This window comes from Tachyglossus aculeatus, chromosome 3, assembly GCF_015852505.1.
Source record: "Tachyglossus aculeatus isolate mTacAcu1 chromosome 3, mTacAcu1.pri, whole genome shotgun sequence".
NCBI classification, from domain to species: Eukaryota; Metazoa; Chordata; class Mammalia; order Monotremata; family Tachyglossidae; genus Tachyglossus; species Tachyglossus aculeatus.
Genome location: NC_052068.1, coordinates 100,018,910 through 100,307,267, shown reverse-complemented (window position 1 = coordinate 100,307,267; position 288,358 = coordinate 100,018,910). Strand labels below are relative to the sequence as shown.

Genomic DNA, 288,358 nt, shown 5'->3' with positions numbered 1-288,358 from the left:
TAGATGCCCACCTTATTTGCATTCATGTTAATGCCCTAAATTCCTGCCCCTAAAGAAACTAAAATAACACATTTCCCCTAGTTTTCATCCACACAACTTCTTGGAGAGTTTTTGCAGTGCTTTTGGCTATCTGCCCTTCCTTTTTGACCATTATTTTTAGTAATCTGAGGCCTAGTTGAGCCATATGCTAAGACAGACCTGGGAGTGTGCATTTGGATTGTGCACAAAGAGCAGAGGAATGAGTCTTGTGGATTTGAATCATTTTAGAACCTCTGACGCCATCCATAGTCAACCATCCCACCATAGAAAAATCACAGATAAAAGGACAACCACCCGTTACCTCAGGGCTGCCGTGGAGATTCTGACTGGAGAACATCAAATGTCCTCCCCTCCCCATCACCCCTACTCCCTCCCTCTGCTCTACCCCCTTCCCCACCTCACAGCACTTGTGTATTTGTACATATTTATTATTCTATTTATTTTATTATTGACGTATATATATCTATAATTCTATTTATCTTACTTCAATGCTATTGATGCCTGTCTAATTGTTTTGTTTTGTTGTCTGTCTCCCCCTTCTAGACTGTGAGCCCGTTGTTGGGTAAGGATTGTCTCTATCTGTTGCCGAATTGTACTTTCCAAGCGCTTAGTATAGTGCTCTGAACACAGTAAGTGCTCAATAAATACAATTGAATGAATGAAATGCAAAAACAGCTCAACAAAACATTCTCATGAAGTTAAAGGTGGAAACTCCATGCATTCTGATTTCAAACACAGATTGTACATTTTTCTTCAGTTTACCACCACTTTGGCCGTGACAAAAAGCCAAAATTAAAAGTCTCTCTAGACTGTATGCTCCTTGTGGGCAGGGAATGTATCTACCTACTCTGTAATACTCTAATTTCCCACGTGCTTAGTACAGTGCTCTACATAACAGTAAGTAATAATGACAATAATAATGGCATTTGTTAAGCGCTTACTATGTGCAGAGCACTGTTCTAAGCACTGGGGGGGATACAAGGTGATCAAGTTGTCCCACGTGGGGCTCACAGTCTTAATCCCCATTTTCCAGATGAGGGAACTGAGGCTCAGAGAAATGAAGTGACTTGCCCAAGGTCATACAGCAGACACGTGGCGGAGCCGGAATTCAAACCCATGACCTCTGACTCCAAAGCCAGGGCTCTTTCCACTGAGCCATGCTGCTTCTCTTAAAAGTACTTAAAAGACATGATTGATGGAACAGCAATTACATCATATCTTCCCCCAAAGCAATTGAGATTGCTATTTCTAACTGCTGTCATAATAGTGATTGAAGTTGTTTGTCTTCAACTTCAATCAGTAGCACTTATGGAGTACCTACTCTACTAAGCACTTGAAAGAATTACAGTAAAATTAGTAGATTTGATCTCTGCTCTAAAGAAGCCTACATTATAATCAATCAATGGTACTTATTAAACATTTACTATATGCAGAGCATGTACTAAGGGCTTGGGAGAGTTCAATGCAATAAAGATGGTAGACATAATCACTGGTCACCGCAAAAAGTGAGGAGGCAACATTAGGTTTCAGCTACTATAGTAAGTAGAACGCTGGGTGTGGAAGTGGAGGCTGTGATAAGCCATTGCTCTGTATTTAATGCTTCCCCAGTTAAAGTTTTATCAGACATTGAAGAAGCAGGAGACCATAAAACAAATTTGAAATCCTCCCTAGAAGATGCTCCAGTGCCTCTCCTATGTGGACTACTGAGATATGATATGTTTTCTAGAGAATGCTTGTAGAGTCCTACCTATCCCAAACTCAGGGCAGTACAAAATCATGTTACAAATCAAAAATGCTTTTTAATCGGCTGGTGCCATCATGTACTAGTGGAGGCCCTGAAAATCTCCTTAGCTCTCAGGATTAATTTTACTGTTTGAAAACAGCCAGTCCCTGATGCAAAAACGCAGTGTAGAGCTTTAAACCTTAAAGTCACCCATTTTTCGGACACTTATACCTGCCCTTATGGATCTGCCTTCAGAATTACTTTGCTGTGGAGATGCAGCAGAGAAAGGAGCCTAATTCACCTCTCTTAGCATCTGGAGGGAAGTTGAATTCTTCAGGTTGGCTCTCCTGATTGCAGGAGTGCCTATGCAGAGAAAGTTTGTAATAATAAGAGAAGCAGCATGGCTCAGTGGAAAGAGCACTGGCTTTGGAGTCAGAGGTCATGGGTTCAAATTCTGGCTCCACCAATTGTCAGCTGTATGACTTTGGGCAAGTCACTTAACTTCTCTGTGACTCAGTTATCTCATCTGTAAAATGGGCATTAAGACTGTGAGCCCCCCGTGGGACAACCTGATCACCTTGTAAACTCTCCAGCATTTAGAACAGTGCTTTGCACATAGTAAGTGCTTAAAAATGCCATAATAATAATAAGGCATTTGTTAAGTGCCTATTATGTTCTAATTATACTTTATTGAGCATTTACTCTGTCCTAAATGCAGGGGCAGATACAAGAATCAGATCAGAGTCCTCCGGAGTGAATTATTCTTCAGCGATTTACCCAGAGACAACAGACGGGATAAACAAATGAAATTTTGGCACGTTACATTGGATAAACAGCATCCTAAGTAAGTTAATCATCCCCTTTCCCATTCACACTTTCCTGCTATTTTAGCATGCCCCCTCCTCCAGTTTCCTGAAAAAAATATAATGGGAATTGTTTCAGTTTCCTTTAATACAAAAAGACTGCACTTAGATCAATGATGAAACATGAAGCTATTCAGAACAATGCTGAAACTTCAGTTTTCAGTTTGTATTAAAGGTTTTCCTGACCACAACACAAGCCTTTCAAGCCTCAGTCATGATCCTGAGGCAATTGGCAAGACAGAAAATGTCAACGCCACTGAAACCATTCATGGGCTCATTTCTGAACATAAGAATACAAACAACATTAATGCCTCACTCAGAACCATTCATGGGCTCATTTCTGAACATAAGAATACAAACAACATTAATGCCTCACTCAGAAGGAAAGGAATCCAGATTTCACCCCTTTTGTTGTCCTCCTTTTCCCTTGGGTTTTTTGGGGCTAAGAAGGAATGGAAAGTCTGGATTAAGATTGGATCAGACGGGAAAAGACCTAATAGAAGCCATGTGGGCAGGCTGTGGGGAGCAAGAGAGAGCACAAAATGGAGGTTATTTGCTTTTTGTCCCCTCTTCTAACTGGTGAAGGTCAGAGAGGGGTACCTAGGGACGTGTGAGATCACCTAGCTCCCAGTATTCCTGCTAAGGACGTGTTAAATGTTGCCTATTTCCCCTTTGCTCTTGTTCTCTTTTCCCCTGTGTTCAAAGGAGGTGGGAGAGTCAGTGAAGAAGGGAGGAGGTCTGGAAGCAGTGGCCATATCAGGAAGGCCATATCATATCGGGCCTTGACCATTATCAGCAAACTAGCCAAAGAGCCGCAGGCCAGAAGTCCAGTGGTAGTAAAGGGATGTAAACATTGAAAATGTATAGTGTCAAACATGATCCTTTGGTTAAACTGCAGAGAACCATGTTGATTAGACTCTTAAACTGCCTATAAAATAATGACAATAACCGCGACAAAAACAACAACGAGGATGATAATACTAAATCACATTGCCTCTATACTGAATGTGGTTCTGGGGATGTGGCAAAACTGTGATAATGGATCACACTTGGAAATGGAAATATAATAATAATGATGATGATGATCAATTGAATTGAAGAATAAGCCCACCTAACTTGAATCTTGAGCATACCTCAAAATGATTGTGGGTTTGGTGAAACTCAGCGGGCTCAGACTTTAGGTTTGCTTTCCAGATGAGGATGTTATTAATGACAATGGAATTGGTTAAGCACTTACTATGTGTCAAGCACTGCTCTAAGCACTGGGGTAGATACAAGTTAATTAGGTCCAACACTGTCCCTGACTCAGGTGGAGTAATCAATCATATTTATTGAGCGCTTACTGTGTGCAGAGCACTGTACTAAGCCCTTGGGAAGTACAAGTTGGCAACATATAGAGACAGTCTCTACCCAACAGTGGGCTCACAGTCTAGAAGGGGGAGACAGAGAACAAAACCAAACATATTAACAAAATAAAATAAATAGAATAGATATGAACAAATAAAATAAATAAATAAATAGAGTAATAAATACGTACAAACATATATACACATATACAGGTGCTGTGGGGAAGGGAAGGAGGTAAAACAGGGGGATGGAGAGGGGGAGGAGGGAGAAAGGAAGGAGGGGGCTCAGTCTGGGAAGGCCTCCTGGAGGAAGTGAGCTCTCAGTAGGGCCTTGAAGGGAGGAAGAGAGCTAGCTTGGCGGCTGTGCGGAGGGAGGGCATTCCAGGCCAGGGGGATGACGTGGGCCAGGGGTTGACGGCGGGACAGGCAAGAACGAGGCACGGTGAGGACATTAGCGGCAGAGGAGCAGAGGGTGTGGGCTGGGCTGTAGAAGGAGAGAAGGGGGGTGAGGTAGGAGGGGGTGAGGTGGTGGACAGCCTTGAAGCTGAGAGTGAGGAGTTTCTGCCTGATGTGCAGATTGATTGGTAGCCACTGGAGATTTTTGAGGAGGGGAGTAACATGCCTGGAGCGTTTCTGGACAAAGACAATTTGGGCAGTGGCGTGAAGTATGGATTGAAGTGGGGAGAGACATGAGGATGGGAGATCAGAGAGGAGGCTGATGCAGTAGTCCAGACGGGATAGGATGAGAGCTTGAATGAGCAGGGTAGCGGTTTGGATGGAGAGGAAAGGGCGGATCTTGGCAGTGTTGAGGAGCTGAAACTGGCTGGTTTTGGTGATGGCTTGGATGTGAGGGGTGAATGAGAGAGCGGAGTCAAGGATGACACCAAGGTTGCGGGCTTGTGAGACGGGAAGGATGGCAGTGCCGTCAACAGTGATGGGAAAGTCAGGGAGAGGGCAGGGTTTGGGAGGGAAGACAAGTAGTTCAGTCTTGGACATGTTGAGTTTTAGGTGGCGGGCAGACATCCAGATGGAGATGTCCTGAAGGCTGGAGGAGATGCGAGCCTGAAGGGATGGGTAGAGAGCAGGGGCAGAGATGTAGATTTGGGTGTCATCAGCGTAGAGATGGACAGGTATTGAATTCCCCATTTTACAGATGAGGAAAAAGAGGCACAGAGAACAATAATAATAATAATGATAACATTTATTAAGTGCTTACTATGTGCAAAGCACTGTTCTAAGCGCTGGGGAGGTTACAAGGCAATCAGGTTGTCCCACAGGGGGATGACAGTCTTAATCCCCATTTTACAGATGAGGGAACTGAGGCATAGAGAAGTTAAGTGACTTGCCCAAAGTCACACAGCTGACAAGTGGTGGAGCTGGGATTCGAACCCATGACCTCTGACTCCAAAGTCCACAGCAGGCAAATGGGGGGAACTGCGATCAGAATCAGTACCTCCAACTCCCAGGCCTACGCTCAGTAATAATAATAATGGCATTTATTAAGCGCTTACTATGTGCAAAGTACTGTTCTAAGCTCAATCGCCCAGGCCACACTTCTTCTGAGTGCCATAGAGAACTTTCACCCAACATTGCTAGGTAAAGCTACAGGCAGAGACTGTACCTAAAGACAGTTTTACAAAGAAGCTGTGCAGCCTAGTGGATAGAGTACAGGCCTGGGAATCAGGATTTCTATGTTCTCATCCCAGATTTACCACTTGCATGCTGGGACTCTGGGAGAGTCAGTTAACCCAGTGCTTAGAACAGTGCTTGGCACATAGTAAGTGCTTAACAAATACCATTATTATTATCATTATTATTATCACTATCCATGCCTCAGTTTTCTCATCTGTAAAATGAGGATGAAATTGTCCATTCTCCACCTTTCTGTGTGGGACAAGGACTGTGTCCAATCTGATTGTATTGCATCTACCTGAGTACTTAGCGCATAGTAAGTGCTTAACAAATATCACCTTTATTACCATTACTACCACCAAAGAGAAGTCCCAAGATTTCCCATGAGCCTCTCTCCTTATTCCCACACAAACAAGCTCCTGAGAATCCATGGCTTTCTGACTGCTCACCAGCACAAATTCTAACATCTCTGGTAGACGTACCTTGTATCTACTCCAGCTCTTAGAACAGTGCTTGCCACATAGTAAGCGCTTAACAAGTACTATCAATATTATTATGTGCTCATCAGGATATTTTCCAGAAAAAGAACTGGGAAGTGGTGATTGAGGTAAGGATTGAGTCAAGAGGTGCTGTTTTTGGCCCTAGCACCTCCACAGGCCATGCCTGATTTGTGTAGATGGACACTGTGGGTCTTTTTGCTGGAAGTATCCATGTTGTGCCCAAGAACACAACAAGTCCTCTGCAGAAATAGCAAATCTTGGCAAGGAGAGACTGTGAGCTCCTTGTGATCAGGGAACATGTCTACCAACTTTGGTATATTGTACTCTCCCAAACGCTTAGTACAGTGCTCTGAACACAATAAGTACTCAATAAATACCTCTGTTTGGTTGATTGTAGAGCCAGAGGTTACGGTTCCAGGGTGAGGTGTTTTTTCATCTTCCCTCAAACCTACTCCACTGCTCCCCTCTCGAGAAGATATTTTGAGCTTTCCCAACTCCCAGCTTCGTCCCCACTGCTGCTTGCCTGTATTCTGAGAACTTCCACAGCCCCCAAAGGAGCCCGAAGATGGAGTTATTTAGGGATAGTGTAAATCTATTCCCACTTTGGGGCAGCAGCTGGCCATAAGGTGCTCCCCTTCATTTATTCTCCCAGCCCTCGGCACATACCTATATATCTGTAATTTATTTACTTATTTATTTAATGTCTGTCTTCCCCTCTAGACTGTGAGCCCATTGAGGGCAGGGATTGTGCCTGTTTGTTGTTGTATTGTACTCTCCCAAGTGTTTAGTACAACACTTAGTAATTAAGTGTTCCATAAATATGACAATTTAACTTTATATCATTTTGCCAAGCACTCTGTCTTTTCAGTCTCAAATAAATAACTTCAAGCCAATTCAGAAGAATGATATATGCCACCCCAACTTTCATTTTACTGAAAATGAGTCCATAGACAGATTCACTATTAAGGATTTTTTAAACAAATGAATGCTGACTTTGCTCCAGTAACAGAGCCAACAGGGTCAACTGCACAATCTTGTAGACCAGTGAAGTAACACTAATGGCACCTTGAATCTCGGATGCTTTTCACCTTGCCGAACATACACAGCTATTGAGTCTTGGTTTAGCTGGCGTGTTTCTTACCTGATTCTCTTCCTATCTTTCTCTCTCTCTCAGTCTCCTTTGCTGTCTTTGTTTCTCAGCCCCTAACCATGGCTGGTCTACAAGCGTCTAGATGGGGTCCCTTACTCTTCTTCTATACACTCCCTCTCTCAGAGTTCATCTGCTTATATGGTTTCAGTTACCTACTACCGTGCAGATTGTCCCCCATTCTCTCATCTCCCTAATGATTTCATTTCTTCGTGCCTCTGGGATTTCTCCATATGGATGTCCTACCAACATCCTAAACTCAATATGGCTAAAACTGCACTCCTCATCTTCAATCGATCAATAGCATTTATTGAGCTCTTACTACTGGCAGAGCACTGTACTAAGTGCTTAGGAGAGTACAACAGTTGCCAGACTTGTCCCTGTCCACAATGAGTAGTGGGGTAGGGGGGACAGACATTAATATAAATGATTTATAATTTATAATTTAAATATCTCCTCATCTACTCTTTCTCCTAACATTTTCCAAATCCTGCAATGTTGGTGTTATTCTTCTCTTTTTTTCCCCCTCTGGTAATTAGCCTGTCAATAAATTCAGCTGTTTTATTTCCACCGCAGTATTTACTGGATCTGCTCTCCCTCCCCACTCTGGAGGCTCCCACTTCCATCCAACCTCTCAAATCCACCTCTTAATAAATGTCCAACTTCGTCACGTTAGAGTGAACTCTGTGGCCTGAGACATTTCTGAACTTGCATGGCACACCTCAAAAACATGCAATAACTCCAGGCTTCATTAACTTCAAGGCCCTGCACCACTTGTCCTTCTTACATCTCTAATCTTTAAGTTCTTTGTGGATAGTGATCACGATCTGTCTACTCCACTGTAGTGTACTCTCGCAAGTGCTTAGTACAGTGCTATGCACACAGGAAGCGCTCAGGAAATATCATTGATTGATTGAATATCCACACTCTTCACCTGTTCAACCTCAGCCTGCACTCCTCTTTCCTCTCTAGCCAACCTTCCTATTGCTCTTTCCTCTCAACTTTCCAGTCTCCAAAGAATTATTCATGTCTTCCCCCTACCTGGAGCTCCCTTGACGATCGAAAGCACTAGACCACCATTCTCCACATTTTCGAAGTCCTTTTGAAAGCACCCATCCTCCAGGAAGCATTCCCGAACTGACTTCCACCACCCCCCAGCAATTAGTCACTTCCATATATATCAGTTTGCATAATCCACTTACTGAGAAGCAGCATGGTGTAGTGGATAGAGCATGGGCCTGGGAGTCAGAAGGTCATGGGTTCTAATTCCGGCTCTGCCACTTGTCTGTTGTGTGACCTTGGTTAAGTCATTTCACTTCTCTGTGCCTCAGTTCCCTCATCTGTAAAACAGGGATTGAGACTGTGAGCCCCACACAGGACAGGGACTATCCCCAACTCAATTTGCCTGTAGCCACCCCAGTGCTTGGCACATAGTATGCACTTAACAAATACCATCATTATTTCCATACTCTTACTTCCAATTGTTTCTATACTTTCCCCTCCATTTCCACCTGTAGTATATAATTTCTTGTCTGCCAGTATCCCCCATTAGATCACAAGCTCCTCAAAGGCAGGTACAATGTCTTCTGTTTACCTTTTTCTCCCATGTTTTTTGTTTAGGCACTACTAAGCACTGGGGGAGATACAAAAATAATCAGTTTGAACACAATCCATGTCCCATGTGGGGCTCACAGTCTTAATCCCCATTTTACAGATGAGGTAACTGAGGCACAGAGAAGTGAAGTGACTTGTCCAAGGCCACACAGCAGTCAAATGGCAGAGTCAGGATTAGAACCCAGGTCCTTCTGATTCCCGGGCCCACGCTCTATCCACTAGGGTATTGCTCGATAAATAATAAATAAATAATGATGGGTATTTGTTAAGTGCTTACTATGTGCAAAGCACTGTTCTAAGCAGTGGGATTGATTGATTGACTGAGGCCTGATTGAGTGCATCATTGGACAGGGCCCAGGTCTATTTACTCTATTGTACTCTCCCAAGTGCTTAGCACAATGTTCTTCACATGGGAATCCTTCATGGATTAATTCCACGTGAAACAGCAGTATGTGCTGGCAGTCAGCAAGTGAGGTTCAGTTCTTAGCTCAGCTTTCTCCCCTACCAGGAACAAGTGCTTTTTGGGAATAAAATGTGGCAGCACTTACTAATCAATCAGTGGAATGTGTTGAGTACTTTACTGTGTGCAAAGCACTATACTAAGCTCGTGGGAGAGTACAATGTAACCAAATTGGTAAATACATTACCTGCCCACAAGGAGATCACAGACCAGAAGGGGAAACATACATTAAAATAAATTACAGATATGTACATAAGGGCTGTGGGACTGAGGGTAGGGTGGATATCAAGGGTTTAAAGGACATAGATTCAAATACACAGGTGATATAGAAGGGATAGGGAATAGGGCAAATGAGACCTCTTGAAGTAGATGTGATTTGAAGGTGGAGCGCGTGAGGGCATGGTGTAATGGATAGAGCAGGGGCCTGGGAGTCAGAAGGTCATGGGTTCTAAACCCAACTCTGCCACTTGTCTACTGTGTGACCTTCGGCAAGTCACTTCACTTCTCTGGGACTCAGTTACCTCATCTGTAAAATGGGGATCGAGACTGTGAGTCCCAAGGGGGACAGGGACAACTGTCCAACCCGATTTGTTTGTATCCACCCCAGGACTTAGTACAAACACATACCACAGTTATTATTATTACTATTACCAACTATGAAGGGGAGGGAGTTCCAGACCACAGGGAGGACATGGGTAGGGGTCTGTGGTGAGATGGATGAGATGATGATGATGAGATGAGATGGATGAGGTAGAGTGAGTAGGTCAGTGTCAACGGAATGAAATTTGCAAGCTGGGCTATAGTAATAATAATAATAATAATAGTTGTGGTGTTTGTTAAGCTATTACTATGTGCCACTAAGTGATGGGGTGGACCCAAGTAAATCAGGTTGGACAAAGGCCCTGCCCCACCTTGGAGCTCACAGTCTCAATCCCCATTTTACAGATGAGGGAACTGAGGCCCAGAAGTGACTTGCCCAAGGTCACACAGCAAACAAGTGGCAGCGCAGGGGTTAGAACCCATGACCTTCTGACTCTCAGGTCCATACGCTACCCACTATGCCATGCTTCTCCTCTAGTATGAAATCAGTAAAGTAAGGTAGCTGATTTAGTGCTTTAAAGCCAGTGTAAGAAAGCAACACTTCTTAGTCAATTCACCTGGCCCCAAATCACTTCCCTACCTCCCTAGATCTTGGTACTTGGCCCTTTTCTACTTCCTTGCCAACTCTGAGTGACAGCAGAACTGCCTAGCTCTAGTAGTGAGGATAAACTTTATCTCTTTCAGAGACAGAAAGCAGCAGGATACCCCAGATTTCACTTTTATCTATTACTGGAGTGTTTTGTGAGGGTAGTGATCACATCTACTTATCCCACTGAACCCTCCCAAGAGTTTTGTACAGTGCTCTGCACACAGCAAGTGCTCAGTAAATATGAGTAAGCGAGCACAGTGCCTGACTGAGCATAAAATGCTTCTTCACACCTCACACTCAGAGCTCCTGACCTTTGCCTAGGCAATGTTCAAAACATACAGTGGGCTCAGATCTCTGAGCAACTGCTTGATTTCAGCTTTAAACAACCCCGACGCACCTGGAGAGTTTCCAGTACTCTACCAGTCTCGGCTATGGGAGGGAGAGTCAAGCAGAGGCCTACCCATTCCATTCCTAGCTTGGGCAGTGGCTAGCGAGTGGAAGGCAATCTGCTACAAGTCAAAACTCACCCATGCTGGGCAGCAGCGGCATGGGAGAGAGTCGAGGGCAGAAACTCGAGTTTACTGCATGGAAGGTGGCAGTGGTAACCCACTTCAGGATTTTTACCAAGAAAACTCTATGGATCCACTACCGGAATGATTGCAGATGGAGAGCGGGGAGTTCTGGGAGAAATGTGGCCATGGTGTCACTATGGGTTGGAAACAACTCGACGGGCATAAGACAAGACTAAATGGCTCTCTCAAGTCTTCCTCTTCACTCAGTGTCAGAGTTTCCACCTAATGGTCTGGCACATCAAACACTCTCCTCCACATCGCTTATGAGGTCATCTTCTGCCTCACTGAGCATAAAATGCTTCTTCACACCTCACACTCAGAGCTCCTGACCTTTGCCTAGGCAATGTTCAAAACATACAGTGGGCTCAGATCTCTGAGCAACTGCTTGATTTCAGCTTTAAACAACCCCGACGCACCTGGAGAGTTTCCAGTACTCTACCAGTCTCGGTTATGGGAGGGAGAGTCAAGCAGAGGCCTACCCATTCCATTCCTAGCTTGGGCAGTGGCTAGCGAGTGGAAGGCAATCTGCTACAAGTCAAAACTCACCCATGCTGGGCAGCAGCGGCATGGGAGAGAGTCGAGGGCAGAAACTCGAGTTTACTGCATGGAAGGTGGCAGTGGTAACCCACTTCAGGATTTTTACCAAGAAAACTCTATGGATCCACTACCGGAATGATTGCAGATGGAGAGCGGGGAGTTCTGGGAGAAATGTGGCCATGGTGTCACTATGGGTTGGAAACAACTCGACGGGCATAAGACAAGACTAAATGGCTCTCTCAAGTCTTCCTCTTCACTCAGTGTCAGAGTTTCCACCTAATGGTCTGGCACATCAAACACTCTCCTCCACATCGCTTATGAGGTCATCTTCTGCCTCTACCCTGGAGTACTCAGTCAATCAAGTTTATTGAGCCCTTACAGTATACAGAGCACTGTACTAAGCACTTGGGAGAGAACAACATAACAGACACATTAAGAAATGAGGCTGGAATCCCTGGCACTCATGGGACATTCAAGTTGGGGGACGTGAAGCAGAGAAGCAACATGACCTAGTGGAAGGAAAATAGCCCTGGTAATCATAGGACCTCGGTTCTAATCCAGGTTCTGCCACTTGTCTGCTGTGTGACTTTGGGCAAGTCACTTAACGTGCTCGTGCCTCAGTTCTCTCATCTATGAAATGGGGATTCAATATCTGCTTTCCATGCTGCTTAGACCTGTGAGCCCCACGTGGGTCCTGATGATTTTATATCTACTCTAGCACTAGTACAATGCTTGGGGCATAGTAAGCACATAACAAAGGCGACAATTACTGCATGGACACACACACACAACACCGCTGACCAACTTTTTAAAATGCCATAGGCAGCTGATCACACATGAAATCAGAGAGGTAGAGTGAATCTTTTCAGATTTTCAAAAGATCACAAGGTTTAGTCTCCTGACTGAGAGCAGATGATTGTCTATGCATCCTCTAAAGCTCCTGAAGGATGGAATCTCAGATACTTCCCTGAGCCTCTTCTGGTTTTTAGTCCGCCTGACTGTCAAGAAGGTCTTCATAAACAGACATCATTGACAGTAAGTTGACAGAGGACCTGAGTTCTAATCCTGGCTCTGCCACTTGTCTGTTGTGTGATCATGGCAATTCTCTGTGCCTTAGTTACCTCTAGACTGTAAGCTCACTGAGGGCAGGGAATGGGTCTACCAACTCTGTTACATCGTACTCTTCCAAGGACTTAGTTGAGTGTTCTGCAGATAGTAAATGCTCAATAAATATGATTGATTACCTCATCTGTAAAATGGGGATTAAGACTGAACCCTAAGTGGGATCTGCTTTTCTTGCCTTTACTCCACCACCTAATACAGTGCCTGGCACATAGTAAGCATTGTAAAAATACCATTAAAAAAATCAACTAAGTTTCATTTTGCATTTTGCTTTGATTTCCAGAGGAGGTTAAAGGGATGTCCAAGAATCAGCTTTTCATTTTGGAAAGAGGAGCTGAGAGAGGTTTGGTCTTGGGGCAGGAGAAAGTTCTTCAGGGCTTGGGTGGGTAGGTAGGTTGACAAGAGTTAATGGGTCAGAAAGACTCGATTCGGAGAATCTTTTCCACCCTTCTCAGAAGCACTGGAATCTTGTTGGAGACCTGGGATGCATGAGGTTGAGGTCCCAGACTGAAAAGTAAGAGCGAAAACATGTTGATGGTCTACAAGTCTAAAGCCAGCTGGTACCTATCTGAATCAATTAATTGTATTTCTTGAGTGCTTACTGTATTCAGAGCACCGTACTAAGCACTTGGGAAAGCACAATATAACAGAGTTAGTAGACACACACCCTATCCACACAGCCTTGAAAAAGAGATTTGAAAAAACATTTGTTTTGGATTTTAGAAGGTCCAGGTGGACCCATACAATTTCTTTCTGTTTTAAAGCCTTGATAGAAATGTTTCTAATGACAATAAAGCATTCCCATCCTGTGTCACAGAAGCCTCAGAGGATTGATCTCCCTCACCAAGATCTCTCTCACCCTCTCTCCTCTTCAGCAGCAGCTCAGCCTGCGAGATGTTTACAAAGACTCCCCCCACCTTCTCACTGTGCTTTGATTTCACCTGTCTCACCGTTGCCCCCTGGCCCATGTCCTACCTCTGGCTTGGAATGCCCTCCCTCCTCAAATCTGCCAATCACTCTTCCCACCTTCAAAGCCCTTCTGAAGGCGCACCTCCTTCAGAAGGCTTTCCCAGACTAAGCCACCCTTTTCCTCAGCTCCTCCTCCCCTCCCCATTGACCTGACTCCCTCCCTCTGTGCCCACAGCACTTGTGTATATGTACATACCTATAATTCCATTTATATCAATGCCTGTTGACTTGTTTTGATGTCTGTCTCTCCACCTCTAGTCTGTAAGCCTGTTGTGGGCAGGGATTGTCTATCTCTATTGCTCTATTGTACTCTCCAAGTGCTAATTACAGTGCTCTGCACACAGTAAGTGCTCAATAAATACGACTGAATGAATGAATTGAATGAATCATTTAATCCTATTTATTGAGCGCTTATTGTGTGCAGAGCACTGTACTAAGTGCTTGGAGGAGTACAAAATTTATTGAACACTTACTGTGTGCAGAACACTGTACTAAGCTCTTGGGAGGATACAACAGAGTTGATAGATGTGTTCCCTGCCCCCCAGTTTACAGCCTAGAGGGGGAAATGGATATTAATATAAATACATTTCAAATATGTACTTAAGTGCTGTGGGGCTGAGGGAATAAATAAAGGTTGCAAATTCAAGTGCAAAGATGATGAAAAAGGAGTGGGAGAAGAGGAAATAAGGGCTTAGTTGGGGAAGACCTCTTGAAGCGATGTGATTTTAATAAAGCTGTTGGATATAAAGGGGGAGGGAGTTCCAGGCCAGAGGCAGAACATGGGTGAAGGTCAGTGATGGGATAGACAAGATCGAGGAAGAGAGATTAAGTTGGCATTAGAGGAGCAAAGTGTGTGGGGTGGATTCTAATAGGAAATCAGAGAAGTAAGGCAGGAGGGGGCAAAATGAGTGCTTTCAAGTCAACGGTAAGGAGTTGCTTTTGGATGTGGAGGCTGATGACAAGCCACTGCAGCTTCTTGAGGAGTGGACTAAACATTTGTGTAGAAAAATGTAGAGTGAAGTACGGACTGGAGTCAGGAGAGACAGAAGGTAGGGAGGTCAGTAATGTAGTAATCAAGGTGGGATGGGATAAGCACTTGGATTAACATAGTAACAGTTTGGATGGAGAGGAAAGGGTGGATTCGAACATGATGAGTTCCTTCTGACCAAAGAACCACAACCTGAAAAGCTGCATCCCGAATAAACTCTTAGTAAGACTTGAAGTGGCCTCCTTATATCACAAAAATCCATCACTGACTGGAAAAAAAATGAAAACCCAAAAACAGAGTTCTCATCCAGTTATGTGGTTCCCCTAACACTTCACTTTTGTTTTCCCTTTGCTCCGCATACCACACTTGGCCCCTTCCTACTCAGAGTCTTCCCCAGTTTCACAAGTTCTTCTGTGCATAGTTTGAGAGTTTAAAAACCAAGAAGCCTGAAAGATAGAGTTCTCAATACTAACGATGGCTCTCTGCTGAGCTCTTCCTGGTGTTGAAGTTTCACCTCCTTTCCCCAGGGCATTCTCAGTCATGATCGAGTGGCTGTCATCACAGATACAAAAAGAGGGCTGGATTTACCAAAGAACAGCTCTAAAGCCAGGTGGAATGCAGTAGAGGGATCATTTGGTAGCTAGACCATGGGATGGGGATGATGTTCTAAGCAGGTCATTTTGTACCTACTCCAGAGCTTAATACAGTGCTTGGTACATTCATTCATTCATTCAATCGTATTTATTGAGCACTTACTGTGTGCAGAGCACTGTACTAAGTGATTTGGAGGTACAAGTCAGCAACCCATAGAGACAGTCCCTACCCAACAAAGGGCTCACAGTCTAGAATCAATCAATCAATCAATCAATCGTATTTATTGAGCGCTTACTATGTGCAGAGCACTGTACTAAGCGCTTGGGAAGTACAAATTGGCAACATATAGAGACAGTCCCTACCCAACAGTGGGCTCACAGTCTAAAAGGGGGAGACAGAGAACAGAACCAAACATACCAACAAAATAAAATAAATAGGATGGAAATGTACAAGTAAAATAAATAAATAAATAAATAGAGTAATAAATATGTACAACCATATATACATATATACAGGTGCTGTGGGGAAGGGAAGGAGGTAAGATGGGGGGATGGAGAGGGGGACAAGGGGGAGAGGAGGGAAGGGGCTCAGTCTGGGAAGGCCTCCTGGAGGAGGTGAGCTCTCAGCAGGGCCTTGAAGGGAGGAAGAGAGCTAGCTTGGCGGAGGGGCAAAGGGAGGGCATTCCAGGCCCGGGGGATGACGCGGGCCGGGGGTCGACGGCGGGACAGGCGAGAATGAGGTACTGTGAGGAGATTAGCGGTGGAGGAGCGGAGGGTGCGGGCTGGGCAGTAGAAGGAGAGAAGGGAGGTGAGGTAGGAGGGGGCGAGGTGATGGAGAGCCTTGAAGCCCAGGGTGAGGAGTTTCTGCCTATCTTACTAGAAGATAGTAAGCCCTTACATTTATTGTTTTATTTTGAAGGATTAGAAGTTCCACAACTCAATTTACAATTAGAGTCATAGGAGGGAAAAGGGAGGTAGTTACAAGTACAGGGAGAATTGAGAGGGAGGCTGGAAAAAAGAAGAGAGGAATGAAGGGAAAGGAGTTTTCTGGGTTTTCATAAATCCCTCTGGCTATTTCCACTTCCTGTTTCCCTGCAGCAACTGGCCATCAAAGGTCATCCATGAGGAAAGTATGAGAGGAACATGGTGGTGAGTAAAAGACATTTAGGAGAGGAATAAAGAAGGCATTGAGTTTGTGTCTATGGTGGCAAGACTAATAATACTATGTAATTTCAAGAACAGAGAGCATTGCCTAAGCTGTTAATTGTTTCCTCATCTTAATGCCATTGGCTAAAATTGTGCATCCTGCCAAGAGGAAAAAAAATAATCTCAACTTCAGTTGGGATACGCTGATTAATTCATTCTTAAAACACTTGGCTAGAGTACAGTATCAATAAAATATTTAATTATAAGCTTTTATTGTTATGAAATTTTGTATTTATGTATCAGCCTGGGGTTTTTCAATCCATCAATGGTATTCATTCAATCGCATTTATTGAGCACTTACTGTGTGCAGAGCACAGTACTAAGCACTTGTATTGAGTGCTTATTGAGTGCTTGGGAGAATACAATATAACAGAGTTGGTAGGCATGTTCCCTGGTCAAACAAGCTTATATTTTATGCGTGTGTGTGTGTTTGCATGCACACCTCTCCCATTAGATTCTTGTGGAATGTTCTCTTGCTTTGCCACTCCTTGCAGTATTTACAGAACAGTGGCATCGCTATGGGTCAGAGACTACTCGACGGCATAAGACAAGACCAGCCCTGCACCCCTAACTAGGCACTGGACAGATTCCACTGACTAAGGAAAGAGGACAGCTAGGCTCATCACTAGCATTTTTTGAATGCCTACTGTTTGCAGTGCACTTCACTTGGAGAAAATACATACAAAAGTGAGGATGGTGTCTGCCATCATGAATGATGATGGGAGACCAAGAGAAGGACTCTGCTCCTCAGCTGGGGCAAGGAAAGTCACAAGCCAGTTAATGTACAGGATGAAACAGAGGGCAAAGGCCACACAAATGCAGGGCCTATTCACATCCCAAGTGCTGGCAGCATAGTGCCAATGGTGTGTCACAGTGCCATGACCCAATATACAACTGCCATTGTGGTGGCCGTAGTAGTAGTAGCAGTACTCATCATGAAATTTGAGTGCTTACTGAGGGGAGTATGCTAAACTAAGTCCTGGAGAGCTATAACAATAGCACAAGACACATTCCCTGCCCACAAAGAACTTACACTCTAACAAAGGAGACAGACGTATACCGAGTATGCATACATATTTGTGCAAATATGCACAAATGCTAAAGATGGTGCCTGAATGTGGGGAGGGGCATGAATTAACTGTGTGCATGTGGTTGGCTTTTTGTTATACCAGAAAAAAAGAGAGGTTGTGCTGTTTTGACCCTAGATGCACATGCTACTGGGAATAACTGGGGAAGTCTACTGGACAGAGCCTGGGCCTGGCAGTCAGAGGAGCTGGGTTCCAATCCCGGCCCTGCCACATACCTGCTGTGTGACCTTGGGCAAGTCATTTCACTTCTCTGTGCTTCAGTTACCTCATTTGTAAAATGGGGATTCTATACCTGTTTTCCTTTCTTCTTATGGGACAGGGTCTATGTCAGATTGGCATATACTGTACTACCCCAGAACTCAGTACGCTTTTGGTACATAGTAGGTGCTTAACAAATGCCATAGTAACATTTTTTTTGTTGTTGTTATTTTTATTACCAGTCAGCCCAGATCAGTGGGAGGAGCCTAGTAAGCTAACAGAAGAGCAGGGGGCCATCAGGAAGCGGATGACTGTTATCTGTCAAAGACCTGAAGGGCAGAGAGCCTCTCCTTCATTCATTCATCCAATCGTATTTACAGAGTGCTTACTGTGTGCAAAGCATTGTTCTGTGCACTTGGGAGAATACAAATACAACAACAAACAGACAGTCTCTATAAGAAGCCTCTGGAGACTCTGGCCTTGGAGAATAAGCTCATTAGGTGCAAGGAACACATCTGCTAATTCTGTTGTACTCTCCCACACTCTTAGTACAGTGCTCTGTACCTAGTAAGAGCTTAATGAATATCACTGATGTATTGAAGGAAGGGGGTCAGTCCATGATCTCCAGGAACAGAGATATGGGGTGTGAAAGACTAGTGCTTGCCAATCCTAAGGATTTAGAAGTATGCAACAAGGTATGTAAACTTTGAGAACATGTATCACAAAGGAAGGAGGGAAAGGGGCTGGGGTTACCTACTCTTACTGGGAGAAGGAGCATGGTTTAGTGGAAAGATCATGTGCTTGGGAGTCAGAGGAGGTGGGTTTTAATCCTGGCTGCACCACTTGTCTGCTGTGTGACCTTGATCAAGCCGCTTAACTTCTCTGTGCCTCAGTTCCCTCATCTGTAAAATGGGGATTAAGACTGTGAGTCCCACGTTGGACAACCTGATTACCTTGTATCTATCCCAACGCTTAGAACAGTACTTGGCACATAGTAAGTGTTTAACAAATACCATCATTATTATTGTTATTATTATTATTACATGCTCAAAGATGTTCTGTTGGTAAACCTGCATCAATTAGTACACATTTAATAAATACCATAATTATTATTATTATTATCATCTTAACCATGTAGTTCACTAGCTGGAAAATAAACCTATGTTTATGTTGCCGACTTGTACTTCCCAAGCACTTAATACAGTGCTCTGCATACAGTAAGTGCTCAATAAATACAATTGAATGAATGAAAACCTGAGACCCATCTGGGACAACTTCCTACTGAATTGAAGTGTCAGATGATTGCCATTGGGTAGGGAATCCTCCAGATGGACAAGAGGATAAATACAGAACTGCATGAGGGGGCTGGAGGTGGGAAAGAATCAACGTTCTCATTATGGAAAGCACAGCACAGGCCAGGAACCCAAGGATCTGAATTCTCACCCCAGCTCTGGCATTTCCTTGCTGCGTGACCTTGGGCAAGTCATGTTCTCCTCCACTGCTTAGGCTGTGAGCCCCATGTGGGACCTGATGATCTTGTACCTATCCCAGAACTTACTAAAAGGGCTTGGCACATAGTAAGTGCTAAACAAATACCACAATTATGATCATTAGGCTTGCGGGAGGAGCTGGGACTTTAGCAGAGTTGTGAACATGGGGAGGGCTGAGGTCTGGCCAATATGGGACAGGGGTGTCCCAGACCCTGGAAACATTTTGAGCAAAGAGTTGAGGACGGGTATGACGAGAGTGGGGAGAGATAGGTGGTGGGCTCAGGAGAAATATAGATTGTGAGCAGGGACCCCCAAGAGCTGACCCGAAATGTGGAGCATTTTGGAGAACCTTAAAGCTAGACTGTAAGTTCGTTGTGGGCAGGGAATGTGTCTGTTACATTGTTCTTTCCCAAGCACTTAGAACAGGGCTTAGACGTCTAGAGATGTGCTTAGAACAGCGCATCATGCGTGCTCAATAAATATGACTAATGGTAAGGAGTAGGGCCGCATTAAAGCAGGGTACATTTAGTGGGGACCTGTCACATGGTCCTCTAGAATATCATCAGCATCATAAAACAGAAAAGTAGCAGAGATGTAAGGGGGCTGTGGTAGGGTCTTGACCATCTAGGAACATGACAGGGATGAGAGAAGGAGAAAGCAGGAACCTGGAATCAAGAGGACCCTCCCTGACTGCATCATGTTTCCTGACTCTCATTTCCACTTCCTTTCCATACTTAACTCTGTGGTCTGCTCTTTCAGAAGCTGGTTGGGAGATAACAGGTGGTGGGGAGAGGAGGGAGTAGCAGGGGGGAGGATGGGGTGGCAGGGGAGAGGACAGGGTGGCAGGGAGAGGATGGGGGTGGCAGGGAGAGGACGGGGGTGGCAGGGGAGAGGACGGGGGTGGCAGGGGAGAGGATGGGGGTGGCAGGGGAGAGGACGGGGGTGGTAGGGGAGAGGACGGGGGTGGCAGGGGAGAGGACGGGGGTGGCAGGGAGAGGACGGGGGTGGCAGGGAGAGGACGGGGGTGGCAGGGAGAGGACAGGGTGGCAGGGAGAGGACAGGGTGGCAGGGAGAGGACAGGGTGGCAGGGAGAGGACAGGGTGACAGGGAGAGGACAGGGTGCCAGGGGAGAGGATGGGGTTGACAGGGAGAGGACAAGGTGGCAAGGAGAGGACAGGGTGGCAAGGAGCAGATGGGGGGTGGCAGGAGAGAGGATGGGGGTGGCAGGAGAGAGGATGGGGTTGGCAGGGAGAGGACGGGGTGGCAGAGAGCAGATTGGGGTAGCAGGGAGAGGATGGGGGTGGTAGAGGAGAGGACAGCAGTGGCAGGAGAGAGGACAGGTTGGCAGGGAGAGGACAGGGTGACGGAGTAGACGGGGTTGGCAAGGAGAGGACGGGGTTGGAAGGGAGTCCAGCCTTTCCCACATAGTGACACCCTGCATGAGTAAACACAAGCGCACACACACACACACACACACTCAGTAACTCTAAACAGCTTAAACAGCAAGCACACTTTCCCCCTTTCTATTGACTATCAGCTTAATGACCTCTCCAGAACAAGGAATCAACAAGATTCCTCCAGGAGTTGAAGAGAGGTGTGTGTGTGTGTGTGTGTGTGTGTGTTTGTGTGTGTGTGTGTGTGTGTGTGTGTGTGTGTTTGTTTTGGGGGGCTGGGGGGGGGCAGTGATGACTATTGGTAATTAGTCCCCGTTTGTGTTAACCACTACATCTATGGGTGGGCTGAGGCTGGGGATTTTTAAAAGAACTCCTGGGGACAACTAGACACCACTCTCCTCCTGTCCCATTCCCTGCAATTTAAAAGGCAGCTTAATGATGGTATTCCTTAGGTTCATTCATTCAGTCGTATTTGTTGAGGGCTTATGGTGTGCAGAACATTGTACTAAGCACTTGGGAAGTACAATTCAGCAGTAAAGAGAAATAATCTCTGCCCCCACCAACCACCAGTGGAGAGTGTTGAGGAGAAGAGAAACCAAGTGTTGGGTGACTTTTCAGGAAGCGATCTCAGCAACAGCACAGAGTACGGCTTAGAGGAGAAGTTGGAGGCAGGGAGGCCAATCCAGTCATGATAACAGGCTCTTCACCAGCCACATTACCCAGTCATTTTTCCAGGAGTCCTCCCAGCCTGTCTACCACACACAAAGCCCAACATAGCTTTTCTGTCATAAACCTTCACTACTGATAGTAGAGCCCCAGAGGGCAGAATCAGGGCTTCTTATTCCCAAGTAGGGAAAGCCAAGACCTCTGTCCTCGAGGAGCTCATGACATAATGAGAGGAAGCCAGGACACAAATTGCTGTCTCTACAATAGCTATAAGAGAGAAAAAAAATTGAGAGCTAAACACAAGTAAATAATACTAAAACAGACCTAAAGCACCCATTTAGTTTTTTCTGGAGGCTCTAAAATGCCAGTAATCCTCTTGAGGGTACGAGGTAAGAAAGGCAGAGTGCTTCTCTGGACCACATCTCTCTTACTCTGGACATTTTCTGAAGAACAGGAGTTTGCATGGACGCTGCTGCCCCAAAGTACAGTAATCAATCAACTGTATTTGAGCACTTACTATGTGCAGAGCCCAGTACTAAGCGCTTGGGAGAGTACAATTTAACAGAGCTGATAAACACATTCCCTGCCCATAGTCAGTTTGCAGCAGACACAGATAAACAAAATCAATCGTATTTATTGAGCACTTACTGTGCACACAGCATTGAGCTAAGCGCTGGGGAGACTACAATACAATAAATTATGGATAGGTACATAAGACTGTGTACCTAGACTATGAGCCCATTGTTGGGTAGGGACCGTCTCTATATGTTGCCGATTTGTACTTCCCAAGCACTTAGTATAGCTCTCTGCACACAATAACCACTCAATAAATATGACTGAATGAATGAATGAAGTGCTGTGGGGCTGAGGGTAGAATGAATATCCCTCTTTCCTATGCAGGGGTTGACCAATACAGATAAGGACTTCAGGTATTTTGAAACTGGATTCAATGGGCCTGGATTTCCACTGATTTACAAGATAAAAACCGGACCAGGGATTCTACTTCCAGGCTCACCCCCAGTTCTTGGAGGTACAACATCTTATATTACTTGTCCAAATAAACACGCTACTTGCACACTAATACATCACGGACTTTGGATGGACCCAAAGGCCAAATTCTTTAACCCTGAATACATGCACCAACTCTGCACTCAAAATTCCCATTTGGCCTGGTTTCAGGAGCTTGATTTGTAGGCAGACTTTCCCTTTGTCTCAGTATGGGGAATCATCTTAAAGTCCGAGAACTCTTTTGACTCTGTCAAGGACCTATTTTGCTGCTCCAAAATGCTTGGAGATAGAATAATAATAATAATGATGGCATTTATTAAGTGCTTACTATGTGCAGAGCACTGTTCTAAGCACTGGAGAGGTTACAAGATGATCAGGTTGTCCCATGGGGGGGCTCACAGTCTTCATCCCCATTTTACAGATGAGGGAACTGAGGCCCAGAGAAGTTAAGTGACTTGCCCAAAGTCACACAGCTAATTGGCGGAGCTGGGATTTGAACCCATAACCTCTGACTCCAAAGCCTGTGCTCTTTCCCACTGAGCCACGCTTTTGGGTCCTTAAATTTATTAAATACTTTTGGCCTAGAGGGTTGAAAACCTGGATTTGCCCCTCTGGCATCTGAGGCTGTGGTAAAGGAAACCAAAGATGTGTCAACCCAGGAAAGGCTTTTTACTTACAAAGACTTTAATCCTGTAAATGATATGTGAAACCAAAATGAGTTCATTCATACAAGAGTAAAATGGATTGTCAAACCCACCTTTCGTTCTTCCCCTTTTCCCCAGGAAGTGTGGGGGAGTGTAGGTAGAAAAGAAAAAAGCGTGCCCTCGCCCCGTAAAGTCAATCAAGTGGTCCAGAATAAGCGCTTAAAACTCAGACAAATGAAACCAAAGTTGTTTTGGTTTCTATTTTCTTTTAAGAGGAAGGCCTGCAATCTCAGGGGGGTACTTTTCATCCTATACCTAGTGAAGGCCCTTGGGAGCCTTAACCAGTCACCATCAACTAATTCCCACCATCATGCTGCTCCCCATAATAATAATAATAATAATGGTGGCATTTGTTAATAATAATAATAATAATTGGCATTTGTTAAGCGCTTACTATGTGCAAAGCACTGTTCTAAGCGCTGGGGAGGATACAGGGTGATCAGGTTGTCCCACGTGGGGCTCACAGTCTTAATCCCCATTTTACAGATGAGGTAACTGAGGCCCAGAGAAGTTAAGTGACTTGCCCAAGATCACACAGCGGACATGTGCCGGAGTCGGGATTCGAACCCAAGACCTCTGACTCCAAAGCCCGTGCTCCTTCCACTGAGCCACACTGCTTCCCTAGTGTGGCTAGTGTGGTTAAGCGCTTACTACGTGCCCAGAACTCTTCTAAGCGCTGGGGTAGATACAAGGTGGTCGGGTTGTCCCACATGGGGCACAGTCGTAATCCCCATTTTACAGATGAGGTCACTGAGGCCCAGAGAAGTGAAATGACTTGCCCCAAGTCACATGGCTGACAAGTGGCAGAGCCGGGATTTAGAACCCATGACCTCTGACTTCCCAGCTCGGGCTCTTTCCACTGAGCCACGCTGTTTCTCTATGTATTTGTTACCCCCTACCCTTCCAGCACCGGCCTACTCGGAGGAAAGCTGCCCCAACAGCGATTTGCAGGAACCGACACGGCCATTCTGCAATTTGCAGGGGGCTGGGGCGGATGATCCCTTGGGTGATTTCCCATTTTGGGACCCCAGAAGTCAGGCCTGCGGCCCCCAGCCCATCTGACGGGGCTTGCTGTCTCTTTCTGGAGGGGAGGGAAAGGTGCCACACTGATGATGCTGCTGCAACTGATGATGCTGCTGCAACTGATACTTTTCCCTCTCCCCCATCCCCCCCACTGGCCTACCTCCTTCCCCTCCCCACAGCACTTGTATACATATCTGTACAGATTCATTACTCTATTCATTTTACTTGCAAATATTTACTATTCTATTTATTTAATGATGTGCTTCCAGTTTTAATTCTATTCATTCTGACGGTTTTGACACCTGTCTCCATGTTTTGTTTCGTTGTCTGTCTCCCCCTTCTAGACTGTGAGCCCGCTGTTGGGTCGGGACCGTCTCTATCTGTTGCCGACTTGTCCTTCCCAAGCGCTTCGTCCAGTGCTCTGCACACAGTATGCGCTCACTAAATACAACTGAATGGATGAATGAATGCTGCTGCTGCAACTGCTGATGTTGCTACAACTGCTGCTTTTCCCTCTCCCCCATCCCCATCTCCCTCGGCCTACCTCCTTCCCCTCCCCACAGCACTTGTATACTTATCTGTACAGATTTATTATTCTATTAATTTTACTTGCCCATACTTACTATTCTACTTATTTAGCAAATGATGTGCATCTAGCTTTAATTCTATTTGCTCTGATGATTTGGACACCAGTCTCCATGTTTTGTTTCTCTGTCTGTCTCCCCCTTCTAGACTGTGGGCCCGCTGTTGGGTCGGGACCGTCTCTCTACGTTGCCGACTTATCCTTCCCAGGCGCTTACTCCAGTGCTCGGCACACAGTAAGCGCTCAATAAATAGGATTGAATGAATATAGAGACTGTGAGCCCGTTGTTGGGTAGGGACCGTCTCTATATGTTGCTGACTTGTCCTTCCCAAGCGCTTCGTCCAGTGCTCTGCACACAGTAAGCGCTAAATAAACACGACTGAATAGATGAATAAATGCTGCTGCTGCAACTGATAGAAGCAATGCCAGGAAGCATCTGAGAGATTTTGAGCTTCAACACTATGTCCCCCTTCCCACCCTTCTCCCTACTAGGGATCATCCCATCCTTTAAGTTAGGGATGATTCTCCTGGGAAGTTGTGTGGCCTAGTGCATGAAGCGGGTGCTGCGAAACCAGAGGACCTGGGTTCTAATTCTGACTCTGTCAATTGCCTGCTGTGACCTTGAGAAAATCATTTTGCTTCTCTGTGCCTCAGTTTCCTCATCTGTAAAATGGGGATTCAATGCCTGTTCTCTCTGCTACTTACACTGTAAGCCCCATGTGGGACAGGGATTTTGTCCAACCTGATTACCTTGTTTCTACCCCAGAGGTTAAAACATGCTTGACTCCAAGTAAGCACTTAAATACCATAAAAAAATACCATAGAAAAAATGCCTTTACTGAAAGGAGGAATTTGGTCCATGCAAACCTGGCCTTGACAAAGTCATTTCACTTCTCTACCTAAATTTCCTCATCTGGAAAATGGGGATTCAATATTCATTCTCCCCCCTACTTAGACTGTAAACTCCATGTGAGAGAAATTTTTTTGTCCAATCTATCTTGCAAGCGCTTAGAACAGTGCTTCAGCACTTAGAACAATGCTTTGCACATTGTAAGCGATTAATAAATGCTATTATTATTATTATTATTATTATTAGTGGTTAGAACAGGGCTTGACTCATAGTAAGCACTTAACAAATACTTCATAAAAAGTAGTCTTATTGAGAAGAGGAATTTGGTCCACGCAAACATGACCAGTCTGGTCTGACAGAGAATGGGAACTTTTCCCAGGACAGCTGGCAACTCCATCCCTGAAGGATCACTGGTCATTTAGGGGTAACAGATCACCTGTGGAGAACCAGTAATGAACATTCCAATATAGATTAAGCTTCTCGACAGGACAGTGAGCTCTGATCATGCAGGGATCTCATCATGCCTACCAACTAAACTGCACTCTCTCAAGCACTTAGTTTAACACACAGTAAGCGCACAGTAATAGCCTTGTTCAAATGCTTGGTGTGTAGTCCAGGTGCCTGTCTTGGGGCATAAATTCATTCATTCAATCATTTATTGAGTACTGACTTTGTGCAGAGCTCCGTACTAGGCACTTGGGAGGTACAAATCAGAAACAAAGACAGACGATCCCTGCCCACAATGGGCTCATAGTCTAGAAGCGGGGAGACAGACATCAAAACAAGTAAACAGGCATCAGTAGCATCATTATAAATAAATAGAATTATAGATATATACACATCATTAATAAAAATTAATAGAATTATAATTATAAATATGTAGTTATATACACAAGTGCTGTGGGCTGGGGAGGGGATAGAGCAAAGAGAGCGAGTCGGGGCGATGGGGAGACAGGGTAGCAGAGGAAAAAGGGGGCTCAGTCTGGGAAGGTTAAGTCTGGCAGCTCCAGGCATTTTCTCCAAAGAGGGGGAAGGACCTCCCTTCTCTACTTCTACAGCCCAACCCGCACACTCCACTCCTCTGCCACTGCTCACCTCCTCACTGGGCCTCGTTCTTGCCTGTCCCACCGTCGACCCCTGGCCCATGTCCTACCACTGGCCTGGAATGCCCTCCCTCCTCACATCCTCCAAACAAGCTCTCTTCGCCACCTTCAAAGCCCTACTGAGAGCTCACCTCCTCCAGGAGGCCTTCCCAGACTGAGCTCCCCATTTTCCTCCGCTCTTCCTCCCCTCCCCATTGCCCCTACTCCTTCCCTCTGCTCTACCACCTTCCCCACCCCACAATACTTGTGCATATTTGTACATATTTATTATTATATTTATTTTATTAATGATGTGAATATCTATAATTCTATTTCTCTATTTTGATGCTACTGATGGCTGTCTACTTGTTCTGTTTTGTTGTCCATCTCCCTCTTCTAGACTCTGAGCCCGTTGTTGGATAAGGATTTTCTCTATCTGTTGCTGAATTGTACTTTCCAAGCACTTAGTACAATGCTCTGCACGCGGTAAATGCTCAATAAATACAATTGAATGACTGAATGAATGACAGAAGAAGGAGGTTCCCCTGCCAGAACCAGCAGGACCCAGGTCGGGTGACTTGGCTGTCATTCTCACCCTGTGGTCTCAGCCAGGGGAATACTTCTTTCCCCCTGCACAGCCATTCACTCTGCTACCGGCCAGAGCCTCAGTTACCTCATCTGTAAAATGGGCATTGAGACTATGAGCCCACTGTGGGACAGGGACTGTGTTCAACCTGATATACTTGGATCCACCCCAGTGCTTAGTACAGTGCCTGGCACATAGTTGGCCCTTAACGAATACCACAGTTATCATTATTATTATTAACTCCGACTTGCAGATTCTTTGATATGCTTTCTCAATCACCTTGCCCCCTCTTGCCTCACCTCGATACTCTCCTATTATAACCCAGTCTGCACATTTCGCTCCTCTATTGCTAACCTTCTCACCGTGCCTCAGTCTTGCCTATCTCATCATCATCATCATCATAATAATAATGGCATTTATTAAGCGCTTACTATGTGCAAAGCACTGTTCTAAGCACGGGAGAGGTTACAAGGTGATCAGGTTGTCCCACAGGGGGCTCACAGTCTTAATGCCCATTTTACAGGTGAAGGAACTGAGGCTTAGAGAAGTGAAGTGACTTGCCCACAGTCACACAGCAGACAAATGGTGGAGCCGGGATTTGAACCCATGACCCCTGACTCCAAAGCCCATGATCTTTCCACTGAGCCACGCTGCTTCATCACGGACCCCTCGCCTATGTCCTGCCTCTGGCCTGGAATGCTAATAATAATAATAATGACACTTATTAAGCACTTACTATATGCAAAGCACTGTTCTAAGCACTGGGGAGGTAACAAGGTGATCAGGTTGTCCCACGTGGGGCTCACAGTCTTAATCTCCACTTTACAGATGAGGTAACTGAGGCCCAGAGAAGTTAAATGACTTGCCCACAGTCACACAGCAGACAAGTGGCGGAGCCAAGATGTGAACCTATGACTTCTGACTCCAAAGCCCAGGCTCTTTTCCCTGAGCCACGCTGTTTCTCATCCCTCCTCAAATCTGATAGATACTGACTCTCCTCTCCTTCAAAGCCTTATTAAAGGCACATCTCCAAGAGGCCTTCTCTAACTAAGCTCCCCTTTCCTCTTCTCCCACTCCCTTCTGCCTCATCTCAACATGCTTCCTTTGTTCTTCCCTCCTCCCATCCCGACAGCACGTATGTACATAGCTGTACTTTATTTAATGTCTGTCTTCCTCACCCCCCACCCCCAAGACTGCAACCTCATTGTGGGCAGGGAATGTGACTGTTTACTGTTGTATTGTACTCTACCAAGAGCTTAGTGCAGAGCTCTGTACACAATAAGTGCTCAATGAATACCACTGAATGAACAGGGTTTGGGGGTGGGTTGTTCCTAAGCCTCAGCCAGCTGGGGCCCTTGTGGACTTCAGTCCACAAGGAATGAACAATGTGGGCATCCCTGATTCATCATGGCTGCTCTGTCAGCATTAAAGAGGGAACCTAAGTCCCTCTAGACTGTAAGTGTGTCTTGGGGGTGGGGGGTGAGGAAGACAGACATTAAATAAAGTACAGCTATGTACATACGTGCTGTGGGGATGGGAGGAGGGAAGAACAAGGGAAGCATGTTGAGATGAGGCAGAAGGGAGTGGGAGAAGAGGAAAGGGGAGCTTAGTTAGAGAAGGCCTCTTGGAGATGTGCCTTTAATAATGGTTGTACATATTTATTACCCTATTTATTTATTTATTTTACTTGTACATATCTATCCTATTTATTTTATTTAGTTAATATGTTTGGTTTTGTTCTCTGCCTCCCCCTTTTAGACTGTGAGCCCACTGTTGGGTAGGGACTGTCTCTACATGTTGCCAATTTGTACTTCCCAAGCGCTTAGTACAGTGCTCTGCACATAGTAAGCACTCAATAAATACGATTGATGATGATGATGGGCAAGGAACAGGTCTCCCAACCCTGCTATATTGTATTCTCCCACGCTCTCAATAAATATCATTGATTGATTTTTTTTTTAATGCTAAACTCTTACTATGTGCCAGCAGTGTGGTCTAGTGTATAGAGGATGGGCCTGAGAGTCAGAAGGTTCTGGGTTCTAATCCCTACTCCACCACTTGTCTGCTGGATGACCTTGAGAGAGAGTCACTTCATTTCTCTGAGCTTCAGTTTCCTCACCTGTCAAATGGGGATCCAATACCGACTCTCCCTCCTATTTAGAATGTAAGCCCTATATGGGCAGGCACTGCATTCAACCCCATTATCTTGTATTTACCCCAGTGCTTAGTACATTGCCTGGCACATAGTAAGTAAGCACTAAACAGATACCAAATTATTATTGTTATTATTATGACATGGGCGCCAGGTCTTAATGCCCATTTTACAGATGAGGTAACTGAAGCACAGAGAAGTTAAGTGACTTGCCCAAGGTCACAGAGCAAACAAGTGGAGGAGCTTGGATTAGAATTCAGGTCCTTCTGACTCCCAGGCCGACACTTTAACCACTAAGCCACGCTGCTTTTTTCCAGTTGCCCAGAAAAGAGGACAAACTTCCCTCTCCTGGAAAAGAAACTTGGATAGCCAGGATGCTCTGAAGGTGCTGCCAAGATTCCTTGGGGCAACACTCAAGGACATAGGGTAGGTTCCCAGAGGGTACTGGGATGAAGGGCGGGGAAGGAATCTCAATGAGCCCTAATTGAAAACCTTTAAAACAAATGACCCCAGGCCCAGGCCCAGCACTGAAGGCCAAAGGTTGGGCCAGGGAGGGCTGGATTGTGTTTGTGTCTCCCTCCATCTCTGGGGAGCAGAGCACCAAAGGTCCTTGGGCTAGAGAGGCCTGGGTGATTGGCCACTGTGGGCTGAGAGAGATAGGGGTGGGGGAGAGAAGGCTGGAGAGAGCAGAACATTCCTGGCTAGGTTAGACAAGGCAATGCTGAGTAGGGTTAAAGGGGCCCATTCTATTAGCACATGGGTTTATTTGTGCAAGACTGCAATGTGTGTTAGCTCTTATTTGTGATAGAAGTGTTTTTTCACTTGGTTGTTTGCTTTGGGTATGCCTGTAGGGTTTATTAGCTGCTCTGCACAGAGTAGGAGCTCAATAAACACGATTGATTGAATGAATGAATGAATGAAGGAACCCCTTTAGAAACTCTTTGGGTCCAAAGGAAAGATAGAATTGAGATGGGGGAGGAGCCGTTCATTCTCACTCTCTTTTGCAGGCTCCTCCTCCCCCTCCCATCCCCTTACTGTAGGAGTTCCTCAAGGGTCAGTTCTTGGTCCCTTCTGTTCTCTATCTACACTCACGCCCTTGGTGAACTCATTCAGTCCCACAGCTTCAATTACCATCTCTACGCTGATGACCCCCAAATCTACATCTCTGCCCCTGCTCTCTCTCCCACCCTTCAGGCTCGTGTCTCCTCCTGCCTTCAAGACATCTCCATCTGGATGTCTGCCCACCATATAAAGCTCAATATGTCCAAGACTGAACTCCGTATCTTCCCTCCCAAACTCCGCCCTCTCCTTGACTTTCCCATCACTGTTGATGGCACGACCATCCTTCCCGTCTCACAAGCCTGCAACCTTGGTGTCACCCTCGACTCTGCTCTCTCGTTCACCCCTCACATCCAATCCGTCACCAAAAAATTCCCGTCTCACCTCCGCAACATCGCCAAGATCCGCCCTTTCCTCTCCATCCAAACTGCTACCCTGATGGTTCAATCTCTCATCCTATCCCGACTGGATTTCTGCATCAGCCTCCTCTCTGATCTCCCATCCTCCTGTCTCTCCCCACTTCAATCTATACTTCACGCTGCTGCCCGGATCATCTTTGTGCAGAAATGCTCTGGGCATGTTACTTCCCTCCTCAAAAATCTCCAGCGGCTACCAATCAATCTATGCATCAGGCAAAAACTCCTCACTCTCGGCTTCAAGGCTCTCCATCATCTCGCCGCCTCCTACCTCACCTCCCTTCTCTCCTTCTACAGCCCAGCCTGCACCCTCTGCTCCTCTGCCGCTAACCTCCTCACTGTGCCTTGTTCTAGCCTGTCCCGCCGTCAACCCCTGGCCCACATCATCCCCCTGGCCTGGAATGCCCTCCCTCCGCACATCTGCCAAGTTAGCTCTCTTCCTCCCTTCAAAGCCCTACTGAGAGCTCACCTCCTCCAGGAGGCCTTCCCAGACTGAGCCCCTTCCTTCCTCTCCCCCCCCATCCCCCCACCCTACCTCCTTCCCCTACCCAAAGCACCCTTATATGTTTGTACAGATTTATTACTCTATTTTACTTTTACATATTTATTCTATTTATTTTATTTTGTTAATATGTTTTGTTTTGCTGTCTGTCTCCCCCTTCTACACTGTGAGCCCGCTGTTGGGTAGGGACCATCTCTATATGTTGCCAACTTATACTTCCCAAATGCTTAGTACAGTGCTCTGCACACAGTAAGCGCTCAATAAATACAATTGAATGAATGAATGAATGAATGAAAGGAAGAGGGATTGGTGATGATGTTATAGTGGGGAAATGGTGGGAAGCATGGCGATAAGTTCCTCATCCTATTCTCCCTCCCTTTTGCTTCATCTATGCACTTGGATCCAGCGTTTAGAACAGTGCTCGGCACAATGTAAGTGCTTAACAAATGCCATCATTATTGTTATTATTGTTAGTATTATTTGTCCCCCTGAGCACTTAGATACTCACCCCATCCCCATGACACTCATGCGTGTACTCTGTTGCTCTTTTCTGCCTGTAATTTATTTTAATGACTTTCCCATAGTAGATGGTAAGCTTAGTAGACAGGAATCATGTCTATTAAATAATAAATAAATAATTGTGGAATATAGGAAGCAGCATGGCCTAGTGAAAAGATCTTGGGCATGGGAGTCAGAGGACATGAGTTTTAATCCTGGTTCTGCCACTTAATAATAATGATGGTATTTGTTAAGTGCTTACTATGTGCCAAGCACTGTTGTTTTAAGTGTTGGGGGAGATACAAGGTTAACAGGATGTCCCAGATGGGGTTCACAGCCTTAATCCCCATTTTACAGATGAGGTAACTGAGGCACAGAGAAGTTAAGTGCCTTGCCCAAAGTCACACATCTGACAAGGGGTGGAGCCAGATTAGAATCCACAACCCCTGACTCCCGAGCCTGTGCTTTTTCCACTAATCCATGCTGCCTCTACATTTACCTGCTGTTTGGTAAATGGGCAAGTTAGTTAACTTCTCTGGGCCTCACTTTCCTCAACAGTAAAATGGGGATTCCATACCTATTTTCCTTCCTACCAGGCTGCCTGTGGGCTCTCTGTAAACGCTCAATAAATACGATTGATTGATTGTGGATCAAGGGACTGTATCCAACCTAATTAACTTGTATCTACCCTAGTGCTTAAAACAATGCTTGACACATAGTAAGCACTTAAATACCAACATCATCATTTGTTAAGTGCTTACTATGTGCCACTCACTGTACTAAGCTCTGGGGTAGATTCCAGATAATCAGGTCTCAGGTCTCAGATAATAATGATGGCATTTGTTAACCACTTACTATGTGCCAAGCACTGCAGATAAGGGAGCTGAGGCCCAGAAATCATTTGCCTAAATCACAGAGCAGGTGGCAGAGCTGGGATTAGAACCCAGGTCCTCTGACTTCCAGGTACATACTCTTTCCTCTAGGCCACACTGCTTCCCCAGTACTATTGTATTGTGGTCTTCCAAGCACTTAGTAGAGTGCACACATTAAGTAATCAATGAATGCCATTGATTAACTGAGGGAGGCGGAGATAAGGCAAACAGGAATCTCACTGAACTGTAAGCACAGATGGAAGGATGAAATGGCTTTTAAATCAACTACAAGAGCAGCAATTCAACACTGTTTTTCACGGTAATCATCAAGCTCTTACTTTGTGCCAGGCACTGTACTAAGTGCAAGGGTAGATACGAGCTAATCAGGTTGGACACAGTCCCTGTCCCACTTGGGCTCACTGTCTTAATCCCCATTTTATAGATGAGATAGCTGAAGCACAATGAAGTTAATGATTTGCCCCAGGTCACACAGCAGACAAGTGGTGAGGCTGGAATTAGAACCAAGATCATTTGGACTAAGGGGCCCAATACCTAGTGAGAGCAGAGTAATTCACTAACCATTTCAAAACCTAAGTTAATAAAGAGCTTCCTGCACGCACGAAATTTACAGTCTGAAAGAGCCCGTGAACTCCTACCCCCATGTAAGGCTGGCGAGGAAGAGGGAAACAGACCAGGAGCCAGTAGGAGGAAACAGTTCAATTCTCCAAAGAGCAGCTGGAGGACACACTGGAGGAAATACTAATAATGGTATTTGTTAAGCGCTTACTATGTGTGAAGCCCCCTGGAGTGGTAAATCTATGCATCCCCGAGCTATCGAGTCCTTAAAGGGGTCAAGGCATCCCAAGGGCAGGCAGCTGGGACACAGGTCAGCCAGTCAACTGTATTTAGTGAGTGCTTACTGTGTGCAAAGCACTATACTAAGCATTTGGGAGAGTGCAATATAACAATATAAGACAGTCCTTGCCCACAGTGAGCTTACAATATAGAGGGGGAGAAAGACATTAATATAAATAAATTACAGTTATGTACATAAGTTCTGTGAGGCTGGGGGGGGGGGGCGTGAATAAAGGGTGATACAGAGGGGAATGGGAGAAGAGAAAAGTAGGGTTTAATCAAGGAAGGTCACTTGGAGGAGATGTGCCTTCAATAAGGCTTTGAAGATGGGGAGAATAACTGTCTGTTGGATAGGAGGGAGGGAGGGCATCCCAGGCCAGAGGCAGGACATGGGCTAGAGATTGGTGGTGAGGTAGACAACCTCAAGGTTCAGTGAGAAGGTTAGCATTAGAAGAGCCAAGTGTGCGGGCTGGTTTGTAGTAGGAGAGTAGTGTGGGACACAGGTCCAGTGATTGTCCTGTTGGTCCAGCTGGCACAGCTACAGCAGGATACACACTGTCACCTCAGTGTGAGCATTGCACCACAGTCCACACTGCACTACCAGCTAATTTTTTTAATGGTATTTGTTGAGCACTTACTATGTGCCAGGCATTGAACTAAGCACTGAGGTAGATACAAGGTTGGACCCAATCCTTGTCCCCTATAGGGCTCACAGTCTTTATCTCCATTTTTCAGATAAGGACCAGGACCAGATAAGTGAAGTGGCTTGCCCAATGTCACACAGCAGACAAATTGCAAAGCTGAACCCAGGTCCTTTTGACTTCCAGGCTCGTACTCTATCCACTAGACTACACTGCTATTCTCCCTGTTAACCCAGAGGGGAGAGTCAGGAGGAGATGGAGAGGGACAAACTCACTAGACTGTAAAATCCTTGAGGGCAGAAATCATGGTTTCTTACATACATGCACAGTTTTTAGAACCAACACAGCTTAGTGAGAAGCAGCATGGCTTATTGGATAGAGCACGGGCCTGGGAGTCAGAAGGTCATGGGTTCATTCATTCACTCATTCAATCGTATTTATTGAGTGCGTACTGTGTGCAAAGCACTGTACTAAGCACTTGGAAAGTACAATACAGCAATAAAGAGAGACAATCCCAGCCCACAACAGGCTTACAGTCTAGGGGGGTGAGGAAGACATCAAAACAAGTAATCCCGGGTTCTAATCCCCGCTCCACCACTTGTCTGCTATGTGACCTTGAGAAAATCACTTCACTTCTCTGCCTCCGTTACCTCATCTGTAAAATGGGTGTTGAGACTGTGAGCCCCACAGAGCTCAGGGACTGTGTCCAACTTGATTTGCTTGCACCCACCCCAATACAGTGCCCAGCAAATAGTAATCACTTAACAAATACCATAATTAGAGAAGCAGCGTGGCTCAGTGGAAAGAGCACGGGCTTTGGAGTCAGGGGTCATGGGTTTGAATCCCGGCTCTGCCAACTGTCAACTGTGTGACTTTGGGCAAGTCACTTAACTTCTCTGTGCCTCAATTCCGTCATCTGTAAAATGGGGATTAAGACTGTGAGCCCCCCATGGGACAACTTCCTTGTAACCTCCCCATCCCCACTTAGAACAGTGCTTTCTACATTGTAACTGCTTAATAAATGTCATCATTATTAATAGTAATGTCTGCATCCCCCTCTATCTCGTAAGCTCGCTGTGGGCAGGGATCATGTCTACCAACTCTGTTGAACTGTACTCTCCCAAACACTTGGTACAGTGCTCTGCATGCAGGAAGCAGTCAGTAAATCTCACTGATTGATAGATATTTTATTGTGTTCTCCCAAGGACTCAGTACAGTGCTCTGCACACAGTAAGCACTGAATAAAAGACCACTGATTGCTTCGAGCAGGAACTCATCTCTCCTCCCCAGAAAGGAAGTCTTAGCCTGAACATTTCCTTCACAGAGTCATTCAGCAGCAAAGACTTCAAGCCCCAGTATTCTGATGGGAGAAGTCAAGAGACTTTGACAGAGTTGTATCAAGTCAGTCACTGAATTGGAGCGGTCTGACCACTCTGAGTGTCAGCACTGATGAGAGCCTCATTTCCCACTTTTATCCAGTCCAATTTGAAAATGAAAACTTGAAAGAAGGATCTCTTATGGGGAATTACAACTCCAGATTCCTGTTTGGAGAGACTGAGGCAGGTTATAGAGTTTCTTTCTGGAGGGGAGAGAGAGGTGTGAAAGGAATGAGGAAGACAAGAGCAGCTTGCTAAGGATCTTGTGAATATCTGGCATTGTGAAGTAGAGGCTTGCTCACTATTCATAATAAGGACAGTTTTTATTAAATCTTTACTACATGACAAGTGTCCTGCTAAGTGTTGGGATAGATAAAAGACCTATCAGATCAGATGTAATCCCTGCCCCACAGGTGGCTCAAAGTTCAAGCAGGAGAACAGATACTTAATCCCTATTTTGCAGACAAGGAAAAGGAGAAATGGAAAAGGGAAGTGACTTGCCCAAGGTCACACAGCAGGCCAGTGGTACAGCAGGGATTAGAACTCCTGACTCCTAGGCCTGTGCTCTTTCCACTAAACCACACTGCCTACTGCCCTAGGTCCTACTGACCGTTAAGGGTTTAGCAGTAACCCGTTGCACACAGGATGATTTTGCCTAACTCAGGAACGCATGCACAAAAAATACTGGTTTCTAAAAAACTTCTGGCAGCATCCACAGAGTCCCAAGCAGGGCAAGTGGGCAGTTTCAGCTGTGGGACGTTGCAGGATGCGACTGGTAACCAGGGAAGACGGAAGGGGTTCAGAAAATTTTCACGAGTCACAGACAACATGGGAACTGTAAGAAGACCTGTCCTGCCAGGGAGACTGCACAGAGCAAACACCCAAGCGCAGGGCAGGTTATTGCTTCTTCACCTAAATACCAGGGACCATTGCCCTGATGAGCAGAGAGATAGAAAAGCCACAACTGAAACCCAAAACTCTATTAGACGCTGCTGCCCAAGCTTGCTGTGGGCAAGGAACATGTCTATCAGCTCTGTTGTCTTGTACTCCCCCAAGCACTTAATACAGTGTTTCACACAAAGTAAGCATTCAATAAATACCACTGATTGATTTATCTCTCTTCTCCCTGCCGCTGCCTTCTTTCCCTGAGGTAACATCCCCGTACTTCTGCCTTTTGAGCAGTGCTTCTGCGTCAGACTTTGACGTCTGCTTCCTTCCCAGTTTATCACTATAGAACTTTCCGTGTTCAAACAAAGAAAATCAGGCTGCCGAGACAAACCCTGTTCCATGAGATCAACTGTTTGATGTGCTGCCATGTTCAATCAATCAATCAATCACATTTGGCAAGTGCTTACTGCGTGCAGAGCACTGTACTAAGCACTTGAGAGAGAACAATGTAACAAAGTTGGTAAACACATTCCCTGCCCAGAGTCCCAGACCTGCCCAATCTCCAATCTCAGAGCCGTTTCCTCTGATGCCAAAAATACTACTGTTAATTGTGGTATTTGTTAAGTGCTTGCGATAGGCCAAACACTGCGGAAGATGCAAGGTAATCAGGCCAAACATGGTCCCTGTCTCACACGAGGGTCACAATCTACGGGGGGGGAGAGCAGGTATTTCATCCCCATTTTACAGATGGGGAAACTGAGGTACAGAGAAGTTAGGTGAATTGCCCAAGGTCACACTGCAGGGAAGGGATGGAGTTGGAATTAGAAGACATATCTCCTGACCCCCAGTCTGTGCTAAACCACATTTCTCCTTAATAACTTCTACTGCCAGAAAGTGTATGTTCTTGTGATGCACTGGTCAGAGGGAAGTGGAAAAGAAATGGTGGAATCCTAAGGCAGAAAGTTTATTAAACAATGATTGTAGTAACATGTTTTAAGTATTTACTATGTGCTAAACACTGGGTAGTTGCCAGGTTATGAAATTGGACAGTCCCTGTCCTTTGCTAAGCTCACAATCAGTCTTAACCCCATATTGCAGATGAAGAAACTGAGTCCCAGAGAGAGGTCAAATAACGTGCCCAGTCTCTGCTAGACCACGTTTCTCCTCACTATGGCAGGAAAGGTTATTAAACAATAATTGTAATAACATGTATTGTGTTAAAAGCAGCGTGACATACTGGATCGAGCACGGGCCTGGAAATCAGAAGGTCATGGGTTCTAATCCCAGCTCTGCCACTGTCTGCTGTGTGACCTTGGGCAAATCACTTAACTTCTCTAGGCCTCAATTATCTCACCTATAATATAGGTACTGAGACTGTGAGCCCCATGTGTGACAGGGACTGTGTCCAAACCTATTTGCTATTCATTCTAATGTTTAGTACAGTGCCTGGCACATAGTTAGTGCTTAAAAAATACCACAATTATTATTATTATTTCTATGTAGTAAGCAATGGAATAGTTGCCAGTTTATGATATTGGATAGTCCCTATCCTACGCCGAGCTCACAGTCTGTTTTAACCCCATTCTGCAGATGAAGAAACTGAATCCCAAAGAGGTCAAATGACTTGCCCATAGTTACACAGCAGGTCTGTGGCGGAACTGGGATTCAAATCCAGGTCTTTTGACTCCAAAGTCCATTTTCTTTCCAATAGCCCATTATACCTCCCTATATAATCCATTTCCCTGCCTCCAGAAGTGCTAGAAACTTCAGCCTCCCACAGGAATGTTTTTCTATGTCCAGCAAACTTCGCGGTTTCTAATGTCCAAACTCCGGAACCACCAAAAAAGATAATCAAAAACTCCCTCTCTATACTGTAGTGTTAGTCGCCCGCACATTTTCCTTCATTTCCTCTCAGGCTCCAGGACCAATCTCACTTCAGGGTCTCAATCAATAGTATTTTATCATTTGAAGACATAGATTCAAATCCTGCCTTGGCTACTCATGCTGTGAATATTCCTGTACCTGTCCCCTCAAAATGGGCAAAGAATGTGTCTCGTGCTTCAGCGCTTAGTACAGTCACTGGCACATAGTAAGTGCTTAACAAATACCATGATTATTATTATTTTCCCTCGCCAGCTCTTTGTACACTGTATTTGCATTGTTGGCAGTCAATAAGTATTATTACTATTTCTCTCTACGCTTCATTTTCCCCACTACTAATTCAAAAGCAAAACTACCCATTGACATCACCAGGCTAAGTCAGAGGATAAAAGTGAAATCCCTTAATAGAGATAAACCCTGTGGAATTTAAAATGTAATTGGAACCATTATTTTATTGTTCTAGGATTTCTGGCGGTAAACAAATCTTTGGAAAATCTACACCTACAGTGAGTGGCTAACATTTCACAGCAGGGAAAGAATCTACCAAATCCCAAAAGGTAAAGGACAGTAAATTTTCTGCCTCTTACCCCTCCTCTCCCTGGAAGAATTGGTCCCAATCAGACCAAATACATACCTGCCATTCTGTCCCTCAAGGACACACAGACTAGGGCTGAAATGCTATGAGACAAACAAATTCACCCATTCACAAACCGTGACAAAAGAAGTGTGTGGCAGGGGGGTGAACTCCAGTTTGGTACACATTTTCGGCAACCGCTTCCTTGTGGTTTGGGGCTCAGACCACCATTCCCTCCCCTGTAACTTACCCAGTCCCCAGCTCATCCCAGCCCCCAGGGCAAATGGTGGTGAAAGCTTCGCAGAAATCACTCCGCCTTCCCAGACCCATAAATCAGGTTCCCAAATGCAAACAATCCCATCCCACTCTGCGTGACTGAACTGCTGGGTTTATTTATTCATTTTGAATCATTTCCTAAATTTCAGACTGGTAAGCAGGGCAGCACTTGATTCCCTGATTACTCTCCTCCCCAACCCCCCCACTCCCACCCATGACACCCAGCCTCACTGTCAGGCTGCGAGGCAGAAAGCAGCATGCGGAATAGCCGGGGGTGCTTTCAGCTGGCCACCCAGGGTTCCTAGGGACTGAAGTTTTGGGGTTCATGTTGGATCTTTGAAGTTTGGCGCTAGTGGAAGCAGAAGCAGCATGATCTAGTGGATAGAGCCCAGGTCTGGGAGTCAGAAGGACCTGGGTTCGAAACCTGGTTCTGCCACTTGCCTGCTGTTGACCTTGGTCAAGTCACTTCACTGCTCTGGGCCTCAGTTGCCTCATCTGTAAGATGGGAATTAGACTGTGAGCCCCAAATGGGACACGGACTGTGTCCAACCTGATTAGCTTGTATCTACTCCGGCGTTTAGTACAGGGCCTGCCACATAGTAAGTGTTTAACAAAGACCATTAAAAAAAAATCCAGAACCAGGGGAACACCAGGAGCCTCGTGGAAGGAGGGGAAAGCTACTATCAGGCATAAATCCAGGACCAAACAGGTAAAGGGTCATCTTGGGAAGGAAGAGTAGGGATTGTTCTGGCCCAGAGCCTAGGGGGTGGTCCCGATAGCACTTGAGAAAACCGGAAGCCCCTTCGGCAAACCAGAAGTATCAGGTGCAGAATGCGTTAAATGCTTTACTTCGGTTCTACAACAAAAAACAGTCCTCCTGAGCCTTTTGTGGAAGTCCACAGAGTATGGAGCTCACTGGCCTATATCCCTAGGGCCTCTACGCCCAAATCCTGGCAGACACAAATGCCATTTCCCAGCTGCAGGACTTGGCATGAGTGGAGATGAAGCAAGGCTGGACATGGTTTTTTTTTGGCATTCGTTAAACGCTTACCAGCTCACTGTGGGCAGGGAACGTGTCCATCAACTCTGTTCTACTGTACCCTTCCAAGCACTTAGTACAGTGCTCTGCACACCGTAAGTGCTCAATAATGACTATCCCTAAACTTCCCACTTGCTGCACAACCTTTGCCTTCCCCTCCCAGGTCCATATGACAGAGAAATGCCTACTAACTTTGTTGTATTGCATTTTTCTAAATGCCTAATACATTGCTCTGCACAAAGTATCTACCAACTCTGTCATATTGCATTCTTCCAAGTGCTTAATACAGTGCTCTGCGAAAAGTAAGTGCTCAAAGGTAGCAGTACCACTGAGTGACTGATATGAACTCCGCTGCCACATCTAAGATGTGGGACTCGGTGGCAGGAGCCACGTCTGTTGGGGGAGACTGGGCACTAAATTTTTTTTTAATAAACCATAAAAGCATCCTGTACCATATCACAACCAGACAGAGCACCAGCCAGCTGGAAACCAGGTCGGGCTCTGGAAAATGGGACAGCTGATCCCTCTAGTTGCAGACTGCATGAATGAAATGACATTATTCATTCATTTAAACGTATTTATTGAGCACTTACTGTGTGCAAAGCACTGCACTAAGCGCTTGCACTGACATAAGTGCCTTGCCATTCTGGCTGTTACTCAGACACGAAGAGGGCTGCAATGAAGCAGCCACCCTGAAAAAGGAAGGCCTTTCCAGAGCCCCCCACCATTGGCCATCCCCTCAGTGAGCTCTGAGACTCCCTCCATTCTGTGAAAAGAACAATATCCCTGACTACCCCAGTGCGGTCTTCCTTCCTCAGCCGTAACAATTGTCAACATCACACACGGCCCACAGCCAATTGGAGAGGGAGCAATAGGGGACTGATGGGTGTTGATAATAAAAGAAAAGGACAAAGTTAATAGTGATTATTATTATAATGGTATCTGTTAAGTGGTCACTTTGTCAAGCGCTTTTCTAAGCACAGGGGTAGATACAAGCTAATCAGATTGGACACAGTCCCTGTCCCATATGGGACTTACAGTCTTAATCCCCATTTTACAGATGAAGGAACTGAAGCACAGAGAAGTTAGGTGACTTACCCAAGGTCACACAGCAGACAAATGGCAGGGCCGGGATTAAAAACCCACACTCTGCACTAGGTTAGCCAGGAAGCTAGAAGCAGGGGACCCACACTTTCCCAGAAGCCTCTGTCTTTCCTGGACCAGGCCAGTGGAAGGAAACTTTAAAAAAGAGAGGTTTTACCTCGCCAGCTGCCCTCCTGCTAGTTGCAGTGTGACCTAGTTGAAAGAGCAATGACCTGGAAGTCAGAAAACCTGGGTTCTAACCCTAGCTCTTTTCCTTGTCTGCCATAGAACCTTGGGCAAGTTATTTAACTTCTCTGTGCTTCAGTTTTCTCATCTGTAAAATAGGTATTTTAAAACCTATCTACATCTGTAAAACAGAAAAAGGAGTCCCTGTTCTCCCTCCTCCTTAGATGGTCGATCCCATGAGGGACAAGGGCTTTGTCTGACCTCATTATCTTGTATCTACCCTAGCACTCAGTACAGTCTTGGCACAAAGTAAAGGTTTAACTAGCACAATCATGATTATTGTTATTGAGATTTGGATCTGGGTGCAAACAGGTAAAGGACACAGACCACCTCATATCAACTCATAACTTTTAGGTTTGAAAACAGATGCTATGATATTGGAAGATGTCTTTGGGTAGCAGAGAAGTGGGAAGAGGTTCCCGGCCAAAACCTGGGCCTGGGAGTCAGAAGAACCTGGCTTCTCATCTCGGTTCCACCACTTGTCGGCTGTGTGACCTTGGGTAAGTCACTTCACTTCTCTGGGCTTCAGTTACCTCATCTGCAAAATGGGGATTAAGACTGTGAGCCCCATTTGGGACAGAGACTGTGTCCAACCCAATTTGCTTGTATTTACCCCAGTGCTTAGTACAGTGCCTGGCACATAGTAAGTGCTTAACAAATACCATAAAAAATGAAAAAAAAACCTCCCCAAAAATATATGGATAGCACAGGAAAAGATGATTATGGAGAATGAAGGAAAAGTTTGGATAAGGGAGCCAGTGAAAGAAGAGAATCTTGACTCCAAGTAATAACAATAATAATTATGGTATTTGTTAAGTGCTTACTATGTGCCAGGCACTGTACTAAGCGCTGGGGCAGAGATGAGCAAATCGGGTTGGACACAGTCTCTGTCCACGTGAGGCTTGAAGTTTCAATCCCCATTTTACAGATGAGGTAACTGAGGCCCAGAGAAGTGCAGTGACTTGCCCAAGGTCACACAGTAGAAAGTGGCAGACCTGGGAGTAGAATCCACAACCTTCTGACTCCCAGGCCCGGGCTCTATCCACTATGCCAGGCTGTTTCTCCAGAAGATGGCCAAAGAAAGGGGACAGAGAGGGGAGAAGTGAAACCCTGGAAGGTTGTGAAGAGGTTGAAAGCCTGAATGGCCCCAAACCTGAGGCTGGTCTTGGGCTGCGTGACACTGTCTCTCACTCCCGAGAGTGAAATGGTCAATGCGTGCCCAATATTGCACACATGACGCTCCCCTATCCTGCTACCGCCCCCACTTTCCTTCCTCTCTTCACACTTCACTTCCCTTCTGTCCCCAGAGACAAATTCCTGATTCAAGTACTGGAATCTTGTCTACTTCTCTTATCCTGGACTGCATTCTCACCCATTCTCCCAAGCTCCCTGGCCCCCAGCACTTCAGGCTCTCAAGAACAGAATAGCAGGCTTGGCAACTGAGATGCCCTCAATCAATAACGGTATTTATTGAGTGCTTACTCTGTGCAGAGCACTGTCCTAAGTACTTGGGAGAGTAAAACACAACCTAGTTGATAGAAACATTCCAAGTTCATAATAAGTTTACAGTCTAGACAGGGAGGCAGATAATAATATGAATAAGTAATTTATTATATATAATTTTAAGATATATACATAAGTGCCGTGGGTTGGGGCGAATATCAAATGTCCAAAGGTCACAGATCCAAGTACGTAGAAGTCACAGAAGGGAAAGCGAGCTGAGGTAAAGAGGGCTTAACAGGGGAAGGCCTTGACCTCCCTTCCCCTCTGCATCACCGATGCATTTGATATTCATTCCACAGCACTTACGTACATATCGATCAATCAATCAATCATATTTATTGAGCGCTTACTGTGTGCAGAGCACTGTACTAAGTGCTTGGGAAGTACAAGCTGGCAACATATAGAGACAGTCCCTACCCAAGAGTGGGCTCACAGTCTAGAAGACTATCCATCATTTATTTTAATATCTGTCACCCACAAGGAGCTAGTAGTACTTGTTAAGCACGTACTATGTGTCAGGCACTATACTGAATACTGGGGTGAATACAAGCTAATCACTACAGACACAGTCCCATATTGGGCTTCCATTCTTAATCCCCTGAGGTAACTGAGACACAGAGAACGTCACAGAACAGACATGGCAGAGCCGGGATTAGAACCCAGGTCCTTCTGACTCCCAGGCCCATCTTCTGTCCACTTTGCCTGGGAATATACTAGATACCCAGGAATTAATTTATCAATAGTATTTACTGGGCACTTATTGTGGGCAGAGCACTGAACTAAATGCTTGAAAGTGAATAGAAGGAAGAATTCCAGAGGAAAGAGACCACAGCCAGTCTGGAAAGATTTCCTTGAAAAGCTCAGTCTCAAGCAAAGTCTAAAAGGAGGCGAGAGACAGTTTTACACTGAGGTGAATGGAGCAGAGCCATTTTTAAGGGCGATCACTAGCATGAAGGGATGACATTTTCTATGTTCTGCAGTAGAACTCTAGAGGGGATTTCCCTACATCTCTCTACCCTGGCAAAAGTTTGACTTTTCCAGGCAAGGCAGTGTTTCAGTGACTCACTGGAACTTATTGAGCACCTATTTGTAGACAGAGCACTGTACTAAAGGCTTGGGAGAGTACAAGAGAATTAGTAACTCTGATCGCTGCCCACTAGAGACTTGAAATATAGCAGGATAGACAGATATCAAAGCAGTAAATTATACCTAGGAAGAAGTAATAAAGTTTCTATTTCCTTAAGTGCAACAGGAGTTTGTGAGTCCTTAAGTGTTCTGAAGAAGCAGCTGGGGGAATATAAAGAGGATGGATTAATGAGGAAATTGCTCTCCCTGCCTTCAAAGCCTAACTGAAGTACATCTTCTTCAAAAGGCCTTCCCTGACTAAGCCCTTATTTCCTTTTCTCCTACCCTCTTCTGTCTCAGTCCAATTTGCTCCTTATAGTCACCCCTCCCTTAGCCCCACAGTACTTAAGTACATATCTGTAATTTATTTAAATTAATGTTTATCTCTCCCTCTAGGCTGTAAGGTCATTGTGGGCAGGGAATACATCAACCAACTCTGTTGCACTGTATTCTACCAAACACTTACTACAGTGCTCTGCATACAATAAGTGCTCAATACATATGATTGGTTGATTGATTGAAAAGCTTTCTGGAGGAGATGTGATTTCAGAAGGGCTTTCAAGATGGAGAGAGTGCTGGCCTCTTATATATGGAGGGAGGGCATAAGTAAGAGGTTGACAACAAGATAGACAAAAATGAGGCAGAGTGAGTAGGTCAGTTTGAGGGGAGTGGGGAGTACGAACTGGGGTGTCCTGGGAGAAGAAAATGGATAAGTAGAAAGGAAAGAGATGACGGAATGTGTTCAAGTCAGTGGTCTGGAGTCTCTGATCATGGCCAAGGACTACTGACCTGCCAGCCCCCCTCCTGGCCCTGGCCTAACCCAGAGCTACTCTATTTTTCTACAATAAATGGGGAGGTGGTCTCCTCCTTGGGCCCAGTGTCTATGTGGCCACCCCCTCCAGTATACCCATCTCGGTCCTGGAGTTTGGGGGTGGTGCTGGGGGGAGTCCCGGGGCTGCAGGCTTAATCTGGCTCATGTCTCTTTAATAAGAAAGCAGAAACTAGGGCCGGGGGGTGGGGGGGTCCGGTCCTGTCTGTCCACCCCCCACCCTTCCCTTGGCCTGGCTGCGGCTCAGTCTAGTCACGGCCGGGGGACGGCGGTGAAACAGGGGACAAGGTTTGTGCCCTCAAGGAGATGGCCCAAGTCCAGAGTGGGCAGGCTTGTGGAAGGGGAGGGGGGCACGGAGACGGGCTCCCAGAGATGGACAACAGTTATGGGTTTGGAGGTGCGGTGAGAGATGTAAAGATTAGTGGTTTAGAAAAATGGGCTGGGCAGCACAGGGAAGTATGAACTGGGGAGGGGCTGGAGGCAGGGAGACCAGTAAGAAGGCTCATGCAGTAGTCTAGCTGGGACATGACAAGTGCCTGAGTCAGCACTGTGGTCATTTGGATGAAGAGTAATGAACCGATCCTGGAAATGTTGTGAGGAACAACTGACAAAATTTGGTGACCAGCTGAATATGTCATCACTTCAACTGACAGGTGAAAAGAGGAGGAGGAATCCAGGATACTAATAATGATGGTGTTTGTTAAGCGCTTACCATGTGCAAAGCACTGTTCTAAGCCCTGGCACTGTTCTAAGCGTTATACCAAGTTTATATAAGGAACTGGGTCCACAGAATCAAAGAAGACAAGAGGCCAAGGAGGCTTAGGACTGAAGACAGTTGATTGGATTTGGGAAAGAGGTGGTCACTGGAGAAAGTGGTGTCAAAGCAGTGCAGAGTGAGCAAAAGCCAGATGGTATAGGGTCAAGAAGGGAGCTGAAGGAGAAGAGGTAGAGGCGGTGGGTATACATAGCCTGCTTGAGGAGTTTGGAAAGGAATGAGAGGAAGGGGCATGGAGCAGGGGCTGAATGGTGCAATGGGGTCCAAAGAAAGTTTTTTTGGGATAGGGGAGACTTGGGTGTGTTTGAAGGTAGAGGAGAAGGAGCACAAGGGGCAGGAGGGGTCCTCCTCGGCTACGGCCAAGATGGCATCTTCAGGGAGGAAGCAGAGAATTTATCAGTGGTATTTGATGAGTTTTTACTACATACAGCTTGGGACCCGATCCCTGCCAGCAAGGAGAAGGAAAAGACAGCTGGCTAACCTCCTCTTCAGCAATAAAGATGTGGCCCCTGCCACTGTCACTACAGCAGCTCTGGTCTGCCCTGAGGTCTCATGCCAATGGGGCTTTCTGGCATAGCCATCTTGGATTGGGGCACCACCAGGATGGTCACTGGGCTAAAGCAGCTGCTGCCCAGTACACGGGGGCCTGTGCCCAAGGGCTCTTGACAGTGCCACTGCTGCCAGGGTAGAAGCAGAGGTGCTCTGGTACTGCCCTTCTAGACTGTGAGCCCACTGTTGTGTAGGGACCGTTCTCCATATGTTGCCAACTTGTACTTCCCAAGCGCTTAGTTCAGTGCTCTGCACACAGTAAGCGCTCAATAAATATGATTGAATGAATGAATGAATGAATGAATGCCCTCACTGAACCTGCCAGTCCCAGGCCCAGTTTTATCCGAGAACAATTGTGTGACAAAGAATAATAACGATGGTATTTGTTTAAGTGCTTACTTTGTGCCAGGCACTAAACCAACACCTTGCTCTCGCCCTGCTCCTACTCCACATCTATTTGTTTGTCATGGTGCTTATTAAGCACTTACTATTTGCCAGACATTGTACCAAGTGCTGGGGTAGATACAAGTTAATTAGGTTGTATATAAAATAAGAAGAATAAGGAATAATTATGAAATTTGTTAAGCACTTACAATGTGCCCAACACCATTCTAAGTGCCGAGGTAGATATAAGGCAAACAGGTTGGACACAGCCCATGTCCCACATGGGGCTCACAGTCAAACTCCATTTTACAGATGATGGAACTGAAGCACAGAGAAGCTAAGTGACTTGCCAAGGTCACACAGCAGACAAGTGGAGGAGCCAGGATTAGAAGCCAGGTCTTTCTGCTCTATCCACTAGGCCATGCTGTTTCTCACCTGCCACTTTCCAGCTCCCATCCCCAAGCACTTTGTTCAGTGCTTAGCACAGAGTAAGTGCTCAATAAACATGGTTGCTTAATGTATGGTCCCAATCCCTAAATTACTTCAAGGGATCAGAAATCAGGTGATTTGAGGCTGAGGGATCCCAGGAAGCAATGCCTCCTGGATTCAATCTGAAGTGGGCATTGTGCACACCTTGGCAACTAATTCAGCTCTTTATATCCATCCTTTCTCCTGCCCTGGAGGTCCTTGTGTATGGAGGAGAGGTGAGTTCCTCTCCAGGAGGTGAACTGAGGAATCTGGTGGGTTTTGGACAGGTGAGTCCGACAGGCCAAGCTGGAAGCCTGGTGGGAATCCGAAGACCAACTCGGCCCTTCCCGGGAGACGGGAAGCCGGGTTCCGACTGGGGCCTGGGAGCAGTCACAGCATCCCAGGTGGTGAGCGAGGGCCCAAAACTGCTGAGCAAGGGACCAGCAACAGCTCTGCAGGGAAGGAAAGGTCTGGGGCCTCCCTGAAGAACAATCCCATGCTCATAGCCAAGTAGGGGCACCAGACAGAAGCCTTGGCAAAGCCAGCAATTTTAATTATACTAATTTGCAACCTTCTGAAGAGCAGCATGGCCTAGTGGAAAAAGTACAGGCCTGGGAGACACAGGATCTGGGTTTTAATTCCAGGTCTGCCATTTGTCTGCTGGGTGACCTTGGGCAAGTCACTTAATTTCTCCATGCCCGAACTTCCTCATCTGTAAAATGGAGATTAAATACCTGCTTTCCCTCCTTCTTAGACTGGGAGACCACTGAGGGACAGAGACCGCATCTGACCTGATTATCTTGTTTTTGGGCGTTTTTTAAAGCAGTATTTTACAGGTTACTATATGCCAGGCACTGTACTAAGTGCTGGGGTAGATACAAGCTAATCCTGTTGGACACAGTCTCAATCCCCATTTTACAGATGATGTAACTGAGGTACACAGAAGTTGAGTGACTTTCCCAAGGTATCGCAGCAGACAAGTGGTAGAACTGAGATTAGAACCCAGGTCCTTCTGACTCCCAGGCCTGTATTCTCTTAGGCCTCGTTGCTTCTCTTGTTTCTGCCCCAGACTGAGTACAGTGCTTCACTTATGGTACACAATAATAATAATAATAATAATAATTGTTCTTGCTCTATTCATTTGAGGGCAAGGATTTGCTGGCTTAATTTGCTTAGCATACTGTGTCATCCATCAGAGTGCTTATGAAACATTATTGCTTCAAAAGTCAGAGGACCCAGAGCTTAGCACAGTGCTTGGCACACAGTAAGCACTTAACAAATACCATAATTATTATTATTATTATTATTAACTAATATTTATTTATTATTTATCTATTATAATATTAATAATAATTATTATTAACTAAGAAAGCTATTATTAACCAAGAAAGTTCAATGGCAGTAGGCTGCATGGCTGGGACCAGTGCCTGCTCCTTCAGAGTTGGGATCCTGGGAGGACAAGAGAACTTAGAATGGGCCAGGCTTGGCTGTCACGTTACTGGAATTGTGCATCATCAACCACCTTGATTTAAACCATGTCATAGAAGGACAGGTGCTTCTGTAACTGGTGCTCAACAGATCCCTTTCTCCTGGGCATCACAGAGCTGTTTGCCTGAATTGAAAGGTTGCTGATCTGACAAAAGGTTAGCTGGCGTGTCAGATGTGAACATCAGGCTCTGGGAGAGAACTCCCAGACAGGGAGACAGAAGGAGCCTTGTGATCCGTTTAGCCACGGCTACTAAAACCCCACAAAGGCCCATTAGACCAGGCGGGATTGGGGAGAAAGGACAAAGGGAGGAGGAGGAGGAGAAGGAGGTGGCGCTGCCCTGGCCTCGGGGCAGAAACTTGTCAGGCAGAACGAGAAATTCAGGGAGAGGAAACTGGGCCAGAATTCGGGGCCTATTCTCCATGGCAGAGACCTGACAGAATTATTGCTGCAGAAAACAGTTGCCAAGAAGCAGCCAACCAGGGGACCCCACACAGACTCCCATAATGCACCGGGATGGGCCTCAAAGTTTAAAGTCGCCCCCAAGGTGGGGGTGAACGAGGGCGGTCATCACGCCTGCCCCAGCACAGGTAGCCACCCTGTCTCCTACCCTGGGCCCTGGGAGGCCATCTGGCTAGGACCCATCTAGAAGGTTTTCCCAGCCAAGCCACAAGCACACCACAGGAACTGGTCCCCGGTGATTACAGAAAACCAGCAGGTCCAAAGGATTTAATCTTCAAAGGAAACAAACAACATGTACAAACGTCAACAACTCCCTTGTCCAAACCTCCACTCCAAAGGGCAAGCCTCCATTCCGAAGACCCAAGCCTTCTTTCCCTTTAACCCTCTATCCTCCATCCCTTCATTCACTCCCACCTTCTGCTCCTTCCCTCCTGCACCACCATTTTCTCTATCTCCCCCCAGCCTTTCAGATCACTTCCTACTTCACATTTTCCCCAGTTTACAGAAAGTAAATGAATACCATAGCATCCCACCCTTGCTTCTTCTTAGAAGACGGAGATAGGGAGCAAAAAACAAGTACCTACCACCTGAAACCCCTGTCAGCATTCCCCCTCCATCCCCAAACCCTCTTGGAAAACCCAAACTTAAAGGAAATAGAAAGTAGAGTTTTTTACTACTAGGCACAGCCGTCTGCACTCCATCCTCTTAAATACAGGATTTCAGATCAAGGTCCCGGGTTAAAAGAGGGAGAATTTAAAAATAAATAAAAATAAGCTTAAACATTTCAACACTTTTTAAGAGTTTAGTTCATCACAAGGCCTCAGAAGAGTCAGGTCCAGCTGTTTAAAGCCCTGTGATTCCTTCAATCTTAAAGTGGCTATGTGAACACTCAATATCAAGAGAGGGAAGCTAAGTAGAGAATACATTCTCCAACTAGGGATAGGAGTGAACTTACATAACAAAGAGATCTGCCTTCCCAGAGGCTATAAAAACAGCTTATGGAGAGAAAGCCAGAAACGAGGAGAGAGAAGCAGCAAACTTTTCGTCAACAATTCTATTAAATGTACATTTCCCCCCAGGAAACCAGCAGACATAACCTTACCTGAGAAGCGAAGGAGGCTCATACAAACTTCAAGGGCCCACATTGCTCCTGGAAAAATAAAAACCTGATCAGTCTCCTGCCAGAAACCCTGCCTCGGAACATGCTCCAGGCAGGGAGTTAATTTCCTTACAACCTTCACATGGGTTAACTGTGGCACCTGTGAGGGCAGAGAAGAGCTGGCTCAATGTAGCAATGAAAATCATAACTCAGGGAAGAGGATGTGAGTGAGAAGACAGTTTTTTTTTTCCTTTATTAGTACACTGTGAACTTGTAAGTGGCTTCTGAAGTGTTCTGGATTTCCTTTTAGGCCCAAGATATCATTTCTCCCCTCTTCACCACTAAGATGGTCTTTTGCATTTAGAGAACTGTGGTGATTGATTCTTTAATTAACAACACCTGGTAACTTTTTCAATGAAGTTAGGCAACCCCTTTAGCAGGAATATCATTTCCTAATTCCACAATGGTAATAATTTAATCAATCAATCACATTCGAGCTTTTACCACATTCAGAGCACTGTACTAAATGCTTGTAAGAGTATAATATAAACCAGTCAGTAGACACATTCTCTGCCCACAATGAGCTCACAGTCTAGAGGGGGAGGTGGACATTAGTATAAATAAATTATGGATATGTGAATAAATGCTGTGGGGCAGAGGGAGGGATGACTAAAAGAAGCAAATCAGGGTGAGGCAGAAGGGAGTGGGAAAAGAAGAGATGAAGGCTTAGTCAGGGAAGGCCTCTTGGAGAAGATGTGTCTTCAATAAGGCTTTGAAAGAGAAGAGAGAAATTGTCTGTCAGATGTAAAGAGGGAAAGTGTCCCAGGCCAAAGGCCGGGGAGAAGGTTGGTGGTGAGATGGAAGAGATCAAGGTAGAGTGAGTAGATTGGCATTAGACTCTTGAAACCAGTGAATTCAAAGCACTTTGCAGTCACTAGAATTCTGTAATATGACCATCCCTTTGTCACTCTCGCACCACAAACCCACAGCCCTAGATCACCTGCACGGTCCGCCTCCTTTGCTCTCCCCCTCAAGCAGCTGAACGCTGCTGGTGCAAATCTAAACTTCAGGCCGACCTTGTCCACTTCCAGCTTGTCCTTTTTTGCCTTAAATCTGCCCTCTCCTCTGCCTGGCAAAACTATTTCTCTTCCTTTATGGACACAGTTTTAATTCCCTCCTCAGGTCCCCTGTCTTTCCCACCTCCCTCCCCGATCCCTCACCCTAAATGATCTGGCCATTTACTTCATTAAGAAAAGTAACACCATCAGGTGTAAGCTCCCCCAAATCACCCCTCCCCCTCCACAATTCCCCCTCCTCTCGACCCCCTTATCAACTTTCCCATCCTTCCCACCAGTAAATCCAGAGGAGATCCCCTGTCTCCTCTCAAGTGCCACCCCCTCCATGTGCACATCAGGCCCCATTCCTTCACACCTTATAAAAGCTCTCTCCCCTTCTCTCCTTCCCTCCTTAACTACCATCTTCAACTGCTCACTGTCCAATGGCTTCTTACCCACCACCTTCAAACATACCCACATCACCCCCATCCTAAAAAAACCCCTCTCTTCACCCCACAGCCCCCTCCAGTTTTCACCCCATTGCCCTCCTACCTTTCTTCTCCCAACACCTTGAGTAAGTTGTCTACACTTGCTGCCTCAAATTCCTCTCCTCCCACTCTCCTGGACCCCCTCCAATCTGGCTCCCATCCCCTCCATTCCAATGAAAGGTCACTGATGATCTCCTTCTTGCCAAATCCAACAGCTCCTACTCCATCCTAATCCTCCTCGACCTCTCAGCTGCCTTCGACACTGTGGACCACCCCCTTCTCTTTGGACCACCCCCTTCTCTTCAACACGCTATCCAACCTTGGCTTCACAGACTCCATCCTCTCCTTGTTCCCCTCATCTCTCTGGCCATTCATACTTAGTCTCCTTTGTGGACTCCTCCTGCTCCCATCCCCTAAATGTAGAGGTCCCTCAAGATTCAGTTCATGGTCCCTTCCATCTACACTAACTCCCTTGGAGAACTCTTTCGCTCCCATGGATTCAACTATCAACTCTAGGTGGATGACACCCAAATCTGCAGCTCCTTCCCTGTTCTCTCTCCCTCCCTCCAGGTTCACATCGCCTCCTGTCTTCAGGATATCTCTACTTGGATGTCCTCCCACCACCTCAAACTTAATATGCTCAAGACAGATCTCCTCATCTTCCCTCCCAAACCCTGTCCTCTCCTGAACTTTCCCATCACTGTGGAAGGCACAACCATCCTTCCCGTATCACAAATCCATAACCATGGTGTCATCCTTGACTCCGCTCTCTCATTCATGCCACATATCCAATCTGCCACCAAAACCTGCCGATCTCAGCTTCACAACATCGCCAAGATCTGCCCTTTCCTCTCCATCCAAACCGCTACCACATTAGTACAATCTCTCATCCTATCCCGACTGGACTACTGCATCAGCCTCCTTTCTGACCTCGCAACCTCCTGCCTCTCCCCACTTCAGTCCATACTTCACTCTGCTGCCTGGATTATCTTTCTACAGAAATGTTCAGGGCATGTCACCCCCCCTCCTAAAAATCTCCACTGGTTGCCTATCAACCTCCGTATCAAACAAAAAACTCCTTAGTATTGGCTTTAAAGCTCTCCATCACCTTGCCCCTTCTTACCTTACCTCCCTTCTCTCCAACATCCCAGCCTGCACACTCTGCTCCTTGGCCGCTAACCTTCTCACTGTGCCTCGATCTTGCCTGTCTCGCCATTGACATCCTACCTCTGGCCTGAAACGTCCTCCCTCTTCAAATCCGCCAAACAATCACTCTACCCCCCTTCAAAGCCTTAATGAAGATACACCTCCTCCAAGAGGTCTTCCCAGACTAAGTCCCCCTTTCCTCAGCTCCCCCTCCCTTCTGTGTCACCTCAAGTAGCTCCCTTTGCTCTCCCCGCCTCCTCCCCACCCCACAGCACTTATGTATATATGTACATATCTATAATTCTATTTATAGTGATGCCTGATTACTTGTACTGCTGCCTGTCTCCACCCCTCTAGACTGTGAGCCCACTGTGGGCAGGGATTGTCTCTTTTTATTGTTGTTTTGTACTTTCCAAGCACTTAGGTGAGTGCTCTGCACACAGTAAGCACCCAGTAAAAATGATTGACTGAATGACTGAAATCTTGCTTCTAATTTCATATAAGCAGGTCCAGTCCTCAGGATTTATTGTGTGCCAGCTGTAAACCAAACATGGTGGGTAAGAGCCCTTCACCAGGGGGCCAAGACTGAGGTATTTCAAGACTTCAGGACATGTTGAAAGCAACATGGCCTAGTGGATAGAGCACCCACCTGGGAGTCAGAAGGACCTGGGTTCTGATCCTGGCTCTGCCACTTGTCTGCTGTGTGATCCTGGGCAAGTCATTTAACTTCTCTGTGCCCCAGTTAACTCATCTGTAAAATGGGGATTAAGACTGTGAGGCCTATGTGGGCCATGTACTGTGTCCAACTCGATTAGCTTGTATCTACCCCAACACTTAGTACAGCACCTGGCACATAGTAACCACTTAACAAATACCATTAAAAAAAATTCCCCTCTCAGATGAGAGGGTTGGTTGTTTCAGGTTGAGTGGCCAGATGAATTCCAAATGAGCACTTATCCTCTCACTCCACTGAAAGCAGAGCAAAGGGCTGAATGGACCAAAACTGATCTAGAAGATTTAGTTTTAGGCAGAAGGAGGAGCTTCTTTACTAGAAAATCAATCACTTGCATTTACTAAGTGCTTAGTGTGTGCAAAGCACTGTACAAAACACTTGGGAGAATACAATACAACAGAATTGGTAGACACGATCCCAGCTCACAAGAAGGTTACAGTCTAGAAAAATTGGAAGATACTACCACAGATAACTAAGGAGTCACCACAAATATATTTAGTCCGCAATACAGATGAACACCTAAAACTTGTCTTGTGGAATATAATAGAGTTGGTAGATGCTCAACAAATACGACCGATGGATCAAGTGACTCTCCTCATTCCTCCCGACCCCAGTTTGGGACCCTCTAAAATGACGTCCCCTGGGGCAGATTCAATAGGTGTCTGCAGGAGGAAAAGTACACACAGCAGATCTGATACCCAGACCGCACTCTCCATTTCCTCCTTGGAGATTTCAGAGCCGTGGGTTTTTCCATGGAAGACAAGAGGTCCTGCCCATTCCAATCCTATTCCTGATAGGATCTTTAGACATGTATTGGACGAGTAATTTTCCATGTCCAGGGCTTTGAGACTAAAATGTGAGAAAACAAAACCCAGTGGTTCCAGGCCTAGATTAATGACAAGAACTTCCTAAAAGTTTGTCCCCAGCTCAGACAGATTTATAACCCCATTTTCAGGTAACGGTTTGGTATACAATGTTCCATAAAAGAGGTCACAGGGTAGCACTTCTCTTTGTGTTTAATCATTTCCTAGTCTCTGCTCTGGGCCGTTCAGTTCCTTGTGCTCTTGGGCATTTCTCCTCACGCCTCCACCTTTCGTGTCTCTTTCGGCTCATTTCCATTCCTTCTCTTACTCATCTTGGGCAGTCAGTCAGCCTTTCCCCGGACTCCGTGCTGTTGAAAAGCAGCCTGCGTCAGGAGACTGGGGGAGGAGTCCCATTCAGAGCCCCAAGAGGAACATTTGGGGGCCGAGTTCCCCTCCTGCTTTGTCTGTGGGATCCCGGCCTTTCTTCTTTCCCTTCTTGGCTAGGATGTCAAGGAGAAGTCCTGGATTTTTCCACTGTGGGTGGAGCAGTGCTGAGGTTGACTGCACCCACTCCCAGTCAGCTAATTCACGCCAATTAATCTGACCAACAACGTGTACTGCTCAGTCCCTTGCTCCCTGACTCTCATGAACCCTCCCCTGTTCCCAAGTGCACAGTCTCCATCAATAACACACCATGCACCTTGTCCACAAACCCTATAGCCTTGCCATCAACCCCTAGCTCTCAGTCACCTTTCACGTCCAGTCAAATGCCACATCCTGCCCATTCTTTTTCCCAAAGATTTTCCAGCTCTGCCCCTTCCTCTCTTTCAATCCAGAGGAGGATACAGAGTCTGAAATAATTTACAGATAGGACAAAAGAGAGGTAGATAGGTATTTCAGTTGGTACTTAAATAAATAGTAGGCTGTTTAAGTCAAATACACAGAAGTGATCCCTGTGGTTGTAAGTACCCAAGTGCTGCTACAGAAGGGCTGAAATTAACTGGGGAAGGCTTACTGAAGGAGCTATGATTTTAGAAGGACTTCGGTGTCTAGCAGATTTTTTTATGGTATTTGTTAAATGCTTACTCTGTGCTAGGCACTGTACTAAGTGCTGGGGTAGATACAAGTTAATCAGGTTGTCCATTGTCCCACATGGGACATTGTCCACTTTGTTTATTTGACTTACTTGGGATTCACAGTCTTAATCCCCATTTTAAAGGTGAGGTACCTGAGGCCCAGAGAAGTTAAGTTAAAGGGAAGGATTTTCAGGTGAGGGAAAGGGCAGGAGCAAAAGGTTAAAGGTCAAAGGTGAGAGAGATAAGGGTGGCACAGCAAGTAAGTTAGCTTGAGAGAATGAAGAGTGCGAGTTGGTCTGTAGTCACAGAAGGGAGTGGATAAGGAAGAGGGAGAGAGCTAAGTGCCTAAAGCCAAAGATCAAGGGGTTCTGCTTGTGTACAAATCTGTAATTTATTTATTTATGTTAATGTCTGTTTCTCCTTTAGACTGTAAGCTCGTTGTGGGCAGGGAATGTGTTGTATTGTTATATTATACTCTCCCAAGCACTTAGTACCATGCTCTGCACATAATAAGTGCTCAATAAATACGATCAATCAATTGATTGTCACCCTTGTAGAGGTGATAACTGAAGTTATGAGAGCAGATCAGCTCCCTCAGAAAGTGGGTGTAGACTGAAAGATTGGAAGGAGTCTTAGAACTGAGCCTTGAAGGACCCCCACAGTTAGAGGGTGGGAGAGGAAGGCTGGTGAATCTCTCTGTGAGCCGGAAGGGGCTTCTTAGATTTGCTCAATGAAGATCATCGATTGGTCAGTGAATTGGGTTGGATAATTTAGCTTTGGGATCCAGAGCTGCTGGATCTTCTCCTTCCTCAATATCCGAACGGCAACCACCTTAGATCGAGCCCTGAGAAGCAGCATGACCTAGTGGGAAAAGCATGGGCCTGGAAGTCAAGAGAACCTGAGTTCTAATCCCAGGCCTGCCACTTGTCTGCTGTGTATCCTTGGGCAAACCACTTAACTTCTCTGTGGCTCAGTTACCTCACCAATAAATTGGGGATTAAGGCTGTGAGTCTCATGAGGGACAAGGATTGTTTCCAGCCTGATTAGTTTGTACCTACCCCAGCAGGTCATACAGTTCCTGGCCCAGAGTAAGTGCTTAAAAAAAATACCATAAAATTTTTAAAAGAAGCACTTGTCCTACCTCCTCTCAACTTGTTGACCTTTCTGCCTCCAGTCTCTTCCCTCTCCAGGACTTACTGTGATCTGTTGCCTTCATCATTTTTCTAAAAACTTTTTCTGTGCACATCTCCCTACTCCTCAGTCGACTCCAGTGGTTCCCCATCCACCACTGCATCAACCAGAAACTCCTCACTAATTGGATTCAAGGCACTCAGACAGCTCTCTCCTGTTTACTTATCCTTACCCCTCTCCCACTGCAAGTCGGCCCGTACACTTTGTTCCTCCAAAACAAACTTCTTCACTTACCCAACTCTTACCTCACCTGCTATTGACCTCTTGCCTGGGACCCCATCCTTTTAATATATCCTACAGACCAGCAGTCTCCCCTCTTCAAAGCCCTACTGAAATCATATCTCCTACAGAAAGCCTTCTCTGACTAAGCGCCCACCCTCCCACCTTATTTCTCTCCTGACTGCCACACCAATGCACTCAATCCCACCCCTAAGCTCTTTGGTATTCACCCCATCCTCATCTCCTCAAGGTCTCGCCTTATGCTGTCGAGTCATCTCCAACCCATAGCGACACCAGGGACACATCTCTCTCAGAATGCCCCACCTCCATCTGCAATTGTTCTGCTAATGTATCCATAGAGTATTTTTTTGGTAAAAATCCAGAAGTGGTTTACCATTGCCTTCTTCCTCACAGTAAACTTGAGTCTCTACTTTCGACTCTCTCCCGTGCTGCTGCTGCCCAGCACAGCTGAGTTTTGACTTGTTGCAGACTGCCTTCCACTCACTAGCCTCTCCCCAAGTTAGGAATGGAATGGGAATGCCTCTGCTAGACTCTGCCTCCCATAGTCAAGACTGGTAGACTCCTGGAAACTCTCCAGGTGTGGTCCTAAGAGAGTGCTTACTGCAGTGCTGTCCCCCAAATAAACACTCAAATACCACTGGTGGATTGTTCAACTGATTCTTTCACATTAGGGGTTTGACATTTCCAAACATCTGTTAACCTTTAAGTCTCAACTTAGAAAAGGGGCAGAAAATGCAGAAATCCCCTAATTTACAATCCTGGAGGTCACATGCCTCCTAAATTTCTCTCTCCAGATTCCTGAGAGGAGGATAGAGGAAAGGGGAGGGCTTGTCTATTGCTTACCATTATTCAGGCACCCACAAGAAGCCTTGTGACACAGTGTGATTAATGAATTGTAATATTTGTTGAGCTCTTACTATGTGCCAGACACTGTTCTAAGTGCTGGGGTAAATACAAGCTAAGCAGGTTGGACACAGTCCCACACGGGGGCTCATAGCCTTAATCCCCATTTTACTGATGAGATAACAGGCATAGAGAAGCTAAGTGCTTGCCCAAGGTCACGCAGCAGAAAACTGGAGGAACTCAGATTAATAATAATAATAATAATAATGGCATTTATTAAGCACTTACTATGTGCAAAGCACTGTTCTAAGAGCTGAGAGGTTACAAGGTGATCAGATTGTCCCATGGGTGGGCTTACAGTCTTAATCCCCATTTTACAGATGAGGTAACTGAGGCACAGAGAAGTAAAGTGACTTGCCCAAAGTCACACAGCTGACAATTGGCGGCGCCGGGATTTGAGCCCATGACCTCTGACTCCATAGCCCGGGCTCTTTCCACTGAGCCACGCTGAACCCAGGACCAGGGAGAACTATCACTGACCAATGGCATTCATGACAGAGCTCCACCAATTCCTGGCTTGGGCCCACCTGCCCATTAGACACACAGACCCTCCTGAAACTTAGATGGTGCCCAGATGAACTTCCTGCCTTCCTGTTCCAGACTACCCGGTGAATCACAGTGGCAGAGTTATCGTTTGATCTAGGTTTTCTGGCAAAAGTCCAAGTGGAGGCTGGTTTGCTGCCACCTGTGGAAACATCACCAACCAATCCCGGAGACAAACGACAAGGAGCCCCTTCAGAGTTCTTAGTTCCCTCAGGACTGCTGTTCTTTCACAAGATAGGCCCCTTCAGGGGGACTGAAAGAATGCCTGGAAATTTAGAAGGAGAGGAACACCATCGGGGCATCCACCCAGCTCTGCATAGGACCACCTATCTTCTATCCTCAGGAAAATAGAAAAAGAATGTGAAATTCAATCAATCATATTTATTGAGCGCTTACTGTGTGCAGAGCACTGTACTAAGTGCTTGGGAGAGCACAAAAAAGAGTTGGTAGACACATCCCCTGACGACATTGACCTTACAGTCTAGAGATAAGCTTAGCATCTAGAGGAAGGTCCTTCCTGGTATGAGACATTAGTGAGTTGGGAGTGTTTGTCTTCAACTACAGGATGTGAGCCCCATGTGGGACAGGAACTTTGCCTGACCTGAGTATCCTATTTCTACTCCTGTGCTTAGTATAGTGCTCAGCATATAGTAGGCTCTTAAATACTGTATATACACACACACACATACACACACAATCATAATGATGTTGGTGGAAGCAAGAGGTGTTCAGTGACTAAACAAGCATGAGCTCTCTGTCCACAGCTTGGAAGAAGTTGGATGAATTTCTCACAGAGGGCTAGGAAATTCTGCCCACCAGGCCGATAGCTATTTGGGTTGCATTCATCACCATTTCACCTACAGCATTTGTTAAGAAGCACTATGGCTTGATGGAAAGAGCAAGGGCCTGGGAGTCAGAGGACCTGAGTTCTAATCCTGGCTCTTCCACTTGCCTACTGGGTGATCTTGGGCATTTTCCCTCATCTATAATATGAAGATTCAATACTTGTTCTCCCTCTGCCTTAGATGGTGGGCCCCATGCGGAACAGGGGCTATTTATCTTTTATCTACCCCAGTGCTTACTGCATAGCTTGGCACGTGGTAAGCACTTAGCACATACCACAATTATTATTACTTCCTGGGTGCGGGCTCTTGAGAAGTAAAAAGTCCAATTCCTTGTCCTCCACCAAATCCTCACGGTGAATGTATTATATGGGTGGGGGGAATAGATGTGAATTGACAGTGCCCCCTGGGGCAGAAAAATGTGCCTTCTCCCCCACTGGGGAGGAGAAGGTAATTAATAAATCAATGGTATTTATTGAGCACTTACTGTGTGCAGAAAACTGTACTTTTTAAATGATATTTGTTAAGCACTTATTATGTGCCAGGAACTGTTCTAAATGCCATCAGCTTGTCATGGGCAGGGAATGTGTCTATTTATTGTTATACTGTACTCTCCCAAGTGCTTAGTACAGTGCTCTGCACACAACATAAGTGCTCAATACAATTGAATGAATGAATGTTAAGGTAGATACAAGCTAATCAGGTTGGACATAGTCCATGTCCCATATAATAATAATAACAATAGTGGCATTTGTTAAGCACTTAGTGTGTGCAAAGCACTATTCTAAGCACTGGGGAGGTTACAAGGTGTGTCCCACGGAGGGCTCACAATCTTAATCCCCATTTTACAGATGAGGTAACTGAGGCACATAGAAGTTGAGTGACTTGCCCAAAGTCACACAGCTGACAATTGGCGGAGCCGGGATTTGAACCTATGACCTCCAACTCCAACTCCAAAGCCGTGCTCTTTCCATTGAGCCACGGAGTTCACAGGCTTAGCAGAGGCACAGAAAAGTTAAGCAACTTGCCTAAGGTCACACAGCAGACAAGTGGCAGAGCCTGGATTAGATCCCAGGTCCTCCTGACTCCCAAGTCCGTGCTGCACCCACTAGGCCATGCTGCTTCTCTTCTTCTCTGTACTGAGCACTCAAGGTAGGTATGGGGATGCAACCTTGGGGAGCTCATTTCTGCTGAGGTACCAGGAGGTCTAGATTCTCCCCAGCCCCCACGAACCCCCTCCAGGCCCCCAGGATGAAGAGGTCAGGTGCCACTGGGAAGCAGCATCTTAGAAGAATTGCTGAGAAGCGGAGGATCCTGGGAGCCAGAAAGTATCAGCAGTTGGGGCTGGAGGGTGGGGATGGGCAGAAGCAGCCCAAACTTCCACTCACCCGAGCACTGTCCCCCTCCACTAAAACACCCCATGGACGCCTAGGGCATTCATTCATTCAATTCATTCAACCTCATTTATTGAGCGTGTACTGCATGCCGAGTACTGTACTAAGTGCCTGGGAGAGGACAGTATAACAATAAACAGGCACTTTCTCTGCCCACAACAAACTTACAGTCTAGAGGGGGAGACAATGAATATAAATAAATAAATGACAGATATGTACATGAGTGTTGTGGGACTCTGCACACAGTAAGTGCTCAATAAATACGATTGATGATGACTGAAAAAGGGAGCAAGTCAGGGCCACGCAGAAGAGAGTGGGAGAAGAGAAAAGGGGGGTTTAGTCAGGGCAGACCTCTTGGTGGAGAGAAGCAGCGTGGCTTAGTGGAAAGAGCACGGGCTTGGGAGTCAGAGGTCATGGGTTCAAATCCCAGCTCTGCCAATTGTCAGCTGTGTGACTTTGGGCAAGTCACTTCACTTCTCTTCACCTCAGTTACCTCATCTGTAAAATGGGGATGAAGACTGTGAGCCCCACTTGGGACAATCTGATCACCTTGTATCCTCCCCAGCGCTTAGTAAGCACATAGTAAGTGCTTAATAAATGCCATTATTATTATTATTATTATTATTATTATGTGCCTTCAATAAGTCTTCGAAAGGGGGGTGAGCAATTGTCCACCAGATTTGAGGAGGGAGGCCGCTATGGGTCAGAGGGAGGACACGGTCGAGGGGTCGGAGGTGAGATATGCAAGATTGAGGCAAAGTGAGAAGGTTGGCATTAGAGGAGCAAAGTCTGCGGGCTGGGTTGGAGTAGGAGACTCAGGGCAGTAAGTCCCAAATGCCTGATCCCAGCCCCAACAGATGCAGAGAACAAATGAAAAAAAAAATCCCTTATCTCAGTGAAACTGTTGGGGATAAGGACAGAATGCAGTTGCTCTATTTGGAATCCAGCCAGAGAACTGAGGTCATGTCCTCTACGCTTGGGTAAAGCCCCTTGGAGCTGTCACAACAGTCTTCGGTGGGCATTAAGCATCCCGCCATGGGGGAGGAGGGCAGAGCCTCATATTGGGGCCCCGGAAAGTTCATGAAGGAAGACCCAGGCATGGTCCTAGCTCTTATAGAGCTTACAGCCTAACTGGGAAGCCAGGTCAGACACAGACAAACATACAGAACAATACTAGCCATTGTTCCATAACTAATAATAGTAATAATAATAATAATGGCATTTGTTACGCACTTACTACGTGCAAGGCACTGTTCTAAGCACTGGGGGGATACAAGGTGATCAGGTTGACCCTCAGTGGGCTCACAGTCTTAATCCCCATTTTACAGATGAGGTAACTGAGGCTCAGAGAAGTTGAATGACTTGCCCAAGGTCACACAGCAGACATGTGGCGGAGCTGGGATTAGAACCCATGACCTCTGGCTCCCAAACCTGTGCTCTTTCCACTGAGCCACGCTGCTAATGGTTAGTAATAACAATTGTGGCACTTGTTAAGTACCCACTAAGAGCCAGGCAATGTACTAAACACTGGGCTAGATACAAGGTAATCAGGATGGACACAGTCCCTGTCCTACAAGGAGCTCACAGTCTTAGTCCCCATTTTACAGATGAGGGAACCGAGGCACAGAAGTTAAGTGACTTGCCCAAGGTCACACAGCAGACAAGTTGGGGGGTCCTGGATTAGATCCCAGGTCCTTCTGACTCCCAGGCCAGTGCTCTATCCACTAGGCCATGCTGCTTTAATGCTGCTATAGGGAAGTTGTCAGTTTCAGAGTCTTCCTTAGACTGAATGCCCCTCGAATGAGGGGATTCTGTTTTCTGCTTTTCTCATTTATTCTCAGAAGTCTTGCAGATGCTCTGCATGTAGTAGGTGCTTGCTCGACCCTGATCAAAAAACACAAGAGACTGAAGCATAAAATCCTATAAAAGGTACACAGGAATATGCAAACAAGAGAAACCTATATTAATCTAAGTGGAAGGGAGAATGGGTTTCTACAGACGAGGAAACCGAGGCACAGAGAAATGAAGTAGCTTGTTCAAAGTCACCTTGCAGCGAGAAGCAGCATGGCCTAGTGGATAGTGGGCTTTAATCCCAGCTTCATCCCTTCTCTGCTATGTGACCTTGGGTAAGTCACTTCACTTCTCTGGGCCTCAGTTACCTCATCTGTAAAATGGTGATTAAGACCGTGAGCCCTACGTGGGACAGGGACTGTGACCGACCTGATTAGCTTGAATCTTCCCCAGAGCTTACTACAGTGCCTGGCATATAGTAAGCACTTAACAAATACCATAAAAAAAGTGGCAGCGCTGAAATTAGAACTCCGGTCCCCCGACTCCCAGGCCCATGCTCTATTCATTAGGCCACTGAGGATTTACTGTCCCCCGTCACCACAATCTACAGCTTCCTGAAGGCCATGCTGGCTTTTTGGGCTCTGTTTTCCACTTCTTTACCCATCCATGCACAGTAGGACAGCAGAGCAGATTCAGTCACATAATTACGCTCTGAAATGCTGATGAAAATCTTTGGTTGTCTGTAAGTTTTCTATGCACAAACTGGTACATTCCCTGGATTTTCTTCTGTCTGTGCTATATGTGTCCTTTCTCTGCACCCTTACAATAGACTGGACTTCTTCTCAGACCCATTTCACTTCAGACTTTACTACTTTCCCCCTTTCAAAGCCCTACTGAAGGCACACCTCCTTCAAGAGGCCTTCCCAGACTAAGCCCCGCTTTTCCTCAGCTCCCCTTCCGCTTCACCATGACTCACTCCCCATTCTCCCTGCCCCACAGTACTTATATATATATGCATATATCTATAATTCTATTTAGTTATATTGATGCCTGTCTACTTGTACTGATGCCTGCTTTCCCTGCTCTAGGTTGTGAGCCCACTGTGGGCAGGGATTGTCTCTATTGCTGTATTGTACTTTCCAGTGCTTAGTACAGTGCTCTGTACACAGTAAGCACTCAATAAGTATGATTGAATGAATGAATGAAAACTTTGGCCTCAGTTCTTGATTTTTCTCCTAATTCTTCTCTGTTCAGTCTTTCTTTGACTTTCATTGAACTGGATTCCCCTTCCCTGGAACTGCGCCGGAACCAGGGGAAGGGGAGGCAGGTATGTGGCACACAGTTGATCGGCAAGGAGCTTTGTGGGTCAACACTCAGAGGATCTGCAGGAAAACAATTCCCGTCTGGGAAAATTCCAATGATCCCCAGCCTGACCCCTCTGCCATCTCTAAGTCCCAAGTCCCTCATGGCTATAAACTTTCCAAAGTGCATGAACTCCCTTTCTCTGGAGATTACTGAAATAAAGCCCTGAGCTCCCAGGGCTATTGGAGTCAAAAGATCATGTAGGGATTAATAGGAGAGCCAGTCCCAGAAGCTGCAGGGAAATATCCTGTAAAGAAGGAGAAAGAGGCTTTCTTCATGGCCCTGGGGTTTTCCCCAGTTTTTTTCACTGGTGACAGGATGGAGACCCTCATTCCAAAAGATCAGTTCATTTCAAAGTAATTGATTCACGCCATCTACCAGGATTCCCAACATGCAGGGCTTGCCACAGTAGAACATACTACTCTGGGGAATGGGCAGAGGGAAGCAGCAGGCCTGGGAGTCACAAGGTCATGGGTTCCAATCCCGGCTTTGCCACTTGTCTGCTATGTGACTCTGAGCAAATAATTTTCCTTCTCTGTGCTTCATTTACCTCATCTGTAAAATAATAATAATAATAATAATAATAATAATAATAATAATGGTGGCATGTTAAGCTTCAACTATCATCTCTACGCTGATGACACCCAAATCTATATCTCTGCCCCTGCTCTCTCCCGCTCCCTCCAGGCTCGCATCTCCTCTTGCCTTCAGGACATCTCCATCTGGATGTCTGCCCGCCACCTAAAACTCAACATGTCCAAGACTGAACTCCTTGTCTTCCCTTCCAAACCCTGTCCTCTCCCTGACTTTCCCATCACTGTTGATGGCACTACCATCCTTCCCGTCTCACAAGTCCGCAATCTTGGTGTCATCCTCGACTCCGCTCTCTTGTACACCCCTCACATCCAGTCCGTCACCAAAACCTGCCAGTCTCAGCCCCGCAACATTGCCAAGATCCGCCCTTTCCTCTCCATCCAAACTGCTACCCTGCTCATTCAAGCTCTCATCCTATCCCGTCTGGACTACTGTATCAGCCTCCTCTCCGATCTCCCATCCTCTTGTCTCTCCCCACTTCAATCCATACTTCACGCTGCTGCCCGGATTGTCTTTGTCCAGAAACGCTCTGGGCATGTTACTCCCCTCCTCAAAAATCTCCAGTGGCTACCAATCAACCTACGCATCAGGCAGAAACTCCTCACCCCCGGCTTCAAGGCTCTCCATCACCTCGCCCCCTCCTACCTCACCTCCCTTCTCTCTTTCTACAGCCCAGCCCGCACCCTCTGCTCCTCTGCCGCTAATCTCCTCGCCGTGCCTCGTTCTCGCCTGTCTCACCATCGACCCCCGGCCCACGTCATCCCCCTGTCCTGGAATGCCCTCCCTCCCCACATCTGCCAAGCTAGCTCTCTTCCTCCCTTCAAGGCCCTACTGAGAGCTCACCTACTCCAGGAGGCCTTCCCAGACTGAGCCCCTTCCTTCCTCTCCCCCTCCCCCCACTCCATCCCCCCGCCTTACCTCCTTCCCTTCCCCACAGCACCTGTATATATGTATATATGTTTGTACATATTTATTACTCTATTTATTTATTTATTTTACTTGTACATAACTATTCTTTTTATTTTATTTTGTTAATATGTTTTGTTTTGTTCTCTGTCTCCCCCCTTCTAGACTGTGAGCCCACTGTCGGGTAGGGACCGTCTCTGTATGTTGCCAACTTCTACTTCCCAAGCGCTTAGTACAGTACTCTGCACACAGTAAACACTCAATAAATACGATTGATTGATTGATTGATTAAGCGCTTACTATGTGCAAAGTACTGTTCGAAGCGCTGGGGGGGATATAAGGTGATCAGGTTGTCCTACGTGGGGCTCACAGTCTTAATCCCCATTTTACAGATGAGATAACTGAGGCACAGAGAAGTTAAGTGACTTGCCCAAAGTCACACAGCTGACAAGTGGCGGAGTCGGAATTAGAACCCATGACCTCTGACTCCCAAGCCAAGGCTCTTTCCACTGAGCCAGGCTGCTTCTCCTAATGGGGAGATTAAATGCGGATTAAGACATTGAGCCCCATGGGGGACAGGGACTGTGTCCAACCCAATTATCTTATTTCCACCCCAGTACTTAGCACAGTGCATGGCACATAGTAAGCACTGAATACCACAATTATTTCCCTGCCCCCCCTAAGATTGTAAGCTCACTGTGGGCAGGGAATGTGTCTGTTTATTGTTGTATTGTACTCTCCCAAGTGCTTAGTACAGTGCTTTGCACATAGCAAACACGCAATAAATATGATTGATTGATTTATGACCATTCTAGCAGCAGGCACATTCATTCATTCATTCAATCATATTTACTGAGCGCTTACTGTGTGCAGAGCACTGTACTAAGCGCTTCGGAAGTACAAGTTGGCAACATATAGAGACGGTCCCTACCCAACAACGGGCCAGAGGCCAAGAGAAGCAGCATGGTAAAGTAGATAAAGCACAGGCCTTGGAGTCAGAAGGTCATGAGTTCTAATTCCAGCCCCGCCACAAGTCTGCTGTGTGATCTTGGGCAAGTCACTTCACTTTTCTGGGCCTCAGTTATCTCATCTGTAAAATGGGGGTGAAGAGTGTGAGCCCCATGAGGGACAGGGACTCTGTCCAATCTAACTTGAATCTACCCCAGTGCTTAGAACAGTGCTTGGCACATAGTAAGTGCTTAACTAGTACTGTAATTATTATAACAAACTTGTTGGGTCATGCTTGACTGCAGCCTTCCTGGTGCAGCCCTGAGTTAGCTGGGAAACTAAGCATCTGCATACTCCAGGACCACCTGAGGGGACGAGAACCAATCAATCAATTGTATTTATTGATCACTTACTGTGTGCTGAACACTGTACTAAACACTTGAGACAGTATAATATAACAACAACAGGAGAAAGATGGAGTAGAGAAAAGCAAGGTATTGGATGGTCCTCTAGACGGTAAGCTCATCCTCTAGAATGCAAGCAAGGAACACGTCTACTAACTCTGTTGCCTTGTACTCTCCCAAGCGCTTAGGGCAGTGTTCTGCACATAGTAAGCACTCGATAAATACAATTAATGAATTGATTAATAATTCATGAACTGGATAATCCACCCTGAGAAGCAGCATGGCTTAGTGGAAAAAGTACAGGCTTGGGAGCCTTGAGACCAGGGTTCTAATTCTGGCACTGCCACTTGCCTGCAGTGTGACCTTGGTCAGTCACTTAACTTCTTTATGCCTCAGTTTCCTCACCTGAAAACAGGAATTAAATATGCTCTCCCTCTTCCTTAGACTGTGAGCCCCATATGGGACAGGGATTGGGTCTGGCCTGATTAGACTGTATCTTCCCAGTGCATGACACACAAAGCGTTTAACAAATACCATGGTTATTATTATGACGAATTGAGTGTAGGATGCCAAGATGCAATCAGTCTTATTGCTTAGGGGAAAGGGGCTTGCTCTAGGCCTAGATTTCAGCCATCTAGGCAAGGCTTAGCTAAGCCCTATGACTCTTTGGTTAGTAAGAGAAGTAGGGCCATTCCTGAAATGTCTGAAAAACTCAGGTGTAGGCTTGTCTCCACTCAACGTCTGTCAAACCGCCACTCCTGCCCTGCTGCCATCTCTGTCCATGAAACCGAGCAGCTCCATCGCCTACTGTCCCCCGAAAACAATAGCTCCAAGGCCACAGCAGTAAGACTAGAGCTTGCAGGAGACAGTGAGAAATTAGGGCAGCAACATGGCCTAATGGAAAGTCTCCTAGGGTCAGATTCTGACAGCATTCATTTGGTTCACATCCTGGTTCTACCAATGGGTTCTTATCCCATTTGTTTACTGTGTGACCTTGGGCACATCACTTAAGTTCTCTGTGCCTCAGTTCCCTCATCTGCAACATGAAGATTCAAACCCTGTTCTCCCTCCTACTTTGACTGAGAGCCCCATGTGGGACCTGATTATTTTGAATCTACCCTAGTACAGTGCTTGGCACATAGTAGGCACTTAACAAATAGAATCATTATTATTATAAAAGAGAAGGGGCACACTCTTAAGAAAGCCTGGTGACACCAAGGCAGATCCACGGGGCAGACAACGTAAGTACAGCAGACATGGTCCCTGGACTCTAGAAGCTGACAATCTTATAATACCTAGAGAAAATCAGAATAATCAGTAGAAAATTCACCCATCATTCCTTTAATTATGTCTGTCTTACCCTAATGCTGAAAGAATGCTGTAAAGACTCAGGTCCTTGAGACGCACAGGCCTAAGATTGGTGAAACACAGATATCTCTCTCTCTCTCTTTCTCCCTCTCTCTCTGTTTCTCTCCATCCCTCCCCTCTCCATTTCTTTCCTTCTTCCCTCTTCCTCTCTCTTTCTAGAAATACATATATAAACACGTGTCATTACCCTGGCCAAGGATTGACTGTCAGATAAGAGGTACTCAGCACAGTCCCTACCATCACACCCCAACAGAGAAGACTTTCATCAAGGTAGTCATTAACCCAAAATATAAGCCGTGTCAAGGTTGGACTCCCTCTCAGGGTCACACCTGGAGAGTTTCCAGTACTCTACCACTCTTGGCTAAGGGAGGGACAGTCAAGCAGAGGCTTACCCATTCCATTACTAGAATTAGAGAAGCAGCGTGGCTCAGTGGAAAGCCAGCCACTCAGTGTGGCTTTGGAGTCAGAGGTCATGGGTTCAAATCCCGACTCCACCAATTGTCAGCTGTGTGACTTTGGGCAAGTTACTTAGCTTCTCTGTGCCTCAGTTACCTCATCTGTAAAATGGGGATTAAGACTGTGAGCCCCCCATGGGACAACCTGATCACCTTGTAACCTCCCCAGCGCTTAGAACAGTGTTTTCCACATAGTAAATGCTTAATAAATGTCATTATTATTATTATTGCTAGTTTGGGCCATGGCTAGCGAGTGGAAGGCAATCTGCTACATGTCAAAACTCACCTATGATGGGCAGCAGCAGCATGGGAGAGAGTCGAGGGCGGAGACTTAAGTTTACTGGGCAGAAGGAGACAATGGTAAACCAGTTCCATATTTTTCCAACAAAACTCTATGGATCCACTACTGGAATGATTGCAGATGGAGAGCGGAGCATTCTGGGAGAGATGTGTCTGTGGTGTCTCTATGGGTCAGAAACAACTAGACGGCATAAGACAAGACGATGTTGGACTCTATTGGGGAAAAAAGAAATGAAAGAAGAAATTTAAAGGTTGTTCGATTTTAAATGCTAAACCAGGTGGAGAAATTTCTTAAACCCTTAACCAATCCACTTTTTCATGTCTGTATGTCCACACAGTATCTCTTGCCTCTTAGAATAAAAGCTCTCTGTGGACAATCTCTGTGTCTTTCTTTAAGCCCTAGGGACTCTTACCCTCTCTTCCACAGGCCCAGCTGTCCTCCCTCCCCCCAAAACACAGGAGCAGACCCAAGAATTGGGCCCAAAGCGCCCTTCTTAGCCCCAACCTTTAGCTCCAGAACCAACCCTCATTACACTGCAAGTCCTGAGCTGCTGGCCAACTACGGGGTAAATGATGCTTAAATCTGTGTGCATGTCTGTGACCTTGTCTCTGGGTGATGATGCAAAAAAGAAACGGGAAATTAAATAAAACAGTATAAAGAAAAACAAACTCCAAGGCAGGGAGCTGGAAAGACAGAATAACCAACATCTAACTAGCCCAGCTTTGGAAATAGCCAGTCATTTCCCTTGTTCTTGATCATTGAGTTTTCTCCTATTAGAGCTGCAGGTTCTCATGAGTTGACCTCTAAGGATGCCTTCCCTCCCCCGCAACCTCTCACTCATAAAAGGTCTTTGCCACTGCATTATGGAAACCAGTGTATAATGGAAATATTGTACTCTCCCAAGCACTTAGTACAGTGTTCTGCCAACAGTAAATGCTCAGTAAATACCATTGTTTGATTGACTGCGACTCTATTACACCAATACAGGGGAACCAAATAACTGACATTTCCAGGAAATTTTACAGTATTCACTACTAGGTAGCTCCTTCCAGGTAGGGCTAGGGGTTGAGAGATTGTCTGATAGGAACAGAGTGGAATCCCCATGACTATAATGCTACCCTGAGGCATGGGGCCATTCCGGGGAAAAGACGTTCTAGCCTCTCCAGGTTCCCAGAACTTTCCCTGCCTCTCAGAACTTCCCACTTTCCAGAACTTCCCCCAGCTGAGGGCAAAAGAGGAAAACTGTTGTAGAGAAAACTAGATGATGAGTCCCACCTGCCTGAAGGAGGTGCAGACAGCAGGATCTGTCAGGATCTGTCCAACCTCAAGCTTGGAAAGGTGAAAGCAGATGAGAACGTGGAGGAGGACATCCAAATATTCATCCTCATCACCCTGTTTTCAGTCCTTTGCACTACCCTGAGGCCAATCTTGGAAATGTGGGGCCACTGGGTTCCAGATAGGAAGAGCGGAAGGGATATGGCATGTATATCATCACCTAATAATAATAATAATAATAATAATGGCATTTGTTAAGTGCTTACTATGTGCCAAGCACTGTATTAAGTACTGGGATGGATACAAGCATATTGAGTCCCTGTCCCACGTAGAGCACAGGGCACAGTCCCTGTCCCACATAGAGCTCATAGTCTAAATCCTCATTTTACAGATGAAGTAACTGAGGCACAGAGAAGCTAAGTGACTTGCCCTAGGCCACACAGCAAACAAGTGGTGGAGCCAGGATTAGACCTCATGGCTTTCTGACTCCCAGGCAGATGCTCTAACCACCAGGTTATGCTGTGCCTCTACTTCCTCTGACTCCTCCCCGACTCTGACCCCCAGCTAGAACCTCCTGCGATCAACCACTGGTGGGCTGCTGGGCTGCCCAGTGGGGAGAGTTCAGCTCTCATTTCCCACCAAACTGTTCCAAGAAAAGGTTTACTTCGGTCCCAACCCTTGGGAGTTTCGAACAGCCAGGAGGCTTCCCAGAGAGTCAGTCCTCAGGACACAAGTGTCCATCCCTAAGGGCCCCTCAGCAGGGTCTGTTCTCAGGCAGTCAGCCCTCAGGACAGTGTCCATCCACAGGGGTGCTGGGGACCCCCCAGCGGGGTCAGTCCTAAGGTAGCCATCCCTCAGGACACAGGTGCCCATGCATGAGGGTGCTGGTGGCCCTCCGTAGGGGGGTGGGGGTGTCACTCCTGAGGCAGCCAGTCCTCAGGGCACAAGTGCCCATCCATGGGACCACTAGAGGCCACTGACGTCAGGGCATTCGGAAGCTGACCCTTGAACCTTGTCCATCCCTGGCTTCAGACCAACCGCCCTAGAGAACATCCCATAAAGGTTGAAAAGACCCTGAGAAGGCTCCTCCCACACCCCATCACCGACCTACCAGCTCCGCCCTTTCCACCCGTTGACCCTCTTGCCGAGGCTTGAAGGCGGACGGTTCAATACAAGCCAGCGGACACATTTCCCCCCCACAGCGGGTGCTCAGCATATGGAATTCACTACCAGAGGAAGCTGTGCTGGATAAAAATATCAGCAGGTTCCAGAGAGGTTTAGATAAATGTCCAGGCAAGAGGTCCACAAAGGGAAAGTTAGGGAAGTTATACGGCACAGCCCTAAACACTGGGATGAATGTCAACAAGGGCAACCATCACACGCTTCCTCCAGCATCCTGTTGCCATTGTTGGAGACAGAAAACTGGGCTGAGTAGACCACTGGTCTGACCCAGGAATGGCACTGTTTATGTTATGTTATGTTATATTATGTTGTGTTATCTCCACTGAATAATTAATACAAACTTCTTGGTCCAAGGTCCCGGAGCTGCTTTGTTGATCTGGCATCTGTATCTACAACTGATTTTGAGTTCCCAGGATAAAAGGCCCTGGATATGGGCAAAAAGCAATATTCACCATCATCACCCCCTACTTCATAACCCCACTGCAGGATCTCTGAGGAGAAATTCACCCAGACCCATCCCTGTCCCCATTTTTTCGAGAGAAGGAAAGTTGAGATCTGAAGACCCAAAGCAGGTCTCTGAATTGGGGAAGTTTTCCCATGCATTTCCCCAAGAACTCAGAGCAATCTGTTTTCAATGCAGATTTTCTAAAACCCATCATGAAAAATCATCACAATAATAATGGTATTTGCTAAGTCTTTACTATAGGTTGAGTAATATGCCATATGGGCTGGGGTAGGTATGAGATAAGCAGGTAGGACACAGTCTCTGTGCCACATGGGGCTCACAGTCTAGGTCGGAAGGAGAACAGACATTGAAACCCATTTTACAGATGAGGCAACTGAGGCACAGGGAAGCAGCATGGCACAGAGCACGGGCCTGGATTCTAATTCCAGCTCTGCCACTTGTCTGCTGTGTGACCTTGGGCAAGTCACTTCACTTCTCTGGGCCTCAGTTCCCTCATCTGGAAAATGGGGATCGAGCCTGTGAGTCTCACATGGGACAGAGACTGTGTACAACCTGATTTGCTTGTATCTACCCTGGAGCTTAGTACAGTGCCTGCCAAATAGTAAGCACTTAACAAATACCATAACTGTTAACTATTATTAAGTTCAGTGACTTGTCCAAGGTCACATGGCAGGTAAGTGGAAGAACAGGGATTAGAACCCAGAACTCCTGACTCTCAGGCCCGTGCTCTTTCCACTAGGACATGCAGCTTTTCTAAGTCATCCCCCTTGGATCCCCTTTTGGGTTTTCCACATGACTAACCACATAAGTCTTAGGAGTGGAGTGCCCTGCCCTCTCACACTCAGTTCCTCCAAACAAAGCCAGCTCCCATCTGCCTTGGCCGTGGGATGATCATCTAGTCTTCCCCCAGTCCCTACCTCTGCAGCTGGACATTAGCAATGCCGAGCTGTTGATGTGAACGCTGTGAGAACAAAGGCAGAGTTGACGCCTTCTTCGTGGGCTTCTTCTGCAGGCATGGACTGGTCCTCCTTGCTCCTGGCCTCCTGGCTCAGCCTCTTCAGAATGGGTGAGACTGCTTTGCAGACCCCTTACACGACCTTGGGAGTTTTCTTTTTCCTGCTTCTTGGAGGCCTCTGCTCGGGGGTGATCTCCAAATCTGCTGACAGACAGGCGTCAATTGCTATTTTTTTCCCTAGGCCGAGCTGATCACCGGCTGAGAAATTCCCTAAGCCCTTTCTTCTTCTCCCACTCCCTCCTGCACTGACCTGACTTGCTCCCCTTATTCATCCCCCATCCCAGCCCCACAGTGCTTACGTGCATATCTGTAATTTAATGTATTGATTGACTTATATTACTCTGTCTCCCCCTCTAAATTGTAAGCTCACTGTGGACAGGGAATGTGTCCATTTACTGTTATATTGGGTATCCCAAGCTCCCAAGTGCTTAGTACAGTGCTTTGCACATAGTAAGCACTCAATAAATAGGATTGAATGAATGAATGAATGAATGAATGAACCACCAAGGCAAGGGAGTTTCCCAAGATTAACATCCCAGAGGAAGAGGCAAGCATTTGTGAAATGGAGCGGGAGGTAAAAGTTGCTTAGCCAGTGTTTCTTTCTCACTGCATTGGTCTTCCCAGTCAAGAACAGAAAATGAGAAGTAGTCTGGCTTAGGAAAGAGCACAGGCCTAGGAATCAGAGAACTTGATTCTAATTCCCACTCTACCAATTGCTTGTTGTGTGACCTTGGGTGAGTCATGTAACTTCTCTGGCCCTCCGTTCTCCTGTTCTCCCTCCTACTTAGACTGTGAGACCAATAGGAGAAAGAGACTGTGACCAAACTAATTAACTTGTATCTACCCCTAGGGCTTAGAAGTGTTTGACACACAGCAAGCGCTTAACAAATACCATAAAAAAATAGATGAAGTAACATCTTAAACCATTTTCATTGTGGGATAGGTGTGAATTCGCTTGACTCTTTTGTTCAGGTTTAAATCAAAAGGACAGTTGACTGGGCAGTACGGGACACTGGTTGACCAATGCAGTTCAAAAGGAGCAACTTACAGGTGGCACACTTGCATACCTGAAAATGTGAGCATGTGTGCACGCACGTGCGCACACACACATACAGTTTCTCACTGTGTGCCTCTGTCTCTTTGTCTCTTTCTTACTTTGGGAGAGCAAATGGGCCATACATTAGTTTCTCTGGTCAAATGGTCTTTTGTACTGAATAAAAGATCAACTTTGAGATATGAGGTACAACTTAGACATATTTGTTTGTTTATATATACATAGATCAAGATTATCTATAGATGTCTATAGCTCTTTACAAGTGCATATGCTTTGGGGATGGTCGGGGCAGGGGGGATATTTTTTTTCTTCTTCAAAAAAGTCCACAAATATAGAATATCCAGGTCCAGCCCTGGGTGTGAGATTAGGAAGACCCCTGGTCCATGTCCTGCCTCTGGCCTTGAAGGTCCTCCCTCCTCAAATCTGACAGACAATGACTCTCCCCACCTTTAAAGCCTTATTAAAGGTATATCTCCTCCAAGAGGCCATCCCAGACTAAGCCCCATTTTTTCTCATCTCCCACTCCCTTCTGTGTTGCCCTGACTTGCTCCTTTGCTCTTCCCTCCCTTCCCAGCCCCACAGCACTTACATATATATCTATAATTTTATTTATTTGAACTGATGTCTGTCTCCCCCGGCTCTAGACTCTGAGCTCACTTTGGGCGGGGAATGTTACTGTTTATTTTTGTGTTGTACTTTCCCAAGCACTTAATACAGTGCTCTGCACACAGTGAGTGCTTAATAAATATGATTGAATGAATAAAGGGAGGCAGAAGTCCCTGTAATATTATTGCTGAAGAACTGAGCCTGGGAGCTCTATAGAGCAATTGGGCAGTCACTTCGCTTTATGCCTTTGAGTGGTCTCTGACCACTAGCGATGCCATAGACACATCTCTCCTAGAACACCCCACCTCCATCAGCAATCATTCTGGTAGTGTATCCATAGAATTTTCTTGGTAAAAATACAGAAGCGGTTTACCATTACCTCCTTCCGTGCAGTAAATTTGAGTCTCTGACCTTGACTCTCTCCCGTGCCGCTGCTGCCCAGCACAGGTGAGTTTTGACGTGTAGCAGATTGCCTTCCACTCACTAGCCACGGCCCAAGCTAGGAATGGAATGGGTATGCCTCTGCTTGACTCTCCCTCCCATAGTCAAGACTGGTAGAGTACTGGAAACTCTCCAGGTGCGACTCTGAGAGGGGAATTGGGCATTAGCAGAGGGGAAAGTGACTGTTCAGTAAACCTCTGCCCATTCAATCTTTTTCTATCCTAAGGGTTTACTCTCCACCACCTCTCCCTTGGTTACTGGTGATGTGGGCTTATTACACAGATGCAAATTCAAAGTCTCCAGAATCTCATTGCTCTGCATTCCTCCAACACATCTGATAAGCATCTCCTACCCACAAGCATACAATCACACATACACATGCACAGCTGACCTTTGTGCTTGAATAATAATAATAAAAATAATAACAATAATGGTGCTTGTTAAGCACTTTTTACGTGTCGAGCACTGTTCTAGGTTCTGGGGTAGGTATAAGCTAATCAGGTTGGACACAGTCCCTGTCCCACAAGGGGTCGACAGTCTTAATCCCCATTTTACAAAATAGGGAATAGAGGCTCAGAGAAGTGAAGTGACTTGCCCAAGGTCACACAGCAAACAAGTGGCCGAGCCGGGTTTAGAGCCCAGGTCCTTCTGACTCCCAGGCCCGTGCCCTATCCAGTAGGCCATGCTACTTCCCCATGCTGTTTGAAAACACCACTATTGTCAGCAAACTATATCCACATGGACATGTCTAATGAAAAATGCTAAATTGGAAGGGATCGTCTTTTCCACACTGAACCACACAAAGAGTGTAAGCAGTAGTAGTAGTAATAATAGTCTTAGAATGAGAAGCAGCATGGCCTAGTGGCAAGAACACGGGCTTGGGCGTCAGAAGTCATGGGTTCTAACCCCAGCTCGGCCACTTGCTTGCTGTGTGACCTTAGGCAAGTCACTTCACTTCTCTGGGCCTCAGTTACCTCATCTGTAAAATGGGGATTGAGACTGTGAGCCCCACGTAGGACAGGGACTGTGACCAACTTGATTACCTTATATCTATTCCAGTGCTTAGAACAGTGCTTGGTGCATAGTAAGCGCTTAACAAATATTGTTATTATTATTATTATTATTATTATTATAGCAGTAGTAATAGTAGTAGTAGTAATTCAACTCCTGAGCAAGCCTTATTAAAATCCCATCTCCTTCAAGAAGCCTTCCCTAAGTCCTCATTTCCCCTACTTCCTCTCCCTTCTGTGTCAACCTTGAACATAGATTTATGTCCCTTATTCAACCTACCCTCTGCCCCAAAGCACCTCTGAGCCTGCTGTGGGAAGAGATTGTCTCTATGTGCTGCTGAATTGTACTTCCCAAGAGCTTAGTACAGCGCTCTGAACACAGTAAGCACTCAATAAATACAAATGAATGAATATCCATGATTTATTTTAAGACCTGTCTCCCTCTCTGGGCAGGGAACATGTCTAGCAATTCTGCTATATTGCACTTTCCCAAATGCTTAGTATGCTCATAGTAAGTGCTCTGCATAAAATAAGTGATCACTAAATATGCTTGCTTGAATGATAGTAGCAGTAGTAGTAGCTGCAATAGCTGTGGTAGTAGTAATAGTAGTAGTATCAGCAGTAACAGTAATAATAATAATAATGATGGCATTTGGAAAGTGCTTACTATGTGTAAAGCACTATTCTAAGCACTGGGGGGGATACAAGGTGATCACATTGTCCCACGTGGGGCTCACAGTCTTAATCCCCATTATACAGATGAGGTAAAGGAGGCTCAGAGAAGTTAAGTGACTTGCCCAAGGTCACACAGCAGACGTGGCGGAGCTGGGATTAGAACCCATGACCTCTGGCTCCCAAGCCCTGGCTCTTTCCACTGAGCCACGCTGCTTCTCTACAGTATTAGTAGTAGCAGCAGCAATAGCATTTACTGAGCACAACGCATCATACTAAGGGTTTGGGAAAGAACAACAGATATTAAAGAATGTTCCCTGCCCAGAAAAAGCTTACACTAATTATTGGAAGAGGCAGACACAGAAATATTGACAGGTCATCCAAATTAGTAGATTGCACAATCGATATCCTTTTGCTGCCCTGTTTGCTCTGTGGAATTCCTGGTTTTATTTTCAATTCTTTCCCTGTCTCCCAAACTTCCTGAAACCTCGGCTTGAAGAGAGATTTTTCAGCCGTGATTCCCAGGTTGATTCATTCATTCAATCGATGCTTAGAACAGTGCTTTGCACATAGTAAGTGCTTAACAAATACCATCATTATTATATTCAATCGTATTTATTGAGCGCTTACTGTGTGCAGAGTGTGGCCAATGAGGCCCTGGCCAGTAAGGGACCATCTCTATACGTTGCCAACTTTTACTTCCCAAGTGCTTAGTACAGTGCTCTGCACACAGTGAGCACTCAATAAATACAATTGAATGAATGAATGAATAAGGCCTCAGTATTAAGAGCTGGCTATTTGCTAAGCACTTACTTTGTTCTGTGCACTGCACTAAGCACTGGGCAGGTAGTTGGGCAGGTCTGACATAGTTCCTTTTCCATATAGGACTCAACAGCCTAAGCGGGAGGGAGAACAGGTAATCAATCCCCATTTTACCGATGAGGAAACTGAGGGACAGAGAAGCAGACTTGCCCAAGGTAACCCAGCAGGCAAGTGGCAGAGCCAGGATTAGAATCCAGGTGCTCTGACTTCCAGACCTCTGCTCTTTCCACTAGGCCATGCTGTTATATTTCTTAAGTGCTTAGAACATGCAGAACGCTCTGGTAGATTCTGTGCAATCAGATCAGACATGGTCTCTGCTCCACACAAAGGAGAGAAAAAAATAGGTGTGTCTTCCCCATTTTACAGGTGAAGAAAGGAAAGCGCAGAGACTTTAAGTGACTTACCCCAGGGCACATAGCAGCCGAGATACCAGCGTAGCACAGCCGTCCTGCATTCTTTCAACTAGGTGACACTGCTTCTAGGCCCAGGGTCCAGGGTCAGCAGAGAATGGCACCCTCCCGGGAGCCAACCAGGCTTCAACCAGGCCTTAGTACCAAGTCTCTTGGCAGCAGGGGCAGTGCCTGTTTCACTTTGTCCCCTCCTGACTGAGAGCTGGTTGTGGGCAGCAAAGGTGTCTCTCCCAAGCGTTTAGTACAGGGCTCTTCACCCAGTCAGCACCGCATGTCTGCTGTGTGACCTTGACTAGGCCTCAGTTATCTCATCTGTAAAATGGAGATTAAGAATATGAGCCTCATGTGGGACAGGGGCTGAGTCCCACCTGCTTGACTTGTATCTACCTGGCACTGACAACAGTGGTTGGCGCACAGTAAGTGCTTAACACATACCATAATAAATATGATTGACTGACTGACTTTCCAGGGCCAGCAACCCCACTGCCCTCACTCCAGGCTGGGCTCAGCACCCTGCCATTCAAGAGACTGGGGTTCTACCAAGGAGAAGAACACCTTTCCTTCAATTTATCTGCCTCCCCATCTCCAAGGGGTGGGTTCAGAAATAAAGAAGCAGGATATTTTTGTGCTCAAGGCACAAGCTTCCTCCCACATTGCCCCCCTTCCATTCCACGCATTCCAAACTAAATCCACACCCCAGGGGAAACCCACCCTGGACTGTTTCACTCCACGGAAGGGTCTTGATCAGCTTCTCTCCCTCCTTGGCTTTCTAAATCCAATGGCCCTAATCCCAGGTATGGGATGGGATTGGAATTTTGTGTTCCCCATGATCCTCTCCCGGCCTAGCTCCCCCTGCTTCTGATCCCAAGTGGAGAGGTGCTTGGGTAGAGGAAGAGGATGCTAACGGTGACCGAGATGTTTTTATGGCAGGGGAGGATAGTGGCACCATGCCAATAACCCCTTGATATGAGACCAAGAAGGGGACCGCCCCCACATCTTTTTCTGTTGGAACAGAAAGGAGGCAGCGTGGCCTGGTGGAAAGAGCATGGGACTAGGTTTCAGACCCAGGTTCTAATCTCAGTTCTGCCACTGACCTGCTGGGTGAACTCGGGCAAATCATTTAACTTCTCTGTGTCCCAGTTTTCTCATAAATAAAATGGCAATAATAATTGTGGTATTTATTAAGTGCTTACTAAGTGCCAGGCACTGTTCTAAGCCCTGGGGCGGATACAGGCAAATCAGGTTAGACACAGTCCCTTTCTCACATAGGGCTCACAATCTTAATCCCCATTTTACAGATGAGGTAACTGAGGCACAAACCCTGCTCAGTCATATCTATTGAATGCTTACCATCTGCAGAGTAACTCCTTTCTGTGTTGTCCTTGCACTTGGATTTGCTCCCTTTCTTTATTCACCCCTCCCTCAGCTCCACGGCACTTACGCACATATCTGTAATTTCTTTTTTTAACATCAATATCTGTCTCCCCCTCTAGATTGTAAGCTCACTGTGGGCAGGGAACATGTCTACCAACTCTATCCTATTATACTCTCCCAAGCCCTTAGTATAGTGCTCTGCATGTGGAAAGCGTTCAATAAATATGATTGATTGCAGAGCACATTTACTAAGCACTTGGGAGAGTAAACATATCAGAGTTGGTAGACACGCTCCCTGCCCACAACAAGCTTACAGCCTAGAGGGGGAGAGAGACGTTAATATAAATAAATGAATCTCAGATATGTACATAAGTGCTGTGGGGCTGAGAGAGGGGTGAAAGTGACTTTAGCCTGTAAGCTCCTTGTGGGCAGGGAACACGTTTGCCAACTCCGTTATACTGTGCTCTCCCAAGTCCTTAGTTCAGTGCTCTGCACTCTGATCAATTAAAGGGTACAGATCTAAGTGCATAGGTGATGCAAAAGGGAGATGGAGTAGGGGAAATGAGGGCTTAGTTGGGGAAAGCCTGTTGGAAGAAATGTGTTTTTAATAAGGCTTTGAAGGTGGGCAGAGTTGTGGAAAAAAGGAGTAAGTATTTTGAGGAAGCAGCGTGGCTTAGTGGAAAGAGCACAGGCTTTGGAGTCAGAGGTCAGGGGTTCAAATCCTGGCTCTGCCAACTGTCAGCTGTGTGACTTTGGGCAAGTCACTTAACTTCTCTGTGCCTCAGTTCCCTCAAATGTAAAATGGGGATTAAGACTGTGAGCACCCCTTGGGACAATCTGATCACCTTTTAACCTCCCCAGTGCTTAGAACAGTGCTTTGCACATAGTAAGTGCTTAATAAATGCCATTATTATTATTATTATTATTTTAAGAGGTGAGAGGGGAGGGGCCTACTCCATAGGTAATACTACTACTGCTGATAATAATAATAATAACTGTGGTATTTGTTAAGTGCTTACTATCCCAGCAAATCCCGCTCTGCCACTTGTCAGCTGTGTGACTTTGGGCAAGTCACTTAACTTCTCTGTGCCTCAGTTAACCTCATCTGTAAAATGGGGATTAAGACTGTGAGCCCCACGTGGGACAACCTGATCACCTTGTAACCTCCCCAGTGCTTAGAACAGTGCTTTGCACATAGTAAGTGCTTAATAAATTCTATCATTACTATTATTATTATTATTACTATGTGCCAGGCACTGATTTAAGTGCTGGGGTAAGTAGAGAAGCAGCGTAGCTTAGAGAAAAGAGCATGGTATTGGGAGTCAGAGGATGTGGGTTCTAATTCCGCTTCTGCAACTTGTCTGTTGTGTGACCTTGGGCAAGTCGCTTAACTTCTCTGTGCCTCAGTTACCTCATCTGTAAAATGGGGATTAAGACTTTGAGCCCCATGTGGGACAACCTGATTACCTTGTGTTTACTCCAGCATTTAGAACAATGCTTGGCACATAGTAAGTGCTTAAAAATACCATAATTAATATATTAGTAGTATTACAAGATAATCAGGTCCCACTTGGGGCTCACCTTCTAGGTAGGAAGGACCACAGGCATTGAAACCCCATTCTGCAGATGAGGGAACTGAAGCACAGAGAAGTTCAGTGACTTGTCCAAGATCACAAAGCAGCCTACTGTTGGAACTGGAATTAGAACCTAAGTCCTCTGCCTTCCCCCGACCTTCCTCTCCCCCTCCTCCCCCTCTCCATTCCCCCCGCCTTACCTCCTTCCCCTCCCCACAGTACCTGTATATATGTATCTATGTTTGTACGTATTTATTACTCTGTTTATTTATTTATTTTATTTGTACATATTTATTCTATTTATTTTATTTTGTTAATATGTTTTGTTTTGTTCTCTGTCTCCCCCTTCTAGACTGTGAGCCCGCTGTTGGGTAGGGACCGTCTCTATATGTTGTCAACTTGTACTTCCCAAGCGCTTAGTACAGTGCTCTGCACACAGTAAGCACTCAATAAATATGATTGAATGAATGAATGAAGTGCGAGGAAAAACAGAAGAGGGTGGGAGAAGAGGGAAAGAGAGCTTAGTCAGGGAAGGCCTCTTGGAGGAGATGTGCCTTCAGTAAGACTTTGAAGGTGGGGAAAGTGATCGTCAGTTGGACATGCAGAGGTAGGGATTTCCAGGCCAGAGAGAGGACATGGACAAGAGGTCAGGGGTGAGATAGACGAGATTAAGGTACAGCGATTTGGTTGGCATTAGAGAGGCAAAGTGTGTGGGCTAGGTTGACGTAGGAAATCAGTAGGAAAAATGGTAGGAAATAAAGTAGGAGGGGCAAGGTGATTAAGTGTTTTAAAGCCAATGGTGAGGAGCTTCTGTTTGATGCAGAGATAGACGGGTGACTACTGGAGTTTCTTGAGGAGTGGGGAAACATAGATTGAACAGTTCTGTAGAAAAATTATCTGGGCAGCAGTGTGAAGTATGGACTGGAGCAGGGAGAGACAGGAGACAGGCACTCTCCCACACTGTAGATTGTGAGCTCCAGGGAACCCAGGGACTTTCATTTCATTCATTCAATCGTATTTATTGAGCACTTACTGTGCGCAGAGCACTATACTAAGCGCTTGGGAAGTACAAGTTGGCAACATATAGAGATGGTCCCTACCCAACAGATGGCTCACAGTCTAGAAGGGGAGATAGACAACAAAGCATCAATACAAGGGAGTACATGAATACGAGCAGAGCAGGGTGGAGAGAAGGATGTAAAACCAAAATTGGCAGGGCTTGGGAATTTCAGTTAGATTGCTGCCGTTTCAGCACCCAGGAGTGAAGGGTGGGTGAGTTCGCAGACCACTCATTCATTACCATGGGAGGGAGGGAGACAAACACACACACATACACACACACACTCTCTCTCTCACTCTCTCTCTGTCTCTCTTTCTCTGCAGGGGAGTAAGGAGGAACAAGGCAACATAATCATGCCCTCGGAGCACTACTTGCCCTATCCGATAACCTTTTACCAACCCCAATGCTCAGCACACTACTTGTAGAAGCAGAATGAGACCTAGTGGAAAGAACACGGGCCAGCACATCAGAGGACCTGGGTTTTAATCCCTGCTTTGCCACTTGCCTGCTGAGTGACTTTGGGCAAGTCACTTACCTTCTTTGTGCCTCAGTTTCCGCTTCTGTGAAATGGGGATGAGACACTTGTTCTTCCTCCTGCTTAGACTGTGAAGGCAGGGACAGTGTCTGATTATCTTATAGCTACCCCAACACTTGCTTAACAAATGCTTAACAAATACCGCAATGCTAATTATTACTTGCATATAGCAAGCACTTATGGTATGTGTTGAGTGCTTAATATGTGCCAGAATCCATACTAAGCACAGGTGCATATTCAAGCTAATCAAGCTGAACACTGTCCATGTCACACTGCGGCTCACAAGTCACTTAAGCGCTGACTATGTGCCAGGAATTCTACTAAGCACTGGGGTAGGTACAAGTTAATTGGGTAGGACACAGTCCCTGTCCCACATAGGGCTCACTGTCTAAATAGGAGGTGTCCCCATTTTACAGAAGAGGAAACTGAGGCACAGAGAAGTGAAGTGGCTTGCCCAGAGTCATTTAGCAGACAAGTAGTGTAGCTGGGACTAAAACCCAAATCTTTCTGACTCCCAGGCATGTGGTCTATCCACTAGGCCACGCAGATTTTCATGCTTCTCATGCTGCTTGATAAATACCATGGTTATTATGAATGATTGAGTCCTAGCTGATTATCTTGCAATGACCCCAGGACTTAGCAGAGTGTTTGGTACATAGTTAGGAAGTGCTTAATAAATACTATTTTTATGGTATTTATAATGTTATAAATTCTGAGTAGTGATCTCTTTTTTAGAGAAGCAGCTTGGTTAAGTGTATAGAGCACAGAACTCAGAGTCAGAAGGACATGGGCGCTAATCCCAGCTCTGCCACCTATCTGCTGTGTGACCTTGGGCAAGTCACTTCTCTTCTCTGTGCCTCAGTTCCCTCATCTGGAAAATGGGGATTAAGACTGTTAGCTCCATATGGAACAGGAACTGTGACCCACTCAATTACCCTGTATCTACCCTGGTGCTTAGTACAGTGCCTAACACATAGTAAGTGCTTAACAAATATCACAATTATTATTATTATCTTAAGAAACAGCCCTGGATCAGCCAGCAAACCGAAGCTAGGAGCTCCCAGCTCTGCCCACCCTCTCCTTTGTCCTCATAAAGCCTAGCAAACCTTGTGACTGTTTCAGCTCATCACTTATCTGGAGCCTCAGATCTGAGCAGAGAAGCCCTGGAATCCTAATAGGGCTTGGAAGGTCCTGTTTGGGTACTTAGCCTCCATTAACTGGCCCTGGGCCAGGAGAAGACACTGGAACCAGACCTTAAGGGAGGAGGGAAGGAATGGAATGGCTATCTCATGGGAGGGGGAACTGCTTAGCAGCAGGATTTCACCCCACACACAAGCTGCTCTGCCACAGGAAACATTCAGGAGCCCCTGTGATGGGTGGATCATTATTAAACAGTTGCCTAATGCAATGAAAAGTCCTTTTAACTTCCTCCATGTTATTGTTCAGGATCTAGATGGGTCTTCCTGGTTGCCCCTGAGAGATTCAGTGACTGTTGAGAGGGAGAGAGAAGTATATAGAGAGGCCCACATTTCTAGTCAGTTTCCCAATAATCCAGGAGAAGACCCTGATCAATAATAATAATGATAGTATTTGTTAAGCATTTACTATATGCAAAACACTTTTCTAAAGTGTTGGGATAGATACATGGTAATCAGGTTGGACACAGTCCCTGCCCCACATGGGGCTCACACTCTTATCCCCATTTTACAGATGAGGTATCAGAGGCATATAGAAGTGAAGAGGCTTGCCCAAGGTCACACAGCAGACATGTGGAGGAAATGGGATTAGAACCCAGGTCCTCCTGACTCCCAGGCCTGAGCTGTATCCACTAAGCAACACTGCTTCTTCTGTTTATCAGTGAAGCCCTGGGATCTAACATCCATTCCCAACGCCATCTAACGTTCCTCTTTCCACTACCCACCTAACTCATGACCTTCTTATTATTATTATGTTTGATGATGATTATAATAATTATAACAGTAATAACAAGAACTGTGGTATTTTTAAGTGCTTATTGTGTGCTGAGCACTGTGCTAAGTGCTAGGGAAGATACAATGCAATCAGATCAGACACAATCCCTGTTTCAATCCCTGGCTCAAAGTCTAAAGAGGAAGTGCTTATGGAAAGGGAATGGGCACAGGAATCACAGTATCTGGATTCTAATCCCGACTCTACTGCCTGCCTGCTGTGGGACCTTGGGCAAATGATGTAACTTCCCTGTCTCAGGTTCCTCATCTATAAAATGGGGGTTCAGTGCCTGTTCTCCTTCTCCCTTAGACTGTGAGCCCTCTGTGGAATGGGGATTTGGACCCAGCCTGATTATTGTGCATCTCCCCCACCTTTTAATACAGTGCTTGGCACAAAGTAAGCACTAACAAATACCACAGCTGTTGAATTCTCTAGACTGTAAGCTCATTATGGGCAGGGAATGTGTCTGATAATTCTGTTGTACTCTCCTGAGCACTTAATACAGTACTCTGTGCATAATAAGCGCTCAGTAAATACCAGATTGACTGAATTCTCATTAAACATATGAGGAAACTGAGACTCAGAGAAACTAAGTGGTTGACCCAAGGTCACATGGCAGAGCTGGGATTAGAACCCAGGTCTTCTGACTCCCAGAACTGTGCTCTTTCCACTAGGCAACACTACTGGTGGTATGTGTAGCACTGAGGAAGGATATTGAATCATACAGTCCCTGATCTCCAAGGGCTTCACAGACAAGAAAAAGGAGGAGGAGGAAAGCCAACAGGGAGGGAAGTAACTGGGAAAATTTGGGGAAAAAACCCACAATCTAAAGATAATAATCCCAAGAAAAGCAGCAGTACAGCAAAACTGGGAAGAAGAAATCCTTATTCATTCATTCATTCAATCGTATTTATTGAGCGCTTACTGTGTGCAGAGCACTGTACTAAGTGCTTGGGAAGTACAAGTTGGCAACAGAGATGGTCCCTACCCAACAGCGGGCTCACAGTCTAGAAGGGGGAGACAGACAACAAAACAAAACATATTAACAAAATAAAATAAATAGAATAAATATGTACAAATAAAATCAATAAACAGAGTAATAAATATTAAGAGCTTACTATGAGCCAAGCACTACGGTGGATACAAGCAAATCAGGTTGGACACGGGCTGTCATTCATTCAGTCGTATTTATTGAGTGCTTACTGTGTGCAGAGCACTGGACTAAGAGCTTGGGAAGTACAAGTCGGCAACATATAGAGACGGTCCTAATCAGAACCCTGCTTGATAAAACAGACATAGCCTCCCCGGCATTCGAATTTTCAGCAACACATTAGCAAAGAGCCAGAAAGGAAAAGTAATATAGCCTAGGGGATAGAGCACAGGCCTGGGAGTCAGGAGACAAGGGTTCTAATCCCGGCTCTATCACTTGTCTGCTGTGTGACCTTGGGCAAGCCACTTAATGTCTCTTTGTCTTAGTTATCTCATCTGTAAAATGAGGATTAAGACTACAAGTCCCACGTAGGACATGGACCCTGCCCAATCTGATTATCTTGAATCTACCCCAGCGCCTAGCACATAGCAATCGCTTAACAAATACCATAAAAAAGAGGTTAGCTTGGAGGTCAGGGGTTGGTTTGCATGACCTCCTCCTATGACTGGAGTAAAATCATTCCTAAAAATGTTTATTTTCCTCCCAAGGGGTCAGCTGATATGACTCAGTTAGAAAGAAAGGAAGCTAAGGAGCAGAAACAGGGCCTCAAAAAGAAAAAAAAAAACCCAGTCCAGAGCAGCCTGCCAGGGCAGCTGAGAAAGCATATAGAAACCAGAGCCACAACTATATATAGACTCTGGGGGTAGACAGATCCCTTTTTTACCACTCAATGCAGCTTCCCTCCAAGTGGTACAAGCCACAGTAGACACAGAAATACCCATCCACAAACACACATACATGTATAAATAACTTCCCCTCATGTTCAAAGATGACGCTACTGTTGGGGGGATCAAAGTGTCTCTTTGTGTGTGTCTGCCCCTGGTCTCCTGGTCTCTTTAGAGAAGCAGTGTAATAGATAGAACATGGGCCAGGGTGTCAGAAGGTCATGGGTTCTAATTCCAGGTCTGCTACTTGTCGGCTGTGTGACCTTAAGCAAGTCACTTCTCTTCTCTGAGCCTCGGTTCCCTCATCTATAAAATAGGGATTGAAGCTGTAAGCCCCACACAGGACAGAGACTGGATCCAACCCAATTTCCTTGTATCCACCCCAGCGCTTAGTACCAGGCACATAGTAAGTGCTTAACAAATACCATAATTATTATTTCACCTGGCCCCTCTCCTTACCAACTGAAAGACCAGCCTTCCACAAGCTTGTTCTGGACAGGGAACATGTCCTCTCATTCTGTTGTATTATGCTCTCTCAATGGCTTAGTACAATGCTCTGAACATAGTGAGCACTCAATAAACACCATTGATTGACTGACCTGATTCCAAAGGGCTTATATCCAGGAATCCATTCATTCATTCAGGCATATTTATTGAGTATTTACTGTGTGCAGAGCACTGTACTAAGCACTTGGGAAAGTACAATACAGCAATAGAGATGATCCCTACCCACAACACACAGTCTTGAGTGCAGGGAGACAGACATCAATATAAATAAATAAAATGATAGATATATACATAAGTGCAGTGGGGCAGGGAGAGGAGAGAAGAGCAAAGGGAGCGAGCCACAGTGATGCGGAACGGAGTAGGAGATGAGGGAAAGTGGGACTTTGGAAAGGCTCTTGGAGAAGATGTGCCTTCAGTAATACTTTGAAGGTAATTATCTGGTGGATTTAAGGAGGCAGGGTGTTCCAGGCCAGAGGTAGGATGTGGGCCAGGGATCGGCAGCAAGACAGACGAGATGAAGGGGCTGTGAGAAAGTTAGCACCAGAGAAGCAAAGTGTGTGGACTGAGTCATAGAAGGAGAGAAGCGAGGTGAGGTAGGAGGGGGCAAGGTGATGGAGAGCTTTAAAGCCAATGGTGAGGAGTATTCTCCCTCCCCCTTAGATGGTGAACCTTGTGTGGGTCAAGGATTGTCTGACCTGATTTGATCTTGTATCTACGACAGTGCTTGGAGCATAGTAATGACTTAACAAAGATTATTAGTAGTGATATTTAGCACTTGAACTTTTAAAATTCTGTGGTCTCTAATGCTCAAAATTCATACTGCCACCTAACGAGGGTAGTCCCGAGGTTCAGCCAGGACCATCACCTCCTGGCTCCAACATCGGAGAACACACATGAAACTTCAAATAGCTGTAATACCAGGTTCAGATAAAATTAAGGTAGTTGGTCAAGTAAGCCAATGCCCACATGTCCACATCGCGTGAGTGAAAAAGCAGCTCATAGCTCGCAGACCTCAGAGAAACCCACCAGCCCCATTTCCCCTTCCAGTTCCCGGATGCCTGGGTTTCTGTATCCCCATTTTACAGAGGAGGAATTTGAGGCCCAAAGATGGTGAGCAACTTGCCCAAGGTCAGGCAGCAAGCCAGTGGCAGAACTGCAACTAGAACCCAGGTCTTCCAACTTCCAGTCTCCTAGTTTTCCACTAGGCCACTCTGCCTTTTGATACTCAGGTTCACTTTTAGCCTCTTAGAGCAGCAGGGGTTAGAAAGGACTGGGAAAGAAAGGGCTTTGTTGTGGGGCTGGAGTGGTGAGGAGCTTTGCTAAGGGGCTGTTGCAATATCACTCCTGCTAATTTCCAGAGATGGTCATGGAAACACTGCTTCTTCCCCATGGATGAGGGGAGGCTTACCTTTGGGGTCTCTGGGTTGAGAAATCCCTGACAAAGGCATTCTGGAAGCCTAGAGGGAAGTGCTGCAGGGGGCCAAGGTTCATTAATTCAATCGAATTTATTGAGCGCTTACTGCCTGCAGAGCACTGTACTAAGCACTTGGGAAGTACAAGTTGGTCACATATAGAGATGGTCCCTACCCAATAACGGGCTCACAGTCTAGAAGGGGGAGACAGACAACAAAAAAAAAACGATGTAGACATCGTGGGACTGGTGGTTGCAGTTGGAATGCTGTCTCGCTGAAGTTTCCGTTTTTACTCATTGAGTGAAAACCACGTAAGAAAAGCCATGTGAGAGCTGTCTGCAGAAGGGAGGGGGACTGGTCACCCTGTCCCCCGAACTAGATCGCCCCCAGAGACCTCAGATCTGAGTGGCAGAGAGTGGCGGGCCAGGCTTAGCATGGCTTGTAGCTCTGCCTCCACAAGCACTTAGGTGCTTAATAAATACCACTGGTTGCCTGATCTCCCTGGTTCCTCCCTTTCACCCTTAGCCCCAACCTAAAACCCCCCCACTCCTACCTTTTAGAAGACCTTCCCCAATTGCCCCTTCCCCTCTGAAAGTTAACCCTGTAATGTAATTACTCACAACTGCAATCAATCAATTAATCAATCGTATTTATTGAGTGCTCATTGTGTGCAGAGCACTGTACTATGGTTTGGGGGAAGAGGATGGACCTGAGAGTCAGAGGACCTGTTCTAATCCTAGCTCTGTCACCTGCCTCCTGTGTGACCTTCGGCAAGTCAATTCACTTCTCTGTGCCTCAGTTTCCTCACCTGAAACCTGGAGATTCAATATCTATTATCCCTCCCACTTTAATTCATTCAATTGTATTGTTACTGAGCTCTTGCTCTGTGCAGAGCACTGTACTAAGAGATTGGGAGAATAACAATAAGAAGACACATTCCCTGTCCACAACGAGCATATAGACTAGCGGGGGAGACAGACATTAATATAAATAAATAAATGACAGATATGTACATAAGGGCTGTGGGGATGGGAGAGGAGATGAAGCAAGGGAGCAAGTCAGGGCCACACAGAAGGGAGTGGGAGAAGAGGGAAGGGGAGCTTAGTCAGAGAAGGCCTCTTGGAGGAGGTGTGCTTGCAATAAGGTTTTGAAGAGGGGAAGAGTAATTGGCTGTTGGAGTTGAGGAGGGAGGGTGTTCCAGGACAGAGGCAGGATACGGGAGAGGGGTTGGCAGCGAGACAGACGAGACTGAAATACAGTGAGAAAGTTAGCATTAGAAGAGTGAGGTGCACTGGCTGGGTTGGAGTAGGGGAGTAGAGAGGCGAGATAGGAGGAAGGCAAGGTACTTTAAAGCCAGTCATGAGGAGTTTTTGTTTGATGCAGAGGTGGATTCAACCTGATTAGCTTGTACCTATCCCAGAGTTTAGCACAGCGGCACATAGTCAGCGCTTAAAGAATACCACAGACAAAATAATCACACCTCTTCCAAGAGGTCTTCCTTGACTAAGTCTTCATTTCCCCTTTTGCCCCTCCCCTATGCATTTGGCCATGTACACCTTAAAGCACTTTAATCCGCTCCCTAGCCCCACAGCACTTATTCACATATAATAATAATAAAAATAATGGCATTTGTTAAGCGCTTACTATGTGCACTGCACTGTTCTAAGTGCTGGGGAGGATATGAGGTGATCACATTGTCCCACGTGGGGCTCACAGTCTTAATCCCCATTTTACATATGAGGCAACTGAGGCTCAGAGAAGTTAAGTGACTTGCCCAAGGTCACACGGCAGACATGTGGGGGAGCCGGGATTAGAACCCATGACCTCTGACTCCCAAGCCCATGCTCTTTCCACTGAGCCATGCTGCTTTGCTAATTCATTCTTTCAATTGTATTTATTGAGCACTTACTGTGTGCAGAGCACTGTACTAAGCGCTTGGGAAGTACAAGTTGGCAACATATGGAGACGGTCCCTACCCAACAACTAGCTCACAGTCTAGAAGGGGGAGACAGACAACAAAACAAAATATATTAACAAAATAAAATAAACAGAATAGTAAATATGTACAAGTAAATAGAGTAATAAATCTGTACAAACATATATACAGGTGCTGTGGGGAGGGGAAGGAGGTAGGGTGGGGGGGGATGGGGAGGGGGAGAGGAAGGAGGGGGCTCAGTCTGGGAAGGCCTCCTGGAAGAGGTGAGCTCTCAGTAGGGCTTTGAAGGGAGGAAGAGAGCTAGCTTGGCGGATGTGCAGAGGGAGGGCATTCCAGGACAGGGGGAGGACATGAGCCGGGGCTCGACGGCGGGACAGGCGAGAACGAGGCACAGTGAGGAGGTTAGCAGCAGAGGAGCGGAGGGTGCGGGCTGGGCTGTAGAAGGAAAGAAGAGAGGTGAGGTAGGAGGGGGCAAGGTGATGGAGAGCCTTGAAGCCGAGAGTGAGGAGTTTTTGCCTGATGCATAGGTTGACTGGTAGCCTCTGGAGATTTTTGAGGAGGGGAGTAACATGCCCAGAGTGTTTCTGCACAAAGATGATCCGGGCAGCAGCGTGAAGTATAGACTGAAGTGGGGAAGAGACAGGAGGATGGGAGATCAGAGAGGAGGCTGATGCAGTAATCCAGTCGGGATAGGATGAGAGATTGAAACAGCAGGGTAGCAGTTTGGATGGAGAGGAAAGGGCGGATCTCGGCGATGTTGCGGAGGTGAGACCGACAGCTTTTGGTGACGGATAGGATGTGAGGGGTGAACGAGAGAGCGGAGTCAAGGATGACACCAAGGTTGCGGGCTTGTGAGATGGGAAGGATGGTAGTGCCGTCAACAGTGATAGGGCTAATACATATCCTTATACTCTACTATTTCCCCTAACTCCAAATGTTTATTTCCCCTTGTAGACTATAAACTCCTTGTAGGGAATCATCATCTCTACCAACTCTATTTTATTATACTCTCTCAAGAGCTTAGTACAGTGCTGTGCAGTAAGCACTCAAATAAATACCGCTGATTGATTGATGGATCTTAGCCTATAAGGAACATATAGATTCTGCACAAGATTTTCAACTTACTGGACTCATCCCTTGAAGAGCTAGACCTGGCTGCCATTAATTAGAGGTGGCCACATGAACCCCCCCCAATTTGAAACAAATCTAGAGTGGGATCAGTTTGCTATCTGGTGAAGAAGAAGCCTTTCAAATGAAACACACAAACATAATGGATCTGTGACTCATTGCAGCTCACAGGGATAGTGGTAAATTGAGCTGAGTAAGGGAAAGCAGTGTGACCTAATGGAAAGGTACACATCAGAGAGTCAGAAAACCTGGGTTCTAATCCCAGCTCTGTCACTTGCCAGCTATGTGGCCTTAGGCAAGCCACTTCACCTCTCTGTGCTTCAGTTTCCTCATCTGTAAAAAGAGAATTTAATACCTGGCCTCCCTCCCAATTAGAGTGTGAGCTCCTCATGTGAGAAGGACCATGTCCAACTTTATTATCTTGCTTAGTATACTGCTTGGCACATAGTAAGCATTTAAATATTATTATATTCATTCATTCATTCAATTGTATTTATTGAGTACTTACTGTGTGCAGAGTACTGTACTAAGCACTTGGAAAGTACAATACAGCATAAAGAGAGACAATACCTGCCCACAATGGGCTCACAATCTGGGGGGGCAGGGGGGAGAGAATTATAGGTCTCTGACCCTTTAGCACTTTTGAATTGAATCCTGTACTTTGTTATTTTCAATTTTCCCATGTCCCTGAGTTTATTATTACTATTAATACTATTAATTATTAATATTATTGTGGTATTTGTGAAGTGCTTACTTTGTGCCAGGCACTGTTCTAAACTCTGAGGTTCTTCAAGTGCTGTCCAATTGTTTCTGATCCGCAGTGACTCCATGGACACACCCTCTCCAGAATGTCCCTTTTTCTGCCATAAAATCATTCTGGTATATGTATCCATAGAGCTCTGGCATAGAAAATGGGTTGGACACAGTCCCTGTCCCACATTGTTCTCACAGTCTTAATCCCCATTTCATAGATGGGGTAACTGAGGCACAGAGAAGCTAAGTGACTTGCCCAAGTTCACACCGCAGACAAGTGGTGGAGACGAGATTGGAACCCAGGTCCTTCTGATTCCCAGGCCCGTGCTCTATCCACTAGGCCATGTTGCTTCTTCGACCTCTCAGCTGCCTTTGACACTGTGGACCACCCCCTTCTCCTCAACAGGCTATCCAACCTTGGCTTCACAGACTGTCCTCTCCTGTTTCTCCTCTTATCTCTCCGGCATTCATTCTCAGTCTCTTTTGTGGGCTCCTCCTCCCCCTCCCATCCCCTTACTGTAGGGGTTCCTCAAGGGTCAGTTCCTGGTCCCCTTCTGTTCTCTATCTACACTCACCCCCTTGGTGAACTCATTCACTCCCACGGCTTCAACTATCATCTGTACACTGATGACACCCAAATTGACATCTCTGCCCCTGCTCTCTCTCCCTCCCTTCAGGCTCGTGTCCCCTCCTGCCTTCAAGACACCTCCATCTGGATGTCTGCCAACCATCTAAAACTCAATATGTTCAAGACTGAACTCCTTATCTTCCCTCCCAAACCCTGCCCTCTCCCTGACTTTCCCATCACCGCTGACGGCACTACCATCCTTCCCATCTCACAAGCCTGCAAACTTGGTGTCATCCTCGACTCCACTCTCTCGTTCACCCCTCACATCCAATCCGTCACCAAAACCTGCCAGTCTCATCTCCACAACATCGCCGAGATCCGCCTTTTCCTCTCCATCCAAACCACTACCCTGCTGGTTCAATCTCTCATCCTATCCCGACTGGATTACTGCATCAGCCTCCTCTCTGATCTCCCATCCTCCTGTCTCTCCCCACTTCAATTTATACTTCACGCTGCTGTCCGGATCGTCTCTGTGCAGAAACGCTCTGGGCATGTTACTCCCCTCCTCAAAAATTCCCAGTGGCTACCAATCAACCAATCATCAGGCAAAAACTTCTTGCTGTCAGCTTCAAGGCTCTCCATCACCTCGCCCCCTCCTACCTCACCTTTTCTTTCCTTCTACAGCCCAGCCCACACCCTCCGCTCCTCTGCTGCTAACCTCCTCACTGTGCCTCGTTCTCACCTGTCCCGCCATTGACTCCAGGCCCATGTCCTCCCCCTGGCCTGGAATGCCTTCCCTCCGCACATCCGCCAAGCTAGCTCTCTTCCTCCCTTCAAAGCCCTACTGAGAGCTCACCTCCTCCAGGAGGCCTTCCCAGACTGAGCCCCCTCCTTCCTCTCCCCTTCCCCATCCCCCCCACCCTACCTCCTTCCCCTCCCCACAGCACCTGTATATATGTTTGTACAGATTTATTAACTCTATTTATTTTACTTGTACATATTTATTCTATTTATTTTATTTTGTAAATACATTTTGTTTTGTTGTCTGTCTCCCCCTTCTAGACTGTGAGCCCGCTGTTGGGTAGGGACCACCTCTATATGTTGCCAACTTCTACTTCCCAAGAGCTTAGTAGAGTGCTCTGCACACAGTAAGTGCTCGAAAATATGATTGGATGAATGAATGAATGAAATAAGAACTTGGAAAATCAGGAGACTAATGGGTCAATTTAGGAATGGCATGGTTCCATGGAGATAATGTCCCACTGTCAACACTGTTCAGGACATGAGAAAGAACTGTTAGGAGAGCTTACATATGGTTTATTTAAATAAACCCTAGGTAAGGGGCAGGGGGGAGGGGACACTCAGAGGCTTCCAGAGGCCCAGCAAAAAGACACTGCTCATAATCACAGAATTGTACTGTTCACAATTAGAGAAGCAGTGTGGTCTAGTGGATAGAGCATGGACCTGGGCATCCGAAGGACCTGAGTTCCAATCCTGACTCCGCCAATGATCTGCTACATGACCTTGGGCAAATCACTTAACTTCTCTGTGCCTCAGTTACCTCATCTGTAAAATGGGGATTAAGAGTGTGAGCCCCATGTGAGACAGGGACTGTGTCCAACCTGATTAGCTTGTATCTACCCCAGCACTTAGTACAGTGCCTGGCACATAGTAAGCGCTTAACAAATACCATTAAAAAAACATCAGAGGCAGCTTTTGAACTGTACCTGGGTAGCCTTCGCACAGGATTCTACAGTAACTGCAGAGAGTGGTTGGCTTGGCTGAAGGTCAGAATGGCATTTAATAAGATTAGGGCTTGGCCAATCCAAACATGTTGTGCCTTTCAGCTCTTCCTGGCTTGGTTTTTACACCTAGGAATGATTGATGGGACCCTGACTGAGGTTCGGAATCATTCCTCTGTACTCACCTCACTGTGATGAAACAGAGGGGTATGCTTGAAGCAGAAAGCACCATCACCCAACAAGGAGGCTGAATAATAATAATAATAATAATGGCATTTATTAAGCGCTTACTATGTGCAAAGCACCGTTCTAAGCACTGGGGAGGTTACAAGGTGATTAGGTTGTCCAACAGGGGGCTCACAGTCTTAATCCCCATTTTACAGATGAGGGAACTGAGGCCCAGAGAAGTTAAGTGATTTGCCCAAAGCCACACAGCTGACAATTGGCGGAGCCGGGATTTGAACCCCTGACCTCTGACTCCAAAGCCCGTGCTCTTTCCATTGAGCCACGCTGCTTCTCTGGAGAAGCTGAAGTCATGCAACTCGCTAAGACATTCGAGTCCGGGCCCAGAGAAACATACAGAGAGTATGAGCCCGTTGTTGGGTAGGGACTGTCTCTACATGTTGCTGACTTGCAATTCCCAAGCGCTTAGTACAGTGCTCTGCACACAGTAAGCGCTCAATGAATATGATTGAATGAATGAATGAAATGTTGAGGCACCCATAAGCCCAGCATTAACTTCCCCTTAACTCTCCATTCTCATTTCATTGCCGGGGGTTTGCCAAAATTCAAGTGGCTCAAAAGACTTTCCAGGCCAGATTGGCATTATCCTCACCTAATCCTCCTCCTCCTGGATAACATCAGGTAGGGCTGATAGTTAATAATAATACTATTAATAATAACTATGATGTTTGTTAAGCGCTTACTATGTGCCTAGCACTGCTCTAAACACTGGGGTAGATACAAGGTAATCAGGTTGCCCCACGTGGGCCTCACAGTCTTAATCCCCATTTTAATGATGAGGTAACTGAGGCACAGAGAAGTTAAGTGGCTTGTCCAAGGTCACATAGCTGACACATGGTGAAGCCAGGATTAGAACCCACATCCTCTGACTCCCAAGCCTGTGCTCTTTCCACGAAGCCCCGCTGCTTCCCCAGGACCCAAGTTCAACCCCCAGGACCCAAGTCCCATATATGTGAGGGCTTAAGGTGCATTGAAAAAATAAGAAGGACATCTTCAAAGAGCATTCAATCTCCATTGGAAGCAGAAAAGGAAACTGAGGCTCCGAGCAGTGGTATGACTGGCTCGGAGATCACATGGAGAGTCAGAAACTCAGGACACTTCATGTGTAAAGACCATGTAGGCTGACCATTCCTTTGGTTTTCCACTGGTCCATCCTGAATGAATACTGATATGGCACCGGACACCTTTATCTCTGGTAACAATCATAATAATTATGGTATTTGCTAAGCCCTTACTATGTGCCAGGAACCGTACTGAGAGCTGGGTTGGATACAAGCAAATCAGGTTGGACACAGTCCCTGTCCCACATGGGGCTCACAGTCTCAATCCCCATTTTACAGATGAGGGAACTGAGGTCCAGACAAGTGAAGTGATTTGCCCAAGGTCACATGGCAGACTAGCAGCAGAGCCGAGATTAGAACCTATGACTTTCTGACTCCTAGGCTTGTGCTCTATCCCCTACATCATGATGTACTGGAAGACAGAAATATGTGGTAGAAAAGCAATGGCCTGGAAGCCAGAGGGCCTGGATTTGAGTCCGAGCTCTGTCACCAGGTGACTGTCGACAAGCCACTTAACCTTTCCGTACCTCAGTTTCCTCATTTCCAAAACGGGGATAATGATGCTTGCCTTACTACCTACTTCCCAGGGTTACTGTGGAATTTAACTGTGGAATTTGTTAAGAGCTTGCTATGTGCCAATCACTATACTAAGTGCTGGGGTAGATAAAAGATAATCAGGTCCCACATGGGGCTCGCATTCTAAGTGGGAAGGAGAACAGATATTGAATCCCCATTTTGCAGATGAGGGAACTGAAGCCCAGAGAATAATAATGACATTTGTTATTAATAAAAAATAATACAGTATAATTTGACATTTATTGTGTTTATTACATGCTAAGCACTATTCTAAGTGCTAGGCTAGATCCAAGTAATCAGGTCCTATTTGGGTCTCACAGTCTAAATAGGAGGGAAAACATATTGAAATCCCATTTTGCAGATGAGGTAACTGAGGCTCGGAGAAATCAAGTGACTTATCCAAAGTCATACAGCAGATAGTGCCAGAACCCGGACTAGAACCAGGCCCTCTAATTCCCGGGCCCATATGCTCTTTCTACAAAGTCACTCTAAAAATGAAGTGATTGATTATGAGAGTTGGCTTTGGGGATAAACACACTATCTAAAGCCTAGATTTTCATTCAATGGTATTTATTGAGTGCTTACTGTGTGCAAAGCACTGTACTAAGCATTTAAGCACTGTATCATTTGTAACTCCTCAGCAACTATTGGGAAAATTCCCAGAGGAGGTTTTCATGTGAGCACCCTTATGAAACCTCCATGCATGGGAGAGCCCTTGTCTGCTCATCAGTTTCAAAACAGAGATCAGTCATTTCCTTTTGCTTCTAACCCCATCCCTTCATACCTTTTTAAAACATTTGCCCCTTTCCCCCTTTCCTCCTTGACTTCCATCTTCCATTCACTTTTTAACGGCTTCCTCCCCACTGCTTTCAAATGTGCTCATGTATCCCCCATCCTAAAAAAAAAAACCCCTCTCTTGATCCATAAGTTTCTCCAGCTATCACCCCATCTCCCTCCTACCATTTCTCTCCAAACTCCTTGTCTACATCCTCTGTCTCCTCCAATTCTCTCCTGGATCTACTCCAATCTGTCTTCCACCCCCTTCACTCTCCAGCAGCAGCCCTCTTTGGGTCTCCAGTGAGCTTCTTCTCGACAAACCTAGCTGTCTTTACTCTTTCCTAATCCTCCCATAGGCCGACCCCTTCTCCTTGATACTATAGCCAATCTTGGCTTTGTTGACAACATCCTCTCCTGGTTCTCCTCCCATCTCTCTGACCACTCCCTCTATCTTTCATGGACTCCTCCTCTTCCCACGCTCTGACAGTAGGGATCCCTCAAGGTTCAATTCTGTGTCCCCTTCTATTCTCCATCTACACCCACTCCCTGAGAGAACTCATTCAATCCCATGGCTTCAACTGCTATCTTTATTCAGATGACTCCCAACTCTACATTTCCAGCCCTGACTCCTTTCCTTCCCGGCCTTTCCTCCTGCCTTCAGGACCTCTCTACCTAGATCAATCAATCAATCAATCAATCATATTTATTGAGCACTTACTGTGTGCAGAGCACTGTACTAAGCACTTGGGAAGTACAAGTTGGCAACATATAGAGACAGTCCCTACCCAACAGTGGGCTCACAGTGTAGAATGTCTCCCTGATACCTCAAACTTTAACATGTCCTAAACTGAACTCCAAAGCCCTGTTGTCCCCATCTTTCCCACCACTCTAGGCAATATCACTAACCTCCCTATCTCACAAGCACTTAACCCTAGCACTGTCCTTAACCAAACTTTTTCGTTCAATCCACATATTCAGTCTGTCACCAAATCCTCTCAGTTCTATCTTCACAACTTTGCTAAAATCTGTCCTTTCCTCTCAATCCAAACTGCTATCATGTCAATCCAAGTACTTATCCTATCCCACATTGACTACTGCATCTGCCTCCTTGCTGACCTCCCTGTCTCCTGTCTCTCCCCATTCCAATAAATACTTCACTCTGCTGCCGGATCATTTTTCTAACAAAAAAAAAAAAAGCATGTTCATCAGTCCATGTCTTGCCACTCAAGAACCTCCAATGGTTGCCCATCCATGAGGGACAGAACAAAAATTCCTTACCATTGGCTTTAGTGCACTCAATCAGCTCACCCCCTTCTACCTTGCCACACTGATCTCCTATTACAGCCCAGCCTGCACACTTCACTCCTCAAGTGCCACTCTACTCACTGTGTCCCAATCTCATCTTTCTCGCCGCCAATCCCTTTCCCACATCCTCCCTCTGGCCTAGAACTCTGTCCCCCTCCATCTTCACCAGACCATCACTTCCCCGGCTTTAAAGCATTACTTAAAAATCTCCAGTGGCTACCAATCAACCTACTCATCAGGCAAAAACTCCTCACCCTCGGCTTCAAGGCTCTCCATCACCTCGCCCCCTCCTACCTCACCTCCCTTCTCTCCTTCTACAGCCCAGCCCGCACCCTCCACTCCTCTGCAGCTAATCTCCTCACCATGCCACATTCTTGCCTGTCCTGCAGTCGACCCCCAGCCCACGTCATCCCCCTGGCCTTGAATGCCCTCCCTCCACACATCCGCCAAGCTAGCTTGAATGAATGAATGAACTAAGGGCCCACCTCTTCCAAGAGGCCTTCCCCAATTAATTCATTCATTCAGTCGTATTTATTGAGGGCTTACTATGTGCAGAGCATTGTACTAAGCGCTTGGGAAGTACAAATCAGCAACATATAGAGATGGTCCCTACCCAACAACGGGCTCACACCTTCTTTCCCCCGGCTCCCTCTCCCTTCTGAGTCTGAATGACCTTTGGACATTTGATATTTGCTCCATCCTCAACCCCACTGCACTTACATACATATCTTTAAATTATATATTATAAATTATCTTTTTATATTGTTATCTGTCTCCCCTCTGTCTCCCCCTCTAGAATGTAAACTCGTTGTAGGTAGGGCACGTGTCTACCAACTCTGTTATATTGTGCTGTCTATTGTGCTGTCCCAAGCGCTTAGTACAGTGCTGTGTACATTGTCAGCTTTTATTTTTGCTGGTTTACATAGCATTAGTTAGTTAGTATCCATAGTTAGTATCCTTAGGTCGCTGGCTCAATTCCGGCTCAAAGAACTCTCCCTTTTAGAGAATCAGCTTGGCCTAGTGGATAGAGCGTGGGCCTGGGAGTCAGAAGGACCTGGGTTCTAATCCTGTGCCTCAGTTACCTCACCTGTAAAGTGGGGATTAAGATTGTGAGCCGTACATGAGACAGGGACTATGTCCAACTGAATTACCTTGTATCTGCCACAGCACTTAAAACAGTGCTTGACGCATGGTAAGTGCTTAACAAATATCATCATTATTATTATCATTATTATTCATTTATATTTTAAAATGATATCTTACTGTGTTAGTTCGGTTATCGATGGTCAGAATGGTGACTTCCCAGCTGATCCCATGGCTAAACTATGCCACCAACTCAGTCAGAGCTCACCTTCCCAACAACCAAAGGGGTGACAGACAAATAAAGGCCTGCTAACAGTCTAGAATTCACCCAGGCCAAGTTCACAAAGTGCAGCTGGAGTGGGACTGCATGGGTCAATGGGTCAATATTGGGGCAATTCATTCAGTTAATGTCCCATAGCTAAGAGGAGTTGGGTGCCTCCTAAAACCAAGAACAAAAGGGCTTTCTAAATGTCACAGAGCATTATTATTCAGAGGGTGCCTCTGGTCATGGAGAAAAAAACTGTTGAATTGTGTTTGGCCCTGCATAAAGCTCTGAGCTTGGGGGACTGACCTCTGAGGAAGTGGAGAGGAGGAGAGCTGTCAACCAGACATCTTCATGGGGCATACCTTAGGGCATAATCCTTGGGGTCCCTTTTAAAGAATAGATCCTCCCCATTAAGAGCTCACCTTCCTAAGAGGGAAGGAAGGAGCTTTGTTATTTCTTTTCAATCAGTCACTTGATCATTCAAAAACCGAACATAAACACAGTAAAAAAGTCCAGGAAACCCAGTTTGTTAATAATAATTGTGGCGTTTGTTAATCCCTTATCATGTGGCAAGCACTGGAAGGGTACATGCAAAATAATCTGATAAAACACAGTCTCTATCCTATTTGGGATAGGGAGAACAAGTATTTAATCCTCATTTTACAGATGAAGAAACTGAGGCCCAGAGAAGTTAAGTGACTTGCCCGAGGTCACAGAGAGGGCAACTAAGAGAGGCAGGATCAGAATCCAGGTTTTCTGAATCCCAGGCTATGCTCTTTCCAATAGGCCACACTACTTCTTCTCTCAGGTTTGCCTCTGCCTCTCCATATCGCCTCTTTGTCCCTCAGTTTCCTCATCTGCCCTGTGGAGACACAGTGAGCTGTGATTTCTTTTAATGTCTCTCTCTCTCCTACCAAACTGAGAGCAGGAATCCTGCCTACTAACTCCATTGTACTCTTCCAAGATCCTGGTACAGTGCTCTGTGGCAAGTAAGTGCTTAATTAAATAATATCGGTTGATGGAGTGGCATTCTGGTATTTAAGTGCTTACTATGTGTCAAGCACTATTCGAAGAGCTGGATTAGACAAAAGTTAATCAGGTCAGACCCAGTCCCTGCCCTGCATAGGACTCACAGTCTAAGAAGGAGGGTGAAGACACATTGGACCTCCATTTGAAGCAGCATGATGTAGTGGATAGAGCACGGGCCTGAGAGTCAGAAGGTCATGGGTTCTAATCCTGACTCTGCCACTTGTCTACTGTGTTACTGTGTAACCTTGGGCAAGTCACTTCACTGGGCCTCAGTTATTTCACGTGTACAATGGGCATTAAGACTGAGAGCCCTCTGTGGGACAAGGAATTGGGTCCAACCTGATTATCTTTATCTACCCCAGTGCTTAGAACAGTGCCTGGCCCCATGTGGGACAGGGACTGTGTCCAACCTGATTAGCGTGGCTTAGTGGAAAGAGGAAGTTCAAGCCCCAGCTCCACCAAGTGTCAGCTGTGTGACTTTGGGCGAGTCACTTCACTTCTCTGTGCCTCAGTTCCCTCACCTGTAAAATGGGGATTAAAACTGTGAGTCCCCCGTGGGACAACCTGATCACCTTGTACCCTCCCCAGCACTTAGAACAATGATTTGCACATAGTAAGCGCTTCATAAATGCCATTATTATTATTATTATTATCCCAGTGCTTAGAACAGTGCTTGATGCATAGTAAGAGCTTAACAAATGCCATCATTATTAGATGAGGAGACTGAGGCACAGAGAAATGAAGTGACTTGCTCAAGGTCACCCAGCAGGCAAGTGGCAGAACCAGGAACTCAGGTTCTCTGACTCCTAGGCCCAAGCTGGCCCTCCACCTAACCATGGGAGCTGGGCAAAGGCAACCTACTTTAGGGACCTTGTCTGTCCTGACCTGTGTTCTCCACAGCCTGGGCCCTCAAGAACTAATAATAATAACTGTGGTATTTAAGTGCTTACTATGTGCCAGACATTGTATTAAGTGCTGGAGTAGATACCAGATAATCGCATCAGACACAGTCCTTGTCCCACATAGGGCTCTCAGTCTCTATCCCCAGATGAGATAACTGAAGCCAACTTGTACTTCCCAAGCGCTTAGTACAGTGCTCTGCACACAGTAAGCACTCAATAAATACGATTGAATGAATGAATGAATGAATATTTCAATGGCCTTTCTTTGGGTTAGCTTTATCTTAGAGGCAGATACACCCTTAGCCTGGAGGAGGATAAGGCTGAAACAAAGAAAAAGTGGTGCATCCACATTCAGGCCTCTTTCTCCCTCCTCCTTTCTCCTGGCTGAGGGAGGGAGGGGAAGGGGAAAGAGACAGGATGGGACCATAATTCAACTCCATGTCAATGCCCATGCAGATATATGTGCTGGTGAGCTGCATTCTAGGTCAGCTGCCGCCCTCAGCTCTTCATCAGTCATATTTACTGAGCACATACTGTGAGCACATACTCTAAGCACTTGGGAGAGTCCAAAATAACAGAGTTGGTAGACCTAGGTTCCTCCCCACAACGACCAACTCTCCAACATAACTCACTGTGGGCAGGAGTGTGTCTGTTAATTGTTGTATTATACTCTCCCAAACACTTAGTTCAGTACTCTGTGCACAGTAAGTGCTCAGTCGACACAATTGTCTGACCGAAAGACTCTTCCTAAGATGCCTGGTTTAGAGTATGTAGCTATTCGGAGAAATGTGGGCAAAATGAGACTTGTCCTGAATGAGATGATGAACCAGTAATCGTGAGTAAAGCAGACTCCCGGGAGCCAGAGGACTTGGGTTCTAATCCCAGCTCCGCTATTTGTCTGCTATGTTACTGTGGGCAAGTCGCTTCAGTTCTCTGTGCCTCAGTTTCATCAACAGCAAAATGAGGATTCAAAACCTGTCCTGCCTCCCACTTAGACCATGAGCCCCAAGTGGGAAAGGGACTGTATCTGACCTGATTAAGTTGTATCTCCCAGCACTTAGAACTATGTCTTCCCACACAGTAAGTGCTTAATAAATACTATCAAAATAATGATAATAAAAAATAGACTCTAGGCTAGTTTGGGTTCCTTCAGAGGTAAACTGTCCAGAAAGTCAGTTTCTAGAAGCCAAGATGACCTGTGGGGCTTCTAGCCCAATATGGGGATTAAGACAGAATTGAAACTGTTTCTTCCATTTTCATTCTCCTCTATCTTTTCTACATTTTTACTCTGGTTTCTTGAATTTATGTTTCTTAGTGTACTTGCATATCTATTTCTGTTCCATCTCCATGGAGAGCAAAAACCGTGCTATGCTTTCTCTTAGTAACTCCGATTGAATAAATGAATGAACTCCATACAGCTTCTACTGACATCAATCAAACCATCAATCAGTCCTTATTTATTGAGTGCTTACTGTGTGCAGAGCACTGAACTAAGTGCTTGGGAGAGTACACTATAACAGAGTTTGGTAAGCGTGTTTCCCATCCACAAGGAGCTAACAGTCTAAATGGTAGGGAGATAGATATGGAATCCCCATTTTACCGAGGAAGAAACTGAGGGCTGGAGAAATTAAATGACTTGAGTCAGGTGACAACAGGCAAATAGCAGAAAGGGGATTAGAACCCAGGACTCTAAGAAGTAGCATGGCCTACTGGAATGTTCAGGGGCCTGGGAGTCAGAGGATTTCATCTCTCCCAGGGTCACCAGCCTCAGCTTCCCCTGCCAGGTTCCCCCACTTTCACCACCAATCTGGTGGTTCTCCTGGAAAAGAAAACTCTGGTTCTGGACCTCTGCCACTTTGGTTTTTGTGCATTTAAAATCATAACTGTGATATATAAGTGCTTACTACCTATTTGTTATGTTTTGTTGTCTGTCTCCCCCTTCTAGACTGTGAGCCCATTGTTGGGTAGGGACCATCTCTGTATGTTGCCGATTTGTACTTCCCAAGCTCTTAGTATAGTGCTCTGCACACAGTAAGGGCTAAATAAATATGATGGAATGAAGAGCTTACTGTGTGTAGTACTGTACTAAGCTCTGGGGTAGATACAAGATCATCAGGTAGGACACGGTCCCTGTCCCACACAGAGCTAATGGTATAAGAGGGAGAGGGAACAGGTAATAATAATAACAATAAAGGTGTTTGCTAAGTGCTTACTATGTGCCAGGCACTGTTCTAAGCGTTAGGGTAGATACAAGATAATCAGGTTGGACGTAGTCCCTGTCCCACGTGGGGTTCACAGTCTTAAACCCCATTTAACAGCTGAAGGAACTGAAGCACAGAGAAGTGTAGTGACTTGCTCAAGGTCACACAGCAGACAAGCAGAGGAGCCGGGATTAGAACCCAGGTCCTTCTGACTCCCAGGCCCATGCTCTACCCACTAGGCCATGCTGCTTCTACAGCAAACTGAATCCCCATTTGACAGATGTGGAAACTGAGGCCCAGAGAAGTCAAGTGAGTTGCCCGAAGTCACCCAGCAGGCAAATGGCTCAGCCGGTATTCAAATCCAGGCCCTCTGACTAGGCCCTGCTGCCTCTGTGGTGGCTCCTCCATTAGGTCAACTGTTCCAAGGGAGGGATTGGGTGTTGCTCTTGCTCTGTCCCTCTGGTGGAGCCCAGGGCAGGGGGGCAGTCAGTCCAGGGGTAACCCGGCCCCTTGGCGTCCCACGGACTCCACGCTCCACCCCTCAGGTGCCCCTTCCCACAAGTGGTCCATGCAGGTGCCCTCGGATGTCACCGGGGAAGCCGGAGGTTCGGTGGTCCTGCCCTGCACCTTCACCCACCCCCACAAGTCTTACGACGGGCCACTCACAGCCATCTGGAGAGTCCGGGAGCCCTACGACGGGGCCCCGGTGTTCCAGTGTGTGGCACCCGCTGCCAGTGACCACTGCCGGACCACCATCAGCTACAAGAGCAAATACAAGCTCCTGGGCAACCCCCGGCACAATGACCTCTCCATCAAAATCGACAACCTGACCTGGAGCGACAACAACCGCTACTTCTGCCGGGTGGAGTTTGCGGGGGACGTCCGCGACCGTTACGAGAGCAGGGTGGGCGTTCGGCTCCACCTGACCGGTAAGACCTCCCCCTGCCAACCTCTCCGGGCTGAGAGACCCTCTGCAGGTCCCTCGCAAGGAGGGAACAGACATGGGAGAGCATGGTCAACCTCATAACCCCAATGGCTACTGCTCATTTCCACGAGGCCCACCCATGTCCACGTTGGTTAGTCGATTATGTTTATGGAGTGCTTACTGTGTGCAGAGCACTGTACTAAGAACTTGGGAGAGCACAGTGGAACAATAGAACAGATGCATTCCCTGTCTACAGTGAGCTTACAGTTCGGAGGGGGAGACAGACATCAACATAAATAAATGAATGACAGATAAGCACCTAAGGGCAAGGCCAAGTGATGCAGAAGGGAGGCGGAGAAGAGGAAAGGAGGGCTTAGCCAGGGAAGGCCTCTTGGAGGAGATGGGCCTTCAATAAGGCTTTAAATTGGGGCGGAGTAAATGTCCGATGCGGATATGAGGAGGGAAGGAGTTTCAGGCCAGATGCAGGATGTGGGTGAGAGGTCGGCGACGAGATGGATGAGATTGACATTACAGTGAGAAGGTTGGCATTAGAGGAGCAAAGTTTGTGGGCTATGTTGTAGTAAGAGAGTATTGAGATGAGGTGGGAGGAGGCAAGATGATGGAGTGCTTTAAAGCTGATGGTAAGGTGTTTCCTTTTGAAGCAGAGGTGGGTGGGCAACCACTGGAGGATCTTGAGGAAAGGGGAAACATGGCCTTAAAGTTCTTGTAATAATAATAATAATGATAATGATGGCATTTGTTAAGCACTTACTATGTGCAAAGCACTGTTCTAAGCACTGGGGAGGTTACAAGGTGATAAGGTTGTCCCACTGGGGGTGTTCAGTTTTAATCCCCATTTTACAGATGAGGTAACTGAGGCACAGAGAAGTTTAACTGAGGCACAGAGAAGTTAAGTGACTTGCCCAAAGTCACACAGTTGACAGTTGGCAGAGCAAGATTTGAACCCATGACCTCTGACTCCAAAGCCCGTGCTCTTTCCATTGAGCCACGGGGTTCACAGTCTTAGCAGAGGCACAGAGAAGTTAATGGACTTGCCTAAGGTCACACAGCTGACAGTTGGTGGAGCCGGGATTTGAATCCATGACCTCTGACTCCAAAGCCTGTGCTCTTTCCACTGAGCCACACTGCTTCTCTACTGCTTCCACGCTGCATGTAGAAAAATGATCCAGGCAGCAGAGTGAACTATGTACTGGTGCAGGGAGAGAAAAGAGGGTGGGAGGTCAGCAAGGAAGCTGATGCAGAAATCAAGGTGGGATAGGATAAGTGTATCAAGGGGTCACTCCTCACACTTCACTTTAAGGCACTCCATCAGCTCTCTTTCCCACTACGACCCAGTAGTCCACACTTGTCACTCCTCTAACACCAGCCCGCTCTCTGTTCTCTGCTTTCACCTCACTCGCCACTGACCCTTGCATCTCATCCTCCCTTCTCCCTGAAACAGGCCACCACTCACCCCGCCTTCAAAGCCCTGCAAAAATCACATCTCCTCCAGGAAATCTTTCAGTCAATTTAATGACAGTTTTGAGCACTTACGGTGTGCAGGGCCTGGGAGTCGGAGGATCTGAGTTCTAATTCCAGCTCCACCACTTGTCTGCTTTGTGACCTTGAGCAAGTCACTTAACATCTTTGAGCTGCACTTTCCCGTGAGCCCCATGTGGGACAGGAACTGGGTTTGACCTGATTACCTTGTAAATTCCCCAATGCTTGGCATACATTGTATTGTGCCTTTCAAGAACATAACAATAATACCAGTGATATTTAAGCGCTTGGCATAAAGAAAGCACTTAAATATCTCTATTATTAGTAGTAGTAGTATTGTGTGCTTGGAAAGTACAATACAATGGAATTGGGGATGGTCCCTGCCCTCAATAAATTTACAATCTAGTGACTAATCTCTCCTCTCCCCACCCTATTTTCCCTCCCTATTGTCACTCATGTTCTTAAACCCACACTCCCTAAACTCTTACTCACCACCTCCCACACTGCCTACAGCACTTCTGGCCATATAATAATAATGGCATTTGTTAAGCACTTACTATGTGCACAGCACGGTTCTAAGTGCTGGTGGGGGGTGGGTGGGGGGGATACAAGGTGATCAGGTTGTCCCACGTGGGGCTCACAGTCTTAATCTCCATTTTAATAATAATAATAATAATGGCATTTAAGTGCTTACTATGTGCAAAGCACGGTTCTAAGAGCTGGGGAGGTTACAAGGTGATCGGGTTGTGCCACGTGGGGCTCAGTCTTCATCCCCATTTACAGATGAGGGAACTGAGGCACAGAGAAGTGAAGTGACTTGCCCAAGTTCACAAAGCTGACAAGTGGCGGAGTAGGAAATTGAACCCATGACCTCTGACTCCAAAGCCCATGCTCTTTCTTCTGAGCCACGTTGCTTCTCTTATTTTACAGATGAGGTAACTGAGGCTCAGAGAAGTTAAGTGACTTGCCCAAGGTCACACAGCAGACATGTGGCGGAGCTGGGATTAGAACCCATGACCTCTGGCTCCCAAGCCCGTGCTCTTTCCACTGAGCCACGCTACCATATCCCTGTATCCCCCTACATCTAATTCATTTTAATGTCTGTCTCCCTCATTAGATGGTAAGCTCCCTGAGGTCAAGGGACATGTCCACCTACTCTATTATATTCCCCCAAGAGCTTACTCTAGTGTTCTGCACAGAGTATGTGCTCAGTAAATACTCCTGATCGATTGAAAGGTGGCCTTAAAGGGGGTACCCCACAAGGATAATCCCCTGTTCAGTGGGATATAATAGAGTGGGAACAGCCCACAAAGGACAGCAAGCCGGTGAAAATACCCTCTCTCTTGGCTGTTGCCGGCATGTGGTTTGTGACGTCTGCCGGATGATCTGAGGAATATCCATCCCAAGGCAGTGCAGCAGGAGCTGTGGAAATTCAAAGCTGCCGTAGGATGAGGGGAGAAGCAAGGGAGAAACTGTTGCTCAGATACGGGCGGCCGTTTGAAGGGAACTCTGTTGTCCCCATCAAGATCCCAAAGGATTTTCCCGCCCATGTCCCCGGAGGGAGATGCCTAACTGATCCATGGGGAGTGGGAGGGAGGAGAAGGTGGCAGAAGTTGCAGGAGCTGAGCAAGGACACTGAAAGGGAGTATTTGTTAAGCGGTTACTATGTGTCAAGCACTATTCTAAGCGCTGGGGTAGATACAAGCTAATCAGGTTGGACAGAGTCCCTGTCCCTGTCCCACAAGGGACTCAAAGTCTTAATCCCCATTTTACAGATAAGGTAACTGAGGAACAGAGAAGTTAGGTCACTTGCAGCTGCTTCCTAGCCATAGTTGTTGCTGCCCGTGAAACAGGAAAGGGGATGGGAAAAAGAAGGCTATGGAAAAGGGAAGGGAAGATGGAGAGGAGGAGAGGAAGGACAGATGGAAGGGAAGGGAAGATAGAGAGGAAGGACAGATGGAAAGAGAGGTGGGAGAGAAGAAGAGGGGCAAGAAAGGGGGAGAAGGCAAAGGAAGGGGAAAGGAAAGGAGGGGAAGAGGTCTGGGAGTCAGAACTACCTGGGTTCTATTCCCAGCTCTGCCACTTGTCTGCTGTGTGACTTTGGGCAAGTCACTTCACTTCTCTGCGCCTCTGTTCCCTCATCCATAAAATGGGGATTAAGACTGTGAACGCCAGCACTTAGAAGAATGCCTGGCACATAGTAAGCGCTTAATAAATACCACAATTATTAACAAATACCACAGTTATTATTATTAAGAGGGGGGCAGCATCACAGGCCTACACTGGTGGTGGTCCCCCAGCCCTCAACCCCTTTAGTCTTGAGGCCCAAAGAGAAAGAGCCACCTTTAGAGAGAGATGTGGTTGGTTGCCAAACCTGGGTTAAATTAATCTGGCAAAATGACTGTAAACCCCTTGTGTCTACCAGCTCTCTCCCAAGCACTTAGTATAGTGCTCTGCATACAGTAAGCACTCAATAAATACCATTGATTTTTTTTCATGGTACTTGTTAAAGTGCTTTGCACATAGTAAGTGCTTAACAAATGCCATCATTATTATTATTACTATGTGCCAGTATTAAACACTGAAGTAAATACAAGCTAATCAGGTTGCATACAGTCCACGTGTCACATGGGGCTCAAAGTCATAATCTGGGGAGAGAACGTGTCTACTGACTCTGTTGTACACTCCCACGCGCTCAGTACAATGCTCTGCACACAGAAAGTGCTCAATAAATACAACTGATTGATCAATGATGGATTACTCTCCATTTTACAGATGAGGTAACTGAGGCCCAGAGAAGTGACGTGACTTACCTAAGGTCACACAGCAGACAAGCTGGGTCCTCTGACTCCCAGGTCCGGGCTCTTTCCACTAGGCCGCACTACTTCCCACTAAGCCACGCTGCTTCCCAAGCTCTTGATTAAATGGCTGGCTGGGCCTTCAGTGGGTGTAACACCCCAGGGTGCCAGGCACATTTCTTTAGGGACAGGGTCCTGGACAGAGCTGGTTGGAGGGGCTTCAAAGCAGGCGGGGCCCCCTTCCCAACTGCATGGCTTTGTGCAGGAAGTAAACCTCACAGCTACACTATGAGCTAGCCCTCTCCCTCTCCTCAGAGGGGCCCACCTCTTGCAGGAAGCTTTCGGAACAACTCCAGACTAATCCAAACTTCACCCATCCCTTTAATAATAACAATAATGCTGGTATTTGTTAAGCGCTTACTATGTGTGAAGCACTGTTCTAAGCGTTGGGGGGCGGATACAAGGTGATCAGGTTGTCCCACATGGGGTTAACAGTCTTAATCTCCATTTTTACAGATGAGGGAACTGAGACACAGAGAAGTTAAGTGACTTGCCCAAAGTCATACAACTGACAAGTGGAGGAGTTGGGATTAGAACCCACGACCTCTGACTCCCAAGCCCGGGCTCTTTCCAGTAAACCACACTGTTTCCCTTTCATCCCAGCCTCATACAGTCTCCCTAAAGACGGAATGGATAACAACTGAGGTTATCCATTTAGATATCCATTTAGATAGATATTCTTTATCCACAACTCAGTGCTAACTCGGGTTCCAAGCACTGTGCTCAGCTATGGGGAAGACAAGACGCAATCCCTAGTGGATAAAGCACAGGCCTGGGAGTCAGAAGGACCTGGATTCTAATCCCAGCTCCTCCACTTACTTGCTGTGAGACCTTGGGCAAGTGACCACTTCTCTGTGCCTCAGTTATCTCGTCTGTAAAATAGGGATTAAGACTATGAGCCCCATGTGGGACAGGGAGTGTCTGACCTGATTAGCTCATATCTACTCCAATACTTAGAACCATGCTTGGCACATATAAGCACTTAAAAAATACTACTATCATTATTATCAGTCCTGTAAAGTTGACCCATGTTGCTAGCCCAGTGCTCTGCTCCCAATCAATCAATCAGTCAATAACATTTATTGGGCACTTACTGTGTGCAGAGCACTATACTGAGCACTTGGGAGAGTACAAAACAACAATATAACACAGTCCCTGCCCACAGTGAATTTACAGTCTAGAGGGGGAGACAGACATTAGTATAAATAAATGAATTATGAATACGTACATAAGTGCTGTGGGGCTGTTGGGGGAGGTGAATAAAAGGATCAAGTCAGGGTGCAGAAAGGAGCAGGAGAAAAGGAAAAGAGAGCTTAGTCAGAGAAGGCCTCTTGGATTGTCCCTCTGATATGAGGAGGGAGGGTGTTCCAGGCCAGAGACCTTGGGCCTGGAGATAGGGAGACAGACCTGGAGATAGACCTTGGGCCTGGAGATAGGGAGACAGACCTGGAGAAAGACCTTGGGAGACCTGGAGATAGAGGAGATCGAGGTACAGTGAGAAGGTTAGCGTTAGTGGAGTGAAGTCTGGGGGCTGGGTTAGAGTAGGAGAGTAGCAAGGTGAGGTAGGAGAGGGCAAGGTGATGAACTGCTTTAAAGCTGATGGTGAGGAGTTTCTGTTTGATGCAGAGATGGATGGGCAACCACTGGAGGGTCTTGAGGAGTGGGGAAACATGGACTGAACACTTTTGTAGAAAATTATCCGGGCAGCAGAGTGAAGCCTGGACTGGAGCAGGGAAAGCCAGGAAGCAAGGGGGTCAGCAAGGAGGCTTCTCTGAGAAATCAAGGCGGGGTAGGATAAGTGCTCCCTGAGAGTGGTCGATTGACCTTGCCCGTCTTCTGGGTCTCGCTAACCTCTGCTTCCTCTGGCCCTCCTGGCTCCCCCAGCCTCGCCGAGGATTGTCCACATCACTGTGCACGCCTCTCAGGACCAGGCCTTCAGCGCGCTGTGCACGGCCGAGGGGGAGCCTCCACCCTCCCTCATCTGGAGCGGGCCGGCCGCCACCAATCGCACCGCCACGTCCAACCGGGAGCACCAGGTCACCAAGGAGTTGCACGGCCTGGCCCAGGATGGCCGTTACACTTGCACGGCCACCAACCCCTACGGCCAGGCCGAGGGGAGCGTCTACTTCTACAGATTCAGAGCCGGGGCCAGCGCCTCCTTCCTGCTCCCTGGGCTCCTGTCTTCCCTGGGGGCCAAGCTTGGCCTGTTGCTGGCCATCTTGGGGGCCATCGCCTTCTGGGGCAGAGGTGGGTGGCGTCGCTCAGCTTTTTCCACTTTGACCCAGAATTTCACCCCTGGAGGTTGAGGAGAAGTGAAAAGAAGGGAGAGAGGGGGCAGGGGTGGCCCAGTGGAAAGGGCATGAACCTGGAGGTCAGGGGACCTGGGTTCTAATACAGGCTCCGACACATCTGTTGCGTGACCTTGAGCAAGTCACTTCACTTGTCTGGGCCACAGTTTCCTCAACTATAAAATGGGGACTCAACACCCAATCTCCCTGCTACTTAGATTTAGCGCCCAATCTGGGGCCCGATTACCTTGTAACTTTTGGATATTTCCTATTCATCCCACCCCTAACCCCACAGCACATATGTATACATCTTTAAACTATTTTAAAATTACTTATTTATTCATATTAGTGTCTGTCGACCCCTCTAGACTGTAAGCTCATTATGGTCAGGAAATGTATCTGCTAATTCTCTTGCATTATACACTTCCAAGTACTTAGAACAGTGCTCTGGCCTTAGTAAGCACTCAATAAATACCATTGATTGATTGATAGCATCTACCCCAGCTCTGCTCCCGGAAAACGCAATAATAATAATAATAATGGCATTTATTAAGCGCTTACTATGTGCAAAGCACTGTTCTAAGCGCTGGGGAGGTCACAAGGTGATGAGGTTGTCCCATGGGGAGCTCACAGTCTTAATCCCCATTTTACAGATGAGGTAACTGAGGCACAGAGAAGTTAAGTGACTTGCCCAAAGTCGCACAGCTGACAAGTGGCGGAGCCGGGATTTGAACCGATGACCTCTGACTCCAAAGCCCGTGCTTTTTCCACTGAGCTATGCTGCTTCTCATGATCTTGACTCTCTGATGAGTCAAGAACAGTGTTTAACACCATAATAAGTGCTTAACAAATATTATTGCTATTATTATTATTACCATTTCCCAGTGAAGAAACACAGGCCCAGAGGCACTAGCAATTTGCTCAAGGTTACACAACAGAACCCCACCATGGCCAACAAGAGTTTGTGAATCTGTAACTCCAGTTCCATGCAGTTCCTCAAATAAAATTTTTCTTTTTTCTTCAAAGCATCTCCGGACAGAACGGAATCTTAGGAAGTCATCTAGTCCATCCCCCTGCTTCCAGGCAGAACCACTGCAAATACCCTTCCAGTCAGCTGGGAGTCTCTCCTGGTTCTAGAAAGTTCCTCTGGGAAGAAGATTCCCACAGTGTCATTGATTCACCCATCCCAGAGTCAAAAAGCCTGCTCTCTCTCTTTTTTTTTTAATGGTATCTGTTAAGCATTTACCATATGCCAGGCTCTGTACTATGCACCGGGGCAGGTACAAGCTAATCAGGTTGGACAAAGTCTGTCCCTTGTGGTGCTCAGAGACTTAATCCCCATTTTACAGGTGAGGTAACTGAGGCACAGAAAGATAAAGTGCCTTGCCCAAGGTCATGCAGCAGACAAGTAGAGGAGCTGGGATTAGAACTCAAGTCCTTTGACTCCCAGGTCCCTGTTCTTTCTGCTACTTGTCAGCTGTGCGACTTTGGGCAAGTCACTTCACTTCTCTGTGCCTCCAGTTACCACATCTGGAAAACGGGGATTAAGACTGTGAGCCCCACATGGGACACCTGATCACCTTGTAACCCCCACATCACTTAGAACAGTGCTTTGCACATAGTAAGCACTTAACAAATGCCATCATCATTATCATTATTATTTCCAGTAGACCATGCTATCAGGGAATTTTTTTTTCCTGTTTAATGTAAAGTCCTTCAAGCCCAATTTGAGTTCCCTGGTTTAGGCTTCCCTTCACAATCTCACTTTTCAAAGACCAATTCATCTTCAGAACTCTGAAGCAAAGATAACAATGTTCCTATGTTTCGGTGCCTCTAATGTCCCGGAACCTCCAGGTGCCACCGTACAGACAAACTCTCATTCATGTGTAGCCACGCACCAGGGGATGGGGATGGGCCAAGTCCTAAGGGCAGGGGTACATGGAGTTCATGGGGATTTCACCACCAGGACAAACAGTTCTGGGCGACCGGCGAGGACTGGCTCATCTCAGCCAATGACGAGTGACGAGCTCAAATTCTCTCTCAGTGTGTAAAACCACATTCGCTTGACATTCAGGGAATCTAAAGGGTCACCTCAAAATGAGAGGGGAGGGCGTTGAGTGATGCAGTGCCTGCCTGTCTCACCAGCATCATCGCCATCTCTTTATGGAGGGGCAAGAGCACTGGTCTAGGCAGAGTGAGCAGAGAGGGAGCACTGCGATTGGTAGTTAGAGAGTATGCACTGTACTGAGTAGAGAGAGTGGGCCCCGGGCTAGGTAGATAATGCTAGGTAGTGAGTGAACACTGTGATAGGTAGTGAGAGTGAGCACTGTGCTATATAATAATGGCATTTTTAAAGCAAGTACTTATTATATTCAAAGCACTGTTCTAAGTGCTGGGGAGGTTACAAGGTTACAAGGTTTCTAGGTAGAGAGGAAGTGCAAAGCCTGGGCTAGGTAAAGAGAGAGAGCCCTGGGCTAGGTAGAGTGAGAGCACTGTAGTGCAGTGTAGTGTAGTACAGTGCTCTGCACACAGTAAGCGCTCAATAAATACGATTGATTGATTGTAGTGGGTAGAGGGAGAGCACTGCGGTGGGTAGAGAGAGAGCACTGGGCTAGACAGATACATGGCGCCAGATTTCACACTGACCTCAGAGGGGAACGCAAAAGGTTTGGAGCAAGTGGGGGTGTCCAAGGGACCCTGCTTGGACGGCCCCAAATCAGTGGAAAATGGCACCTGTACCAACACATTAGACTACATCCCCAAGAAATGCATAGGATTATTATTATTATTATTATGGCATTTGTTAAGCACTTACTATGTGCCAGGCACTGTTCTAAGCGCTGGGATAGATACAAGCTAATTGGGTTGGACACAGTCCCTGTCCCACGTGGGGCTCACAGTCTAAATCCCCATTTTACAGATGAGGGAACGGAGTTGCAGAGAACTGAAGTGATTTGCCCAAGGTCACATGCAGACAAGTGGCAGAGTCAGGATTAGAACCATTATTTTATTTTGTTAGTATGTTTGGTTTTGTTCTCTGTCTCCCCCTTCTAGACTGTGAACCCGCTGTTGGGTAGGGACTGTCTCTATGTGTTGCCAACTTGTACTTCCCAAGCACTTAGTACAGTGCTCTGCACACAGTAACTGCTCAATAAATACAATTGAATGAATGAATGAGACACTTTGCATCTCTGTACTGAGGTGGGGAGAGAGGAGGAGTCACTGTTTTAAGAAGGGAGAGCTTGACTCCAATTATCCCCTGGGCAAGAGGAAGGACAGACCACCCCAGCAGTTCAAACTCACACTCACACACACACACACACACTCACAGTCTAGAAGGGGGAGACAGACAACAAAACAAAACATGTGGACAGGTGTCAAGTCGTCAGAACAAATAGAATTAAAGCTAAATGCACATCATTAACAAAATAAATAGAATAGTAAATATGTACAAGTAAAATAGAGTAATAAATCTGTACAAACATACACAGGTGCTGTGGGAAGGGGAAGGAGGTAGGGTGGGGGGATGGGGAGGAGGAGAGGAAAAAGGGGTCTCAGTCTGGGAAGGCCTCTTGGAGGAGGTGAGCTCTCAGTAGGACTTTGAAGGGAGGAAGGGAGCTAGCTTGGTGGATGTGTGGAGGGAGGGCATTCCAGGCCAGGGGAAGGACGTGGGCCGGGGGTCAACGGCGGGACAGGCGAGAACGAGGTACAGTGAGGAGGCTAGGAGGTTAGCAGAGGGTGAGGGCTGGGCTGTAGAAGGAGAGAAGGGAGGTGAGGTAGGAGGGGGCAAAGTGATGGAGAGTGAGAGTGAGTTGTTTTTGCTTGATGTCTCCTCACAGACATTTCAAAAGGGCCCTGGAGGCCACAAGGCCCAGCCCACTCCACCCAACACCCCTTCCTCGCCCAGCCCAGCCCCTTCCAGACTCACCCATCCCCACCCACCATGAGCTGCCCTACAGCAAGACACGCAAGGGCCTTTTGGGCTCTCTCAGAACAGGACAGGCCCTGTCTTGGGCCCTCCCCAACCCTGACACTGGATTACGCTGGAGAGCAACCCAAGAAGCCTCCGTTCCCATCCAATTCCCCTTCGGTGATGAAAAGAGAAGCAGTGAGGCCTAATGGATAGAGCACAGTCCCGGGAGTCGGGAGGACCTGGGTTCTAATCCCACTCACCACTGGTCTGCTGTGTGATTAGGGGCATGTTGCTTCACTTCTTTGTGCCCTCGGCTATAAAATGGGGACAGAGACTGAGAGCTCCATGTGGGACAGGGACTGTGTCCAACTCAACTACCTTGTATCTACCCCAGCACTGAGTACAGTGCCTGGAACTTAGTAAACACTTTGCACCACTATTATTATTATTATCACAACTTTTCTGGGCCTCAGTTCCCTCATCTGTAAAATGGTGATTGAGACTATGAGCCCCATGTGGGACAGGGACTGTGTCCAACCCAACTAGCTTGTATCTACCCCAGCATGGCTCAGTGGAAAGAGCACGGGCTTTGGAGTCAGAGGTCATCGGTTCAAATCCTGGCTTCACCAATTGTCAGCTGTGTGACTTTAGGCAAGGCACAACTTCTCTGGGCCTCAGTTACCTCATCTGTAAAATGGGGATTAAGACTGTGAGCCCCCTCTGGGACCACCTTATCACCTTGTAACCTCCCCAGCACTTAGAACAGTGCTTTGCACATAGTAAGCGCTTAATAAATACCATTGTTATTATCATTATTATTACAAACACATTATTACAAACACAGTTTAGTAGTAGTAGTAGTAGTAGTAGTAGTAGTAGTAGTAGTAGTAGTAGTATAATGATGTCACAACATTTCTGGGCCTCAGTTCCTTCATCTGTAAAATGGGGATAGGCATGTGGGATATGGACCGTGTCCAACTCGATAAACTGGTATTTGCCCCAGAGCTTGGCATGCAGTAAGCACTTAACAAATATCATTAAAAAAAAACGGAAAACCCTCCACTTACCCCAGAGAGAATGCGAGACTGATATCTTACCAAAATGGCCAGGCACCGAATGCCACCGTGAGAAGGAGTGCGCTGCGGTCAGGGTGGGCTGAAGCTGGGAACCACCCACGCCCCGGGGTACAGCCAGGGGCCACATCCACTGACTGGTCTTCACCTTGGCCTCCGGGAAGTAACCATTGGCCTTTTTTCCTCTTCCTCTTCCCACAGGACGTTCAGCGGCTCAGGTTCCTGTGTCTAGGTGAGCAGCACTTCTCTCCACCCGGGGTTCGGCCTGTATCCCTTCTTCCTCTCCTGATTTTCTGTCCACTTTTGCCCCGTGCTACCCTCCATGGCATCGCCAAGCTGCCATTTTCCCCGTGATTCTGTGGGGAGAGTTAGTAGTAATAGGAGTAGTAATTATATTTATTAAGCACCTACTATGTGCAAAGCATTGTTTTAAGTGCTCGGGAAAGTAATACAGTGACTGAGAGAGACATGGTCCTGGCCTCAAGAGAGAAGGCTGGAACATAATAATGCTAGCAATTATTACTATTATTATGGTACTTGTTAAGCATTTACTATGTGCCAAGCACTGTTCTAAGCACTGGAATAGATACAGCTTGATCGGGTTAGACACAGTCCCCGTCCCTCGTGGGGTTCACATTGTTATCCTCATTTTTCAAATGAGGTAACTGAGGCACAGAGAAGTTAAGTGACCTGCCCAAGGTCATGAATCTACCTCTCTAGACTGTAAGCTCCTTGTGATCAGGGGTCTTGTCTACACACTCTATTGTACTGTACACTGTGTCCAACCCAAATTACCTTATAATGGTTCTAATCCTGACTCTGCCACTTGTCTGCATGTGACCTTGGGCAAATCACTTCAGTTCTCTGCAACTCCGTTCCCTCATCTGTAAAATGGGGATTTAGACTGTGAGCCCCACGTGGGACAGGGACTGTGTCCAACCCAATTAGCTTGTATCTATCCCAGCGCTTAGAACAGTGCCTGGCACATAGTAAGTGCTTAACAAATGCCATAATAATAATAATAATAATCCAGTGCTGAGAACAGTGCCTGGCATATAGTAAGCATTTGACCAATACCATTATTATTATTATTACACTCCCCAGCACTCAATAAAGTGATCTGCTCACAGTAAGCACTCAATAAATACCACTGACTGATTGACTGATTGGAAATGGGGGAGCAATAAGAGAGTGGGCTAGCTTGGTGTTTAGAAAAGTGCTTGGCACATAATAAGCGCTTAACAAATACCATCACTATTATTATTATTATTATCCTCTTTCTCCCTCCTCCTCAGGCACTCTCCGTTCACTCCCTGGCTGGGGCTTTAGTACAGTCAGCGTACTAAGCCTAGAAAAGACCACATCCAAGCATAAACCCTGCCCTCAAGGAGCTGACAACCTCATAGAGAAGACAAGGCAGGAACAAACATGAATCTGTGGAACTTTGTCCCTATAAAGTCAGGGAACAACAGGAGAGTTCAGGGGAAGAAGGATCCAGAGGAGGGGTGAGGCACGCCGCAGGCCTCATGGTTTTCAAACCCCACCCTTCCCCACCCATCCCAACCAGGTGCAGGATTCCCAACTGCTAAATCCTGAGGGGGGCTGGAGGCCTGGAAGTCCTTCTCAGGAGCTTTGCGAGCCACCCCTCCCTGAGCTCTCCGCCTGTGGCCTCTCCGACCCAAGAGAGGCAAGAAGCCAGGAAAGTTTAGCTCAACTAGGTGCCCAGACGCAGAACTAATCAGTTTTTTTTTTTTTGTCGACAGGTCCCAGGCCCAGGAGTCGACATATGAAAACTTCGAACGCGGGAATAACCGGGGCAACCTGCCTGCAGTGTCAGAATAGTATCACCATTCCCCCATCCTCAGTGAGGGAGGAGGTCGTGGAGGGGGGGCGGTCTCGACACTACAGACTCTTCAGAATCTGGCATCGACAGTTTGCGGCAGATCCTGGGGGGTGGCAGGCTATGGTACATTGGTTTCCTGGCTCTGCCATCTGCCTGCCTGCTGTGTGACTTTGGACAAGTCACGTAACTTCTCTGTGCCTCGTTTTCTTCATCTGTAAAATGGGGATTCAATACTTGTTCTTCCTCCTACTTAGACTGTGAGACAAATGTGGGGACCTGATGATCTTGTATCTACTCCAACACTTAGTACAGTGCTTGGCACACAGTGCCCTTAAAAAACACCACGATTATGCCAACAAATTATATTACTTGCCTTTAATGAGGCCAGTGTGATCTGATAAATGGTTCCATGAAAGGTGGTCGGGAGTTCTTCTGGCTCAGCCACCGGTTCTCTGTGCCACCTCTAGACCGTGAAGCTCACTGTGGGCAGGGAACGCATCTGTTATATTGTCACATTGCACTCTCTCAAGTGCTTAATATAGTGCTCTGCACATAGTAAGCGCTCAATAAATACAATCGGCTGACCGACTGAGTGGAAAAGTCAGGTAGCGTCTCGTTGCCTCAAGCTTCCTAAGTGTAAAATGAGGTTCCTAATTCATGCCTGGCCTCGCTTCAAAGGGGTGGGAGAGGACAAATGAGTTAATAGGTGCTTTATAAAAATTCAAACTATCATCACCAGGGCATAATTCTTCCTCCAGCACCACGACTCAATCTCACAGTCCCCAGACAATCCAGCACTTCAGTGGGACCAGCAAATCCCACAACTTCATTTTTACATGCTCTAGAGTGCTTTAAGAAGACGCTGGAGAATTTTTCCTAAGAATGCCATCTTTCATTGGGGGTTCAGGCTTTAATCGGATGGTGAGAAGGCTGTTGTCTCTGAGGGAACCCAAGTCCTTCAGGCACCCAGGGCTGTGATCTAACCACCAGACCACACCGCTTCTCAAGTTAGTGGATGTGGAGGACACAGTGAGCCAAATGTTGGGTCAATTATAGGACGGCCATCCCGAAAGGGGTCCAATTGGGAAGTGCCACCTATGGCAGCATTCATTCATTCATTGAATCGTATTTATTGAGCACTTACTGTGTGCAGAGCACTGTACTAAGCACTTGGGAAGTACAAGTTGGCAACACATAGAGATGATCCCTACCCAACAACAGGCTCACAGTCTAGCCCACCCCTTTACCCCACTAGCCTGGAGATGGCATGGCAGCAGCAGACCCTAGGAGCCTGAATGCCTGACTTCGTGAGGTCAATCAGTCAGGGGCTAGGATCAGCTGACAGTTGCCACCAATTTGGTGCGGGGAGGGAGGTGAATATGCCCACCCCATGCAGCAAGGGGTAGAAGGCTGGGCTACTCTACCGTTCCCTGATGGAGCCAATGGTGCCCAGAGGAAGCGTCTGGGGGGTTCTATGTACTCCTGGTGGGGAGCGGGTGGGGAGACTGGGGAAGCAGCACGGCATAGTGGATAGAGCACAGGCCTGGGAGTCAGAAGCTCATGGGTTCTAATCCTGGCCCTGCCACTTGCCTGCTGTGTGGCCTTGGGCAAGATGCTTCACTTCTCTGGGCCTCAGTTCTCTCATCTGTAAAATGGGGATTAAGACCATGAGCCCCATGCTGGACAGGGACTGAACCTAACCCGATTTGCTTGTATCCACCCCAGCACTCAGTACAGTGGCTGGCACACAGTACATGCTTAACAAATACCACAATTATTATTATTATTATTATCTGATTGTTGTTCCACGATCCTGAGGGTGTTCCCTGGGGAGGTCCATGGTGGGAGGAGGGGGGCTAGCCAGTCCACCTTTTCCCTATCTTGTTTAATGATGGTATTTGTTAAGTGCTTACTATGTGCAAAGCACTGTTCTAAGCACTGTGCAAAGCACTGTTCTAAGCGCTGGGCCCTGGCTCGGAGGCATGGTAGCCCTTGGCAAGCTGAGAGGCCACTGTGTACCACACTCAGAAAGCCACAGGCAGATTGCAGAGGCAGCATGCTCATTCATTCATTCATTCAATGGTATTTATTGAGCGCTTACTATGTTCAGAGCACCGTACTAAGCACTTGGGAAAGTACAATATAACAGTAAATAATCAATCCATCAATCAATCAACAGTATTTATTGAGCGCATACTGTGTGCAGAGCACTATACTAAGCGCTTGGGAGAGTACACTTTTACTGAGTTGGTAGACACATTCCTTGCAAAATACAACTGAATGAACAAAGGAGCTTACAACTCCACTCCCTTGGCATTCTGCAGCAGCCAGGGCCAGTAAGCTCGCGCGGTCCTGCCCACAGGAAGACCAAACAGTACAGTGCCCTGCACAAAGTAAGCACTCGATAAATACAATTGAATGAATGAATGAATGAATGAATGTTTTGGGCACAGGCCTAGGCCCCCTCCAGCCTGCCCCAGGAATTGCCCACTCCAGGCTCCAACCCCCCGGGGTTTGGGAATATATGCGTGTCCAACCAGATTGGCTTGCACACCCGATGCTTAGTACAGTGCCTGGCACATAGTAAGCGCTTAACAAATGCCAAATCTATCTATCTCCACAGCAGAAAATGGGGTGTCAGTGGCTTGTAAGCTCCCGGATTCTGATCCTCTTAGTAGACAATCTTTATGGTGGGCTGGAGGAGGTCTGAGAAAGACCCAGAGCACACAAACGTGCTCACACCTGCACACCACGGCTCACCCTGGAGAGACCCAGGAGGTGATTATAATAATAATCAAGGCATTTGTTAAGCATTTACTATGCGTCAACTAATCATTGGGGTGGATACAAACACATTGGGTTGGACATAGTCCCTGTCCCATGTGGGGCTCACGGTCTCAATCCTCATTTTACAGATGAGGTAACTGAGGCACAGAGAAGTGAAATGACTTGCCCAAGGTCACATAGCAGACAAGTGGGGGAGTGAGGATTAGAACCCATGATCTTCTGACTCCCAGGCCCGTTCTTTATGCACTACACCATGTTGTTTATCTTAGATCCTTTGCAAAGCCAGGTTGGGGGGTGGAAGGGGGATGCTCTGCCATTTGTCTGCTGTGTGACCTTGGGAGAGCCACTGAACTTCTCTGGGCCTCAGTTACCTCATCTGTAAAATGAGGATTAAGACTGTGAGCCCCATGTGGGATTTGATTCTGATTAGTCCAACCTGATTAGTTTGTGTCTACTCCAGCGTTTAGTACAGTGCCTGGTACATAGTAGCTGTTTAACAAATACCTTAAAAAAACCCAACAGGGTCTGTTACTTCCAGGATTTCTCAGAATCCTTCCTGGACTCAGCCCCAAGGCCCCTGGGTAGAAGACATAGCCGTTGCCCCTCCTTGGGGGTGATAAACTGAGGATTTCCCAGAAGCAGTGCCCTGGGAGAAAGATCACTGGACTGAGTGTCTGGGAACCAGGTCTTGTCCCAGCTTTTCTATTAGCCTTTTGGGTGATCTTGCACAGTTCAATTAACTTCTCTGTGCCTCAGTTTCCTCACCTGTAAAATGGAGGTAGGACATCTACTTTACCTCTTAGAGGCCCGGGCGACATCTGCCCCAGTGCTTGGCACACTCTAAGCATTCACTTAATAAAGATCATTATCGGTCACTGGAAAATCAGGCTCTGTCACCCCTGGGCAGGAGGGAGCCCCAGAAACACGCAACAGGAGGCTAGAAATTTAGCAACTAGCAATAAACCGGGCTGCTGGCAGCAGATGTGCTTCAGCAGAACAAGTGAAGTGCACTGAGGCAGTGAAAAAAGAGATTAGAAAATGTTTGGCGGGAACGCAACACCCTTCCTCCCCCTCCTCCCCCTTTCATAACACGCAAGCCAAAGGATTGCATCCTCAGCCAGCGCTGTATTTGAGTCTGCTAAGTGCCCTTTCCCAATGGCTCTTCCCAAAGAAAACAAAGCCACGCTCGCTGCTCATCTGCAGAGACGGAAACTAACCCATCAGTGACCTTCCATCTGTTTGGTACTGATGCAGAACTGGTGGACAGAGTTGCTCAGTCTGGCAGTTGATCAATCTTAATGACAATAATTGTGATATCTGTTAAGCACTTACTACGTGCCAGGCTCTGAACTAAGCGCTGGGATGGATATAGGCATATCGGGTGGACCGCATGGGGCTCACGGTCTCAACCCCCATTTTACAGATGAGGTAACTGAGGTCCAGAGACGTGAAGTGACTTGCTCAAGGTCACACAGCAGACAAGTGGCAGAGTTGGGCTTAGAACCTATGCCCTTCTGACTCCCAGGCCCTTGTCTATCCCACATGGGGCTCACAATCTTAATCTTCATTTTACAGACGAGGGAACTGAGGCACAGAGGAGTACAGGAGAAGCAGCGTGGCTCAGCGGAAAGAGCCCGGGTTTGGGAGTCAGAGGTCATGGGCTCCAATCCCGACTCTGCCACTTGTCAGCTTTGTGACCTTGGGCAAGTCACTTCACTTCTCTGTGCCTCAGTTACCTCATCTGTAAAATGTGGATGAAGACTGTGAGCCCCACGTGGGACAACCTGATCACCTTTTATCCTCCCCATCACTTAGAACAGTACTTTGTACATAGTAAGCGCTTAAATAAATGCCATTATTATTATTATTATTATTATTATTTTTACTTCTTTTGTTTTTTTGTCTTTCTCTCCTCTTCTAGACTGTGAGCCCATCGTTGGGTAGGGACTGTCTCTATATGTTGCCATTTTTACTTCCCAAACACTTAGTACAGTATTCTGCACACAGTAAGCGCTCAATAAATACGATTGAATGAATGAAGTGACTTACCCAAGGCCACACAGCAGACCCGTGGAGGAGCAGGGAGCAGGGATTACAACCCAGATCCTTTTGACGCCCAGGCCCTTGTTCTATCCCATATGGGGCTCACAATCTTCATCCCCATTTTACAGATGAGGGAACTGAAGCACAGAGGAGTGAAGAGACTTACCCAAGGTCATACAGCAGACCCGTGGTGGAGCAGGGATTAGAACCCAGAACCTTCTGACTCCCAGGCCTGCGCTCCATCCACTAGGCCACTGGAATAGGGTTCACTTGTCCGCCTAAGATTTTTTTTCTTTTACCAAATCCCCAAAGGTCCCTCTGGGCCCTGAGGAAAGAAAAGCACCATGGGTCTCCTCCCTTAGTGTGTCCCAAGATACCTTCTGGCCTTTGGTGAGGAAAGACGGGCGAGATGAGAAGAGTCTTCTACACTGTAAGCTCACTGTGGGCAGGGAATGTGTCCATTGTATTGTATATCGTACTCTCCCAAGCAGTTAGCACAGCACTCTGCACACAGTAACTGCTTAATAAGTACGATTGGCTTGGACAAGGCAGCCTAATGGAGAGGTGGACATGTTCCCTCAAAGAGAGGTTAGGCTCCCACCACTGAAATCCTTGTATTCAGCCCCAAGACCCCTGAGTGGAAGACATGATCATTGCCCCTCACTGGGGGATGTAAACTGAGGCATCAAGGTAACGACTCCCCAGAGAACACTCACCAGATCAGAGGTGGTGGTGGCCCGAGACAGAACCCCCTTGGGCTAGAGTGTCCGAGAACCATCTTTTCTGGACCCAACTGATTGAGGGATTGGTCCCTGGTAGCCCTCTAGACTGTAAGTACATTGTGGACAGGGAATGTGTCCATTTATGGTTATATTGTACTCTCCCAAGCGCTCTGCACACAGTAAGTGCTCGATAAATATGATTGACTAAGAATACAATTGACTCTATCCATTACGCCATGCTGAGCGCTTCCTGTGTGCAGAGCACTGAACTAAGTGCTTGGAAGAGTACAGTATAACAACAGAATAGATGCAGTCCCTGCCCACAATGAGTCGATGGTCAAGTCTATTCCTAGGCAAGGGTGGGAAACTGAGGCCCAGGCAGATGACTGTCCCACAAACCACATCCCACAAACGTCTCACAACTACCTCTTTCAGTGCTTTCTCCATAAGTGAGTTCTGGAGGTATGTGGGGTATCCCCACATTCCTGAGACCGAAGCGTGGCATAGTGGATAGAGCCCGGGCCTGGGAGTCAAAAGGTCGTGGGTTCTAAACCTGGCTCTGCCACTTGTCTAATGTGTGACCTTGGGTAAGTCACTTCACTTCTCTGTGCCTCAGTTAACTCAAGGGGGATTGGGACTGTGAGCCCCATGTGGGACGGGGACTGTGTTCAACCTGATTTGCTTATATCCACCCCAGAGCTTGTAACAGTGTCTGGCACATAGTAAGCACTTAACAAATACCTTGATGATCATTATTATGGACAGTCAGAACCAGAGGATGATGGCCAATCAGTTGGGAACTGGGAAGCAGTGGTGGTTTGGGAATAAGGACCGATGCTAAAACGAAGCGGAGAACATGGCTCACTTGATTGCTACCTTTGTTCTCTCAAAGTGAATGGTCCCATACACCCAAGGAATGGGGAAATGTATGTAAACAGTGCAGAGGGGTTTGGGAAATAAGTTTGAAGGCAAAGATGGGTGTGCGTGGGAAAACATAATCCTTACGCTCCTGAAACTGGGTGGCCCCTAGAGAAACAAGGCCAGTGTTTATCTAGGAAGGAGTACCCTCCTCTCCGAACTCTTCTAATTGCTTCAGGACCACCAACGTTTCTCACAAATGTCGATGAAAACCTCACAGATGCGGGGGCAGACCTGGGTTGTGATTGACACCTAGAGATCGCTCACCAGTGGCTTCATAAAAGAAGAGTCAAATCATAGCTCATACAGCTTAACCCTTGGACCCCAGATCATTCAGTATCTTTACTAGGGTAGGGGAGAGGCCTGGGTCAATCATATTTATGGAGCACTTACTGTGTTGGAAGGCACTGTACTCTCCCTTGGGAGAGTACGATATAACAATAGACACATTCCCTGCCCGCAATGAGCTTACAGTCTAGAGGATGTCAGGAGAGCCAGTCCTAGGCCCAGCTCTGCCACTGAACTGCCGTGTGATCCTGGGCAAGTCGCTTAGCCTCTCCGTACTTTGGTTTTCTTATGTCTGAACTCATGATAAGATGTCTGCTTCCCACCTCATAGACTGTGGGCCTGGGGAACCCTGGGACCACATCCAATCAGATAACCTTGCATCTCTCCCTCAGTGCTCAGCACAGTACTCATGCAGAGGAAGTGCTTAAGTATCACCATTATTGATGCTGGTGATAGAATCCAAAGCTCATTAAATACACATCTCATTCCGGGTTAGATGGGATTGTTTACTTTAGCAGTCCAGAATAGAAATCAAAAGTGGCCAAGGAAAACAGGGAAAATGAACCTTAAAAACAAAAGATGATATTCAACAGAACCTATTAATTCCCAGTACCTCAAATCACATCAATTTATCTGGCACCCCTAGTGCTTAAACATTTATTTCTACCCTCCCTCAGCTCTTTTGCTTATAAAGATAACCGATATGAAAGTAACGACAAGCTATTTATTCTGAAAATATTTTTATATCCATCTACCCTTTTAGAAAGTAGGTTCCTTGCAGTCAGGGAACTGTTGCGATTACCCAAGCACTTCCTATAGCACAGTGGGCACTCAAGAAATTCCTTTAATAATTGCAGTATCTGTTAAGCACTTACTTGTGCCAAGCACTGTATTAAGACTTGGAGTAGATACAAAATAATCAAGTCCCACTTGGTACTCACATTCTAAGTAGGAGGGAGAACACGTATATATGTTCATATCTATAATCAGAGAAGCAGCATGGCTCAGTGGAAAGAGCGAGGGCTTGGGAGTCAGAGGTCATGGGTTCAAATTCCGACTGCCAATTGTCAGCTGTGTGACTTTGTGCAAGTCACTTCACTTCTCTGTGCCTCAGTTACCTCATCTGTAAAAAGGGGATTAAGACTGTGAGCCCCACATGGGACAACCTGATCACCTTGTAACCTCCCCAGCGCTTAGAACAGCATAGTAAGCGCTTAATAAATGCCATTATTACTATTATTATTCAATCTATTTATAGTGATGCCTGTTTACTTGTTTTGATGTCTGTCTCCCCTCCTCTAGACTGTAAACCCATCGTGAGCAGGGACTATCTCTCTTTACTACTGGATTGCACTTTCCAAGCACTTAGTATAGTGCTCTGCACATAGTAAATGCTCAATAAATATGATTGAATGAAAGAATGAATAAATGAACAGGTTCAAGGCCCTGGGTTCCAATCCCAGCTCTGTCACTCATCTGCTATGTGACCTAGGCTCGTCCCTTCACTTCTCTGCGCCTCAGTTACCTCATCTGTAAAATGGGGACTAAGTCTGTAAGCTTTATGTGGGACAGGGGCTGTGTCCAACCTGATTTGCTTGTATCCACCCCAGCACTTAGGACAGTACCTGGCACACAGTAAGCCTTTAACAAATGCCATTACTATTATTATTAGTATCAGACTGTAAGCTTGTTGTGGGCAGGGAATGTGTCACCCAACACTATCATACTGTATTCTCCTAAGCACTTAGTACAGTGCTCTGCACACAGTAATTGCTCAATAAATGCAACTGACTAATTGAAGTGCTTAATACCATAAAAAAAGAAACCCAGGTATTGAATCCCATTTTACAGATGAGGGAACCGAAGTCCACAGTCATGAAGTGACTTGCCCAAGGTCACAGAACAGGCAAGTGGAGGAGCCAGGCTTAAAGCCCAGGACCTCTGACTGCCAGGCCTGGGCTCTTTCCAGTAGGCCACACTGCTTCTCTACTTCTACAAGTTCGTCCAAAGATAAGGTAATTCACTAAGGGGCAAAAGAAAAAAGACAAATACAGGCTAGGGAAAGATTGGCTAAACACCAGGGGATCAGAGATGACCACAGCCTGGTGTAATGGATAGATCACGGGTCTAGTCATTAGAAGGTCATAGGTGGGTTCTAATCTCAGCTCTGCCACTTGTCTACTGTGTGGCCTTGGGCAAGTTATTTCACTTCTATGTGCCTCAGTTACCTCATCTGTAAAATAGGGACTAAGTCTGTCAGCCTTATGTGGGGCAGGGGCTGTGTCCAACCTGATTTGCTTGTATACACCCCAGCGCTTAGGACAGTACCTGGCACACAGTAAACACTTAACAAATACCATGATTATTATTATTGTTGGACATACATTAGCAGTTTTGTGTATAATTGTAAACAGTCATCATGGCACCGGGATGCATCAGCAGAGTACAACATGTTAGAGTTATGATGATCAGACCTTTCTTAAAATAATAATAATGATGACATTTGTTAAGCACTTACTACGTACAAAGCACTGTTCTAAGCACAGGGTGGGATACAAGGTGATCGAGTTGTCCCAGGTGGAGCTCACAGTCTTAATCCCCATTTTACAGATGAGGGAACTGAGGCACAGAGAATTGAAGTGACTTGCCCAAAGTCACACAGCTGACAAGTGGTAGAGCCGGGATTAGAAGCAGCATGGCTTAGTGGAAAGAGCCCGGGCTTGGAAGTCAGAGGTCATGGGTTCAAATCCCAGCTCTGCCACTTGTCAGCTGTGTGATTTTGGGCAACTCACTTAGCTTCTCTGTGCCTCAGTTACCTCTTCTGTAAAATGGGGATGAAGACTGTGAGCCCCACGTGGGACAACCTGATCACCTTGTATCCTCCCCAGCACTTAGAATAGTGCTTTGCACATAGTAAGTGCTTAAAAAATGCCATCATTATTATTAGAACCCATGACCTCTGACTCCCAAGCCCGGGCTCTTTCCACTGAGCCATGCTGCTTTCTTAGAGTGTCAGTTTTGGGCACTGAGATTAAAAAGGACACAGATAAACTGGAGATGGGCAAATAATGCCACTGAAAGTGATGAGATGGAAAACAGACATCAATTGAAGTGGGAGGAAATGAGATTATTTTGCCCAGAAAAGAGAAAGCTGATTTTAGTATGGAAGCTGCTAACGAGGGCTTCAAATTCACTGAAGACTAAAAGGGAGAAATGAACTTAATAAATGAGGAAAGATATGGATTGAAAATAAAACAGCGCTTCAGTGCTTAGTACAGTGCTCTGCACACAGTAAGCGCTCAATAAATATGATTGATTGAATGAATGAATGAATGAAAACTTTTTGACTCACAGATGATAAAAAACACTGAAACTAGTTGCTGAGGAAGGTGTGGCATCCCCATGGCTTCTAGATCCTTAAGGAAAGACTATACGAGCATCTGTCTCAGGTGGATATTAATAGGAAGAAGAAGAAAGAAGAAGAAGAAAAAGAAGAAGAAGGAAGAAGGAAGAAGAAGAAGGAAGAAGAAGAAAGAAGAAAGAAGAAAGAAGAAAGAAGAAGAAGAATGGCATTTGTTAAGCGCTCACTATATGCCAGACACTGGCTAAGCACTGGGATGGGTACAAGCAAACTGGGTTGAACACAATCCCTTGTCCCATGAGGAGCTCACGATCTCAATTCCCATTTTATAGAGGAGGTAATTGAAGCACAGAGAAGTTAAGTGACTTACCCAAGGTCACACAGCAGACAAGGGGCAGAACCAAGATTAGAACCCACGACCTCCTGACTCCCAGGCCCGTGCTGTAGCCACTTCACCACACTGCTTCTCTTGGACTTGCACCTGACTTGAAGCAGGGGATGGACTTCAAATTGTTGTAGTATACTCTTCAAGCACTTAGACTGTGAGCCCGCTGTTGGGTAGGGACTGTCTCTGTGGCCGAATTGTACTTTCCAAGCACTTAGTACAGTACTCTGCACACAGTAAGTGCTCAATAAATACGACTGAATGAATGAATGGACTAATTAACCTCTGGGATCCCATCCAGTTCTAGGATTCTATAGCAGCTCCTTGGGCTTTAAGGGCAGCAGTGCTTGGGGCTAACAATCCCCAGAGAAATACCTTGTATTTATTATTTAAAGGAGCAGGTTTGAGAGGGGAAGGAAGGAATGGACAGTTGGTGTAGGAAAAAAGGGTGGGAAAATTCAAGCAAGAAGGCAGAAGCATTTTACGTTAAAAGGGGCACAGGAGAAAGAAAGAGATTGAGAAATACAAAGAACGAGAGGAGGCATAGGAAGACATATGGGCAATGGGGAAGACAGTTTTCATGTACCAAGACATATGGGCAATGGGGAAGAGAGCTTTCATGAACCAAAATCAGAGAGAGGTACATGTAAATTAAGTAATTAGAGCAGGGCACTGGGTCTCTAAATCCACTTTCTTAAATCCTGGCAAGGGCCTGGGAGTGTAGCAATTTGGTCAGCAAATCACATTCCCACTTTCTACAGGTATCACCTGGAACCATGAAATCCATGGATGACATCTTACTCCCCTCTAGTGGCCACTCATACTACCCCAGAGGCCTAGATGAAGGAAGAGTCGAGGCCTCCATAAAAATAATAATAAGAAGAAGAATGTCATTTGTTAGGTGCTTACTATGTTCCAGGCACTGGGGTGTACAGAAGCAAATCGGGTTGGACACAGTCCCCGTTCCATTTGGGGCTCACAGTATCAATCTGCACTTTACAGATGAGGTAACTGAGGCCCAGAGAAATAAAGTGACTTGCCCAAGGTCATACAGCAGACAGGTGGCGGAGCCGGCATTAGAACCCATGACCTTCTAACCCCCAGCCCTGAGCTCTACCCACTACCCCTTGCTGCTTCAGTTCAGAAGCCCTCAGCTCTGCACAACTGTAGTGGATTTCATGTGGACACTAGGCCCTTTGTTGGGCATAGAAAAATATTGAATAAGCCATTATCAGAGATTTCTGACAATCTTATGTAATACTTATATATCATACCTATAAATACATAATAGTTAAATGATACAATACTCAATATATACTAAAATATACACATATATACATATGTATAGGTATGTTTAAGTATATACTTATATACTAAAGTATATATGTACACATACATGATTGCCCTTTGTTTTGAAAAGCAGTTTAGCCAAGCAGATAGACCACGGGCTATGAGTCAGAAGGACCTGGGTTCTAATAATAATTATGTTAAGTGCTTACTAGTTGCCAAGCACTATTCCAAGTGCTGGGGTAGATACAAGGTAATCAGGTTGTCCCACGTGGGGCTCATGGTCTTAATCCCCATTTTACAGATGAGGTAAGGGAGGCACAGAGAAGTTAAGTGACTTGTCCAATGCTACACAGCTGATAACGGAGGAGTCGGAATTCAAACCCATGACCTCTGACTCCCAAGCCCACGCTCTTTCCACTACGCTATGCTCCTTCTAATCCCGGCACCACCATGTATTTGTTGTGTGCCCTTGGGCAAATCACTTCACTTCCCTTTTCCTCAGTTACCTCATCCACAAAATGGGGATTAAGACGGTGAGCCCCATGTAGAACCTCGACTGTGTACAACCTAATTAGTATCTATCTATCCCAGTGCTTAGTACAGTGTCTGGTACATAATATGCACTTAAATACTCCCCAAAATAGAGAAGTAACATGGCCTAGTGGCAAGAGCACAGACTTGGGAGTCAGAGGTCGTGCGTTTTAATTCTGGCTCTACCACTTGTCAGCTGTGTGACTTTGGGCAAGTCACTTAACTTCTCTGGGCCTCAGTTACCTCATCTGTCAAATGGGGATTAAGACTGCGAGCCTCACATAGGACAACCACATTACCTTGTATCTTCCCCAGCGCTAAGAACAGTGCTTGGCTCAGAGTACACAATTAGCACATACTATTATCATTATTATTATTATAATACAATACCTCATACATCAATCAATCAATCAATCGTATTTATTGAGCGCTTACTATGTGCAGAGCACTGTACTAAGCGCTTGGGAAGTACAAATTGGCAACACATAGAGGCAGTCCCTACCCAACAGTGGGCTCACAGTCTAAAAGGGGGAGACAGAGAACAGAACCAAACATACCAACAAAATAAAATAAATAGGATAGAAATGTACAAGTAAAATAAATAAATAAATAAATAGAGTAATAAATATGTACAACCATATATACATATATACAGGTGCTGTGGGGAAGGGAAGGAGGTAAGATGGGGGGATGGAGAGGGGGACGAGGGGGAGAGGAGGGAAGGGGCTCAGTCTGGGAAGGCCTCCTGAAGGAGGTGAGCTCTCAGCAGGGCCTTGAAGGGAGGAAGAGAGCTAGCTTGGTGGAGGGGCAGAGGGCGGGCATTCCAGGCCCGGGGGATGACGTGGGCCAGGGGTCGACGGCGGGACAGGCGAGAACGAGGTACAGTGAGGAGATTAGCGGTGGAGGAGCGGAGGTTGCGGGCTGGGCAGTAGAAGGAGAGAAGGGAGGTGAGGTAGGAGGGGGCGAGGTGATGGAGAGCCTTGAAGCCCAGGGTGAGGAGTTTCTGCCTGATGCGCAGATTGATTGGTAGCCACTGGAGATTTTTGAGGAGGGGAGTAATATGCCCAGAGCGTTTCTGGACAAAGATAATCTGGACAGCAGCATGAAGTATGGATTGAAGTGGAGAGAGACACGATGATGGGAGATCAGAGAGAAGGCTGGTGCAGTAGTCCAGACGGGATAGGATGAGAGCTTGAATGAGCAGGGTAGCAGTTTGGATGGAGAGGAAAGGGCGGATCTTGGCAATGTAGGGCGGATCTTGGCAATGTGGGGCGGATCTTGGCAATGTAGTCATCATTTATCATACATAAATACTTAAGTATACATACATGCATGTGCACACACAGTCAGTTGTGTGACTTTGGGCAAATCACTTAACTTCTCTGGGCCTCAGTTACCTCATCTGTAAAACGAGGATTAAGACTGTGAGCCCCCTGTGGGACAACCTGATCACCTTGTAACCTCCCCAGCGCTTAGAACTGCGCTTTGCACGTAGTAAGTGCTTAATAAACGCTATCATTATTATTATTATTTATACACATAAGTATATATACACTTATATACTTAAGTACACACACACACACACACACACCTGCTCTTTGTTTTCAAAAAGGATGCCATTTACGTGCGGGGGTATGGGAGGCTGGAAAGGCCAATGAGAGTTCCACAGTACTGTTGCAACTGTGTGAATCCATGAGATACAGGAGAATCCAGAACCCTCAAAAAAATCAAACAAGAACCCAGTGGCCTTCAGAGAGCCCCATGATTCTCCAGTGACCCCAATCACTTTAGTAGTATTATGAGACTGCTCATAGGCTTTGATCTTGGCTCACCATCTCTGGATTCTGACCTGAAATCCAAAGCTTATTCTGTTTTTGCCCTGTGGAGATGTCAGCAGAGAGAGTTGATTTAGAGCCCAAAGTATCGGCCAGAACGAGAACGGTACACGGGTTCTCTCGGAGGCCACGATCTCTCCTTGTCGTCATCCCAAAGAGCCCAGTAACTCTGGTGGGATTTCCAATACTCACCCAGGCGGAAGTTGCTAAGTGGGCTCAAACCGATGCTCAACTTGGTTCATTTACTGAATCACAGAAACAGATTCCTCCTCACCCCCATTTCAATATTAAATCTTTTAAACACCAAACAGAACACTAAGAGATTGAGAAATGTATATTGAACAGTTCACTGATCAAATAAATTAGTGATTTAAAAGTCACACTGAACACCTTAGACCAAGTACACACAAAGCGCTTTTTAGAGCATCAGGTAAATCGGCCATTACAGGAAAAATGAAGTCAAAACGGCATCAATCTATTTCAAATCACATTCAATCCCTATATTTAGAAAAATAAAGGTTATGAGAATCAACGACATTCCATAGCAGTTCCATATTTCCACATGAGAGCACAACCATACTCTTACTTTGTAAGGTAGTCTTCAAAGGCCAGACCCACACTTGTGAACCTGGTAAACTAAATTATAAAACACAGACCACTGAAAATGAGGACCAGCCAAATGTGTAATTAAAACGGAATTAAAACTGACGGGAGACATGAGCATTTCTCACGTCAGGAACCAGGCATGCTTGTAAACCCCGGCAGTTAAGTTGTAACTGGTTTCCGTTCTGCTCAATGAGGACAAACAATCTTGAAAAAGGAGTGAAAACCTCTTTGTGAAGTTTTCCTCATCAAGTGAGTTCCAACACTGCACAGCATTTCTAAGACTGAAAATCTGAGAGTGCAACTTTTCACTTTGTAGGCCTGGCTCATGGTTCATTATCTGAGGACCATTCTTCTGGTGCCAAATCCTCCTCCTCATCAACAGTGGTGATTACTGAGCACTTACTGTGTGTGGCACACTGTACTAAGCGCTTGGGAGAGGTCGATGGCGAGGAACAACTATGTAACAAATCCAGTTCTTGCAAATCAACCAGGACCCTGTCCCTGGAGGGGAGCAGGAACAGCTGGCAGGGGAAGGGGATGAGGAGGTAGGAGGAGGAGAAATGAAACTCAAATGGGATATAGAAGATGGTTGAAATTCAGACGACTCCATTACCACTGAAAATTGAGACTGGCAAAGGCACAGTCCTCTAGACTGTAAGCTCATTGGGGGCAGGGAATGTGTCTGCTTTATTGTTATACTGTACTCTCCAAGTGCTTAGTACAGTGCTCTGCACACAGTAAGTGTTCAATAAATATGATTGACTCAGTGGGAAGTCCTCTGATATTGTCAGGAATACCAACCTCAGGACAAAGGGCTTTGGGTTCTCCAACTACGCCAGGGGAATGAATACGTTCTGCAAAGAGACAGTGGTATCCTCAAAGTCATGGACGGTCTGTTGGCCACCCTCTAGCCCTTCCCCTTTCTCCCTCACTGACTTTTATGCCACTGCCAGCTAATGACAGATGGCACACCAGTAGTGAGAGTGCGGCTCCTAGTTCTCCGAAACGGCAGCTGAAAGTGACAGATGACTTGCCCCATCGTGAGCATCCTACACTTCTTGGTCCTTCAGACTGCCTGCCCTGTGGTGCCACCTGCTCCTGGAATGCCCCCTAGAACAAGCCGGGCCCAACCACCAGCTTGCCATCTGTTGAGAGAAGCCACCAAGATAGCCAGGATGGCAATAATTGTGAAATAATTGTATTTATTAAGCGCTTGCTATGTGCCAGGCACTGTACTGCGCGCTGGGGTGGATACAAGCAAATCGGATTGGACACTGTCTCTGTCCCACGAGAGGCTCACTGTCTCAATCCCCACGTTACCAATGAGGGAACTGAGGCCCAGAGAGGGGAAATGACTTGCCCTAGGTCACACAGCAGTCAAGCAGCAGAGCCGGGATTAGCACCCATTACCTTCTGATTCCCAGGCCACAGAGAGACACACACAGCACTGGGAATGACAATAGGCAGGTTGGACAAGGGCAGTGTGGACTAGTGGAAAGAACCCCCAACCCCCAACCTCCCAACCCCACGGCCAGAGCGCTCACTTGCTCTGTTCTTTGTCTTATAAATTTTAACATATTTCTCTTCGTTGCTGTGGAAAGTCTCCTAGACACTCTGAAACAAAACTGAAAAGGAATATAACCATCAATAGCTAATCTCTACCAATCCCATTTCTTCTCTACATGTACGCCTGTTGGCCTCTATGTAGTAGTCTAGTGAAAGCTTGTGAAAAAGTATTTTTTAAAAGAATCTCATAAAAGTCAGTCTCTGGGCTTTCTTTCAGAAGCACATCTAGTTCTGACCCATAAGGCACACGAATGCAACTTCACTCAAAATGTCCTTGAAAGATGCTGAAAATATTACTGAAATGTATGCCCACATAAGTAAACATTTTGGATTTCCTTTCGATTTCAGCCATTGGAATGGTACCAAAGACACACAGAGCTCTGAAAGTCTTACTCCTCAACTGCTGCTGGCCCGGACCTGGGAGTCAGAAGGACCTGAGTTCTAATTCCAGCTCTGCCACTTGTCTGCTGGGTGACCTGGGGCAAATACCTTCATTTCTCTGTGCCTCACTTCCCTCACCTGTAAAATTGGGATTAAGACTGTGAGCCCAATGTCCAACATCATCATCATCATCATCAATCGTATTCATTGAGTGCTTACTGTGTGCAGAGCACTGTACTAAGCGCTTGGGAAGTACAAGTTGGCAACATATAGAGACAGTCCATACCCAATAGTGGGCTCACAGTCTAAAAGGGGGAGACAGAGAATAAAACCAAACATACTAACAAAATAAAATAAATAGAATAGGTATGTACAAGTAAAATAAATAAATAGAGTAATAAATATGTACAAACATATATACATATATACAGGTGCTGCGGTGAAGGGAAGGAGGTAAGATGAGGGGGATGGAGAGGGGGACGAGGGGGAGAGGAAGGAAGGGGCTCATGACTAGCTTGTATATACCCCGGCACTTAGAACAGTGCTTGACACAGAATAAGTGCTGAACAAGTGTCTTCATCATCATTTTGCCTGTTTACTTGTTTTGATGTCTGTGGGGAGAGACTGTCAGCTCACTGTGGGCAAGGATTGTCTCTATTGCTGTATTGTACTTTCTCAAGCGCTTAGTAGAGTGCTCACAGAGCTCAATAAATATGATTGAATGAATAAATGAATGAATTATCATCATGAATTCATCCTATGTTCTCTAAAGATGTGGCTTTCTAGTCTCTGGGTGACAAAACAAAGATATTTTTCATCAATCAATATAACTGCAAATAACACCTGGGGACAAGTGTTCTTTTAAATCTTTACCAGGTACAAACTGGGAATCCTTTTCTAAAAATTCTGTATATTCTTCCCAGACAGTGCATTAAAACGACCACATAGCAACCAAAAAATGAACAGCAGAATTATGAAATTTCTAAAGTGTAAGTGTGCACCCTTGACGTGTCCCTTATTTTCTCTTGATGCCAACAACCCTGATAGTAAGTGTTCCCTCCAAGTCACCAAAGGAACAAGACGATCCAGTGCAAAAGCCTACATACCGGAGTATCAGAGGTCTTTCCAGTCGTCTAGCCGTTATTGCAAAACATTCCTCTTCGAAACCTGTGGCTCATTGAAGGAAAGCACGTTACTCTGGGCAGGGAGGGTAGCATCAGCAGCGACGACTAAAGTCTCCCCTCAAAGACACTTCGCTGACAACGACGCCATGGCTGCAGGATGGTAAGTCAACATGCTGAAAAGCAGTGTGGTCTAATGGGTAGAGCATGGGCCTGGGAGTCAGGAGGACCTGGATTCTAATCCTAACTCCGCCACTTGTCTGTTGTGAGACCTTGGTCAAGTCACTTAACGTGTCTGTGCCTCAGTTCCCTTTTCTGTAAAATGGAGATTAAGACTGTGAGCCCCATGTGGGCCCGCCGTTGGGTAGGGGCCGTCTCTATATGTTGCCAACTTGTACTTCTTCCCAAGCGCTTGGTACAGTGCTCTGCACACAGTGAGCACTCAATAAATACAACTGAATTAATGAATGAATGAATGTGGGAAGTTGACTATATCCAACCTGATCAACTAACCCAGTGCTTTATATTGTGCCTTCACACAATAAGCACTTAAATGCTGTTAAGTCGGGATTAGTTTTTGTTTTTGAAACAAGAAAACCAGACCCACTACTTTCAGCACAATGTGTGCTTGAAACTGGAGTGTTTGGTGTTAAGAACAACTTCCCACATCACATGATAAGCAATGTGCTCTAGTGAAAAGTACCACTGTCCAGGACTCAAAAGGACCTGGGTTCTAACTCTGGCTCTGCCACTTGTCCGCTGTGGGACTTTTGACAAGTCTCTTACCTTCTCTGTGCCTCAGTTCCCTCACTTGCAAAATGGGGATTAAAAGTTTGAGCCCTATGTGGGGCAGGGACTATGTCCACCCAATCATCTTGTATCTACTGCAGTGCTTAGTACAGTGCCTGGCACAAGGTAAGCGTTTAACAAGTATCTTGAAAAAAAAAATGGTAACAGAGAGACTGTCATATGGGCTAAGCCTTCTTAGACTTTACACTTGCCTGGCTCGTAGAAATCAGTAAGAGGGACACCAAAGCAATGCAGTATTGTTGGATAAAACTTGTGTCATGTAAGTATGGCTTAGGCGACCCAAGGATAACTGCAGAAAAGGAAGTTTCCATAAATATGACCACTTGAGGAAAAGGCTCACTCGCTTTGAGCATAGCACTCGGTGCCTTGTCTTGACTGTGCTCAGAAGTTCTAAGAGATTTTTCATCAATTAAACAAGGTTCAATATGAAAAGAAGCTATTACCTGATGGGCAAATATCGGGAAGAATACTCAAAAAGGGTTATCGAGAGGAACTATTAGTCTACTAACACATAGTTAACTGACCTAAAAGCTCTTATTGAAAGCGGCCAAGAAGAAGAGGTCAGGAAAAGTATTCCCAAGCGAAAGCCCATTGCTGGGTAAGGATTGTCTCTATCTGTTGCTGAATTGTACTTTCCAAGCGCTTAATACAGTGCTCTGCACACAGTAAGCACTCAATACATACGACTGAATGAATAAATAAAGGTAGCCCATAAATTTGAAAGATTAGGCTATCTGGAACACTATGGGAAAGCAATATTATACAAATGATGACAGCAACTAATTTTCTGCTCTCCTAGGGGGGAGAACTTGTAAGCAAACCACACTGAGAGCTTACAAAAGCAATTAATGAGGCAGAATTTGGGACTCTCAACTAAAATGCCGCACTTCAGGGCATCCTACCGGGGAGATCAAAATCAGTGTTCAACGCCATCACTCTCTGGCCCATCGAGACGTGCCAATTCTGCCTACTGCTGATGCCTCAGTGGTTCTGGCACCACCAACCTGGGTCGAAAGGAAAAGCTATAAAGTACCAGGCCACGTTCTCTTTGGTTTCCCCCAATAATTTAATGCACAGAAACAGGGAAAATGCAATGACCTTCAAGTCTATGGAAAGCGGGGATTGATGCTGAGTTACATGACGAATCCTTTCACTGTTGAATTCGGCTTCTGCCTTGCTGAGGGTACGTTCTCAGTACGTGGATACAAAATGCAGATGATTACTAACTTTTCTTCTCTTTGGTATGAATGGCGAAGAGCTGTTCCATCAAAGGGCGGCAGTCGGATGCCAGGGGTAGATCCGACACATCCGTTATCTACTTCCAATCTGGGGGTCCAATGCAGTGGATGACATTTTGGAAACGAACAGTTGCGGATTTAAGTGCTATTATACAGGCATATGACAGTCTACTGAGGTGGAGGTTGATTCTAGCAAGGGAATATTGATATCCAAATAAGAAGAAAAAAAAAGGAGATATTAAGTGGCCTCTCCTAAATTATTGGGAGATTATCTGGCTCAGCTGCTATGCCCTCTGGCTTCGTTCCATGACACTACTACAGTGAGTCAATCTGGGTTTACCAGAAAAAAACTGAATAGTTCTCTGAATTTCCAGGTAGGATCTCTCTCTCTCTCTTTCACTCGGAGGCATGTGTGCACATGTGCGCACACGCACCCACAGGCACACGCACATACATACACATGCACACAGCACACCTGTCCAGCATCCACTCTCTCTTTCCATCCCTCCTTCATGACCTGCTCTCAGTTCCCAAGGGGACCTTGGACAATCAAAGTTTCTTGTGCAACAATAACGTCAAATGTAAACTTCAAGAGTTCCAGGGCAGGGCACAAAGTCCTGGGGGCTTCGACGCTGCTATCGTATAATATCCAAATAATGCACTTCCGGATAGAGAGAGTTAAGGAGAAGAGCCAAGAAGTTTTTCCCATCTCGGAGGCAATGGCCGGGGTGCTTGATAAACTGGGAGGCCTGGGAGATTTGATCCTGATATTCCAAGTACGGCTTGCATGAGGTCATAGCTTCAAGTGCATTCAGTGCCTAAACAAACACAGGAGGTGATGGTGAGTGGCCTGGATTTTCTGTGGCCTAGATTACACCTAAGTGGGAATCAACTGACAGTCTATTGGACAAAACCAAGAGGATGATGATGATGATGGCATTTGTTAAGCTCTTACTATGTGCAAAGCACTGTTCTAAGCGCTGGGGAGAATTCAAGGTGATCAGATTGTCCCACGTGGGGCTCACAGTCTTCATCCCCATTTTACAGATGAGGTAACCGAGGCACAGAGAAGTTATGTGATTTGCCCAAAGTCACACAGCTGACAATTGGCAGAGCCAGGATATGAACCCATGACCTCTGACTCTAAAGCCCATGCTCTTTTCTTTGAGCCATGCTGCTTCTCTGAGAGACTCTGGGTTGGCATCAGTTTTTATTTTTTGGAAACCACTGGAGCATTATCATACATATCTGTAATTTATTCATTCAGATTACTGTCCGTCTCCCCCTTTAGACTGTAAGCTCGTTGTGGGCAGGGAATGTGTCCATTTATTGTTGTCCTGTACTCTCCCAAGCACTTAGTAGAGTGCTCTGCACACGATAAGCACTCGATAAACAGGATTAAATGAATGAATGGTCAGAGTCCTCAACCTGGAACACAAACGAGACCAATATGGCCCAGCCAAATGGTGCATTTCACTATGCTTTTTGGCTAGAATGTGATTAGGAAATTAGGAAACGTCCTTCCAACTGCGTGAGCCTGTTTGAGCTCGGCATGCCATGTTTATCCAAAAAAGTTACTTCTACATCTGCTCTTAAGGATCGTAGCAGGGTGAGTTTTCATTAATTTGGCAAAAATGCAACTCTTGCATTACAGGAGGACGGAATGTCCAATGCTGTCTCCCAGAAGTCACCAGCCTTAAGTTCTGAGTGACTTGCTGCAGTTTTCCAGGACACATACCCAGCAATAGTACTCTGATGATGAACGCCAACCCTGGGTGAGCAACAATTTATACTACTCCTCGAGAATCTCGGGGGGTTGCCCGACCCCCTCCACATCAAACAGAAATTCCCTTACCATCGGCTTTAAACCACTCAATCTGCTCACCCCCTCTTACCTCACCTCTCTGATTTCCCAGTATAAGTTCCTCATGGGCAGAGAACATGTTCTACCATCTCCACTGTACTGTGTTTTCTCAAGCGCTTAGTACAGTACCCTGCATGCAGTTGGTGCTTAATGAATACTATCGATTGACTTGACTGATAGAAAGAATCCTTGGGGGAAGATCAGGCTAGAAAATGGAACTCTTACTACCAAGGTGGGTATGACTTACCTGCTGAGATTTCTGGGACAAATGTAATTCAGTCCCAGGTTTCAGACGAATCTGATCCTCTGTGGGAACTTGTACTGAGAGAAAAGCAGCGAGACCACGAGCGACCACACGGAACCTAAGATGATGGAAAGGGGACAGGAAGAGGTGATCATTCAGGGTTCTGAAATCAAATGCTCAACTTTCTTCAGAAAGGAAACTGTAATTTTCTTCAAAAGAATTTCCCTTTCATTTGTCTATGCAATTCTCCAGGAAAAGAAAAAAAAATTACATTTATGATCAACAGTAAACCCTGGGTATATGTCTGAACCCTCTATCGGACTCAGGACTAAAAGCCGTTGTTCTCCAACCGGTAGAGAAAATGCTTATTCAACAGTAATGGATTAAGACATGGATTAAGACATTTCTTTCCAGGTCCTGAGAGAAAAACCCAACCCCAAAATACCAAAATACAAAGCAGTCAGATACGGCAAAAATTGTGCAACCCAATAACATTATCTGATTGGATGTGGCTTTAATTGCTGTTTCTTGATTTTTATTTCATGATTTATTGGAAGAATTCTAGGGACACAAAAGATCAGAAGATAATAACACAATTAAGATTTAAGTGAAAACCTGCTGGGACACCGCTGCTGCCTTCCACGTGAACAATGAATCTTTCCTATCGCTTTAACTCTTTGGCTCGTCAGTGCTCACGGACAATCGCTGGCACACAGCAATTGGGAGACAGGCTGCGTAACTGACGGGAAAGACCTTGCAAAAACAGAGCCAGGCTCTCAATGGGACAAAAAGCATTAGTATAGCAGGAATCTATCACTAGGGGCAACAACGGGGCTGGGGGGTGTTGATCCCATATTTGGCCCAAAATGTGAATAGGGTAGTGACCTGACTAACGTTACCTTTGCAACCTAGGACAGCTACAAAAGCCCATGAAATATATGCTTTTTATCAAGTGTGAAAATTCCACAGAATGCTAGCATTCCACGATATGAGGAAACATTCCATGACAGGAGAAAACACTTACACTTTTCCAAACTGATAGTGAATGAAAGAAAATATAACTGAATAAACCCAGCGATAAATTTGGAAGGCTAGTGGCCAAGGAGTCACGAAGGTTTTCGGCTAAGATTCGAACGTCAACCTTGGGGTTAAAAAACTAAAATTTATTTAGGCCCCAGTTTCTTACCCCCAAACTCCTGGTGGACCATCACTCATTTTTGACATAAGATGCTTTTGCCTTTGATCCACTCCATTTCCTGATTTTTTTCCTGTGCCACCCCAAGTTCAAAATGGAGAAAATGCTCATGCTTGTCTCCCCCTCTAGATTGCGAGCCTGTTGAGGGTGGGGATCGCCTGCCAACTCTGTTGTACTGTCCTCTCCCAAGAGCTTAGTACAGTGCTCTCCTCATAGTAAGCGCTCAGTGAATATCACTGATGACTGATAATTTTTAATTAGTTAGGCGTATACCAGTACTGGTCCTCAGGCCAAAGAAATGAGGACAGACCTAAAGGGAGCTAAATCCCGCAGACCGGAAATGGTTCGCTGATAGATCCTCCCCCAGTGCCCCCCGCCAAAGTGGTGACTGACTCTTTTAGCCAAGGGCAGCTCCTCCCGGTGCTCTGTGCCTGCTTCCCAGGAGGCTCTGCAGCCCCTCCCTGCTTATATGGTAATCCCACTAGAACCTAAGGCTCACTGTGGGCAAGGGACCTGGCTATCAACTCTGTTATAATGTACTCCCCAAGCGCAGTACAGTGCTCTGCAGTGTTCTGCCCACAGAAAGCGCTCAACAAATACCATTGATGATGATGATCCATGGCAACTTAAGGCCTGGGAAGAGCACACCACAAGGACCACTCATGTTCCCTGCCCCTAAGGTGCTTAGTTGGTCAGTCAGTCAGTCAACAGTATTTACTGAGCACTGTACTAAGCTCTTGTTAGAGTACAGTGGAACAATGTAACTGACACATTCCCTGCCCACAATGGGCTTACAGTCTAGGGGGGAGACAGACATTAATATATATAAATAAATGACAGATATGGACATAAGTGCTGTGGGGCTGAGAGGGGGAATGAATAAAGGGAGCAAGTCAGGGTGATGCAGGGGGGCACTGAAGTAAAAGAATGCCACTCTCAGTTTATAAGGATACTGGATGTATGTAACGTAGTAAAATGTTCTAGACAATTCCCCTTATAATTTTACAAAACCTAAATTGGGAGCCTAAAATTCCTACCAACACCCCATTGGAAAGGCAAGCAGATACAGACTTCTGACTGAAGCTCCTTGCGAGTTTTGCACTTCTGAATTGTACTTTCCAAGTGCTTAGTACAGTGCTCTGCACACAGTAAGAGCTCAATAAATACGACTGAATGAAGGAATGTGAGCAGGGAACGTGTCTACCAATTCTGTTGCACTGCACTCTCCCAAGTGCTTAATACAGTGCTCTGCATACAGTAAGTGCTCAATAAATATCACTGATTTTTTTTTATGGTACTTGTTAAGTGCCTACTATGGGCCAGGCACTGCACTACGCTCTGGAGTAGATACAAGCTACTCAGGTTGGACACAGTTGCTGTCCCACAGGGGGCTCACACTCTTAACCCCCATTTTACCGATGATGGAACTGAGGCACAGAGAAGTGAAGTGACTTGCCCAAGGTCACACAGCAGACAAGTGGTGAAGCCGGTATTAGAACCCAGGTCCTTCCGACTCCCAGGCCCGTGATACTTCCACTTGGCCATGGCACTTCCCCATTGATTCTGAACTGCATTCCTGCTGAGCCGGGCTGTTCGGTGATTTTCAAGCCCTTACCTGTTGGACATGGGAGATTTCCTGCCTAATCCAATTGCACCCAGGATTCCAGAGCTCAGCCTCTCCTCGGCCACCTGGTTCAGCCTAGTCTGCAGCAGAAGCAGGGTACGAATGACGGACTCCATCAAGATAGTATCGTTCTGCTCTGTCTGGATCAGGGATAACTGCAGAGCTTGGTGCCACCACAGAAATAGCTTTGCTTCCTCTTTCATGGAGCTTGGAATCAGTCCATAAAGAGAAAAGAAAAAAAAAAAGAAAAGAGTAAGTTCATTTTTCTCTTTTGGCTGAAAATCTGATCGGCTATTCGAGTTCACAAGCCACAGTAAGAGATTCTGAAAATTCAGAAAGCTTTACTATACACTGACTTCCAAAAACAGTACTGAGAACTAGAGTGATACCTACAGTTTTGCCATAAGTGGGTTTCAGAATCTCCAGGAAGATTCAAGCTCAGCTACAATGGCACTCAGGTTAGCCCTGGAGTGTGGGGACCATTAAAACCTGCCTAAGCTGCTGAATTCTCAAAGGAAAGGTTCTCTACTTCCCCCCAAAATAGGAATGCCTTTTATAATTTCAGATCCTAATGCACACTGTAAATTGATTGCAATCTTGGTAAGCAGGAAATGCCTAATGGGTCTAAATTGCATGATTATTATTATTGTTATCATTATTATTCTTCTCAGGAATAAAATTCAGTGCTCAGATAAATCTGCCTAATGGGTCTAAATCGCATGATTATTATTACTGTCATTATTGTTGCATTCCTGCAAAGAATACAATTCAGTGCCCAGAGAAATCTGACCATTTGGGAGTGCACTTCCAATGAAAATGATCTCCCATGCAGGATTCACACTGCCAAATGTGGCTTTTTTTGGAATTACAAAGACACGGAAAACCATTCAGCTCGGTTACAAACTTGATCTGTTTTTCACGCCCCACTTCTTGCCCGAATCCTCCGAGGGGTCATATGAACACCAACATTCTAACCGGTTATGACAGATTTTAAATGGCAGCCAGAAGGCCTCCATACCTTGGATATACTTGTTCCAACCATCTGCCTAAGGTTAACAATACTTTCATCTCATTGGTTAGCGTCTGCTCAGTGTTTAAGCGTTGCAACATGTAGACGTAAAGGGTCAGGTAACTTCCAAGAGACAAACATTCTTGCAGAAATTCGTCGATGGTGAGTTCGGGAAGTTGAAGGGACACCAGGATGGGACCCCATCCCAACTCAGAGTTGAGGGAGTCTTAGAATTCAACAAGAGCAAAGAAAGGCAAAAGACCATTACTTTCTCAAGGCATTATTGTAGGAAAATTGAAGACCCCAATGATTTTGATGTATCTTTTCACTAGAGGCCAGATTGAGCACTCCATCCTTGAAATAATCAACGGTATTTGCTGAGTGCTTACTGAGTGCAGCGCACTGTACTAAGCACTTAGGAGAGTACACTACAACACTGTTGGTAGACGTATTCCCTGCTCCAATGAGCTCCCAGTTTAGAAAGCTCGATATAATTTCATAGACGAAGACAGTCGAGAAGCAGCGTGACCTTGTGGAAAGAACCCAGGCCTGTGAGTCAGTTGACCTGGTTTTTAATGCTTTGCTCTGCCACCTGCCTGCTTTGTGACCTTGGGTGAGTCATTTAACTCCTCTGTGCCTCTGTAAAATGGGAATTCAATACCTGTTCTCCTTCCAACTTGAACTGTGTGCTGCATGTAGGACGGGAATTTTGATCTGATGATCTTGGATCTACCCCAACGCTTAGTATGGTGTTTGGCACAAAGCACTTAATACCACAATTATCCTTTTTCTTATTGTTGTTATCATTATTATGATGTCAGGAAAAGCCCTGGAAGATTTTTGGGGGAAACTCAGAGCAGAGCTGGAATCAATTCTGCTTTAGCCAGAAAGAGTCAGTTCACAAGAGAAGCCAGAGACTTGAGGGGCTGTGAATGGGATGACAAACGCAAGGCTAAACAAAGAAATGAGGAGGGAGAGGTACTTTCAAAGGCCAAATGAAGTCCCTCGATGAGAAAAAAACCTACTAAATATGACTGTGACTTAAAGGTCATCACGGACGTGAAATAAAAAGTAGGGAGGTCCAAAGTTACGAGATGACCCCACTCCTCGTTTCTCTGACAGATACAGCACATGAAAATGGGACGCATATTCTGCCACTGACTGAGGATACCTGGGAAACGAGCGAGACTGACTTTTAACACTCAACCTGATCACCACTCTGGCATTCGTTAAGTACCTACTCTTTGCTAAACCCGACTAAGCCACTCTGGAGTTCCCACATCTGAGAAGTGAAATCAAAATGCGCCATTGGCAGTCTCATATTTAAAACCTTCCTAGCCACGACTAAACTCTGAACTCACCTTCTTATTAATAATGAATATAACAATAATAATAATAAATGCACTGGTACCTGTTAAGTGCTTACTATGTACTAAGCACTGTTCTAAACACAGGGGCAGATACAAGATAGACAGATTGGACACAGTCCCTGTTCTGCATGAGGCGCACAGTCTAAGTCGGAAGAAGGAGGATTTAATCCCCATTTTACAGCTGAGGTGAATGAGACCCAGAGGAGTGAGGCGACTTGTCAAGGATCACAAAGCTAGATGTGCGACGGAGCTGGGATTAGAACCCATGTCCTCTGATTCCCAGGCCCGGGCTCCTTCCGCTGGGCCCCGCTGCTTCTTACGGTGTCGAGTCCCGAGGCCCCCAGGGGGAATGCTCACCGTCCTCGAAGTATGCGGTGATGCAGGCTTCGGCGGTCTCGGCCATGTGTCTGACAGACGCCAGGCTCTGGCAAGCAGCTGTCAGCAGGGGCAGCACCTGTGGGCCGTGCACCTTCCTGGCGATCCAACTCCGCACACTCCCCCGCAGAAACTCAGCCGTGGGAATGCTGGCGTTGTTCATCATCATTAGGACTTCCATGAAGAGGCTGCTGAGAGCCATGTGGCGGGTCTGGCTTTCCGTGTCTAAAAGGGAAATCACGTGAGGAATTTATGCTTCACTGGTTCACCTGTACTGGGCAGCAGCAGCATGGGAGAGAGTCAAGGGAGGGGGCTCGAGTTTACTGCGCGGAAGGAGGCGATGGTAAACTGCTTCCGGATTTTTACCAAGAAAACTCTGTGAATACATTACCAGAACAATTGCAGTTTGAGAGCGGGGCGTTCTGGGAGAGATGCATCCGTGGTATCGCTATGGATTGGAGATGACTCGACAGCATAAGACAAGTTCTTTGCTAAACACTTATTCATTTATTCATTCAAGTGTATTTATTGAGCGCTTGCTGTGTGCAGAGCACTCTATTAAGTGCTTGGGAGAGCCCAATATAACAATAAGCAGGCATATTCCCTGCCCACAGTGAGCTTACAGTCTAGAAAAATTCCCATTTATCGGGCACTTACAATGTGCCAGGCACTATACTAAGCTCTGGGGTAAATACAAGCTAATTGGGTTGGGCACAGTCCATATCCCATAAGGGGCTCACACTTACTCTGTAATTTACTTATTTATTTATATTAATGTCTATCTCCCCTACTAGACTGTACGCTCACTGTGAGCAGGGAATGTGTGTGCTTATTGTCGCTTTGTATTCTTCCAAGTGTTTAGTACACTGCTCTGCACACAGTAAGCGCTCAATACATATGACTGATTGAATGAATGAACTTATTGAAGCTTACTATGTGCACAGCACAGTACTAAGTACTTGGGAGGGAATAATACAATAGAATTAGCGAACACATTTCCTGCCTATAATGAGTTTACACTCCAGAGGGGGAGACAGACATTAATATAAATTAATAATTTATAATCTATAATTTAAAGATATGTACATAAGTACTTGGGGGGGGCACTGGGAGTGGGGCAAATATCAAATGTCCAAAATTAATCTCAATCCCCATTTTACAGGTGAGGCAACTGAGGCACAGAGAAGTGAGGTGACTTGCCCAAGGTCACAGAGCAGACAAGTTGCAGAGCTGGGATGAGAACCCAAGTCCGTCTGATTCCCAGGCCCATGCTCTATCCACTAGGCCCCGATGTTTCTCAGCTTTTGCAATTGCTGAAACTTCTTTGACCGAGAGGAGAACAGCACGATTTAAAAGTTTTGGCTGGTGGCTGGAGTGATGGCGCTTAAGTTAGATCCAAGGAACCCACTATCTGTGGCTTTGTCTCATGGGGAACATTTTCTTTAATTCCCCCCTCAAAAAGAAAAAAGATCTGCTAGGTCTCCTAACTCTAAAATAGTCACAGAAGGAAGGGCACTAGGTCCTTTTAAGTCAATGTCCACTGAAGGAGGAATCCCCTCAATGCCCCCTGCCAAGCCCAGGGAGTAGTAGCCATGTTCACCTGGCACCATCTGGCTTCCCCCTATTTCCTACCATTACCAATCAGCTCTCCTGGAACCCTGACAGGGGCAAAATCTCCTCAGCACAAACAAAAATGGTGACTTGGTCCCTTTTCCCGTAAATTAACTAATACAGATCATCAAGCCAGAGAAATCAGTCAAGGGTGTTCAGGCAATTATTCAATTAAAGTACAAAGCCCCAGGTGAAAGACTCATCTGGTGAATATCCAGTCCTATCAATAGAGACAACCAATTACATCATTCAGGGCAAAAAAAAAAAAGTCATAACATTTGGCTGTCAACATTGATCAAATTAACAAGCTAACTGCCAGATCACCACTTCAGTTTGGGCTCTATCTGCCTATGTTTTAGATTTGTTAATTTGATAATGTGCTTGGAAAGCAGAACTCCTTGTATATGAATAGATATTGAGTTACTTACTAATACTTATTATATTTAGAAAGACAGTCCCCATTATCGCATGAGGTTATGCATTTTGGATCCTATGGCATTGCCCCAAGGCACACTGCTCTCAGGTACTATTCTAGAACACAACCCACTGAAAACTGCTTATTCCATTAAACTGGGATCTGGAAACTGAGAAAAGGGATAAAGCTGCTAATAGGCTCCAGTGATAACTTTTAATAAACAAAAGTGTGACCATATTAGTTGATATTACAGGGTATGGAATCATTGTCTTAACCAGAACTTTGCTTTATGCAACACCTATGTTTCAATCAATCATTCAATCGATCAATCGTAATTTACTGAGGGCTTACTGTGGATAGAGTACTATACTATGTGCTTGGGGAGAGTATAATGTAGCAGTGATGATAAACACTTTCCCTTCCCTCAAGGAGCTTACAATTTAGAGGGGGAGACAGATATTAAAATAAATTATGGATATGTATAAAAGTGCTGTGGGGCTGAGTTTCACCACCATGCAAAATATTTTGGGGAAAGATTGCACTAATCAGATAATAATAATAATAATAATAATTATGGTATTTGTTAAGCACTTACTATGTGCCAGGCACCATTCTAAGTGCTGGGGTAGAAACAAGATAATAGGGTTGGACAGAGTCCCTGTCCCACATAGGGCTCACAGTCTTAATCCCCAGTTTCCAGATTAGGAAACTGAGGCACATTCATTCATTCATTCAATCATTCAATCATATTTATTGAGCGCTTACTGTGTGCAGAGCACTGTACTAAGCCCTTGGGAAGTACAAGCTGGCAACATATAGACACAGTCCCTATTCAACAGTGGGCTCACAGTCTACAAGGGGGAGACAAAGAACAAAACATATTAACAAAATAAAATAAATAGAATAAATATGTACAAGTAAAATAAATAGAGTAATAAATATGTACAAACATATATACATATATACAGGTGCTGTGGGGAAGGGAAGGAGGTAAGGCGGGGGGGGATGGAGAGGGGGAGGAGGGGGAGAAGAAGGAGGGGGCTCAGTCTGGGAAGGCCTCCTGGAAGAGGTAAGCTCTCAGTAGGGCCTTGAAGGGAGGAAGAGAGCTAGCTTGGCAGATGTGCGGAGGGAGGGCATTCCAGGCCAGGGGGATGACGTGGGCTGGGGGTCGATGGCGGGACACGTGAGAACGAGGCACATCATCATCATCATCAATCGTATTTATTGAGCACTTACTATGTGCAGAGCACAGTACTAAGCACTTGGGAAGTACAAATTGGCAACATACAGAGACAGTCCCTACCCAACAGTGGGCTCACAGTCTAAAAGGGGGGAGACAGAGAACAAAACCAAACATACTAACAAAATAAAATAAATAGAATAGATATGCACAAGTAAAATAAATAGAGTAATAAATATGTACAAACATATATACATATATACAGGTGTTGTGGGGAAGGGAAGGAGGTAAGATGGAGGGGATGGAGAAGGGGACGAGGGGGAGAGGAAAGAAGGGGCTCAGTCTGGGAAGGCCTCCTGGAGGAGGTGAGCTCTCAGCAGGGCCTTGAAGGGAGGAAGAGAGCTAGCTTGGCGGATGGGCAGAGGGAGGGCATTCCAGGCCCGGGGGATGACGTGGGCCGGGGGTCGATGGCGGGACAGGCGAGAACGAGGTACGGTGAGATTAGCGGCGGAGGAGCGGAGGGTGCGGGGTGGGCTGTAGAAGGAGAGAAGGGAGGTGAGGTAGGAGGGGGCGAGGTGATGGAGAGCCTTGAAGCCGAAGGTGAGGAATTTCTGCTTGATGTGTAGGTTGATTGGTAGCCACTGGAGATTTTTGAGGAGGGGAGTAAGATGCCCAGAGCATTTCTGGACAAAGACAATCCAGGCAGCGGCGTGAAGTATGGTTTGAAGTGGGGAGAGACAGGAGGATGGGAGATCGGAGAGGAGGCTGATACAGTAATCCAGACGGAATAGGATGAGAGCTTGAACGAGCAGGGTAGCGGTTTGGATGGAGAGGATTGGGCCGATCTTGGCAATGTTGCGGAGGCACAGAGAAGTGAAGTGACTTGCCCAAGGTCACACAGCAGACAGGTGGCGAAGCCAGGATTAGAACCCAGGACCTTCTGACTCCCAGGCCTGGGCTCTAGACTGGGCTGTGCTGCTTCTCTAAAGATAAGTGTTCCAGAATCTTATGCAATGTACAACTGCTGAATTTTTGCTTATAACAAATAAATAACCTGTTTGATTTTTTTTTCTTTTGTGGGGGAGAAGGGGTTGTCTTGAGACCTATTTAAGTCATTCTTAAGTCAATTAAGTTAATAGCATCAATTATTGGGCATGAAGAGTGGAATTTATTCTTGAAAATAATTCTAACAAGGTGAGTTTCTAATCTAGAAGAGTTCAGATGAATTAGACCTACTACATCAAGCAGTGATGTCAATGTAAACTAACACATTATATGTTTAATGGATTGTTCTAGCTATCTTCCCCACCCCAACTCATAGTGTCTGAAGTGCTTATCTATTCCACACTTTAACACTAACCCTACCATCTAAATGAATAATGATGATAATAATAATAATAGTATTTGTTAAGTGCTTACTATGAGCCAAGCACCATACTAAGCGCTGGGGTAGATACAAGATAATCAGGTCACACATGGGGCTCACAGTCTAGGTCAGAGGGAGAATAGGTATTGACTACTCACTTTGCAAATGGGGGAACTGAAGCACAGAGTGAAGTGACTTGGCCAAGGTCACACAGCAGGCAAGTGGCAGAGCTGGGATTAGAACCCATGTCCTCTGACTCCCAGGCCTGTGTTCTTTTCACTAGGCAAAGCGGCTGAAGAAATCCAGTGCTTAGAACAGTGCCCGACACATAATAAGCGCTTAGCAGATACCATAAAAATAGAAATAAATAAATAAATCAGATGGCAGGAGAGTAGCAACTTTACTGAAACCACTGAGGCCAACTCACAGGTTCTGTACTTCCCAGGACTGTGAGGGCCATGAAGATGAGGCGTTCACAGGTAAAGGATTTTGGAAGGTATGGGAAACTCTGCGAGTCTCTAGATTCCTTTGAACTTCTTTGCAAGGCTGATCTCTCATTTACTCATTCAATCGTATTTATTGGGGGCTTACTCAGACTAAAAGAATTCCCATTTGTCGGGCACTTACCTGGTGGGTTAAAGACCACGATGTCATCAAAGAGCTTTGACATTTCTTGTTCTAATTGGGCAAAAGTGATTTTCCCATTCTGTTCCAGAGTGCTGAGGAACTGAACCGCCTGGTGGATGAACGCTTGGCATTTCGGAGTGGCATCCTACCGAAAGAAAGGAATCGCAGGCAGTTGGCTCGCGGGCATGTGATGCAAGATTCTAAGTCCCTCATCATCACCAGCACGAGCACTTACTATGTACTAAGCACTGGAATAAGCTCTTGGGAGAGTACGATACCAGAGTTGGTAGCAATGCTCCTTGCCCACAGTGTGTTTACAGTCGGAGCAATTATCTGTTTAATGAGGAGGAGGGAGGAACTTCCATGCCAGAGGTAGGAGGTGGGTGAGAGGTAGGTGGTGAGACAGATGAGATCGAGGTTCAGGGAGAAGGTTTAGCATTAGAGGAACAAAATGTGCGGGCTGGATTGTGGTAGGAGAGTAGTAAGGTGACGTAGGAGGGGGCAAGGTGATTAAGTGATTTAAAGCCAGTGGTGAGGAGTTTTTGTTTGATGTGGAGGTGGATGGGCAACCAGCTTCAAATGCTCAACTCCGCAACCCACTTCTTACCAGATGTGCTTGGCCATCGGAAGAGACGTTGAAGCCTGCCGATGCTTTTAAGAGCTTCATTATCAATTCAGAGGACGATTCTTTTGTCAAGATGATAGAAGGTGGATAGTGGCTGCTGAAATAGCCGAGGACGCTTTGGTACGATACAGTGTCCACAAGATGCCAGGAAACGGAGCTTGCCTGGCCAAGGAGGCTGAGCAGGGGGGACTCCTGAAAGGAAATCATACACAGGATTTTAATTCTTGAATTATATTTGCTCCTCCATTTCAAATGCAACTCTGTGTCTGTCTGAAACAATCTGATTTTAGAGTAGCCTCTCACCAACTGTCTCAGTCTGAGAACTCTGAAAACCTCAATTTTAGGATTTTCCCAGGGATTCTAATATAATATGGACCCTATTTGCTTCTGGAAAAGCTCAATTATGGGGGAATTTGTTAAAAAAAAAAAAGAAAAGAAAAGAAACTTTGTACTACTTGGCCTAAAAAGACCCTAGGATGAGCAAAAACAAGCTGTCAAATTTCTTTTCTTTTCTTAGAGAGGTGTTGCTAAGGCACTTCTTGGAAATAATGTTTTTGGAATTCAACATAATTTCAAATGCTAATTAGAGGAACGAAGCTGGCAAGCTTTCTGCTGGAAAGTCTTTGTTGGTAGGCAGGGAATAAACCATAAACAAAGAGGCTTAACAGTTCTGCCTGAAGGCAGGGGGTTAGACCAGATGTCCGCCTTTCCACACCTAGGATTCTAAGGCAGCTGCTTCACAAAGCAGCGACACACTTTTTTTTTTAAATGGTATTTGTTAAGAGCTTACTATGTGCCAGGCACTGTACTACAAGCACTGGGGCATAGACAACTTAATCAGGTGGACACAGTCCATGTCCCACGTGAGGCTCAGTCTTCATCCCCATTTTGCAGATGAGGTAAGTCTTGCCCAAGGTGACACAGGGGATAAGTGGAGGAGCTGAGTTTAGAACTCAGGTCCTTCTGACTCCCAGGCCTGTGCTCTAACCACCAGGCCACGCTGCTTCACAGTTCTAACAGTCACCAATAAGCCCAAGGCTTAGAGGAAGGAAGAAGGAAACCTAAGCCAATGTAAACTGAGGTAAGGGAAGATACTGAAGAAATGAACGTAAACTCAAAAGACAACGCACATGGAAGACTGCAATTTTAGTATGGGTTGCCGGATCACCCAATCTCTACCAACTTACTTCTTGGCTCACTAGCTGATCTTCCTTTGCTAATAAGATCATCATAAAAAGGAGACAGACGATCAGATGGCGTGTTTCTGGGCGAGGACTGGGATTCCAGGCATCAGACAGTATGTTAACCCAGTTGATTTGGCATAAAATGGAGCCCAGGAATAAGAAGCAGCTCTTAGGACTGCCTCTTTCCACCTATGAGAAAACAAACAAAAACCTTAGAGACAAATTTTTTTTTTTCTCCTTGCTAAAAGCAGTAAGAACCACCCATGACCCTGCACGTAATTTCTCCATGAACATGGATGAAGGCTATTTGATGAGGATTCATTCCCACCCTCAGACTAAACCAGCATTCTTTCCACCTCCGTGTCTTTTCTGAAGCCTTCACCTGGCTTACAAATAAAGATTCCCTCTAAAATGAATTCACCTAGTGAGAAAAGATGGCAATTCTATGAGAGAACGAAATCAATCAGTTTCCCCACTGTAGAAACTTGCCATCCTCCTGCTCTTCGGTCTAATTCGTCTTAACTTTTCTAGACTGGAAACTCACCCTGCTAGAATTATTTTCAAGAATAAATTCCACTCCATGCCCGATAAGTGATGTTTTAACTTGACTGACTTAGAATGACATAAATACCACAATTATTCCTAAATTCAATCTTAAAAACTATCACAGATCAGAGAAGACTGTGAGGAACAGAAGCAGAGAATCGATCCATCGACATAAGAAGCAACTACACAGTGATGACTAAAGGTAGAAATGAACAGAGGGGCGATTACTTGGTTAACCGAAGCTACTGGGTCAGAAAACAGATGTCGAGATGTGATAGCATAATACTTTTCAGGTAACATTTCAGCGAGCTCTGACATATGAAAGACAGGGGCTGTACACATGTCAACCGCTGGCCTGATTAGCCATCTTTTCCGCTGCTACTGATAAAGACAGAGTGTATTTACACATTTTTGCAATGAGTTGCACATTGGTTTGGCTCCATCCTGCTTTTCAGGCCTGTCTGGAGGCTATCTATCCAGCACCACAGATGACTCTCGCAAATCCACGATAACCCAGGGCACACTTTGCCCCCGGTTCTCTCAATTAGATATGAGGTTCAACGTAACAATTGTCCTCAGAAAATATCTGATAAAATACTAAATGGAAGGCTGTGGGTTCCACATCACGCTTACAGAAATCACTTATCAAAATGATCTCTGCTTAGGTTTCCATTTTTGTAGATTCATCTGCCTTTATTTCCTCTCCATAGCTCATGGCTCCTCCCTGCTCCTCCCACCCCACCCCCTAACTCACCCTCCTGATTTCCCCAGTGTCACTCCCCTGCCAACCCCACAGGACTTCTCTTTGATCAGAGAAAATATTGTCTTCTGTTTTAGTAGCTGTTGCTATTGCCGGCTCATCCCCTTTTCCTCCCTGTAATGTATCCCCCAGCCTCTGGCTTGGCAGCCTTGGGATGCAGGACCCGTAAGGCACAGGACGGGCACACAGAGTGGCGATGGTGGTGCCAGCAATGGAAGCAGCTCTTTTAAGTCAGAAAATAGTTGAGACAACAAAACAAAGGTCTGAGGAAGGGGCAAGATAGGTCCTGGAGAGATGGCGGAGGGGTAGATCAGGATGTGGAAAAGAAAGATGAGCAGGCAGAGACAGATTTGTGAAGGGATGTGCAGGGAGTGGGGTTAGATCTCATCGATTAGTGGAAAGAGCCCAGGCTTGGGAGTCAGAGGTCATGGGTTCTAATCCCTGATCCACCACTTGTCAGCTGTGTGACTTTGGGCAAGTCACTTAACTTCTCAGTGCCTCAGTTACCTTATCTGAATAATGGGGATTAAGACTGTGGGACAACCTGATTACCTTGTATCTACCCCGGCACTTAGAACAGTGCTTGGCACATAGTAAGTGCCTAACAAATACTATCATTATTATTATTATTATCTGTGAACATCTCAAAAGAGTGACTGAGTCCCAGATTGAGCCCCCTCCTTCCTCTCCCCCTCCCCACCCCCCTGCCCTACCTCCTTCCCCTTCCCACAGCACCTGTATATATGTTTGTACAGATTTATTACTCTATTTTACTTGTACATATTTACTATTCTACTTATTTTATTTTGTTAATATGTTGTGTTTTGTTGTCTGCCTCCCCCTTCTAGACGGTGAGCCCGTTGTTGGGTAGGGACCATCTCTATATGTGGCCAACTTGTACTTCCCAAGCGCTTAGTACAGTGCTCTGCACACAGTAAGCGCTCAGTAAACACGATTGAATGAATGAATGAATGAATGAACGAAGAGAGGTCATGTCCTTTGGGATGTGCTGACGTGTCCCTGGGGTGAGAACTGCCATTCTCTTTGAATTTTTAACTTGAAAATGGTCAAGGTGGTGTTCGTCTAAGGAGAAAAGATCTAGATTTAAAGTGACTGAATATGAGATATAAGGAGATATTCATGCTTACCGATTCAGATAACCACCTCACTTTAGTCTGGGAAAAAGGGTGGCCCGCTAGATTTTTCATAAATAAATTTTCCGGCAGGTGGAGTCGGAGAATCTAGAATACTGTTTTCTCAGGATGTGAAATGCAATATCTTGTAGTAATTTCACTCCCTAATTCTCCTACCCAGTCAATCGATCGACTGCATATATTGAGCACTTCCTGTATGCAGAGCACTGTACTAAGCACTCAGGAAGGTACAATATAACAATGCTGGCAGATGCGTTCTCTGTCCACAACAATCTTACGGTCTAGAGGATGAGCTTACAATCTAGAGGACCCCTATATGGTTTCACTTCAATTCATAATCTTAATTGAAAGATTTCCAGATGCTTCCAATTTCACAAACATACACTTTACTAACTGTTTTGGTGCCTTCTGCAGGAACATAAATGTTGACAAAGGTGAATATTCTACTTGACATCTGAACAATGAATTGAAAAGCTAATGGCTCTGCATATACATAGGCGAAATCCATACATACTCCGGGATGCTGATCAACATGACCTGCTGATTCATATACACGTGTGACATGGACTGTGTCCAACCTGCACTTAGTCCAGTTATTTGGCAGGTAGTAACAACCACATAATGAAATCAACTGCCACTATCATTATGAGCTAGCTTGCTCTTTTTTTTTTTAGATATCCTCCAAATGTTTCCCTGATTTTAGTTTAGCTTTCCAACCTCCCAACTCGGTCAGCTTCCACATTTGAAATTACCATTACTATTTACTGTCATCAGCGCCAGCTGTCTAATTCCTGTCTCCCCTGACCCAGCCATCTTTTTCTCCTAATGACCTGGACACATACTTCTATAACAAAATTGAAACCATCAGGCGTAATCTCCTTAAAATTTCCTCTGCTCCTCTCCGTCCCTAGGCCCTCCTCTGCCTTCTTCTGCTTTCCCAATATTCCCTGCAGTATCTCAAGAAGAGATCTTTCGCCTCCTCTCAAAATCTACCCCTTCCACCTGCGCTTCTGATCCCATCCCTTCATACTTTATTAAAAACGCTTGCCATTTCCCTTCTCTGCTTCCAACTTCAACTGTTCACTTTCCAATGACTTCCTCCACACTGCTCTCAAACATGATTACAGATCCCCCTCCTAAAAAAAAAAACCACTTTGACCCGATGGCTCCCTCCAGTTATTGCCCCACCTCCCTCCTACCATTCCTCTCAAAAACTTTGAGAAAGAGTCTACTCCTGCTGCCTCCACTACCTCGCCTCCAATTCTCTTGATCCCCTCCAATCTCATTTCTGTCCGGTTTACTCCATGGATACGCCCACTCTTAAGGTCACCGATGACTTTCACCTAGCCAAATAAGACAGCTTCTACTCCATCATAATCCTCCTAGACCTTTCAGCTGCCTTCAACACTGTAGACCACCCCCTTCTCATTGAAACTCTAGTCAAACTTGACTTCATTAACACTGTCCTCTCTTGATTCTCCTCCTGTCTCTCTGACTGCTCCTTCTCAGTCTCTCCTTCTCGGTCCTCTGCCTCCCACCCCCTAAATGTGGGGTTCCCTCAAAGTTCAATTCTGGGTCCCCGTCTATTCTCTATCTACCCCCACTCCCTTGAATAACTCATTCACTCCCATGGTTTCAACTACCATCTCCATGCAGATAATTCCCAAATCTACATCTCCAGCCCTGACTTCTCCCCTCCTCCGCAGTCTCACATTTCCTCCTACCTTCAGGATATCTCTACCCGGGTGTCCTGTCAACATCTCAAACTTAACATGTCCAAAACAGAACTCCTTATCATCACACCCAAGCCGTGTCCTCCCCATGTCTTAGGTAATATCTGTAGATAATATCACTACCTTACCTATTTCATAAATCCATAACCGTGGCATTGCCCTTGACTCAATCTCTCATAAAACCCATATATTCAATCTGTCACATATTCAATCCTGTTGGTTCTACTTTCATAACATTACTAAAATCCACCCTTTCCTCTCCTACAAATTGCTTACTATGCTGATGCAAGCGCTTATCCTATCCCACCTTGACTAAAGCATCTGCTTCCTGCTTCTCCCCACTTCAGTCCATACTTCACTCTGCTGCATGGATCATTGTTTTAAAAAAAGTTCAGCCCACATCTCCCCACTCCTTAAGAATCTCCAGTGGTTGCCCAACCACCTCCGCATCCAACAGAAATTCCTTACCCTTGGCTTTAAAGCACTTTCCTACCAAACCTCAGGGATCTGCTATAACAGCCCAATTCACTTCACTCCCAGACATCTCTACTTGGACACCCTGCCATCACCTCACATTTAACCTGTCCAAAAGAGAACTCAGTATCTTCCCACCCAAACCCTGTCAGCCGGCTCACTTTCCCATCACCGTAGACAGCACCACCATCCCTTACATCTTAGAGGCCCACAGTAGAAAGACCAGGGGCCTGAGAGTCAAGAGGACCTGGGTTCGAATCCCAGCTCTGCCACTTTTCTGCTGCTGGACCTTGGGCAAGTCATTTCACTTATTTGTGCCTCAGTGGCCTCATCTGTAAAATGGAGACTAATACTGAGCCCCACATGGGATAGGGAATTGTGTCCAACCCGATTTTCTCGTATCCACACCAGCACTTAGTACAGTGCCTGGCACATAGTAAGCACTTAACAAATACCACATTAATAATAATAACCTTGACTCCTCTTTCTCATATAACCCACATATTTCATCTACCACTGAATACTGTCAGTTCAGCCTTTAGATCATTGCTAAAATCCTTCTTTTCCTCTCCATCCAAACTGCTACCACATTAATCCAACCATTCATCCTGACCCACCTTGATTACTATATCAGCCTCCTTGCTGACCTTCCTGCCTCTTGTCTTTTCCCTCTACAGTCCATACTTCACTTTGCTGCCCGGATTATTTTTCTACAAAAAAAGTTCAGTCCATGCCTCCCCAATCCTCAAGATCTCCTTCTACCCATCCACCTCCGCATCAATCAGAAACTCTTCATCCTGGCTTTAAAGCACTCTGCCTCCTTGCCCCCTCCTACCTCACCTTGCTACTCTCCTACTACAAACCAGCCCACACACTTCACTCCTACTCACTGTGCCAACCTCTCACTGTGCCAACCTACTCACTGTGCCAACCTCTCACCCACGTCCTGCCTCTGGCCTGGCACACCCTCCCTCTTCCTATCTGACAATGACTCTCCCCATCTTCAATGCCTTATTGAAGGCACAACTCCTCCAAGAGGCCTTCCCTGACTAATCCTTCATTTCCTCTTTTCCCACTCCTCTCCCTGACTCGATCCCTTTATTCACCACCCCCGCCTCAGCACCACAACACTTATGTCCAGACCCATAATTTATTTATTTATATTAATGTCTTTCACCCCCTCTAGATTGTACACTTCTTATGGGCAGGAAATGTGTCTGTTATATTGTTGTGTTTTACTCTCTCAGGTGCTTAGCACCATGTTTGATTGACTGATTTCCCTCCCTATGTGGACATGTGGCTGGAAAAAAATAATGCCTAACAAGTAGGTATGATGGAAAAGTGCTTACTTTAAAGAACGCTTCCATAAGCATCTGGTCTGGTTGTAGCTCTCTCCATGGAAGTTTCCTGTATTCACTATGGAAAGCATACAGAATGAACTCTGGCATTTGGGGGGCTGTGCATGATTCACAGTAATGCATCAAATGGAACCGAAGGACTCCTTGGTCACCTGGAGAAAGTTTATCTAAATCAAGGAGGGGAAAAAAGTCACAAGAGCTTTTAAGACACTGGCTACTCTTTTAAAACATGGAACGTTTTTTCTTTTACCGAGGCACACAAATATAAACTTCCCAGTTTTCAATGTTCCATAAGTTCATCATGTGCCTAAGGGCAAACAATTTTTAATAGGTCACTGATTTCATTTTATTTTATCACTTAGGTAGGGTACAGTTGGACTGGAAAAGAAATTCTTTGAATTAGTAGATACATTTTAAGCCAAGCAGATGACCTGCTTTGGGCAGGGATTGTCTATACTTGTGGCTGAATTGTACTTTCCAAGCGCTTAGTACAGTGCTCTGCACACAGTAAGCGCTCAATAAAAATGAATGAATGAATGAATGAACTAGTCATCTAGTCCCTAACCTTTAGCTTGAAAGTCAAAAAACAGAGGTTATACAGGACTTCCTGTTTGGAAAGCAATTCAGAACAGGGATCGCTGTTATAATGCTCTCCTTTAACATTCTTCTAGGGAAAGAGGCAGCAGTGACGATGGGAAGGATCAGAGGGTGGGAACCTTCTTTACCCTCTTCCCTGCCTCCGTTACCTTGAGCCAAGGACCAGATTAAACCATAAGATTCAAAACCAAATTCATGGTGCTTATTAAGTGCTTCTTAGCCAAACACTGGGATTGACAGAAGTAGAGGACCTGGGGCTCTAATCCCAGGGCTGCCCCTTGTCTCCCTTGGGACCTTGGGCAAGTTCTCTGAGCCTCAATTACACCTCATCTGTACAATGGGGATTAATACCTACTACCTCCTACTTAGATTGTGAGCTTTGTGAGGCAGGGATTATGCCAAACCCGATTATCCTTTATCTACTCCAGAGTTTAGTACAGTGCTCGGAACATTATAAGCACTTAGCAAGCATTATTATTATTATAAGCAGAATGGTCCCATAATTTATTTTATAATTCTGGGTATTGGTGGCAACTGCACGTAGTAAATTTCAACCTTGTATGACCTTATCAGCTGAAACCAACAAGGACTGGGTCCACCCTGATTAGCTTGTGTCTACTCTGGTGCTTAGTACAGTGCCTTAAGACTGTGAGCCCCATCTGAGACAACCTGGTTACCTGGTATCTCCCCTAGCGCTTAGAACAGTGCTTGGAACATAGTAAGTGCTTAACAAATACCAACATTATTATTATTATTAGCAAATACCACAATTATTATAATTATTATTACTAATATTAAGTCACTTATCTTCTCTGTGCCTCAGTTATCTCTTCTGTAAAACAGGGATTAATACTGTGAGCCCCATGTGGGACACAGATTGGGTTCAACCTGATTAGCTTGTACTCTTCTAGACTGTGAGCCCGTTGTTGGGTAGGGACTGTCTCTATATGTTGCCAACTTGTACTTCCCATGCGCTTAGTACAGTGCTCTGCACACAGTAAGCGCTCAATATGATTGAATGTATGAATGAATCCACTCCAGGGCTTGGTACAGTGCTTAGCACATAGTAAGTGCTTAACAAACAGCGCAAGTATTATTATTATTATGTCACTTATTTTCTCTGTGCCTCACTTTCCTCATCTGTATAAATGGGGATAAATACTGTGAGCCCCATGTGGGGCATGGACTGTGTCTAATCTGATCAGCTTATATCTACTCTGGCGCTTAGTTCAGTGCCCAGCACATAGTAAGTGCTTAGCAAATACCTTTAATAAAGGAATACTAATTAACCAAGGAACCCAAAAAGGCCTGCGGCAGAACTGTCAAGGGAGCAGAACTCGTCATTTAGCATTTGCATACCTTTAAAGCTTTGGTGCAGAGCCTCGATACAGCCAGTGAACAACTGCACCATGCTCAAGGCCGCCACGGCATCGCTCTCCAACCAGGGGTAGCAGCGCTGGTGACTTCAGAACAAAGAAAGAGGGGTGAATTTCCAAACGGGAAGATTGGTGAGTAGAGCACTCGTTAGGACTTTCAGTGTTTTCCCCAACTAAGCTGAGCTTTAATTTACACCAATTAGGACTTCTTCTTCAATTAATCGATCAGTTGTTGGTATTTGTTGAGCGTTTAGAGGACTGCACTAAGCACTTGGGAGAGGACACAATGACACAATTAGCAAATTAGTTCCCTGCCCATAACGAGTTTACAGTCTAGGCTAAAGGGAGATTAAATCACCAAAATGAATAATCTAAGTGTCCTGTCCCAAACTCCAGAATGCTTAAGACATTTGGGCCCATGACATTTCGCAACAGACGCGTGTGTGAAAATGGGGTCGACTTAGTTCAGTTGCCAAAATACCCGTACATTGTGAGACCTTCCGAAATGCTAGGGCTGTTATCATGAGAGCCATTAAAAACGCAGCAATTTGGCTAGCGGTCTTCATTTTGCTAAAGAGGTTCCAGGTAAAGAGAAGCCCTGTTGGACAACCAATGACTAGTGCCCACTTCTGCTTAAATGTCCCAATCCCCCATTCTGTCCAGAAATTAGGCATTGTGTCTGACAGGCTGAACGTGTTTCCTAACTGCAGTGGGGCTACCGGTTCCTGGCCGGCGGGGTGGAAATCACTTCTTGTCTAAATTGTAGCGGATTAGATCTTTGCCTCATCGCTTTCTATTGGGAAGCAGTCATTCATTCAATCATACTGAGAGCTTACTGTGTGCAGAGTACTGTACTACGCGCTTGGAGAGTACAATTCAGTAACAAATAGACACAATCCTAACGCAACAACGGGCTCACAGTCTCCTGCTGTGGGCTTGGAGATTTCCAGGACAGTCCCTGAGATGCGGGGGTGGGAGGCCTTGCCTTCAAAGCCTTATTGAAGGCACACCTCCTCCAAGAGGACTTCCCTGATTAAACCCTCAGGTCTCTTTTCCCACTCCCTTCTGTTTCGCCCTGATTTGCTCCCTTTATTCACCCCTCCCTCAGCCCCACAGCACTTGTATGCAAATCCATTATTTATTTATTTGTTTATATTAACCTCTCTCTCCCCCTCTACACTGTAAATTTGCTGTGGGGAGGGAATATGCCTACCAACTCTATTCTACTGGACACTCACAAGCACTCAGTACAGCGCTCTGTACATGGTGAACACTCAATAAATACCCACTTCTTTTTCCTCTGCCACTGACTGCTCTCCCCTCAACCAGCCCTATCACTTCCTGGCTGTTGGGGGGCAGGGAAGTGGCAGGGATGTAAGAGCAGCAGTGGGGACAGGGTCTCCTGGCTGGAGCTGTGGAAGCCTGGCCGGGGCCGGAGTGGGGAGGAGACGGACAGGGACAAGAGGTCTGCAGTGGCAGCATTTGGCGGTGGGGGAAATAATAATAATAACAATCATAATAATGATGAATAATTACGGCACTTGTTAACCACTTGCTATGTGCCAAGCACTGTTCTAAAAGCTGGGGTAGATACAAGTTCATCAAGCTGGACACAGTCCCTGTTCCACAGAGGGCTCACACTCTTAATCCCCATTTTCCAGACGAGGGAACTGAGGCCCAGAGAAGTCAAGTGACTTGCCCAAGCTCACACAGCAGACAGGGAGTAGTACCAGGATCAGAACCCAGGTCCTTCTGAATCTCAGGCCCTTGATCTATCCACTAAGCCATGCGGCTGCTATGGAGGGGATCTGGAGGGAAATGAAGAAACAGGCTGGAGGGGAGTATGCGGTGTGAAAAGCCGGGAACTGCCTTGGAATGGGGAAAGAGGAATGGGCACACATGGCCAAGTTCACACATGCCCATGGTAAGGGAGGGGCCAGCTATATGTAACATTAGACGGGAAAGGGGTCAGAGACCTAACTGCAGAGAAGGCTGAAGGCAGTGAAAGATGACTGGGCTCAGCTACTTCCTGGAGAGATACATCTAAATTTCATCACAGGATTAAGCTGTTAGTACCGTAAAGCTACAAGCCCTACCCATCCACTCAGACGTGTCTCTTTCAAATGTCTGATCCGACAGCTGAAATCTTCTCCTGAGTCCCTTAAAAAGGAACACAGAAGAACTCTTTACCTGGCATCACTATCTTCTAAAACCAGGATCCACGGTGTAAAGAGCTTAATAATCATTGAATGCAGCGATCTCAACACTAAAACAAAGCAGAAGATTTTTAGGTGAGAAACATCTTCGTTTCCTTCCTGTTTCAATCATAACCTTTGAGGATTCTGCTATCTCTATTTGGTATCTCTGATGTTTACATTTTCCTAGAGGAATTAGATACCAATTTTGATAAAATGCCATCTATAAAACAATTGTAGGTAAGGGTTATTTTGCATTTGTCCCAGAGAGCTGCCTAATCACTCCAGATCCTTTACTGGAGATAATAATAATAATAATAATAGTGGTATTCGTTAAGCACTTACTCTGTGCCAACCACTGTACTATGCACTGGGGTAGATACAAGCAAATTTATTCATTCATTCATTCAATTGTATTTACTGAGTGCTTACTCTGTGCAGAACACTGTTTTAAGCACTTGGGAAGTACAAGTCGGCAACATATTAGGTTGGACACAGTCCCTGTCCCACATGGGGCTCACAGGCTTAATCCCCATTTTACAGATGAGGTAACTGGGGCCCAGAGAAGTGAAGTGACTTGCCCAAGGTCACAAAGCAGACAAGTGGCGGGGCCAGGATTAGAATCCAGGTCCCTCTGACTCCCAGGCCCATGCTCTATCCACTAAGCCACGCTGCTTCTCTGCTAGGCCACGCTGGAATAGGGAAGCCACACTAAGAAATCTGTTAGAGATGGAAATATCAATTGTTCTTTTCTTATGAAGGACAGGTAAAGTGGTCAAGCACTCTTAGGGTAACTGAATTGATGACGTGCAATCACTGCTATTGCACAATGGCTACATTCTTATTGAGCACCATTTTTACAAGGGAACTCTTTTGTTCTCTCTGTCACTCACATTCAGATTATAGGTTTTCCACTTCCACCTTCCAGATCAGGAAGATAGCTTCACTCTGAGGGTTAAATATCACCGGGAAAAGATTCCTGCTTAGACGCCTTTTGTGTAGCAGACAGAGCACGAACCAGGTCAGAAGGACCTGGGTCCTAATCCCGGCTCTGCCGCTTGCCGACTGTGGGACTTTGGGCAAGTTGCTTCTTCTCTGTGCCTCAGTTACCTCATCTGTTAAATGGGGATTGAGACTGTGAGCCCCATGTGGGACAGGGACTGTGTCCAACCCAATTATCTCATATTCATTCATTCAATCGTATTTATTCAGCACTTACTGTGTGCAGAGCACTGTACTAAGCGCTTGGGAAGTACAAGTTGGCAACATATAGAGACGGTCAATCAATCAATCATATTTATTGAGCGCTTACTGTGTGCAGAGCACTGTACTAAGCGCTTGGGAAGTACAAGTTGGCAACATATAGAGATGGTCCCTACCCAACAGCGGGCTCACGGTCTAGAAGGGGAAGAATAAATAATAATGGCATTTATTAAGCGCTTACTATGTGCAAGGCACTGTTCACAGCGCTGGAGAGGTTACACAGGGGTTCAAATCCCAGCTCCACCAATTGTCAGCTGTGTATCTATCCTAGTGCTTAGAATAGTGCCTGGCATTTAGTAAGCCCTTAACAAATATCACAATTATTATTACTATTATTAACGTGAAATCAATCAACCAATAACTTTTTCCATCAACAGCACTCACTGAGATCCCACAGTGTGCAGAGAGCCCAGAACGCAGCTCTGAAGGAGAGTACGGCAGAGGAAATCTGCTCTTCTTCTCAAGGGACAATGATTTTGGTCTGACGCTCCACTAAAATTGTATTTACCTGGCAAAGCTCTGCTGTTGCCAACTGGATCGTGTGCCAAGTGAGCAACTTCGGAGTTGATCAGCCTTTTTACGAGATACTTCAATAATTTCCTCACCCCCTCCATGTAGGGGCTCCATTTGGAGAAGAGCCCAAAGCTTTTAAAATCCAACTTGGATAACCGCAATTTCAAGAAAAAATCCGAAAGCCACTGAACAGTCTCCATTACCTGGAAGAAAATTAAGTAGCCAAATTATGCAAAACACTGGTTGAGGCATTAAAAAATGAGGTAAACATCACAACAGCATAAAAAAGGAATGTGAAATTAATAACACCAATAACAACAAAAACAATAATAATATTATGTCCTAAACATTTACTATGTGACAAGCACTCTACTAAATACTGGGATAGAATATAAAATAATCAGGTCCCACATGGGGCTCACAGTCTAAGTAGGAAGGAGACCAGATATTGAATCCCCTTTTAACAGACGAGGGAACTGAGGCATCGGGAAATGAAGTGACTTGCCCAAAGTCACACAGCAGATCAGTGGTGGGGCCGGGATTAGAACCCAGGTCATCCGACACCCAGGCCCGCATTCTTTCCACTAAGCCACGCTGCTAAATCAGTCACCCACCTGTTCATCTGACAAGAGAACATCAGGAGTGCTCTGAAGCGCCGTGCTCTCCCCTGAAGCTCTCTGGTAGCCATCCTCCTTACTCTCCACAGAGTAGCAGCCCAGAGCTCTAAGAGTCGCCCGCCAGCACTCAGGACTTAGCAGTTGCTCGGCGGAACCTTGAGAAATTGGCAAAAAGAGAGGAAAAAGAGAACACCCCGACATAACTCGACATAAGCTTTTAAAGACAGTTCTGCTTTATGTACATTCACTATCTACAAACAGAAGCAATGCCACTTAAATGGGAAATGGCTCTGATTGAAGTTTACTGCTGTCAAGCATCTCAGTATTTTGATGGGGACCCCCAAATAATGGCCAGAGGAACCAGTCCCATGTCCATTAGGCTCAGAAAAGCAGGAGAGCAGAGCAGCAGCACGCATGGAGTACTGGACAGAGCTGGGTCTGGGAGTCATTAGGTCATGGGTTCTAATCCCGGCTCCACCACTTGATCGCTGAGTGGCCTTGGGCAAGTCACTTCACTTCTCTGGGCCTCGGTTATCTCGTCTGTAAAATGGGAATTGAGACTGTGACTGTGTGGGACAGGGACTGTGTCCAACCTGATTAGCCTGTATCAACGCCAGCGCCTACAAAAAGGGCTTGACACATAGTAAGTGCTTAACAAATGCCATCATCATTATTCTCAGGGGCGCCCCTGATAGAACAAAACCAGTGACAGAAAATCTGGAACCCCATTAGGTCTCCTGGGGTCAAGTGGCTTCAGCCTGGTAAAGGGGTTCTGTTCTCTCATCACCAACATCACAACTTCCTGGAGGCAGCCAACAGTCTGAATACAACCCTCCAAATCCCCGCTCCACGAAGGCCTGAAACCAAGTCAGACACCGCTAAGGTTAAAAAGCCTGTTGCTCCAGGGATGGAGGTAAATATAAATATTTCAGATGACAACAGAGGAGATGCGAATTGCTGGAACTGCAAGAAAATACTTCCTTCCAAACCATTTGGAAGTTTCTAAAGCCCTGTCAGCACTGGCAGAGATTCTTTAGGGTTGATCTTTTCAATTCATTTTCAGTCTCCCTCTTTCTGACCAAGGTCAAGAGGGTTTCGTTACTTTAATGCTAAACGACGATGGGCACTTACTTTGCATGAGCAGTCTTAGAATATCACTGTACTGGTCAGGAAACTGGTAGAGGAGGAGGTACGTCCAATGCTTACAGAAAATATTAAATGGCATCAGAATGTCTTCCTCTGGCTCAAGACCCCAAGCAGTAAGAGCCAGGTGAATGGACTCCAGGAGCTTAGTGCGATCAGACAGAGAAGGTTTAGTGGAGTTTAACCACTGCTTGACGTCAAACTGAAAGAGAGAAGTGGGGAGATGTGCTTTGAATCGAACATTTTAATCAAAAAATCTTATGGGAATGCAGGGTGAGCACCATGAAGGAAGGTATCGTACGCAAATGGTAAAGTTATCTTATATAACAATTTATTTGATGTATACAAAAATCATATTTTACTACTTTTGTCTTCAATCTCAAGCATAGAATGGACTTTCTTGGCTGTTTAACCTTAATAGGCACCCAGTTCTAGATATTAATTCTCAAAATTACCCAGAGAGGGAATTAAATTAAAAATCCACATGGCTTTTATAACATCACAAAGTTAAAAGAGCAGTCATTATTTTAGGTGGAAAAGACAGGGGCAAGGGATATGTCTACCAAATCTGTTGTACTCATTCATTCCTTCATTCAATTGCATTTATTGAGCGCCTGTGCACAATGCACTGTACTAAGCGCTTGTGAGAGTACAATATGACAGACACATTCCTGTCCACAATGAGCTAATGGTCTAGAGGGGGAGACGGATATTAATGTAAATAAATAAATATTGTACTGTACTCTCCCTAGTGCTCTCTCAACTGTAAGCTCCTTGTGGGCAGGGAACAGGTCTACCAACTCTGTTGCATTATACTCTCCCATGAGATTAGTAAAGTGGTCGGTACACAGGAAGTGTTCAATAAGTGATCGATGTCTCTGTGACCGGTAGACAAGATGACCTCACTCCCAACCCCTTTGCCTTCACCTGGAAAACCACCCCAATCCTCAGCCTTTGTACAATGAATGGGAACTCCTCATAGGTGAACAATCACACACCAGAGCAGTAGTAGTAATAGCAACTTACGGATCGCCTACTGTAAGCGAGGCACCGTACTATGCCCTGGGTCTGTTTCTGGTGCCCATAGAGAGCCAGGAAACAGCAAGCCAAGTGGCATCTGACCACTGTTTCCTTCCTTGGGGTTTCAAATGTGGTCAATCAAGATATTTATTTGAATGGCTTTGTGCATCAACTTAGACAGATTGTTTGGGAATCATCTGCATAGTGGTAGTAGCTGAACCTGAGTGAGCAGATGAGCTTCCTGAAGAAGGATAACTCACAGTAGTACGTAGCCCCTACACGGCCTCGAGAGACACCCACAGTTGGGGCTGACAGATCATCGGATCTGCCTGAACTCTAAGTTAATCCCTCATAGGGCTTTTCTGGAGGCTAAGAAGACTCTAGAGAGACTGCCTCAGTTCTAGGTTCCCACCTCAGTCTCTGGACCTGGGGGATTAGTCACTAGTATTGAGATATAGCCTACTGGCCCCAGACTGTCTCTGGTCTACTCCAAAAGAGCTTCAGGCTAGGCCTGCCCCTTGGAACACTGGACCACAGTGGGGGAGAGAGGGACAGAGGGAAAGAGAGGGGGAGAGAGGGAGAAAAAGAGAGAGAGAAAGAAAGGGACAATAAGCTGGTAGCCATTTTTCTTCCAGTGCCTTACAACACAACCATGAGAAGCAGCACGGCTTAGTGGAGAGACCACTGGCCTGGAAGTCAGAAGGACCTGGATTCCACTCTCAGCTCTGCCGATTGCCTGCTTTGTGATCTAGGGCAAGCCACTTAACTTCTCTGTGCCTTGGTTCCTACAACTCTAATATGGGGATACCTGTTCTCCCTCCTACTTAGCCCCAAGTGGGAAAGGAACTGTGCGGGACCTAATGAACCTGTACCTTCCCTAGAGCTTAAAACGGTGTTGGACACATAGTAAGTGCTTAACAAATATCGTAAAAAAACCCACTGCCCACAACAACAGAAAAACCACACTTGTTTCTGTGGCATTGGTACTGAAATGTTGTGAGTCTTTTCATCCGACGCTACATTTCTAAGCATAACCAAGTCCCGCTGACAAAGGGGTTGGAGACATGGTAAGCTCCTGGCGGACAGTGCTCATTGCATCTTATTTTTGTTGTATATTCTCAATGCTTCAACATTCAGGAGTAGCTTAATAAAAACCATCAATGATGACAGTCCCCTGGCTTTGAATTCACTGCTGCAGTCCAAAAGAGTCAGAAATAGTTAACTTTTTCTGAGAAAGGAGTAGAGGAAACCAGTTAAATAATCTTTTCTCTCAATGTGGGGAGCAACCAGCTAAAAAAAGCCCCAGTGAGCAAATAAAACTTTACAGAGTTGTTCTTTCACGTAACTGTATCCCAGAGCATTTTAAAACAAAATCAAAAGAATCCCAGGCTGTCACTGTTACTCATTCATTCATTCAATCGTATTTATTGAGCATTTACTGTGTGCAGAGCACTACACTAAGTGCTTGGGAAATACAAGTTGGCAACATATAGAGAGATGGTCCCTACTCAACAGCAGGCTCACAGTCTAGAAGGAGGAGACAGAGAACAAAACAAAACATATTAACAAAATAAAATAAATATAATAAATATGTACAAATAAATAAATAGAGTAATAAATATGTACAAACATATACACATATATACAGGTACTGTGGGGAGGGGAAGGAGGTAAGGCGAGGGGGATGGGGAGGGGGAGGAGAGGGAGAGGAAGGAGGGGACTCAGTCTGGGAAGGCCTCCTGGAGAAGGTGAGCTCTCAGTAGGGCTTTGAAGGGAGGAAGAGAGCTAGCTTGGCGGATGGGCAGAGGGAGGACATTCCAGGCCAGGGGGATGACGTGGGCCGGGGGTTGACGGCAGGACAGGCAAGAATGAGGCACGGTGAGGAGATTAGCAGCAGAGGAGCGGAGGGTGCGGGCTGGGCTGTAGAAGGAGAGAAGGGAGGTGAGGTAGGAGGGGGCGAGGTGATGGACAGCCTTGAAGCCAAGGGTGAGTAGTTTTTGCCTAATGCGCAGGTTGATTGGTAGCCACTGGAGATTTTTGAGGAGGGGAGTAACGTGCCCAGAGCATTGCTGCATAAAGACGATCCGGGCAGTGGCGTGAAGTATGGACTGAAGTGGGGAGAGACAGGAGGATGGGAGATCGGAGAGGAGGCTGATGTTACGATTAAAAAAAAAATTTTTTGCTCATGGGGATTCAAAATGGTTACTGCAAAGAGGTTCTTTTAATACCAATTGGGGTAACTAGATATTCTAGAGCACCTAGGACCTTCTGTGGGGCAGAAGGGGGGCAGAAATGGTGGAGGGCTGGGTTAAGGACAGGTACACATAGGTCTAAGAAGGTTTACGGAAAAATCTGAAAGGAGGGTAGCTTGCCATCCTGTACAGCCATGAAAACTTTGGATTAAGCATAACCTGCTTCCCCGATAAGCATCACATCAACACTTTACCTTGGTTAGTAGCATGAAAATCACATCGCTGTTGTCTTCGCTTAGAAACTTCACCACTTTTTCATACAAGTTGATGAACTCTGCTGGAGCAGCAATTGGTGTGAAGTAGGGAGACAGCAGAGTGCATAGTCTTCTATTCTTCAGAACAGTTTCGAGCACCCGTTTACATTCTGATTTGGTGCCACTGATAAACACCTTGAAAATGCCAAAAAGAGCAGAGAATAGAGTTTTCTTCCTTAATAGAGAAGCAGTGTGGCCTCGTGGAAAGAACACGGGCTTGGGAGGCAGAGGACCTGAGTTCTAATCCTGACTCTGCCACATTCCTGCTAGGTGGCCTTGGGCAAGTCACTTAACTTCTCCGGGCCTGAGTTCTCTCATCTACACAATGGGGATTCAAAGCCTGTTCTCCCTTCTACTTCAAATGGGAGCATCATGTGGGACCTCACTACCTTGCATCTATCCCAAGGCTTAGTGCAGTGTTTGGCACATAGTAATAATAATGTTGGCATTTGTTAAGTGCTTACTATGTGCAAAGCACTGTTCTAAGTGCTGGGGTAGATACAAGGTAATCAGGGTGTCCCACTTAGGGCTCACAGGCTTCATCCCAATTTACAGATGAGGGAACTGAGGCCCAGAGAAGTTAAGTGATTTGCCCAAAGTCACACAGCTGACAAGGGGCAGAAGCAGGATTAGAACCCACAACCTCTGACTCCCAAGCCCAGACTCTTTCCACTAGTAAGTACTTAATAAATACCACAATTAATACTGAACACCTTCAGGGAGTGGCAAATCATATCTGAACAGGCTTATAGTGAGAAAAAGACAGTTGAATAGGATGAACCGAAATTTACTACATTCACTGATCCAGGGTGTACCAGCCAACAAACTCTAATATTTATATCACATCTGAAAAACAGGTTATAAATGGCACTGAAAAAACACAATACACATCTCCTGTTGAACAAGTCTTAAATGTTATAGATTTTGGGGACTTATTTGTAAAGCACCAACACAAAGTTAACCTGAATAGAGAATAATCACTTAATATGTAATCCCGATGACTCCACTTTGCCTCCACTTCGATGCAAGAAAGAAAAGGAATATCTTTGATAGAACAATCAATGGTGCTGCCTGTAGAGTGAAATTCATCGAGGCATTAAATAAATATTCACTGAATGGAATCCTGACACAATGCTATGTCAGTGAGCTTTTCCTCTTCTCTGTATTCCAGGTACCAAACAAAGACAAATTTCCTTTCCCTGTTATGACAGGTTTTAGACAATGAATCTGAATAAATAGGTCTTTTCTTTCCTTCACATCCATGCCTCCTCTAAGTAAAAAATAAGAAATCAACATATCAGAATAGAGCAAGGGCCTGGGAGACAGAAGGACCTGGGTTCTAATCCCAGTTCCATTACGTTGCTGCTGTGTGACCTTGGACAAGTCACTTCATTTCTCTATGGCTCAGTTCCCTCATCTGTAAAATGGGGGTTGAGACTGTGAGCCCCATGTGGGACAGGGACTGTGTCCAACCCGATTTGCTTGTATCTACCCCAGTGCTTAGTAAAGTGCTTGGCACATAGTAAGTGCTTAACAAATACCTCAATTATTATTGTAACAATCACTAATTCCAGTTACGCAGAAGCATCTCTGGGACATCTTCCTGACCCCCACCCCTTTCGTCCCTGCAACCCTCCCCACAGTAGCAGAGGAAGCTATGACCATGACAGTATCATCAGGGCACCGTGATTTCTGGGTGGGCAGGGAGAAAGAGGATGATGCCCACCTAATGATCAGAGTGGCTCTTTCTTTTCTGTCAGCCACTGCCTGGGAGAAGAGCAGAGGGCAGGGATGGATATACCTCCCATTTTAGAACACTGGGATGGATGCGGTAGGAAGATGAGATTAAGAATAATAACAACAATAACAAATTATGGTTTTTGTTAAGCACTTACTATCTGTTCTAAGCACTGGGTAGGTACAAGATAATCGGGTTGGGCACCATCCCTGTCCCTCAGGGGGCTCACAATCTTAATCCCCATATTACAGATGAGGGGACTGAGGCACAGAGAACTGAAGTGAATTGCCCAAGGTCACACAGCAGACAAGTGGCGGAGCAGGGATTAGAACCTAGGTCCTCTGGTTCCCAGGCCCGTGCTCTTTCCACTAGACCACACTGCTATTAATAGTAATTGTGGTATCTATTAAGTGCTTCCTTTGTGCAAGCACTGTGCTAAGCACTGAGACTTGGGGTTCACAGTTGAAGAGGGAGGGCCCCTAGCTTGGAACAGTGAGAAGCTTCTGACCTATTCTCGCCCAGAAAGGAATGAACCATAATTTGAGATCTTGAACTTCTAATTTGAACTCTAAGTGTTGCTGCTTTTGTTGAATTGTTGTCGTTATGGATGAAAATACCCTGTTCTTTTCCCTCTGTGTCTATCAGTCTTCCCCCATGGCCCTCAGATTGTGTGCTTACTGTGGGCCAGGGCCTGTATCACCCGAGGGTTCAACATGGGATGTAAAGCACTATAGGACAATTTAAAAATTTCATTTTTCTATTAACTACCACAGGGCCACAAAATACTGTTCCCATGCACTGAAACTCTGCAGGCTAATGCAATAGAGGGAATCGTAAATACATCTAAAGAAGCCAAATCATCTATACTTGTCTTGTCTCATGCGGTTGAGTCGTTTCCGACCCATGGACACATCTCTCCCAGAACTGCCCACCTTCAAATGCAATCGTTTTGGTAGTGTATCCATAGAGTTTTCTTGGTAAAAATACGGAAGCGGTTTACCATTGCCGCCTTCCGTAAATTTGAGTCTCCACCCTTGACTCTCTCCGGTGCGGCTACTGCCTAGCCCAGGTGAGTTTTGACTTGTTGCAGATTGCCTTCCACTCACTAGCCACTGCCCAAGCTGGGAATGGAATGAGTATGCCTCTGCTTGACCCTCCGTCCTGTAGTGGAGACTGGGAGAGTATTGGAAACTCTCCATGTGCAATCCTGAGAAGGGTATCATTTATTTTAGACATTGATGATTCGTTGTTTAAAAATGAACTGCTAAATGATTCATTCATTCATTCAATCGTATTTATTGAGCGCTTACTGTGTGCAGAGCACTGTACTAAGCGCTTGCTAGGTGACATTACAAGAAACTGGAAAATATAAATCAGAGAGGAAATTGTGAATTAAAATTAAACTTACTTGGCCCAAGATCTCAATGCATGAGGTAAAGAATTGCCTTGTAGGAGGATTCCGTTGGGTCTCATCACACACATAGTCTACTATGGCAAAGAAGAGGCCGATGCCAACTTTCTGAATACCAGGTGTAGGATGCAGCTTGTAGGCGTTCACTAAGGCTCTGTGAGGAAAATGCAACACAAAGACTTTCAGTCCAGAGAGAGGAAAGTACCTTTCGTTAAACCATTTCCCTCTGTTCTCGGAATCCATCTGGGCATTTTATCCAAGGAGCTCAAGGCCCTTCCACTAAGCTCACCCTGTTCTCCCTCACTTCGGCTCTGCAAAGAAGGGGGCCGGTGATCATTCTACCCATTTTTACAGAAAGTGAAGCAGAAGTGTAGAGAGATTAAGCTAATGGGTCCTGGACCATTTAATAAAATAATCAATGGAGGTGGAATTAGAGCTAGATTTGGCATTTGCATCAAATCAATCAATCAATGGTACTTACTGAGTGCATACTATGTGCAGAGCACTGTACTAAACACTTGGAAGAGTTCAATACAACAGAGTTGGTAAACATGCTCCCTATCTACTATGAGCTGGTAGTCTAGAGCAGGAGAGAGACATTAACATAAATACATGCTGCGGCTATGTACATAAGTGCTGAGGGTGGGGTAAATATCAAGTGCCCAAGGGGTACAGGTACAAGTGCATTATTCAAACTGGGACTTTTGGTGCCTTTGGGCGTCCCTTTAGACTGTAAGCTCATTGTGGGCAGGGAAAGTGTCTACCAACTCTGTTATACTGTATTCCCCCGGGTGCTTAGTACAGTGCTCCACACTCAGTAAGTACAACTGATTGACTGATTGATTAAAAGTGCTCTTGATGCCTTATTTACGTTTCAGAAATCTGAAACCATGCTCTTTCGTCATCCTCAGAGTGCTCTGGGTGCTTGCCCAGAAACCTCAGTCTTAGCCCCTCTAACTGGCTTGCCTTTCCCCATTCTCACTGAACAATCTGCAGAGATTAGGTCTTGTCTTCCGCTCTCGAGATGTCTCTGACCCATAGCAACCCCATGGACACATCTCTCTCAGAACACCCCACCTCCATGTGCAATTGTTCTAGTCGTGGATTAATAGAGTTTTCTTGGTAAAAAAAATCCGGAAGCTTCCGGGCAGTAAACTTGAGCCTCCGCCCTCAACTCTCTCCTGTGCTGCTGCTGCCCAGCACAGGTGAGTTTTGACTTGTAGCAGATTGCCTTCCACTTGCTAGCCACTGCCCAAACTAGGAAGGGAATGAATAAGCTTCTGCTTGACTCTACCTCCCGTAGTCGAGACTGGTAGATGATGATGATGATGGTATTTGTTAACTGCTTACTATGTGCCAAGCACTATTCTAAGCGCTGGGGTAGATACAAGGTAATCAGGTTGTGCCACATGGGGCTCAGTCTTAATTCCCATTTTACAGATGAGGTAACTGAAGCCCAGAGAAGTTAAGTGACTTGCCCAAAGTCACACAGCTGACAAGTGGCGGAGCTGGGATTAGAACCCATGACATCTGACTCCCAAGCCCATTCCCTTTCAACTAAATCATGCTACTGGAAACTCTCCAGGTGCAACCCCGAGAGAGGCAGAGATGAGGTATTCCTCTAATAATAACTGTGGCATTTGTTAAGCGCATGTTATGTGCCAAACATTGTATGAAGCACTGGAGGAGGTGCAAGAGAGTCAGGTGGGACCCAGTCCCTTGTCCCACAAAGGGCTCATGGTTAAAGAGGGAGAGAGGACATACTGGATGCCTATTTTACAGATGAGGAAAGTAAGGCACCAAGGCATTTATATAACTTGCCCAAGGTTTCACAGCCGGCAAGTGGCCAAACGACATTGGAACCCAAGCCCTCCGACTCTCAGATGCCATGCTCTTTCCACTATGCCACGTTGCTTCTACATGGTAAACTCTGGGAGGGCAAGGCCCACCGTCTTCTCTATAGTCTGTAACCCCAAGTATTAAAAAAGGAGGAGGAGAGCCTGAAACATAGGCTTTATATATCGAACAGGACTCTCTATTTTTACCATGGCAAAAAGGACTACAAAGTCACAAAGTCCCTGTCATTTTCACCCTCTTTGGAAGTTCTACAATTCCATTAGGAAGTTATCTACCGGCACCCCAAGTGAAGAGCAAGTGCCAAGCACAGGATGTTGCGGGGGGCGGCGGGGGGGGGGGGGGAGAGCGGTCCATACACCTCGCCTTCCCTCTCCAGCTTCAAGGCCGGTCCTGACTCTCACTGCGAGTTTTCTGCTCTGGCCGTACTTAGAAGATGCCCCTCAGTTGACCTCTTGGCTCGTCCCTAGAGAGAAACATTTGTTTGTCCAGCCTGTAGCTTCTTTGAGGCAACTCTCCCACAAACTTTGCCCTGTGTTCTCACAGTATTCAAAGACTGTTGCCCAGAGAAAACACTGCTTTTATCAAAAGAATGTGGAGGAGAACTCGGTGACTGTTGGTGGAGCCAACTCATTCACAAGTCCCTTGCCAGCTGCTACATTGCCATGTTCCCAGAAGAAGTAGAGAGACACTCTGACGACGGTTTAACTTACGTAATCAGGTTCTCGGCATGCACGGCCGCCTCTACCACGTTCAGCGAAGGCGGTTTTGCAGCTTCTACTTGCAGCTGTTTCACTTCTTTGCATAAAGCGTGAAGCTGCTGGCTTACGGCTTCGTTCTTATGCTTGCCTTCAAACTAATCAAGATAAAGTACAGTGACTACACAATTTACTCAGATTTCTTTTCACTTGCCTATGCTTTCCTCCATTCCCTTGGTGAACATATTAACATCTGTCTTCCCCTCTAGACTTTCAGCTCATTGTGGGCAGGGAATTCATTCACTCATTCAATCGTATTTATTGAGCGCTTACTATGTGCAGAGCACTGTACTAAGCGCTTGGGAAGTACAAGTGGGCAACATCTGTGGCCCTGGTCTCCCCCATCAGGACCCGAGGAAGGAGAAACAGCGTGGCTCAGTGGAAAGAGCCCGGGCTTGGGAGTCAGAGGTAGTGGGTTCCAATCCCGGCTCTGCCACTTGTCAGCTGTGTGACTTTGGGCAAGTCACTTCACTTCTCTGGGACTCAGTTACCTCACCTGGAAAATGGGAATTAAGACAGTGAGCCCCATGTGGGACAACCTGATTACCTTGTATCTACCACAGTGCTTAGAACAGTGCCTGGCACATAGTAAGTGCTCAACAAATACCACAATCATCATCAAAAGAGAGGGGCGCACCAGACAATAATTAATAAAAAGAAGTGTATTTGTTACGTGCTTCCTATGTGACAGGCACTGTACTAAGTGCTGGGGCAGATACAAGCATTCGGGTTGGATACGGTCCCTGTCTCATGTGGGGTTCACGGTCTCAATCCCCATTTTCCAGATGATGAAACTGAAGCCCAGAGAAGGGAGTGAGTTGTCCAAGGTCACACAGCAGATAAGTGGCAGAGCCGGGATTAGGACCCAGGTCCTTCTAGCCACTAAGCCATGATCATCCCCTAAGCCCGCCCCCACCTCACTGGCAGCTCAGTTTTGGAAGGGAGGGAGGGGAGAGGAAGGGAAGCTTCCTGCTTCTGCTGTCTTCTCGTGGCTCAGAGGAAAGAGCATGGGCTTTGGAATCAGAGGTCATGGGTTCAAATCCCGGCTCCGCCAATTGTGAGCCGTGTGACCTTGGGCAAGTCACTCAACTTCTCTGTGCTTCAGTTACCGCATCTGGAAAATGGGGATCAAGACAGTGAGCCCCCCATGGGACAATCTGATCACCTTGTAACCACCCCAGTGTCTACCAACTCTGTTATACTGTACTCTCCCAAGTGCTTAGTACAGTGCGCTGTACACAGTAAGTGGTCGGTAAATACGACTGATTGATTGATTGACCACAAACATATCAGGAAGAAGACTTGTGCTTAAGATCGACCACTGAGCATTAAGATGAGAGGAGAAACAGTCCAAAGACAAAAGAACTGGCCAAGAATTCCCTGTGGGAATTGAATGTATCTACTCTAATCTGTTATACAGTACTCTCCCAAGCACTTAGTCACCGATTAGGGTCGCACCTGGAGAGTTTCCAGTACTCTACCAGTCTCGGCTATGGGAGGGAGAGTCAAACAGAGACCACCCATTCCATTCTAGCTTGTGAGTGGAAGGCAATCTGCTACAAGTCAAAATTCACCTGTGCTGGGCAGCAGCAGCATGGGAGGGAGTTGAGGGCGGGGACTCAGGTTTACCACACGGGAGAAGGTAATGGTAAACCGCTTCCATATTTTTACCAAGAAAACTCATGGATCCACTACCAGAATGATTGTAGATGGAGGTGGGGCATCTTGGGAGAGACACGCCATGGTGTCGCTATGGGTCGGACACGACTCAACAGCATAATACAACAACAACAACAACAAGCACTTAGTATAGTGCTTTGTACACAGTAGGCACTCGAAAAATACCACTGATTGATTGATTCAAGTTTATTTGCATCAGGAATTCAAGAGTTTTTTTTTTTAAAAGTAAAAGCACACCCTGGACAGGATTGTTGTCTGCAGTTACTACAAAATTTTACTGTAACAATGCCATTACTGAATTTCAATCAATCAATGCTATTTACTGAGCCCTTCCTCAGTGCAGAGCACTGGACTAAGCACTTGGAAGAGTACAATACAATAGAGGTGGCCACACAGTCCCTGAGCTCATGAAGCCAATGGCCTAGGGGGAATTTCTACAGAACAGACATATCGCCTCACTTCCAAGGACCTCAAAAAGCTCACCAACATTGAAAATCCCCTACTAGTTTAGCTCACCACAACAGCAGTGGTGAAGAAAATCTCCTCAGGCTATATCAGGAATTTTTGCCTAATCAACAGCTGTCACACAGCTTCCCCCTTGGGGAGGGGGCCAGGAGAGCCAGTGCTTTGTCAAAAGGCATAAGTAAGCCTCTTCTCATCTTTCCTCACTTGGCAGTCTACAGATCTGTGTCTCTATCAGACGGGCTACTCACTGGCCCTTATGCCTCTCCTCCCCACAGATCATTTGGGCAGGCTCCCTCTGGTCACCTCTTGGGCCTCTGTCATTCCCACCTACGCGATATCTAAGGGAGCCCTTCACCTAATCAACTGATCAATCATATTTACTGATTCTTTTATGGCATTTTTAAAATGCCATAAAAGAATGCATCAAACACTGTTCTAAGCACCGGGGTAGGTAGAAACATAGTGGCTTAGCAGACAGAGCACAGGCCTGGGAGTCCGAAGGACCTGGGTTCTAATTCCAGAACCACCACTTATCTGCTCTGTGACCCTGGGCAAGTCACTTTGTTTCTCTGCGCCTCAGTTCCTTCATCTGTAAAATGGGGATTAATACTGTGAGCCCCACTTGGGAAATGGACTGTGTCCAACCTCACTTACTTGTATCCGCCCCAGTGCTTAGTTCAATGCCTGACACTTGGGAAGCGCTTAACAAATACCACAACTATTATTATTATTACAGGTTCATTAGGTCCCGCTCGGGGCTCACAGTCTAAGTAGGAGGGAGAACAGGTATTTAACCCCCATTTTACATTTGAGGAACTGAGGCACAGTGAAGTTAAATGACTTAGCCGAGGTCACAAAGCAAGCCATTGGAAGGACCACAATTACAACCCTGGTCCTCTGACTTCCAGGCTCTTTCCACTAGCTGTGCTCTTCTCGATGAGCTTATTGAGCGTTTACCGTGTGTGCAGAGTAGCATACTATGCATCTGGCGGAGTACAATATAACAGAGTTGGTAGACATGTTCTCTGCCTATAAGAAGCTTAAAGTCTAGTCTATAGACTAGCTGCCTTTAGAACCAATTCAGGGCAGAGGAAAGGGGGAAGATAATGCAGCCACTCTAGTCTTGCCCAAGACTAGAGACTAAACTGAAGCAAGAATCCGGTCTACATTTGGGCTTGCAGGGGGATACGACCTAAAAGAATCATAAAGTGTTTACCGATGGACTTAACAAAGAATTGAGACACCTCTCACTAAAAATATTCTGGATTAAATAATGATTTTCTAGCCTGACATTTCTCTTCATTGTTCCCACCATTGTATCAGGCGTTTTCTTGGCTAAACAACCAAAATGACCCATAATTACAAGAAGCAGTATACAATAGAACAAAGGAAGGAGGTGGTAGCCCCCTTTCTGGGAGTTATTACTGAGACAAAGATATATGAAAATACATCCTATGGAAGGACTCCCTACTGGTTCCTTGGGTTCTGGTGAGGAGAACCCTAGATGTGACCCAAACTTTCACATGGCCATAAATCAGAGGAGCTCCCAGCAAAACAGGAATGTATTAAAAGGAATCGTTCTGTAGCTAACCCGATTCCTCAGAGAGTTTCACTGAATCAGAGGCCTATAACGGTACGGTAGACCGTAGCAGAGGCACGTACCATTGCCTGTGAAATGCGCTTGGACTTTTCCATGCCCCTAATAAGCTATTCATCAGTCGTCTGTGCACAACTGGAAATTTCCAGGCTTTTTCATGCCGAGAAAAGAAATTTAAGCAATTCAATATAAACTGCAACCCAGTTACAAAACTTATATAAAATATGTTACCATATTATCATGGACTTGAAGCACAAACAGTATTGTACTTCCACCAAATTACTCATAAGCAGTAGAAACTGCAAACCTGATGGTAACCTAAAACACACACACACACACACACACACACACACACACACACACACACACACACACACACACACACTAACCTACTACAATCTCACCGCCAACACCTCGCCCACATCCTCCCTCTGGCCTGGAATTCCCTCATGTTTTCAGATCCGTTGGTCTACCACTCTCACCACTATCAAAGCCCTATTAAAAATCCCATCGCATCCAAGAAGCAGCATGGCCTAGTGGATAGAGCCCGGGCCTGGGAGTCAGAAGGTCATGGGTTCTAATCCAGGCTCCTCCACTTATCTGCTGTGTGACCTTGGACAAGTCACTTCACTGGGCCTCAGTTCCCTCACCTGTAAAATTGGGATTGAGGCTGGTAACCTCATGGGGGACAGGGACTGTGTCCAAACCAATTTGCTTGTATTAATTGTGGTATCTGTTAAGTGCTTTACTATGTGCCAGGTACTGTAATAAGCACCGGGATACATAAAAAGCAAACTGGGTTGGACACAGTCTTGTCCCACATGGGCCTCACAATCTTATTCACCATTTTTCAGATGAGGTGACTGCGGGACATCATCATCATCACCATCAATCGTATTTATTGAGCACTTACTGTGTGCAGAGCACTGTACTAAGCGCTTGGGAAGTACAAATTGGCAACATATAGAGACAGTCCCTACCCAACAGTGGGCTCACAGTCTAAAAGGGGGAGACAGAGAACAAAACCAAACATACTAACAAAATAAAATAAATAGAATAGATACGTACAAATAAAATAAATAAATAAATAAATAAATAGAGTAATAAATATGTACAAACATATATACATATATACAGGGACAGAGAAGCTAAGGTCACACAGTAGACAAGTGTCAGAGCTGGAATTAGAACGTAGGACCTTCTAACTCCTAAACCCGTGCTCTATCCACTAGGCCACAGTGCTTCTCATTTCCACTATCTGCCCTTCCCTCTGCCTCATTAATTAATTTAGCTGTGTTCTCTTCAGCTTGATACTTAACACAGCTCCATGGCACTTACATTCATATTCTTATATTCTACTATTTCCCCTATCTCTAATCAATTTGAAAGTCTGACTCCCCCCTGAAGACTGTAAACTCCTTGTGGGCAGGGAACTCACTTCTCAGCTCTAAATAATTAATTAATTAATTAATTAATGATGGCGTTTATTAAGAGCTTATTATGTACAAAGCACTGTTCTAAGCGATGGGGAGGTTACAAGGTGATCAGGTTGTCCCACAGGAGGCTAACAGTCTTAATCCCCATTTTACAGATGAGAGAACTGAGGCCCAAAGAAGTTAAGTGACTTGCCCAAAGTAACACAGCTGACAATTGGCGGGGCCGGGATTTGAACCCACGACCTCTGACTCCAAAGCCCATGCTCTTTCCACTGAGCCACGCTGCTTCTCTACTGTACTGTACTTTCCCAAGTGCTCTGCACAGAGTAAGTGCCCAGTAAATATGATGATTGATTGACTGGTTTACTGACTGCATAAGGGCCTCTACTGATGTCTTCTCACAATTCAGCAGGCAGTTATCAATTTGTACAGGGCCTGAGGCACTAGGCAACAGGGCCCTCTGTCAGCCTTAATAATAATAATAATGATGGTATTTGTTAAGCACTTACTATGTGCCAAGCACTGTTCTAAGTACTGGGGTAGATACAAGGTAATCAGGTTGTCCAACGTGGGGCCCGCAGTCTTAATCCCCATTTTACAGATGAGGTAACTGAGGCCCAGAGAAGTTAAGTGACTTCCCCAGAAATCATACAGCTGATAAGTGGCAGAGCCGGGATTAGAACCCACAACCTCTGACTTCCAAGCCCGTGCTTTTTCCACTAAGCCATGCTGATTCTTAATAATTATGGTACTTATTAAGCGCTTACGATATGTCAGGTGCTGTTCTAAGCGCTGGGGTAGATACAAGTGAGTCAGGTTGGACACAGTCCGTCTCACATAAGGTCATGCTCTCAATCCCCAATTTCCAGACAAGGTAACCGAGGCCCAGAGAAGTGAAGTGATTTGAACCGCTGTTGGGTAGGGACCGTCTCCGTATGTTGCCGATTTGCACTTCCCAAGTGCTTATGTTGCCGATTTGCACTTCCCAAGTGCTTAGTACAGTGCTCTGCATGCAGTAAGCGCTCAATAAATATGATTGAATGAATATATTTGAAACCAAGCTCACTCGGCAGACATGTAGCGGAGATGGGATTAGGACCAGGCCCATGCTCTACTCACTCTCAGCGCTTAGTACAGTGCCTGGCACATAGTAAGCGCTTAACAAATACCATAATTATTAAGCCACTCTGCCTTGTGAGGGAGGGCCATACAACTGGATAGCTGCCTGCTGAATCACGAGAAGATACAGCGAGAGGACAATGCCCTCTGTCAGCCTTGTGGGGGAGGGCCGGAAATGCACTGCGGCAGAGGCCAATCCCAGATGCTACCTGTCAGCATCCCTGAGGCTCCCTGGTCCCAATTTTTCTCCATCATCCATTATCCATCTAGAATTCATATCTACTCTCTTAATTCTATATTCAATCAATGGCATTTATTATTATAATTGTGGATATTTCTTAAGCACGTACTAGGTGCCAGGCAGTTCTAAGCGCTGGGGTAGATACAAGCTCATCGGGTTGGACACAGTTCGTGTCCTACACAAGGCTCACAGTCTTGATCCCCATTTTACAGATAAGGGAAAAGAGGCACAGAGAAACTAAGTGACTTGCCCAAAGTCACAAGGCAGACAAGTGGCTGTACTGGGGAAGCAGCGTGGTTTAGTGGAAAGAGCCCGGGCTTGGGAGTCAGAGGTCACGGGTTCAAATCCTCACTCTGCCAATTGTCAGCTATGTGACTTTGAGCCAGTCACTTCACTTCTCTGTGCCTCAGTTACCTCATCTGTAAAATGGGGAATAAGACTGTGAACCCCACATGGGACAACCTGATTACCTTGTATCTACCCAGTGCTAAGAATAGTGCTTGGCACATAGTAAGCGCTTAACAAATACCATTATTATTATTATTATTATCATCTTCAAGTGGCAAAGCCAGGATGAGAACCCAGGTCTTTCTGAATCCTAGGCCCATGTTCTGTCCATTGAGCCATGCTGTTTCTCAGTGGAATAAGGACTCCCTTCTGCGTGGCCCTGGCTTGCTCTTTTTATTCATCCCCCTTCCCAGCACAGCACTTAGGTACATAGCCGTAATAAATGTCTTTCTATTAGGCTGTAAGCTTGTTTTGGGCAGGGAATGTGTCTGTTATATTGTGCTCCCCCAGGCACTTAGTACAGTGCTCTGCATGCGGTAAGCGCTCAATAAATACGACTGATTGGAAAGCACTGTATTAAGCCCCACTGTACAATACAATGGAGTTGGCAGACCTAATTTCTGCCCACAAGGAACTTACAGTCTACAGGGGGGGCTGGACATTAAAATCAATTACGGATAAGGAAAATGGAAGAATATAAGGATATTTACCATAGTGCTTTGGGGCTGAGGGGCGGATCCAAGTGCTTTACGGGGGTAGGTTTTTCTGAGGACAGGGAATGGGTGTTTGGCTTCTGGTACATATAGTAGTGTATCAGAGAGAAGCAGAAAAGTAGAGAAGCAATGCGATAGACGGTGAAAAGACCACGGGGCTGGGAGTCAGAGGATTCCAATCCCTGGTTTTGCCAAGTACCTGTTGTGTGACTCTGGGCTTAGCTTCCAGGGCTTTTGTTTCCCCATGAAGAAGTGAGAAGGGCAGGGTGCCTGTTTACCCGCTCCCCAGAAGGAGCAGCGTGGCTGTCGATGCCTGTCTACTTGTTTTATTTTGTCTGTCTCCCCCCATCTAGACTTTGAGCCCATTGTTGGGTAGGGATTGTCTCTATCTGTTGCCGAATTGTACTTTCCAAGAGCTTAGTACAGTGCTCTGCACACAGTAAGTGCTCAATAAATACGAATGAATGAATGAATGAATAAACCTCTTCTCTCTACTAAGTAGATTGTGAGCCCTGTATGGGACAGGGATTGTATTGATCATCTAGATCAATCCCAGAGCTTAATACAGTACCCGGGGTTTAGCAGGCGCTTAGCAAGTTTTACAGTTATTATTACTGCTAGGTAGTGGAAGAGGGTTGGTCTGGATGTCAGCCAATCCAGGTTCATGCCCAAGTTCTGCCACCAACCTGCTGAGTGACCTTGAGCAAGTCACTTAACCTCGCTGTACTTCACTTTTCTCATCAGCAGAATGGGAATACTAAGACAGACCTTTCTACCTACCTCACATAATTGTTGTGAGGGCAAAACCTGGATAAGTAATGAGAGATGGCTTTGGGAACCAAATTAAAGCAAAACAAAAACCCAGAGATTATTATCATTATATCTCCACAGGTGCTTGTCTTGTCTTATGCTGTCTAGTCGCCTCCGATCCACAGTGACGCCATGGACCCGTCTCTCCCAGAACGCCCCACCTCCATCTGCAATTGTTCCAGTAGTGGATCCATAGAGTTTTCTTGTTAAAAGTACGGAAGTGGGTTACCACTGTCTTCTTCTGCATAGTAAACTTGAGTCTTTGCCCTTGACTATCTCCCAAGCCGCTGCTGCCCAACATGGGTGAGTTTTGACTTATAGCAGATTGCCTTCCACTGGCTAGCCACTGCCCAAGCTAGGAATGGAAGGGGTAGGCCTGTGCTTCACTCTCCCTCCCATAGTTGAGATTGGGAGATTACTGGGAACTCTCCAGGGGTGACCCTAAGTGGGGGCCAAAGGTACTTAGTGATCAGTATGTTTAGATATTCAGGTCTGCCTGTCCTCACCATTAGTGTAACCACGTCTGCACCCACATTTATCAATTGATCATTTGTTTTTATTGAACGCTGCTTGAAGAGCACTGTAATAAGTGCCGGGAAGAGTATGAAATAACCACATAAAACATTTCCTGCCCACAACGAGGTTACAGGCTAGAGGGGCTTATCAGGCACTTATGAACCGTTGGTGATTACGATGATAATGCAGGCAAGAAATAAATCTCCTGAGCACCCCTGGGAGAATGAAAGGGCAGGACACAGCATCTATGCTTTCCTTTTTTCTTGTTTAATGGCATCTGTTAGGCATTTATTCTGTGCCAGGTACTCTACTAAGGCGCTGAAGTAGCTATGAGCTAATCAGATTGGATACAGTCCAAGTCCTTATGGGGTTCAAAGTCTTAATCCCCATATCTTATCCCGGCTCCGCCACTTGTCTGCTGTGTAATCTTGGGCGAGTCACTTAATTTCTCTGTGCCTCAGTTACCTCATCTGTAAAATGGGGATTACAAGTGTGAGCCCCACGTGGGACAACCTGATTACCCTCTATCTATCCCAGCGCTTAGAACAGCACTTGGCACACAGTAAGCACTTAACAAACACCATAATTATTATTATTATATTACAGATGAGGTAACTGAGGCACGGAGAAGTTAAATGACTTGAACAAGGTTCTGCAGCAGAGTCGGGATTAGAACATAGGTCCTGCTCCAGGCCTGGGCTCTATCCACTAGGCCATGCTGCTTCTATTCACACAGATAACGGTAACAGTGCTATCTGTTAAGAGCTTACTGTTAGACTGTGAGCCCACTGTTGGGTAGGGACTGTCTCTATATGTTGACAACTTGTACTTCCCAAGCGCTTAGTACAGTGCTCTGCACATAGTAAGCGCTCAATAAATACAATTGACTGATTTACTGTGTATTAAGCACTGTACTGGGATGTATACAAGGTCATCTAGGTCACATGCAAGCCCTGTCCCACATAATAATAGTAACAATGGTACTTGTTAAGCGTTTACTATGTGCCAAGCACTGTTCTAAGCTCTGCAGTAGATACAAGTCAGGCTGGACAGTCCCTGTCCCACATGTGGCTCACACTCTTAATCTCCATTTTCCAGATGAGGGAACTGAGGCCCAGAGACATGAAGTGACTTGCCCAAGGTCACGCAGCTAGACCTGTGGAGGAGCCGTGATTAGAACCCATGACCTTCTGACTCCCAGGCCCGTGCTCTATCCACGAAGCCATGCTGTTTCTAAGTAGGAGGGAGGACAGGTATTGAAATTCCCAGGTATGCCTGAGTGTCGGCTGGAAAATTTTATTTGAAATTTCTGAGCTGAGAAGTATTAAACCAAAAAAACCCCCCAACCAAACAAAAAAAAAAACCCTCTGACCTGAACTGTTACCACAGCTGCTCCCTGACACTGCTTATTGGCATTCCCGCGACACTCCAAATGGAGAGTGATCTGTTCTTCTCGGTTGACATACTGTTTGGGGATCGTGTCCAACAGTTCGCTGTCCAGAGCGACTTGCTGGGACTCCCGCAGAGCTGCCATTCTGGAAAGCATAACCAGGACAACAGAAAAACCTTTAAGCAACAGTGAATAGGCTTCTGGAAGGTTCCAATTCTCCACGGAGCCAAGGGTTCACAGACAACCCAAAGGATCCAACAGCATAGTAATTTGCAAGGTTTTTCAGACAGCTATTTTACCAAGAATCTAGGACAACGGTAGACAGGTCACATGAATTATAGAGCCACAAGCCAAAGCCGTAATAAGGCCGAGAATGGCCAATCTACGCAAATCCCTTTACATGGAATAATGGGGCAGGCAGTTGTTTTTCGTTTTTGTTTTTAATGGAATTTGCTACATGCTAACTTTTTGTTTAATGGTATTTGTTAAAGCACTTCTATGTGCCAGGCACTATACTCAGTGCTGGAGTAGATACAAGATAATCAGGTGGGAACCAGCCCATCTCATGTGGGACTCACAGTCTTAATCCCCATTTTCCAGACGAGGTAACTGAGGCAGAGAGAATTGAAGTGACTTGCCCAAGGGCACCCAGCAGACAAATGGCAGAGCCGGGTTTAGAATCCAGGTCCTTCTGACTCCCAGGTGCTCTACCAACTAGGCCACGCTGCTTCTGGGTGGGGTGGGGTGGGGGTGAGTGGCAGAGAGGAGGCGTTCCAGGGTGATGGCAGTCAGGGAGTCTTGGCCAGGGCAGGGGCTGGGGACCAGTCACCATATCCCTTCCCAGGGGGCAGGCGTGCAACTGTCGCCGATTTGTAGTGGAGCACTGAGGCCCACTAACGTGGCAAAATAATCCAGTCCCATGCTACTGAGCGTTTCAACCCCAGCCACGCTGCGACTGAAGTACCACCACCTGGGGAAGTTTAGCCTCTGCTGATCTAAGGATGAAGGCCTGCTGATGTAGGCTTCACAGAAAGCCAGAAGCTTGCCAGCCAAACCTGCAACACCCCATTACGCCACCCACCCAAACGTCCCAGCATTTTATTGCCGTATAAACCCACCAGCCAATTCCGGATCTCCTTTATAAGCAACCTCAAAGCTCTTGTCCTTTCGATTATTTAACTACACTACACTCAGGAATTTTTTTTTTTTTGAAGTTGATCTCCCCTGTTAGAGTAGGAGTTCCTTCCTCCTTCTTCGATCTGTACCAACCACTTCATACACTGTACTGCCCAAGGTGGGAACTCAAAAAATACTACCACTATTCTTATTTCCCGGATAAATTTAGGAGCTAAGTACTGGATAAAGGCATTTGCGCTAGCCCTTAAACCAGCTCAGGGCTGGAAGTTAGGTATAAATCGTCTCAATTTTAGCCTGACCTCTGACCTCTTTGAAGCCGATATCCACTGAGGTCAAAGGTCATGTATTTTTGTAGGGTCCACATACATGCTACCACCGAATAAAGGTCTTGAGCCTCTTAAATCATCCAATTCGCACTCTTCATTTTTTTTTTCAATCAACACAAATGAACAAAACAAAGTATGATGTCACCAACATCTTCTGGGTGAAGGTCACATGAACTTTGCTAATAATAATAATAATAACAATAATAATTGTAAGTGCCTAAGGATTGTACTAAGCACTAGGGTCGATATAAGGTAATCAGGTTGGAGAGACGCTATCCCACGTAGGCTCTCAGTGTAAGCGGGAAGAACAGCTATCTGATCCTCATTTTATGGAAGAGGCACCGAGAAATGAACTGACTTGCGCCAGGCACCTAGCAGGCAAGTGGTGAAGTTTCATTTTATTTATGGCACTTGTTAAGTGCTTACTATATGCCAGGCACTGTACTAAGCACTGGGCTAGATAGGAGATAATCAGGACGGACCCAGTCCCTGTCCCCATTTTACAGAGGTGGTAACTGAGGCGCAGCGAGGCGAACTGACTTGCCCCAGCCACACGGCAGGCAAGTGGCAGAGTCAGTCTTAAAGCCCGGGCCCCCCAACTCCCAGGCTCTTGCTCTTTCCACTAGGCCCTGCCGCTTCTCACAAGCATTCAGAGCCGACGCTGCGCTCAGGCTGCAGGGACACCAAGTCCATATTCCCATGGATTCCGAAGGAAACTTCCACCCACAAATCAACACGCTGGACTTTCTAACAGGTGAGAGGCTTTCATCACCCTCCGTGCTCATTCAGCCCATGTCTTTTGAACCCCTGGCAGAAGTGGCTAATTGGTCCAGGGTCAGTGATTGGTTTGTTCCTAACAACCTACTTGCATTCAAGCACTTAGTACGGTGCTTTGCACACATTAAGCGCTCAATAAAAACGGATGAAATACGATTAAACAAATTCAGGAGAGACCGCTGACCTCAGAGTCACTTGGACATGAGGAAATGATTGCTTTTTTTCCAGGATTTGTAAAATCTCTCAGAAAGATATGTAATCCGACAGCTTTAAAGGGAGGAAAGGCCAATGAGCATGGAAAGATTGGCATGGATTTTGCAACAAGAACAGCTGGGGACCAAGCGTCTGTTACTTCGGGTGGCTTCGCAAAAGCCAGGCCTTCAGCCAAAATCTTCCCGCTCGATTAATCATTTCTGTCTTCTTTGGGAGTACAGATGCCTGGAATCAACACTCTCTTTTTCCCAAATTCCCAGACAAAAGGAAAAAAAAAGTGATGAGGAGTAGGGAATAATTTCACCAGAAGACAGGAGTTTACAGGTTTTTGGGTCTGGTTCTAAGAGGAATGGTCCTCACACACACGCACACACTCATGCACACACATATGCATGCCCCCCACACACACACGCGCGCACACACACACACACCCTTTCCTTCACTGATTCAGTATCCTGTTCAATCACTCTAATGGAATTGCTCATATAAGGGCTGATCGAAACCCTAGTGAAACCCGAGGAGAGGCTTAAACTGGCATTGACCGAGGTTCAGAACTGCCGCTGCATGCAACGAGAACGATTTATAGCCCTTCAAAACAAAAGTGCAATGTGCTATAAACTTTTCCATGGGAAATGCCACCACTTGCGTGGAACGGATCTGTCTGGACCAGTTTGGTCATTTCCTTACGTGCTAAGAGTGCTGATAAGAAGCCTGTTTTAGGTGCTAAATCATGTAGGCTCTCTCAAGACTCCAAACTGAACAGAGACATGCCTTAAAAGGTCATCACCATACCTGGCATGTTGTTGTAAAACATTCAGGTCCATGTACACAAGTCGTATGGCTTCTCTCTGGTTTAGAAGACTGGCTGAGGAAATGACTGGGACTGGAGCCTTCATTCTTTGCAGAAGCGGAGGAGGGCAGGGAGTCTCATGCTTCTTCAAATTACTCAAGATCCTTTCCTTGGCTGAAAGAAAGAAAGAAAGAAAGAAGGAAAGAAAGAAAGGACAGTTTATTAATTCCTCTCCCTCAGATTACCACGTTAGTGAATGGTAGCAGCCTGACCATCATCAGGATGAGAAAAGAAAATGAACCAAAATCACATTCCATAGTTGCCATTATAAATCGATCCATCGATGGCTTTTATTGGCCACTTACTATGTGCAGAGCACTGTACTAAGTGTTTGGGAGAGTACCCTATGATAGAGTTGCATTGTATTCTAGCCCTTTAGACGGTAAACTCGCTGTGGGCAGGGAACATGTCTACCGACTCTGTGGTACTCTCCCAAGCGCTTAGTACAGTTGCCCGGCACATAGTAAGTGCTCAAGAAATACGACTGACTGATTGACTGAGTTGGTAGATATGTTCCCTGCACACAAAAATCTATCACCGTATCTTAGAAGAGACAGACTAGAGCTGCAGTAAAGGGCAACCAAAGTGATATTCAGCATCAGTGCTATTTATTGAGTGCCTGCTGCATGAGGAACACTGTACTGAGCACTTGGGAGAGTATAATACAACAGAGTTGGTAAGTGACATTCCCTGACCACAATGAGCTTAAAGTTATCAGAGGCGATGACCAGTTCCACACATCATAAAAATGGGAAAAATGTGGACTTTTCCATATAAGGAAGATGAAGGCTAAGTGACCATAACAACACAGGCAATCAATCAGCGGTATTTACTGGGAACTTACTGTGTGCAGAGCACTGTTCTTTTAATATAAATTTAATTGGGCAATGAAATTCGTAGTGACAAAAACAGGAACCTACCCATTTTGGGTTGTGCCTAGCAAACTGATGGACAGGAAGCATTTATTAATTCTCAGATCTTTCAAATATCAAGCTCCTTGTGGGCAGGGAATGTGTCGACCAACTCAGTTGAACTGTACTGTCCCAAGCACTGAGTACTGCACAGAGTAAGTGCTCAGTAATACCACTGGTTGACTGACTGCTCTGCACACAATAAGCACTCAATAAATACAACTCACCGACTGCTATACTGCCTCCTTTGTGATTATCACAGCTGAAAGTCAAGACTAAAACCTGTTTTGTTACTGCCTCTTTATGATATAAAAATACTGTTTCTACTGAAGGCAAAAGTGAAATAGCACTCAGCATATTAAACACAACTTCTTATCCCAAACTCAGAAGACCAGCCAAACAGTACAGCATATGCTACCAATTATTTTTCTCATTATTCCTCTTTAATTTCATTCAGATATTTTATGAGTCATAATTTGCATTGAAAGAAATGCTGAACTACCAGGAAAAATACTGCAGGATAAAATAAAAGTTTTAACTGTGGAGTGAAATCATTTACACTCATAAGGTAACCCTCATGAATGAAATCCTATAAGATTTCCCTAATGTCCTTGGGAGCTATTGAGGTATTTTAGTCCTCATTTAAAATGTAAATTAGGAGCAGTGTGGTCTAGTGGATAAAGAATGGGCCTGAGAGCCTGAAGGACCTGGGTTCTAATCCTGGCGCTTGCCACTTCTCTGCTGTGTGACCTTAGGCAAGAGCCTCAGTTCCCTCATCTGTAAAATGGGGATTAAGACTGTGAGCTCCATTTGGGACAGGGACTGTGTCTAACCTGATTAACTTGTATCTACCCAAGCACTTAGAACAGTGCCTGGTACACAGTAAAAGCTTAACATAATACCAAAAAATTTAAAAAAGGGAAAATGCAAAGGTCAAGACTCAGCCCTAAGGTGAGAGGATGGAGGAAGAGTTCAGAATTGTTAAACGCAAAGCAACACACTCCTTCTCTATTCACCAAACAATCATTCCTCCCTAATTAAGAGATGTTTGAAACGTGGCCCAGATTCTGGGACAATTTATGAATTTCCACAATATTCCAGGGATGAAAATTCAAGACTGTCTGGCCAGGTCAAATGCATCTGAATTCTAACACAAACAACTTCACTTGCAGAAGGGTAGACAAGGAGGCCTGAATGTAAAGTCTCTTTGCCATCCCGGTAAAATGTATAAGATGCATGCCTCACCTGACAAGGGATCCGTAAAATTCACCTGGACCGACAAAGGGCTGGCCGCTGTATGGGTTTCAAGTTTGACTTGGATCCAGAGGTTGACGGTTTCCTGAAATTCATGATGCATGCGTTCCATGTTCAAGTATTCCATCCACAAATCCTAGGACAAAACCACAGAAACTTCACTTTGAAAGCAGACTCACCCTGTTTTGTTTTTTTCTGGGGAGAAAGTTGTCTTTTTTGTGTGTTGTTAAGCACTTACTATGCCCCAGATACTAAGTGCTGAGGCAGATACAACTTAATCAGGTTGGACACAGTCCATATCCCATTCGGGGCTCACGGCCTTAATCCACATTTTACAGATGAGGTAACTGAGGCACAGAGAAGTGAAGTGACTTGCCCAAGGTCACACAGCAGACAAGTTGGCAGAACCAGGATTAGAGCCTAGGTCCTTCTGACTCCCGGGCCCGTGCTCTCCCTACTAGACCAAGCTGCTGCTTCTTGTCGTCTTAAACTGTGAGGCGCCTATTGTGTTGTACAGTCAACAGGTCAATACAAAGTACAACAGTAGATTCCACTTAAAAACTCCCCCTCTAGACTGCAGGGAACATGTTTGCCAACATGTTGATGCTGATGGTGATAAAAGAAAAAGGACTGTTTTCAGGAACTGAGGAGCTATTTCTTATTAAACACAGGAACGTGTCTGAAATTCGGCTTAATATCTCTCCCACGTGTTCGGTCTTCTATGGCTGTTTTTGGTGACGATACTGTTGGGGGTAATGTGCAGTAAGACAAAAAGGATGTCACTAAGTCTATGTCCCAAGGACCAAGACCTCTTGAGGGCTGGACCACCTATCAGGCATTCCTTGAAAAAAGCACAAGCAAAGGCATTCCAGAATCACAAAAATGGCTAATAGAAGCTACTCCCAAGAAGAGGCATGCAAGGTGTAAATCCTGAGCCACAATCCAAACAGGGAGCTGACCTGTCCGTGCTGGTGTACGGGATTCAAAGGGGACGCTTATCTAACTTTGCTAGCAGCATGGCCAGTCAATCAAACAGTGCTATTTGTTGAATGCTTACTGTGTGCAGAGCACTGTTCTGAGCACTTGGGAGAGAACAATACAGGAGAATAAGCCTAGTGGAAAGATCATGGGCCTAGGAGCCAGAGGACCTGAGTTCTAATCCCGGCTCTGCCCCATGTGTGACCACGGGCAAGTCACAACCATCATCTGTATAATGGGAATTCAATACCTGTTCTCCTTCCTCCATTAGACTGTGAGACTCCAGCTGGGATCTGATCATTTCATATCTACCCCAGGGCTTAGTATGGTGCCTGGCACATAGTAAGCGCTTATTATTATTATTATCATTTGGAAGTGCAACTCATTCCAAGAGTTGCACATTGCACACTGGCTGCCTCTGGAGCAAGATCCATAACATCAGATTTGATTGAGAATCAACTCAGCACCCCCCGACCGATCCAAACCATCAGCTATCCCCATCGGTTATGAAAGCTAAATGGTCACTGCACCTGCTGATTTTGCATGATCTTTGCTAGCCTGTGGGTGTCATATTGCTTTGGTAGAGAAGGAATATAGGTATCTCCTTTCTGAAAATTCTCATCTTCCAGCCACAGGATAAACACATTGAACAGCCTAAAAAGGACGAAAGAAAAAAAGGTATTACATTTCACCTTACAGCAGAAGAGATGCAAAATATCCTAATGGATAAAGCACCAGAGCTAACTGGGGGTGAGGAGAGGATGACTCAGAACTGTGATCTGTGCCCAAATCTGTTCATGATTCACGTATGAATTCGTGCCACTCTCCAAATTGAGTATTAGTTGACCTCTTCGTCTACTATTACTAAACTTCTGGTAAAATATAACTAATGAAAAGGGAAAGATTAGAACTCAGGATCTTTGTGTTCCTTAGCTACTATGTGTTCTCGTGCTTTTAGGAAATGAAAAACAACATGTTCTCACCCTCTCTCCCTCACTCTCTCACTTTCTGGATGAGGACTCAGGAGCATTAAAAAACTAACTGGAGCTGAAAACCCTCGGCCCGCATCCTGCTGGACCTGTGGCTCCTGGAACAAATCACTTTCCACTCATTCCAAATGGATTTTAACTCTTGCTCTATCCCCGTCTTACCTTCGGCAGGAGACTGGAGTTTGAGAATTGTGAGATGAGATAAAAGATGCTCATAACCACCTAGCTTTGCTCAACCCAATTTGCTTGTATCCTCTCCGGTACTTAACACAGTGCCTGGCATGTATTAAGCGCTTAACAAATACCAGAATCATTATTCTTTAGCCCAAGACATCGCCCCACAATGTCCGGCAGGCTGTGAGGGAGCCCGCTGCTTTGGTGCCCCCCTGCAAAGCGGGGAGCAAACGGTTTAGATTGTTAGAGGATGTGGTCAGCTCTACCTCACGAGTTCTTTGTGCAGCTCGGGAGAAGTCAGAGAGTCCGACGGAGGACAGGTGGCCTTGTCGGGGTCTTCGCTGCCCTCTGCATAAGCCTGGGCTCGAAGGGCTTTACTAGCCATGTGATGGAAGTCAGCAACCTCGATCAGGCGTCTTTTCATTTCCTTCAGTAGACTGACTTGGGCCAGGCTTTGAAAAAACCTCCTTCCGATGCAGCCGTCCACCGGTAACCTTGAAAAATAAAAACAGATGCCGTCCTCTGTCCAACAAAGCGATATCTATCTAATCGGAACAAAACAAATCCCGTTTCCCTCTGGACCATCAGCTTAATAATAATAACAACAATAATAATAATAATAATAATAATGGCATTTGTTAAGCGCTTACTACGTGCAGAGCACTGTTCTAAGCGCTGGGGAGGAACACAGGGTGATCAAGTTGTCCCACGTGGGGCTCACAGTCTTAATTCCCATTTTCCAGATGAGGTAACTGAGGCTCAGAGAAGTGAAGTGACTTGCCCAAGGTCACACAGCAGACATGTGGTGGAGCCGGAATTCAAACTCATGACCTCTGACTCCAAAGCCCGGGCTCTTTCCACTGAGCCACGCTGCTTCTCCACGCTGCTTGTTATGGGCAGGGAATACATCCACCAACTCTGCTATTTTGTCCTCTCCCAGGCGCCTAATACTGTGCTCCGCACACAGTAAGTGCTCAATAAATACATTGACTGATTGATTCATTATGTCTGCTGAAGATAATAATAATAATATCAACAATAATAAATGTGGCATTTGTTAAGCACTTACTATGTGCCGAGCACTGTTCTACATATTGGGGTAGGTACAAGATAATCATGTCCTACATGGGGCTTCCAATCTAAGTAGAAGGGAGAATAGGCATTGAACTTAGAAGTGACTTGCCCAAGGTCACACAGCACATAAGTGGCAGAGTCAGGTCCTTCTGTCTCCGAAGTCTGGGTTATTTTTCCGAGGCCACATTGCTTTTTTAAGAGCAAGGTGCTTTTGAGCAGAGTGGATTTATGTTTCTAAAATCAATCAGGAAAGAAACACGTGAGCATTCAGAAGGGGCCCAGCATACTTAGTTAACCCATCGTATTTATTGAGCACTTACTGTGTATAGAGCACTGTACTAAGCGCTCAGAAGAGTACAATACAACAACACAACAGACACATTCCCTGCCCACGATGAGCTTACAGTCTAAAGGATAAAAATGGCTTTTGCCCTCAAGGAGCCTATAATCCAAAAGAGGAGACAAAGCAGACAACAATGCACTCGATATGCAGATAAATACAAAACGGAATTGAAAAAAGGGATGGGTGAAGTGATGGAAGAGGATGGCTGGGGCTCCCCCTCTAGATGGTCTCTCCCCCTATAAACGGTCTCCTCCGCAACTAGATGGTCCCCCTCCCATTAGACGATCTCTCCCCCTCTAGATGTTCTCCCACTACTAGACCATCTCCCTGCCACTAGACAGTCTCTCCCTCTCTAGACGGTCTCCCCCACACTTAGTCTTTCCCTCTCTAGATGGTCTCCCCTACTAAACAGTCTCTCCCCCTCTAGACGGTCTCTCATATCTAGATGGTCACCCCCCAGTTTGACAGTCTCCCCAAAACTAGACGGTCTCTCCCCCTTTAGGTCTCCCCCCGACAAAACGGTCTGTCCCCACAAAATGGTCTCTCTAGCACTACATGGTCTCCCCTCAACTAGACAGTCTCCCCCAAGATAGTCTCCCCTACTAGACAGTCTCTCCCCCACTAGACGGTCGCTCCCCCTCTAGAAGGTAAGATCCTTGTGGGCAGGGAATGTGTCTACCAACTCTTTTACACTGTACTCTCCCAGGAGCTTAATACAGTGCTCGCCACACAGTAAGCACTCAATAAATACCATGGATTGATTAATTCCTGGGGGGAAAACTGCCTGGAAGAGGTGGTCTGTGTAGGGGCAGTTGAGGAAGGGGCTCTGAGACTTCCTTGTTTCACAGAAAGCAGGAAGGACTTGAAATCTCCCAAGGAGGAGAGGCTAGAGAAGGGATTGGAAGAAAAAGGTCACATTAAGGCAGAAATAGACCACGTGGACACAACAGAAGATATATCTGCTGAAGCAAACTGCTCTCTTACCCATACTGAGGTCCCGGTCGGTGAAAGTAAAGGAGAAAGAATTTTTGCCAAATGAGAGGTAGGAGAGGGTGATCAGAAGGTGTGACGAGAGCCTGATGAGCCCAGCGATAAATCAAAAGCCTCTGGAGGGACGGAATGATGGGCAGCTTCAACTGAGCCTGGGCTTTCTACAATGAGAAATATGTTCACTTTCCACAATGATTTTAAAACATTGAGAGGTACACATTCCTGATGGTTTAAGCCAAGGCATAGAGCAAGAAGCACATTATGACTCCAATCCATAATCACTTGGGATGGCAGAGGGAGGGCGGTGGCTCAGTCCCCTGCCATCCTTCCCACAAGGCCTCTCTCGCCGGATGCCTGTGATGGGCAGGACGGTGATTCTAGCCCCACACAGGACAGGGACTGTGTCCAACCTGATTAGCTTGTATCTACCCCAGTGCTTAGAACAGTGCTTGACACATGATTAGAGAAGCAGCTTGGCTTAGTGGATAGAGCACAGGCCTGTGAGTCAGAAGAACCTGGGTTCTAATGCCGATGCCGCCGTATTCATTAATTCATTCATTCAATCGTATTTATTGAGCGCTCACTGTGCGCAGAGCACTATATTAAGTGCTTGCGAAGTACAATTCGGCAACATATAGAGACGGTCCCTACCCAACAACGGGCTCACAGTCTAGAAGGGGGAGACAGACAACAAAACAAGACATGTAGACAGGTGTCAGAGCCATTAAAATAAATAGAATTATAGCCATATGTCTGCTGTGTGCCCTTGGGCAATAATGGTAGTTAAGTGCTCATTTTGTGCTAAGCACTGATTTATTTACTTATGTAAATTAATGTCTGTTTCCCCCTCTAGATTGTGAGCTCACTGTGGGCAGGGAATGTATCTGTTGTTACATTGTACTTTCTCAAGCACTTAGTACAGTGCTTTGCACACAGTAAGCACTCAATAAATACAACTGAGTGAATGACTGAATGAGTAGATACAAGTCAATCAGGTTCGACACAGTCCCTGTTCCACATGGGGCTCACAACCTTAATCTCCAATTTTACAGATGAGGGAATTGAGGCCCGGAGAATTGAAGTGACTTGCCCAAGGTCACACAGCGGACAAGTGGCGGAGCCCGGATCAGAACCATGACCTTCTGACTCCCAGGCTCGCTGCTTTATTATTTGATGTTAAATATGCCATTTATATGACTGTGACAGCACTGCTCTGGAAGTAGCGTGGCTTAATGGAAAGAACACGGGCTTGGGAGTCAGAGGTTGTGAGTTCTAATTCCGGCTCCACCACTTGTCTGCTATGTGACTTTAGGCATGTCACTTCACTTCTCTGTGCTTCAGTTACCTCATCTGTAAAATGGGGATGAAGAATGTGAGCCCCATGTGGGACAGCCTTAGTACCTTGTATCTCCCCCAGCACTTAGAACAGTGCTTGGCACATAGTAAGCATTTAACAAATACCACCATCATCATCATCATGTCTGTGGTATGTCCAGATGGCTTTACTGAAACCCAGTTTTCATTTAGGCGGCGTCGAGCACTCACATCAAAATAGGAAAAAAAGAAATCCACAAGATCCTAAAGCTCTAACTGCACATATAATGATCATGTTCCCCCTCCCCCAATCCACAGACACGAGTTGAATGCCTTTTTCACCTTAAGTGCCTGATCAGGAGTAAAAGAGGGGTTGATCACCAATTCCCCTTCTACAACTCTACGAAGCTGGGAATCTTCTTCAAAGATGGACTCCATGTTAAGCACAGTCCAGGCGAACCAAACCTTCATTGGGAACAGAAGAAACGAACAGTAGTTTTTTCCAGGCCGAACCCAAAACTACACCCTAACCCCAAGGGCTCCACCGTGCTGAACCTCGACAGAGATACACTGAAGATCTGAGCTATGAGAAGGCCCATTTCTTCCAGGTTCAGAGAGGTCTCCCAGGGTAACCGCTCTGTCGCCACCCCACAATGCGACCGGAAAACGAACCCCTCAGTTTCTGGGGACCTCATTCTTAAATTGTGAAGTTCCTCAAGACTACAGAGCACCATGATTTCTTGTCTCCGGATTGCTTTCCCAGCAAAGTGCAAAGTGCAAATTTGTGAAGCGTTCCATATTTCTTCAAAGCCTTATTCGAGCACACCTCCTGCTTCTAGACCGTGAGCCCGTTGTTGGGTAGGGACCGCCTCTATATGTTGCCAACGTGTACTTCCCAAGCGCTTAGTACAGTACTCTGCACACAGTAAGCGCTCAGTAAATACGACTGAATGAATGAATGAATGAAGAGGCCTTCTCTGACTAAACCCTCCTTTCCTCTTCTCCCACTTCCTTCTGAGTCACCCTTACTTGCTTCCCTTCTTCATCCCCTCTCCCAGCCCCACAGTACTTATGACCACATCCGCGATTTATTTATTTACAGGGATAGTTTAAAAGAATTGAATACTTTCACAAAGTTATTACTCAGTAACTAGGTTACATATGAACTTGTAGTCAAAACCAATTTGTAAAGGAACTACCCCAGGTATTTCTATAATCTTACAAATAGTCGATAAGCGTCCCTTGTATCACAGGGCAAACATTAATCCTATAATCGATATGGTTTCGTCTTTTGCCGCTCATGGAGAAGGCGCCAGACCGTGGGCTGAGGGATGCCTAGCTCCCAGCTAGCTCTCCTTGTCCATTTCCTGGGACTTGGCTGAACGGTGACAGACGCGATTCATGGCTTGCTCAGACACACGTGGTCACCCTGAGCTCTGTTCAGTACTTTCTGAATCACCCTGAATATTATTATCTGTCTCCCCCTCTGGGCTGTAAGCTCTTTGTGGACCTGGAATGTCTGTTAGTGTACTCTCCGAAGCGCTTAATACAGTGCTCTGCACACAGCAAACACTCAATAAATATGGTTGAATGACACAGAGTAGGCAGTGAATGAGTTCTATTACTCCTACTCTACCACTTTGATGTCGCTCAGCTCGTTTCCTACCTGGGTCGGAGTGGCAGCTCCCTCCACAAAAGACGGAGTCACATTGCCCGCCACAATCCAGCTCACCAGGGAAGAGAGAAGGCTCCGATCACAATGAAAACCTAAAGCATTCTAGGGAGCCATTCAGAGAGAAAAAGAATGGAGAAGGTCAAAGGGGAACTTTCAAATCACGGTGCATCCCCCCGCCCCAGGAGAAACCAGGCAGGAAGCCCAGATGACATTTATGAGCTCTGTTTGGCCTTGTTATTACTACCTTTTTGTTGACCTTCCAAAGCGATTAATACTGAAGGGTCACTTGCTCCCATACACACCCCTGTTTAGGGATAGGACTGAATGGGATTACTCTCCACCAGAATTTAAGAGCCTTATTGAAGGCCCATCTCCTCCAAGAGGACTTCCCTGACTAAGCCCTCCTTTCCTCTTCTCCCACTCCCTTTTGTGTCACCCTGACTTACTCCCTTTTTTCAGCCCCCATTCCTGCCCCAGAACACTCCTGCATATTTATTTACCTCTATTAATGTCTGTCTCCCTCTCTAGACCGTAAGCTTGTTCTGGGCACAGAATGAGTCTGTTTGCTGTTAGAGTGTACTCTCCCAAGTGCTCAGAACAGTTCTCTGCACACAGTAAGCACTCAATAAACATGACTGACTAGCTGGACGTGGTAAGTACAGGGTAGCAACGATCAAGGCAGATCCAGTGGAAAACATCTACAGGCCTGCAGTGTGAGTTATGGGTTTTTTTTTTAATTGAATTGATCTAAAAGGATTATATTACTGTCAGCAGAGGATAAATTTGACAACGATTTTACCTTGTGTTGCTGGTACAATATTTTCTGCACACAATCCTCTTGCATGTATTTGAAAGCTGCCTGGCACAGGTGATCCATCAGGAAGAGGACGGGCTGCTCACGGTGCCACAACTGCTGGCTCGTAAGGGCTTGGACCCAGAACTCCAGCACAGCCACGGGACCCACTTCATTGGGCTGAGTGCTTGTGGCAATGTGATTCTGCCGAGAAAGATGCCGGTGAAAATCGAACAGCTGCTCCCTTGACCCCCAAGAAGCAGCAGTATGGCCTAGTGGATAGAGCACGGGTCTGGGAGTCAAAAGGATCTGGGTTTAAATCCCGGTTCTGCCACCTGTGTGCTGCGTAACCTTGGACAAGTCACTTCACTATTTTTTTTCAATGGTATTTGTTAAGCGCTTATTATGTGCAAGACTGCACTAATCACTGGCATAGGTACAGGCTAATCAGGTTGGACACAGTCCATGTCCCACATGGGGCAATCGGTCCTAATCCCCATTTCTTTGTGCCTCAGTTACCTCATCAATAGAATGGGGATTGAGGCTGAGAGCCCCACGTGGGACATGGACTGTATCCAACCCAATTTGCTTGTATCTACCCCGGCACTTGGGACAGTGCCTTTGCACGTGGTAAGCACTTTAACAAGTACCATAAAGAAATACTAATCAATTCCTCCTTCACTACCTAACACAAATTTATGGATTCAGGGAATGGTGGCAATAATAAAGATTTGCAGCTCTCCGATTTTCCATGAAATGCCCCTCTAAATAGAGGACAAGCATGCATCCTTGTTTGAAGAATCTGATGACGGCTTTTGCAAGGACATTAGGTCCAGTCAATTTTCCCACCTGGATCATGCTGTTGAGCAGTTTCACGTTTTCTCCGTAACTGGCTCCTGTTAAGTGCTGGGCCACTTTGTGTGTGACCTGTTGTGTCACCCCCTGAGGAACTCCACTATCCAGGTGCAGGAACAGCTGGAGGAATGATAAAAACCTACAGCCCAAAGTGAAGGGTTTAGAAATCTTCAAAGAGCTAACATTTCTAAGAGACAAAGGGTGGTACTAAAGTCTGGAAATAACGGATGCAAATGGAATTGGTCCTGGGCTCCCTTGCGTGAGAAAAAGAGGGCAGATTTTGATCTGGTGATCTCCCTGTTCAAGGACTTCAGCTCCTTAGCGACTCAAAGTACGTGAAACTGAGGGGGGGGATAAATTGTGCCCTGGAATTTGCAGGTAAAAGTTCACTGGGTTCCACTTGGTGCTTAAATGCCCAAGTGCATTCTTTAGGGATTCGAATCCGAGAACTTTGGAAGAACAGTGCTTTAAAAGTCTACAGTTTGGGAAGGACTGGCTCATTCGACTGCCTTCTCGCAGCCATGGACACACATCCAGGAGTGAACCATTTCCTCAGTATCAGCTTCAAGCTGATATAAATTGATATCTAGGAACACAATTTCATCTTAAAAAGTTAAAATGAAAAGCACTGGGTATATAAATGGATGGAAGTGGCCTCCACAGTTGGATTTTTCTCCTAAAATAAGCATCTTTTTGCTGATAAACTTTCCACATTTTGTCTAAAAGTCTGATAAAAAGATTTCAAACAGGAAAAAAAGCTGTACTGGACTTGCGGAAACAAACCCCTTCTCCCCTTTCTAGACTGTGAGCCCTTTGTCAGGTAGGGACCGTCTCTATATGTTGCCGACTTGTACTTACCAAGTGCTTAGTACAGTGCTCTGCACACAGTAAGCGCTCAACAAATACGATTGAATGAATGAATCCTGTTAGTACCCATAACGGAAACAACGTAAACAAAAACCGATAACGAGAGAAACTTAATGAACTGATATTCATTCATTCATTCATTCATTCAATCGCCTTAAGCCCTTGGTTTGGATGTGGGAGCCCGGGCCTGGGAGTCTGAAGGACCTAGGTTCTAATCCAGGCTCTGTCACTTATCTGCTGTGCGACCTTGGGGAAGTCACTTCATTTCTCCATGCCTCAGTTCTCACATCTGTAAAATGGGGATTAAGACTGGGAGCCCCATGTGGGACAGGGACTTCTACAGTGCTTGACACATAGTATGTTCCTAAAAAATACCATACTTATTCACTATTATTATTATTATCCTAAACATAGATGTGACCATTTGAAATGCAACTGCCAGAAGATACGATTTGGGGAATCTGGGGAAATTTTCTATAGAAAAGACATGCAAAGCCCTGAGGAAAGCAACAGAAATGCTCTGGGCATGTTACCCTCCTCCTCAAAAATCTCCAGTGACTACCAATCAATCTGTGCATCAGGCAGAAACTCCTCACCCTCAGCTTCAGGGCTGTCCATCACCTCGCCCCCTCCTACCTCACCTCCCTTCTCTCCTTCTACAGCCCACCCCACACCCTCTACTCCTCTGCCGCTATTCTCCTCACCGTGCCTCGTTCTCGCCTGTCTCGCCATCGACCCCCAGACCACGTCATCCCCCGGGCCTGGAATGCCCTCCCTCTGCCCATCCGCCAAGCTAGCTCTCTTCCTCCCTTCAAGGCCCTACTGAGAGCTCACCTACTCCAGGAGGCCTTCCCAGACTGAGCCCCTTCCTTCCTCTCTCCTTCGTCCCCCTCTCCATGCCCCCCATCTTACGTCCTTCCCTTCCCCACAGCACCTGTATATATGTTTGTACATATTTATTACTCTATTTATTTATTTATTTATTTTACTTGCACATATCTATTCTATTTATTTTATTTTGTTAGTATGTTTGGTTTTGTTCTCTGTCTCCCCCTTTTAGACTGTGAGCCCACTGCTGGGTAGCGACTGTCTCTATATTGTTGCCAACTTGTACTTCCCAAGCGCTTAGTACAGTGCCCTGCACACAGTAAGCGCTCAGTAAATATGATTGATTGATTGATTGACCATTCACCTGTCTAGTGAGAAAAACTGTAAGCTTCTTGGAGACAAAGATCCCAAAGGATACCAGCTCCAATATACTAATCTCTCCTAAGCGCTCTGCCCACGTTAAGTGCCGAAAAAATACCACTGATTGACTGCAAACATAGACTAGACCAGGTGCAGATGGTTTTCCTCCACATATAAAAACACTCCCGTGTAATATATTTGTCATTTTAGTGGAGAATCCCAGGATGAGTAAGGCCAATATCTAAATGTACCCTGATCGACAAGGCCACACTTACAGTTCATTCTTCAACAAGTAATACTGGCAAGAGTAGAACAAAGGCAGAATTTTATCCAGGGTGTGGACGACTGTTCTCAGATGCCTCGACTGGACCAGAATCCCCAATAGTGGGATGCCTTCGGCACAGAACTTCTCAATGCTTTGGAAGAAGAGAAAAAAAAAATGACAAATCCACATATCACATGGATAAGCAAAAAAGAGTCAGGTGGTCATTAGCAAAATTCAGCCGTTCTCCTCACCCACTCACGATCTTCGTAACTACAGAACATTCAAGAACTGGAACTACTCTATTACCCTAAAGAGCCAGCCGAGATCTAGTCAGAAGAAGACGTCAAAGTCCAATCTAGACCAGCGGTCAACAATCCCACGTTCACGCTAGCTCCAGTGGCAAAGGGGTGGAAGGGGGGTTCCTCTCCATTAATGAAATATCTGTCAGAGATTTAGGTAGCAAGGAGCCTGACTTTTCGTAAACACCAAAATTCCTAGGAACTAGCATGGCCCTGTGGAAGGTGCACAGGGCTGGGAGTCAGAGCACCTGGGATTTAATCCCAACACTGCCACGTCTCCTGTGTCATTATTTATTTAAAATATCTGTGCCTCAATTACCTCATCCAACCAATAGGGATTAAACCCTACTCCCGTCTACTTAGACTGAAAGCCCCACACGGAGCGGGGACTGGAATGTACCCCAGGGTTTAGTACAGTGCTCGGCACACAGTATGCGCTTAAGAAGTACCAGAGAACCAAAAAAACAATTCTGCTCTTTCACCTATGTCCCACAGTGGTCATTGAGAGGGCCAGATAGCACCCAATGGGCAGGCCTGATTTGACAGCCTTCAGGAGGGGATGGAACAAGGATGACTCCGACATGTCGGGTACAGCGCTGGAGAAGGGGACGGCTGGGCAATTCTGCTGCATCCCATAATCATTTTTGTGCATCTTCAACCTCAGGATCAGGCTCCAGGCCCACTGGTTGAATGAGGTCTCGGGCGTCTCTCCATAACGCACAATGCTGGCCAAGTATGAGACCTAACAGATAAAGAGAAGAAGCATCCGTTATTACATCACGTGCTCGTACTACAGCGGTTTACTCTGTCACTTCGAAATAACGGTGCCCTCGAATTTGACAAAGGGATTAACATATTACTGGGGATGACGATGACAGTATTTAGCGCTTTCTGTGCTAGCATCTGGGCAGATATGAGAAAAGCAGATCAGACACAGACGCAGTTCCGTCGGAGAAGTAGCATGGCTTAGAGGACAAAGCACGGGCCTGGGAGTCAAAAGGACATGGGTTCTAGCCTCGGCTCCACCACACATCTCCTGTGTAACCTTGTGCAAGTCACTTAATGTCTCTGGGCCTCATTTCCCTCATCTGTAAAATGGGGATTAAGACTGTGGGACCCACATGGATGAAGGACTGGGTCCAACCCAATTAGCTTGTATCTATTCCAGCTCTTAGAACAGTGCTTGGCAAATAGTAATAGTAATAATAATAATGATAATAGCATTTGTTAAGCGCTTACTATATGCAAAGCACTGTTCTCAGCACTGGGGGGGGGCATACAAGGTGATTAGGTTGTCCCACGTGGGGCTCACAGTCTTCATCCCCATTTTACAGATGAGGTAACTGAGGCTCAGAGAAGTTAAGTGACTTGCCCAAAGTCACACAGCTGACAAGTGGCGGAGCTGGGATTAGAACCCATGACCTCTGACTCTCAAGCCTGTGCTCTTTCCACTGAGCCACGCTGCTTCTCTAAGCACTTAACAAATAAGTGCTTGTAGTAAGCGCTTAACAAGCACCATAATTATTATTATTATTCTATTTTTATCTGGGGCTCATTGTCTAAAAGGTACTTCAAAGTCTTGTCTTCTCTTATGCCGTCGAGTCATCTCTGATCCATAGCAACGCCATACACACATCTCTCCCAGAATGCCAACTCTCCATCTGCAATCATTCTGGGAGTGTATCCATAGAGTTTTCTTAGTAAAAATATGGAAGTGGTTTACCATTGCCTCCTGCTGCGCAGTAAACTTTAGTCTCCACCCTTGATGCTCTCCCATGCTGCTGTTGCCCAAGAGTACCAATACAATGTGTAAACTGTTTCTGTGAATACTATCATTAGCCCCGCACTCTGTCTGACGGACAGTCTATTTACCTGCCTAAGACCTTTTCAAGGTGATGTTTAATTCATCCATCAATGGCATGACTGAGAGAGAGGGAGGGGAATACAGGAAATCAGGGCTTACTCGGGGAAGGCCTCTTGGAAGAGATGTGATTCTAGTAAGCTTTCCCTCTGTCCGTCAGTCAGCTGTATTTTGTGAGTGCTATGTGCAGAGCCCTGCACTAAGCACTTGGGAGAGTACAATATAACAATAAACAGAGTTTACATGACCTTACAATGTGGAGGGGCTAGTAAGCATTTAAAGGGAAGGGCAGGAGGGATATACCCCGGGCACCTGGATGCTGAAGCAGCCATGAGAAAGTCTGTTCAAGGCCTGGAGGCCTCCACGCCTGTCAAGACCCACCGGGATGGGACAAAAAGAAAACAGCAATGGCACCAAGCTGCCTCAGTGGTTCCTCCTCTGCCTGGGTGCCAAGCTCTTGGAAGAGATGCTACCCACCTCGACCCTGGCCCTGGCTACCCAGAGGGTTCCATGCTGTCCCCAGTGGCGCGGGAAGAATCGGAAGAGCACTTAGTGGACTGTCACTGAGGTGACCGCTGGTCTCTGGACCAGTTGGGCAGTCAATCATATTTAATGAGCACTTACTGAATGCAGAGTACTGTACTAAGCACTTGGGAGAGTACAATACAACAATAAACAGATGCATTCACTGCCCTGCCAGAGCAGTGAAAAATCAATACACTGCTCCATGTCCCCCACAGTACCGTTGCTTGTACTCTTTGAATTTTTGTTCTTGCTTTCTTAGGTTGTATAAAATATTTTAATTCACTCATTCATTCTTTCAATAGTATTTATTGAGTGCTTACTGTGTGCAGAGCACTGTCCTAAGCACTTGGGAAGTACATGTGGCAACATATAAAGACGGTTCCTACCCCACAACGGGCTCACAGACTAGAAGGGGGAGACAGACAACATAACAAAACATGTAGACAGGTGTCAAAATCATCAGAATAAATAGAATTACAGCTATATGCACATCATTAACAAAATAAATAGAATAGTAAATATGTACAAGTAAAATAAATAGAGTAGTAACTCTGTACAAATATATACAAGTGCTGTGGGGAGGGGAAGGAGGTAGGGCAGGGGGGATGGGGAGGAGAGGAAAAAGGGGGTTCAGTCTGGGAAGGCCTCCTGGAGGAGGTGAACTCTCAGTAGGGCTTTGAAGGGAGGATGAGAGCTAGCTTGACGGATGTGTGGAGGGAGGGCATTCCAGGCCAGGGGAAGGACGTGGGCTGGTGGTCGACGGCGGGACAGGTGAGAACAAGGCACAGAGAGGAGGTTAGCGGCAGAGGAGCGGAGGGTGCGGGCTGGGCTGTACAAGGAGAGAAGGGAGGTGAGGTAGGAGGGGGTTTAATCTTTCTGACCACCTCCCCAGCTCCATATTCTTGGATTGTGAGCCCCGGTCTGGGACTGAGACTATGTCTAAATCTTCACCCTTCTACTCTTCCCCAGAGCACAGCACACTTCATCTGAACAACCAGTTCTAGTGAAACGTGACCAGACACGAACCAGATGAGAAACAAATACCTGTTTAATGCTTTCGGAAAGTAGGCCGGCATATGGCTTTTGAGAAAGGTACTTTTGGTAGGCTTCAAGAACCATCAATGCCACTTCAGAATGAACGGCTTGGTTCAGATGAAGGACATCCTTTCAAAGAGAAAAACAATAATCAATTCTAACTCCATTCTTGGTTCCTCTTAGTAGAAGCATAAAAGAAAGCTTGGAACAGGGATATGGTTTTTGAAAATGATACCAATATAGGCCCTGGAACCTTTACAGCTGGAAGGTATTTCAGTTGGTCAATTCCCCAGCCTCTGGCTGCACTGCAACAAACACATCCCCGAAAACAGAGTGAGCAGGAGAGTTCTTTTTTCTTCTTCTTAACCAGATCCAGATTAATCAATCAATTGTATTTATATAGTGCTGCCTGTGTACAGAGCACTGTACTAAATGCTTGGGAGAATACAATATAACAGAGTTGGTAGACACATTCGCTGCCCACAATGAGCTGACAGCCTAGAGGGATCCCAGTCTCCCTTGATAACAAATTGGGGTTTCACAACCGATGAACAAGTTTTTCCAAACATCAAATCTATGGCATATCTTTTGCTTGAGTTGGTCCTCCTCCTGAGCTCAGTGGAAACAGAGAACAACAGCTCGGCGCGCACGGAGCAAAATTCCTTCATTGAACTGGAGAAGAATCTTGGGTTTCTACTTCCTACCCATCCAGCACCTCTTTTTTCTATGGCTTAGAGTCCCAATTTCTTTCATTTTAGGGCATTTTACCCAATTCTTTACTACTCTGCTCTAAATTCTCCCAAGTTCTTCACATTTCTTTTCAGTCGATATATCAACGGTCTTATTAACCATTTCTTGCATGAAGAGCACTGTACTAGCAACTTGGGAGAGTACAATACATTTGACAGACACAATCCCAGCCCACAGGGATTTTATAATCTAGTGGGAGAAGCCTACAATTTGTTACAAGAACAACATTAGACAAAATGCTCTATTAAAAGATGGGCCAGTGCTGAATGTTCTGAACATCAGCTCAACATTTCTTCACGCAATACTCTTTATTCAGTCATTCCAGACTTCACTTTGTCCTTGAGCCCAGCTAAGGCATACCTTTTACACATTGAGCTACTACTAAATTTTTATTGCGGTATATGAAATTGCATCTTGGTAGCCCAGATACCTATAAGTATTTACAATCAGTCAAAACATTATTTAGTAGGTGGCCTTCAGAAAAGTGGTAATTCTCTATTTTCTATTTCCTTTTGCTTTCATTTAAGAGCCAGTCACAACGTAAAAAATTACTGTATATACAAATCATTATGCATCTAGCAAATAAACAAGCTACTGAAATAGAAAACAAGTCTTCGTTCTGAGATAACTGAAGTAACTTACCCATCTTAAAGTTTAAGACCTTTCTAGAAACTAACTTCTGAAATATCAATCTTTTAAGGAAAAGTTCCTCTGCAAACGGTGAGCCGAGAAGAAAGCCTATGAGCCACATTTCTGCTTAATTAGAATATATACCTGTTCACCAAATCCCCAGTTGAGTCCTTCTAAGATGACACATGCCAATTTATTCTTCACCGTTGTCAGGGGGTAATTCAGTAACCAGTCCCGAATCACCGCAATCTCTGAGGAAGACGGTCGCCACAGATATAACGGGAGTTCTTTAAACAAGTACAAGGAAACCTTATGTGGAAAAAAAAATGAAAATATGTTGGCGACTATTACAAATGGTTTCATTGGTTGCTAAATTTCGATTTCACCTCCATTACTTTGGCAGCTTGTCTGTCACTTGTACAGAACACTGTTATCTGTCACGTTTGGCAGACTCTTTTACTCCCTCTTCTTGCCCGGCACTGGGGACACCCCCAGTTTGGTCCCCACCCCAGAAGCTGCAGGCAGAGGTGGGCTTGCTGTCATGAGACAGGCACAATCCCTGTGTTGGGAGGAGCCTGCGCTGGATCGGATTTCTCCTCCTCTGTTAATCTCCATCGGCGGGTTCTTGTTCCGACTATGGGCTGAAGAGTCCCACTGCCTTGTGAAACGCACTCAGTGCCAGAGGCTAAGAGGGGAAAACTCTCCCAGGATCCCTGTGGTCATCGCTCCAGTGAGCTGTACCATTATTAGCGTACATTTGCTGTGCAGCTCCATTTCAGCCACGATTGCCATGGGAAAATCCATCATTCTCTCTCATGGACAGTGCTTTGCACACAATAAACGCTCAATAAATAGCAGTGTTGCCTAATGGAGAGAGGTGGGCCTGGGAGTCACAAAGACCTGGGTTTTAATCCCAGTCTTGCCACTTGTCTGTTGTGTGACCTCGGGCAAGTCACTTCACTTCTCTGTTTCTCAGTTTTCTCAACTGTAAAATGGGGATTAAGACTGTGAGCCCCATATGAGACATAGACCGTGTCCAATCTGATCAGCTTTTCTCTACCCCAGCACTCAGTACAGTGCCTGGCACATAGTAAGCGCTTAATACCATTAATATAAAAATATTGGTTGATTATGTAAGTTTCTTGAGGCCAGAGATCAGGGTCTTTTACTTTTATCTTACCAATTAAGTAATCATATTTATTGAGTGCTTACTAGGTGCAGAGCACTATACTAAGTACTTGAGAGAGTACAATAGAATTAGCAGATACATTCCCTACCCTTAACGAGTTTACAGTGTACACTCTTATGCTCTCAAACACTAAGTACAGTGCTCTGCTCAGAGAAGTCATGCAATAAACACCGTTTAAGGATATCAATAAACACCGATTAAGGATATCCTCTACTGCTGTTATGTCTTTGCTTATTTGCACATACCCAGGAGTGTACAAATAATAATAATAATAATAATAATGATGATGGCATTTGTTAAGTGCTGACTATGTACCAGACACTGTTCTTCGCACTGGAAATTACGATATTTGTTAAGCACTAACAATGTGCCAGGCACTGTACTAAGCACTGGGGTAGATTCAAGCGAATTGGGTTGGAAGCCATCTCTATCCTACATGGGGCTCCAGTCTCAATCCCCATTTTGTAGCTGAGGTAACTGAGCACCAGTGAAGTAAAGTGACTTGCCCAAGGTCCCACATCAGACAAGTGCAGAGCTGGGATTAGAACCCATGACCTTATGATTCCCAGGCCTGTGCTCTATCCACTATGCCATGCTGCTATTTATTAAGTTCTTACTGGCCAAACTACAGGAACTGAGGAACTGCAAAACAGAAACATTCAGCTGGGGAGCTGATTAAAAAAATAAAATTATTTAACTGGTGGGGCAAGCAGGAATTCCTAGCCTGGGGATGGTGGTGGAGGGTGAGAGGGTGGAAAGCAGGAATTTCCCCCTAAAAGGGAGCAGGGGAGTCACACAAGTAATTTGGCCATCCCTGACATACACAGATGCCCGCAGGCAGACACTTCAAATTTTCACTTTTTTTCTTCAATGGTATTTGTTAAGTGCTTACTATGTACCAGGCACTGTACTGAACACTGAGGTAAAATAAAAGCTGATCGGGTCAGACACAGTCCAGGATCCCCATCAGGCTCACGGTCTTCATCCTCATTTTACAGATGAGGTAACTGTGGCACACAGAAGTTAAGTCGCACAGCACAGTCGCACAGCAACAAGTTGCGGGGGGATGGGGGAGAGGGGGGCTTGGATTAGAATCCAGGTCCTCCTGAATCTCAAGCCCATGCTCTGCCCACTGGGCCATGCCACTTCTCATTTTCCAAGGAATCAATCTATCAGTCATATTTATTGAGCGCTTACTATGTATAGAACACTGTATTAAGTGCTTGGGAGAGCATAATACAAGAGAATTAGCAGACACGCTCTCTTCCCACAACAACCTTACAAGCTCAACAATGAATCTCATTGGGACACCCATCAAAACTCCATCGCCTTTCCACGCATCATTCATCCAATCAATTGTTATTGATTGAGCGCTTACTATAGGCAAGCAAAGCACTGTACTAAGTGCTTGGGAGAGTACAATATAACAACAGACACATTCCTGCCCACAACAGGCTCACAGTCTAGAATGCAATTGGCTTGGAAGACAATGTCACAGCTTGTGTGTCTGTGCATCTCCAAATACGATTGTGTTCATTTCAATCATTATTCCTCCAGTCCAAGAACTGTAGCTTTTCATTCATTCATTCATTCAATCATATTTATTGAGCGCTTACTGTGTGCAGAGCACTGTATTAAGCGCTTGGGAAGTACAAGTTGGCAACATATAGAGACAGTCCCTACCCAACAGTGGGCTCACAGTCTAGAAGGGGGAGACAGAGAACAGAACAAAACATATTAACAAAATAAAATAAATAGAATAGATATGTACAAGTAAAATAAATAGAGTAATAAATACATACAAACATATATACATCTACACAGGTGCTGTGGGGAAGGGAAGGAGGTAAGGCGGGGGGGATGGACAGGGGGAGGAGGGGGAGAGGAAGGAGGGGGCTCGGTCTGGGAAGGCCTCCTAGAGGAGGTGAGTTCTCAGTAGGGCCTTGAAGGGAGGAAGAGAGCTAGCTTGGCGGATGTGGGGAGGGAGGGCATTCCAGGACAGGGGGATGACGTGGGCCGGGGATCGACGGCGGGACAGGCGAGAAAGAAGCACGGTGAGGAGATTAGTGGCAGAGGAGCGGAGGGTGCGGGGTGGGCTGCAGAAGGAGAGAAGGGAGGTGAGGTAGGAGGGGGGCGAGGTGATGGAGTGCCTTGAAGCCGAGGGTGAGGAGTTTCTGCCTGATGCGTAGGTTGACTGGTAGCCACTGGAGATTTTTGAGGAGGGGAGTAAGATGCCCAGAGCATTTCTGGACAAAGACAATCCAGGCAGCGGCGTGAAGTATGGATTGAAGTGAGGAGAGACAGGAGGATGGGAGATCGGAGAGGAGGCTGATACAGTAATCCAGATGGGATAGGATGAGAGCTTGAATGAGCAGGGTAGCGGTTTGGATGGAGAGGAAAGGGCGGATCTTGGCATTGTTGCGGAGGTGAGACTGGCAGGTTTTGGTGACGGCTTCCCTTCCCAAATGTCTCGCCCTTTGTCTAGTGCACATCCAGAGCTTAGAACAGTGCCCGGAGCTGAGAACTGTGCTTGGCACATAGTAAGCGCTTAACAAATACCATTATTATTATTATTATTAAATAATGCTGTTGTGTTGAAATTGTCCCCAATAGGTTTATTACAACATAACTGCAAGCCTAGCCTCCCCCATTACAGTCATTCCTATCAAACCATGATAATAATAATTATGGTATCTGTTAAGTACTTACTATGTGCAAGGCACTGTACTATGCGCTGGGGTGAACACAAGCAAGACAGCTTGGACACAGTCCCTGCCCTACCTGGGGCTCATGGTCTTAATCTCCATTTGACAGATGAGGTCACTGAGGCCCAGAAGTGAAGTGACTTGCCCAAGGTCACACAGCAGACAAAGTGGCGGAACCTGGATTAGAAACCAGGACTTTCTGACACCCAGGCCCGAGCTCTATCCATTAGGCCATGCTGCGATATTTGAGTAAATAATTTGGCTGGAATAAGACAGAAAAGTCAGGGAACACCATGCCTTTAGCTGGTGAAGTTCTGCCCAGAAATGCCTCTGAAAGTTTCCAGTAAAACTGCATTGTGTTTCTGCAACCAAAACCCTCTACAGGCATTCATTAATATTCTAAAGAGAAATAGTTGTAACTTTAAGTCCACTTTTACCATCTGTTTACAGTGAACTTAGGGCAGTTGGACATGCTGTATTATACTAACCAATAATAATGATGGTATTTGTTAAGCGCTTACTATGTGCCAAGCACTGCTCTAAGAACTGGGGTAGATAAAAGGTAATCAGGTAGTCCCATGTGGGGCTCACAGTCTTCATCCCCATTTTACAAAATAATAATGATGGTATTTGTTAAGCACTTATATACTTAAGTACGTAAGTGCTTAAGTATTGTCAATAGTGTCAGGGAACCACAATGCAAACTACTTGATACAAACAGGCTTGCCTGTCTCTCCGGGAACATCATGGCTCGAACCTGGACTCAGACAGGAGACGGACACTAACCTTCTCCTTACATGACTTTAACTGTTTTCTAATCACCTTCCCCTAGCACCTTCTTTACCTTTGAAAGAATTGTTGAAAATACTATAACCTAGGATAACCTATGCTTTTCAAGTCCACAACTATGGTGCTGTAGCAGAAATGAGAAGCAGTGTGGTCTAGTGGATAGAGCCCGGGCCTGGGAGTCAGAAGGATCTGGGTTCTAATCCTGGCTCCGTCCTGTGCCTGCTACCCTTGGGTAAGTCACTTCACTTCTCTGTGCCTCAGTTACCTCATCTGTAAAATGGGGATTGAGAATGTGAGCCCCATGTGGGTCAGGGACTGTGTCCAACCCGATTTGCTTGTATCCACCCCAACTCTTAGAAGAGTGCCCAGCATAGAGTAAGTGCTTAACAAATACCACAATTTTTATTATTATTATTATTGTTCAATGACTGTCCTACGAGAGTCATTTAAATATTGATCAATCAGTGGCACTTATTGAGCGCTTACTGTGTAAAGAGCCCTGAACTGAGCACAAGGGAGTGTAATACAACAGAGTTGATAGCCACATGCCTTGCCCACAAGGAGCTTAGAGTCTATCAGGGGAGGGAGACATTAAAGTAGATTAAGGGTAGGGAAATAATAAGGATCTTACCATCCCAACTTGGTCAATGGTATCTCTAACTCTTTCCAAAAGGACGGAAATGATCTCGGGATGAACAGCAGTGATGGATCCTAAGAGCTCCCGACCAATCTTGGAAAAGGTCTCTCTGGTGGAAAGGCCAACGTAGGACACCTGAAAAAGAGGACCAGGGAGGACATTTAATACCAACCAACAGCTTACATTCATATAACCTCTTATGGCCAGTCTCTTCGTGTCTTGCTCTCCGTTCTCTGGGCCATTCAACACGATTCAATATGGAAATCTGGGGGACGTCACGAAGGCTGGATTGACTCTCCCGGTTCGACATGATTGTTAAACACTTCCAACTGAGTCAACGCCCTCCCTTTCCTCCTTTAAAGCTTATAGAAATATTTCCTCAAAAGCCTATATTCAGCAAAAACTGGAAAGCCTTATTCTCCCTCATGCAAAATGTCAGGCCCATTTGTAGCTCCATCTGTCATCCAATTAAGTTCAAATATGGATGCTTAAAACTTCCCTGGCGGCCCAATTGTTCTTTTAAAGCAGAGAATCTGGAGAAAATTCTCTGATTCTCAGTAAAACCTTCCCACCTGTTATTTCTTCTGGGCAATCTACCTGGGGTTATGATGGGTCTCCAGGAACGAGTATTCCTTCGCCTCTTGTACGTTTACAAAGTACAAGTGTAACTAACAGATGGACACATTTTTAGAACAATAAAAAGGCGGCAGAGTGTTCCAGCAGAGAGTATACTCTATCAAACTGCCACAGTGCTACTAAACCCGCTAACTGGATTAGAAAAGGCAGAAAGCAAGTGAATGGGTATTATTTCAAATGTCTCTCATTTTGACTGCACCAAAACATTACCTCCTCAAGCCCCTCTAGTTTTGAGGATAGGAAACAGTGAATTAGTTTAAAAAAACATATCAGAAGGGTCCCTGGATGAGCCTGGGAGACCATTTTTCCACGGGGTTTGTAACATTTCCCGTGCTCACCTCATATATCTCCAACACGATGACTTTGATGAAATCTTCATCCACATTGGTCTTTCTGGCTTGTGCCATCTGGGCAAATGTAGTGAGCAGACAAATTTCTTCAGAGCTGTTCATAGCGGAAAGAGACTTCTCCAAACTCACAAGATGATCTGGGTCTGGAAAAAAAACAAATCGCATCAGGGTAAACGTGAGAAAAGGATAAAGGTGTATGGGCTTAAGCTTAGCTCCTCAACAAGGATGACTTTTCTTTTCCAAATCTGTCCCTGTGAGACATGATTATATTTATAGTCCCCAATCTCTAAGCTAAAGACAAGAAAAATCAAGCATATTCTAAAAACGGGAATTTCAAGTGAGCTGCAGAAATGCATCTGAAATCAAAGCATAGGTTCTAAGAATATTATAAATACACACACACATTCACACGGTGTGAACACACACACAGTTCTAGAAAACAGGGGGGTAAGTTCCTGAAGAATCTCAGGAACTATGATCGACACTGAATGCAGCCCTTTCTTCCGATACCACAATGTCCTTCCAGCCAGACAACCTCATGTTGTTAGAACACTTTTTAATTCCGTGAAAATAATGTCTCCAAAATGCATGGTGAAAACATGTATTATAGGAGAGCTGACTCATATTCACACCCACACCAGGGTTCCATTTCTCAGAGAGAGTCATTGAGAGACAATCTCGTACATGATGTGCCTATGAAAATATAGTAGTATGTCTTTCTATCCCCATATCATACAGGGTGAGCACCTCATAGGAGCAGAAAGAATATTCATTGAGCACCCACTGCATTCATTCATTCATTCAATCGTATTTATTGAGCGCTTAGTGTGTGCAGAGCACTGTACTAAGTGCTTGGGAAGTACAAGTTGGCAACCTATAGAGACAGTCCCTACCCAACAGCGGGCTCACAGTCTAGAAGGGGGAGACAGACAACAAAACAAAACATATCTCAAAAATCTCCAGTGGCTACCAATATTTTGTTAATATGTTTTGTTTTGTTCTCTGTCTCCCCCTTCTAGACTGTGAGCCCACTGTTGGGTAGGGACCGTCTCTATATGTTGCCAACTTGTACTTCCCAAGCGCTTAGTACAGTGTTCTGCACACAGTAAGCACTCAATAAATACGACTGAATGAATGAATGAATATTAACAAAATAAAATAAATAGAATGAATATGCACAAATAAAATAAATAGAGTAATAAATACGTACAAACACATATACATATATACAGGTGCTGTGGGGAGGGGAAGGAGGTAAGGCGGGGGGGATGGGGAGGGGGAGAAGGGAGAGAGAAAGGAGGGGGCTCAGTCTGGGAAGGCCTCCTGGAGGAGGTGAGCTCTCAGTAGGGCCTTGAAGGGAGGAAGAGAGCTAGCTTGGCAGATGGGCAGAGGGAGGGCATTCCAGGCCCGGGGGATGATGTGGGCCGGGGGTTGATGGCGGGACAGGCGAGAACGAGGCACAGTGAGGAGATTAGTGGCAGAGGAGCGGAGGGTGCCGGCTGGGCTGTGGAAGGAGAGAAGGGAGGTGAGGTCGGAGGGGGTGAGGTGATGGAGAGCCTTGAAGCCGAGGGTGAGGAGTTTTTGCCTGGCACTCCCTCCCCCTTCATATCTGACAAACCACCACTCTTCCCACCTTCAAAGCCATAATAAATAATAATAATAATAATTACGGTACTTGTTAAGCGCTTACTATGCGAGAGGCACTGTAAGCGCTGGGGTGGATACAATCAGATTGGGCTGGACACAGTCCCTGTCCTACGTGGGGCTCACAGTCTCAATCCCCATTTTACAGATGAGGTAACTGAGGCACAGAGAAGTTAAGTGACTTATCCAAGGTCATGCAGCAGGCAAGTGGTGGAGCCAGGATTAGAATTCACATCTCCTCCAAGAGGCCTTTTCCAACTAGGCTCGCATTTCCCCTACTCACTCTCTCTTCTGCGTCACCCTTACACTTGGCTCTGAACCCTTGAAACACTTGATATTCACCTTTCCCTCAGGCTCCGCAGCACTTATGCCCAAACCTGTAACTTATTTATAGTAATGTCCGAAACCCCTCTAGACTGCAAGCTTCACAATCCACAATGGGCAGGGAACTTTGATGCACTTCTGTCACCCAGGAGTTTAGAACAGTGCTCTGCACGGTACGTACTCAGTAAATACCGGTGACCATCTGATTTTTTTTAACCAATTAATTCAATGATTTAACCCTGTAAACTATAATATAGCATTAGATTTTATAAGGTTTCATAAGTCCAGAAAGTATCAATGTATTCTACACTGCCCTGATTGGGAATGATATGAGAAGTCTACAAGCTGAGATCAGAATACACCTCTGAGGCACTCAGAAATCTTTCTGGCTCAACAGGTCGAGGGCCTCATCAAAGGCTTTTGTAAGTGTGGTCCAGGAAATGCTAAATGCTGATGACTGGGCTCCTAAGGCACATCTTTAGGACAACGTGAAAATGATCACGAATCCATTTTTATAAATGGTGTTTGTTAAGTGCTTACTATGTGCCAGGCACTGTTCTAAATGCTGGAGTGGATACAATATAAGGTTGGACACACTGCGTGTCCCTCATGGGCTCAGAGTTTTAATCCTCATTTTACAGATGAGGTAGCTGAAGCACAGAGAAGTGAAGTGCTTTGCACAAAGTCACAGAGCAGATAAGTGGTGCAGCCAGACGTGGCACAGTGGAAAGAGCGCGGGCTTTGGAGTCAGAGGTCATGGATTCAAATCCCGGCTCCGCCAGTTGTCAGCTGTGTGACTTTGGGCAAGTTACTTAACTTCTCTGTGCCTCAGTTCCCTCATCTGTAAAATGGGGATTAAGACTGTGAGCCCCACGTGGGACAACCTGATCACCTTGTAACCTTTCCAGCGCTTAGAACAGTGCTTTGCACATAGTAAGCGCTTAATAAATGCCATTATTATTATTATTAATAATAATAATAATAATTAGAACCCAGGTCCTTCTGACTCCCAAATCAGAAAAAAAACACCCCCAAAAAATAAATGATGGAGCTCCAGATCACCCTGAATCAATGTGTGACCAGGAATTGGAACTTTAATTACTATTTGCTCTGGGACAGCAAAAATCGATATTCCAGAAGGGTTCTACTTATAAAGACGAGGACCAGAGAAATATGGCAATGACTGTCATTAAAACAAGAGGCAGGGATGCTAAAAGGCTCAAAGAAATCACTACAGAAGAGTGCCTATTCACGCATAGCATCAATTGATCAGGGGCCGATAAACTGATTTCTAAACTATTCAGACTCTTAACTGCTCTTTACCACTACTGAGGTCTGTTTTTTGTGTATTTCACTTCTCCTAAGCACCTTTCCATGCCAGTGCAGGAGAGAAAATGAGAGTGAAATACAGCCAATTTTGCTACCTGGTAATAATTAGGGCAAAGGAGATGGTTGAAATAAATGACTAGAATGTGATCTACGGATTATGGCGAAATTCCAAAATACATATCTTTGATTTTAATGGATATCAGAGTTAGCTACACTAGAATTTCTGATTCTTTTTTTTTCCCTGAGGCAATCTTAGGAAGTAAGAGGGAATATCCAAAGCAAGTTTCCGTCAAAATGTTAGAAAGCACGTATTCTTTCGAATGGAAATTGCTTATTAAGCCTCACAAGTTAGTTCATTATCAAGTCAAATGGAAAGAGGATTCAAGGTAAAACACCTTCAAGAGCAATTGGATGAACAGTTTGGATGCTCATGGGAAAATAGCCCAGGGACAAGACAACAACAACGGCAGCAACAACAAAAAACTCACCAAGAATGTAACCCAAGCACTGCAAAGATTGATACATCTGTTAAAGACTAGCAATCTGTCAAGCACTATTCCATGTGCTGGGTTAATACTGTCGGACACAGTCCTTGTCCCACATGGGGCTCACGGTTTAAGTAGGAGGGAGAACAGGCAATGAATGAGTCCCCAATCTGCAGCTGAGGAGACTGAGACTCTGAGAAGTTCAGTGACTTGCCCAAGATCACACAGCTGGAAAGTGGTGGAGCCAGGATAAGAAGCAATCACTCAATGGTATTTACTAAGCGCGTACTATATGCAGAGCACTGTACTAAGCACCTGGCGAGCAGCGTGGCTCAGTGGAAAGAGCACGGGCTGGGGAGTCGTGGGTTCTAATCCTGGCTCCGTCACTTGTCTGCTGTGTGACCCTGGGTAAGTCACTTCACTTCTCTGTGAATCAGTTACCTCATCTGTAAAATGGGAATTGAGACTGTGAGCCCCACGTGGGATAACCTGATTACCTTATATCTACCCCAGAGCTTAGAACAGTGCTTGGCACATAGTAAGCGCTTAGCAAATACCAATACTATTATTATTACCATTAGAATTAGCAGACACGCTCCCTGCCCATAAAGACCTTACAGTCTAGAGGGGGAGACAAACATTAATGTGAATAAATAACTTACAATATACCATTTTAGAAATATGTACATAAGAGCTGGGGGGTTGGATAAGAGCTGGGGGGTTGGAGAATGACTGACTGATTGATTGGGGGTGAAGAGCAAATGCCCAAAGGTCACAGATCTAAGTGCATTAAAATCCAGGCCCTCTGGCTCCCAAGCCCATCTGTGCTTTACTCATTAGGCCACAATGCTTCAGGGTATGCCCCATTCAGTTGTACTCAGCTACTGCCTATTAACATAGGACAAAAATCAAAGGAGCAGCGGACTCTTTGGTCTGCTTTTTAATATTCTGACTGCAAAACCATCTACTCCCTACAACACTGTTCAGGTGGAGTAAGAGAACAGAAACATTACAAAATCTTTCCAAAGATCTCGGGTTTGGTACGAGGACGACCGTGTCCACCCAAATGAAATACCAGAAATACCACTTTTTATAGATAGACACGCTGGAGATGAGGGGAATTTGGCAGCGTAAGCCTTCCAAGCAGGCTCAAGCAACTCAGTTGTTGCTGCGGATATGTAACATAGGGGAAAGGATGACAGACCAAACACACATCACTGAAAACCATAAGATGAAACAGGAAAAAGGAGAATAAGAACAATGAAAACGGTAAACAAGATAAAATCCTGAGAAAAGGCGAGAAGCGATAAGTGGAAAGAAGTCAAAAGAAACAACTTGTTTTCCTTTCACTCTTGTGACATTAAAGATGAGAAGTTACCATCAAAAGGAATATTTCTAAGGTCCACTGAACTCTGACCACAAGGACGTTTATCCAACAATGTCGATTACGGTGTTTGAAAATGAATTCTAAAGGATCAGAAAGGCTAAAGGTTCAGAACTGTCTTATAGAAAGTTTCAGGAAAAAAATTCTGACCCCTCCTTCCGCTGCCCCTTTACAGATTATTCTCAGAGGTGCAACTATCTTAGAATTAAAGAATTAGGCAGTATTAGACTGTCTATTTTAAAACCTCTCCCAACTTTAATTAAGGTACCCAGGTGGAAACTCTTCAAATCCGTCCAATGAAAATTTAACTCTAAGGGAACTGCAGCAAGCAGTTACTACAGTGAATTCAGCTGAGTAAATAGGACCTAAGGTGTCAAACTGGCTTCCAATGAACCAAAAAAGACAAAAGCAGCATCCACCCATATCTCACCGATGGTTCCCAAATGAAAACGTAAGATGACCCATAGCCGTCATAAAGTTAGGAGGATGCGGCAAGAATGGAAGTCACGTTCTGACAGAGAGCCAAGACCACATAAAAATCGGACTCTACCTCAAACATATCAATAAACCACCAGTTCAGGTGAGGCTGTACCTTGGAGTCGCTGCTTGCACTCAGCAGCTGGGACGGTGGTGCAGAGTTTCTCCAGGTTCTCACTCTCGGCAGAGTGCATGACGAAAAAGAGTTTCCAAAGCATCTGGGTAGATAAAGTGCCATAGGGCATCTCTGACATAAACAGCCAGATGCCCAGCCTGTAGCATTTAAAGCAGAGAAAGAGACAGTTTTATGCAGAGTTCGTCCCCAAGTTTTCAATCATTGTCTGATCTTATGGAAATGGAAGCTCAGAAGGTCCTAGGTCCCAACGCAAGCCAACCATGTGTTTTGTGATTCAAAGGGTGAAAACTGTAGGCTTGGATCATGAAATCTTGGAAGTTTTGACTCCAAATGGTAAAACACCTATCCTTGGTAATTACTAAAGACAACATGAAAGTTGTCTCCCAATGTCAAAAAAAAAAAAATATGGGAAGGGGGGGGGTCCTTTCCTCAAGCTCCTATAGGTTGAGGAGACAATCTGAAAGGTATACATTTGGCATTACAATTGAGCACCCCATTCACCCCATATCTGATGGAAATAATTACTTTTCTAATTCGTCACAAATGAAACATGGCCCTACCCTCAGAATCTGCTAGGGCATATACTTTCATAAATAAACTGCAGAGCCCTTGATAAACTTAATTAGTTCATTCACTACAAAAACAGCATCTAAATCCTATTGGTCCCTCCTTCACAACATTGCTAAAATCCACACTTTCCTCTCCATCCATCCCGCTGCCAAGTTAATAATAATAATAATGATCGTATTTGTTGAGCACTTACTATGTACGAAGCACTATTCTAAGCGCTGGCGGGGGGGAGATACAAGGTGATCAGTTTGTCCCACATGGGGCTCACAGTCTTAATCCCCATTTGACAGATGAGGTAACTGAGGCACAGAGAAGTTAAGTGACTTGCCCAAAGCCACACAGCTGACAAGTGGCGGAGCCGGGATTAGAACCCACAACCTCTGACTCCTAAGCACAGGCTCTTTCCACTGAGCCATGCTGCTTCTCTACTACAATCACTCATCCTATCCCCCCTGGATTACTGCATCAGCCTCCTTGCTGACCTGCCAGCCTCCTGTCTCTCCCCACTCCAGTCCATACTTCAGTCCATTTTTGTAGAAAAATGATCCAGGCAGCAATCAGGACATGTCACTCCACTCCTCCAAAACCCCCACATCAAACAAAAATTCCTCACCATTGGCTTTGAAGCACTCCACCACCTTTCCCTCTCCTACATAACCTTGCCGCTCTCCTTCTACAACACAGCCCACACGCTTCGCTCCTCTAATGCTAACCTTTTCACTATGCCTTGATCTCACCTCTCTCACCACTGGCCCACATCCTGCCTCTGGCCTGGTCCTCCCTCCTCAAATCGGACGACAATTGCCCTCTCCTGCTTCAAAGCCTGACTGAAGGCACATCTCCTCTGAGGCCTTCCCAGATTACCCCCAACTTTCCTCTTCTCCCACTCCCTTCTGTGTTGCCCTGACTCGCTCCCTTTATTCTTCCCCACAGTACTTCTGTACATATCTGTAATTCATTTGTATTGATGTCTGTCTCCCCCACTCAAGACTACACTCATTGTGGGAGGCACTTAGTACAGAGCTCTGAACACAGTAAGTGCTCAATAAATATGATTGAATGAATGAATCTAAAAATTTTGGAAGAGGTATAGAAGAATGACTTGATTTGCCTAATACTTAATGATCCATTAGATTCCTCCCTGCTTCACAAGTCCATAACCTTGGCATTATCCTCAACTCATCTCTATCATTCAACCCTCATAGTCAATCTGTCACCAAATCCTCAATCAATAGTAATTAATCAACCAATCATATTTATTGAGTGCTTACTGTGTGCAGAGCACTGTACTAAGCACTTGGGAAGTACAAGTTGGCAACATATAGAGACAGTCCCTACCCAACAGTGGGCTCATGAGCGCTTAGCACAGCACTATACTAAGCACTTGGGAGAGTGTGATTTAACAGAGTTGGTAGATATGTTCCCTGCCCACAAGGCTTACAGTCTAGAGGGGAGACAGATGTTAATGTAAATAAGTTATGGATATGGATGGTTCTTACTTGCTAACATCATAGTGGAGGTTCTTACGGAGTGGGGAAACATGGACAGAATGGATTGTCAGAAAAGTCCTATAAGTTCCGCCTGCTAAAATCTGACCTTTACTCTCCAAACAGCTAATGTGGTGACCCAAGTAATTATCCTATCCCACCTTGATTACTGCATCGTCCTCCTTGCGAACCTTCCTGCCTCCCGTATCTCCCTGCCCCAGTTCATACTTCCCTCTGCTACCCAGGCCATTCTTCAAAAAAAAAAGTTCAGCCCACATTTCCCCACTCCTCAAGAACCTCCAGTGGTTTCCCCTCCACCCACATATCAGACAGAAACCCCTTACCATCCGCTTTAAAGCACTCAATCAGCTTGCCCCCTCCTATCTTACATCGCTGCTCTCCGACTACAACTCAGCACGCTGCTCACTTTGTTCCTCTAATGCCAAACTACTCCCTGTACCTTGATGTTGATTAGCTCGCCAATGGCTCTTTGCCCACATCTGGCCTGGAAATCACTCCCCCTTCATATCAGACAGACCATCGCTCTTCCTACCCTCCAAGCCTTATTAAAATCACATCACCTCCAAGAGGTCTTCCCCAACTAAACCCTCTTTATCCCAACTCCCTCTCCCTTTTGTGTCACCCTTGCACTTAGGTTTGTACCCTTTAATCACACCCAAAGCTCCAGAGCACTAATTATGTAGCTGCAATTTATTTTAACATCTGTCTCCCCTTCTAGACTGTAAGCTCCTTGTGGGTAGGTAACATAACTACCAACTCTGTTACAATATACTTTCCCAAGTGCTTAGTACACTGCTCTGCACACGGTAAGCACTCACTAAACATGATCGACTGATTAAATATATATTAATATGTGTACTAAAAGTGTTCACTGTATTTTTGGGCGATACACTCAGAGTCTCTATAACCTAGGATTTATGCTCCTGGAAAACTAAAAGTCTGGTTATAGCACGCATTCCTTGACCAACATGAAATACACACACAGCACCATTTCTTCTGACACTGCACTACATTCTATCTAGATAAATGTCCACTGTTGGAATATGCTCCCTAATTCCCTAATGGTGTTCTACACATAAGCAGTGTGGCTCGATGGAAAGAGCACGAGCTTGGGAGTCAGAGGTCATGGGTTCTAATCCTGGCTCCACCACTTATCGGCTGTGTGACTTTGGGCAAGTCACTTAACTTCTCTGTGCCTTAGTTAAATCTGTAAAATGGGGATCAGGATTGTGAGTTCCATGTGGGACAACCTAATCACCTTGCATTCCCCCGGCGCTTAGAACAGTGCTATGCACATAGTAAGCGCTTAACAAATACTATCACTATCATTATTATTATTATTATTATTTCTTACCTCTTAGCTTTGAAGACTTGCAGGACAGCCCTGAGAAAAAGCTCGTCAAATTCAACCTGCAGCTTCTCCACTGAATAAGGCTGCATAATGGCCCCGTAGCCTTGGTTGTGGCTAACATACTGGGCCCAGTGGTCACTCACGTAACAAAGCGTCATCCTACACAAGAGGGAAATAAAGACATCAGCAGGTCAATTGCCGACATTAAGCCAATACTTTTTCCTGCCTTCCTTTGTTTGCTTGACTCTCCGTTCGACATTAACAACAGGAGCCACTTTGAAAAAAAGACACTATCTAAAGGAGTGTTGCTTACTTGCCTGAGTAGAAACTTAAAATTCCACTCTAATGCACCTGTATAGTCGAGGCAATAGTAAGGACTCGTAATGCATTTGGCTTTAATTCTATTTGTTCTGACGACTTGACACTTGTCCACATGTTTTGCTTTGTTGTCTGTCTCCCCCTTCTAGCCTGTGAGCCCACTGTTGGGTCGGGACCATTTCTATATGTTGCCAACTTGTACTTCCCAAGTGCTTGATACAGTGCTCTGCACACAGTAAGCGCTCAATAAATACGATTGAATGAATGAATACTGAATGTGACGTAGTGCTGTGCAGGACCCAAGACTGCCCTTAGAGCCAATATTGAGGGAAGAAAGAAGAGAGATAGAGGGAATGCTCCTTCTTCCCATTTTATTGCCTGGCTCCAGCTAGCCTTCCGAGCCAAGGAAGTCAGCACCTCAGAAATTCAACAGATATCCTTTCTCAGCTCAGCAGCAAAATCAATCTGTAACAGGTACTAGAAGTTCCTGAGCCCACCATCTCCGCTTCTCTGTTCTGCTCATTCTGGTCCCCATAACTGAGGGGCAGAAAAGTTCGTCTGTGACCACCTTCTTGTCAGGCCCTGGGCTGCAGTCAGACTCAGGGGTCACTAAAGGGAAGAGATTTCACCCTTTGTAGCCCTTTCTTTGATTGTCAGATAGAGGGGCAGGAAGTTAGGGGAAGCAGAACACTCTGGGAAGAGACAGAGAGTGGCTACACGTATTGATCATGGTGCCAAGTTGCATTAGGAATCTATATTAACTGCCCCTATTGGATTTCTCAAGGGCAGTCAGCTTGCAAAGACTTTGTCCCAAGGCCAGGGTATGCCAAAATGTTCGCCCTAGCGACAGCAAACTGTCAAACCAGCAACTTAAATAGCTTTTTAGCACGTTACGGGCAGGGGACGTGTCTGCTCATTTTATTGTAATGTACTCTCCCAAGCGCTTAGTACAATGCTCTACACATAGTTAGTGCCCTACAGATACCACTGGTGGATTGATTGATTGATTTTGGATCTCGGTGGCAAAAGAAGCCTTTGGTGAAGGAGGATGCTTAGTTGCAAAATTTAACCTTTGTTCTCCAGACTGCAGCCTCTTGGTCCGTTTAAGATGAACAGTTTCCACAGACGCAGCATTTACCTGATCATATGGCCAATTCGTTTCACAAACTGCCTGTAGCGCGCTCTATTAAAGGTTTCTAGGCCCACCGCCAGAAGTTCCACCAATGAGTTAGCAAATGCAAAAATTTTCATCATTTCTTGAGGTCTTGTTGCTTCAGGCACATAGTCACCTACAAAATAAGTTGAGACTAAAGATTTTTGGGGGTTTTTTAATAGTATTTATTAAGCGCTTACTATGTGCAAAGCACTGTTCTAAGCGCTGGGGAGGTTACAAGGTGGACAGGTTGTCCCACATGGGGCTCACAGTCTTAATCCCCATTTTACAGATGAGGTAACTGAGGCACAGAGAAGTTAAATGACTTGCCCAAAGGCACACAGCTGACAAGTGGCGGAGCCAGAATTTGAACCCATGACCTCTGACTCCAAAGCCCGTGCTCTTTCCACTAAGCCACGCTGCTTCTCTGACGATGACGTGACGCTGGATTACATATGAATACCTGACTAGAAGAACCAAGAGCATATGTGACCCCCACTAATGTGGGGGTTTTTTATGGAATTTGTAGAGTGTTTACTATATTCCAGGCACTGTATTAAGCACTAGGGTGGAAACAAGCAAATTGGGTTGGACCAAGTCCATGTCCCACGTGACGCTGACCGTGTTAATCCTCAATCTGCAAATGAGGTAACTGAGGCACAGAGGAGTTAAGTGGCTCGCCCAAGGTTACAGAGAAGACAAGTGGAAGAGCCGTGAGTAGAACCCAGGTCCTTCTGACTCCCAAGCCCATGTTCTCTCTATTCACTTCTCAATTGAAGTCAAGAGTTGGATGGAAGTAAAAACTTCAATCAAGAAAGCAAATAAACACAGATAAGAGAGTTCTTGGGATTCTGAGAACAGTTGGGTACTATTCTGTATTTGGATAAATCAGAGGTGAAAAACTGCCAAAGGAGAAAGAAAGGATCTGGGTTCTAATTGCGGCTCTGCCACTTGTCTTCTGTGAGACCATGAGCAAGTCACTTCACTTCTCTATGCCTCGATTACCTTGTCTGTCATCCTTGTCTGGGGATCCTTCTTGCCAAATCCAACGGCTCCTACTCTATCCTAATCCTCTTCGACCTCTCAGCTGCCTTTGGCACTGTGGACCGTCCCCTTCTCCTCAACACTTTATCCAACCTTGGCTCCACTGACTCCATCCCCTCCTGGTTCTCCTCTTATCTCTCTGGTCATTCATTCTCAGTCTCCTTCGTGGGCTCCTCCTCCCCCCTCCCATCCCCCTACTGTAGGGGTCCCTCAAGATTCAGTTCTGTGTCCCCTTCTATTCTCCATCTACACTTACTCCTTTGGAGAACTCATTCACTCCCACGGCTTCTACTATCATCTCTGTGCTGATGACACCCAAATCCATACCTCGCGCCCTGTTCTCTCTCCCTCCCTCCAGACTCGCATCTCCTCCTGCCTTCAGGACATCTCCATGTGGATGTCCTCCCACCAACTAAAATTCAACATGTCCAAGACAGAGCTCCTTATCTTCCCTCCCAAACCCTGTCCTCTCCTAAAATTTCCTGTTACTGTGGATGGCACAACCATCTTTCCCGTCTCACAAGCCCATACCCTTGGTGTCATCCTTGACTCTGCTCTCTCATTCACCCCACATATCCTACCTGTCACCAAAGCCTGCCGGTCTCACCTTCACATTGCCGAGATCCACCCTTTCCTCTCCATCCAAACTGCTACCACATTAGTACAATCACTCATCCTATCCCGACTGGATTACTGCATCAGCCTCCTTTCTGACCTCCTAAACCCCTGTCTCTCCCCACTTCAGTCCACATTTCACTCTGCTGCACAGATTATCTTTCTAGAGAAACATTCTGGGCATGTCATCCCCCTCCCCCAAAACCTCCAGTGGTTCCCTATCAACCTCCGTATCAAAGACTGCTCACTATTGAATTCAAAGCTCTCCATCACTTTTCCCCTTCTTACCTCACCTCCCTTCTCTCCTTCTACATCCCAGCCCGCACATTCCGCTCCTCTGGTGATAACCTTCTCACTGGGCCTCATCCTCACCTCTCTCACTGTCGAACCCTGGCCCACATCCTACCTCTGGCCTGGAATGCCCTCCCTCCTCAAATCTGCCAAAGAATCACTCTTCCCCCCTTCGAAGCCCTACTGAAGGCTCACCTCCTCCAAGAGGCCTTTCCAGACTAAGCCCCCTTTTCCTCAGCTCCCCCTCCCTTCCGTGTCACCTCGAGTCGCTCCCTTTGCTCTTCCGCCCTTCTCACCACCCCACAGCACTTATGTATGGATGGTATATCTATAATTCTATTTATTTATATGATGCCTGTTTACTTGTTTTGATGTCTGCCCCCACTCCCCTATACTGTAAGCCCAGTGTAGGCAGGGATTCTCTCTCTCTGTTGCTGAATTGTAATTTCCAAGAGCTTAGTACAGTGCTCTGCACACAGTAAGCACTCAATAAATACGACTGAATTGAATTGATTAAAACGGTGAGCCTCACATGGGACAAGCAAACCCCATTTGCTTGTACCCACCCCAGTGCTTTGCACAGCACCTGGAACATAGTAAGCACTTTATAAATACCACTATTACTATTATTATTACAGGAGCTGGAAACAATGATGAATGAAGAGCAGTGTGGTCTAGTGGGAGTCAGGAGACCTGGGTTCTAATCCCAGTTCCACCACCTGCCCGCTGTGTGACTTTTGGTAAATCATTTACCCTCACGTGCCTCAGTTTTCTCATCAGCAAAATGGGAATTAAATACCTCTTTTAACTCCTACTTAGACTGTGAGCCCTTTGTGGGATATGGTCTGTGTCGAACCTGATTATCTTATATCTTCCACAGTGCTTTACATTATGCTTGGCACATAAGAAGCGCTTAACAAATACCACAATTATTACTATTTTGACTACGGTAAAGGTCAATAATGCTAGGTCACTCAAGAGAAAGCAAGGCAAGTCACAAGTGCATGAATTTTAAAGAGTTTTCACCTTTCGCTTTAATCCCGAGAAAATGTTGAAAGAGTTCATGGAATGGAAATTGGGACAAAAGGACAACCAAATCATCTTCATTTAGGAGCATCCAGCTTGTCTCAGGATCTTCATCCTAAAGAAAAACATTCGAAGGAATTTTGATTGATTTCACAAGAGCAATATCGCAGCCATTTAGCTGCTCCCTTAAATTCTAGTTATCTTTTCTTCTCAGTTTTAAATTGTGCTTCTCCTTTTGTTTTTTCCTCTTATTTAAAATGCAGATGTTGCTGGGTTCCTTGACTTAGAATTAAGAACTATAACAGCAATGACAGAGACATAGCAAAATTCAATGAAAACACCACCTTCAGATAATTACTGAGTCTCTAACACAAAGCAAACTCATAAACAGTCTTCCCTCATGTTCCCTGAGGGAAGCAAATGTAAATTTCACTTAGAGACTCTGTGCTCGCTTGGGTGCTAGGACAACTACCAGGACACCACTGCTTTACAAAAGGGTTCACTAAGGCACTTAATTTTTTGGTCCCTTTAAACCACATTCCTTTCATTCGAAAGTCACAAGAGCAATCCACGTGTTTCAACTGGCAAAGAAAAAGTAATGGCCCATCTAAACTTAACTCCAGTTCTCTTCTGCTGGGGCTCCTCTCCTGATACTCTTTCCATTAAAAGGAGAATGAATTGGAGGCAGAATTATAACAGAGTATTTTACAATATTGTCTGTCTCCCCACCTAGACTGTAAACTTGTTATGGGCAAGGAATGTGTTTGCTAATTCTGTTTTTATTGTATTCCCCCAAGCGTTTAGTACTGCGCTCTGCATATAGTATTTCAAAACCGTTGATTGATAGATTAACCAGCAGCCTTCTGGACAGAAAACTGGGTTGTTATTTAAGTAACTAGGCACTTGTTCAGTCAGAAGATTGCTAGGGTTTAGCCCCAGGATTTCACTTTCTTTGGCTAAGTCAATCAAGCTTCATGGCTCATAAATGCCTTCTTCCCAACTGAACTAGAGCTCCTTTTCCCTTAGGACTGAGACCATGGTAAAGCAGCATGGCTTGGTGGAAAGAGTCCCCCCCCCAGCCTTGGGAGTCACAGGACCTGGGTTCTATTCCCAGCTCCAACCCTTACCTGCTGTGTAACCACGAGTGAATCACTTCACTTCTCTGTGCCTCAATTGCCCCATATGCAAAATGCAGATTCAATCCCTGTTCAATCACTCCTACTTAGACTGGGAACCCCATATATCTGCCCCAATACTTAGTACAGTGTTTGGCACAGAATAAGCGCTTGGCAAAAACCACAAGTAAATTATATTTTGCTCACACCAGACAAAATTCATATATTAGAGAAGTACCATGGCTTAGTGCCAAGAGCACAGGCTTGGAAGTCAGAGGTCATGGGTTCTAATCCTGGCTCCACCATTTATCAGCTGTGTGGCTCTAGGCAAGTCACTTAGCTTCTCTGGGCCTCAGTTATCTCATTTGTAAAATAGGGATTAAGTCTGTGGGCCCCAGGTGGGACAACTTGATTACTTTGGATCTACCCCAGGCTTAGAACAAAGACTTAGAACTTAGAATGAAATGACTATAGAAGCCAATAAATACGAATTCCAAAATGAAAGGTTTAAGGCTGCAGTTTGGAAACACACCGGTTTAAGAGCGTGCATGAAGGAGGTCTACAAAATTATAAAAGGTGTAGACAAGGTGAACACAAATGGATGTTCCCCAAAATCCCATATCGGGACAAGAGGGCATCCACTGAAATTTGAAGGTAGTAGGATCAACACCAATAAAAGAAAATAGGTTTTTATCCATTGGGTGGATTGTAAGCTCGTTATGGGCAGGGAACCAGTCTGTTTACTGTTACAGTATACTCTCTCACATGCTTAGTACAGTGCTTCGCACACAGTAAGTGCTCAATAAATACGACTGAACAAATGAATGGATGAGATGCATATGGAAGAGTACCACAGGAAATCAGGCAGGCAGAAAATATCTTTAGGTTCAAGACAGATTTGGATAAATGGTCTATACTGGGTTTCTAGAGGTAAAGTTCAGGATGGTAAATCCACAGCACCGAGGACAGATGTTGGACAATCATCACCTCAAGCCTCCTGCTACTGCTGGTGGGGTCCAAATAAAACACTGTCTGGACCAGTCAATCAATCCATCAATGGTATTTATCGCGGGCTTACTGTGTGCAGAGCATTGTACAAAGCACTGGGACAGAATTCATATGTGGGAATCAGAAAGAGTCTTTGTCCCTCATGGGGCTCACAATCTAAGAGTTGTATGCAGAAAAGGACAAGTTGGTCAATCTTACACTCTACAAAAATCAGAATATACTAGGTTTTGTTGGGTAGAGTTTGCACCAAAAAATGAATAATCTACCTTGAATCTACCTTTCAAGTGTGATTGAAGCAGTGCAGCCTAATGGATAGAACCCAGGCTTGGGAGTTAGAAGGACTTGGGTTTTAAACCCAGCTCTGCCACTTGTCTGCTGTGTGACCTTGGGCAAGTCACTTCATTTCTCTGTGCCTCAGTTACCTCATCTGTAAATGGGGGATTGAGACTGTGAGTCCTATGTGGGACAGGAACTGTGTGCAACCTGATTAGCTTATATCTACCCCAGTGCTTAGTATAGTGCCTGGCACATAATAAGAATTTAACAAATACCACCAAAAAATGTCACGCTGCAGACTGGGATTTATCATAGTACAGATTTTGGAGACTGAAAATTGTTATTTTAACACAAACTCTAGGCATTTTAAAGGATTTACCTCTTCTCCTCCTTCATCTACTAATGTCCAGTTCCCAGAGTCAGGCCCAGATGACGAAGACATTCTTTCATTTGGTTTCATGTGGCACATAAATTCTGCTCGATTTCTAAAGGAGATAAGAAAAAGTATTAATTTAAGAAGTCGAGTGAATTCTCAGTGGTAATTGTAACACTCCCATATTGAAGATTTAAATACATAAAACTTGGCATGAGGAAAAGCAAATATGCACTTTTTACAATATGATTAAATTCGCCATCAAACTGCCATCTTTAACAGGTAGATGTAACTCTTGGCCAGTCTTAATACTACTAATACTACTAATAATAATAATAATTATTATGGTATTTGTTAAGTGCTTACTATGTGCCAGGCACTGTTCTAAGCACTGGGGTGGATACAGCAAATCGAGTTGGACCCAGTCCCTAACCCACACTGGGCTCACAGTCTCAGTCCTCGTTTTACAAATGAGGTAACTGAGGCATAGTGAAGTGAAGTGACTTGCCCTAGGTCACAGAGCAGACAAGTGGCGGAGCCAGGATTAGAACCCATGACCTTCTGACTCCCAGGCCCGTGCTCTATCCACTAAACCATGCTGCCTCCCATTGGCATGCAGAACATATTGTCATAATTCATGCCAACAAAACACTGCCTTACCAGAAAATGGGGCTTTGGGACGAGATATATTCTAGCAGAAAGAAATAAGACTGACGTTGGATCTTGTCTGAAAGTGCTTTGCTATCTGACTTCACTAATCGAACCACAAAACCTCCATGATGCTTCAGGGCAGGGATGATATAGAACTTTTCCAAGGTTTAAAGAGTCAACAACAAGTTCACAAAATAAATGCATACACTGGCTGATGTTTCAGCCACCACAACCAGGTCCTTCAAGGTTCAGTCCCCTCAACTTAATTAACCTTGACAATGAAGTTACATATGGGGAAATTCAAAGCCAGAACAGAGCCCTATACCAGAGATGAGTTTTGTTGCTGAGTTCAGTGCTCTGCACAAAGCAAGGGCTTAATAAATATTATCACTGCTACTCCTTGCGTGCTGTTGAAAAAATCCATTTAGGCCAATCTTTGGAAGAAATGGGGAGTAAAGACTTTATAGAATCCTCTCAGCTCTCTAGGCAGTTATTTCCAGAGGATTGGGGAATGTAGAGAAGTATCTGAAGAACTGATTTACAGAGAACTTTCACACTTACTTGACAGGAGACATAAGCAAGGCAAGAGACTGCATAAAGTGAAAGACACCTGATGAGTTATCCAAGACTTTGATCTGAAAATAAGAAAAGGCAAATCCATGTTAAGAAAACCATCAACTCACTGCCATCTCTGTTCAATATGCCCGATGAAGGAATTTATGAAGAGGGCTGGAATGGTATGATACATGCTCATCACGCCCTTCTCTCCTTCTACAGCCCAGCCCGCACCCTCTGCTCCTCTGCTGCTAATCTCCTCACCGTGCCTCGTTCTCGCCTGTCCTGCCGTCGACCCCCGGCCCACGTCATCCCCCTGGCCTGGAATGCCCTCCCTCCACACATCCGCCAAGCTAGATCTCTTCCTCCCTTCAAAGCCCTACTGAGAGCTCAACTCCTCCAGGAGGCCTTCCCAGACTGAGCCCCCTCCTTCCTCTCCCCCTCCTCCCCCTCCCCCCCGCCTTATCTCCTTCCCCTCCCCACAGCACCTGTATATAGGTATATATGTTTGTACGTACTTATTACTCTATTTATTTATTTATTTTACTTGTACATGTTTATTCTATTTATTTTATTTTGTTAATATGTTTTGTTTTGTTGTCTGTCTCCCCCTTCTAGACTGTGAGCCTGCTGCTGGGTAGGGACCGTCTCTATATGTAGCCAACTTGTACTTCCCAAGCACTTAGTACAGTGCTCTGCACACAGTAAGCGCTCAATAAATATGATTGATTGAATGAATGAATGAATGAATCACGAGACTAGGTCAACCCAATCAGCTGACCTCCCTGCCTCCTTCCTCTCCCCACTCCAGTCCATACTTCACTCTGCCGCCCAGATCATTTCTCTTCAAAAAAGTTCAGTCCGTGTTTCCCCGCTCCTCACGAACCTCCAAAGGTTGCCCATCCATCTCCACATCAGACAGAACCTCATTTAAAGTGTTTTAAAGTACGCTAAAGCAGTCGATCACCTTGCCTCCTCCTACCTCACCTCGCTACTCTCCTACCACAACCCAGCCCACACAGTTCACTCCTCTAATGCCAACCTACTCGCTGTATTTCAATCTCATCTATTTCGCCGCCAACCTCTTGTCCACATCCTCTCTGGCCTGGAACGCCCTTCCTCTTCATATCTGACCAACAATTACTCTTCCTGCCTTCGAAGCCTTACTGAAGCCACATCTCCTTCAAGAGGCCTTTCCTAACTAAGCCCTTATTTCCTTTTCTCCCACACTCTTCTGCGTCACCCTGATTTGCTCCCTTTATCCCCTACCCCTCAGCCCCACAGCACTTATGTACAGGGCCATAATTTATTTACGTCTCCCCCTCTAGACTGTAAGCTCGCCGTGGGCAGGGAATGTGACTGTTATATTGTACGCTCCCAACTGTTTGGTACAGTGCTCTGCACACAGTACTCACTCAGTAAATACAATGAACTGATTGATATGTCCCTTACGAAAATTAAAAAAACAGATTGGCCGGTTAAGCCTTCTCAGCTACATCTGATTTCCAAATATAGCCTGTGCTCATGAAGGAGTGCAACAACATGATTAGTTTAAACCTATAGATAAAATATTGATTTGAGGCTACAGTATCCTCCACCAAACCTAAAACACGAGCCGCAAAAACGCAGGGAAATAGCAATTGTGTGAAATTCATCTTTTCATTCCCAGCATTGGAATGTCCGAAGGGCAACAAGAGCAAGAGAAGCTACAAACAAAATTAACTCTGAATAAACGGACGCTGACTCCACTGTCTTCCAGAATGTTCTTGCAATGATCTGGTATTGAGTTAAGGTTGGTCACTCCTAAGCTTCCTCTAGCTTTTGTGGAGATGGTGAACTTTTGTGAAGCTGAGCTGAACCCCAGCTGGTAAAACCTCTTTGAGCAGGAATTCTGCAGGACTAAATACCAGGGAAGGCTTTCCAGGGCGAGAGTCTCCTGAAATCTACAAATTGCACCAATAGTTCCTCTACATTGGGTTTTCTTAGAAGCACTTTCACTCTTTACAAAGTGAACTCTGCCTTCACCTCTTTAGGGCACCCAATGGATATCTACACGCTATGTCAAGTTCCTCAACAGCAACCACAGCGAGATCATACCTGAATAAATGGTATGGCCCATTTACTGATACCAGCCGGACAGCGGAGGATGTGGTTTAAAAGGAAGAGGTGATCTCCAGGACAGCCGGCTGTTTGTAACACTGAGATCTAAATGATAAAAGATATGTGCTTTAGCATTCCACAGGAGTAGGAGAAGCTTCTCTACGGCTCGACAGTGACAGAGTGGTATCAGAAGCAGTGACATTTACTGACCAGCTACTGTGGGTGGCAGTAGGAGTGATAGTAATGGTACTTATTAAGCGCTTGCTGTGTGCACGGCACTGTGTTAAGCACTGGGAGAGGATTCACAGGTGTGAATTAGAGGGCCTCCAAATCTAAGAGTTTTAAGTTTAATTGGAGACAGACACAGAAGGAGTGATGAAACATTAAAACCCAGCACCAACAGATGCACAAAATATGTACTTAAGGGACACGGCAAGAGACACCATCCCTGCCCTCAGGGGAGATATAAATTGCCAGATATTTTACTGTAAGCCAACGAGGCCCCGGTTTAGTCTGCCAAATTTAAGGGAATAGCAAATTCTACTGCATTAGCTATTCTCCCATGCTGCCCAATCAATCGGTGGGATTTAAGACCAGTATGGGCAGGGATTGTCACTCTTTATTGCTGAATTGTACTTTCCAAACAGTACAGTGGTCTGCGAACAGTAAGCGCTCAAAAATACAACTGAATAACAATAATAATGATGGTATTTGTTAAGCGCGTACTATGTGCGAAGCACTGTACTAAGCGCTGGATGAATTTAGACTAAAAAACCTAAAAGCCCTGAGAGACATTCACTTCCCCTCTTCAACTCTTGGCTGCAGCAACTGGGAGAAAGCAGAAGCACTTGCTGTCAAGTTAGCTCAAGCAAGGATGGGGGAAGGAGGAGGGAATAGAGAGGATTGGGGAGGGAGAGTGTGTTAATCTCTTATATATTCCCTGGGGGTGGAGCTGAGAGTTGCAGCTATTTTACTACAAAGGTATTTTATAATTATATTTGTACTTTTCTGTTTGAAGTGCATTTCCACACTAGACAAAAAGTTCCTCGAGAGCTGGAATCAGATCTTGTTCTACTATAATACACTTGCCACTTAGAACAATAGTATGTGCACATTAAATCCTCAATATATAGCTCTAGCTGGTGTGAGCTAGAGTTGGGAGCTAACCAGTGGATACACCGACCGCACCACTGGAAGCTAAACAGAGAGGTGCTGCAATGGTCCAGCACACTAACCCTGAACACAAGAAGCAGGGAGACAAGTAGGGTGGATTAGAGGATAGAGCACGGGGCTAGCAGTCGGAAGGACCTGGGTTCTAATCCCGGCTTTGCCGCTTGTCTGCTCTGGGACCTGGGGCAAGTCACTTGATGCCTCTGTGCCTCAGTTACCTCATCTGTAAAATGGGGATTAAGGCTGTGAGTCTCACGTGGGCATGGACTGTTGTCCAACCTGATTAGTTTGTCTCTCTCCCTTCGCTTAGTAACAGTGCCTGGCACATATTAAGCGCTGAACAAATACCATGAAAAATTAAAAAGAAAAAGAAAAGAAGAGGATCAGAGATTTCTAGAACATTCATTTATTCAATCATATTTATTGAGCACTTACTGTTTGCAGAGCACTATACTAAGCGCTTGGAAAGTACAATTCGGCAACAGAGAGACACAATCCCTACCCAACAACGGAGAATCTGTTTATTCCTCATGTCCCTTTCCAGACAGAAAGCTTCCTTTGCATTCATTCACCTCAGGGAAACAGTGTGGCCTACCGGAAAGAGCATGGAACGGGGAGCCAGAGGACCTGGGTTCTGATCCCAGCTCCGCTACCTCCCTGCTGTGCAACTTGGGGCAAGTCAGTTAACTTTGCTGTGCCTCGGTTTCCTCAGCTGCAAAATGGGGATTCAATACCTGTTCTCCCTCCTACTTGACTGTGAGCCCCTTGTGGGACAGCGACTGCATCCGGCCTGATTAGCTTGTATCAACCCCAGCATTTAGAACAGTGTTTGACGCATACTAAGCGCTTAACAAATACCACTAAAAAAAAAAAATACCTGGAGTATAGCCAGTTCCAGGGGAGAACTTGGGCAAGGAGACGGGTGCTTGGAAAGTGGAAGGGGGTCCCAGGGCCAGAAGGAGAGAAATAAATGCTCAATAAATACCACTGATTGACTGACTGATTGATGGTAATTTGGAGTGGTCTTTGGCAGCACAACAAAGAAATGACTAACAAACTGGAGAGAAGATAAGGCAGTCAATCGTATTTACTGAGCATTTGCCTTGTGCAGAACACTGTCCTAAGCACTTAAAAAGTACCATTCGGCAACAAACAGAGACAATCCCTACCCAACAACGGGCTCACAGTCTAGAAGAGGGCAGACAGACAGGCATCAGGCATTAATCAGAGTTACCCCTCAACTCATCCCTAGACTCTCTCACCGATGACCCTGTTTCTTGCCCGTCCTCCTGCAGGGACTCCTTCTCCCTTCAAATCCACTGGACGCCAGCTCTCCCCGTATTCAAAACACTTCTGAAATCCCTCCTCCTCCAGGTATCTTTCCCCAATTAATTTTTCTTCCACCAGGTCTTATCCTCCCTACGATCACCTCAGCACCTTAACACTTTCGTACTCGCTACTTCTTGTGGCACTTTTGGACAGTCTGCCTAGCTGTACGTTATTTGGTGTCTGTCTCCCCAGCAAGATGGTTAAGTTCCTTGTGAGCAGGGATCCTGTCACTGGTTTCTTCTGTTCTTTCCCAAGTGCTTAGTACTGTGCTCTGAAAAGAACAAGTCCTCAATAAATGTTACCGACTGAGTAGCAGGTCCAGTTATCAGTGGAAAGGTGGAGGAGACCATAGCGACGGCCCTGTCATTCTGTTTTCTTACCAATTTCTGAAGCCAGAGAAGAAGATCCTCCTGGAATTGAACGTCTTCTATAACCCTCCGAGTGAACATGAACAGAACACTAATGCACTCTTTCAGTTGAAACAAATCTGACGGTAGGCTTTCTGTCTGTTTAGAAGCTGTAAATTTAATAAAAGATCATTTAAGAAGCTCCCAGTAACAGGTTTAACTTTATGTGACCTGGAAAATGGACCAACCTCATAGTTTCTGTGAACACTTGAACGACGGAAGCATTTTCTTTATAGACTTTCTTTATAGAATTCTCCTTTTCAAACATTCAAATGACAAAAGTATTTTTTTAAAAAGGGGGAAGGGCTAAGATGAACTTTCAAAGAACAGGCCTTTCATTAAAATGCTTACTAGAGAATTCCTATTCACCAAACATGGTTTTTATAAGCCACAAAAGGATAAAAGACCCACAAGATTCACAGTTCTTGTGGTCAAAAACAACCAAATATTTAAAGAAGTGGAAATGAAAAATTTAAAAAAAGGTGATTGAGGCAGAAAATGAATCAATGACTAATGTGTGGTTTTTGGTTGGGTGTTCACAAGACTTTCTACTTTGCCTTAGCCAAAGGCAATGTGGTAAATAACAAACCAGAAAACATGGGACATCCACGCAATTGGCAAATTCTTACAACAATTCCAAGGAAATGCTGGACTCCATGTGAGAAAGAATAAGAACCAAAGAGAAAGCCAAAGAGAAAAGTTAGGTTACCTCCCCAGAACATATCTTGGTCACAGCTGACATTTCTCAGCCACACATACACCCATAGGTCAATTTAACTGTCAGTGACATTCTCTTCAAATATATACATATGTGTGCATATATATGTATATATACATACACACACACACACACACACACACACACATACACAATAGTACATATTTACTGTGCAGTATTCTTTCCAAAAAATTCCGACGCTTTTGTTTCTACAGAGTACAAGGCAGGGCGAGCTTTTAATTCTTCACATACCTCGACCTTGCTGATGAACTGCTAAAGCTCTCAGAACAGCTGAGCTATTGAGCAATCCATACATGTAAGACTCGACCTGCAGGCGGGACAACACGGAAGTGTAGGAATGCAGGGACAAGGTCTGATGTAGATGTTCGGATTTGGCCTCAAATGACTTCTTTAGCTCTGCCAGTGCATTTTCATTCATCTCTACTGTCTGGAAACGGTGATATCCTGTGACTTTCACCTGATCTGCACAAACACCCTGAAGGGGAAGAAAAGAGGGAAGAGACCAGAGTTCCCATCATTCCAAATATTCAATACAGAACAGAAAGCCACCTCCTTGGAAAGACTAGTTTCTAATCTAGATAATCTAAGATAATTTTGTAAAATCTAGGATTTGACTTTGTCTCTGGAGTGGAGTTGAGAATTTCAGAATGATGTCAGACACTCACTCAGCACCCTGGCCCCTCCTGCGGGATCTGCCAGACCAGACTGAAAACATATCGACCTCTTGCTGGGCTACTGTGCCCAGCAGCTAGCCCCAGCTCCGCCACCTGTCTGCTGTGCGACCTTGGGCAAGTCACTTCACTTCGCTATGCCTCATTTACCTCATCTTTCTAGTCGGCGAGGGTGACGGTTAAGACCGTGAGCCCCACGTGGAATCTGGACTGTGTCCAACCTGATTAGCTTGTATCAAGCGCTTAGTACAGTGCTCCACATACAGTAAGTGCTCAGTAAATACAACTGAATGACTCTACCCCAGCGATTTGTATAGTGCCTGGCAAATAGTAAGTGGTTAGCAAATGCCACTTAAAAAAACAATGCAGACTTGAATCACCTCCAATGTGACTGGATAGTGATGGTTTAAAATCTTGTCTGGAGAAAGTAGCAACCCCAGAGAAGACAGTGATGTACCTGGGTTAAATCACCATCCCAGGCCCCTCCTTTATTCGGATTACAGCAGCAGCTGCACATGGTACACATAATAATCAATAATAATAATAATAATAATGATGGTATTTGTTAAGCGCTTACTATGTGCACTGTTCTAAGCACTAGGTGATCAGGTGGTCCCACGGGGAGATCACAGTTTTAATCCCCATTTTACAGATGAGGTAACTGAAGCATAGAAAAGTTAAGTGACTTGCCCAAAGTCACACAGCTGACAGTTGGTGGAGCCGGGATTTGAACCCATGACCTCCAACTCCAGACTCTGACTCTTTCCACTGAGCAACACCGCTTCTCAATCAATGGTATCTACGGAGTGCTTACTGTGTGCAAAGCACTGTACTGAGCACTTGGGAGAGTACAACACAACTGAATTAGCAGACATGTTCCCTGCCCCTAATGAGCTTAGCAGACATGTTCCCAGCCCCTAATGAGCTTGACAATCTATTAAGCCCTAAAGTGTAATTCTCTGGAGAAGCAGCATGGCACAGTGGATAAAGCACATGCCTAAGAGTCAGAAGGTAATGAGCTCTGATCCCAGCTCCTCCACTTGTCCGCTGTGTGACCTTGGGCAAGGGACTTCACTTATCTGGGCCTCCGTTCCCTCATCTGTAAAATGGGGATTGAGACTGTGACCCCCACATGGGACAGGGACTGTGTCCAACCTGACTACCTTGTATTCACCCAGAACAAAGTACAGTGCCTGGTACACAGTAAGCGCTTAACAAACACCATCAATCAATCAATCAATCAATCGTATTTATTGAGTGCTTACTGTATGCAGAGCACTGTACTAAGCGCTTGGGAAGTACAAGTTGGCAACATATAGAGACAGTCCCTACCCAACAGTGGGCTCACAGTCTAAAAGGGGGAGACAGAGAACAAAACCAAACATACTAACAAAATAAAATAAATAGAATAGATATGTACAAGTAAAATAAATAAATAAAGTAATAAATATGTACAAACATATATACATATATACAGGTGCTGTGGGGAAGGGAAGGAAGTAAGATGGGGGAGATGGAGGGGGGACGAGGGGGAGAGGAAGGAAGGGGCTCAGTCTGGGAAGGCCTCCTGGAGGAGGTGAGCTCTCAGCAGGGCCTTGAAGGGAGGAAGAGAGCTAGCTTGGCGGGTGGGCAGAGGGAGGGCATTCCAGGCCCAGGGGAGGACGTGGGCCGGGGGTCGATGGCGGGACAGGTGAGAATGAGGCACGGTGAGGAGATTAGCGGCAGAGGAGCGGAGGGTGCGGGCTGGGCTGGAGAAGGAGAGAAGGGAGGTGAGGTGGGAGGGGGCGAGGTGATGGACAGCCTTGAAGCCCAGGGTGAGGAGACATCAGCTGCAGCCGGGGCTGAGACCCTCCCCACACCACCCCTTCCCCTTTCCTGATGCACAGTCCTTCTTTCCTACCGCAGTAAACATTGTTGGGGTCAGGGTAGACGGGGCAGGGGGTAAAGGGAGGAGAAGAGAGCCAGGCATTTGTTAAGAGCTTAGAACAGTGCTTGGCACATAGCTAATTGGGTTGGACACAGTCCACATCCCAAATGGGGCTCACAGCCCTAATGCCCATTTTACAGATGAGGCAAGTGAGTCACAGAGAAGTGATTTGCTCAAGGTCATTATTTTGTTAATGATGTGCACATTGCTATAATTGTATTTGTTCTGACAATTTTGACAACTATCTACATGTTTTGTTCTGTTGTCTATCTCCACCTTCTAGTCTGTGAGCCCGCTGTTGGGTAGGGACCGTCTTTATATGTTGCCAACTTGTACTTCCCAAGTGCTTAGTGCTTAGCACTCTGCACATAGTAAGCGCTCAATAAATACGATTAAATAAAATGAATGAATCCCTACGGCTTTGAAGAGGACCGGAGAGCAGAGAGCCAGGAAAGGAGAAGCAATGGGGAGGGAGGAGCCTTTTTTGGTCCGGGAACGTGTCTTCCAACTCTGTTTGTATTGTCCTCTACCAAGCGCCTAGTACAGTGCTCTGCATCCACTAAGCGCTCAGTAAATACCACTCATGATGAGGGAGCGTGCGCTGGTAGCAGCTGTGGCGGTTCTTGCCACAAATACAAATTAAAGCTAAAAGATAAAAATTAAAACTAAAAGTGAAAAAAAGAGAAGCAGTCTTATCTCACCTCTCTCGCCACCGACCCCTAGCCCACATCCCGCCTCTGGCCTGGCACACCCTCCCTCCTCAAATCTGACAGTCAGTTACTCTCCCCCTCTTCAAAGCCTTACTGAAGGCACACCTCCTCCAAGAGGCCTTCCCAGATTAAGCCCCACGTTTCCTCAACTCCCACTCCCTCTGCATCTCCATGAATTGCTCCTTTTGCTCTTCCCCCCGTCCCAGCCCCACAGTACTTATGCCTGTATCTGCAACTTCATTTATTTGTATTGAGGTCTGTCTTCCCCCCTAAAAGACTGTAAGCTCAATGTGGGCAGGGAATGTCACTGTTTACTGTTCTGTTGTACTTTCCCAAGTGCTTAGCTCAGTGCTTTGCACACAGTAAGTGCTCAATAAGTTCAACTGAAAGTCTGAATGGAGAGAGCATGGGCCTGTGTGTCAGGACAATACAGAAGAGTTGATAGGTACATTCCCTCCCCAACAGGGGCTCACTGTCTACAGGGGAGCTCACAGTCAGTGTGAAGGAGGGAAACATGGGCCTGCATATCCCGTGATCCAGGTGATTAAGATGCTTGAAAATGTGGCTCATACACGGCTGTTTTATCTGGGCATATATTTTTCCAGACACTTATAAATCAGGATATATTTCAAAACCAACTCTGTCACAATGGCTGCAGCCAAATAATAACAATAATAATGTTGGTATTTGTTAAGCGCTTCCTCTCCCCCTCCTCCCCATCTCCATCCCCACCACCTTACCTCCTTCCCTTCCCCACAGCACCTGTATGTATGCATATATGTTTGTACATATTTATTACTCTATTTATTTATTTATTTTACTTGTACATATCTATTCTGTTTTATTTTGTTAATATGTTTTGTTTTGTTCTCTGTCTCCCCCTTTTAGACTGTGAGCCCACTGTTGGGTAGGGACCGTCTCTACATGTTGCCAACTTGTACTTCCCAAGCGCTTAGTACAGTGCTCTGCACACAGTAAGTGCTCAATAAATATGATTGATTGATTGATTGATTGATGTGCCAAGCACTGTTCTAACCGCTGGGGAGGATACAAGGTAATCAAGGTTGTCCCACGTGGGGCTCAGAGTCTTAATCCCCATTTTACAGATGAGGAAACTGAGGCACAGAGAAGCTAAGTGACTTGCCCAAAGTCACAAAGCTGACAAGTGGAGGAGCCGGGATTAGAACCCATGACATCTGACTCCAAAGCCCGGGCTCTTTCCACTGAGCCAAACTGCTTCCCCTGACAGTTCATATATCTAGCTATATATGGGCTAGATATATGGGCTAGATATACATATGGGCTATATATAATAAATATATGAAAAATATACATATTTTTGATTTCGCAGCTGCCACTCTTGGCTCCCAACCCTTGGGAGGACTTGCCCAGCTCCCATCGTTTACCCAGCTTTTTATTATTTTTTAAAAAATTGTTACATGTTTACTATGTGCCAAGCACTGTCCTAAGAACTGGGGTAGACTATAAATTACTCAGTTTGGACATAGTCCATGTCCCACAGTCTTAATCCCCATTTTACAGATGAGGAAACTGAAGCAGAGGGAAGAGAAGTGACTTACCCAAGGTCACACAGCCAGCAAGTGGGGGAACCAGGATTAGAACCCAGGTCCTTCTGACTACCACGCCCTTGCTCTATCCACTAGTCCATGCTGCTTCTAGACCAGCACTTGGTATTTACCCGCCCCTCACCTCCACAGCACTTAGGTACACATCCGTAAATTAATATCTGCCCCGCCCTCAACTGTAAGTCTCTTGTGGGCAGGGAATGAGTCCACCGATTCCGTTAGTGAAGCCTCATGGCATGGTGGAAAGAGCACAGACCTGGGAGTCGGAGCATCTGTGTTCTAATTCCGGCTCCACCTGGTGCCTGCTGTGTGACCTTGGGCAAGTCACTTAACTTCTCTATACCTCGTTTTCCTTAACTTTAAAATGGGGATTCAAGCCCAGTTCTCCCTCCTACATAGACTGTCAGCCTCATGTGGGTCAAGGACTGTGTCTGACTGGATTAAACACCACTTGACATATGAAGCAGCGTGGCTCAGTGGAAAAGAGCACGAGCTTTGGAGCCAGAGGTCATGGGTTCAAATCCTGGCTCTGCCAATTGTCAGCTGTGCGACTTTGGGCAAGTCACTTAACTTTTCTGTGCCTCAGTTACCTCATCTGTAAAATGGGGATTAAGACTGTGAGCCCCCGGAGGGACAACCTGATCACCTTGTAACCTCCCCAGAGCTTAGAACAGTGCTTTGCACATAGTAAGCACTTAATAAATGCCATTATTATTATTACTATAGTAAGTGCTTAGCAAATACCATAATAATAATCATTATTATTATTACTCTTCCAAGTACTTAGTCCAGTGCTTGGCACATAGCAGGCACCCAGTAAATAAGTGTGGTATTTGTTAAGTACGGGGATAAAGTCAAGACAATCCAATCAGACACAGACCCTGTCCCACATAGGACTCACAGTCTAAGGAGAAGGAGGAACAGGTACTGAGTCCTCATTTTATAGCTGAGGAAACTGAGGCAAGGTCAAGCAGCAGGCAAGTGGTGGAGCTGGAATTAGAACCCAGGTCTTCTCACTCCCAGGCCTGTGTGCTCTCCACTAGGTCACACTGCTTATCTACAGCATACCATTGAGTGATTAACATTCTGCTGCTGAAACATGGTCTGGAATCATCGGGAGCTCAGTGAGTGTTTCTTTTGCTCGTTAATAAGCATAATAATAATAACTGTGGAATTTGTTTAGCGCGTACTTTGTGCCGGGCACCGTATCAAGCACTGGGGTGGATACAAGCAAATCAGGTTGGACACGGTCCCTGTCCCACGTGGGGCTCCCAGGCTCAATCCCCATTTTACAGATGAGGAAACTGAGGCCCAGGGAAGTGAAGTGACTTTCCCGAAGTCACACAGCAGACAGGTGGTGGAGCCAGGATGAGAACCTATGACCTTCTGGCAAGTCACTTAACTTCTCTGTGCCTCAGTTACCTCATCTGTAAAATGGGGATTAAGACTGTGAGCCCCCCTGTAGGACAACCTGATCATCTTGTAACCTCTCCAGTGCTTAGAACAGTGCTTTGCAAATCGTAAGCGCTTAATAAATGCCATCATCACTACACCGTGCTGCTTCACTCGCTGAGGGCAGGGAACGTGTCTTCCAACTCTGTCCTACTGTACTCCCCCAAGCGCTTAGTACAGTCCGCTGCACACAATAAGCCCTCAATACATAGACCTGCTTGATTGATTTTGGGAAAAAATTTAGGACCCAGAGTCAGAGCTCTAAGGCAAGCAGACCCCAGACTCAGAAAGCCCAGCTGGGAGCATCTTTTTTTTTTTCCCCGCACTTCCAGCTTCTGGAAAGCTCTCGAGGAGAGGAAGAGGAGGAGGAGGAGGAGACGGCTTATACCTGCACAGTCAACTGTTCCTCCTTGAAGTGCCACAGCCGGTTTTCGATATTTTGGCAGTCGGACGTTAAGGTGAGCAGTTCAGCTTCGGCCAGCAGCAGCCGTTTCCGGCATCGCAAATAGTTCAACAGCAACTCGTAGAACTCATGCTGGTCCTGGTGGGCCACGCTGTCAAACTCTTCCAAGTACGACTCAATGTTTTCCAGCCACGAGCACGGCTCGAAGATCTTTAACTCTTCCTTGGTGAAGGGCACCAGCTCGGGGTAGCTGGGGAGTACCGGATAGAGTCTCTCACCATGCAGGACGGGTTTCACGGCCACCAGGTCTGGTCTCTCTCCGGAAAACGCGGCCGGCAATTCGGGGTACAGCTTTCGACATGTGGGTGGCCGAACCCCCTCTCTGGCAATGGGACCGCTCTGAGTGCCGACCTGTCGCACTGTGGCGGAAGGCGGGCCGGCGGAGGGCTTGATATTTCCGCTACTCTGGCAAACTTGGGCTACCTGCCTGGGGCAAGAAGAGCCGGATTCAAACGTGCTTTCTGAGAGTCCATATTTGGCTATTTGGAGCGTAAAGCCCTGGGAGGTATCTACTTGGGATGGGATCTCTTCCCTGGGGATATCCTTTGGCTCTGCGTCTTCATACGGACGATGGGCCTTGACTTCCTCCCCTGAAGTTATCATCTCTGGGCTGGACGTCGGGAGGTCTTCGCCTTCTAAAGTCAAAGAAGTCAAAGACACGTCATACATTTCATTCGGGTCCGGGGCATCAGTTGCCCCCTGGGACTGGGGGATGGAGAGCCCTTGATGACATTTCGCTTGATCTTCACTAGCCAGAGGAGGCGTTTCCCGGTGTCTCGAAGTATCGGGAAGGAAAACTTCATCGGGATCTTCTTTGCTATGTTTCTTCTTTTCCTAAATCAAAAACACAAAAGACTCAGTAATAATAATAACAAAAATGACAATAATAGTAATTGTGTTATTTGTTCAGCATTTACTCTGTGCCAAGCACTGCACTAGGCGTTTGGGGTAAATACATTACAATCAGGTCCCAGAAGGGGCTCACAGTCTATATAGAGAAGCAGCATGGCTCAGTGGAAAGAGCACGGGCTTGGGAGTCAGAGGTCATAGGTTCTAATCCTGGTTCCGCCACTTGTCAGATTTTGGGTAAGTCACTTAACTTCTCTGAGCCTCAGTTACCTCATCTGTCAAATGGTGATTAAGGCTGTGAGCCCCACGTGTGACAGCCTGATCACCTTGTATTCCCCACCCCCCCCCAGCACTTAGAACAGTGCTTCGAACATAGTCAGCACTTAACAAATGCCATCATTATAAAGGAGAGAGAAGAGGTATTGAATCCCCATTTTGCCGATGAGGGAACTGAGGCACAGAAAAGTGAAATGATTTACCCTAGCTCACACGGCAGGTAAGTGGCGGAGCCAGGATTAGAACCCAGGTCCTCTGACTCCCAGGCCTGTGCTCTTTCTACCAGACCACACTGCACAATATTACAAAACGGACTGACATTTTTTTAAGAATGTCTTTCGGCACTTCATATTAAATAAGTTATGGAGTATTCATTCCTAATCCTACCTGGTTAAAAAAAAAATCACCACTTGCCAATAAACAAATTAAGTATATAAGATATGAATTATTAACTTCCCTTAAAAGAAATAACGAAAAAAGCCTTGAACAGGGAATGATTCAGAACCACTGGAAGGATAGTCAGATGACAATGCCTTTCTGATTGGATAAAACATGTTTGGGAAATTAGGATACGTTCTTCCAACGACGCGTGCCTGTCTGACTAGAACCCAGACAACATTTCAACCCCATGCTGAAATGAATAGCTTGTACACATGTCTTTGTCATCACTGAAGGGCTTTACAAGTAGGAGAAATGAGCTGATAGTAATACAACAATCCAAGGGATAAAAATATAAGGCCCCGAGAAACACCACAAGCCCTCCACTCTAGAAAGGTTTCCATCAGAGGAAATGTAGGATGCTTACATTGTACTCTCCCACACGCTGAGTACAGTGCTCTCCACCTATAGTAAGTGATCAATAAACATCATTGATTGACTGATCGATGAAACAGTGTAATGTTCTCCTTGACGGCCACTCCCACAGTTCACTGATGTTCCACCTAGCATCACTAGCCCTTCCAATCACTCAATCAATGGTATTTATTGAGCATTTACTGGGTGCAGAGCACTGTACTAAGCACTTGGGAGAGTATACTTTAACAGACACATAACCCACCACATCCGTGTAATCCTTCTCAAGCCCTCCCGACTCTTCCCTAACTCATTACGGGCCTTTTGTCCGATAACTAGACTGTCAGGTAATTGTGGGCAGGGAATGAGTCTGTTTATTTTTATATTGTACTCCCCCAAGAGCTTAGTACAGTGCTCTGCAGACAGTAAGTGATCAATAAATATGACTGAATGAAAAAGCACTCTCTAGACTGTAAGTTCACTGTAGGCAGGGGATATGTCTGCTGAGTCTACTGCAGTGTACTCTCCCAAGCACTCATTACGGTGCCCTGTACACAGTAAGCGCTCGACAGATACGATTGCTTGATTGATTGAGTCTACGGATTATTTTCTGCTTTTACAGACTCCAGGGGCTAACCAGCAACTCTACGAAAATGTTTTTCCTGCTGTCATAAATCTATTCTGATGGCGCGTCCGTGGGTAGTCCCATTCATTCATTCACTCATATTTATTGAGCACTTACTGTGTGCACAGCACTATACTAAGTGCTTGGAAAGTACAATTCGGCAACAGATAGAGACAATCCCTACCCTAGCCTGGTGCTGTGAGTTTGGAGAACAATAGCTCTGTGTTTCCCCGACTAAGCCCTGGAGTGAGACAGAGGTCATGGGGTTCAAACACCGGCTCTGCCAATTGTCAGCTGTGTGACTTTGGGCAGGTCACTTAGCTTCTCTGTGCCTCAGTTACCTCATCTGTAAAATGGGGATTAAGACTGTGAGCCCCCCGTGGGACAACCTGATCACCTTGTAACCTCCCCAGCGCTTAGAACAGTGCTTTGCACATAGTAAGCACTTAATAAATGCCATTATTATTATTATTATTACTATCTCCCTTTCTCCCACTCCCTTCTGTGTCGCCTTTGCACTTGGATTTGCACCCTTGATTCACCCCTCCCTCTGCCCCACATGGCACTTATGTTCTTATAATGACGGTATTTGTTCAGCGCTTACTATGCGCCAAGACCTGTTCTGAGCGCTGGGGTAGATACAAGGTAATCAGGTTGTCCCACTTGGAGAACACAGTCTTAATACCCATTTTACAGATGAGGGAACTAAGGCACAGAGAAGTTAAGTGACTTGCCCAAAGTCACACAGCAGACAAGGGGTGGAACAGGGATTAGAACCCATGACCTCTGACCCCCAAGCCCGTGCTCTTTCCACTAAGCCATGCTGAAATCCCTCTAGATTGTAAACTCACTGTGGGCAGGGAATGTGTCAACCAACTCTGTCATCTTGTATTCTCCCAAGCGCTTAGTACAGTGCTCCGCACACACTAAGCACTCAATAAATACGATTGATTGATTGATATCCATAGTTTATATTTTATGTCTCTTCCCCTCTAGACTGTGGGCAGGGAACATGCCTACCAACTCAGTTGTATTGTACTCTCCCAAGTGCTTAGTACAGTGCTTTGTGTACAGTAAGCGCTCAATACCATTCATTGACTGATTGACTGTTTGCCTTTCACTCTTCATGGCTTTCTAAACTTCATCCACACACCCCCACCCTTACATATTTGTTCTTCTAGACTGGAATGCTATTCTTTTCCAATCTACTCTTACAACAGGGACTGGTCCATTCCTCTGCCTAATTTAGCTGCTCCTCCCTTCACCTTTACCGGCTTCGTTCAGAAGCCTTGTGGTCTAGTGGAAAGAACAAAGGCCTGAGAGTCAGAGGTCATGGGTTCTAATCCTGGCTCTGCCACTTGTCTGCTGTGTGACTTTGGGCAAGTCACTTAACTTCTCTGTGCTTCAGTTTCCTCATCTGTAAAAATGGGAATTAAATTCTCAGCGCTTAGAACAGTGCTTTGCACATAGTAAGCGCTTAGTAATTGCTATTCATTATTATTATTATTATTATTATTTCTAAATGTGGCAACAAAAACTGTTCCCAGGACAATAAATATGGAAATGCCATGCTTTTATCTGATGGGCAGTACTATACTTACCGATTGATTTTCATCACCTTGTTTGATGATGCTCGGCATTTTAAAGGCCTTTTTGATTGCTTTCCCCTTCAAATTCCTTTGGAATTTATTATAACCGTTTATTATAATAATAATGGTATTTGTTATGCGCTTACTCGGTGCCAAGCACTATTGGTTGGACACAGTTCCAGGCCCACATGGGGCTCAAAGTCTTAATCCCCATTTCACGCATGAGGTAACTGAGGCCCAGAGAAGTGAAGTGACTTGCCCAAGGTCACACAGCAGACATGTGGCAGAGCTGGGATTAGAACCCAGGTCCTCAGACTCCCAGGCACATAGATCCTTTTCATCTATTTATCAGTTGGGGCTAAAACATTCTGACTGGCTATCAAAGGCAATCTTGGTGTGCAAATCTCTCAAAAATCCTTCGTAATAATAACAATGGTATTTGTTAAGCGCTTACTCTGTGCCAGGCACTGTACTGAACAGAGAATCCATTGGGCTTCTTGGCAATCTGGCTTTCCCCTCTGAATGTGCTTATTACGCCCCATCATAAAGGGCCCCAGATGATTCCCTACCTTACCTCTGACTTCGGAGCTTTTTTTTCTTTATGGTATTCATCAAGCTGGACACGGTTCCTGTCCTATACTGGGCTCAAGGTCTTAAATCCCCATTTTACATGACGTAACTGAGGCACAGAGAAGAAAGTGACTTGCCCATGGTCACACAGCAGACAACTGGTAGAGCTGGGATTAGAACCCAGGCCCGGGATCTATCTACTAGGCCATGCTGCTTCTCATATTTGTAGGTATTTGGAGAGGAGCAGCATGGCTTGGTGGAGAGCCCGTTGTTGGGTAGGGACCGTCTCTATATGTTGCTGATTTGTACTTCCCAAGTGCTTAGTACAGTAAGCGCTCAATAAATAAGATTGAATGAATGAATGATTGACTGAATGAAAAAGCCCTAGCCTGGGAATCTGAGGACCTCGGTTCTAATCCCGGTTCAGCTGGTTCTGTGAACTTGGGCAAGTTGCTTAGCTACTCTGTGCCTCAGTTGTCTCCTCTATAAAATGGGGATTCAAAACATGTTCTCCCTACTACTTAAACGGTGAACACTGGGTGGTAAAGGGATCGTGTCTGACCTGATTATCCTGTATCTTTCCCAGTGCTTAGAGCAGGGCTTGACACACAAAATGTACTTTTAATGATGACCACAATTACTGTAATATCTGTGCTGTGTTTGTGTGCCACATGTTCTGGGCAGGGCAAAGGCAGAAACAAGGGCAACTCTGGGGGAGGTGAGTGAAAGAAAAATAAGCTTGTTCTCCAGACCGTAAATTCATAAGCGCTTGGTACAGTGCTCTGCACAAATAGCCTCCCAACAGCTTAATAAAACAGTAAATTCTTCCAGTTAGAAAAGGTCTAAGCTACTAAGTTAGCTTGGGATGGTCCTAGTGTATAAGGTGATTATTTTGTATGTCACTTGGGGTAGATACTACAAGGAACTAAATTTTAATACCCAATGTACTATGGATTTTTTGCCTAGTTTTTTTTTGTACAGACATGAAAAAAAAATCCAACCATATAATAAACAGAAAAATGTTGATAGCTATATATTTTATGCATGCATACCTACATGTATAAATATAATATACGCAATACTAATAAGCACATAATAAGTGTTCAATATACATCACCATTTGATTGTGGGCAGGGAAAGTGTCTACCAAGTCTGTTATACTTTTATATTGTATTCTCCCAACTGCTCGGTACAGTGGTTTGCCACATTAAATTATCAATAAATCCGACTGATTGACTGATTAATTAATTGACGAGAAACCCCGTTGCTTAGTGGAAAGAGCCCAGGCTTGGGTGTCAGAGGTCGTGGGTTCTAATCCTGGCTCTGTCACTTATCAGCTGTGTGACTTTGGGCAAGTCACTTCACTTCTCTGTACCTCAGTTCCCTCATCTGTAAAATGGGGATTAAGACTGTGAGCCCCAAGTGGGACAACCTCATTATCTTGTATCCTCCCTGGTGCTTAGTACAGTGCTTGGCATATAGTAAGCACTTAAAAAATACCATTATTCTTATTATTATTCTTGAGTACCACGAACTCTGAGGAAGCATAGGCAGACAGAGGGTCAGGGACTCCGAATGATCCAGATGGCTATCCCTAAAGAGTCGTTCCACCATACTTCAGCAACTCAAAAATGGGAATACACGTCTTTTAAGGGGATTCAAAGTCACTTCCAAAATGGACTGGAATGATTTTAAATGCCCCCTATAACGGGCACTGAGGCAACTGCAGCAATCTGGGGCCTGATTCATTCATTCATTCAATTGCATTTATTAAGCACTTACTGTGTGCAGAGCACTGTACTAAGCACTTATCACATAAAGGTATCAAGTTTGGGGTTTCAGTACGGAAAAATCAATCAGTGGCATTTGCTGAGCGCTTACAAGTAAAAAATACTGTGCAAATCACTTGTGAAAATACAACAGAGTCCGCAGACACGTCCCACGAGGAGCTTACAGTCCTACGAGTAAAGGAATTTATTCTGCATCCAATCACAGTGGTCATCACTATTACAAACTTCCAATAGGACCACAAAGCTACCCTTCAGGATTCCTATGGCAAAAATCACTGTTATAATGACTACAGCGAAAACAAGATCAAAGGTGAGGAGATGAAATGAAAGGCTCAAGGTGAAGTGTACCACAATGATGTTTCACACAGCTAAAGGGTCCCAGATTAGGATCCTAAATGAAAGAAAAAATCATTTTTTAATGGTATTTGTTAGGCGCTTACTAAGTGCTATGTACTGTACTAAGCCCTGGGGTAGATACAAGATAATCAGGTTGGACCCACACCATGTCCCATTTGGGGCTCACCGTCTTAATCCCCGTTTTCCAGATGAGGTATCTGAGGCAGAGAGAAATGAGGTGACTTGCCCAAGGTCACAAAAGAAGATAAGTGGCAGAGCGGGTATTAGAATCTAGGTTCTCTGACTCCCAGGCCAGTGCGATTTCCACGAAGGCCACTCTTTTATAAGTTCAAGATAAGAAAAAAAAAGAAACAGGAAACTCAATCACGTGAAGAAAAAGGACATTAAGCTTCCCCACTGATGTATTTATAAAGTAACATCACTCAAGCAAATCACACAAATAACATAATAATTAAAACAAGCATACATTCCAAAATAATCCATATAAAATATCCTCCCAACAGCTTAATAGAAAAGTAAGTTTTTCTGGTTAGAAAAGGTGTAAGCTACTAAGTTAGCTTGGGATGGCCCTATTGTATAAGATGATTAATTTGTGTGTCAATTGGGGTAGATACTATAAGAAACTAAATTTTAATACCCAATGTACTAAGGATTTTTTTGCCTAGTTTTCTTTGTACAGAAATGAAAAAAAAATCACAATAAACAGAAAAGTGTTGATGGCTATATATTTTATATCATCATCATCATCATCATGTATAAATACAATATACATAAACATATAAAATATATAAAACACCACTTCATATTACATTAATTGAACATTTTTATAATGTGCTCTGTTTAGGACACGAGATCACCATCTAATTTCTTTGAAGTCACTGAACACCTTATTAATAATAATCATTATAACAAGAATTATAATATAATAATAAATAGGATAATAATGACAACTGTGATATTTGTCAAGTGCTTACTATGTGCCAAGCATGGAGCTCAGCACTGAGTTAGCTATAAGATAATTAGGTCGGCCACAGTGTCCAATCTCACATGGTTTCCTTCCTACCTAGACTGGAGAAAGGAGAACAGGTACTGAGTCCCCATTTTACAGATCAGGAAATTAAGGCCCAGAGAAAAAAAATGGCTTGCCCAAAGTCACCCAGCACAGCCAGGATAAGAACCCAGGTCCTCTAACTTGCCAGACCCATGCTCTTCCCAGTAAGTCACGCTGCTTCTCTAGGCATCTTTAATATACACATGGTGACTCCGAAGTTAGGACTGAAATACAGTTCCGTGGGAAGTCTACGCACACCAGGGTGGATACCCAGTATCCGAACTCCAGGGAGCAACACCGTACTTGTTCAGATCTTGGGAAAAAGATGATGTAAAGTGGTGCAACCTGGCTGGAAGGCATCTCCCTAAAACCCGAAAACACAGAATTTTCCCGAGAACTGAAAATACCCTACAGATTGCCCCTTTTAAGGACCTACTTTTGAGTCCATCTGTTTCTCCGTAACAGCAGGTGACCTCAAGTTTCAACTCACTCATTCGACAGTATTTATGGGTCACAGAACGCTGAGCATCACTCTTTAGGACATCAAAACATCCACCAAGACACACTGTCCTGGGTCATTCCCACCCAATTCGGCTGTATTCTGTCTCCCACCGTGACAACGGGACCTTTGAAGAAACAGTCTGATGACTGCCCTCCTTGGCATCCAGTCTAATGGGGAGCGATGGATCCTCTAACACAATGATAAAGGGATTTGTTAAGTGCTTACTATGTGTCAGGAACTGCACTGGGGCAGATACAAGATTATCAGGATGGACACAGTTCCTGTCCCACATGGGGCTCACAGTCTTAATCCCCATTTTCCAGATGAGGGAACTGAGGTACGGAGAAGTGAAGTGACTGGCACAAGGCAGACAGCAGAGAAGTGGCACGGCCGGAATTAGAACCCAGGTCCTTCTGATTCGCAGGCCCGCGCTTCTCGCAGCAGCCCTAACTTTCCTCATCGGAACCCATCAAGAACCTGTCTACCGTGATTTTGTCAAGACCATTCTTGAATAGAAAAGCAGCATGCCCTAGTGGCTACAGCAAGGGCTTGGGAGTCAGAAGGACATGGGTTCTAATCCCAGCTCTGCCGCTTGTCTGTTGTGTGGCCTTGGGCAAGTCACTTCATTTGGCAAGTTTAACGACGTGGCACAAAATATACAGCAGGATCAATGATGATGATGATGACGGCATTTATTAAGTGCTCACTATGTGCAAAGCACTGTTCTAAGCACTGGGGAGGTTAAAAGGTGATCAGATTGTCCCATGGGGGGCTCACAGTCTTAATCCCCATTTTACAGATGAGGGAACTGAGGCACAGAGAAGTTAAGTGACTTGCCCAAAGTCACACAGCTGACCATTGGTGGAGGCAGGATTTGAACCCATGACCTCTGACTCCAAAGCCCGTGCTCTTTCCACTGTGCCACGCTGCTTCTCTTGATCAAGTGAACAAAGTAGACAAACTACCCCATCAAAGCCCATGTAACTCTCCTAATGAAAAAGATCCAAATGGTCTTTCATTTACTAAGTGCTCTGTCAAATATATATATACTCCAACACTGCAAATCTACAAACACATCAGGCTAAATTTGTCTTCCAAATAAAATTCTGTGCTATAATTAGCCTGACGTTTGTGATAAACATCCAGTGAACGCCACACACAACCTCAAACCAGGCTATCCAGTTAATAGACATGAAGGTTATACTCTGTGTGTGAGGGTGTCCGTAGTATGTCAGAGGCAGGGAATGTGTCTTTTATATTGTTACACTGCACTCTCCCAAGCGTTTAGTACAGTGCTCTGCACACGGTAAGGGCTCAATATATTCGACTGACTCACTATTGAGAGTCCATCTAGTGCAATGCACTGCACTAAATGCTAGGGATACAAGTGAAAGTGCTAGGCGCCCTTATTTTGTAAAAAATAGCTGAGAGTTCGACATTTCCCAATGAGTCCAAGCACAGATAAATGTTTGCGATGAATTGTTTCGACTATTTCTCATACTCTTGGCACAAAATAGCAAAACAGTCCTCTGGACTGTAAGCTCCTTGGGGGGGCAGGGAATGTGTCTACCAACTCTGTAATATTGTACTCTCCTGACCGCATATTACAGTGCTCCGCAGAGAGTAAGAACTCAATAAACAGGATGGATTGAAAGCAGATTTTTCTTAACCTTTGCTTTAAACAGCATACACGAAGACAGCGCCAATTAAAACATGCTACATCTCATAAACATCAGATCGGGAAGTTCCGAATAAGCGACAAGATTTGTTTAAGACGGAAGTCAGAGTGCAACTTTGAAGAAGGAACTGCCAGAAACGTATCTAGTTACTTAGACTTCTAGACTGTGAGCCCACTGTTGGGTAGGGACTGTCTCTATATGTTGCCAACTTGTACTTCCCAAGCGCTTAGTACAGTGCTCTGCACACAGTAAGTGCTCAATAAATATGACTGATTGATTGATTGATAGACTGTAAGGTAATTTTGGGCCGGAAATGTTCCGGTTATATCCTTGTGTCGCCCTCTCCCAAAAGCTTAGTACGGTGCTGTTCATGCACTAAGCACCAAATAAAGATGATTGATTGATTCTGCGATACCGTAATTTTAAAGATACATTTACCCTAACAATAATAACAATAATTATTGTAACAATAATAATAACAATAATCAATCAATCAATCAATCGTATTTATTGAGCGCTTACTGTGTGCAGAGCACTGTACTAAGCGCTTGGGAAGTACAAATTGGCAACTATAGAGACAGTCCCTACCCAACAGTGGGCTCACAGTCTAAAAGGGGGAGACAGAGAACAAAACCAAACATACTAACAAAATAAAATAAATAGAATAGATATGTACAAGTAAAATAAATAAATAAATAAATAGAGTAATAAATATGTACAAACATATATACATATATACAGGTGCTGTGGGAAAGGGAAGGAGGTAAGATGAGGGGGATGGAGAGGAGGACAGGGAAACCCTAATAACAACAATAACAAACACAACGGGGAAAGCAGTGTGACAGTGGATGGAGCACGAGCCTGGGAGTCAGAAGGACTTGGGTTCTAATCCTGACTCCTCCACTTGTCTGCTGTGTGACCTTGGGCAAGTTGCTTCATTTTTCTATGCCTCAGTTACCTCATCTGTGAAATGGGGATTAAGACCCTGACCCTGCTCCACAATAATAATTGTGTATATTTGTACACATTTATTACTCTATTTTATTAATGATGTGATCTATAATTCTATTTATCTATTTTGATGCTACTGATGCCTGTCGACTTGTTTTGTTTTGTTGTCTGTCTCCCTATTATAGACTGTGAGCCCGTTGGTGGGTAGGGACTGTCTCTATCTGTTGCAGAACAGTACTTCCCAAGCACTTGGTACAGTGCTCTGCACACAGTATGCGCTCAATAAATATGATTGAATGAATGAATGACTGTGAGCCCCCTGTGGGACATGAACTGTGTCCAACCTGAATGGCTTTGATCTACCCCAGTGCTCAGTAGTGCCTGACACATAGTAAGCACTTAACAAATATCACTGGAAAAAAAAAAAGAAATAACAGTGGTACGTGTTACGCAACTAATGGGCCACAAGGGACCCACAGACTCTGGGAGGAGAACAGATATTTAACTCCTATTTACAGCTGAGGAAAACGAGGCACAGAGAAGTGACTTGCCCAAGATCACCCAACAGGCCAGTGGTGGGGCCTGAATTAGAACGGATTCCCAGGCTTGAGCTCTTTTCAATAGGCCATGCTGCTTCCCCAAATCCTCCAATTACAAAATTCATTTTTCATCATCATCATCATCATCAATCGTATTTATTGAGCGCTTACTATGTGCAGAGCACTGTACTAAGCGCTTGGGAAGTACAAATTGGCAACATATAGAGACAGTCCCTATCCAACAGCGGGCTCACAGTCTAAAAGGGGGAGACAGAGAACAAAACCAAACATAATACCAAAATAAAATAAATAGAATAGATATGTACAAATAAAATAAATGAATAAATAAATAGAGTAATAGTCCCTTGGCGCGCTTCCTCCCAGAAACCCTTACAGGGCTGCTCTTGAGGCCCATAGAACCACTGTGGAAGCCTTCCCTTTCACACAGTACCTCAGGCAACTACATCTGCATGGCGCAGCAGATAGAGCCCAGGCCCGGGAATGAGAAGATCATGGGTTCTAATGCCAGCCTCTGCCACTCGTCTGCTGTGGGTCCTTGGACAATCACTTCCTTCTCCAGGCCTTAGTTAACTCATCTGCAAAATGGGGATTACGACTGTGAGCCCCATGTGGGAAAGGGACTGTGTCCAACCTGATTAGCTTGTATCTACCCCAGAACTTAGAACAGTGCCTGGCACATAGCAAGCACATATTTAAAATTTTTAACATTATTAATAATAAACAAGTGTGGGATCTCCCCTACAGAACAATCCCCTTCACTTTTCAATGGTTCCTTCCTTGCTGCTTTTAAACATGCTCATATTCTGTCCCCCACCCTCCCCCATCTCCTTCCTACCGATCCTCTCCAAAGTCCTTGAGTGAGTTACTTCCACCCACTGCCTCCATTTCCTCTTCTCCAACTTGTTCCTTGATTCCTTCCGATCTGGCTTCCGCCCCCTTCGCTCCACAGAAATTGTCCTCTCAAAGGTCACCAATGACTTCCATCTTGCAAATCTAACAGTCTCTACTCCATCCTAGCCCTCCTCCGCCTCTCTGCTGCCTTTTTACACTCTGGACAACCCCCGTCTCCTGGAAACACTATCTAATCTTGACTTCACTGCCCCTGTCCTCTCCTGGTTCTCCTCCTATCTCTCTGGCTCCTCTTTTGCGGGCTCTTCCTCTGCCTCCCACCCCCTAACTATGGGGGTCCCTCAAGGTTCGGTTCTGGGTCCCCTTCTATTCTCCATCTACACCCACTCCCCTGTAGGACCTATATTCCCTCCAGGCTCCAACCACCATTTCAATTTGAATGATGCAGCGTGGCTCAGTGGAAAGAGCACGGGCTTTGGAGTCAGAGGTCATGGGTTCAAATCCTGGCTCCGCCAATTGTCAGCTGTGTGACTTTGGGCAAGTCACTTAATTTCTCTGGGCCTCAGTTACCTCATCTGTAAAATGGGGATGAAGACTGTGAACCTCCCATGGGACAACCTGATCACCTTGTAACCTCCCCAGGGCTTAAAACAGTGCTTTGCACATAGTAAGCGCTTAATAATTATTAATAATAATTATTATTATCATCTACCTCTCCAGGCCTGACTTTTCTCCTTCTCTGCAGTCTCTCATTTCCCCTTGCCTTCAGGACTTCTTTACTTGGGGGTTCTGCCAACACCTCAAACTTAAAATGTCCAAAACAGACCTCCTCATCTTCCCACCCAAATCCTGTCCTCCCCCTGACTTTCCTGTCACCAAAGACAGCACCACTATCTTCCCTGTCTCACAAGCCAATTACCTTGGCATTATCTTTAACCCATCTCTCTCATTCAAACCTAATATTCAATCTGTCACCAAATCCACTTCTACCTTCACCACATCGCTAAGAATCCACCCTTGCCTCTCCATCCGAACTGCTATGTCACTAATCCAAGAACTTATCCTATCCTGCTTTGACTACTGCATCAGCCTCCTCGCTGACCTCCCTGCCTCCTGTCTCTTCCCTCTCCAGTCCAGACTTCACTCTGCTGCCCAGATCATTTTTCTAAAAGAAATACAATCTATGTCACCCTACTCCCCAAGAAATTCCCATGGTTGCCCATCTACCTCCCAAACAGAAACACCTCTGGTGTACTTCAAAACATTCAATCAGCTCACTCCTCCTCCACCCTACTTCTCTGATTTCCTGTTAAAACCCAGACTGCACACTTCACTCCTCTGACACCAACCTATTTAACTGAACCTCAATCTCCTCTATCTCACTGCCAGCTCTTTGCCCACATCCGCCCTCTGGTCTGGAGCTCCCTCCCCCTTCATATATGACAGACCGCCTCTCTCCCCGGCTTCGAAAATCACATCTTCGAGAGGCTTTCCCCAATTAATCCCTTTCTTCCCCTACCTCCTCTCCCCTCTGCATCGCCCACACATTTGGACCTGTACCATTTAAGCGCTTGATATTCATCCCAACCTAAACCTCATAACACTTATGCACATATCCATAATCTATTTTTAGGTCTGTCTCCCCCTCTAGACAACAAGCTCCTTGTGGGCGGGGAACATGTCTATCAATATTGGAATTACAGCGCGCCACGCCTTGCATTAGTTTCTTCTCATCCAACTAATCCCTCCTGAGCTATTTTGCTTCTAGTCCTGCTTGACTGTCTCCTAACCACCTTGTTCAAGTAAACAAGAGTCTCTAGGAGTGGTAGAATACCAAGAGCTGGAACGTGATGGGCCTTCAGGCCTAGACTCCATTTTGTCTGGCCAAGCCGAATTTACCCAAACTGGACCCATTACCTATCCTCTTCTCATTTTTGTTCTGTTCTGTTTAGGCATCTATCAGGAAGTTTGGTTGGTTACAGTATTTAGTCAGAAAGAAACGAGGCCAGAATTCCTAACCTGCTTATCAATAGTGTTTGTCAACCAGATCCTTTGACACCTGTCCAAGAAGTTTGGTTGGTTACGGTATTTAGTCAGAAAGAAATGAGGCCAGAATTCCTAACCTGCTTATCAATAGTGTTTGTCAACCAGATCCTTTGACACCTGTCCACATGTTTTGTTTTGTTGTCTGTCTCCCCCTTCTAGACTGCGAGCCCGTTGTTGGGTAGGGACCGTCTCTACATGTTGCCAACTTGTACTTCCCAAGATCTTAGTACAGTGCTCTGCACACAGTAAGCGCTCAATAAATATGATTGAATAAATGAATGAATGAACAGGGACTGCATCTGATCTGATTACCTTGTATCTATTCCAGCACTTAATACAGTGCTTGGCTGTTATGGGCAGGGAATGTGTCAGCTAATTCTGTTATAGTGTACTCTCCTAAACACTTAGTACAGTGCTCTGCACATAACACAGCCCTCAATAACTACGACTGATTGACTGGCACACAGTAAGCAATTAACAAATACTATTATTACTATTATGTGTCAAACACTGCTCTAAGCACAGAAGTAGATACGAATCAATTCGGACTAAGTCCCTGTCTCAGTCGCTCTCAACTTAGATCTGTACCCTTTAAAAATTTTATAATAATAATAATAATAATAATAATAGTACTTGTAAAGTACTTATTATGTGCCAGGCACTGTTCTAAGCAATGGGGTAGATACAAGGTCATCAGGTGGTCCCATGTGAGGCTCACAGTCTTAATCCCCATTTTACAGATGAGGTAACTGAGGCCCAGAGAAGTGAAGTGACAAAGTCACCCATCAGACAAGTGGCAGAGTCAGGATTAGAAACCACATCCTCTGATTCCCAAGCCTGGGCTCTTTCCACTAAGCCACGCTGCCCCACCCACAGCCCCATAGCACTTTTGTACATATTGTATTTTAAATAAATGTTCATTCATTCATTTAATCATAATTACTGAGTGCTTACTGTGTGTTGAGCACTGTACTAAGCATTTGGGAGAGTACATGTCTATCTCCTCCTCTAAACTGTAAGCTCCTGATGGGCAGAGAACATGTCTACCAACTCTTATCTATCATATTCTCCCATGCACTTAGTATTCCGCTCTGCACAGAGTAATCACTGAATAAATACTACTGATTGATTACATCTGGATTTTGAATCCAGTGGCCTGATATCATGGACTTAGTTCCCAAACTAAGCCCCCTGGAGCTTCTCCTCCGCTCCCCCTCCCCTCCTCATCGCCCCAACTCACTCCCTTTGCTCTACCCCTTCCCCGCCCTACAGCACTTGTGTATATACCTACATATTTATAATTATTTTAATTATAATTCTACTTATATTTATTCATTATGTGTATATATCTATAATTCTATTTATTTACATTGATTCAACTGATGCCTGTTTAACTGTTTGTCTAGACTGTGAGCCTGTTGTGGGAAGGGATTGTCTCTGTTGCTGAATTGTACTTCCCAAGTGCTTAGTATAGTGCTCTGCACACAGTAAGTGCTCAATAAATACGATTAAATGAATGAATGAATCCTCATAATGGGGAGAACCCAGAAGGGTCTAATAATTACCTCAAGTAAAATTTAGTGCTGTTTGTATTAAGGTATTCTACAACCATCTGGGCTCTTTGAGCACGTGTGAAGCTAAGATGCTGAACCAACGGTATATAAAGAAACTCTGTACTGCTTCAATTTGAGCAGCATTTGACTCGCCGAAGAAATTATGCCCATCAATCACCACTCCCTGATAGTGCAGGGACTGCTAAGAGTAACAAACATGTCTCTGACATACCCTATTTAACACAACGCAAAGTTCGTGAAGTTTTCTTCCACACAACTCTACTGTAGTGTATTCTCTTGAACGGTTGGCACAGTGCTCTGCACACAGTACACACTGAAATAAATACTGCTGATTGACTGTGTTTCATAATTTTAACTATTTTACGCAAGAGCCCTTCTGAAAATTCCACCTCCTCTGGGAGGCTTTCCCTGATTAATTTTCTTTTCTCCAAATCACATTCTTTTCCCTATCAACTCTGAGCTACTGCCTCACCACAGTATTTAATACCACTGTATACCCCTGTACGTTCTCTCTTATTTGACCATTCCTTTCTCCTCTCTAAATTATTGTGGGTCCTGGTAGATTATAAACTCTTTAAGAGCAGAGATCATGCTTCTACCACTTTTGAACGCTCCCAAGTGCTTAGCGCAGTGCTTTGCAAATATTAAGTGCTCAAATACTACTGACTGACAATGAAAAAAACTCCTTGAGCCAAATAAACTGTGAACGTATTAGATAAAATATCCCCAAGAGCTTCTATGCGTCCAACCCACAACTACCAAAAAAGAGTGATTGTTCTACTTGTTTTTCCTCCGAGAAGAACTTTGTCAACCATGGAAATTCCTTACATCTGACTGGGAAGCAGTTAGGAGCAAATCAAGCCACATAAAGGACAAATTGAACTTCTATCAGGTTTATCGATCACTAGACCGGAACCAAACCAACACTACATTAAAACTGAAGGGCAAGGATTCAGTCGCCACGTGACTAACTTTAAGGAATGTAGGTCGACGGCATATGAGTGTGCGGGAATAGCAATACTAAAAGGAAATAAACATATGACACAGTACGCTTCCCAAACTAAGCTCTGCTTCGACATTCCAGGATGCCACACAACAGCTAACAATTTCCCCCTCAGAAATAATAAAAATTCCTTTGACAATCACGTCAACAACATGTATTGAGCACCTTGTGGCGCGCAGAGCACTATATCCACCTCATCGATCAATCCGTCAATGGGATTTACTGGCCTCTTACTATGTGCAGATCACTGTACTAAGTGCTTGGGAAAGTGCAATACAACAGAATTAGCGGACACATTCCCTGCCCCAAACGAGCCTACGGTCTAGAGGAGGGCCTACGAGAGAAACAGAACACCTGCCCTCAATAAGTGAGCAATCTAACAGGGGGATATGTGGGAGAAAAACTGCCAGATATACAATGGATAAAAGAAAAAAGCATAGGTATAAATGATAAAACTACAGAAAGAAAATACCTAATTGATAACCAATAGAGCCTAATGAGGCAGGGAATGCCTCATTTTAAGATGATTTTTAAGACAGTATTGAAGGCGGTATGGGACATGATGTGGGGAAAGCCTGAATAAGTGTATAGCAGTCAGGAGCTATGGTCCTTAGAACAGTGCCCAGCACTTAGAAGCAGCGTGGCACAGTGGAAAGAGCACTTTGGAGTCAGAGTCATGGGTTCATATCCCAGCTCTGCCACTTGTCAGCTGTGTGACTTTGAGCAAGTCACTTAACTTCTCTGGGCCTCAGTTACCTCATCTGTAAAATGGGGACTGTGAGCCCCCCATGGGACAACCTGAGCACTTTGTAACCTCCCCCAGCACTTAGAACAGTGCTTTGCACAAAGTAAGCACTTAATAAATGCCATTATTATTATTATTATTATTATAGTAAGCACTTAATAAATGCCATCATTATTATTACTCTGTCAGGAAAGAGCTTGTTTTACAGGCTAAGCCGATTGAAGATTTTAGGAAATGGTCTCCTGCCCTTTTATGCCGCCTTTCCCTTCCTCGGCATGTTTTTCTTTCTGTTCTACACTTGTGGGAGGAATTGGCTGTAGGCTCGAGGAAATGGGTGCCAGTTGCGCTCCTCGATGTTGAGTGAGGACCATACAGACCCTTATTCATTCAATCGGATTTATTGAGCACTTACTGTGTGCAGAGCACTGTACTAAGTGCTTGGGAAGTACAAGTTGGCAACATATAGAGACGGTCCCTACCCTTAGAGCCCTGCAGGTAGGCTATTCTGGAAACAAGTCCCCTTACTAGAGTTACTCAAGGAAAATCCTTTGGGTTTTTATTTTTCCTGGTTTCCCAAATGGAAGCCTGCAAATAAGTGAAGTCGCTACCCTTTACTTCTGTCAGCTGCTTATGTAATTTTACAGCACGGACAAGTATCATCTACTTACTATCTGGTATCAGCAGAGGCACAGAGTGGTCTACTAGATAGACCACAAGCTCTATCACAAATAAGGACCTGGGTTCTAATCCCGGCTCCGCCACTTGTCTGCTGTCTGACCTTGGGCAAGTCACTTCGCTTCTCTGTGCCTCAGTTACCTCATTCAGAAAATGGAGACTAAGACTGTGAGCCCCATGTGGGAGGTGAAATTGGGTCCAACCTGATTACCCTCTACCTACCCCAGTGTTTAGTATACTGCCCAGCAGATGGTGAGTACTTAACAAATATCATAAACAAAAAATCAATAAAAAAATCTAGTCTATCCAAAATGATCCTTAGAGAATAGTGAGGCTACCCAACCAACAGGCAAGTGTAACTTTTAAAATCTGTGGGGGAATGTGTATTGAGTACTCTCTTGTATCTGCTCAAAAATGAAAGAAGTTTATTCATTCATTACCATAAACTTTGAAAAATTTTTAATATAATAATTGGAAAAGTTGCTGTTAGCGGACCATTTGTAAGGGAGCATTAAACTATTGTACTTCAGACTTTTGATTTGGGGGGGGTGGTTAGGAAAGGAATCAACTTGTCTTAGTAACAACGATGATGATAATGACAATCTTGTTAATAAAGCACTTACTAAGTGCCAAGTGAGTCAGGGGATAAAAAATAATCAGATTGGATACAGCCCTTTCCTGCCTGGTGGGGAAGACCTGAGAAAGGGGGAGAACAGTTGAGGAAAATGAGGCACGGAAAAATTAAATGACTTGCATAAAATCACACAGCAGGCAAGTGTGGAGATGTGATTAGAACCCAGATCTCCTGAATCCCAGCCCCAAGCTCTATCTGCCAAGCCATGCTTAATGCCAGCATTATTTCCCTCTAGACTGTAAGCTCCTTTTGGACGGGGAACACATGCTCTACTCTACTCTCCCAGGTGCTTAGTTTCGGTACTCTGCACACTGTTGGCGCTCAATAAATATCATGGATTGAGTCCCTCGATTTAGGAAATCAAGTGCCCCAATCCCAGTTAACATCAAGGAAGCGCTTAGTACAGTGCTCTGCACACAGTAAGCGCTCAATAAATACAATGGAATGAAACCTCTCCTGGGTCTTCCTCAGAGATGTTTCTTCAAAAACTGCAGGGGTCAAGCCCCTACGCACGGCAATGCCGCTTTAGGCTTAATCGGGTGCCACCAGCCTGGTAAAGCCCACACGAGATTCCAGATTGGCCTCTTACTTTTAAAGATGAGCACGAGCCAAGTTTCACCTTCTCATCTTCGTATTCATTCATTCAATCGTATTTATTGAGCACTTACTGTGTGCAAAGCACTGTACTAAGCACTTGGAAAGTACAAGTTGGCAACATATAGAGACGGTCCCTACCCAACAGCGGGCTCACAGTCTAGAAGATGAGCCCTCCCCCTGTTCCTGCAAGTTATGAGGCGGAAATGCACATATACCCAGAGCAACTGGTCACGTGCAGCTTCTCTCCCCTCACACTTTCCTGGACAAACATTAGGAGCTCCAGCATCATGGAGAAGGAGGAGGCAAGAAGAGGAAGTGGGAGCAAAGTCTAGAAGAGGTGAGACTCCAGAGGGAAGAGGAAAGGTGAAACAAAATTAGGGGATGAAGGCATGACCAAATGTTGAGGAATGAGGGGTGGAAAGCGTTTTCTTTTTTTTTTGTGGTATTTGTTAAGCACTTACTAGGTGCCAGGCACTATAATGAGTGCTGTGGTAGATACGAGCTAATCAGGTTGGACACAATCTATGTTTCACATGGGCTCACTGTCTTAATCCCCATTTTACAGATGATGGAACTGAGGCCCAGATAAATGAGGCGACTTGCCCAAGGTCACACAGCAGACATGTAGCAGAGTTGGGATTTGAACCCATAACTTCTGACTCCCAGAACCGCGTTCTTTTCACTAAGCCATGCTGCTTCCCTGGTTCAAAACTACCAGGAGCCCCAGAGTTCAGCTTCACTTGGGTGGTGAAACCAACACATTTTATCCCTGGGAACATCTGCCGGCCAGTCACTCGTATTTACTGAGTGCTTACGGTGCGCACAGGACTGTACTAAGCACTTGGGAAAGTATTTACTGAGCGCTTACGGTGCGCACAGGACTGTACTAAGCACTTGGGAAAGTACAATAAAAACAATATAATGGATACGATCCCTACCCACAACGACCTTAAAGACTAGTGGGGGAGACAGACATTACTATAAACAAATTACAGATTTGTATGTAAGTACTGTGGGGATGAATAAAGGGAGTAAGCCAGAGAGACGTAGAAGGGAGTTGAAGAAAAGGAAAAGAGGACTTATGAAAGCCCTCTTGGAGGAAATGTGCCTTCAATACGGCCGTGAATAATAATGTTGGTATTTGTTAAGCGCTTACTATGTGCCAAGCACTGTTCTAAGCATTAGGGTTGATACAAGGTAATGAGGTTGTCCCATGTGGGCTCACAGTCTTAATCCCCATTTTACAGATGAGGCCACTGAGGCACAGAGAAGTGAAGTGACTTGCCCAAAGTCACACAGCTAAGTGGCAGAGCCGGGATTAGAACCCACGGTCTCTGACTCCCAAACGCGGACTCTTTCCGCTAAGCCACGCTGCTTCTCGAAAGGGAAGGGGGGAGAGTAACTGTCAGATATAAGGAGGGAAGGAGTTCCAGGCCAGGGGCAGGACGTAGGCGAGGGGTCGGTGGCGAGACAGATGAGACTGAGGTGCAGTGAGCAGGTTGGCATTAGAGAGGTGAAGGGTGTGGGCTGTGTTGTAGTAGGACGGGACAGGGCGATCGAGTGCTTTAACGCCCATGGGGAGGAGTTTCTGTTTGATGCGGAAGTGGTTGGGCAACCCCTGCGGTTTCTTGAGGAGTGGGGAAAGATGGCCCGTACGTTTTCGTAGAAAAGTGATGTGGTCAGCAGAGCGGAATATGGACTGGAGTGGTGAGAAATGTGAGGCCCCAGAAAACACACAGGGACATGAGCAGAAAGATCCCCAAAGACTGCACATAGAGAGAGAGCACCCCAGTAATCAGGCATGCCAAGAATCCAAAAGGACCTGAACAGGGGGAGCTGGGGTGCAATCATTAGAATTTATTGAGAGCTTACTGTGTGTACTAAGCCCTTGGGAGAGTACGGCACAGAGGGCTGACCATCTGGAGAGAGAGATGGACATTAAAATACATTACAGATAGGGAACTCAATCAACCGAAGGTTACTTGTTGAGCGCCTACTGTGTTTGGAGCACTGTACTAAGTGCTTGGGAAAATACAACAGCGTTGGCAGGCACGTTCCCTGCCCACGATGAGCTTCCAGTCCAGAGGAAATGGCCGATGTGTATTTTGGGGCAGGGTATCAAAGTGCCTAGGTGACCCAAAGAGGAAATGGTCATTTAAGGCCTCTTGGAAACGTGGCTTTAGTAGTGGTTTCACGTCAAGAAGGGTGAAGTGTGTTGGCTGGGTGGTAATAGGAAATCACAGGGGAGGCAGATTGGGGAGAGATGACTGCGTGCCTTAAAGCTGATGGTAGGGAGTTCCTGTTGCACAGAGAGGTGGGTGAGCAACCACTGGAAGTTTCTGAGGAATGGGGAAAACCTGGACTGAATTTTTTTTTTTTAAGGAAAATGATCCTGACAGCACAGTGAAGTAAGGAGTGGAGTGGGGAAGAGGCAGGGAGGTCAGCAAAGAGGCAGATGCAGTAGTCAAGGCGGGACAAGATAAGTGTTTGGATCAGTGTAATAGCAGTTTGGAAGGGGATGAAGGAAAGGACTCTAGAGATGTCACGAAGGTAGCGCTGATAGTATCTGTTTACAGACTTAAAATTTGGGTTAAATGATAAAAGTCACCTTTTATCATGGATATGCCAAGGGTAGTGGTTTGTGCCCAACACAACCTTAAGAGGAGGTTGTGACCCCTGATTCTGGAGGAGAGACAGTGGAGATGAGGACAGAAAGAAATAGCCATCGCCCGGATCTCAGAGGAGGGAAAGTGAAAGGAGGCGCATCCTCAAGCGCTTAGTACAGTGCTCTGCACACAGTAAGTGCTCAAAAAATATGATTGAATGAATTAAGACAGGATCGGTCCGACTCCTGGAAGGACAGTGGGGAGCAGACCCTGAGGGATCAGTTTTAAGAAGAGGATAAACGAGACTCGTTACGTGTCTACCAACTCTGCTCTATTGTACTCTCCCAAACCCTTAGTACAGTGTTCTGCACACAATGAGCATTCAATAAATACCCTCATTGAAATGAGAATGCAGGCAGGGGTAGAGGGTCTGTGACCCTGAGAAAGGGAGGCATGGGCACTGTGACAGAGGATATGGGTATTTCTCTGTGACTGAGTTCCCTCATCTGGTAAATGGGGATTAGGACTGTGAGGCCCATGTGGGGCAGGGACTGTGTCCAACCTGAGATGCTTGTATTCCACCCCAGCGCTTGCTACATAGTGAGCACTAAATACCAAAATTATTATCTTATAACTACCCCAGCACTTAGTACAGGGTTCTAATCCCGGCTCTGCCACCTGTCCGCTGTGTGACCTTGGGTATGTCACATTGCTTCTCTGTGCCTCAGTTACCTCATCTGCAAAGTCGGGACTGAGACTGTGAGCTCCACATGGGACAAGGACTTTGTCCAACTTGATTCCTGGATTTGCTTGTATCCACCACAGCACTTAGTACAGTGCTTAGCACACAGTAAGTGCTTAACAAATGCTACTATTATTATTATTAGTAAGCGCTTGGGAGCGTATAGTATAATGATAGACACACTGGGGAAAGCAGCATGATGTAATGGATAAAGATCATGGGCCTCAGAGTCAGAAGGTCAAGAGTTCTAATCTCAGCTCTGCCACTTGTCTGCTAGGTGACGATGGTCAAGTCACTTCATTTCTCTGTGCCTCAGTTTCCTCCTCTGTAAAATTCTTTCATTCAATCGTACTTATTGAGCACTTACTGTGTGCAGAGCACTGTACTAAGCGCTTGGGAAGTACAAGTGGGCAACATATAGAGACGGCCCCTACCCAACAACGGGCTCACAGTCTAGAAGGGGGAGACAGACAACAAAACAAAACATGTAGACAGGTGTCAAAATCGTCAGAACAAATAGAATTAAAGCTATATGCATATCACTAACAAAATAAACGGTAAATATGTACAACTAAAATAGAGTAATAAATCTGTACAAATATAATAATGGCATTTATTAAGTGCTTACTATGTGAAAAGCACTGTTCTAAGCGCTGAGGAGGTTACAAGGTGATCAGGTTGTCCCACGGGGACTCAGTCTTAATCCCCATTTTATAGATGAGGGAACTGAGGCACAGAGAAGTTAAGTGACTTGCCCAAAGTCACACAGCTGACAATTGGCGGAGCCGGGATTAGAACCCATGACCTCTGACTCCAAAGCCCATGCTCTAGGGGAAGGAGTTAGGGCAGGAAGGAAGCAGAGGAGGAGAGGGAAAAGGGGGCTCAGTCTGGGAAGGCTTCCTGGAGGATGTGAGCTCTGGGGGGTGAAGACTGTGAGCCTCATGTGGGACAGGGACTGCGCCCAGCCTGATTCCCTTGTATCCACCCCAGCACTTAGTACGGTGCCTGGCACCTAGTAAGCACTTAACAAAACGTAGAATTATTAAAGAATGGGAGGACGGGGTCGGGGGGGACGCCGGTGGCGGGGAAGGGAGGTGTAGCAGAGAATGGGAGAAAGGCAGAGATGGGCAAGGGGAGGAGGAGCATTCATTCATTCAATCGTATTTATTGAGCACTTATTGTGTGCAAAGCACTGTAATAAGTGCTTGGAAAGTACAATTCGGCACCAGAGAGGGACAATCCCTACCCAACGACGGGCTCACGGCCTAGAAGCAGCGGTAGAGAAGTAGCTGGCCCAGTGGAAAGAGCTGGGGCTTGGGACTCGGAAGTCCTGGGTTCTAATCCCGACTCCGCCACTTGTCAGCTGTGTGACTTTGGGCAAGACACTTCACTTCTCTGTGCCTCAGTTCCCTCCTCTGTAAAATGGGGATTAAGACAGGGAGCCCCACGGGGGACAACCTGATTACCCTGGATCTACCCCAGTGCTTTGCACATAATAATAATAATGATAATGGTATTTGTTAAGTGCTGTGTGCGAAGCACTGTTCTGAGCGCTGGGGGATACAAGGATAATAATAATGATAGCATTTATTAAGCGCTTACTATGTGGAAAGCACTGGGGAAGTTACAAGATGATCAGGTTATCCCACATGGGGCTCACAGTCTTCATCCTCATTTTACAGATGAGGGAACTGAGGCCCAGAGAAGTAAAGCGACTTGCCCGAAGTCACACAGCTAACAAGTGGCGGAGCCGGGATTTGAACCCATGACCTCTGACTCCGAAGCCCGGGCTCTTTCCACTGAGCCACACTGCTTCAGCCTGCGCTTAACAAATACCACCATTATTATTATTATTATTATTATTACAAGGGGGGAGACGGACAGCAAAACAAACAGGTGTCAATCCCATCAAAACCGATCCATAGAATTGTAGCTATATACGCATCGTGAATAAAATAAAGAGAGTAATAAATATTTTGCAAGTGTACACAACTGTACACTTGCAGAGTGTACAGAGAAGCAGCGTGGCTCATTGGAAAGAGCCCGGGCTTTGGAGTCCGAGGTCATGGGTTCAAATCCCGGCTCCGCCAACTGTCAGCTGTGTGACTTTGGGCAAGTCACTTCAGTTCTCTGGGCCTCAGTTCCCTGATCTGGAAAATGGGGATGAAGTCTGTGAGCCCCCCGTGGGACAACCTGATCACCTTGTCACCTCCCCAGCGCTTAGACCAGTGCTTCGCACATAGTAAGCGCTTAATAAATGCCATCATAAAAAAACTGTGGAGCGGGGTCAGGGGTCAGGGGTCAGGTCCCTACCTTGCTCTTACTGGGGCTGGGCTTGGCCCTGGCCTTGGGCCTGCGCGGGGGTCTCAGGGCCTCGGCCATGACCCCTGCCCGCTGCTGCAGCTGTTGTTGCAGCCGCTGCAACTATTACTGCAGCTGCACTGGTGCAGCTGCAGCTGTTGGGCTCCAAACGCCTTCCTCCCCCGTCACGTGACCGGCACCTCGGCCCAACCCCCAGGAAAGGGAAGCGGCGGCCGCGACGGGACGCCGAAAGGGACAAACTAGCGCGGGACGGAGGCCGCGACGGGACGCCGAAGGGGACAAACTAGCGCGGGACGGAGGCCGCGACGGGACGCCGAAGGGGACAAACTAGCGCGGGACGGAAGCTGCGACGGGACCAAACTAGCGCGGGACGGCGGCCGCGAAGCGGGAGGTGGTGCTTCTTTTTCCCAGATGCCTCTCCCGGCGGCCTGACGGCCGGGCGCGACAGAGCATCAATCAATCAGTCAATCAATCAATCGTATTTATTGAGCGCTTACTGTGTGCAGAGCACTGTACTAAGCGCTTGGGAAGCACAAGTTGGCAATATATAGAGACAGTCCCTACCCAACATAATAATAATAATAATAATGGCATTTTGTTAAGCGCTTACTATGTGCGAATCACTGTTCCAATCAATCGTATTTATTGAGCGCTTACTGTATGCAGAGCACTGTACTAAGCGCTTGGGAAGTACAAGTTGGCAACATATAGAGACAGTCTCTACCCAGCATAATAATAATAATGGCATTTTGTTAAGCGCTTACTATGTGCAAATCACTGTTCCAATCAATCAATCATATTTATTGAGCACTTACTGTGTGCAGAGCACTGTACTAAGCGCTTGGGAAGTACAAGTTGGCAACATATAGAGACAGGCCCTACCCAACGTAGTAATAATAATAATAATGGCATTTTGTTAAGCGCTTACTATGTGCAAATCACTGTTCCAATCAATCAATCGTATTTATTGAGCGCTTACTGTGTGCAGAGCACTGTACTAAGCGCTTGGGAAGTACAAGTTGGCAACATATAGAGACAGTCCCTACCCAACATAATAATAATAATGGCATTTTGTTAAGTGCTTACTATGTGCGAATCACTGTTCCAATCAATCAATCGTATTTATTGAGCACTTACTGTGTGCAGAGCACTGTACTAAGCGCTTGGGAAGTACAAGTTGGCAACATATAGAGACAGTCCCTACCCAACATAGTAATAATAATGGCATTTTGTTAAGCGCTTACTATGTGCGAATCACTGTTCTAATCAATCAATCAATCGTATTTATTGAGCGCTTACTGTGTGCAGAGCACTGTACTAAGCGCTTGGGAAGTACAAGTTGGCAACATATAGAGACAGTCCCTACCCAACATAATAATAATAATAATGGCATTTTGTTAAGCGCTTACTATGTGCAAATCACTGTTCCAATCAATCAATCATATTTATTGAGCGCTTACTGTGTGCAGAGCACTGTACTAAGCGCTTGGGAAGTACAAGTTGGCAACATATAGAGACAGGCCCTACCCAACGTAGTAATAATAATAATAATGGCATTTTGTTAAGCGCTTACTATGTGCGAATCACTGTTCCAATCAATCAATCATATTTATTGAGCGCTTACTGTGTGCAGAGCACTGTACAAAGCAAATGGGAAGTACAAGTTGGCAACATATAGAGACAGTCCCTACCCAACATAATAATAATAATAATGGCATTTTGTTAAGCACTTACTATGTGCGAATCACTGTTCCAATCAATCAATCGTATTTATTGAACACTTACTGTGTGCAGAGCACTGTACTAAGCGCTTGGGAAGTACAAGTTGGCAACATATAGAGACAGTCCCTACCCAACATAATAATAATAATAATAATAATGGCATTTTGTTAAGTGCTTACTATGGGCAAATCACTGTTCTAATCAATCAATCAATCGTATTTATTGAGTGTTTGTATGCAGAGCACTGTACTAAGCGCTTGGGAAGTACAAGTTGGCAACATATAGAGACAGTCCCTACCCAACATAATAATAATAATAATGGCATTTTGTTAAGCGCTTACTATGGGCAAATCACCATTCTAATCAACCAATCAATCGTATTTATTGAGCGCTTACTGTGTGCAGAGCACTGTACTAAGCGCTTGGGAAGTACAAGTTGGCAACATATAGAGACAGTCCCTACCCAACATAATAATAATAATGGCATTTTGTTAAGCGCTTACTATGTGCGAATCACTGTTCTAATCAATCAATCAATCGTATTTATTGAGCGCTTACTGTGTGCAGAGCACTGTACTAAGCGCTTGGGAAGTACAAGTTGGCAACATATAGAGACAGGCCCTACCCAATGTAGTAATAATAATAATAATGGCATTTTGTTAAGCGCTTACTATGTGCGAATCACTGTTCCAATCAATCAATCATATTTATTGAGCGCTTACTGTGTGCAGAGCACTGTACAAAGCAATTGGGAAGTGCAAGTTGGCAACATATAGAGACAGTCCCTACCCAACATAATAATAATAATAATGGCATTTTGTTAAGCACTTACTATGTGCGAATCACTGTTCCAATCAATCAATCGTATTTATTGAGCGCTTACTGTGTGCAGAGCACTGTACTAAGCGCTTGGGAAGTACAAGTTGGCAACATATAGAGACAGTCCCTACCCAACATAATAATAATAATGGCATTTTGTTAAGCGCTTACTATGTGCGAATCACTGTTCTAATCAATCAATCAATCGTATTTATTGAGCGCTTACTGTGTGCAGAGCACTGTACTAAGCGCTTGGGAAGTACAAGTTGGCAACATATAGAGACAGTCCCTACCCAACATAATAATAATAATGGCATTTTGTTAAGCGCTTACTATGTGCAAATCACTGTTCTAATCAATCAATCGTATTTATTGGGCACTTACTGTGTGCAGAGCACTGTACAAAGCAATTGGGAAGTGCAAGTTGGCAACATATAGAGACAGTCCCTACCCAACATAATAATAATAATAATGGCATTTTGTTAAGCACTTACTATGTGCGAATCACTGTTCCAATCAATCAATCGTATTTATTGAGCGCTTACTGTGTGCAGAGCACTGTACTAAGCGCTTGGGAAGTACAAGTTGGCAACATATAGAGACAGTCCCTACCCAACATAATAATAATAATGGCATTTTGTTAAGCGCTTACTATGTGCGAATCACTGTTCTAATCAATCAATCGTATTTATTGAGCGCTTACTGTGTGCAGAGCACTGTACTAAGCGCTTGGGAAGTACAAGTTGGCAACATATAGAGACAGTCCCTACCCAACATAATAATAATAATGGCATTTTGTTAAGCGCTTACTATGTGCAAATCACTGTTCTAATCAATCAATCGTATTTATTGGGCACTTACTGTGTGCAGAGCACTGTACTAAGCGCTTGGGAAGTACAAGTTGGCAACATATAGAGACGGTCCCTACCCAACAGCGGGCGCACAGTCTAGAAGGGGGAGACAGAGAACAAAACCAAACATACTAACAAAATAAAATAAATAGAATAGATAGGTACAAGTAAAATAAATAAATAGAGTAATAAATATGTACAAACATATACATATATACAGGTTCTAAGCGCCGGGGAGGATACAAGGTGATCAGGTTGTCCCGTGAGGCTCACAGTCTCCGTCCCCATTTTACAGAAGAGGTACCTAAGGCACAGAGAAGTGAAGTGACTTGCCCAAAGTCGCACGGCTAACAATTGGTGGAGTCTGGATTTGAACCCATGACCTCTAATAATAATAATAATGGTGGCATTTATTAAGCGCTTACTATGTGCAAAGCACTGTCCTAAGCATCGGGAGGTTACAAGGTGATCGGGTTGTCCCACGGGGGGCTCACAGTCTTAATCCCCATTTTACAGATGAGGTAACTGAGGCACAGAGAAGTTAAGTGACTTGCCCAAAGTCACACAGCTGACAATTGGCGGAGCCGGGATTTGAACCCATGAGCTCTGACTCCCAAGCCCGTGCTCTTTCCATTGAGCCACACTGCTGGTATGTATTAAGCACTTACTATGTGACAAGCACTGTTCTAAGTCCTGGAGTGGATCCAAGGTAATCAGGCTGTCCCAGATGGGGCTCACGGTTTTAATTCCCATTTTCCAGATGAGGGAACTGAGGCCCAGAGAAGTGAAGTGACTTGCCCAAAGTCACACAGCTGATCGGTGGCGGAGCCGGGATTAGAACCCACGACCTCTGACTCCCAAGCCCGGGCTCTTGCCACTAAGCCACGCGTGTGCCGAGCACTGTACTAAGCTCTTGGGAAGTACAATTTAGCGACAAAGAGAGACAATCCCTACCCACACCAGGCTTGCAGTCTAAAAGAGGGGAGACAGACATCAAAAGAAGTAAACAAGCATTCATATACATACATGTGCTGTGGGTCGGGGAGAGGGAGTAGAGCAAAGGAAGTGAGTTGGTCTGATGGGGGAGCTGAGGAAAAGAAGGTCTCAGTGTGGGAAGGCCTCCTGGAGGAGGTGAACTCTTAGTAGGGCTTTGAAGGGGGGAAGAGAGCTAGTTTGGCAGATGTGTGGAGGGAGGGCATTCCGGGCCAGGGGAAGCACGTGGGCCAGGGGTCAATGGCGGGACGGACGAGAACGAGGCCCAGTGAGGAAGTTAGTGGTGGCAGAGGAAGAGTGTGAGGACTGGGCTATAGAAAGAGAGAAGGGAGGTGAGGTAGGAGGGGGCAAGGGGAATGGAGAGCTTTGAAGCCAATAGTGAGGAGTTTTTGCTTCATGCAAAGGTTGATAGGCAACCACTGGAGGTTTTGAGGAAGGGGGTGACAGGCCCACAACATTTCTGTAGAAAGATAATCCAGGCAGGAGAATGAAGTATGGACTGACGTGGGGAGAGGCAGGAGGTTGGGAGATCAGAAAGGAGGCTGATGCAGTAATCCAGTCGGGATAGGATGAGCGACTGTACTAACGTGGTGGCAGTTTGGATGGAGAGGATAGGGTGGATCTAGGCGATGTTGTAAAGGTCAGACCGCCTGGCTTTTAGTAGGGGAGGGGGCTGTGGGGTCAAAAGAGCGTTATTTTAGAATGGGGGAGACGTGGGCATGTTTGAAGGCAGAGGGGAAGAAGCCAGTGGAAAGTGAGCGGTTGAAGATGGAAGTTAAGGAGGGGAGGGGGGAAAGGGCGAGAGTTTTTATAAAGCAAGAGGGAATGGGGTCAGAAGCGCATGTGGAGGGAGTGGCACTTGAGAGGAGGGAGATGACTCCTCTGGAGATAATAATAATAATGATGGTATTTGTTAAGCGCTTACTACGTGCCAAGCACTGTTGTAGGCGCTGGGGTAAATACAAAGTTATCAGGTTGTCCCACAAGGGGCTCACAGCCTTACTGCCCATTTTACAGATGAAGTAACTGAGGCACCGAGAAGTGAAGCGACTTGCCCAGACTCACCCAGCTGCCAAGTGGCGGAGGGGGGATTAGAACCCACGACCTCTGACTCCCTAACCCATGCTCTTTCCATTAAGCCAGGCTGGATACTGCTGGGAAGGGTGGGAAAGCAGAAGAGGGGGTCGAGAGGAGGGGGAATGGAGGAGGGGGAGGGAGAACTTGGGGGAGCCCACACCTGATGGTGTTAATTTTCCCCATTTAATCTCCGGTCTAACTCCTTCACCGCCCTGCCCCATTTTGTCTCTTCCTTCCCTCCTCCAGCCTCCTCAGGTAAACTCAGGGAATCCTCCAAAACCAGAGAGTGGACAAGTCTATCCATACAAAATAAAATGCTTTTTCACTGACTCCCTCATTCTGCATTGGCTTTTAAAGGGCCTCTCTAGACTATAAGCTCTTTTTTTAAAAAAGTAGTATTTCATCCGATCATTCAATCGCATTTATTGAGCATTTAAATAATAGCAATGATAATAATAATGATGATGGTATTTAAGTGCTTACTATGTGCCAGGCACTGTGGGGGTGGATACATGCAAATTAGTTTAGACACAGTCCCTGTCCCACGTGGGGCTCACAGTCTCAATCCCCATTGTACAGAGGAGGTAACTGAGGCCCAAAGAAGTGAAGTGACTCACCCAAGGTCATATAGCATACAGCCAGGATTAGAACCTATGACCTCTGACTCCCAAGCCCGTGCTCTGGCCACTAAGCCATGCCACTTCTCTTGAATTCCCTAGAATGACATCAGTCAAGGCTCTGGTCCCTCTGTACTGCTCTCCTTCCTGTACTCACAAACTGTACACCTTTCCCACTTCCTTCAGACATCCGTGGAATTTATTAAGCGCTTAGTGCACTAAGGGCTTGGGAGAGCACAGTACAACCGTCTTGGTAGATTCATCCCCACATTCTAGTCTGCCCCATACCAAAGAAACCTTCTCTCTATCCCATGGCAACATGCAGTTATCGACCCATTTTCCTGTTCCCATTCCTAACCAAACACCGGGAATAAGTTGGATACATCTTCTGTCTACCCTTCCTCTCTTCCAACTCCTTGTTACTGGTGGCAATCGATCGATCATATATATTGAGTGCTTACTACGTGCAGAGCACTGTACTCTCCCAAGCACAGTACAATACAATAGAATTAACAGACACGTTCCCTGCCCATAGCGAGCTTACAGTCTACAGGGGAGAGACAGGCATTCATATGAATAAATATTAATAAATAAATATTGATTTAAAATAAGTAATAAATTCCAAATAAATTTTAATATAAATAATGACTAATCTCGGTTCGCTGACACAGTTTTGTCATAGTTTTCCTCCTACATCTCTGCCCGCATTTTCTCAGTGTCTTTCCCTGGTTTCTCTTCTACCCCTTCACCATTAACTGTGGGTGCTTCTTGAGGCTCTGTTTTGGCTCCCCAATTTTTCTCACTTAATACTCATTCCTTCAGAGAACTCATCCGCTCCTATGGATTCAACCACCAGAGCTGAACACACTACTATATTACTGGAAAAAGCCTTATAAATACTCTCATTGCTACCGGCCCCTCATCCCAGTTATCATTAAATATTTTTTAATGGTATCTAATAAGCACTTACTATTTGCCAGCTACTGTACAAAGTGTTGAGATGGATCCATGAAAATCAGATTGGACACAGTCCAGATCCTACATGAGGCTCACAATCTTAATCCCCATTTTACAGAAGAGGTAACCGAGACCCACGGAAGTTAAGTGATTTGCCCAAGGTCACACAGCAGACAAGTGTCTCTGCTTGACTTTTCCACTGGTTTTTAATTATTTTGTTTCTTCAGACATTTGATCCTTGACTCTGAATTTGTTAAGTGCTTACTGTTCTAAGTGCTGGGGTAGATCAAGTTAGTCAGTCAGACACAATGCCCATCCCACAAAGACCTCAGAGTCTAAGTAAGACAGAGGACAGGTATTGAATCCCCATTTTTACAAATGAGGAAACTGAGGCACAGAGAAGCTATGTGACTTGCCCAAAGTCACACAGCAGTCCCTTGGCAGAGCTAGGATTAGCATCTAGGTCCTCTGTTTCCCAGGTCTGGGCTTTTTCCACTCAGTGGGTTGCTCTGATATCCATATGGGAAAGATCTGGGGCTTGTTCATCATTTCTCAATCTGTGCAATATTTCTGTGTTCAATTCTAATGAAAACGTCCTTCTTTTTTTACTGCTTCAGACTCTGTTATCCTCTCTGCCTTTCAAGCCCATACTTCACTCTGCTGCCCCAATCAGTACTCTAGTAGGGGAGACAGATATTAATATACATAAATCACATAATGTAAGTATGGTAGGGATGAGAGAGGGGTGAATAAGAGGGTGCAAATCCTAATGCAAGAGAAGGGAGGGGGACAAAAGGAAATGAGGACTTAGAGCAGGCCTTTTGGAGGAGTCATATTTTTGAAACATCACTAATCCCTCATCCCTCCTCTCCCCAAAACCCTCCACTGGCTACTTCTGCCTCTCTGCAGCAAACAAAAACTCCTTCAGATTGTCTTCATGGCTCTTCATCATCTGGCCCCATCTTACCTATGTGCTCTTCTCATGCCTTATTTCCTGATTTGCAGACTTTGTTCCTCCCAAGCCACAGTATAGCTGTACCTCACACTCGACTCTACTGGCTCCAACCCTTCTCTCCCTCCCCACATCAGTTAGACCACAGATCTCCCCACATTTAAATCCCTACTAAAATCCCACCTCCTCCACTAAGCATTCCCAATTAAGTTCCCAGCCTTATCATCCCTTCAGAAACCTCTAGCATTTATGAGCTTGTCTATATCCGTCTTTAGAACCAAATATATGTTTTAGCACTTGTGAGCTTGTCTATATCCATCTTTAGAACCAAGTATATGTTTGTTTAATTGTTTATTTGGACCACTCTGCTTGTAAATATTCCAAATGTAAGCTGCTTGTAGGCCTGGAACATGTCCCTTTCTTATTCGGTACATCTCAAGTGCCTAGAAGAGTTCACTTCACCAACTGAGAAAAAGCACGGCCTAGTGCAAAAAGCAGGGGCCTGGGAATCAGAGGACCAGGGTTCTAATTCTGGTTCTGCCACGTGTCTGCCGTGTGACATGGAGCAAGTCACTGCACTTCTCTGTGCCTCAGTTACCTCCTGCAAAATGGGGATTAGGCCCTATGTGGAACAGGGACTGTGTCCAACCTGATCACCTCGTACCTGCCTCAATGCTTAGTACAGTGTCTGGCACGTAGCAGGCACTTAACAATACTATAAAAAATAAAATAAATGCCACCACTACTGCATTTATTTATCCTACCTACGATTCACTTTAGTGCATGTCTTCCCAGTAGGAGGATAGGGATGTTTATCAGTTCTATTGTATTCAAGCCTTAATACAGTGACCTGCACACAGTAGGCACCCAACTACCACTTGTCTGAGTGTGACCTTGGGCAAGTCACTTAACTGCTCTATGTTTCAGTTTCCTCAACTGCACAACGGGGATTCAATACCAGTTTCCCCTCCTACTTAGACTGTGAGCCTTATGTCGGACAGGGATTATATCTGACCTAGTTAACTTGTATCTTCCCCAATGTTTAAAGTGTGGGACACATAGTAAGCACTCAAAAAATACATAAAATCTTCCTGCACTTAGAATAGTGCTTGGCACATAGTAAGCACTTAACAAATACCATCATTATTATTATTACAGATTGATGAAATAAAAGCTTTTGATGATCTAGAAATCAGTCAGGTCTGCAGTGTGAAGAGCTGCCACTATGTGGCAATCTATAGCCTTAGTGCCGTGGTCATAATAATAATAATAGCATTTGTTAAGTGCTTACTATGTGCCAAGCACTGTTCTAAGCACTGGGGGTATACAAGGTAATCAGGTTGTCTCACATGGGGCTCACAGTCTTAATCCCCATTTTACAGATGAGGTAACTGAGGCACAGAGAAGTCAAGTGACTTGCCCAAAGTCACACAACTGACAAGTGATGAAGCCTGGATTAGACCCCATTACCTCTGACTCCCAAGCCCAAGCTCTTTCCACTGAGCCATGCTGCTTCTCTAATGGGAGTTTGGAGAGACCAGATCATTCATTCAATCGTATTTATTGAGTACTTACTGTGTGCAGAGCACTGTACTAAGCTCTTGGAAAGTACAATTCAGCAACAGATCCAGGAGAGCATGCCAGGAGGGCTAGAATTATCACGTTGGTATGAAAATTGTAAAACCTAAACAATGCTTGGAAAACACATGCACAATTCACATATCGCATAGCTATTTGTGAGTTCACACTTCACCCGTTGTCCCACTCGGCTGCTTAGTCCTGATGTGCCTGGCCAAAGTGCCACGATTCTGGGGGTTATTGTCCTTTTCATTCTTGTTTTTTTCCTGTCTTCAAATTTCCTAAACTGTCCAGGAGACAATCCAACACACAGTATTTGCAGATTTGGGGAGTTAAAAAAGGAAACTGTTCAAGTGCAAAATCAACTACATGGAGCAAAGCGCGTGGAAAATAGCTTCCCATATTTATCAATCAATCGTACTTATTGAGCACTTGCTGTTTGCAGAGCACTGTACTAAGCACTTGGGAGAGTACGGTATAACAGACTTGGTAGACATGTTCCCTGCCCACAACGAGCTTAAAGTCTAGAGGGGGAGACAAACATTAATATAAATAAATTAGGGATATGGACATAAGCGCTATGGGGCTGGGAGGGGAGATGGATAAAGGGAGCAAATCAGGGTGATGCAGAAGGGAGTGGGAGAAAAGGAAAAGAAGGCTTAGTCAGGGAAGACCTCTTGGAGGAGATGTGCCTTCAATAAAGCTTTGGAGCTGGGGAGAGTAATGGTCGGTCAGAGATTAAGAGGGAGAGTGTTACAGGCCAAAGGCAGGATGTGAGCAAGGGGTTGGCGGTGAGATAGATGACAATACCACAGTTATTATTATCAAGGCACAGTGAGAAGGTTGGCATTGGAGGAGCAAAATGTGCAGGCTGGGTTGGAGTAGGAGAGTAGCGAGGTGAAGTAGGAGGGGGCAAGGCGATTGAGTGTTTTAAAGTCGAGGGTGAAGAGTTTCTGTTTGATGAGGAGGTGATTGATTGATTTATGTTGATGGGAGTTAGTGCAGTAGCGTGTGTCAGTCTCATCTAGACAGATTTGAAAGCACTTTCAATCCTACATTGCCACCTCATGGCCTCCCGGGCTCCTATACCTGATTCCAATACGTAAAATTGACACCATTCCTATCGACTAAACCAATCAGTAATGCTTATTGTGCACTTATTATATGCAGCAACTCAGTCCTAAGCGCTTGAAATAGAACAATGCAGTTAGGATCGCTTTCTTGAAGGGGCTTGCAACCTATAAATGAGCGTGAACACTGAAATATATTTTTTCTTTTTTGTTATTTCGAGGTCTAAACATCCTTCGCTTTTCAGGATAAGCAAAACTTACCAGGAGGGAAATTCCAAAAATTCCCAACCCAAAATTTCAAGCAGTCTATCCTCTCTGGAAAATGAAAAATAAATGAAACTGGCATTCTACAGATTAAATTAGTAATTGCCATGGAAAAGTGAGCAAACGTCAATTTGATTGCAGAGAAGCAGCATGGTTCAGTGGAAGGAACATGGGTTTGGGAGTCAGAGGTCATGAGTTCTAATCCTGGCTCCACCACTTACCAGCTGTGTGACTTTGGGCAAGTCACTTAACTTCTGTGTGCCTCAGTTACCTCATCTGGAAAATGGGGATTAAGATTGTGAGCCCCATGTGAGACAACCTGATTACCTTGTATCTCCTCCAGCGCTTAGAATAGTGCTTGGCACATAGTAAGCACTTAACAAATACCAAAATTATTATTTGGAACATAAGCCTTAACCTTCCCTGGGAGGGGGAAAACATGTATTTATAAGGAGTAAGGAAACAGAGAAACCAGAGAAACAGACTGCAGTGAGATACTTTGGTTCTCCACAACAGTTTTTTCATTTGACACCTTTCCACATAGTGACGCTGCACATACTTCTTGAACTCAGTGTATTTACCCTTATTTAACAATCTCTTGCCTCCCACTTGAAATGTGGGGAAATGAAGGTATGTGCCTAATTCCTGGGTGATTTTTTAAAAAATAACATTTATTTTCTATTGCTATTTAGGATAGCATAGTAATTACAGTCATTGTTAAGTGTTTACTACGTGCTGCTCCACACTCACTGGGAAAGGAGGAGGTGTCGGCTTCCTTCTCATGTCCCAATGCCACTTTCGCACCATTCCATCTCCCCCATCCATTTGTTTCCCTTCCTTCAAAGCCCCTATCACCTATCTCAAGCACCCACTCTGGATTCTAGTTAACAGTCATCTAACACCCGCCAAGCCCCACCTCTAACTTTCCGAACGATTTTGATCCCTTTCTCACTTTCCTTCTCTCTTTCTCCAACCCTACACTGATCCTTGGGGACTTTAATATCCACACAGATGTTCCTGATGACCCTTCCACTACCCGCTTTCTATCACTCCTCAACTCCACTGACCTCCCGCTCCAGTCCCCTCATCCTCTTACCAATTTAGACACACACCCAATCTCATCATCTCTGGCCACTGCACAATCTCTCCCTTCACCAACTCTGAAATTGCTCTATCTGACCACAACCTCCTCACCTGCCTTCTTTCCTACACACCTCCACCTCACAAATCTGTGCTGTTCCCCCACAGAGACCTCTGTTCTTTTGATCCCATCCAATTTTCTCAAGTCGCCATGTTCCGTTCAGTCTCCAGGCCCAAACGACCTTCCCTTGATGACCAAATCGATGCTCCCAACACTACCGTCTCTACCGAAGTCAACGCACTCGCTCCCGTATCCCTTTGTCAATGTCGGGCAACCTACCCACAATCCTGCATCACCTCCACAGTCTGCTTCCTCTGTGCATGTGCTCTGTGCTCGGCCCTTCCCTCTGCCTGGCAAAATTATTTCTCCATCCTTATTAACACCATGCCCATTGCCCTCGCCAGTTGTTCCAGACTTCTAACTCCCTCCTCAAAGACCCCCCTCCCCTATCTCTTGCCCCTAACGACCCGGCCAACTACTTTATTGAGAAAACAGAAGCTATCAGGTGTGATCTCCCTAAAACCTCCCCAGCTCCTCCCTCTGTCCCTTCTTCAACTCTCCCATCTTTCCCCACAATATCTCCAGAGGAGATCTCCTGCTTTCTCTCAAAATCCATCCCCTCCACCTTCACATCTGACCCCATCTCTTGGCACCTTATCAAAACACTTGTCCCCTCCCTTCTTCCTTCCCTGACCACCATCTTCAACTGTTCCCTCTCCAGAGGCTTTCGAACATGCTCATGTCTCCCCTACCCTAAAAAAACCCTCCCTCGACCCCATGGCTCCCTCCAGTTACCACCCCATCTCCCTCTCACCATTCCTCTCCAAACTCCTTGAGCGAGCTGTATACACTCGCTGTCTCAAGTTCCTCTCCTCCAATTCTCTCCTGAACTGACTCCAATCTGGCTTCTGCCCCTTCACTCCACAGAAACTGCCCTCTCAAAGGTCACAAATGATCTTTCTGCCAAATCCAACAGCTTCTACTCCAACCTAATCCCCCTCTACCTCTCAGCCGCCTTCGACACTGTCGACCACCCACTTCTCCTGGAAATATTGTCCAACCTCAGCTTCACTGACACTGTCCTCTCCTGGTTCTCTTCCTATCTCTCTGGCTGTTCATTCTCATTCTCTTTCATGGGCTTCTCCCCTACCTCCCATGCCCTCACTGTGGGGGTCCCTCAAGGCTCAGTTCTGGGTCCCCTTTTATTCTCCATCAACACCCACTCCCTTGGAGAATTCATTTGCTCTCATGGCTTCACCTACCACGTCTATGTGAATGACTCCCAAATCTCCATCTCCAGCCCGGATCTCTCTCGCTCTCTGCTGTCTCACATTTCCTCCTGCCTTCAAGACATCTCTACTTTGATGTCCACCCGTCACTTCAAACTTATCATGTCCAAAACAGAACTCATCTTCCCACCCAAACCCTGTCCTTCCCCTCCCTTTCCCCTCACTCCCCCACAATTCTTCCTGCCTCCCAAGCCTGTAACTTTGGCATCATCCTTTACTTCTTTCTCTCATTCAACCCACGTATTCAATGTATTACTAAATCCTGTCTGTTCAACCTCGGCAACATTGCTAAAATCCATCCTTTCCTCTCTATCCAAACGTTAGAGAACTAACTACCATGTTAGTCCAAGCATTTATCCTATCCCACCTTGATTACTGCATCAGCCTCCTTGCTGACCTCCCAGCCTCCTGTCTCTCCCTCTCTCCCCACTCCAGTCCATACTTCACTCTGTTGCCTGGATCAATTTTCTACAAAAATGAGTCCATGTTTTTCCACTCCTAAAGAACCTCCAGAGGTTGCCCATCCATCTCCACATCAAACAGAAACTCCTTACAGTTGGCTTTAAAGCAGTCAATCAACTTGCCCTCTCCTACCTCACCTCACTGCTCTCCTCTTACAACCCAGCCCACACACCCCACTCCTCTGATGCCAATCTACTCGCTGTACCTCAGTCTTATCTATCTCACCACCAACCTTTCACTCACATCCTGCCTCTGGCCTGGAACATCCTCCCTTCTCATATACAACAAACAATGACTCTCCCCACCTTCACAGCCTTATTGAAGGCATATCTCCTCCAAGAGGCCTTCCCTAAGTGACTAAGCCCTCTTTTCCTTTTCTTCCACTCCCTTCTGCAACACTGTGACTTGATCCCTTTATTCATCCTTCCTCCCAACCCCACAGCACTTACATATATATCCATGATTTATTTACATTAATGTCTGTCTCCCCCTCTTGACTACAAACTCATTTTGGGCAGAGAATGTATCCGTTCATATTGTTATAATAATAACAACTATGGTATTTGTTTAGCACTTACTATGTGCCAAGCACTGTTCTAAGCACTGGAGTAGATACAAGATATGTTTGTCCCACATGGGGCTCACAGTCTTAATTCCCATTTTACAGATGAGAAAATTGAGGCACAGAGAAGTTAAGTGGCTTGCCCAAGTTCACCCAGCAGACAAGTGGTGGAGCCGGGATTAGAACCCACATCCTCTGACTCCCAAACCCATGCCACTCTTGCCACTAAGCCACACTGCTTCTCCCTCCCAAGTGCTTAGCACAGTGCTCTGGACATGGTGAGAACTCGATAAATACAATTGATAGATTGATTGTCAAGCACTGTTCTAAGCACTGGGGTAGATACAAATTAATCAGGTCAGACATAATCCCTGACCCTCACCCCCTACCCTATAATCTTTGTCTCACTTTCAGTCCCATGCTATGGGGTGGGGCTGAGGAGGTGTGCATATCCAAGTGATTATGGGGTACTGACCCAAAATATTCTAAGTAAGCATCCGTAAGCATCCTAACTTCTATTTTTCTAGTTTGATGGAAATACAAAATTAGTATTATTACAGTATTTCATAAGCACTTACTCTGTGTGTAGCACCATTCTAAGAGCAGGGTAGATACAAGATTATTATTATTATTATTATTAAGGCATTTGTTAAGCACTTACTATGTGCAAGGCACAGTATTAAGTGCTGGGGTGACTAAGCAAATTGGGTTGGACAGAGACCATGTCCTGCATGGGGCTCACAGTCTTAATCCCCATTTTACGGATGCAATAAACAAGGCCCAGAGACGTTCAGTGACTTGCCCAAAGTCACGCAGCAGACAAGCGGCAGAGCCGGGATTAGAAGATTAGAACCCAGGACCTTCTGATTCCCAGGCCTGCGTGCACTGATTCTCAACTGCAAATCCAGCCCCTTTCTGTGACACCTCTGCCCCTGCCTGCCAAGGTCTCTTCCGCCCCACCTCTGGGCCCTGTCTTGGGTGTGGGGAAAGGTGTCATGGGGTGGGGGAAGGTGTCATGGGGTCGGGGTGGGGGACATGGTGGCTCTTGGTGGGGTGGGGGGTACTCAAACACTCAGGATTATCAAATTGGACTCAGTCCCTGCTTTAGGGAGAGGTAGAATAGGTATTTAATCCCCATTTTACAGTTGAAGAAACTGGGGAACAGAGAAGTTAAGTGACTCACCCAAGGACACACAGCAGACAAGTGGTATAGCTGGGATTAAAATCCAAGTCCTCTAATTCATTCATTCATTCAATCGTATTTATTGAGACCTTACTGTGTGCAGAGCACTGTACTAAGCACTTGGGAAGTACAAGCTGGCAACATATAGAGATGGTCTCACAATCTAGCAGGGGGGACAGACAACAAAACAAAACATGTAGACAGGTGTCAAAACCGTCAGAATAAATAAAATGATAGCTATATGCACATTAACAAAATAGAGTAGTAAATATGTATAAGTAAAATAAATAGAGTAATAAATCTGTACAAATATATACAAGTGCTGTGTGGAGGGGAAAGAGGTAGGGCAGAGGGGGGCAGGATGGAGAGGAGGAGAGGAAAAAGGGGGCTCAGTCTGGGAAGGCCTCCTGGAGGAGGTGAGCTCTCAGTAGGGCTTTGAAGGGAGGAAGAGAGCTAGTTTGGTGGATGTGTGGAGGGAGGGCATTCCAGGCCAGGGGGAGGATGTGGGCCAAGGGTCAACGGCGGGACAGGTGGGAACGAGGCACAGTGAGGTGGTTAGCGGCAGAGGAGCAGAGGGTACAGACTGGGCTGTAGAAGGAGAGAAGGGAGGCGAGGTGGGGTTGGGGGCGAGGTGATGGAGAGCTTTGAAGCCGAGAGTGAGGAGTTTTTGCTTGATTCGTATGTTGATAGGCAACCACTGGAGATTTTTGAGGAGGGGAATGACATGCCCAGAGCATTTCTGCACAAAGATACTCCGGGCAGCAGAGTGAAGTATAGACTGAAGCAGGGAGAGACAGGAGGATGGGAGATCAGAGAGAAGGCTGATGCAGTAATCCAGTCGGGATAGGATGAGAGACTGAACCAGCAAAGTAGCGGTTTGGATGGAGAGGAAAGGGCAGATCTTGGCAATGTTATGGAGGTGAGACTGGCAGGTTTTGGTGACGGATTGGATCTGTGGGGTGAATGAGAGAGCGGAGTCGAGGATGACACCAAAGTTGCGGTCTGTGAGACGGGAAGGATGGTAGTGCCATCTACAGTGACAGGAAAGTCAGGGAGAGGAGAGGGTTTGGAAGGGAAGATAAGGAGCTCAGTCTTGGACAAATTGAGTCTTAGATGGCGAGCGGACATCCAGATGGAGATGTCTTGAAGGCAGGAGGAGATACAAGCCTGGAGGGAGGGAGAGAAAGCAGAGGCAGAGATTTAGATTTGGGTATCATCGGCGTAGAGATGATAGTTGAAGCCGTGGGAGCGAATTCATTCATTCAGTCAGTCAGTCATATTTATTGAACGCTTACTTCGTGCACAGCTCTGTACTAAGAGCTTGGGAAGTACAGGTCAGCAACATACAGAGATGGTCTCTACCCAACAACAGGCTCACAGTCTAGAAGGGGGAGACAGACAAGAAAACAAAACATGTAGACAGATGTCAAAATCGTCCGAACAAATAGAATTAAAGCTATATGCACATCATTGACAAAATAAATACAATAGTAAATATGTACAAGAAAAATAAATACAGTAATAAATCTGTACAAATACATACAAGTGTTGTGGGAAGGGGAAGGTGATAGGGCCGGGGGGATGAGTTCACCAAGGTAGTGAGTGTAGATAGAGAACAGAAGGGGACAAAGAACTGACCCTTGAGGAACCCCTATGGTAAGGGGATGGGAGGGGGAGGAGGAGCCCGCAAAGGAGACTGAGAATGAACTGCCAGAGAGGTAAGAGGAGAACCAGGAGAGGACGGAGTCTGTGAAGCCAAGGTTGGATAGCGTGTTGAGGAGAAGGGCAACAGTGTCGAAGGCAGCTGAGAGGTCGAGGAGGATTAGGATAGAGTAGGATCCATTGGATTTGCCAAGAAGGATGTAGTTGGTGACCTTTGAGAGGGCAGTTTCGGTGGAGTGTAGGGGACAGAAGCCAGATTGAAAGGGGTCTAGGAGAGAGCTCTAATGCTGTGGTCTCTCCAATAGGCCATACTGCTTCTCTGCTTAAATAATTGCCAACTGTACCATTTTAAAACAAAAATTGGGAAGCCAAGAATGTTAATTTCTGACAAATATAAATATTATTATACCAGAAATTAGATTGCTTTTTCCATAGACACTTGGCCCACTTGCATTTTTTTTTTGCACCAGTTCTATAATGTACTCCTGGCAAATGGGAAAGTGGGGGTTGTTTTCCACCTGTGCTGGTTATCCCAATCCCATCACCACATGTAGGGATTCCAAAGCTTCTGCAATGCGTGCCTCATTTTGTAAATTAATTTTCAATGCTTTTTCCACTTTCTTCCTAAAGGTAACTTCTTTCTCTTGTTACGAGAGCAGTGGTACTTAAAAAAGGATGGAGAAGGAGTTGAAGTTGTACAGGATTGGAGAAGGGGAAGCAATGGGAAAAGGGTCAGAAGGAGGGAGAGAGAGAGAGAAAGGGAGAAGAGAGAGAGAGGGAAATTTTCAAGAAATGAAAAAGCATTTCCAAAAGCCAAAAATTTGACACATTCACTATATGGTTTGTTTCATTTTATTTTCAAGAAATAATCCAACCAAGTGAAGTAAAATTAAACTTTATAAAAATAGCTGGGGGAAAGCCCATAATCAACGCATAGAGCAATCACATTTGCCTTTAAGAAAAAGTTGGAATCCCTGAGGAACAAGCCAGTAATAAATAAAAGACTGAAACCCTCAGGCTCCCGAGTTCAAACGTGGAGCCTAATTCTCTGGCTAGGGAGTCACTGGGGACCCCTACCCGATTCGACCCATCTTGCCTCTTGCCAATTCAGCGACTGAGGCAGGGCACGTGCCCACCTCTGTATCAGCATCAACATCAACCAAAGGCACCGAATGTTCATCTGGAGCTCGGGGCTGAGAGCGGGACAAGAATTTCAGGGGATGAGGCTTGGGAGAGGGAAGGCTTCCAAGCGCTACAAGCCAGAAGGCTTCCATTTTGGGCATTTTCAGCTCCGACTGGAAACGTTCGGGTCTGAACAGCTCTGGGATTCTAGTGCGGAAGGCTAAGGAGGCCACTGCCCTCACCACCCCCATGAGGCACGCACCTA

General features: G+C 45.6%; 2 protein-coding genes and 5 non-coding genes across 7 annotated transcripts; 3 read left to right on the top strand and 4 right to left on the bottom strand.

Annotated features, from left to right (window-relative positions):
- Nucleotides 1–10,897: 10,897 nt before the first annotated feature.
- On the top strand, nucleotides 10,898–11,030 carry LOC119926194. Its single transcript, XR_005450090.1, has one exon. It is a non-coding gene; the product is annotated as a small nucleolar RNA SNORA7 (small nucleolar RNA).
- A 458-nt stretch (nucleotides 11,031–11,488) lies between these two features.
- LOC119926195 lies at nucleotides 11,489–11,621 on the top strand. Its single transcript, XR_005450091.1, has one exon. It is a non-coding gene; the product is annotated as a small nucleolar RNA SNORA7 (small nucleolar RNA).
- Nucleotides 11,622–57,399: 45,778 nt separating this feature from the next.
- LOC119926362 lies at nucleotides 57,400–57,537 on the bottom strand. Its single transcript, XR_005450245.1, has one exon. It is a non-coding gene; the product is annotated as a small nucleolar RNA SNORA7 (small nucleolar RNA).
- A 14,389-nt stretch (nucleotides 57,538–71,926) lies between these two features.
- SIGLEC15 (sialic acid binding Ig like lectin 15) lies at nucleotides 71,927–117,979 on the top strand. The gene is made up of 8 exons (XM_038743421.1): nucleotides 71,927–71,943; nucleotides 72,689–72,742; nucleotides 73,664–73,766; nucleotides 102,225–102,294; nucleotides 104,126–104,509; nucleotides 110,748–111,110; nucleotides 116,339–116,369; nucleotides 117,901–117,979. Exons 1-8 carry the CDS (start codon nucleotides 71,927–71,929, stop codon nucleotides 117,977–117,979), a joined length of 1,101 nt encoding a protein of 366 aa, XP_038599349.1.
- On the bottom strand, nucleotides 74,809–74,946 carry LOC119925960. Its single transcript, XR_005449881.1, has one exon. It is a non-coding gene; the product is annotated as a small nucleolar RNA SNORA7 (small nucleolar RNA).
- A 19,692-nt stretch (nucleotides 117,980–137,671) lies between the features above and the next one.
- Nucleotides 137,672–269,868, bottom strand: EPG5 (ectopic P-granules autophagy protein 5 homolog). The gene is made up of 44 exons (XM_038743711.1): nucleotides 269,764–269,868; nucleotides 244,314–245,222; nucleotides 237,811–238,054; nucleotides 236,814–236,950; nucleotides 233,932–234,039; nucleotides 231,841–231,914; nucleotides 230,635–230,740; nucleotides 227,857–227,971; nucleotides 224,866–225,016; nucleotides 223,413–223,568; nucleotides 219,960–220,117; nucleotides 214,190–214,344; nucleotides 213,210–213,350; nucleotides 208,040–208,204; nucleotides 206,525–206,644; nucleotides 203,577–203,836; nucleotides 202,806–202,946; nucleotides 200,470–200,614; nucleotides 199,627–199,824; nucleotides 198,819–198,929; nucleotides 197,495–197,617; nucleotides 195,833–195,999; nucleotides 193,698–193,925; nucleotides 192,799–192,922; nucleotides 191,282–191,426; nucleotides 189,068–189,239; nucleotides 185,805–185,967; nucleotides 175,523–175,665; nucleotides 172,953–173,109; nucleotides 169,747–169,941; nucleotides 166,269–166,482; nucleotides 165,135–165,292; nucleotides 164,516–164,723; nucleotides 162,740–162,815; nucleotides 160,533–160,636; nucleotides 158,568–158,743; nucleotides 152,555–152,740; nucleotides 151,350–151,559; nucleotides 150,743–150,887; nucleotides 145,526–145,768; nucleotides 143,808–144,024; nucleotides 142,781–142,996; nucleotides 139,974–140,088; nucleotides 137,672–138,680 (listed from the first exon to the last, which is right to left on the bottom strand). The coding sequence occupies exons 1-44, from the start codon at nucleotides 269,830–269,832 to the stop codon at nucleotides 138,498–138,500; spliced, it is 7,731 nt and encodes a 2,576-aa protein (XP_038599639.1). The 5' UTR covers nucleotides 269,833–269,868; the 3' UTR covers nucleotides 137,672–138,497.
- LOC119925919 lies at nucleotides 172,624–172,761 on the bottom strand. The gene has a single exon (XR_005449846.1). It is a non-coding gene; the product is annotated as a small nucleolar RNA SNORA7 (small nucleolar RNA).
- Nucleotides 269,869–288,358: the final 18,490 nt, after the last annotated feature.

Coding starts and splice junctions, on each gene's coding strand:
- SIGLEC15 (XM_038743421.1), top strand. Junction 73,767..102,224: donor ACACTTGCATACCTGAAAAT/GTGAGCATGTGT, acceptor TCGTGAGTAAAG/CAGACTCCCGGGAGCCAGAG. Junction 116,370..117,900: donor GCTCAGGTTCCTGTGTCTAG/GTGAGCAGCACT, acceptor TTTTGTCGACAG/GTCCCAGGCCCAGGAGTCGA.
- EPG5 (XM_038743711.1), bottom strand. CDS start 269,832: ATGGCCGAGGCCCTGAGACCCCCGCGCAGGCCCAAGGCCAGGGCCAAG. Junction 197,618..198,818: donor GAGCTGCCACTCCGACCCAG/GTAGGAAACGAG, acceptor TTCCCAATGAAG/GTTTGGTTCGCCTGGACTGT. Junction 164,724..165,134: donor TTCTCTTGTCAGATGAACAG/GTGGGTGACTGA, acceptor ATTTTCTTCCAG/GTAATGGAGACTGTTCAGTG.